The following is a 247705-nucleotide window of genomic DNA, read 5'->3' as shown; positions in this document are numbered from 1 at the left end:
AATCAATTTCAAGGTATGCTAATGTCTAAGAAGATAATCAACTTCGACACAAGTAGTGAGTTCTTTCTTGAATGAAGCTTGCAATGATAAGTTAGAAATGTGATTTTGAGTTATGCTCTTTCATTAGTAAATGCGCATGTAAATTCCATACGTTGGACTTACGCTATAAAGCGTTGCAGTGAGAGCATAATAATGCTGACGAGTGTTGTGCGAGAACTGCGACAGCAGAGTACCATGGGAGAGAACTTTTATTTACTCTAAATAAACTCGCTCATATTTTGTGTATTCTCTCAGCCGAATTTACTACGAATACAACATCAACATCAGCTGTAATGGCTAGCATATAGGGAACATGCTGATGTACAAGTTACATAGTATATAGAGACCGGAAATCATTGAGGGCAGTCGTTGGCGTTTATGAGCATACGCGAGCGTTTCCGCTTCAGTGACAACATACAGCAGGCGTCGGGGATGCAAAAGTGGTTTCCACATACTTCTAGGGTAAAATATGTATATGTACAGTTAATATGCATAGCATGCATTTGCGTATATTTCCAAAAACACCATTAGAGCAGTAGTAGTGAAGTTAAAGTAGTAGCGAGCATATATTTTGCTGAAAAAGAAATCTGCACTCTCGTGCACGCGTGAGAGTTTCGTACAAAGAACAAAACACCCGACACATATATACACGAATATATATGGTATTATATACACGGATATGTGCAACAACAACTCTGTGCATAAATAAATTGTAGAAAATTTGCCGGTACTACAAGTGCGTTGCTGTTCGTAGTAATTCACGAGTGTTGGCTGAGGGCAGAGCAGTGCTGCCGGGGGAAGTGAGTGGCGAAAAACGACAATTTACCGTTTATGCCGCAACCATGCTCCAACAATTTCATACGTATGTGTGTTTGTACGCCGAAATTTCCGCTTGCTTGGCGGACATTTAAAAAATGAATGAATTTCAAACTTTTTAAACGCGGCATAAGAACGAAAAAATGAAATAAAAACGGAACTGATTGTGGGTTTTCGAATGCAAAATCTGTAAGGGGCTAATTTTCATTTTCCGTTTCAGTTCAACTTTGTGAACTTTTTATGCTGTAACTGGGGAACCTTTACTAAGTCATATAGCTCTAATAGGCCTTTTGGTGACAGGTAATGACTGGAAAATGACTGGAAACTCACTAATCGTAAGCGCTGCCCCCGCCACGATGTCAAAATCGTGCTTGGCGATTTCAACGCTAGGGTGGGTAAAGAATGTGTCTTTGGCACAACAGTCGGAAAATTCAGCCTCCATGACGAAACATCACCAAACGGTCTGAGGCTGATCGACTTCGCCGGGGCCCGAAATATGGTCGTCTGTATTACTAGATTCCAGCATAAGATAATCCATCAAGCTACTTGGCTGTCCCCGGATCGAATCACTCGTAACCAGATCGATCATGTTGTGATAGATGGACGACATGTCTCCAGTGTTTCTGATGTGCGTACGCTTCGTGGTCCCAACATCGACTCGGACCACTATCTTGTAGCAGCTAAAATACGCACCCGCCTCTGTGTAGATAAGCGCACACGTCAACAAACACAAGGAAGGTTCGACATCGAGAAGCTGCAATCACAACCGACAGCCGAACGATTTTCTACTCGACTTGCACTCCTGCTCTCTGAGAGCACTCATCAGCATCTCGGTATAAGGGAGCTGTGGGACGGCATATCAAACTCCTTACGTACAGCTGCAACCGAAACCATTGGCTTTCGGAAAAGTCGAAAACACAGCTGGTATGATGAGGATTGTCGTCTCGCAGTGGAGAGAAAACAGACTGCTTACCTCGCAATGTTGCGATCGACCGCAACACGAGCGGGATGGGAAAGATACCGAGAGCTGAAGAGGGAAGCGAGACGCATTTGCAGACAAAAAAAGAATGAGGCCGAAATGCGTGAGTATGAAGAGCTTGACAAGCTGGCCTACAGGGGTTATGCTCGAAAATTTTACGAAAAGATCTGACGACTAACTGAAGGTTTCAAGACCGGAGCGCACTCCTGAAGGACCCCCAGAGGTGATCTAGTTATTGATGGCCAGAGTATACTGAGTATGTGGAGGGAACACTTCTCCAGCCTGCTGAATGGCAGTGAAAGTACAACAACAGGAGATGGCGAACCCGATTCCCCAATCGACGACGATGGAGCAGATGTTCCATTGCCCGACCGTGAAGAAATTCGAATAGCAATCACCCGCTTGAAGAACAATAAGGCGGCGGGGGCCGATGGATTACCGGCCGAGCTATTCAAATACGGCGGCGAAGAGCTGATAAGGTGCTTGAATCAGCTTCTTTGCAGAATATGGTCGGAAGAAAGCATGCCTGACGATTGGAATCTCAGTGTACTCTGCCCAATACACAAAAAGGGAGACCCCACAATTTGCGCCAATTACCGTGGGATAAGCCTCCTCAACATCGCGTATAAGGTTCTATCGAGCGTATTGTGTGAAAGACTAAAGCCCACCGTCAACAAACTGATTGGACCTTATCAGTGTGGCTTTAGACCTGGAAAATCGACAACTGACCAGATATTCACCATGCGCCAAATTTTGGAGAAGACCTGTGAAAATAGGATCGACACACACCATCTCTTTGTCGACTTTAAAGCTGCTTTCGACAGCACGAAAAGGAGTTGCCTTTATGCCGCGATGTCTGAATTTGGTATCCCCACAAAACTAATACGGCTGTGTAAGCTGACGTTGAGCAACCCCAAAAGCTCCGTCAGGATCGGGAAGGACCTTTTCGAGCCGTTCGATACTAGACGAGGTTTCAGACAAGGTGACTCACTATCGTGCGACTTCTTTAACCTGATGCTGGAAAAAATTATAAGAGCTGCAGAGCTAAACAGAGAAGGTACAATCTTGAGTGTACAGCTACTGGCGTACGCCGATGATATTGATATCATCTGAAGCAACAACCGCGCCGTTTGTTCTGCTTTTTCCCGCATGGATAAGGAAGCGAAGCGAATGGGTCTGGTGGTGAACGAGGACAAGACGAAATATCTCCTGTCATCAAACAAACAGTCAGCGCATTCGCGTCGTGGCTCCCGCGTCACTGTTGACAGTCATAACTTTGAAGTTGTAGATAATTTCGTCTACCTGGGAACCAGCATTAACAGCAACAACAATGTCAGCCTTGAAATCCAACGCAGAATCACTCTTGCCAACAGGTGCTACTATGGACTAAGTAAGCAATTGAAAATTAAAGTCATCTCTCGACGAACAAAAACCAAACTCTACAAGAGCCTCATCATTCCCGTCCTACTTTACGGTGCAGAAGCGTGGACGATGTCAACATCCGATGAGACGGCACTAGGAGTTTTCGAGAGAAAGGTTTTGCGGAAGATTTATGGTCCCTTAAGAATTGGCAACGGCGAATACCGCAGACGATGGAACGATCAGCTGTATGTGTTATTCGACGACATAGACATAGTCCAGCGAATAAAAAAACAGCGGCTACGGTGGCTAGGTCATGTTGTTCGAATGGATGAAAGTGCTCCAGCTCTGAAAGTATTCGATGCAGTACCCGCTGGTGGAAGCCGAGGAAGAGGGAGACCTCCACTCCGATGGAAGAACCAGGTGGAGAGGGACCTGGCTTCGCTTGGTATAACCAATTGGCGCCAAACTGCCAGAAGGAGGGATACGTGGCGCGCTGTTTTGGACTCAGCTATAACCGCGTAAGCGGTGTCTACGCCAGTCAAGAAGAAGAATGTAACTGGGGAACCTTTGCTAAGTCATATAGATCTAATAGGCCTTTTGGTGACAGGTAATGAGTGGAATAAGCATTACAAACTCACTAATCGTAAGCAAAACAAGTAAGTAGAGTATGTACGGTTATACGAGGTATATATGTATGCATACATACATTTTGTACAGTTTATATGTGTTTACAGTTGTACATATATATACCATATGTGCATTCCATTTAACCTGAATTCAAGTTACTCTCTACTGTAGGTATTCATATTTATGTGTGGTTTGCTTCCTTGCGGCTGATCAAAGTGAATGCACAACGAGCTCAGTTTTTGTTCGTAATTATGTGACCAAGTTTTTGTTGAAATGTTTAGAGAAGTATTACTGGCTTTAACTTGGTTAACTGTTAAACTTAAACCAAGGACATTTATAACAAGCTCAGAAATTTATTTAAATTACAAACATACAAGGAGTGTTAACAACAAAGAAAGGGCTCAGTTTTGATTTAACCGAACATTTTATATTCTCGCAAATTATTTATTTTATGTTATTAAAAGAACCTACAATAGAATAGCAAAAATTATTATATATGGTATGTGAGGCTGGGGCAATTTCTGGACCATTTTCAGTCATTTTTGCCACCAAGCAACATCATATCCAAGATTACACGCTCAATAAATTTTGCTAAGATACCTCTTATATTAATCGATATATGTATATGGTATAAAGTCCATCGGAAGTTTGAAAAATCTAATAATATCAGATATATAGGGGCATGAGAAAGAATTTACCCGATTTCAACCATTTTTTGACACCTAGGCACACTACTATAAGGTAAACATTACTTACTACTTTTCACTTTTTGATTTAATCGACAAATCAAGATATTCCAAGAAGTTCACAAAATAGAAAATTAAGATTAGATCATGGAAATATTTAAATTTTCCATAATAGTTAAATATGTCCACTAAAATATGTACATTTATATCTTAATATATAAAAATCACGTGTCACGTTGTTTGTTTTCGATGGACTCCTAAACTACTGAACCGATTTTAATGAAATTTTTAACACTGTGGGCAGTTTGGTCCAACTTGAAAAATAGGATAGTTTATAACTCTCCTTATAGTCGCATTATTTATTTATTGCAAATTATTTGTTTATTATTAGGAAAGAGCTATCCACCAGTTGGTGGCGCTAAGTGCGCTATGTTACAGTAGATGGCGCTAAATTTCTTTCTAAATTTTCATGGATTTAGGCTGTCATAACAAAACCTGCCACTTGCTAAAAACATTAAATGAAAATGCGTTGTTTGAAGTTTATATTATTTGGATGTGAGTACATTCATTTGAATATCTGTACGTTAGTTTGTGGTTTGTCGTAGTTTTCTAGCGCTTGTAGATACATATTTATGCATTTGTATATTCATTTATACGTGTGTGTATATATGTGTGTTTTTTTCATAAAAATATTTAATTTTCAATATATGTTCGATTGTGTGTATAGATAAAATTTGTCAGTATGTACGTGTCTACTTTTTCTGTAGTTGGCTTCGTCTATTTTTACATTACCGCAAATGTTTGAATATATTTACGATTGTATGTATATTTTCTCATTTGTTGGTTTGTGGGTGCATATCACAGCTGGCTTTTGAAAATTTTTACATTGCGGCAGGTGTTCGTTTATATACGTGTAGTTGATTGTATTTTTTGAAATTTGAATTTGTTTTTGTGGAAAAAAAATTGTTTGAGCAAATGTTTTTTGTGTGACGTAATTTGTTTCGTTATTATGGTTGGTGATCCTGTTGAAAATCGATCAATAAAAATCACACAGCAGGGCAATACTCTCAGCATTATTTCAGATCTACATCGCTCATTTGACACACTTCAATATCCTATAATATTTTGACAAGGACAGGACGAATATCATATAAATATATGAATTTTAATACAAACTATACATTTTATTACTATATTGTGTATGTGATTGGCGTTGCAACCGTTTAGCCGGTTATAGCCGAATCGACGATAGTGCGCCACATCTCTCTCTCCTTCGCAGTTCGGCGCCAGTTGGAGATCCCAAGTTTAACCAGGTCGCTCTCCACCTGGTCCCTCCAACGGAGTGGAGGCCTTCCCCTTCCTCGGCTACCTCCGGAGGGTACTGCATCGAACACTTTCAGTGCTGGAGTGTTTTCGTCCATTCGGACAACATGACCTAGCCAGCGTAGCCGCTGTCTTTTTATTCGCTGAACTATGTCAATGTCGTCGTATAACTCGTACAGCTCATCGTTCCATCGTCTGCGGTATTCGCCGTTGCCAAGTTCTGAGGACCATAAATCTTGCGCAAAATTTTCCTCTCGAAAACTCCTAGTGTCGTCTCATCTGATGTTGACATCGTCCAAGCTTCTGCACCGTAAAGCAGGACGGGAATGATAAGTGACTTGTAGAGCTTGATTTTGGTTCGTCGAGAGAGGACTTTACTGTTCAATTGCCTACTCAGTCCAAAGTAGCACCTGTTGGCAAGAGTTATTCTGCGCTGGATTTCGAGGCTGACATTGTTCGTGTTGTTGATGCTGGTTCCCAGGTATACGAAATTATCTACGACCTCGAAGTTATGACTGTCAACAGTGACGTGGGAGCCAAGACGCGAATGCGCCGACTGTTTGCTTGATGACAGGAGATATTTCGTCTTGTCCTCATTCACCTCCAGACCCATTCGCTTCGCCTCCTTATCCATGCGGGAAAAAGCAGAACAAACGGCGCGGTTGTTGCTTCCGATGATATCAATATCATCGGCGTACGCCAGGAGCTGTACACTCTTGTAGAAGATTGTACCTTCTCGGTTTAGCTCTGCAGCTCTTATAATTTTTTCCAGCATCAGGTTAAAGAAATCGCACGATAGTGAGTCACCTTGTCTGAAATCTCGTTTGGTATCGAACGGCTCGGAGAGGTCCTTCCCAATCATGACGGAGCTTTTGGTGTTGCTCAGCGTCAATTTACACAGCCGTATTAGTTTTGCGGGGATACCAAATTCAGACATCGCGGCGTAAAGGCAGCTCCTTTTCGTGCTGTCGAAAGCAGCTTTAAAATCGACAAAAAGGTGGTGTGTGTCGATCCTCTTTTCACGGGTCTTCTCCAAAATTTGGCGCATGGTGAATATCTGGTCAGTTGTCGATTTTCCAGGTCTAAAGCCACACTGATAAGGTTCAATCAGTTTGTTGACGGTGGGCTTTAGTCTTTCACACAGTACGCTCGATAGAACCTTGTATGCGATATTTAGGAGGCTGATCCCACGGTAATTGGCGCAGATTGTGGGATCTCCCTTTTTATGGATTGGGCAGAGCATACTGAGATTCCAATCGTCAGGCATGCTTTCTTCCGACCATATTCTGCAAAGAAGCTGATGCATGCACCTTATCAGTTCTTCGCCGCCGTATTTGAATAGTTCTGCCGGTAATCTATCGGCCCCCGCTGCTTTGTTGTTCTTCAAGCGGGTAATTGCTATTCGAATTTCTTCATGGTCGGGTAATGGAACATCTGTTCCATCGTCATCGATTGGGGGATCGGGTTCGCCATCTCCTGGTGTTGTACTCTCACTGCCATTCAGCAGGTCGGAGAAGTGTTCCCTCCATAATCCCAGTATGCCCTGGACATCGGTTACCAGATTACCACCTTGGTCTCTACATGAGGATGCTCCGGTCTTGAAACCTTCGTTAAGTCGCTTCATTTTTTCATAATTACATTTTATTACTATATTCCTAGGTAATAATTTAAATGTATTAAAAAATAAAAAATATATGTATATATGTATATAAATTATTCACAAGAAAGCGTGGCCGGGTTTACTAGTATGTATATATATAAATATCACTTACCATTTTCCTTGAGTATAAAGCGAATTGGGGTGCCTGCAGAGTGGACGGTGAAAGCCGAGCCGAGCGTAAATCTGATTTCGATCAGCCCACTAAGAATTTACTTTTACGTACAAACTTTTAATCTTTCAATATTTGCATAAAGGTTTAAGGCGTTTTTCGGAAACATGGGACCAATTTTATAAATATTATACTACACTGGTCAACACTAATTTTGGTACCAATAAACTAGGATTGCATTCTGATTACATATATACCAAAAATTTCGACTTCCCACGTGTATTTTTCTAAATATTTGCATCTAAAAAAAAGCAGCATTTATTAAATTATTATGTAAACAAAAATTTTCATTTTCGCGACTATCGTGAATGAGATGTATTAGGACAATCCCGTTGCATACCCCAGTAGTCAACCATCATATGCCGATGCCATCGATCTTGATACCTCTCATCCATGGTTCTAAGCTCCAGGTGAAGTCTCTCCATTTGTTCTCTGGAAATTGATGGACATATTACATCAGTGGTCGGCACTGCTTGTCACAATTTACATAACACATACGTTTACGATCTATCATTCAGTCGTTATCGAACCAGCAACGAGTAAACATTGCACATGGATAGGGCACTTTGGATAAGTGCCCTGCGCGAAATGCTTTACTGTTATGAATGTCGTTTTATGTTATGTATTATATTTACAGTTTTAAGCTATTTAAAGACAAAAACGTTAATGATTTTGTGATCTAATATATTTGTTTAAATAATAAAATAACTAAAATGAATAAATGAGTACAAAAATTCCTGTTTTATGAAAAAATTTTAAATATTCTCAGAATGGATGGTTACAGAGTTCTTACTGGGTATCCTTTCTTTCGTGCCGTTTTCGAGAGAATGGCAATGGCGAATACCGCAGACGATGGAAGGATGAGCTGTACGACGACATTGACATAGTTCAGCGAATAAAAAGACAGCGGCTACGCTTGCTAGGACATTTTGTTCGAATGGATGAAAACACTCCAGCACTGAAATTGTTCGATGCAGTACCCGTTGGAGGAAGTCGCTGAAGCGGCTGACCTCCACTATGTTGGAAAGAGCAAGTCGAAAGTGATCTGGCTTCACTTGGTGCTTCCAGTTGGCACCAGAAAGCAAGAAGGAGAAATGAATGGTGAATTCGGCTATAATCGCGTAAACGGTCCCTACGCCAAATATAGATATATGTATATATGTGTAAATGACAGGATTCATGCCACTATCATAAATGGACGAACTGAGAATCAGTAGTTGGAGGGATTACAACCCATCATGATTTTGACATTTCTGTTTATTGGTCTCATTGACTTTTAACAATGTTTGCGAATATCACCATTTGGTTTACGGATATTTGTAGTTTATAGACTGGGATGGCATTATTTAATGAATGTATACAGTCCACATATAGATCACTGTATAGTTTATGGGTAGCTGACTATAATGATTTCTGACTTTTCTGTTGATTGTAAAGTTGCCTAGAGAGTTTACTCTAACTTCACTTTGTTTATGCACTTTTTTGAGTGCATATTTTTTCTTATTTGGAAATACCAATTTTGATTTCAACTGTCCTAATGCTCCAACTGTCCTAATGGAGGATGGAGTCATATGCAGAAGTTCAAGTAAGTGAGGAAAGTTTCTGACTGTCATTCACTTGGGAGTGGCCAGGAACGATTCTTTTGCATGTGGCTCAAGCAGCTCACGACTTCCGGTCTTAGACCAAGTATCCTCTGGGTAGCCCCCTTTTGATGACGACCACAGCAAACTTATAAAGGACTATGATTAGGGCATGCACCTGGAATGTTCGGACCCTTAATGTCCTCGTAAGAGTAAAGGCTGACATCACCGCAATCCAAGAAATGCGATGGACGGGAAGAAGGTGAATCCTTGTGACATCTACTACAGCGGCCATATAAAGGAGCGCAAATTCGGTGTGGGATTCGTGGTGGGAGAGAGACTCCGTCGTCGAGTCCTGGCATTCACTCCGGTGGATGAACGTCTAGCCACAATCCGCATCAAAGCGAGGTTCTTCAATATATCGCTGATTTGCGCCCACGCCCCGACGGAAGAGAAGGACGAAGTGATCAAAGATACCTATGAGCGCTGCCCCCGCCACGATGTAAAAATCGTGCTTGGTGATTTCAAAGCTAGGGGGGTAAGGAAGGTGTCTTTGGCACAACAGTCGGAAAATTCGGCCTCCATGACGAAACATCGCCAAACGGTCTGAGGCTGATCGACTTCGCCGGGGCCCGAAATATGATCGTCTGAAGTACTAGATTCCAGCATAAGAAAATCCATCAAGCTATTTGGCTTGGATCGAATCACTCGCAACCAGATCGTTCAGGATACACACCCGCCTCTGTGTAGAAAAGCGCACACGGCAACAAATACAAGGAAGGTTCGACATCGAGAAGCTGCAATCACAACCGACAGCCGAACGATTTTCTACTCGACTTGCACTCCTGCTCTCTGAGAGCACTTATCAGCATCTCGGTATAAAGGAGCTGTGGGACAGCATATCAAACTCCTTACGTACAGCTGCAACCGAAACCATTGGCTTTCGGAAAAGTCGAAAACACAGCTGATGGATGAGGATTGTCGTCTCGCAGTGGAGAGAAAACAGACTGCCTACCTCGCAATATTGCGATCGACCGCAACATCGACGACGATGGAACAGATGTTCCATTGCCCGACCGTGAAGAAATTAGAATAGCAATTACCCGCTTGAAGAACAACAAGGCGGCGGGGGCCGATGGATTACCGGCCGAGCTATTCAAATACGGCGGCGAAGAGCTGATAAGGTGCTTGCATCAGCTTCTTTGCAGAATATGGTCGGAAGAAAGCATGCCTGACGATTGGAATCTCAGTGTACTCTGCCCAATACACAAAAAGGGAGACCCCACAATTTGCGCCAATTACCGTGGGATAAGCCTCCTCAACATCGCGTATAAGGTTCTATCGAGCGTATTGTGTGAAAGACTAAAGCCCACCGTCAACAAACTGATTGGACCTTATCAGTGTGGCTTTAGACCTGGAAAATCAACAAAAGACCAGATATTCACCATGCGCCAAATTTTGGAGAAGACCCGTGAAAATAGGATCGACACACACCATCTCTTTGTCGACTTTAAAGCTGCTTTCGACAGCACGAAAAGGAGTTGCCTTTATGCCGCGATGTCTGAATTTGGTATCCCCACAAAACTAATACGGCTGTGTAAGCTGACGTTGAGCAACACCAAAAGCTCCGTCAGGATCGGGAAGGACCTCTCCGAGCCGTTCGATACCAGACGAGGTTTCAGACAAGGTGATTCACTATCGTGCGACTTCTTTAACCTGATGCTGGAAAAAATTATAAGAGCTGCAGAGCTAAACAGAGAAGGTACAATCTGTATATATAAAATTAAGTGGCAAAACTTCCTGTTCGCATACTCCTCCTAGACGGCTTACCCGATTTCAATGAAATTTTCAGGGGTGATTGGGGTATGTGTGGAGGGTGCACATAAGAAATTTAATGTGTGTATCATTGCACGTTTTGCAAAAAAAAAAAATTATACTTCCCGCTTATACAAATTCTCATGAAATAATGTTTTGCCGATGAAATGTTCTGCGATTCATATGCTTGACCATGAGCTTCAACGTGAACAACAATACGATTGCAATGAATTGCGTGCTTTCATACAAACTAACATTACCAAATTGAATATTCAGCAGAAAAATGCTTATGATAAGATTATACGAGCGGTTGACAATAACGCCGATGGATTCTACATTCTGGATGCGCCCGGTGGTACAGGGAAAACGTTTCTGATTCTTTGATTCTTGCTACTATACGGTCACAGCAGAAAATTGCGCTGGCAATTGCTTAGTCAGGCATCGCTGCTACTCTACTTGATGGCGGCCGAACAGCACATTCTGCGTTGAAATTACCGTTGAACATCCAAATCGTTGAAACACCAACGTGCAACATATCGAGGAATTCAGCAATTTGCGAGGTGCTGGAATAGTTCTATGGGATGAGTGCCCAATGGCTAACAAAAAGTCATTAGAAGCTTTCAATAGAACAATGCAAGATTTACGCCAAAAGCAACAACTTTTTGGCGGAGCATTAGTTTTATTATCCGGCGATTTTCGGCAAACTTTGCCAGTCATTCTTCGATCAACTCCTGCCGACGAAATAAACGCATGTTTAAAATCGTCAGTTTTGTGGAGACATGTTCAAAGGCTGACTCTTACCATCAACATGCGAGTCCAATTGCAAAACGATCGATCCTAAGCGGCGTTTTCGAAGCAGTTGTTGGACATTGGCGAAGGCAAAATACCAATCGATGATAACGGTTTGAACACATTGCCGAACAACTTTTGTACACTTTTACAATCGAAAGAAGAATTGATTGAAAGTGTATTTCCAAATATTGTTCAATACTATCAACGCCACGATTATTTAAGTGAACGCGCAATATTGGCACCGAAAAATGTACACGTCAACGAAATCAATTTTGCCATTCAAGAAAAACTGCCAGGAGAAGCTACAACATATACATCGATTGATAGCGGTTTGAATCAAGATGAAATAGTCAATTATCCAACTGAATTCTTGAATTCTTTGGATCCCCCAGGTCTGCCACCGCATCGTTTGGTCCTGAAAGTCGGTTCACCCATTATACTTCTACGAAATCTGAAGCCACCGACTTTGTGTAATGGCACAAGACTTTCAGTCAAAAAATTGTGGTCAAATTTGATTGAAGCAACAATACTAAATGTAGTAGGCAATTGAAAAGTAAAGTCCTCTCTCGACGAACCAAAATCAAACTCTATAAGTCGCTCATTATTCCCGTCCTGATGTATGGCGCTGAAGCGTGGACGATGACAACATCCGATGAGACGACTCTTGGGGTTTTCGAGAGAAAGGTTTTGCGCAAGATTTTTGGTCCTCTAAACATTGGCAACGGCGAATACCGCAGGCGATGGAACGATGAGCTGTACGATTTATACGACGACATTGACATAGTTCAGCGAATAAAAAGACAGCGGCTACGCTGGCTAGGTCATGTTGTACGGATGGAAGAAAACACTCCAGCTCTGAAAGTATTCGATGCAGTACCCGCTGGAGGAAGCCGCGGAAGAGGACGACCTCCACTCCGGTGGAAAGACCAAGTGCAAAGTGACCTGGCTTCACTTGGTGTTTCCAATTGGCGCCAAAAAGCAAAAAGGAGGAATGAGTGGCGCGCTCTGGTGGATTCGGCTATAATCGCTTAAAGCGGTTCCTACGCCAAATATATATAACAATACTAAATGGCAAGGCAGCAGGTGAAGTTGTACTCTTACCACGCATTCCCATGTTTCCAACGGACATGCCGTTTGAATTTAAGCGCTTGTTCCAGTACGTCTTTGCGATGACCATCAACAAATCGCAAGGGCAAACGTTTCAAGTGTGCTGCGTCAATTTGGAAGAACCGTGCTTCTCCCACGCCCAATTGTTCGTCGCATGCTCGAGAGTGGGAACACCATGCTCATTCATTTACGCGCCAGGTGGAAAAACCAAAAATGTTGTATGCCAATATGTTTTATAAATGTTTTATAAATAAGTAACAGTTTTACAACAATAAATAAAACACAAAGTAACCATTGGAAACAACACCCGCGCCGTTAGTTCTGCTTTTTCCCGCCTGGATAAGGAAGCGAAGCGAATGGGTCTGGTGGTGAACGAGGACAAGACGAAATATCTCCTGTCATCAAACAAACAGTCAGCGCATTCGCGTCTTGGCTCCCACGTCACTGTTGACAGTCATAACTTTGAAGTTGTAGATAATTTCGTATACCTAGGAACCAGCATCAACACCGATAATAATGTCAGCCTTGAAATCCAACGCAGAATCACTCTTGCCAACAGGTGCTACTATGGACTGAGTAGGCAATTGAAAAGTAAAGTCCTCTCTCGACGAACAAAAACTAAACTCTACAAGTCCCTCATCATTCCCGTCCTACTTTATGGTGCAGAAGCGTGGACGGTGTCAACATCCGATGAGACGGCACTAGGAGTTTTCGAGAGAAAGGTTTTGCGGAAGATTTATGGTCTCGAATACCGCAGAAGATGGAATGATGAGCTGTATGTGTTGTTCGACGACATAGACATAGTTCAGCGAATAAAAAGACAGCGGACGAATGGACGAAAGTGCCCACTTGGTATTACCAATTGGTGCCAAACTGCCAGAAGGAGAGATGCGTGGCGCGCTGTTGTGGACTCGGCTATAACCGCGTAAGCGGTTTCTACGCCAGTCAAGGAGAAGAATGCTCCCAGCCAGCATTAGCCTCATCTGGCGTATAATCCCATAATATCGAAATAATAAAAATGAATTTTCTTCACCTTTTAGAATTCACTTTAATATTTTTATTGGATTATTTAATTTGACGTATTATCAGCTGGTTACATGTATGATAAGGATTTATTAATAATTATTGATTTTTTTTTTTAATTCATATAAGAACTTTAATTGATACATAATATTATTGTGTGTATGTTTGTATATGTGCATGCCGACAACTATCACTTCCAAATAAAGTTATGAACGTTTAAATATGAGGATATACAATACATAATTAAACTCTTTAAAAGCTTACTCTAGCTTAAAACTTATGTTCGAATACAAATAAAACGCAAATAATTTGCTGTGGAAAATAAAATCGTTGGTTTGTTCGTGTTTGCGCTTGATTGCCATCAATAATACAAATTCAACTTCAATGCTTCGATGTATAGGTTAAAATTAATGCAGACTAAAATGTAATAAAAACCATAGTCTAAACTAACCAAATGATATGTGTGCAATATGTTTGGTTATTGTTGTCATGTACAATTACAAGTGCTAACGGTAAAATACTTAAATAATTATTTAACTTTAAATGAGTGTGGAACCATAATAAATAGTACATATACATATAATATAAGAAGTAATGTTTATTTGGTTATGAATTAATTTACATGCAAATTTCTGTAGACGAAGTTGAGAGCTTAATGTGGCGCTTTAAGCTCGTTTGTAAAAATAGTCTGAATTAACTCCAACAAACAGTCGATCAATCTCCATTTAGTCGTCCAAGTGGGTAGTTAATGAATCTGTATGAAAACAGTTATGAAAGTGTTGAAAGAAATCTATTTTGTCACAAACTTTAGTTTTTTTATTTTTAGCTTAATATTAAATATTCCAACTTTTTAACTAGTTCATACTCATTTCGTATTGGTTTTTAATTACAGTGTTAATTAATTATAAATACCACTAATGCTTAAGTAATACCTATATATATTTTAACAATAGACTACTATAGAGTGCCTAACGGTACATACAAATCTTATTTACAGTGTTTTGACTCATTACTATGTCCAAAAATTTAAAAAACGAATTTCCGCTGCAAGCGTTAAATAATTAGCATTTGCTAATGAATCGGATAAACAGTTAACAGTTGTTTTACTTCAGGACGTGCCGTTTAGCAGTTCATGTAGTTTGGGCTCTCGATAGTCTCTGCCACCACGGCGCCATTCGCTTTCACCTCCTTCACGGGCTCAACTTCCTTGATCTGTTCCAGGTTTGCGCCGACATTCTGATAAACTTCAGCCTGCACTTCAATGCTGCCCACCTGTGGCACAGCCACTTGTTTCGGCTTAAAGGAGGTGCAGGGCGGTGAAGCCTTCGTCAGCTTGCCGTAGATGATATTCGCGCGTTCATTGACCTTGATGGGTTGTAATGTGACGCCATTTTGATATTGGCGATTGCCAGTGTTGCTGTTGCTGCAGGCGCTGCTGCTGGCGGAGGCTCCAGCGTCATTTTCTTTCGCCTCCATAATTGTGTTCAGATAGTTGTTGGCCTGTGACGTTGCTAAATTCTGACTGGTATAGACTGGTATATTAGAGGGGAACATCTGATAGTGTTCGCCGCCGGTAGGGCTGGTGGGCGTGTTTAGACGTTGGAGTGATGATTTTGGTGAGGGGAAAACTAATTGATGGCGCTCTTCACCGGGCGTTGAATTAGGTGTTAGTACTGGACGTGGTGGTGGCGGTACAAGATAGTTATCCATGAGCGCAGCGGGCGAAGCCAGACGACAAACGAAACGTCGTTCTTCATGGTCGGAGTGTGTGCCGGAGTCACCGAGTGATGTGCCGCTGCAATTGCTGCCGGTGCTAAGGCGTCCCGAAGACGATGAAGACGATACACTTTGTAAGCTTAGCGAGCTGATGGGACGTTGTGAAGATTTGAAACTGGAACTGGTTGTGATGGACGATTTCGTTTCGTCAAGCACGCTGTCGGCGCAAGAGGCCTTCTCTGTCAAATTCGTTGTGGATTTGTGTCGTGAGAAGAGTTTCTTGATTTTTTCAAAGGGTGTCTCACGTTTCAGCTGTGATCTCAGGTTTTCCTGTATGCGATCGTATTCTTTGCGCAACTGATCAATTTGCTCTTGTTTCTCGCGGAAGCTCTGTTGCACATCGTTACGATGTTTCCACTTTTCGACCAACAACTCAACATCGCGTATACTGAGCACATTATTCTTGAAGTCGTGCATAATCTCGGCCAATTCGTCATCGGCATTGGAACGTGTTGTGACGCTGGAGGCATCTGAGGCGGTACGTTTCAGCGTACCATATGTGGGATTTTGGCCAGCGCGAGAGGAAGAGCTTAACGAACGACTCAAGCTGAGACGATTCTGTGGCAGCAATTCATCTTCAACTGGTCGATTCGACGGCTGGAAGAGGTAATTGCCATCATCAGTATCTGCGTTGCCATTGGGGACGCGAGCTGTTGGTGGCGTGTTAACCGGTTTCGGTGGTAGTGGAATATTCGCTGGCTGGAGTACATAATCGTTACTGGCTGTCGTGCCGGTGCAGCTCTCGAGTAACTGTGAACATTCATGACTGAACTTGTCCGTTTGGTAAGGAGAATCAGTGACATCAACAGATTTATTTTGTTCCTTCGATTGGTAATAAGGTGGTTCACTTATACGAAGTTCATTCGTAGTGACTTCGGGTGTGGTTACGACCTTCTCAAAGTTCTTGCAAACATCAGCAGAGGAGCCTTGCAAATTCTCATCCTCAGCTTCTACGCTAATGTAATTCAAGTTCGAGACAGCTAATGTCTCTATCTTTGGTTTGGAATCGGGTGTATTTTCACGTTCGGAACCACTTGACATTTCCATATATTCTGCGGATTGTATTTCTTGCGGTTCTTGTGGTATAGGTTTTTGTGGTTTCGGTTGCTTCACTTTTGGTGACGCCGGTGTCGACTTTACAGCTTCAATAACGACTTTGTTGTTACTCTGGTTGGCTAGGTTTTGATTACTGTTAGCTATTTTACCATTTACCACCGTTTGATTATTGCTTTTGTGTCCAGTAGGCCCGCTAATACCTTTGAAGTAGTGATACATTGTGGTAAGTTCGTGAAACTCAGAGAAACTAACAATGTTCGTCGCCAGCTTGTGATGCCCCTCTTGTTCGGCCAGTTCAGCGGGTGTTTTGCCAATACAATTACGTATGCCACAAGCAGTATCGCCACCCGGACACTCCATCAACTGAATACATAATCGATTGAGACCCCAACGTGCTGCAAAATGCAAAAGTGTGGGATACTCTTCAGGGCTTGATTCACGTATGGTTAGGAAGTGATGTTGCTTCTCATAGGGACCGTTGAGTAAATGAAAATTGGGCGGCATGTTCTTTTGGAAGCACTGCAGCAAATGCAAGTCGAGCGCATCAAGTTCAGCTGGTCCAATGCCTAATGAATGACACATAAATTCGATGGGTGAGTCCTCGGTGCGTAGCAGTTGCTCGAGCTCGCGCATCCGACTTTCGCATTTGATGGGACGAGCGCCTAGGCTCTTCTCATTCTTTTCAATGCGTATCTCAACCATAGTGGAGATTTCCATACAGGACTCTACGGGTTAAAAATAAGGAGAACAAGTTAGTTGTATGTTTGTTGACTTGTAAAGGTTAATGAACTTTAGATCAGACCAATTTATACATTTTATATGAATTAATTGTTATTTACCTGGTATGGAGAACTGTACTGTGAATGGATTGCGGCACTTGAAGTTTCTAATTTCAATTAGTTCCCCAGACTTCTCAACCATTATTTTGATTGAGTCGTCTTTCTCTAGCGGCTCGGATAGCATGGCCACGACTTTATTCTGTCCGATCTTCACTTTCTTCGGCAGTATAGTGAAGCCTTCCGAGCAGCTGGAGAAACTACGCGAAATGCTGCTGTGATCGTGACACGGTGGTCGTTGACATAGTGCACGTCCCAATATATCTGTAGCTATGCCGAGTATATTACTGATCTGCGCTTGGTCATTATCGCGTATGGTGCACCGACGCCATTTGTAGTAACTTGGCAGTGCTGGAAAGAAATGAAGTTAAGAATATATATAAATAAAACTTAGTTGGAGAATGTATGTACATGGATGGTAACTTTTAATGTTAGCCTAAATTTATAGATCGATACTATTACAACTTAATCTCTATAATCAGCGAACCGTAGTATCTTATAACTTTTAAAGTGAATGTCATTAGAAAAATATCACTTCTCGTATTAATGATTTAGTTAACAATGTTTTTTTTTTTTGTTAATAATTAATATACTCCGCGAATGTAAATAAGAGAGAACATTTCTCAATATAGAGTACTCTTTCCTTATAATATTAGAGGACTCTTAGAACGATGTGTTTTGGCTTTAAACCCTGTCAACTCACCTGTTTTCTGTATCTCCTTGACTTTCTCCTCGGAAATATCCAAGAGAATACCCAACACTTTCTCCACACGTATAATGGCAGTTAGTTGCGAGAGTAGAAACGAGTGTGAGAGCGCCAACAGCGCTGGACAGAGTATAACGATCTGTAAGGCGGTGTTTTGGTATTTGTGTGCGATCTCCTCACTGAAGGGACCATCTTCGATCTTGATGTGCAAAAAGCTGCAAAGAAACAAGCAGAAAATACATAATTTTTGTAAATAACAAAATATTACAACAACAAATGTTTTCTTCGTTGCAGCTTTAACTCACTTGAAAGGCTTGCGTCCGCGCTGTTTTGTGATTTTGTCGAAATGATTCTTGAGGAAATTGGCGCGCAATATGGCGCGTTCACTGTGCTTCGCCGTGATAATGAGTATGTCGTCCATATTGTAGGCGCCCGAGTTGTTGGATGATGAGTTGCTTACTGTGCCGCAGTTATCTGCAAAATGAAATGGAAATGGGAAGGAGAGGTTAATTGAGGCACCTATTAGCGCATACAGTTACACATCCAACTATATCTATATAAAAGTATGTAAGTATATAGCAACATTTATAAAATACACAGAAATGTATATTTGCTTGTAAGGTGTTACGTATGTGTGTGTGTGAGATCAATATATGTATGGCTACATATGTACATACATCATTTAAAGTTCGAGAAGTATGCGTTTGCGCAAGTGTACCAGAAACTCGAGGAGTGCATGCTGATAAGCTGCTCTCACTACACCCACACTCACAGGCGAAAGGCGATAATTTATGTTTGTTGTTTACTTAGGATTTGTTATTGCAATTTATGGGCAGACATTTGGTGGATATCGTTTGGGACTGTGACGTTTTCGGCTTGTGCACTTCTTTGTTGTTTTTGCTATCATTTGTTTGTTGTCGAAGTGACAGCTACAAGACAGCAAATACGTCATGAATCCATAGATAGTTGACCGCGTTGACTGTTTGCGCGAAGACACAAGAGCAACAAAACACCGACATCATAGCCGTGGCGATAAGCAGCAAGTAGCCGTAGACAATGAGGAATTGTTCATTTATCTGTTGCTACACTGCCGCAGTCAAAGGCTTTTAGGCGATCAGTTGCCTGTCTATGCTCTGTCAAACGCTGCAATATTTTTGTAATTTTTCTGTTTATGCGGAAGACATAATGCGCCACGCGGTCATAAGGTTCGATCTTAAGATCTCAATTTCCTGTTGATCCAGTTCTCAGAGATTTATTGAGTGCGTTGGACAATTGCAATAAGATAGTTTAAGCTGGAAATTTATTGGCTATCAGTGTTGAGCAGTTTACCAGGTGCAACTAACGGTAGATATTATGTACATACATATATACATAAATAAGTGGTTGTAGTTGTTTTTAAATAGATATATGTAGAAAGCAATGTAGTTGCTCCATAACGGAAATAGTTCTGCAATATTGACTAGTGAAATCTGCACTAACACTTCTACCTCCTCAATAAGTATACATTGTTATTGTTGTTACAATAGTTGCACTTGCTCAGTGTGGCGTTACCACTGTTTTTTTGCCATTTTAGCGCCAACGCAAGTGTTTTCATATGTATTTTTTTTCATGCATTTTTCTGCTTCCTTCAGCCATTTACTAAGGCCCTTACCCTCTACAGTTTTCAGTCACGTCATGTCTTTGCGGCGTCATAATTTCTTGAGACGTGTCTGTGCTGCTGTTGATTATGTGTGGGGTTGTCCCCAAAAGAATTTTCGTCTTTTGTCTGCTGCACACCGAGTCAACTGGTGCATTTAAGCACCCGTACAAACATAAATGTGTGTGTGTATATGTATGTATTCTATAGACACCAACCCAAATGCATTGTATGTGAACGCATTATTTGGCTTTGCTATTTATATGCGCTTAGCATGTTTTATGTGTTGTTGCCATAAAAAATGTTATTTCGCCCATTTTTATGTTAAGTAGGGGCATTGGAAGGATTAGCTGGCAGTATTTGTGGACAGCTCCAAAGGCATTTATGCGCATATATTCAACTTGAATTAGATAAATAACTGAAAGTAAATGAAACACTGGAATTTATAGTGCGATGCAGCATTGTTAAGAGGAAAGTTTTTTGAAAAATAAATAGTTTGTGATGAGACATTAAGTGGTTTATGGACAGTGGAGCTTTGTGTTGTAAAAATAATAATTACTTTAAACAATTGGATAAATAACGCAAATGGGAGACGACACAACAAGTTTTGAAAACGAAAATTAAAAAAAATATTAATATTTTTGATATATCCAAGAAAAGTGAGATCCTTACTAAAAAAATGCGTTTGTATAGGTAAAAATATTTAACGAAAATGCATTTTTAAATTCTTATTTTTTTTTAATTTTTAATAATTTTTGTTAATTTTTATTAATTGCATAAGAGCGCAATAATGAGAATAAATATTGCCAAATAGTAAATGGCTAGAATACAATTGGATATGAATCAGTTTCCCCTTCCTTAGCATATGTGTAAGTGCAGATGAAAATAATTTTGTTTTTAGCTGGTTATAAATAACATATAAGTAATTTTTTTTTAACAAATTTCAAAACATATCCTTTTTTAGAACCATTTTCATTTTAAAATATTTTTTTTTCTATATTCCTTTTTCAGTTTTTACGTTTTCCGCAGCCATTGAATATTCAGAAGATAATTTTATTATACACAAATAAAACAAGCAACAAAAGCATTATTTCAACACAATTTTGTTCGCTTTCAAATCGTTCGGCACACACAACTGCTTGCACAATAAATAATGTACTAAGCTCTTGTAATCACAAATTTTAAATCCTTCTGCGAGTGCATTGAGGTTTTAGTGCGCCACACAAACTATAAATTCAGTCACGTTTCGAGCATTTACATAAATGAAATGAAATAAACACAATAAACATACAACACTTTTAGTCTGATTTTAGTGCAAGGTGGGAGGAGGGTGACTACAAGCGACGGTGGATTCTCACATAAATATCATTGTTTTTGTTGTATTGTACTTTATTTCCTTTACTTTTTTATTTTTTGCCGGTGGGCAATTTGTTTATTAATCATAAAATTGTTGAACTACTGTGGCGCGTTTTTTCACTACCTCACTACTTGTGCCATTTTGTGCCCCGCGTGCATTCGCTTTGAGATAACTTAGACACTTAACGCTTCAAAAATGTCCCCAAAATTCGTTTGGCTGTCATTATTAGCCGGCTGTTGGTACCGAAACAAGCGTCGCGTTGCGCGGCGAGTTGACAAATGCAGTCGCCACACCGCGAAGACGTGTTGGGAGCTATCTGTCTGTGCGCCCAAGATGGTAACGCCGCTGTGCGAAAGAGCAAAGAGCTGCTGCTGCCGGCGCGCTTCTTGACACCCACCAATGGCAACGGCAATGACAACGACGACGACAAGAATCACAACAACAACACCATCTGTTCAACAAGCACACTGTGGCGTTGACGTGCGTTGCAGGGCATAGGCGCACCATGCAACACAGTAGCAAATAGGCGGCAGTTGTTGGCGGCGCAGAGTGAAGGCTACTGAGATATGCAAAAATGCTGCCGCTCATTATGTGCGCATATAAATAAAAATACGACAAAATTCCCTTTTTAATAGCGCTCATAAACATTTGAATGCTGCTGTTTTTCGCTTTTTGCGGTTGTGTGTTTTTGAAATTGCCGCAACTAGACGGCAGCAAGACTGGCAAATACATGTACATAAGCAACATATGTACACAGATACATTCATATATACATTAAAATGTCAGTGTGCTGTATGTTGCACACCCACAAAACGCAGGCAAAGCAGCTGCAAATATTTTTTTATTCAGTTTGTTTTTTTTTGTGAGGAAAGAACAACACAACTTTCGACATCAGTAGCAGCAACATTAAGCAGAAAGAAACAGTAGAATATTTTAACATTAAAAAAATTAAACAGTGCTGCCAACATTAAGTTAGAAACCTAAAAACGAATCGCTTGAAACAATTAGCACAATTATGCTTCAAAATTAATATAGTATATATTTGATAAAAAGAATAATAATTAAAAAAATATAATTTTCAATTATTTAATTTTGATATTAACTAATTTGATTTAATTTTATTTGGTGAAATTTTTGAGCCAAAATTTAAAATTGAAATCCAATATTTATCTCATTTTTATTTTAATAAAAAATTGCAAAAACACTTTTTCATTCACGACACGGCAACTCTACGCACTGTGCTCATCACAACACCGATATAAAATACTTTTATATATTCTGTACAAACAACGAACTGCAGCAAGCGGCATCACTCACACTAGCGACGAACTACAGAAGCGAATGTGGCAAGAGCAACAGCTGTCCTAACAACGGCCAAACTCCCCCCCACACCCGCCAGACTGGAATTTGCTACGTTTTACTCTATACATTTTATTTTGTTGCTGTTTTGCGGTTACATTTTTTTAGTGGAGACAAATTTTCAGTAGCTTGTGTGAACACATTAAAAAGCCACGAAACCACTCCACTAGAGAAACGCATGAAGTAGCATGAAACCAATAGTTGACAAACTAATTAAAATTCAAAGTTTCGAGAAATCTTTGCGTTTGCCTAAGTTGTGATTCCGCGAAGCCGCGCTTGGTTGGCAGTAGCTAAATTAATTATACCCAAAAATGATTAATTTTGTCGAAAAGTTTATGTCGTTAGAAATCGATAATACTGTGGTCACCAATGCTCTGTGGGTTTTTGGTGATTTAAAGTTTAGGGGAAATAAATAAATAAGGAAACTCGAGCTGGTTGTTTTAGCTTTTTTTCTTACACTGTTAGAGCTCTTAGAAAACATAGTGAAAAAAGTTGCAGATTCCTCGAGAAATAGTAATTTTTAGTGAAATCTTAATATTGGAGCCAGTCCAAATATTGTGACCTACAAAACATACCCACTTTATTTAAAGCTTTGGGCTTTAATTTCACTGTCGCTTGTTACCCAAAACCATATTCTGGTGCAGACGTAAATTCATTTGAACCACAGTGCCAATTACAGAAATGTCATATTTTACGCAATGCAAATCCCACAACTCGAGCGACGCGCGAGATTTGCTGGAACATGCTGAATTACAGACATGCAAATGTAGAAATATTTCTGTAAATATGTATACATATGTACAGTCAAAAGATTTATGTACGCTCTATACGCGATTTTAAGGGCTCTTCATCGGCAGCTTACAAAAACAAATGAATTGAAAGAATAAGTTAATTTCTGCACACTTTATTTTTGCAAATTCGCTCTTAATCTGTTTAAAAATAAATTGCAACAGCCGGTGTCTCGGATCTCTCAAGGCACACATCTGTTAAGTGTTACGTTCTTGTAAGCGATCTCGTGCGCGTCAAGAATGAAGGGCATGAGAGACGCGGCGACCTAAGCGACCCCTATGCGATTAACGCTGTATGCTACGCTCTGTATACAAATAGTATATATGTATTTACTTGGGTATATAACGCACACACTCGCGTTTACTTTGTGTGTTTATAGCAAAAATAATTTGTTTAAATTTAACTGATGACTTTATAAACAAACAATGTGTTGTACATAGTATAACATACCGAAGGAAAGCGCTTATATACATACTTGGCATATACGAGTACCTACAAATATTTATCTAAAGTGCATTTTGTGATGATAAATGTTGCATTTAAGAAATTTAAAGTGAAATACTTTCTTTGTTATTTTTCGGGGGTCATTTGGGCCACTTGAATGCTATGCGACAGCTCCGCATTGCACCAAATGTTCAAATATATTATACCCGAGTGCAAGTTGTTGCAGTAGGGTATTATGGTTTTGTTAACCAAAGAGTGATAATGCTTTTGGGGAATAAATGCAAATTAAATACTAGTCGATGTATATCAATATAGTTAAATCGGCTTGTGTTAATAGCAATACTTTGTGTTATTGGGGCTCATTTATGCTGAAGTCGGATTTGTTCTTACAATAAGCAATTCCGTAGTAAAGAAAACTGCAAATTAATGTAAAATATAGTTCAAAGAAGTTATAAAAAATCTTATGAAATCAAAATATATATCATCTTCATATTTAGCCTATTTGAGCTGTTTTAACAAATTGTGGCGGTAATTAAACGTTGCCTTTATTTCAATATATTTATGTAAAAACGCATTTCAGATAAATTCAGCTCAGAACTAATACCATTTTACGTATAACGGTAGATAAAATATCAATAAAATTGCTGTATTGTCCAAAAGCGGATATTTTAGTAAAAAAATATTTCTTGGATATTTCTTAACCACTCACAATATATTTTGTATACTGATTTTAAATTTATTTTATGAAAGAATTATACAGTCCTTAGGCATAAGAATGTCAAATTGTCACACACTTTCACAATAAACCATTTTCAGTACCGTTCGTATTTAGCACCATCATATACTGCACACTTTATTCCCATATGCTTTCACTCAATTCGCGCTCTGCCTTTCATTAAAAATGTTTCAATAAACGATTTATTTTATTTGCGTTGCACTCCTGGCAACGAAACAATTTGCGAATGCGCTCTCCAATTTAAAATACTAAAAACACACACAATTTCCTATAGACTCTACCTCTACCCAGCCTGTGCCTTTCAATGCCATTGTGACAAATCAATTGCCGATAAGTTTCAATAAAAAGTTGATTTATCGCCAATCGATTCGAATGCAAATACCCACGCCAAAAGCTAAATTTCATTTCAGTTTTATTTCCCTGCTTTTTTCTCTTTTTCTCCAACCTATGCTATCCACTCACCCGTCATTTCGATGTCAACGCATTCGGGATATTGATCGTTGGCTACTCTGCTTGGAAATGCGCAACTCAGCATGAACAGCTGACAGGTGCTGCGCCTTCTGTGACCACCGCCGCTTGACATATTTACACGGAAGAATTTTTAATTTTTCTTTGCGATAAATAAATAGCAATTTACAAATCGATACAGTTTTTTGGCTTTAAACACTTGCATTTGCTTTGGTGGCGTCACACTTATCAGGAGACCGTTTGCACTAATTGTCAGCTTAGCAATTAAGTCACAACTAAAGCGCGAAGCTTGTGAGCAGCTCCAATTTGGCGACAGTTTCAGGAACGCGAATAATATTAGCTACAATGCTCATGCAATTCTACATATTTATAATTATGCAAGTGTGGATTTGTGTGCCCAAGCAATTAAGTAAAATAATATGTATTTTATCTTGAGGAATGCGCTAAATTGGACTTTGCTTAATTCACTAATTGAGACGGCGTCTAGTTCTTAATAGGACAAGTCTTCATTGATCATACATGTGCTGGCGACAGCCAGTGGTAAGCGGTTCTTTAGTAGATACTACTAAATTTAATTTTATGCTTACATAAGCGTTGCGCACATGTTTTGTTTAAAGAGTTGCCTTATACTCTAGTTGCTGGTTTATAAGTTACATATATCGGAACAGATCTTTCACTTTTAAGGAAAGCATAATTAAGATAGATTAGCAGTTAAGTCACAATTTGGTGCAAAGTGCTGAAACAGAATTTCTGCGCCTGTGTATATGCAATAAATATACTATGCAATCCAAAGACTATTTGTTCTTGAAATATATTCATATTTATGTATGTCATCTCACATCAATATTTATTATTATTTCCAAAATCCGTAAATTTAAGCGAAATTTACTCGTTAAACTTTTACTCGCTTCAATGCTGCTGTCAATTGCCCAGCTGGACAATTTAAATCAATGGCATTGCTTGACGTGTTGGTCGCTGGCGCATAAATCAAAATTAATGCGAGATTAAGTTCGCAGACCCTTCCGTATTTTGCAGCTTCTCATGTATATATGTATTTACATATGTACATACGTTATAGGGAGTTGCATGTGCCATGTTTAAAGTGTCTTATGATTAACCCTTTGGTATATATGTATCTATATATTTTCGTATGTGTGTTGCAAACAAGCGAACACAACAAATTAACCCCAAAAAAAGCAATAATTGTTAAATAATGTCAACTTTAACTTAATTAAGTCCGTTACAAGCACAAGAGAATGGTCCAACTTGTTTTGTGGTGGCATGCAACCGAGTCTTTACACACTCTTACAAATGCACATTTTCATTCATATATGTGCACTAGGGTGGCCCTTATTTTCCGAAGTATTCCGATTCTCGATCGCACCCCCTAGAAATATAATAATAGCCAAAAAACTAGTATATACAAAGTTTTAGGTCAATCAAAAAAGATTTAGGGGTTGCGCAAGGAGCTTGAAATCCTGAAAAATTAAGAATTTTTACCATTTTTATGTATCAGACTTCCATATTTCAAAGCCACACTATCCCTTACTGGTTTTCCATACCGTAATAAGATAATAAGAATAACATTAGAACCGTTATAACAGTATATCACGAGCATGCGACGCTTGAGAATGCACGTGCAACACATTTAATTTACTTTCATATTTGTATTTCTGTAACTCTATCATCAATCGACCGATTTTTAAGATTGTGAAAATTTTGGAAGGGTAATAAAATGTATGGAAACCAGATAGTGTGGCTTTGAAATATGGAAGTCTGTTACATAAAAATGGCAAAAATTCTTAATTTTTCAGGATTTCAAGCTCCTTGCGCAACCCCTAAATCTTTTTTGATTGACCTAAAACTTTGTATATACTAGTTTTTGAGCTATTCGCATATTTCTAGGGGGTGCGATCGAGAATCCAGAAACTTTTTTTATCCTCCATACAACTAAGGGCTACCCTAATGTGCACATAAGTAGATCAGTTTGTGTCGAAAAGGGTCAAGCGAGATTTAGAGCAATCAATGGATTTCCAACTTTTTCGTTAAATTGTTTCGTTGTTGTTATTTTGATTTAATAGGGTTTACTTGAACTTGATTTGTGTTCCGAGCAATGTGGCGTGGAAAATTTAATAAAAATGGAAATATTCATAATTTTACATAAATAAAGTAAGCATCACTAATTGTATCCTTCCTTCTTTAAAAAAAAATTAGCAGTTTGAAATTAGTGCTCAAATAAATGTTCAACCACAGTTGCAGGCCTAGAGGCCACACACAAATATTCCTCTCGTCTTGTGAACTACGTCACTGTTGGGAGTTAAACATTTGAAAAAGTTAAAGCGATCAAGCACAAAATAACTCTTGCCAGCAGGTGCTACTTTGGGATCTCGACGAACAAAAATTACGCTCCATAAGTCTCTCACCATTTCCGTCCTATTATACGGCGCATGAGATGGTACTTGGAACATTCGAGAGAACTGTTCTCCGCAAGATTTTAGCGAAGAAGATGGAACCATGAACTATATGAAATCTACGACGACATGGATATAGGTAAGCGTGTAAAAATCGAACTTATGGTAGATGATCCAGTGAAAAGATCCTTTGATTCGGGCCCTTTGGTTGGACAACGGAAGCAAGAGCGCCCACGTATCCAATGGAAACGGTTTTCATTATCTTCCATTTAAAGTACCCAACCAAATCTTGAAATCTACTCACATTTTGTACTCAGCTTTAATATTTATAAATATAATCTCATGCTACATTAAATGCACGGTATTACTATATAATAGTGAAAATCCCAACCAACTCAACTGACCCCAATTGTCGAAATAAAACAAAAGCACAAAATATGTAGAGTTTTTTCAAGAAGAGCTTTACAAGCAATTTATGCTGTCATAGAACTAAATTGCTATGTATATATACATACATATGTACGAGTAAAATAAAATGTTATAACCCAGTACAAGAAATCATAAAATTAGATAATAATGGTTAGTAAGTAAAGTAAATTTGATGCTACTACTCAGCGGCGAGGAAAGAAGTACATTAACTATTGAAGACTCAAGAGTCCGAAACTTGCTTGTGACTACCATAAAAAGGTCCTTTTCCTTGAGCGAGAATAGTACCAAAGTCAGTCAACGCTTATGTTTCGTAGTATTAAGGTCTCTGAAGAAGTTTCATACTCGCTGGAAGAGCACTAGGTCCAAATTAATAGAATGTGGACTAGTCCGCCTTTCTAAAGCGCTAATGCGTGTAAATTAAAACACTCATAATCGCACAAAAATTTAGCTAAATCTCGCTGTTGAAAATATTTTCCACTCAATGCTATGCTATTTAATTTGATTTATGGCAATTTAGCACTTTAAAACTCACAGCGCCAAATCCACGCCGACAACATACGAATGTCTGTCTACCACTTTTTTGTTATAATCTCCATAAGCGAGCATAAATCATAAGTGGCTGCGAGCAACAATGCGCGCTTCTAAGCGAGCTTGGTGAGCTCAGCTTAAATTTCATGCGCGGATTATCTGGTTGATAAAAACAGTAGTGCAACAACAATGTGCCACAAACAGCGCTTGGGGCAATATTAGTACTTATGTTTAAGCATTGAAGAGCTACCCTCCACACATATGAGAAGTGTTTACTGCTATGTGTGTGTGTGTGTGTACATAAGTGCTGTGTTAGTTTGTTAAATAAAATAACGCGTTTCCGCCCACCAGTTGAACTGTATTCAAATTTTATCATAACATCTTCTCGCTGCTAGTTTTTGCTAGGCAATGCTAACGGCTTTCATACAGAAACTTTGATGTGCTACTGCTCTTACAATTTCTATGTTGCGTTTAATGGATATATGTATGCTCTAGTTGTAGCTACTGGCTTTAGTTGAGTCGTTAATTGCGCTGCATATGTAGACCCGCATCAAGTAATCAAGTGTTAAATTTATTCGACAGTTTACGCATAAAATTTGTGAGAAAATTAGAGCAGCTTGCATTTACGGCTCACTTAGTTCCTCTAAATGTATGTTGGAATGTGTATTACATGCAGTCTATATGAAGTTACAGAACTCCGCATAAAAGAATTTAGTGGCTTTAAATGAACTCATGAAAATAGTTTTATGGCAGTTTGTGATATATTAAATATGTATATCCCACGGCCTCAAACTCTTTCGTAGTATTATTTTTTTATAAAATTTAATTCTGCTTGTACTACGAATTCTCCACAAATTCTTCGCACATATTTTCAGACTTGGGAAAAAATTTATTGAAATGAAAGCGCACACAATTCTTCAGGAATTCATCATAGGGCTGCAATATATATTTGAGCTCCAACCAACAAAACGAAAATATTACATTAAACCAAAGTAGAAAATGTAAACAAAATCCCTCAAAATGAAAACAACAACAACAAAAATGCATAAATTATTTCTCCGCATAAAAATAAATCGTATATAAAATATTTTGTGCATTTAATGCATAACTTTGAAGTGTGAGGTGGGCATTCTTAAAACATTTTATTTGTGCTTTTTTGTAGCATAAATTCTAACTTCGGCAAAGCGCAACGCTGCAGTGTATTTTGGGGGGCGCTACCGGGTGTTACGAGTACAGCAGGATAGCAGGGACAGCTGTGCTTTCTGCAGCCGCGCCGCTGAGTTGTGGAGGACACAACTTTATAGCCAAACGAGGGTGTGGAACAGCATTGTTGTTGTAGTTTTTCCATATAATTTTTGCTTTGTGTTGTTTTTGTTGCATTGTTGTCTTTGCATTGCATTTTACGAGCATTAGAGTCGGAAGGGCGCTCAAGCATTTAATAGACTCCGAGTTAACAACCACACCGAGTGGCAGTTGGTAGTATATAAAAAAAGGATGAGAAGGGAGGCGCGGTGCAGACAATCATACAGCGCTGGAGTACAATATGAAGTTATGTGCATTGTTGTTATTGTTGTTGCGTTAGTTAGCTTGTTGCTGATTATTATTATTACAGCAGCATAAACGAGCTATTTCCGTTTGGTATGAGAGTTGCTTGCTGTGCCTCGACTGCCGCTCCTCTCTCTGCTCTTCACTAGTGAAATGCGTTCTAAAAAAGTGTATTTAGAGTGTGCCACTAATGCTTTTAAGCGTTGATGTTTTCGCAGTGAAATTTGGACAATTCTTCAACTAAATAAGTAAATAAATAAATGTTTGTAATTAGCGTTTGGTTTTAGCAGAGCTCACTAATGTTTGGCAAGCTACATACTGTTATATCATATGCAGGGTCTCTATAGGTACATATATAGCTTTGCTTGTAAATATGTTAGCGAGCATTTATTATTCACGGTGGCTAGTGGCGTTGTAGCGATGTTTTAAAATATTCCTTTTGCTCGTCTCTTTTACGGCTTTGCCTACGCTGATGGCAGCGTTAAATGTATTTTAAATTCAAGTGTTCTCCTCGCTTCAGGGTGGCCCATCAAAATTCTTGATTGACATACGGGTTCAAGTAGCATTGCCGCCGCGGTTATCATGATTTATGCTTTCACAATTCGTAAATTTTTTTTATGACTTAAAAACATTGCCTAAGCTTGGGCCTTTTTAAGACATTTTATTGAACGCAAAATTAAAAATTTTTAAGAAACATTCTAATACGAGAGTGGACAAATAAATAAATTAAGCGTTTTTTAACTTCATATATGAGTATTCAATTAGGCATTTATAGCAGATCAACTGAGATATCTTACTTAGAGTAATCTCATAAATTAAGTCCTTTGTATAAAAATTCGTTCGTTATCAGTGTAGCCAAGGTTTTGTTAACCATTACCCGTGCGCTTCTTATTTTTGCATGTCTAACAAAGAAGCCTGCACTTTGTACCCACAAAGCTTCCCGAAATTCACTTCATTCACGCCAATTTGCTATGTATAAGTGAATGACCGTCCAAATTGACTGAAGTGGACGCGTCGTCAGCAAGCGCCAACAGTAATAGCAACAACAACAAAAGCAAACGTCACAGCGGCATTGCTATCAAAGAGGAATACTTATAATGAAATTCATTGAAATTGAACTTGACAATTGCGTATTGAATAGAATAGCATCAAACACAAGAAAATATATATTCAAAATGCTGTATGTGCGTACTTTTGGGAATCACTGCCGAATTGAACACTGTCTCACTTTGTAGCCAGCGGCAATGGCAAATCGGGGATGCCAGCAGTGACTTTGCCATTTCTTTTGTTTGGAGAAGAGTATAGTAGAGTCTAAGTGCTGGAGGAATTTCTGTGCGTATGCATTTTGACAGCTGATTGCACTTCCGGTGCGCCGTTGAGCGCGTTTTGTGTTATTGTTATAGCGCTAGAAATTTGCCTGCGGCGCCATTAAAGTTTTCAACGATTCTTATAATTTCCAATGAAATTCGCACTTTTCTGCAATTCTGCGTACATATCTCTGTATAGATATACATATATGGTACATATTTGTGTAGAAATATTTCAGTGAACAAATAATAAATGTTTATCATCTGCAAGAAATTTGCCGAACACTTCCGTTTTTTTTAGACCGAAATTTCTATGTGCTCGTGTGTATAGCTTTTGCTGTATTTACTAATAAGAGATGTATTGCTAGGATATAAATGCTAGAAAATCGCTTGAGAATTAGCATATCCCGCTTGCAGTGGCTCACTTAAGACAATGAAGGGCAACGGAAATGGCAACAGCATGCATTACCGAATGTTTTCTAAAAATTTTAATTTGTTGGACTGTGAACCAGGCATAACATTTATAGCTGTCGGCGAGCACTTTACTAAGATATTCGCATGCTGCTCTCTTGTATCGTATTCAACTCGCTAAATTGAAGTGGCGAAACGCCATCACTTGTGCAATTGTGCTGCATTACCAAGACAACACTTCAGGAAATTAGGGGTTCCACACTACGATAGGTTGGAGGAGATATCTCTTAAAATTCGCGACAGGCACAAACTAATCGATGACTACTACTCAAGGAATATATGACGGCACTCCATCTGATATCGATAAGGACCATAACTGGTCTATGCGTGGCCAACCAAACTAACCTAACCTATAATTTCACCGGAAACAAAAAGGCCGAGGCGTATGAAGTGATAGACAGCTTGATGAGTTTCCGCAAAGAAGAAGAAGAAGAGACACTTTTATAGATTAGACACACTTTTAGCGCTTGGAATTACTTGTGAGCGTCGACATCTTGACAGCTTGTCCCTTTTACTACTAAGTCAAATAGTAAATGTGAAGTAGGCCTTCTATCACAACTACAATTATATACATACACATGCTTGACAAAGGTTTGAAATAAAACATATAAATTGCGCACACACATTCTATAATTGGAAAACACTTTCAACACGGACTCTCACCATATTTTACGCACGAAATCAAGCGATCACTCACGCCATGGCATGCATTGCTTTGTTGCCAATATGGCAATTTATGAGGACATTTATGAGCCTCTGCCGTCATACATCACATGAAGCAAACACACACACACACACTTAAATATTGTAAGAGCGATAAACACAGAAGCTTTTCAATTTCACCGTGTAATATATGAAGTCTACAGTCTTCAGTTTTCACTTGTCAAAAGTGGCTATAAGCATTAGCGATTTATTTGAGTGAGCACGTGTGTGCGTGTGCCTTTAAGTGTGTGAGTGCATTTTCCACTCGAGTCAACCACCCACAGTTGATTTACAATTTATGTGAATATATGGCAGTGCATTTGTAGATACGTTTGTTTGTATGTCTGTGTTGTTGTGTATTATTATCCATTATCTCTAATGCATTGTTTTTGTTGTTGATGTTGATTATGTTGTTGATATACGAATAAAGACATATACATATGTACAAATACAGCATTGCAACAACAACAACAGCAATTCAAAAGAAAAATATCGAGCACAACAAAAACACACGCGTACACGTGTAAATATATATGGATGTGTGTGTTCGCGCTTACATGGCTCCCGATGCAGCGTTGGCTTCTGCGTATCACAAGATGATCGTCACATCAGCAGGAAATTTATGAGCGCGTGAATTTGTTGTGTAGTAGCTGGAAAAATATACACTTATATATGTGTGTCGTCTGTGACAGCGTCGATTTGATTGAGCATTTTGACACAATTGTCGAACACGCCGTCTAATACACCGACGCATACTTGCTTCGAGAGTGTCATAGTGTGTTACATTGTTGTTGCTTGCGGTTTTTGTTGTGCGATTAATCAATGCCATGTTATGAATGCGTTGAAAGCCCAAAAGTATGCAAGTACATATGTATGTGTATGTGTGTGCGTGTGTGTTTGAGGTGCTCATAAATAGTACACCCTACTAAGGAAGCACATTTACCGCTAGCCAGCTCAGTGAAAGTGTCAAATATTCGTGTTCGAAAGGAAGTGGGCCGTAAAATGCCCAACTTCCTTAAGCTACAAACATGAAGCATCACCAATTTTGGCAGTTTTACATATGAACACATGTACATATGTATGTACATATGAGCACTTTTATGCTTTAAAAGTTCTTCGAAACTCCCCGAACGAGCGCGCGTTGATGCGCAGATGAGTAATTGCCATTTCCTGTTGCCGCTCTAATTTCTATACAAATTTCCATAGACGCGCGCGGTGTCTCCGTAAGTTGACGGCGGGGGCTATAATGTCTTTGGAAGCATATTTTGCTGCTGATATTTCCTCAAACCGCTGATATTTGGGGCATATTTATGTTATCATAATTTTGTTTGTGTTTTTTTTTTTGTAATCAATCGTTTTAATGGCGGAGTTGCGGCTATAAAAATGTGTCTGCGGAAGGATGTTGTGGCCTATTTGTATTTTTTCATCTAAACATTTGCACTTTGTCTGTTATGATTTCAAAGTAATCAAGAGAATTGTCACATATTTTTTTACTTGTTTTATATATGTTTTATAGTTGATTAAAAACAAACAAAGTCAGTATGTTATCAGTATCAATACCAGTATGTTGTTGCTTCAAAAAATTCGAATCGAACAAGCAAACTGTTTCGCCATATTTCTACTTTGATTTCCGCTCTCTTGTCCCTCTTGTCAAAAAATTTACTATTGCAAGTAACAACAGGGTTACTCAAATGTTTTAAATAAAAAAATCTTTCTCTCTCCTCCGATTTTTCTCTCGGTTTACTCTTTAACCTTAAGTCAAAATACATATTGTATGTCCTTATGCATGTATGTATGTATAAGTATGTATAACAAATTTTGTTCTAAGATCTTTAGCATTTCATAAGTAATGAATCCATGCGTATAAGTGTATACGTAGATGAGTTCTCTAAGTACATAAATGATACTTTAGAGCTCAGCATGTGGGCTATTTGCAGTTCGACACTCTTCTTCAATTAGAAATGCTTTTTACACATGTGTCCTTTTACATACTAGTCCTTGAAATTATGCTCTCTATTGAATGGATAATAGGGATTGGACACATGTTGCCTTGTATATGTATGAGTACTTGAGTTTCTTCCATGCTGTCATAAAGTTCAAGTGCCAGCATTTTATTGTTTTCAGAACTCTAAAGCCTATTTTGCCTGCTTTCGATATAATCCTACTCGTTTCTTGATTTTATCGAATATGAGACCTGCAAACTGCTCTCTCTCTCTCTCTCTCTGCGAAATTCGTTACTTTTTAAAGACAATTGGCAATTATATTAATAATCTATGCAAATTGCGAATATAATTGCGGCAAACTAACGTAACAAAACGCCAACAGCAACAACAACAACAAGTATCAATTGCAATTACAACTAGTAATCACGTGCTGCGGTGGCAATAATGATAGTGCACGTCTACTAAGTTGTTGCTTTTTGATTGTGACGATGTGCTGCGGTTGCGGCGGTTATTATTATCATTGTTATTGTTATTATTGTTGTTGTTACTCATGTTTTCATTGCTCCAATGTGTGTGCGCGCGTATATGAAGAATTTCCGGTGCGTGCAGTTTGCACTGTTGTTGTTGCACTATTATAGTAGTTGCTGTTGATGCATTCACTTTCCGGTCATTGCATACATACAGTTTTGAATGCATTGAACACGGCTGTATAGACAACTACTCGACAAGTTATGTTCAAAACGCTATAGAGCACAACAGAGTATTGCGTTGAGAATGTAGCCACCTGATGCATTTTGGGGGGAGTATGTCACATATGTATGTATGTGGAATGTTTAAACTGTTTAAATGTTCTGTGGTTGGGGATTTCAAATACCACAAAAATTTCCAACTTCAAAATGCTCTAAATATTATTACTACTGCTGCTGATGAGTTAATACCATTTGGTCTTTTGTGGACTAGTCGCAAACTACTTATTAGTGAACTTGTTGCTTTTTGCTGAAGTCTTGTTGTAAGCAAATCCACACCATTATTTGCTGTTTGCAACATTTAACGCGCTATTCTATGTAGCATGCCAATTCGCAGTGTTGCACGCGTCCAACAGCTAGTTGTAGCAAATTTAAAAGGCTCTGCAGTTTGCAAGCACATTACCGTTAATCACTGACTTGAACAAGTTGTAATTGTTCAACATTTTTTTTAGAAAATAATCCGTTTTAAATTGAAAAACTTTTAATGCATTTGCTCGCTCACAACTTAGCAGCACGTTAAATGCTTTCCACTCATTTCTTGTTTTTCAAAGTGATTTTTCAAAAGATATTTCAATCAAACAAACCCGTTGCGCCGTGTTGCTTCAAAACAAAAAAGTTTTTGTAAACTAAGGAAAACAGCTATTTATAAAAATGTGTGTTGGATTTTGCTTTGAGTTGCAGGCACGCGCGTAGGCAAGTGTTCATTTCTATATACCACACGGCATCTGCGTTTCCCTTTCGTGTGCGCGGCACATCTGGTGGCGTGCATCAAATGCACGAATATGAGATGTTGTGCCAGAAACAGTGAACTATGGAAATATGCCACAACACAGCTACGCAGACATATGTATGTACATACCCGTACATACAAGCACGCATCATTCCGCCGTGAAAATTCGTGGGGGAGTTTTATTGCTTTTTGATATTTTTTTAGAATTCTACGCGCGCCGTATTTTAAGGACTCGTTGTTTATTTACTAACTGCCGCATGTCTACGAATGCGCAGGCTATCCCTTGTAGAACAGCGCGGTTTTAAAAAGTTTTTTATTTTCACATTTTTTGCTTTTCTCCTGTTTTTGTTTTACCGACTGCCATGCGCGATCTCATGTCTAGACTCTAAATTACTTCGCTTCATAGGAAATTCAATCAATGTGTCTATTTTTATGCACAACTACACACAAATGCACACACATACTTGTAGTGAACAAAAGCGTATGGGGTGCGTTTGCGCCATTGCAAAGGGTTAAATACCGAGTTTGGAGCTGGAAAACTTTTGAGCACGGAAATTCGACAAGTGTGCCGCACTTAAGCGCGTTCAAATGTTTGTGAGCAAGTGTTTATACATATATACATATAAAGAAAATCGCTTTCCCCTTTGAACAGCACGAGTAAGGATATATTACTGCGCGCGGCTGGGTATTATGTTACTAAATTGATTTTGACTTGAAATTGAAAAATATTTCGGCTTAGTTTATGCTCACTTTCACATGTTGGCGTTGAGCACGGATTTTTAATTATTCTATTTAGATTCTTATATTTCCTTTTTTATTATTTGAGGCACGTACGCTTTGTTGTTGTTGTTGTTGTTGGGTTTTTGTTGTCTTCATTTTGGTGAAAAACAGGAAGTGCGCAGACAGCGCTTTGGGAAAACACAACTATAGGGTTTAAGAAATTAACGGATATGCTACGGCGAGGGGTCTTAGGTGCGACATGCGACAAATTGGAAATTATAATTTTTTTAGAGAGGGGGAATGAGGTGAAGCAAAGTAGAAATTGTAGTATGTATTAAGAAATATTGAATATATATTTATAATTAAAGAGCTGGTATAAAATGCTCACGAAGATACATAACCAGCTATACATACATACGCAGTGTCTAAAATACATATTTTTTTCATTTTATTAGTTTTGATAAAACTGTTAATTACCTAGAAATTTCAAATGTGCTTAAAAAGTTTCTTAAATAAATTATAAACGAATATCTGAAGAGTTTTATTTCCGAGCCACAAAACGAAAGAGTTCAGCAAAGAAGCCAGTATTTGGAAGTTCAGATTAGGGAGTATACTTGTAATATATGAAGTGAGCTTTTAGGGGCATGCACCTATAGAGCGTACAGCGAAGTTGCTAACAAATGCATAGCAACAATATTCAATACTAAAAAATATCTATCTCAACCATTATCACATATAAGACGATCTTCGACGACATATAAAGACATCTTTGTTGTGTTATAGATGGCTAAAGTTAAGCAAAAAATTCCCTTTTAACCCTCAAATGCATGGCGTACCATATATGGTACATGTAATTTAAGGCAATTAAGGGTTCGTAATTCGATCAAATTAATCTGTATCGCAGTTTGGTTTAATCACAGTAGGACTAATTATTAATGGTTATTTAAAAATTACCGCTGCTTTCAGAAGTTCATACTCAGTTGACAGTGATCTAACGAAGTGGTCGAAAGTCTATATTTTGAGGCCGAACTCATGCATTTCAGAGTTAAAGCCAATTAAGTGGCGTGTTTATATATAAAAGCATTTTTGACTATTATCTCCATTAAGTATTCACGAACTCAATATAATACACGAAAAATATTGACTTCGGTTAAAGTGTGCACTCATAGGATCGGTATTGGCTTCAAACTTTTTACTTTATAATCGCCTTTGAGGTAGATGATAGATAATTGCTGTTTTTATTTTTTGTTTTAATTAGAATTTTTTTATAATGAAATTTTTCAAATTAGTAATATTACCAGCTTAGTATAAAATATTTTTGCAATTATTTTTGCCAGTTCCTTTTATTATAAAGGATATTATGAATTTTTTTCTTAATATTTAAAAATATTTTAAATTTTTGTTATGACAATTTGAGCGCTTTAATACTTAATTTTCGAATCACCTGACCACAAAAAATATCACGCTTATATATAAATGAAATATCAATAAAGCAGAACATAAAACCGTCCAATCAAATAACTAAAATCAATAATGCATATGACATAATATAATTAAATTGCTTAGTTACTCGAAAGTATGTTTATCACTCAGCATGCAAATTCATAAGCATAAATGCCTCACACACATGAATTTATTTAAACGTAAGGGAATTCTTATACAAACGCGTTCTGAATGTCAAAGTCTGCTGAAATTTTCATTTCAATCTGCATTGAATGGGCCGGCTGCACCCTGTAATCGGTTAATCGTGTGGAGCATTCCAAGTGGCGTACTTATACGAAAGTACTCTACTTTTCAATTACAGTGCCGAGGTGTTGCACTCGTAAATCTCTGGTTTATATATACGCCAGTGGTGTAGCGGCGGCAGCACCTCTGAAAGCCAAGCGATGACACTTGAGCGCAATTTCAATTGACTACTATTAGAATGCACACACTCACACATGTATGCAAGCAATGCGTCTGCAGTTACGAGCTGCACTCATGGTCCGCACTACTATTATGCAAGTGGTGTGTTCTTGTTCGCATTTACTTTTCAGTTTTTATTTCGATTGCATTTTAAAATGTTTTCTAATGTTTGTAGTTATTCATCACGTTCCAGTGGACTTATTTTGTTTTATTGTTGTAGTTGTTGTTGTGCTTTGTATGCGACGAAAGGTGAGCATTTGTATTGATTTGATTTTTTCCGGAGTTTTCTGATGTTTGCCGCGGCAATAATTATTTGGTGTAACTTTGAGTGCCCACTACGCTTTGAATACATAGTTAGTAGCAAGCATACGCACACACACAAATATACACATGGTTCAAGTGGCAATACAGGAGTACTTTACTTGTAGTTTTGTGTCCAAATTGTTCATTTGTAGTTATTTATTTCCAATTGAAAAGGTTAATGTCGGGTTAAATGACATTAGTAGCGCATTTTTCACTCGGAACAATAATTAATAATAATAATTGAAAAGTAAAACAAGACAATTCAATAGATGTATATAGAGACAGATATATGTATATAGTATCATAAGACATGTGGTACTTGAAGAAGCCGTCGTAATATTATTTACCTATTTGGTCTTATTGTGTTTTGTTTTTTGTAAAACTGGGAGATAGCATATTTGGACTAAGAGTACTCTTTAAGTATGTTCTGTTTAATGTAATGAAGGAAGGTTTAAAACCTTCACCCAAGAAGCTATATTCAAAATATACGATTATCATTAAAACAACCGACTTTATTATTACAGTGTCTAGGGTCAAAGTGATTCTTTTTTTTTCCCCAAATAGATTGTACGATATTTGGTAAAAAATTAAAGGGAAAATAGCTTGATTTGTATCAATAACACTACAAAGTATTTTTTCTCATTAAAATATTGATATCTGATCGAAATTTGTAACATATTAGAACTCTCAAAGCGACTACTACTGACATGATCGAGAAAAATTTTAACAAAAATACTTTAGCAATACATAAAAAATATGAGTTTAAAACATATTTATTTATGTTTATAAAACATATTGCAAAGCATCATTTTTAATTGTTACATAAAAATTTTAAACAATACTTTTAAAATTCATAGAACATCACTCACCACAACAAAACGTTTCCATTTCGATGAACTCCATTTTCGCACTTGCGCTTTATCACGAAGCACTTGGAAAATTTCACTAAAATATCGATTTTCTTCAACACAAAAACGCTAACAAACGTTTTAAAATATTCAAAAAAGTCAACAAATTCTAAAACAGTTTTTTAATATTAACACACATACACACGAAGCGTTTGAGATTCGTTTCACAATACAAATGAAATTTGTTTACTGTTTTCAATATCGAAACATTTGTGCACTGCAAAAGATCACATTTTAATTCATTTCGAAAACGACGCGCACAATCGCTGCGACCAACTGAACGGCCAACAGTTCTTCACTTATCTGTCGGCGAAGTTGGCCAAGCCAGCCGTTTCAGTTAGCAGGCGAACATACAACACGAACGACTTCGCGACTTAGCTTAGAATTCTATCAAGTTAACACGAGGCGGCTTAAAAAATCGAACTGAAGCGACGAAGTTCAACAGCGCACTTCGAACGCCGCAACGAAGCAGGAAAACAAAATAAATTGCAATAAATACAATAAAATGGTATTAACGAAGGCGACAAATATTTTTTTGTTTTAATTTGTATGTAAAGTAACGAATACTCGTAAGTTAAGAGCGAGTGTGCTTGTTTGTGCATGAGTGTTGTGTGCTTTCGAGAACGCTTAGTACGTGCCTCTGGCTCAAACCTTACACACACACACAAGCGCAGCTGACGTCGAAAACCACAAAGCGCCGAATCGAGCGCGCCGATCGTGCGTCAAAGCATTCCCGTCTATAAATAGGGTGGTCGGTCGACGCGAGCGCTCAAGCCATGACCATAACCATAAACATATGCGGCAACTGTATTTTGTGAGCCGAAGTTATATGGCAAATTGATGGCATTTTAAACGGCGCTGCGTTAATTAACTGCAAAAAGCCGAAGGTGGGGGGTGGGAGCGAGCGCCCGTTGGCATACACGTACACGGCAAAAACAACGCGGCCACGCGCTTTTTTCGACGTTTCCAACGATTCCGTTTGGAGCATTTTCCGTTTTGGTGTTAGACACTTTGTACTTGCAAATACTAAATTGGCATTTTGACAGTTAGAATTTGAAGAGAAAATGACAATTGACTGCAACATGCCACATTTGCACATCGCCGCCAATTTGTCACTTGTCAAAGCGAGCGCTTGGACTGCAGTGTCTGAAAGGCAGCAGTGGCAGCTAAGCAGAGGCATGAAATTGGCTTTGAAAGGAAGCAGCGCGCCGTTAAAGTGGCGACAAGCTGAGCAAATAAGCACGCACACACATCATTGAATTATGTTGCGCGCCTATGCTGCCACAGCTTGCGTTGCATAAAATGCGTGGAGCGCCGAGGTGGGTGCGCGGTAGCTCCAACGCGCACTTCTTATTTGAGCGCATGCTCGCAGGACTGGTGTTTGGACGACTTGTCTGTATGTATGTATGCCACGATGGATTGTGCAGCACGCTGGCAGCGCTCAACGGCCATATTTTCCATTTGATGCGCCTGTCATAATAACAAATATGCAAAAGCATATAAATGCGCTTAAAAATATGCATAAGCCGGCCATTTTCATTTTTTAAATTTCGCTACTGTTTGATTTAAGTGCAGGTGAGCAGCTAAAGACAAGGGCAACCGCGACATTTATTGTTTATGAGCAGCAAGACGCCAACAAGTTGCCGCCACCGACGGTCATTCCATAGTGCATGTGCAGAAGTGCTGCGGATAATTTCCCTGCACCAACCCAGCAAAGCGGCGAAAAAGTCAAGGAGCAGCTACCATACTTGTAGTACACAAGACGGTACAAAGGAAAGAGTTTAAAAGAAGCGAAGGAAGAAAACATATTTTTACGTTGCAAACAGAACGTGATCGCCATACGTTTGAATGCTTAACTTTTTTTTATTTATTTTGTATTTGTATTGTGGCACAAGCGCAGCGCATGCAAGAATACACAAAATAATAAAATATATTAAAAAAAAAATATATATATAAAAAGATAGATGAAAAAGTGCATTTTTATGAACTCCCTTTTTGGGTTCGCAGTTAATTTCTCCAGCGTGTTTTATGGCTTGTTATTTTGAGGGTAAAATCAGCATTGAAACTTCATATTCAACGAAATTTCTTACACAGCTGATAGCTAGGTTTGGCCACTTAAAAATCCACTGCTTATGCTATTCATACATACATACATATGTACATATATAGTATACGCGCATATATGTACAAGTAAGTGTGTGTTGATAGCTCTATATGCCTGTAAACATCGCTCATACTCATATTCATTATTTCTCATGTAAATTTATGCCTTCGTACTTGTTCGCATGCATGAGTTAATATTTTATTAACATTTGTTTGTTTCGTAAAGCACCTTCAACGTGTCCACCTATGCACACACAACAACAAGTTACGTGACATGGCAGCGCTGAAAAAGGTCACCGAAGGACTCATGCGTGCAGCGCGGTTTAAGTCACGGATATGCAGTTTCCGTGCGCGTTGCAGCAGTTCCAAGTAAGTGAGGAAGCGTATATTTTTCATAATTCCCAAATATATCACTGTAATTTATTATTCGGAAGCGCGGTGTCGTTGACCTATTCAAGGTATTGCATTATGCAGGAGGTTAACGAGTACACTTAGTTTTCAAATTCGTCTTTTAGATATAAAAAATCATAAAATAAAAATATGCTAATGTATCGAGAAAGTAGCAAAGATTTGAAGATGTCTACAGATTATAACCAATTCTTTTAGTTTTTTATTTATAACATACATATCATATATAGAAGCAAAATGAACATTTATTAGAATTAGTACTTGAAAATTAATGCTAAACTAGAGCCCCAACCCCAATACACATTTCGAAAAAAGTCATATATTTTTAAATTTTTTCGAAAATCACACTTTGACACTGTAATTAATAATACTATTTTTTAAAAAGGCCTTTTTTCGAACTTCGAACCCAAATATGTCGAATTTGAAGGCTAACTTCTAAAATCAAAAAATACAACTTTTTGACTTAATCTCCTGGAAAATTTATATTTGGTCCAATTCACCGAAAAAAATTCGATTTTAAGTGTTATTTAAACTCTTTATAAAAAAATAATGAGTGAAAAATGTTGTCAAATGTGTTATTGCAACAATGTTTATTAACTTTGTGTGCAACAAATTTCAAGCAACTAAAATGAATTCAATATCACAATAGCGAAATGACATGAAAGCTATTTGAACATAATATTTCACAATATAACTGAATCATAATATACACATTTTCATAAATACATATTTTAAAAAATTTTCTATTCTAAATTTAAATTTTTGTAGCTTGAAATTCCAAAAATTTAAGAAAATTCTTTCAACAAATGATAAACCAAATTTTCGCCCAAAAAAGTATGCGCTTGCAGTGAAATCTGATGAACAGATGTTGCTGAGCAGTTCTTTGAAATTAATGCTTTGTCTTGCAATTACACTACAAACGGCACCCCCTTCGCCTCCACTGACGTTACTGTAAGACATTACTGTGGAGAAACAACAAACAATACGTTGCTTTTAAAACACATCGACGCACACACAGGCAGGCGCACAGACATCAACATAAAACCGAGTGCACGGCAAATATAAACAGTTATGCATATGTGCACCAGTTCATAAACATTTCATTGAAGTGCTCGTAATAACAAACATAACAACAACAACAGCAACAAGCATCGAAAAGTGAAACAACGTTCGGCAAATCGGATTTGCTTCTTCTTTCAAGGCATTGCCATCAGCGGCTGCAGGCCACCATACAAAGGCAATCTGTGCATGTGTACGTGTGTTGCATATCGCCGGCTCTGATGTATTGAATGACGTGCGGTAATTGTATTAAAATTGACGTCTGACCCAAAATCACCTGCAATATTTCAAAACGTATTGGCAGCAGTGCACAGCGCTGAAGAAATTGCTTTTGAAAACTGGGTGCGAGTGCTATCTGCACGACTGGGGCCACCATGAAAGCAGCCACAGCCACGACCACGACCACGACATGGCAGGCAGTCAAACGAGGGCATAGACACGTGGGCCACAAATGGTAAAAGTAATGCAAAGTAATGGAGCACATGTGCATGTGGCAAGAACACATACATACATATGTAGATGCGCACACACACTGTGCCAAAAAGAAAATTGCTGTGAGTTCATTCAAGAAATTTAGCCGAATTTGGCATTTGTGAAGACCTAGAAACAACAAACACACTTGCAATTGCAGTTCGGCTGCTTGTTTGCTTGAAAATTGTGCGGAAATGCGCTTTCCACTGCCGGTTTCAGTGTTATGCACAGATGCGCTAGAAAAATACACCAGAAACAAATCTAAATTTGAGTCAATATTCTCAGAATTTGCGCTGAAGTGTTCCCTTACTTCCAGTCATATTGACAGCATTTCAGTTGATTTATCAAACGCTATTAACTCTTTGAGTACCGCTAATTTGTGGTTAGCGCTTTTCGAAAATAATTAAATAAAATATGAAGAATACACGCATACACACATACATGTGCACAACGAAAAAGGCGTTTAAAAAAAATATTGTTTAATATTCACCACACTTGAGGCGCACCAAAGCAGGCGCATAAGAAGCCAGCGGTTTTGCCACTTATGGTGAGGCACTTCCTTATCGGAGTTGAGCCCAAAAGCATAGAAGCTACTGGCAGAACGAAGACAAATTGGCACGCGCCAAACTATGCTTTGCTCACACACACCCACAAACAAACAAACAGAATTATATGTGCGTTTTGGCCAACACTTTGTTACCTATACCTGTTCAGAATTTCTATGACAGAATTGTGCTCGTAAATTTTGTGGTTTGCTTCCGTTGTTCCGTATTGACACGTCCGTCCATAATTAAATGGTCATTGTTTTCGTTGGCAAATGTCAGCTAAACAACAACAACAATTTAAGCAAATGTCGCTTTACAACACTGCCGTGGGCAATTGCAACTTTGTTTGCTTAAGTGCTAAGTAAGCGTGTACAGCAAGCGAAAAAGGATATGAGTACAAGCAGACAATGTTATAAGCAAAGGTGTTGCTTGCCTTGTACACTTGTCTACATATGGGGAAATGCTAGTGTCCATGGCAAATTATTGATTCGTTGTTGTTCCTACATATATCATATTGATGACAATAGTCCACCATACAAACTGCTGCATAAACAAGCCAGCGAAGAAAGTCAACTACCTCTCTAGTGGAGCCTTATCTTATGCAGAAGTGAACACAAAGAGTGTTGCCAACCATTTCTGCAGGCGGAAATGTATGGGCAATTAGGTGGCTATACAAATAGATTTACATATTTTTATACTAAGCAAATGTTTTTTAAATATCCATAAGCAGGCGTTTATTTTTCTAGAAGCCATAAAATAAATTTGTCATGCTTACCATATTATTGCACTAAAAACTACAAAAATAGTTATCACTACCTCGTATAATAATAATACTGAACTGCTATTTTTAGCACCCACCATTTAAGTTGTCATAATTTTGCCTTTACTGTCAGTCATTTGTGCTAAAAATATGTTTAACATGTCAAGTGGGTCTTAAAAATTACAAATTGGCTTTATGTTTGCTAAAGTGCTTGTTAAAGCTTAAGTTACTTTCAGAAAGTTAATATTGTACTTATAATAATGAGATAACGATAATTTGATTATATTTAATTTTAAATAATTATATTAACATTTTTATTTATTTTTGATCTTTCTATCCTATTCTGTATAATATTTTATTATAGCATTCTTCGTAATTTGTAATCCAATAATCTTTTTCAGAAATTAATTACTCTAAGCAAGTAGTTCAACATTTTTTCTTAGTAAATAGAATTTTCCTCTTGTTGTTTCAAATGTTTTTAACTCCTAGTCGTTTTTATTTCTTATTTTATAAGTATTAATTTATTTTTATAAATCTCCATTATACGAGTGTATAGCTTTATTGAGCCCTAATTAAAGCTTTGAAGCATTTAAGTTTGCTTTAAGAAGCTTGTGAGTTTATATATATAACCCATATATAGATGGGTCTCTCTGTAAAATCCTCATAAAATTTAACTTTTATTTCATATGTTTCTAGCTGATGAGTTAACTACGAAGCTTTTAAGTGCGTTTTCAGAATCTTTTGAGTTTATAAGACCCATATATGGATGGATCTCTCTATAATACCTACAAAACTAACTGATGAATAAGCTTTTAAGTCCGCTTTAGATTCGATTCAGATTTTGAGGCTGAGGAATGAGGCTAATAAAATAGTTTCCAACGCCTTCGACCGCAATCTAGCACTTAACTCAAGAAGTTCCGCTTAAAAGCTCATAATTTTATTTGTTGCAACTATTAAGGTGAAGCGCTTGTACTGTTTGCGTCAACTGAATTACACACATTTCTATTATTAAATTATTTACAGTGTCACCTACAGGAAATTTCCCGTCGCATAAAGCATGGTATGCCATAAATTATCCCACGACATTCTTTCAAATCGAATTTGTTGTCGCGCAAGTGAAGTCTTCCCATGTTCTTTATGTTGCTTTTGTCTGTTAGTAATTAACATTAAATCATTTGAAGCATTTAAATGACCAATTAATGAAAATGAAGTGAGCATATCTTAATTTATACCCCGTGGAACACACCAGTTGCGGGCTTTTCATAAATAATTTATTTGCCTGCTTTAGCGTTAGTTGGCGTGCATATGTTCTTAGGTAAATTAAGTTCAAAACATTTGTTGTTCTTATTTTGGTTTTCTTTTTTGCTGTGTGTGCGTATGCGTATTTCGAGTTTCATTGAAATTTCGCGCATGCGTCCACAACTGCTTCCTACATGTCAGCGCCGCTCGACCGGGGCTTGAGCGGCCGCGCCTTAACCTGCCACAACAACACTGACTACTCACGGACGACGAGCGTTCGGCGATCAGCGATTCTCTGCCAACGACAAATGCGCTCAATCATTTTCACTGCTGTCAATGTCAAACAAATAACATTCAAACAACAACAACAACAACAACATGCGTGTGTGTGTGTATATTTATAAAATAAGAAATTGTTATGTGTTCACGTTGATTTGCGGCAGCAGCTGCAAATACAATAAATTCCAATATTGCCGGCAGTCGGCCAGGCGCTAGCCGGTTGCCGCTTGGCGGAGTTGCTCCTTTTTCCGCTATCTGCTAAGTGAAAAATGCGCCGATAAATGTGGATTTATTTGTATGTTTGCTATCACCTTTGAATATATGTGCGCGTGTGTGTGCTGGTGTTTAATTTATTTGTTGTTGCTCATTTTATTGATTCCAGTTTGCATAAATAGCTGTAACAAAATGCGTTCACTGGCGCCTACAACATCAGCGACCCGACCGCTTGCAGGTTGTTCCTGCTGTCGCTCCACACCTTTGTGTGTGTGTGTGTGTGTGTGACAACGGTGTTTTGCGATTTTAGTATGCAAAAGCACCGCTGTGTATCTCAATCGAGAGGCAATCGCTTAAATTGTTTGCGCATAAAATTCCAATAAAGCACGCCAGCGGAGCGGCTGGACGCAAAGGATTGTCTGTGACGACAACAACTCGGCGATCGGCCGCCGTGGGTCAGTGCAAAGCTAAGTCTACTCTGTTTATGGCGTTTACAGAGTTTAGTTCAATGAGTAGTGTTCAATGTGAGAACGTTCTCAAGACGTTCCTAATAGACAATAATAAGGACGTGATAACAATTAGAACACGGTCTGCGAGTGCAATATCATATTCTGACGTAGCTTGAGACCTCTTTCTGCTCTTATTTCCGAAATCTTTTTATGTTAAGTCTCCATAATCTTAACTAGAGATCAAGAGATTTTATTTATCCAACAATGACTTAATGAAAAGAACGAAGTCGAAGGTCCGCTGTCTGCTTGTGTTAGTATCTCGAATCATAACCTAATCGGAACTGAGTCCGAAATCAAGCAAATGCACCAAAATTAAATGATTACTTTGTAGATGGTATGAGATTGTCAACGATATTGACAAAATTACTCATAAACAAGGGAGAGTTCTGCTAAGATAATTTCTCTCTCAGTCCTTAAATATTTGAATTTGACCAGTATACAGACAAGAGTTTTCATTTATTTGCTTTAAGCGTTCAATATCATCAAAGTCTACCTTTTTCATATTTTAAAGTTTTGTTGGAAGTATAGCTCAAAAACGGAATTAATTATTTTTATCGATTCATATTTATACAATTTATGCCCAAAGTCACTTTTCAAAACACAAAATACGTAAATAACCACCTTTTATTCTAAATAAAAAATAGCCCTGCAACAAATAGAATAGCGTATCTCACTCACCTCTTCTTCGATGCAAACCGCGATATTTGTTGGGCGATAAGACGGGCGGTCGTGGAGCCATCATATTTGGAACCTCATCCGGTGTGCTGAGTCCCGTGTTCTTGTGGTGATGCCGTTCGCTCGCCTGCCGCCAGTTGCCGAAGGAGTGACGTCGTGCATTGCTGTTCGGCAGTGTGTGATGGTGTTTGCTGTGGTTAGCGTGTGGGTGGACGAGGAGGAAAGAAAGAAAGAAGATCGAGTTATTAAGAGGCATGAGCAAAAGTTAAGCAGTTGAAGAAAAAGATGAGAATCGCATGCTCGATTAGCAAATTAATCCCAAATGTCAACAGCTGCATTCATCACAGTTGTCAACAACTCATCAGCTAGCAATACACACGAACTTATGTGCATAAGCAGCCAAGTATATGGCTGAGGTACTCACCTTGAGGGAGACATGCAAAAGACATCATCAAAGTCACTGCCTGCACCACCGCCTCCAACGACACTGCCACCGCCGCCGACACCGCATGTCGAGGCATTAGACTCGTTATAGGAGCCCAGCCGTTCGCGAAACGTCTCCGAGTGTGAGTTCGACGAACGCTGACGATACATCAATGGCTGCAGTTCAAAAGATTGCTGTTAAAGTACACGTCCGATGTTTATACATTTATATGTGCGTGCATGAGTGTGTGTATGTGATCGGTGCAGCCGGTCATATTGCGCGAAATTGTCAAGATGCAATGCGATGAATGCGAAAAATACAAACAAACAGATGGGGAATGATATTAGAAAAAGAAATTCAAAAGCAGGAAAACAACTGCTGCCTGTAATTGACATTTTATGATTTGTAAACAGTTTGCAGATGCCATGATTTATATGTATGTACATATCATCTAACTAACGGAACTGCATTAAACTGTTTCTTTGCTTTTTTGCTTTTGCCGCCATAACTCACTTGTGAGAAGCCGCCCAGTGAGCCAAAACTGCCACGCGGACTTCCTAATGCCATTGTGGCCGCCGAATCGAGATTCGCCGAAGTGATTAGCCGCGTCTGTTCCGGTATGATGACCCGCGGGCTGCTGCCTTTCGAATTGCGTCGCTTGAATATGGAGAATGTCTTGTTGGAGCTCTGTGAGTCCGGCGTGCGCGGTGACTTCTGGTCATTGTAGAAATAATATGGGTTATCTGCAAGGGAGAGGAAATGCAAATGATTTTTAATTATCGAAAAATAATGTTAATGGCTATTCTCTTTCATTAATATGATCATAATCATAAAGAGAATAGATAAATGTAAGCCTTTATTGCATGTAATTTATAAAGAGTCTGGAGTTTACTTTGATACAAGGCAAGTGCCACTTTAAATATTAAAAGAGATGAAGGACGATATCTATGTTTCAAGCTTGTATTTTATGTATATTACAATATAGAAAAGTCATCTAAGATTATTCACCTATATATTCGTTATGTTAGGCTATGTTATCTTGGCAAAAAAAATTAAAATACTTCATTAAAGTGGCATAACCTCTTGTGAAGCTAGCGAAGACTGTTTATATCACTTTACTGTCATCGAAACAAACTTGTAGCTAACAAACATTTCAGATATTAAACTGAAGCTATAATAAATACGATGAAAATATTTTTAAACTGACAGAGATGCATCAATACATTATATTTAAGCATCAAATAGTTCTAAATTTATAATTCGTTAAAACTTTTTATTTAAATAAAATTAAAAAAAATCAATTTACTTAAAAAAATTCATATGTATATGTATGTATAAACAGGTAGTGAAAGTGTTCCTCTTTTAAAGCCCAAACAGGTTAACTTCCAATCAGTAATACACCTAATATGGTTAGCTATTTTTACATTTTTTTGTTGTTATCAGCCTTTGTGTATTTTTGATATCTTGGAGAAGTCATTGGAATTATGTAGAATGATAATATAACAGTAGAAGTGAGTTGCAAATATTTTTGGAATTTCGAAAATTTGGGTGTGTAAATAAAAACCAGTACTTTGTCTAGTCCACAATAGCTAGCGTACAAGGTCGAATAATCTATATAAAACGAATATTAGCATTTTATTATTATCAAAATCTATTATTGTTAAAATTAATATGGTCTATTTTGAGTTTATTAGATCAAAGCTGTAAAAAAAAGTATTACAAATAGAAACTCTGCGAAGAGATCTCACGATAAATCTCATTGTTTTAAATATTAGGATTTGTATAGACCTATGTAGATATGAATGAATTTTTAGTTCTGAGCCCGAATTTCATCTTGAACATTTAAGCTTTGATATTATAAGTGAATGAGTTAGTAATAAGAACTAGTGTATTAACCCACCAATAATGGCGCTGGGTCATAGTAACCGATTAATTAAATATATTTGAACTTCTATAACTCGAAGGCTCTCTAACTCGAAGTTTTTTGTAGATTATTCGAGTTAGGGAAGTTCAACTGAATATTATTCGAATTGCTACTCTTTAATAAAAAATGCTGTTATAAAAAAATAATGTAAATAGCACACAAATATGCACACATATTAAATGTATTGTCCAAGATAGAAATAGAGGGATTTTAAAGCTTGATGTTTAAAAATTGAGACAAATCTTGTTCAACTTCCAAGATAGACAGTGTCCAAATTAAGCAGTGACTGAATGGATATTTTGTATTATTTTATGTTGGTTCAGAACATTTTGTCCAATTTGAGCGAGTGTCCAAACTACAGGTTTTACTGTTTAACATTTTGTCTAACGGCTCAAGTGCTATTTTACCTGAGAAAAAAGCGTTGGTTTGATCCAAAGCGATAAACATTTTGCCGAATTGTGCTTCCACAGCTTTCACAAATTATAATCCAAATAAAGTTGTAAAATGTAAGTTTTATTATTGTTTTGCCACTGGCATTGATTTCGCTCGTATTTTTTAAACTGGCACTAAAAATACACTTTTGGCTTTGACACACATTGCGTTCTTCGATACGTTCCTTGTATAAACACTTCCAACACTTTTCACTTCACTCAATAAGGCTGAAAATCATTTGAAACAACTATTTGTGGTTTTAGTTTTGAATTCGAATTGGTGTAACGGTTTCGATACACGCTTTTTTGGCTTTGTTTATGCACCGTAAGTAAACTTCACAACTTTTGTTGTAATTTATGGCTTTCGGAGGAGCGCGCGCTTTTGCCACTCGTTAACAACAAACATGTAAACAAACTGGTTGTTGTTTTACACAACAACAACAATATTATTAATAAAAGTACATTTGCGATTGCACTTCGTAAAATCTTCACTTTGAATATGATTATGCACTGTGGAGAGTGTGAGTGTGGCTTACGATGTGGCCGACGATCGCCAATTGAACGGTTGTAAACGAATGCACAGAAACTTCGTACGAGTACAACATAACTGAGTTATTATGCGAGTATAAAGTGAATTATTTGAATTGGTTGTCGTCGTTGATTGCGCTGGTGCATGCTACTGCACTGACATCCCGAAACGGAATAAACAAATTCGAAAACTTCAATTCTGCAGACGCGTATATTGACGGCGCGCTGTTGCCACTTGAGCCAAGGCAGCGCGGTCGGCATTAGTTTTCTGCAGCTACGCACAAATAAATATGTTGCTGCCGCGTACTCGTACAATGCCTGCTCGTACTGTGAATCCCCCATGTTTTTGTAATGTGTATGCTTTGCTGACTTCTTGTGTTGCTACTCCGCGAGCGCGTTTCAATTCTTCGGCGGCAACAACAACAATAGAAACAACTCTGTGATTCCTTATACGTTTGTACTGGCGCATGGCTCGCTTAACGATGGAAATCACAGAGTAACAACAACAAGCAGGCATGTATTATATCGGCGTGTCCCTCTCGCTCGATCGCATACGCACTCGCTACTCGCTCACTCAATGCGGAACATGCGAGATCACTGGGCTCGCACAAATGCTCGTCTGGCAAACATATTGCACCCACTTAGACGGCCCGAGTCGAGCATAGCAGCGCCGCGCAGTCAGTGTCCGACGGCGCACTTGATTGCGAGTGTGTGTGTCTTCTTGGGTTGTGTTGGTGGAAAACTCGGCGCAACGTCACAGACGCACAATTTTCCAAAGTGTTTGCATTGTTCAGCACCCTTGTATGTGTGTGTTTGCGTCCATGTGCCTTGGCTCCTTCCTGCGTTTACTTTAGTCGAGTGCCGAGAGCAGCGATACCTGCTACATATGTAAATATATCGTATGTATGTGTGTGTGTGTTCGTGTTTTGTTTGTGTCCACTCAAGATTTTCCGCAGTGTCGTCCGATGTTTTTCATTGATAACTTCACCGTGTGCATAACTGATTAGCCCGCTCGAGTGTGCAAATGATGGTAAACATACTTAGGTTGATACACCTACACCTCGTTTTTTGCCTTTTGTTGTAGTAGTGTGTAGACAACTTTTGTAGAACCGTGTGTTTTGATTTGCGTGTCACATGCGCCTGCGCAGGCAAACGCGCTTTTGTGTTAACTCCTGATGCTCGCTGCATTGCTGATTAGATTATTTAAACATTAACTCTCAACATAGATTATATTCCTTAACATATTTTTTGTTTAAGCATAGGTTTCCCGATTTTGTGGTGTGGGAATTGTTTGAATAGACAATTTTGGATATATGTACATACTTTAGTTTGCTTTTCATATATTACTTTATGTTTTATTTTATTTGGGATTTATTTGAAAGTCTGGTGAAATGATTTTAGATCACAATATGCAAATATCCGTTTTTGGTGTATATTCTAAAACACTATTAAAATATAGTCTGCATTTTTTTTCACTGGACTCTTTTTTCACTCCTCAATCCTCCGTAAAACACACTATCGATAAAAATATTAAATCAATTATTTTTTTCTTTAATTTGTACTTAGTTGAAAATTTAAAATATGTGGCAACGTCGTGAACCATTTTGTTTTGGAAGTCCCAGATCGTATGGAGGCGAACAAAACATATTACACTTATGGATTGCATAAATCATATAACAAAGGCATGGGTAACAGATGTCAGGAGGCAAACAATAGCAAACTACTTCCGAAAATATAGATTTGACCAAATCCGCTTGGGACGATGAAGATAAAATACCTTTAATTTTTATACAAAACATTAAAACATTGACGACGATCAAAATTGATGGAAACAGATTTCGAATTATGATGAGGAATAGTAATACAAATATCTTCTCAAGTGTTACTGTTATATATAATATTGAGGTGGACCATGAGATTTGCACAGCCAGATTTATGTATAACAAATGATGATATTGTTGAACCGAATTCAGACCCAACTAATATGACTTCTAGCGCTATAGAAACCGATGAGGATAAAAAGATTAGATTCTCTTTCGACTGAAACAATCAAGCAAATAATATATAATATATTCAGCCAAAAATTGCAGAATACATATTTTAACTTATGTACATATGCAAAAAAAACAAGAAAGGAAAGGCTAAGTTCGGGTGCAACCGAACATTTTATACTCTCGCAATTTATTTAGAGATTCACCTATATTTTCTGTGAAAAATTACCCTTAGGCACTGAGTTCGTCATGTTTGATATCAGGGGCCTTAAAAAGTCATGGTTCGATTTTGACAATTTTTCCACAAGTGATGTCACAGCTCAAGTACAGTATCTGTGTAAAGTTTTATTTCGCTATCTTTATCGGTTCCTTATGTATACATTATAAAGTGAACGAATCAGAAGGATTCAAAATTGAGTTATGTGGGAAGTAGGCGTAGTTGTGAACCGATTTCGCCACCAGTGTCATCAGGGGGTCAAGAAAATATTATATACCGAATTTCATTCAAATCGGTCGAGTAGTTCTTGAGATATGGTTTTTGACCCATGAGTGGGCGACACCACGCTCATTTTCCATTTTGTAAAAAAATCTCAGTGCAGCTTCCTTCTGCCATTTCTTATGTAAAATTTGGTGTTTCTGACGTTTCTCGTTAGTGAGTTAACGCACTTTTAGTCATTTTCCACCTAACCTTTGTATGGGAGGTGGGCGTGGTTATTATCCGATTTCTTTCATTTTTGGACTGTATAAGGAAATGGCTAAAAGAAACGACTGCAGAAAGTTTGGTTTATATAGCTTTATTGATTTGCAAGATATATACAAAAAACCTTTTTTGGAGGCGGGGTCACACCCACTTTTCCAAAAAAATACAAAAATGTATACAAAAAACCTATTTGTGCTCCTCCCAAATTGAATCCTATGTTCCAAATTTTATTTTCATAACTTTATTTATGGCTTAGTTATAGCTCTTTATGTGTTTGTGGGCGTGGCAGTGGTCCGATTCCGCCCATCTTCGAACTTCTTATGGTGCCAAGGAACACGTGTTCCAAGTTTCATTAAGATATCTCAATTTTTACTCAAGTTACAGCTTGCACGGACGGACAGACGGACAGACGGACGGACGGACAGACAGACATCCGGATTTGAACTTTACTCGTCACCCTGATCGAGAGCACAGAGTATAATAGTTTTGTTCACCTAACGGTTGTTTGTGTCACCAAGAAATATAAGAGTTAGATATGGGGTTATATATACATAAATGATCAGGATGACGAGTAGATTTGAAATCCGGATGTCTGTCCGTCCGTCTGTCCGTCTGTCCGTGCAAGCGATAACTTGAGTAAAAATTAAGATATCTTAATGAAACTTGGAACACATGTTCCTTGGCACCCTGAGGAGGTTGCTTTCGAAAATGGGCAAAATCGGTCCACTGCCACGCCCACAAAATGCTGGAAACCGAAAACCTATACAGTGTCATAACTAAGCCATAAATAAAGTTATGAAAATGAAATTTGGAACATAGGATCCCATTAGGAAGGGCACATTTGTATGTAATTTTTTTGGAAAAGTGGGCGTGACCCCGCCCCCAAATAGGTTTTTTGTATATAACTCGCAAACCAATAAAGCTATATAAGCCAAACTTTCTGCAGTCATTTCTTTTAGCCATTTCCTTATACAGTCCAAAATTGAAAGAAATCGGATAATAACCACGCCCACCCCCCATACAAAGGTTAGGTTGAAAATTACTAAAAGTGGGTTAACTCCCTAACGAAAAACGACAGAAACACCAAATTTTACATAAGAAATGGCAGAAGGAAGCTGCACTGAGATTTTTTTACAAAATGGAAAATGGGCGTGGTATCGCCCACTTATGGGTCAAAAACCATATCTCAGGAACTACTCGACCGATTTCAATGAAACTTGGTTTGTAATAGTTTTCTTACATCCCAATGATATGTTGTGAAAATAGATTAAATCGCTTCACAATCACGTCTACTTTCTATATACCAGAACTTTGAAGACAATCTGAATCGTTTACTTTACAATATATAAAGTAAGCACTAGTGACGATATCGGTGCAGAACTTTGCACAAATACTATGTTAATAGTGTGACAGCCCCATTCTAAAAATCGCCGAAATCGGACCATAGGTTTTTAAGGCCCCATATATCGAACCCGAGGACCTCGGTGCTTCTAATCTAATATTATGGTTTCCAACTTTCAATGGACTTTATACAATATATATGACGAATATGTGGGTCAAATTGTGTATTATATAATATAAATAAAGTTAAATAAATAAATTGCGAGAGTATAAAATGTTCGGTTACACCCGAACTTAGCCCTTCCTTACTTGTTTTATTAGTTTTAGTTTTTTAAGCATTTCTGAGGTCCTTTATACCTTCCTAAGTAGTGTTACTTTATAGATCCAATAAGGTAGTTTTAGCATGCGCTCCTAAAATGAATCATGTCTCCCTTAATCATGTTATTACAACAAAGTTGAAAATTTGGAACTTGAGGAGGTATTTCGGAGTAGAAAATATGCTAAGCACCCACTTTTTAATGGGGCTTCATATTTGTATGTAAGTTTGTTTGCAGCTGAGACTAATACTGCATTTATAAATATGACTTTGAGGTGATGTTAACAGCATTCGGAAAATGTGACTTCACTCACACAAATACTTCAAAACACAGCATTCAACTAAATTCGCTTAAGATATGACATCGAGTAGATACTACAAATAATTTTAATTTTCCTTCAGAAGACTTAAGGTATTACGGAGAAAGTCATTGTTTACATTCCAGTCTTGTTAAACTTTATTAGCCAAAACGGCAGTTCACAGTTATTGACTGTGGAGGAGCAGAAAATAATACCACAAACATACCATATGTGCGGAGGCATGAGGAATCTCTCTGCTAATGTGTTTCAGGGAATCGCAAATTCGCAACAACTAGAAGAATGCATATACGAAATTGCTTTTGTTTCAAGAACGACAACAACAAAGGCAATACGAGCACACACTCAAAGAAAAAGAATAAAAAAACGCAAAGTGAAGTGGCCAACTGCTGTGCATAGGACCGCATGGCCATGATCGTGTGGCAATGAAGACAGCCAAGCACATGGACTATGACAGTTGGGAACCAGAGACGATCGGCCTGTGAAGGAGGAAAATGTAGCTGGCGACCAGGCTACGTCGTAAAATTGGAAAAACAGTCAGGGAAATTGCACATTTGGCTGCGAGGGAGTACATTAAGAGTGAGAGCAGATACTTACACTTCCATATGCACTTAAGTAGAATATGCGAGGAGTCGAGGGTGTTCACATCATATTCACTCGCTACTGTCTGCCACTCGACATTCTGTGGCCGTGTGGACGATCGTTGGATGTTCTTGCAGTGGGCTGCGGTAAGAAGAGAAGTTGTGACTTTGTTGCAAGTGGACAAGCTAAATGCTCGTCGGTGCAGTATTCGAATGTAGTTGCAGTGTCTTTAAGCGATCTTGACGGCGATATTGTGATGTGTTGGAATGCCTAACGATGGAAAGAGAGTGAGCATTTTCCATTTGAGTGGTACGTGCCGAGTAACCTCGTCTGCACTTTTTATATCAAATTATTTTTGTAGCGCAGAATGCAAAACACAATTATGGCTATCTTTACACTTCGGCTGCACTAGGTGCTGCAAGTGTTGCATACCACATGGGCGCGGGCTTTATTGTTATTACTCCGTTTTGGTAACATGAAGTTGAAGTCATAAATCTGTAAACACTCATGTTTTTGAAGCGCAGCCACACTTTGGGGGTGGCTATTGGCAACCCTTTGAGTGCTACTCGCTACATGGTTGGTTAATAACATTTTGAAGAGAGTTCTAGTGCTGCAGTTTATTGTTGTGGTACTTCCGTGCACTGTTGACAGGTTAATACGAAAGGGGTGTGTGTCATCGAACCTATGTACATGATGCTACTTTTAATTAATCTTGATTCTAAATAAGGCTTTAACTAGGAAGCAGATTCGCTCTGAAAACCTACAGATCTAGAATTTATAAGGACTTCGAAACAACTTGAGCGCCGTTCAAGATGGTAGGAATAACAATGAGAAGAAAGCATATGGCTTATGGCAACTCAAGGTCTGTAAGAACTTTTCGATATTTAAGAATGCATTTAAGTGGAGTTAAACTTCCCAAATGTGCAAAAGTGTTCCAAGGTGTTCCGTAAAAATTTCCAGCAAGCAACAATATACTGCGAGTAAAAGCGAACATAATGGAAAAGGATATACATAAAATGAATTGTATACATTTTTCAATTTGATTTTCTTATATTTATATAATACTTTCTTTTATTTATTTTGAATATTTTATACAATATGGTACATTATGTATTTGCCTCACGTCACCGTGCCCCAACAGTGAGTCCCTTCTTGGCGCCCCTTTATTGTTTTGACTTCTACTCCATGTGACCCTTAGCTGAGTTAACGGCCGCTAAGCCACAACAACTACAACTGCAATATTGTGATGATCACGTGCAAGCGTCCATACGGAAAAAATACGACAATAAATGAATGAAGTATATTTTTTCTTATTATAAATGCAATATTTTTTTTCTATATGTGTATGTACGTATACATATGTATATTTGTATGGTTGTCTGTTCCAATGTGCAAGAAAACAACAGGAAGAGGACGCTTTGCATTAGTGATTGCAATGCGTATACTTTAGGCTTTATATAAAAACATACACACATTCGAAAGTACTCACATACATGGTTATATACCTATTCTTATACATACATATATAATATTCACACATATATATACTAATGTATGTGCACAAGCACAATTCGCCGTTCTGACAATCAAACGATCGATGAATGATCCATGCGGCGATGAGTCGCTGGGACTGCTAGTGTTAATAGCATATAATAGTCGAAGCATTATGCTGACCAATAGCTGTATTTGCACTCGCATAGTTCATATACGCTGAAACATACATATTTACACTCATGTAAATGCGCTTTTTTAATTTGATTCCTACAAACACTGTTTATGTTGCTGCCGTCGCAGTTCGCTTGCAACATTTGTTGCATGCAACACTGATAATACATCGGCAATAGCGCCAGCAAAAATAGCGATGGACTTATGTGTCTTCAGAAATGCATTGCTGGAGTACTCGCGAGCAATTCTTACCATTGTTTACTAATTCGCCTATTCAGCTTCAATTTGATTTGATTGAAATCGATTTGATTTGCTTTCGATCTGCATTGAACAGCTGGACTAAGCGGCGAATGCGCGCTACTGTGCTACCAGATATATACAGTGAAACTTCGATAACTCGTATTTGCAAGGGACCACAATTTAAATACGAGTTATGGAGTTTTTCAAGTTATCAAGTTATACAACTTATAGAGGCAACATACAGAATATACGAATTATAGAGTTTTTTTTTATTTATTTTTTCAATTTTACATAAAAAACAAGAAATGATTGTACATATTTAAATTTTAAAATATAAAGTGCAAATGTTATTCAATCAATATATGTATGTATGTATTTTGAAAAATTGTGCAAAAAAATTAAGAAAAGTGTTCATTTTAAAAGAAATCCGTGATATGTTTTTGACGGACATTATTTTGGCGTATTTTATCTATGGCATTATCAATGTTTACAATATCATTAAAAATACTGTCTTCAATATTTGATGCCATGAAAAAAGACACAAATTTTCAATTGAAGCTTTCGCAACCTTTGTGGAAAGTGAGGGAATTTCAAATGTTTCATCGTTTTTATCGTCGATGTTTTCGAAACCCAGAATTTCATCATCATTAAGGCTTCCAGTAATCACCTGATGAGTTGGTGAATGAATGAATGTAGTCATCAAAGTTTACACGTGTTTCTGCATTTTGTGGAACACGAGCCCACTCTGCTATGTGAAGTACATCTTCCCTGAATACGACTACATTTTGATCCTTAACAAAACCGCAAGCTCGAAAACAGTTTTTAATAGTCGATTTACTGATATTTGTCCAGGCTTTATGAGTAATATTCATTGCATCATAAATTGAAATGGAATAATCCTTTTTTTCCTCGATGCTTTCAAGCAGTTTAACAACAACTTCTTTACGGTACAATGTTTTGAAACTTTTGATTATGCCTTTGTCGAGTGGTTGCAAAACTGAAGTGGTGTTAGGTGGGAGAAATTCTGTCTGCACATTGCTCAAAGGTTCACCAATTGTAGCCATTCAAGAAATAAATTACGTGTCATCCATGACTTTGAATTTGCACGATAAAGCATAGGGAACGTTTTGATATTTTTAAAGCATCTTGGTTTCATGGATTTACCAATCATTAATGGTTTAAATTTTTCTGACCCATCCATATTTGCAGCAAGCAACAGAGTAAGACGATCCTTGCTCAATTTGCCACCATGACAACTTTGGCCTTTTAAAGACAAAGTGCGATCTGGAAGACACTTGTAAAAAAGACCCGTTTCATCCGCGTTGAAAATATTCTTGGGCTCATAATTCTCTATTAACTTTTGAATGTTTTCTCTCCATTGAACGCACACTTCATCATCAACGGCCGCGTTTTCACCGCAAACTTTTTTGAAACTTACATTATTTCTCTTCTTGAAATTGTCCAACCAGCCATTACTTGCGTTGAATTGTGTTAAGCCCAATTTTGCGGCATACACCTTTGCTTTTTCTTTTAGTAAATGTCCTCCAACTGGAATAGTATTAGATTCTTGGCATTGCAAAAACCAAGTGAGTACTCTCTTTTCTAATTCCGGGTATTCTGGTAATTTTTGGCGCTTACGTTTGGTGTTTGAGGGCAAACCCAAATACAGATCACTTTTTTTCAAAATTGATGTGATAGTAGATGGCGCAATACCGAACCTTTTCGCAATTTCTACTTGTTTTTCACCATTTTTTACGGCAAGAATAATTTCTTTTTTTTTTAATTGGCAATATTTTGCACTTACGAGTCCTAATTGATAGTAATCTACGCTAGTTGTAGAAAACAAAGCAAAACTTATGAATAAGCGTAACTGTAAAATAATAACGGTTAAAAAACGTACTATGTTTTCGTCACGTACGGTTTTTTGTGAAAAAAATACGATTTGTAGAGGCTTTTGATACACATTTTTCAATTTTTGTCTCAATAAAAATACGAGTTATCAAAGGGACCAAAATACATGCATTTTTCGCGAATTTTTCTAGGGACCGAAGAAATACTATGATATATCAAGGTTTTTCGCTTATCGAGGTTACGACTTATCGAAGTTTCACTGTATACATATATAAGCACATACATATAGACTTCTCTAAATAAATGTATAAGTGCTTGTGGCATTAAAATGGATGAGTGATCTCTTCAACTATTTATTTACTCAAACTCATTGAAATCGAGTGTGGAAATGAAGAAAAGTAGTGGATAGGGGAGCCTAATAAAAACCCACATATAAAATAAAAATAAAACTTGTATGGAAAATATGAAAATATTAGCTGACTTTGGCTGTAGCGATAACCCTTCAGCAGCACACCTAAATGCCACAGAGTTCCATATTAATGCGCTGATGTTTTCGCCCCTGAGACGCCTGGAAGTATGCGTTGTGTTGGCCAAAAGCAACTCAAGGAAAGTGAAGAATATTTTTATTGCCTTATAGTTATACAGGTGTTTACGCGCTTATGTTAATTAGATTATGAAATTAAATATTCATAATTGAATCTCTGAATACTGAAATGCTGATGAGTATTTGATATTGTCTTTCGAATTTTTATTTTCTCTTTTTACGATGTCGTTTCGTGTGTGATTTTCGTTGGAAAATCGTAAAACTTCCGCAATAACATGAATAGTTTATGTCGCCTGTGGCACTTGTGGTTGTCAGGTAGACCTCCCACTTCAGTCAGTCATTTTGACAGATATTTTGATTTTTTATAGTATTTTCCTACTAAATGCAATTCAGCAGGGTTTATGATTAAAAGTTAAATGGAAATGAAATGAGATTGACAGTATTGACATTAAAATATTCAAAAAATGATATATGGTCTTATGACAATCACTTTGTTCAGGAAATTATTCTCGCTATACAATAAATAATCAGAATAGATATATTTTTTCCAAGATTCGTGAATTACACTTTGAAATAATCAAGCCAGCTCATATCTTCAAATATCAATATAAGTTCCATAGAATTATTCAACGTTGGTCGCTTTAACGCGCGAAGGGATTTAAGTAATAGTAATGAGCGCATCCCAAATGAGAACATACACTTCTCTTAAGTAGCAAGAGGCACAACTCATTATTCCCTCAATGGTAATATAGTAATGGTATGACCCTTGGTTTTACGCCCATCTCCTATAGTGGAAGTGTGAGGACACCCGCACCAACACCAAGGTGTTGAGATCCCGTGCTTATGGCTCAATAATCGCAAACGGCCCCCTCCGATGCCCGGGCGAGGTCTGAGGTATTAAAACTCCTTTTCTACGCATACCGGCTCCAGCTTAATCGTGGGACCAAAACATGAATGAACTAGATACAACAACAATGAATAATTCGACGACTAATGCTACGATTACAGGAACAACTATGATATATCGGAATCCGATGAGGACAACCACTTCACCTCCAGTAAAGAGACCAGACGTCCACCTCCAAAGCTAAAATGAGCACCAATCGAAGTGCATTGGTAGCTAAAGGAAACAACTAGTGTAAAAAGGGAAGGAATCCCAAAAAAAGAAATTCCAGAGGGCAGTCTTTGTACCGGGAAAGATATCAAAGGTCAGGCAGCTGGCACCCCAGTTGATGAAAATGAAGTCAAGCGCCTAAAACATGGATTACCAAACCTTCCTAAAATGGAAGCAATCCAAACCTCAAGTAGAGAGCGGTTCTCAAAAAAGGAATCGCTCCTTCTCGCAAAGTATTGTATAGACTGGAGTAGTTATCTGAAATTTGTACTATGTATACACTCATTGGTCGCCAAACAAAATAGTGGTATTAGTTTTGTTTATATGCAGTAATCCTTGTCGCAAATCTCTTTTACCTTTAAGCACTTTGAAAAGACCTTTCCTAGCTAAGGTTTAGTACCAGAAATATTAATAAGTTCTGATATACTCAGCGCATTAAGTATTTACTGTTAAATCACATAAAAGTAATAAAAATATGAATTGTCTGCGTTCGAGTAGTCTAGCTCTACTCGGATTCGTTCATAGTGACATATTTTAGAATGACTGGTGTGGTCGATAGATTTTCCTAGAACTATGTAACCTGATGGTTTGCGGATTTTCATACAGACAAGGATTGTCAACTGGGTAGTATACCTTGACAAATATTTGCGGAATATTTTCAGCCGTTACCACAACAACAATTTTTTTTAAAACCCTCTCCCATTTCAAAAGCAACAATTTGCAGATTCAGGCCATCAGTGACTCGAAGTTACTAAACTGGGATATTTCAGTACTGTACATGTTTGAAGTTACGTTCCTTTTTCTGTTCTCAATATTTTACAATTCGTAATTAATCCTAAAATTGCTATTCCCTTAAGTAGCGGATGTTTTTAACACTTTTTTTACATTTCGAATACGGAAATGTGTCAGCCCCTAAAACAACAACAGGGCGAGCAGGCAGAACCGCTTGAAAGGCGACAAGAAGGCGGGACAGGAATTTGTTAAAACAGGACAATGCACAAAAGAAAAACACTGTGGTACTTAAAACTTGAACGACTTAAAGAATGACCAGATGAGACACATGCCAAAGTGAAAAGAAAATATCAGAAAGATTTTTGAGAGATTAGTGAAAAGTAAATAAAAGTTTGTAAGATCAGTAAAAAAGTATATCATTGCAAATCGTAAGCAATAATCATTACTTCAATGTTACTGTGAGTTAATTTTAGTCTAATTCTTATTTAGTACAGATATATTAGCGTAAATATCTACACATTGGTGACCTCACATATAAGAACACTCCACATATGCGAATACGCCTCCATGTGTGCATAATATGTACGAAGTGGAAAACATCAAAATAAACGTTGCAACAACAATAGGAATTCCGAATTCTGCTCTTTAAGGAAATGCCAAAACTGATGTTAACATTCAGAAGTCATACAAATGAACACGCATGTATCTGCGTATATATGTATTTGTCACATCGGCCAATGAATACTTAAACGAAATGAGGAGAGTAGAGACAAAAATCTTCTCAATTGGTAGCATTGGTTATCCGCCGGCGCATCTGCAGTGAAAAGCAAGGAATAATGGTGTGCCATATAAAGTAGTGAAGCAGGGAAGGAGCGCCGTTAGCAAAGTGTGAAATTACGAATTTTACTACCTGCCAGAGGTGTCAAATACACCATTAATATTTCAAATAAAAGAGTTTTATTGGCTGTGTCATATCTGGAAATGAATATATGTATGAGAGTGGACGAATATGTACAAGAGGATATGAGTGTCAGTAATGAAATGCGAGTATGCACTCAAGGAACGGAATATGAATATTCTATCTAGAATTTTCATTTCGCAGCTTAGTTGGGTATTTCTCGCTTTCTTACTATTTTCAGAGATCGCTACGGATAGTGATTCTGTCAAAAAAGCGAGTTGCCATTAAGAATCATGCAAAAATATCTGACGAAATCAGTTCGTTATTTATGAGATTGCGATCTTTATGTCAATTTTGTTTGCTTTGTAATTTTATAAGGATTTCAACTTTAGAAATTTTTTGCGATTAATATATAGACATGAGCAGAAAAACTTTTCGTAGACCGAGATCGAAGAAAATATCTATATATTTAGTTTTAGAGTACACAGAGGCCTCAAAAAAATAACCCCAAAAATATCGGGACAATTCAAGAAATTTTGTTGGTCTTATCTAAAAATTGCTCGTGATACTCATGCTGCATAAATTATTTTCTTTAATTAGGATAAGAAAAATATAAGCATATGATTAGTTATAAATTTCGTTTAATTAACTCTGTCTCTGATCCTGTTGAAGAGCACTGCAAAGCTAACAGTAAAAAAATATTTTTAATCTGTACCAAAGATCTATGCCCAGATCAAGTCTGTTTCGGCTATAACAGTCAAAACACATGAATACAAATTCATTACGATCTTACATTTTCTATGAGATCAAGTCTAAGAAAAATTAATTATTTTTACTGCAACCGACAATAAGTACATATAGTAGTACTTATGTATGCTACGTGGAGAAAAATCCCAAAAAGGAAGTTCTTAATACGTTCACATCCTCCGGGCGGAAGGTAGGATCGGAAATACGAGAGAGGTGTGTTGCATATTAATTACTGGCAGCTCAATTTTTAAGGACTTGTTAATTTAATTGCCAAAAATAATACCTACTAACCGCAAACACGCCTACAAACATTTATACAGAGTGTGTCGACTGTTACCTTTGGTCATGATATGATCTGTCACACGGTGCATTTCTGCCTTGATCAACAGACGCAAGTGCAGCTGGCGTGATCTATGTAACATCCTGGCAGCGCACGTGTGCACATCACATGTGTTCCTACGTGTGTACGCACCAGAAAGTAAGTGCTTGTGACAAGTGTGTCTCGAATTACAAATGAAGTGAGAATTGTATAAATCAATGTGAAATGCATTCTATCTAGTCACAAGTCGGCACAGTATTCGGAACTAAAAATAGAACCTTGCAATATCTCCAAGGCAATGATCTCTCGATTTTCTTCTTGCACATGCTCATCCACTTTCTCCCTCTGCAATTGTGTTTTGTACTCGGACACTCTAATGCAGATACGCAGATACCGTTAATCCTCAGGGGTGCAACAATTGACATTTAACATCAACCTGTGGTTTCAGTCGCTTGTTTTGATACTCGACCTGGGCAACGCTCGGCGATCAACGCAGCAGCCGCGCTGCGTACAAGCACTGCTACAAACTAAAAGCGGAACGCAAGAAATAGTGTGTTCCAGAAGAGAAGACATACAAATTAAATGCATTTTTTCAGACGCGAACTCAACAGTTGTGCCATTAATATTTAAATTGTCGTCAGGCGGTTGCTTCCCCTGTCTTGTGTACAGAGTCGCGCTACTATTTCGGGGAATCATTTGCTTACGCAGTTGGACGGCTGTGTATCTCCTGCACTTTTTTACGTCATCCCCGCAATCTGACATAAACGCACGTTTGTATGTATGGATGCCAATGTACCTTTGTTTCTTGCTTTTGTGTTTTTTAAGCGCTGCGCGCAGGCTACATTGTTTTCGTTATTATTATGAAAATAATTAACGTTTGTTTTGGTGATGTTCGCAAACACATTTTCCGCCTGCCGCTACCGCCTGTCTCGGCTTTCAGCGTTCCACATTCGCCTTCGCATTGAAATCTGTTCAACAGATGTGACGTGCGACTGTGACGAACTCCATCGGCAGCAAGGGAGTGACGCGGGTTTCGTCATCGCCACTGTTGGTATAGTATTTCGATCTTTTTTCACGGGCATATTAAGGAGCGCGTGTCTTCACGAAGAACTATTAACTAACCGACAGCCGATGTAAAATATGTTTAGCAATGATTTGAAGAAACGATTCAATCAAAGGTTTTTGGTTAAATATTATACTGAATAATTAAAGAATAGATGATTTGGTGCTATGGCAAGAAAAAGTGTGTATTGTACTGTATGCCAAAAGCGACCGTATAAGTAGATATAGCTTACGTAATAGTTACGTTATGGTTTCTTTACCAAAAGTTTACTTATAGAATGTGATGGAAGAATGAAAATATCTTAAGGATATCATAAATACGTCAAAGCATTCCATTTAAACATAATGTTAGCTCTGCCTCACTTTCTCTGATTTAAAAAATCTTTCCAAAAGATCGTCAGCTTAAAACTGAGTTTTAAGTAGTAACAGATCATATTTATGTATTTAATAATTAAATAATACTTTGAAATGATAATTTTGCTGTGACTTTAAAATTTCTTAAATACAATTGATATATATGCGTTATGGACAAAAAATAGTCACTTTTTCACTTTTTAAAAACATAGACTGACTTCAAATCTTCAGTATCCTTTGTCGCAAACTATTGAGTATTTATGGAAAAAAGTTCAGGTATCAAGGTACACGATCCTTTAAAATATACAGCCCGGTTGAGTGGAAGCTAAGTTTGAGTGGAATCTAAGTCTAAGCGTTTAAGCATCTGTTTTGACTTGACCCTATTTTTATGTCCAATGGGGTCAAACATTTTAACTTTTTTAGAGATATGTGAAATTCCTTTTAAAATTTAGATTTCAATTTCCTAAGCATTTAAGAATAATATTAATTATTACATTTGAATTAATTAGAATAATAGGTATTTTCTATTTGATCTATGCAAAAGCTGAATGGGTGACCCTATTGTTTTGTCCATAATTGTATATTGATTTGATATGCGACATTAAAACATTCTCGTCTAATGCCTAACTACGGATTACCGAGACATACGAAAAGAAAACTATAGATAGGTCTATAATCTCCATTCTCAAGCCTCAGTCTGGGTCGTGCAAGAGAAGTCTTATAAGAGAAAGCTAACTCCGATACATCGTCCAAGATCTATCAAAGTTAATAGCGACCTCCATAAGATATCGGGTGAAGAATGCTTGGTTCTAAGTGGATTATATTTGTTGGCATATGTACTTATTGTACAGACCAGAGATGTAATATTATGGTATTATGATATAAGAAAATATATAGAGATTTTTAGAAGCAGCATAGCAGCTCCACTAAGCGCAGATGGACTCAACAGCTCATCCTTTGGATAAATATATTATATGATTAGCAACACGACCTTTTATCAGACACAGTTTTGTTGTTTTGTACTCATTTTTCAGATAATATTCTGTTTCCCGAGATATGCTTTCGAGACAAAGGTAAGTTGTAGCGCAACAGAGCATTAAATACTTGGGTAGTTGCTCGTAATTTATAAAAATTAAACACACTCTAAAACCAAAACCAATTTTCAGACTATCACAAGTTCAATCAAGTAGGCATTGAGTGAATTATTTTACTTCCCATAATTAACAAGTAAGGTATTGGTAAGATAACACAATTAGACCCATATGTTCGGCATAGAGTCCACTAGAATAACGAAAATCATAATATATAGAGCATATGAGTCCTGAGGTAATTCCTGAACCGATTTAACTCATTTTCACCACCAAGATACACTATATCCAAGACCACACGCTCACTTAATTTTGCTAAGATATCTCACATATATATCTCCGATATATGCGGAATAAAGCCCACCGAATTTTTGAAAAACCTATATTTCAGTACATGGGAGCTAGGGGAAGTTATGACCCGATTTTAATAATTTTTGAAACAGAGACACACTATTAGTAGAAATACATTAACTACTCTGAACTACATTAAAATATCTGAGAGATTTACCGACATTTTCGTTGCAAATGACCCGTACGCATTGGGTCATGTTTGATATCCGGGGCCTTGAAAAGTCATAGTCCGCTTTCGACAATTTTTCCACAAGTCATTCACAGATGATATACAGAATCTGTGTAAAGTTTTATTCTTCCATTTTCATTGGTTCATAATGTATATATTATAAAGTGAAGGAATCAGATGGAATTCAATTGAGTTATATGGAAAGTAGTCGTGGTTGTGAACCGATTCCTCCCAATTTCTACTTTTGTCATCGGGGTGTTTAGAAAGTATTATGTACCGAATTTCATTAAAATCGGTCTAGTAGTTTTTGAGATATGGTTTTTGACCCATAAGTAGGCGACTACACGCACATTTCCCTTTTTTTAATCTGAGTGCAGATCTCCTCTGCCATTTCGTCTGTAAAACTTAGTATTTTTGATGTTTTCTGTTAGTGAGTTAACACACTTTTAGTGATTTTAAACAGAACCTATGTATGGGAGGTAGGCATAGTTATTATCAGATTTCAACTATTTTCATGGTGTGTGGTAGGGTACGAATGCAGAAAGTTTGGTTTATATAGCTTTATTAGTTTGCGAGATATATACCATGGCCAAATATGCCCCTTCCTAGTGCGATCCCTTGTGCCAATTTTTACTTTATTTATGGCACTTTACATATTTTTGGTTTTCACCATTTTGTGGGCGTGGCTGATTTCGCCCATTTTCAATACCAACCGCCTCATGGTGCCAATATGAATATGTGTACCAAGTTTCATTAAGATATCTCCATTTTTACTCAAGTTATCGCTTTCACAGACGGACAGACATCCGGATTTCAAATCTACTCGTCACTCTGATCACTTCGGTATATATAACCCTTATACTTAAATAAGTATGTGTGCATTTATTTTTGGCGTAGAGAAATTCAACGAAATCGAGCTAAGGTGAACAAGGTCACAGATATTACTTGTTAACAAGAATCATGTAAGTATTTTAATCGAAAATTGCGTTAAATAATATATAGAACAATAAAGGCAAAGAAAGAGATGGCAATGTATGGCACTCTTTCTTGTGTTTCCCGTGTGTACATTCTTCTCTTGGCCTACAAAATGGAATTTGTTATTGCAAATACGCACGTATTAATTGTTTATAGTCATAAATATAGTATCGACTATCAACGTTTGAATGTGTTATTTTTACAACAATAACGGCATCTTTATAAAGTACAACAAGAATATTGTAAACTTTTCCAATAAACAACAAACACAACAGCAAGAATGTGGATTGTTTGTTGGACGCAATAAACTCCTATAAACGCAGAGGTTCATTAAAAGTTGCTGGAGAATAATAAACCGTCCGATCAAAAGCACAACAGAGTCGAGTTGTTGCAAAGAGAACTTCTTTACACCCAGTTGCGGAGCGCTCATTTACATGAGTTACACTTTCAATAAGACTACAAAAAAACGAGGAATTCTTGAGAAAAACAACAAAAGTCAAAACGGAAAAGTATGCAAAAGCAAATAAATGCTGCTGATGGGCGGCGACAAGCGGTGCTTGGTGGCATGTAGTGGCGCGGCATGCCACGAGAAACACTTCCTCATGGATGCGGCATAAACAAATTGGAAGTCACTCTGCGCTTTGCTGCTGTTTTCACTCTTGTTCAAATGCATGTATTCTACGAGGTATGTAGTGTATATGTATGTATGTGGCACACCACCCGACTTGGTTGCTGTTTTTGAACTTCCACTTTTTTGTTTCTTTTCAGCTACACACTTACATTAGAAAAGTTTGCTCCCCCTCACCCAAGTCTTTTAGTCTTCAGTGGTAAGACTAGACGTACGCCAACGCACCCGCAAGGTAACAGCGCAATCCTCTCGGGGGGCACGCGTCGTTAAATTTCATTTACGAAATTTGAGCAAAAATACATTTTTTAAGCGCAACGGAAAGAAAGCGTTAAATGGAAACTCAAACAAACAGACGAAATAAGGGAAATTGTGTTGCTTTTGTAATGCAATCGAATGTTCTGACTCTGCGAGGAAATGTCAACTGGGGATGCCGGAGCTGCAGCTCCATAAAAATTAATAAACATAGAAATTTTATAAATACATTAATTTACCCACAGCATACATGGTTGCATTTTTTGTTTTGAAATGCTAGTTTATGCTGACAACAAATGAATATGAGGTGTGTAATTAGAATTTTTACGCTCTTCTTTTGCTGTAATTTAATTATGAGGGAATATGCCGATTATTGCTACTTAGAGACTACATGTTTACCCAAGCCATCGGAAGCTGTGTAAGGTACGTACATATATAAAAATGAAGTTTTATGGGAATGAATGGAACATTATTATTAATTGAATTTATAACATAATCCCAAGGTGATTAAACTGCATAAATAATAGTGTGTTCGAGCCGAACAATAACTACTCTAACATAATTGATTGAATCATACCGAGTCTTCATTAGGCGTCTAACCAACCCATCCTGAGAACGCAGTATTCATGTGGGTGATGGTGGAAATTATTTCCCGATCTCTGTGGTGAGATTAATATTCGTATAGCTTTAACATCAGAGATATAGTAAGATATAGACCAATGTCATCCACCTTCCACATGGAGAATAAATCTCAGAGCTTGGCTATGTTAGCTCAGGTAGTAGCTCTTTACCAATTATATTGTTAGTTTTATAAAGTCCTTAGAAACGAATAGTTAACCCCACAAATATTCTTTTACATCATTTAATTGCAGTGCGTTTGTTTTCATGAAATCTTTGGCAATTCGGCCCGTATATTCTACATAAAGTCATTTAGAATAACTAAAATCTTTATATATAATATATGAGGGATGGGGTAATTCCTGGGCCGGTGGAGTAATTCTTAAGATATGGATTTAGTCCCAAAAGTTGAGTAAGTACTTTTATACAATTCTGAGTGCAGAACCATCTTATGGTGCCAAGGTATATGTGTAGAAAGTTTCATTATGCACCTGAGCATTTTGTTATATATAACCGTATATCCAACGCTTTTAGTTCTAAGTATACAAACAATCCTTTGTGAACAAAACTCTTATACTCTGTGCAACATGTGCAAATTTAACATACGCAAATATGAACTATCGTTAGTTTTGATATCTTTATGTTGTCAACTAGCTCAATTTATGGACACCCAAAATTAAGTTGTGAATTTTTTGTTCTTATGACTTGTCCAGAATCTAACAAATACGTCAGATTGTATTTGTTAATTCTAGCGGCTGGGTGATGAAGACTAGTCCAGAAACAGTTCATTCCATATCATAAAAAACCATACATGCAGTGCATATACTTGTACGTAAATGCGCGAATGTTTGTATGCAATTGAAAATTGTTGTCGTCATTTCAACAATATGTTGTTGAGCGCGCCGGTGGCTGTCATCTGTCGCATTCCTCAGAGACCGTGCAATTATTTGCGTATTTTCATTCCAATGCAGCTTTGTTGGGAGACTCGCGACAACCACAAAGATACACCGGTACGCAGCGGTACCATTTATAAGCCATTATACACCACTACAATTAAAACTGCATTCACAAACGACGGTAGAATGTACACTTGTACTAGTATGAATGTATTTATCGGTGATTAAGAAGCGGTTGTCATAACGTTCAATTGTGATTGTCGTGGAATATACACAAAATAATTATAATATATAATTAATGTATTTTTAAATACTTCTTAATATTTTTGGGAATACCTTTGACGAAGTTATAAGAATTTAAATAACTTATTAATATTTTGCTTTAATTATTTAATTTTCTGAAACTAAACTCTATTGCTAATTTTGCTTTTAAAATATTCCGCCATTCATGATGCTGCTATTTTCCTTTGGCAGTTGCTACTGACAGTTATTAACAAGTTGTGAATGGGGCTTTAAATAATTGCGTAACAATTAGCCTTTGTAAGTGTGCGTGCCACAATATCCAATAAACGTAAATACAGGCACGCGCTGCCGTTCAGTTTTTGTTTGTAAATAGTCAATTACTATTTAGCTGCAATTAAGGCATTATTGTTAGCGACATGGGAAATTGCATATTGTAAACGAATTTCGCCATTTCCACCTATTGTTGATCCTTTCCGTTGATAATTAAAATCAATTAATTGAGGAAACGAGCGCACGCATGGTAATTATGACTGAATGTGCTTACTTATGTACATATATATTTGTGTCCCCTCCAACAATGTTCCTATTTAATAGTAACGGTTTTTCGCATTTTATAAACACCATAAATAATTGCATATCAGTGTTGATTTATTGTAGTATTGTGTAGGTGTGATTCAAAGAATTATTTTGATTAAGGCGTGGCACATCTATTATAAGATCTTTTATAATATTATTTTTGTTAAATAACTACAAAAAAATAACTAAAAAAATCTAACCTTAAACTCTATAGAGTAGCGAATCGAACTCGCTTGTATGGAATTCAACTTTGTCGTAGCCTTTATAACGGGTGATCCAAGTAGAGGTATCTTTTTCAAAAGCTTTTTTTTTGGACAGATCACGCGTTAGTCATGTCAAGCTGTCATGTTATTTCTGTTCAGTATTGTTTAGCATTTTATCATGGATAGATCTACGTCTGAACAATGTTTACAAATTGTTCAACTTTACTACGAAAATTAACGATCTGTAAAGAATGTGTGAAGAAAATATAGCAACAGTAGCTGAGAGTGTACACGAAGGCCGTGGAGAGTCGATGCGGCGCCGTCCGCAGCAACTATGAGATCTAAAATTGAAAGCGTACAAACAAGAACTGAAACCGCTCGATCTTCCCAAGCGACATCGTTTCGCTCTATGGACTATTGAAAAGTTCAAAGAAGATTCGAATTCAAAATAAATTTTGTTCAACGATGAGGTATGTAACCAAGCAAAATTGTCGCATTTGGGACATCCAGAAAACTCAACGGTTTGGTGTGGTTTGTGGGCCGGTGGAATCATCAGTCCAAATTTCTTCAAAAATTATGCCGGTGAAAACGTAACCGCTATTGACGACCGTTATCGCGCCATGTTAACCGACTATTTGAAACTGAAATTGGAGCTCGTGATCTCGGAGACATTTGGTTTCAACAAGACGGCGCCACTTCACACACATCGCATCAATCAATGGATTAATTGAGAGAATACTTCGGTGAGCAGATAATTTCATGTTTTGGGCCGGTCGATTGGCCACCAAAATCGTGTGATATCACTTGACCTTTTATGCGAACAATCCCGCTTCTATTCAGTCTTTGGATCATTACATCATCCATGTCATTCGCCAGTCAAAAGGCTCGAATGAGTCATCAAAATTAGACTCAATGGATGGAACCATCTGAGACGTAGCTGCGGCCAACATTTGAAAAAGATAGTCTTTAAACAAGTAAGGAAGGCCTAAGGTTGTGACCGAACATTTTATACTCTCGCAATTTATTTAATTAATATTATATAATATACACTTTGCCCGACATATTCGTCATATAAAGTCCATTGAAAGTTGGAAACCCCAATATTAGGTTAGAAAGACTGAGGTCCTTATGTTCGATATGTGGGGTCTTGAAAACCTATGGTCCGATTTCGGCGATTTTTAGAAAAGGGGGCTGTTTATGCAAATTTCTGTTCTGATATCTTCACTAGTGCTTACTTTACATATTGTAAAGTAAACTTTTCAGGTCGACTGCAAAGTTCTGGTATATGGGAAGTGATTGTGAACCGATTTGGCCTATTTTCACAACATATCATTGGGATTGGGACAACATATCATTAGCCTTGTTTATGGCTTAGTTATGGCACTTTATGTGTTTTCGGTTTTCGCCATTTTGTGAGCGTGGAAGTGGTCCGATTGTGCCCTTCTTCGAAAGCAACCTTCCTATGGTGCAAAGAAACAAGTGTGCCAAGTTTCAAGATATCTTATTTTTTACGCAGACGAACGGACGGACAGACAGACATCCGGATTTGAACTCCACTCTTCATCCTGATCATTTTGGTATATATAACCCTATATCTAACTCGTTTAGTTTTGGCAACTTTGTTGCGAGAGTATAAAAATAAATTCAAAAGAATGTCCTGTCGAATGAATGATTTGAATTTTCTGAAAATTTAATTTAATTTAATTTTTTTTCGTTAAAAATTTTGGGAACCTCGAAATGGATCACCCTATAAATACAATTTTTTACGATAATGACTAATAGCAATCACTATATTTTGTACAATGCGAAGAGTCTTACTAACAGCACTATAATCACTGAAGTCAATATTAAATTTGAGCAAAAAACTTCAGAATTGCATCGAATTACTTCGAAGCCAGCTCTGTTAAAAAAATTAATTTTCAGGTATTCTACTTTGTTGAATATTATGTTAAAATGCATCAATATATTATTATACAAAAAGTCAAATGCAAATGTTGTACGTAAAATACTAATTTAAAAATCTCATTAATCTTTCACAAACACCGAGTTGGAAATCAAGCCACCAACAGAAGTTGAAAAGTTCACAGACCCGTGACATGTTTTGTCCACCCACCACAACCGCAACATTATGTGCACAACAACCGAAAACTACCGAGGTCATGGAACAAGTGCAACAAAATCTGACACCAAATAAAATGAGAGGTCAGCATATCAAGCAAATGCATGTGTGCGACTTCTCCACTGTCCATCATATGCAATGGCATGTCTATGTGCATGTGCAGAAGCGGTTGAGTGTGATGGGTCTAAATGTGTAACAGCAAAATAACAAAAACATTAGCAATTTCCCAGAACGTTAAACAATTTATCTTCTCTGCTAGAAGTGAGTACCTTGTTGCCAGTGAAATTGAATCTTTCCTAACTCCATTGAAAGTATTTACAATATTTGGGCTGGTGGGAAGGGTGGTGCGGCTGCTCCTGGTAAATGAATACTAATAGTATCAGAAAAATATCTATAAACATGTGTACTATGTACATATGTGTGCATAGCGATTAGTAAAGCGCGGCCCAGTTAAAGACGGGGTGTGACTTTGGGGCGTGTTGCACAGGCATATTACATGAAAAGAAATCAGAAAAGAGCAAGCAAAAGACGAATCATTCAGTGTGTGGTGATCCTTAGGACTCGCAGGACTTCTTGGAAATTCGATCATTTCAATAAATGAGCGCCGCATAAAAACTGCAAACGCTGGCCGTGATGTACCAATAGCTATTGATCGGGGTTGCCGGCGTCGCTGTTAAATGAAGCGCAGCGCAGGGCTGTCAAACTTCTTGTGCGCTTGAGCGAGTAACCCATGTAGACTTGTGGCGGGAAAAATGTGGGAAAATGGCCTTCATTACACACTCATTACGCTTAATAGATTGTAAGCGTGTGAAGCACAGCGGGCGCTGTTTAAGCATTTAATTTGTTACTCAAGTGATATTCTTAGACTTCTAGAAGCACTCGAACATATACTCGTACATATATATATGCAGTCTGTCTGGTCATAAGTAATGTAATAATTCTATTTAACAAATTCATCATTTGCAGCGCTTAATATTTCATGCACTCGTGTGATTAAGACACACAAGCTCTGCACCACTCTTCATTTTACGTGAGTAATTTATTTTACTGCTGCTCGACATTCCCATATCACAGCACGAAGTGTCACTCTAAGCTGACACTGAGGTCATCTATTAATTTGTTTCGCTTTTTATTTTCCTGTATCACTTAATACTCTGCTTATCCGCAATGCAAGTCGACGATGAAAGTTCTCTTAGGATTTATTTATGGAGAAGAGATAATAATAATATGATTATGTATGAAGATCATAAAAGAGAAACCTATTTTTGTTGTCATAGTAAGAGATTAAGTCAAAGTCTTTGAAAAAATGTGTGTTTCCATGAAAAAGATATATATACCAAATTGTCGTACTTGATATATTTTGAACTAGTACGATTTACTATTTGGGTATTGGACCAAATATGAATTTTCCAGGATATTGAGTCATAAGTAAAAAAAAGTATGTTCCCCGTTTTCGAATTTCGAAATTTAGCTTACTAGAAACACCATTATTAATTATAGTAAGCAAGCAAGTTCTTCTTATTCAATTGGTGTATAACATTTTTCGATTATACATATATGACAGATATAGTCAATTTATATTTCTTTTTTTTTGCATTAGTTTGTATTTCTGGAATATTAATATTGAAATTAAATAAGTATGGATACTAAGAGGAAGGTCGCTTAACCACATTAACAACCTTACAAAATTTTCTAAAATTGGAGAATACATCCAAGTAATAACTTCTGTCATATAAGCTTGACTGAATCATTTTATGCACCATTGAATTTAGGTTGCATACATATTTGGGATTTTTTAGTAACTGTATCCTGTAATCTTGACTGCGATTATCGAAGAACTAACTTTTTACAGTGTTATTTATTGGATGTATAGAATACCAGCTTTTGGTTTTTCATTACTTATACCAGGAAACTTTGTGGAAACATTTACAAAACACGTACTAGTTGTATCATCAGAAACTGTCATCATATCTATGTTTTGACTCATAGGAGATGGTACGTTATCTTAACACACAGGCTAATTAACCAAATTATCTATCTTATAATTTGGTCGTAGAGGCACCAAACAAAAAAATGTTCTTTTATATGCCTCTGATATTTGTCGACACAAATTAGTGCTTTTGGTCTCACTTGCAATTTTTTCCGAGATTTGAGAAATATAAATCAATTATAATTTTTACACTTACTTATTATAATTGTTAAGAGCCTTGTTGATAATATTAATAATATTTAAATAATTTTTTAAGCAGTCATTGTTGTATAAACGAGGAATAGAGAGTGCTTTATGTCAATTGGTTTGGCCACAATTATCGGATTCCCGCTTTTAGAAGCAGTTAAAAATTTATTTCTCAAGCCTATAAATAGTCAGGCTATGGAATTTTTATTACTTGCCGAAAAAATAACATGTTGCGTTGTCATATCAAAGGCTAATCGCTGATCGAAACATATGTTACGCACAGCAATAAGAAGGTCGTAAAATTAATTCGTCACTAATTTTTACACAACAAAATAAAAATGTGGAACCAAATTGCCTCCAAGCTTTAGCAATTTGCTAAGTTTATTAGGGCGCAAACAAATATGGCAACACTCGCTCAATAAACACTTTGGAGTGCAAAAAAAAAACTAATAATAAATATGGTTGTGTGTTTGTAAACATATACATATATTTGTTCGATCGATGTTATGAACTTACCCACAGACATATTGTTAGACTTCCGCAAAGAATGGCAGCACGAACTCTTCGGCGTTTGTTGCGTACAAAATTTTGGCAGCACACTTGTTGCTCCAACGTCTTGCTGAATTTGGGTGTGTGTGTGTGTTATCTTTAATGACCAGCTCCAGTAAGCGCTCCGCTTGCCGCCAATATGAAGATAGCCAAAAACGAATTTCCGCCGGATGTGCCGTTAAACAGTGTAAAGGCAGTTGCGTGTAGCGCGTTTATGATTACAAATTAATAAAAACAATAAGAAAGAGAGCTGCAAGTACACGAAAACAAATGGGCAAAAGCAAGGCGCACATTAATTTGAATATTCAATAATTTTATGAAAGTTCATCAAACACTAGTATAAACAAAGTATATTCACACGGACAAGCAGTCATTACACCAAAATGTTACGATCTAACTAAAGCACCGAGGAAACAGTATAAAAACAAAAGCAAAAAAAACATAAAACAACAACTTGCTATAGAGTACGAAACTCCCAAACCGCTTAAGGAAGTGCTGTGAATGAAAAACTAAAATTATTAAAATTAATTTAAAATGTACAACGACAACTGGGGGCCTACAGACACATACACGCATTGGAACAGCATAGTGTATATACATATATATGTATGTATGAGTACACACACTATGTTGCTGGCAGTTCTTGCGTTGATTTGACGCGTTACACCTGTTGCTGTGGCCGCCAAGTCTTCCTGCCACTTGTTCCACTGCGCAAGTACAAATGTGTCTCGTAGGTTAGTGGCACCAATCGCGCATATTTAATGAGCTTTCCCCTCCTAACACTACCAATTGAACCGTTTAATAACGGAAGCAGACACTTTTCCATCATAAACGTTAGAACTGTTCAAACGCTGCCAGAGTTGATGTTTAATGAAAATGAAGGAGCACAAGACACCATTGACTTAAGCTGATCGCCAACGACAGAGAAAACCCAGACCACAAAAGGAGCGAAACACATACCGCTCAATCGCGAATAAATACTTATTGCGCATTGCGAATGTGTATTTCTATATACAGTGTCGGACAAAACTCATTGGACTAAATCGAGTCTCAGACATATTCTGTCATAACTTTTTACATGGATGCATTAGAAAATAATTTCAAAAGAAAGATCGCATATTCTATATTAAGAAACAATTCAAGTTTTTTTTCAACTTTTATGTACAATTTATAACTTATAACAGAAGGGAAAAAAGTAAAAAATTCTCGCGACATAACTCATTGGACTTTAGCTGAATATGAAAATAAATTCGTTTTATAATAATATTTTATTGGGTAGCCATTATTTTTAATGATTGCAGCACATATTTTAGGCATAGATGAAATTAAATTAATAATATAAGTATCATTTATTCCATTCCAGGCTTGTTTCAGGGCATCAAATAGCTTGTTTTTATTACCGTGGACCTGTTCCCTATTAATCTGCCTGTTGACAATTTCCCATAAGTTTTCAATCGGGTTTATATCAGCAGACTCGGCAGGCCATCTCATAACACAAACTTTTTCTTCCAAAAGCCAATCCTTCACAATTTTTGACATGTGTTTGGGGTCATTAACATGTTGGAACTGCCAATCAGGCGGAATTTTTTGGATAGCGTGGGGTAACATTTGGGTTTGCAGTATATTTTTATATTGGAACCTATCCATGTTCCCTTCTATTTTGAAAATAGGTCCTACTCCCTGCCAGAGAAGCATCCCCACACCATTATGCTACCCCCACCATGCCTTACGGTACCCTGCAAGTATCGACGGTCTAAACGCTTTCCTGTTGGTCTTCGTACACGTGTCATTCCATCAAAGTTCTGCAAATTAGATTTGGAATCATCTGAAAACAATACTGACTTCCATTGCTCATGCTCTTATTCTTCTAATGCATCCATGTAAAAAGTTATGACAGAATATGTCTGAGACTCGATTTAGTCCAATGAGTTTTGTCCGACACTGTATGTAAGTCTATTCGATTCTTTGTACAGGTCACTAGGTGGGTGTCTATGATGTCTAGCGCTGCATTTGATTTCTATTGGCATGAGAGCAGGCGTGCTCAGGTATATATACTAATTCCGATATTTTTTTGCTACGACAAAACTACTTGAAGAGCAAATAAGTCGTTAAAAGTGTATGGAATCAAAAACTCTTTATAATCGATTGATTCACCGCAAATGAAATGAAATCGATAACAAAATTACATGAATGCAGTTTCGAATTGCTTTCAAATTCGTGGTGGATTCATATATTTTTACATTTGAGGAGTGTTTTTTCATAAGGGGTTATCTAAATCTTCACTTTTTTTTCAAAAAATAAGAAAACGTTATCAGAGAAATATTTACAGATCTATTGAAAAGTAGTACTTGTGTTTAGGAACTATGTCATTACATTATTCTAACTACACAATTTGGCAAATAGATAACTTTGACATTAAAGCTACATAATTCTAAAAAATAGAATATCCCCTTTTGACATGAAAATTTAATAATGTCTCCATATCTTGTGTACTTTTTTGGAAATATCTTTAGTTTTGTACTCTGTTGTAAATATGTCATATTATGCAATATATAATCTTTTACAGTATTCTGTTCCTCAGGATGCGCTTTGTATTGTCACTTATTAATTTTTTATACCACTTCAGTTCATCTGAATTGTACCATTCTTCTACAAACTGTTTTTTGAGTAAACTTAATTTATTTTTATACTCTTGCAACAAAAGTTGCTACGAGAGTATTATAGTTTTGTTCACATAACGGTTGTTTGTAACACCTAAAACTAAAAGAGTTAGATATATAGTCATATATACCAAAGTGATCAGGATGACGAGTAGATTTGAAATCCGGATGTCTGTCCGTCCGTCCGTCTGTCCGTCTGACCGTCTGTCTGTCTGTGCAAGCTGTAACTTGTGCAAGCTGTAACTAAAAATTAAGATATCTTGACGAAACTTGGCACAAATATTCCTTGGCACCATAAGAAGATCAAGTTCGAAAATGGGCAGAATCGGACCATTGCCACGCCCACAAAATGGCGAAAACCAAAAACACATAAAGTGTCATAACTAAGGCATAAATGAAGATATAAAAGTAAAATTTGGAATAAAGGATCGCACTAGGAAGGGGCATATTTGGATGTAATTTTTTTTTGGAAGTGTGCGTGGCCCCACCCACAAATCGGTTATTTGTATTTAACTCGCAAACTAATTAAGCTATATAAACCAAACTTTCTGCAGTCGGGTCTCTTATATACCCCACCACACACCATGAAAATAGTTGAAATCGGATAATAACCACGCCCACCTCCCATACAAAGGTTAGGTTGAAAATTACGAAAAGTGGGTTAACTAACTAACGTAAAACGTCAGAAACACTAAATTTTGCAGAAGAAATAGCAGAAGGGAGCTGTACTCATATTTTTTTACAAAATGGAATATGGGCGTGGCATCGCCCACTTATGGGTCAAAAACAATATCTCAGAAACTGCTCTACCGATTCGAATGAAATTCGGTATATAATATTTTCTTGAGACCCTGATAACACGGACAAAAAATGGTCGAAATCGGTTCACAACCACTACTACTTTCCTTATAACTCAATTTTGAAATCCATCTTGTTCCTTCACTTTATAATGTAAACATAAGGAACCAATGAAGATAACGGAATAAAACTTTACAAATTAGTGCATATCATCTCTGGCTTCACTTGTGAAAAATTTGTCGAAAACGGACCATAACTTTTCAAGGCCCCAGATATCGAACATGTTGAACTCAGCGCCTAAGGATAAATTTTAACCGAAAATATCGCTAATCTTTTGCTTCTAATAGTAGGTCTCTGTACCAAAAGTTATTAAAATCGGGTCATAACATTTCCATATACCTCATTGTAGATTTTTCAAAAGTATCTTCTCCTAGCTCCCATATACCTAATTATAGGTTTTTCAAAAATACGGTGAGCTTTATTCCGCATATATATATGTATTGGTTAAATTTCTTCAATAAATTGCGAGAGTATAAAATGTTCGGTTGCAACCGAACTTAGCCTTTCCTTACTTGTTATTCATGCTTTCTTTCAGTGGACATTGGACTACATCCAAATTATCTAAGTCAAAGGAGGTCTTTTTTATACTCTCGCAACAAAAGTTGCTAAAGAGAGTATTATAGTTTTGTCCACATAACGGTTGTTTGTAAGTCCTAAAACTAAACGAGTTAGATATAGGGTTATAAATACCAAAGTGAAAATTTGGAACATAAGATCGCATTAGGGAGGGGCACATTTGAATGTAATTTTTTTGGAAAAGTGGGCGTGACCCCGCCCCCAAATATGTTTTTTGTATATATCTTGCAGACCAATAAAGCTATATAAACCAAACTTTCTGCAGTCGTTTCTTTTAGCAGTTTCCTTATACAGTCCAAAAATGAAAGAAATCGGATAATAACCACGCCCGCCTCCCATACAAAGGTTAGGTTGAAAATGACTAAAAGTGCGTTAACTCACTAACGAAGAACGTCAGAAACACAAAATTTCACAGAAATGATAGCAGAAGGAAGCTGCACTAAGATCTTTTTACAAAATGGAAAATGGGCGTGGCATCGCCCACTTATGGTTCTAAAACCATATCTCAGGAACTACTCGACAGATTTTAATGAAATTAGGTATATAATATTTTATTGACACCCTGATGACATGTGTTGAAAATGGATGAAATCGGTTCACAACCACGACTACTTTCTTTATAACTCAATTTTGAATTCCATCTGAATCCTTCACTTTATAATATATACATTCGGAACCAATGATGATAGCTAAATAAAACTTTACACAAATACAGTATATGATCTGTGGCATCACTTGTGAAAAAATTGTCGAAAACGGACTATAACTTTTCAAGGTCCCAGATATCGAACATGTTGAACTCTGCGCCTAAGGTTAAATTTTAACCGAAAATATGGGTAAATCTCTTAGCTAATTTAATGTAATTCAGAGGAAATTGTTTTCTTCCAATAGTGTGCCTCTGTTCCAAAAATTATTAAAATCGGTCCACAACATCTCCTGGCTCCCATATACATTATAGGTTTTTCAAAAATTCGTTGGGCTTTATTACGCATATATTTATTGGTTAATATGTGATATATCTTAGCAAAATTAAGTGAGCGTATAGTATTGGATATAGTGTATCTTGCTGGTGAAATTGAATGAATTCGGTTCAGGAATTACCTCAGCCCTCATATCTATATATGACTTTCATTATTCTATTAAACTTTATGCCGAATTTATGGGTAAATTTGTGCGTTATCTTAATAAAATTTCTTCAATAAATTGCGAGAGTATAAAATGTTCGGTTACACCCGAACTTAGCCTTTCCTTACTTGCTAGTAATGACATCTGTACCAGATTAAAATCTACAGCCTTTAATTTGACAGTTGTTGCACCACGAACCAGTTTCTGAAAGAGAAAAATGCTCTTCAACTATCCAGTCTCATGTAATTCTCTTCCAAGCTCTTTAAATCTTTTAGAAACCAGTCTTCTCTCAGTATATTAATTGACCATATTGCTTGAAAATATCATAATACTCCTTTTATGTTATGAAATGAACAAAGCTATATCTTTATGGGCAAAATATCCCGTTTTGAAACGAATTTTTTACTCGTCAACTATCTCGTTCAGATCATAATCCAAGTGATGAAATTGTATATATGAGCACAAAGAACAAGATTGAATACTTAGTTTAAAAAATAAATAAAAATGTAAATACCCCCTTTTAAAAAGACACTCCTCATTTATGTTCACTGAAAAGAAGTTGCCCAGAATGGGACTTAGTTTTGAGCGAGTGGATAATCGCACAGTCGATATGTTCTAAGAGCCTTCAGGGCTTGATTTTGATAAATCTTATTTAGATCTTCTAAAAATAAACCAACAAATTAATATCGTTATTAACTCCTTGAAATTGGGGTAAATTCTACATAAAACATAGGATTTGAGAATTCTTACAAGGTAAAAAAGTTTGTGAAACGTGAGAATTGTTAGCTATAGAAAAAGTGAAATGAAAAGAATTTCTTTAACCATAGCTATTATGTTCTTTTATATATCATACTATTTATTACGAGACGATAGTATAGACAGAATAGTTCGTTTAATTCGTTCGGATCAGGAGACAACGTAACTCAGAATTTACAAATTTGTGATACAAAATTGATTTGTGATCTTCGGGACATGTAGATTATTTTACGTTTATTAGTCATCTCTGTCATATCATTCCCATGTAAATAAATGTCCTATCTCACACATGTCTATAAATGAACTGTAACCCTCCCTCGAACACACCTAAAATTTTTTAGGATGACTCCGTTTTCTAGGCATATAGATGAAGTAAACAAATTTTACAGTAAGGGCTAGAGGTTGAGAGACTGTATTAGATAGCGAACTTGTTAACATTACTACCAAAGTACACAAAATCCTTTTACTTCGACAGAAGTAAGTTATAATTACTTAGTCCATAATTCAAAAATTATTCACACTTTAACGCTTTATAAAACCGTTTAACAGCAGTCACAGTAGTTATAACAATTTCAATCCAATTTCTTTTTCTACTGCTGCCAAGAAAGGAATTTCAACAAATAATGAATGGGGTGTGTCCATCAAGACCTGATTTCGTAAATCAAAATAATATATTTTATACCATTACATATCTACATAAGTCGCTTATAATTACATAACCCTTAAGCAATTAAAATCGGACCGAAATTTCTGAAAAACCACAATGAGCACTAAAAGTGGCAGAGTTGAAGTCATAGCGTTGCATGAATAATTTTTACACAGTTCTTTCACATACAGCTCCCCCCGCATCACGCTTGCTAGTCAGCTGTCACGTAAAGTGCTAATGGTCTGTAGCGTAATTTAAACAAAATTAGCCTACCTTATAAGTGAACAATAAAAAAAAGTAAATTTTTGAAATAGTTCATAAATAAGTGATTAATATGCTGACGACGTGCCTCTTGCGAACCGCAAAATATTTTCTCAGCACTTTTTTTGCTGTGATTCAATTAAATTTGCACCTCAACTCGATAATTTTTTTTGTTCTATTTTTCATATGAAATATCCACAGGTTATAAGCATTACTGTGCACGAAGGCATGCTTATAGATTGACTTCTTCTATTTTAATTTGTTATTTGTGTAAACAAGCCAAAATGAAAATAAACTCAATAAATTGAAAAATGATTTAGTGATTAATCACGAAAGGGGTGGCCGTGCGGTATGGACGCGTGTGAGCAATTTCAAGTTCACACTTTTGTCGTAGTAACCTTGCTGGCTCATTCTCTCAATTGCGCTTTGATTTGTGACTCTTTGTTGCAGGGTGATCAATATTTTTTCGTAGAAAACTTATATATCCATTATATGCAATGAGATGTGTCATTTCGTCTTGGTTTTACGCACGATCAAATTATTTCGAAATTTTCTTAAATTAATTAATTTCAATTGATCAATTGTTTTCTCGAAAGTGTAACTGATGTCACATCAAATACTGATAAAGGAAAAAATAATATTTACAATGTATTGATGTCTTTTTAAAATGAAGATAAGCTGCATTAGAGTCCGATCCATTTATCGACCTTGACCAGCATCGGCAACGCTTCGTCATATTTGCCGATTGTGAGCCGATTCTTTGTACTTCTTTCGAATGTTACAATCAATACTTGTTTTTATTTTCGAACAAGTGGACGAGTCCAATAGAGGTTATGTATCTCTAACTATGTCACCATCCTTGTTATTTACCTGGGAAGACAACAAATCTTCATATCGTAAGTAAATATTTTAAATCAGGTACTAACAATGTCGATTTCTCATGAAATAATTATATTTTCAACTATTGAACGAGCAAGAACTCTAACAAATAACAGTATTTGCATTTAGCTCAGAGATGATACGGCAAGTCATTGAACAGTGGGTATGGTATCAAACACTTTCCGATACAATTTTATTACACAAACGAACTACCCTGCCGATTTAAGCCTCATGCGATTCACATTTTCATTACAAGCTTTTGGTACAGTTTAAAAATGGGCAAAATCGAGTAACAGCTACGATCTGTTCCATTATATTGAAGATTTTAATGTCAAGGAGCATATCCAGTATTTATGTCAAGTATGAACAAAAATATCGAAATAAAACATGGCATGCTCCTGATATCTGTCGATAACGAATGAGATAATTCCCTAATCAGAGTTCTTTTAATGAAATTCAGTGGCAACAATATGATTGAATAACACAATTGGATAAAACTTCTCCCAGTCCCGATATGTAAACCCAAAATCGTATAATTAAATAAAATTAAGTAAATTATTTGTGTAATTTTAATAAGATAACAAACAATTTGTTCCACATACTCGTAACAAGTTCCAATTGAATAGCGAAATTCATTATAGATTATATATGGGGCTGAAGGCGCACTATCTCATTTCAATTTCTTTAGGATATCTAAGAGATTTACGGATATTTTCAATAAAAAATTAACCAAAAACTTTGAGCTCCTAATGTTCGATATCTGGTGCCTTGAAAAGTTATACTCTGATTTCGGAAATATTTATACGGGATATGACACACTAGAAATACAGTAATGCACAGTTTGTTTGTTTCGATATCTTCACTGGTGTTTATTTTATATATTGTGAACTGAACGAATCAGATAAACTTCAAAATTTAATTATATGGGAAGAAGGCGTGGTTTTGGACCGATTTTGCCTATTTTCATAACATATCATTAAGATGCCAGAAAAATTTTATGAACCGAATGAATCGTTGAAATTGGTCAAATAGTTTCGGAGATATGGTTTTTGACCCATAACTGGGCGGAGTCACACCAATAGCAATTTGAGTGCAACTATTTTTACCATCTTTATAACGAAATTTAACGTTTCTGGTGTTTTTCCTTACAGGATTAAAACATTTTTTACTAATTTTCAACATAACCTTTGTATGGGAGGTGGACGTGGTTATAACCCGATTTCCTCCATTTTTAGACTGTATAAGGAAGTGACTGAAAGAAACTATGGTTGATATACCCTTAAGCTGTTTTCGAGATATGTACAAAAAACATATTTGTCGGCGGGTATATAAAACACTTATTTAACTCGTTTAGTTTTAGGACTTACAAACAGCCGTTAGGTGATCAGAACTATTATACTCTGTCCAGTGTATAAAAGTAAGCATGTATAATTCAATTAGCATAATATAGTTTTGTACGAAAGTTAATTGATTTCGGTTGACAGTTTTTAATATTTTTAAGACTGCAACATATTTCAGGGTTATCAGACCATTAATTATGCCTTTCTGCGCATATTTCATATGCTCAGTGAAATAAATTTTGCTTAAACTTAAGACAATTATTATTCTCATTCAAACTTATGTGTTTGTCGTAAGATTCCAAAATACGATTATTGATGGTATTCTGCAGTGTCTCTGAGCTCTGCGGTTATAATATGTACCACTCCGAAATTATAATGTAATTCACGTTTGAAATGACCCTCGTCATTGTCATATTTTCTTCGTTATTTCTCACTTATGCCACACATTCCCTTGAGATACACCATTATACAAATGGATATGTAGTGGTTGAAAGTTTTATTTAATCTTTTTATTGCAATTAAGTTTCTTTTTTTCTGTCTATTTACGATTATTATTCCATTTAAGAAGACGGTGACATTCACTTACATCGCCGAAGTGGTTTGCCGTCTCGGGCATTTCGCTGCTGCCGCGCTTCATTCGCTCTGCATCTTGGCGGGTAGATGGATGTGTTGGGGAATCGCAAATACTTGCGTGTGTTTGTGTGTGCGTGTGCCGCAATGTAGAGCAACAATTGAGTACATTATTTAATGTTTTTTATGTTGATTAGTTTTGTTGCTGCACTCACACGCATACATACATATGTATAGCGTTGACTTTTTGTAACGGTATGTAAATACGTACATTACTTATAGGAATTCATATATGTATGTATATGTGTGTGTACATGGATACAGTTTACCGGAAATTCCAATTTAGGTAAATACGCCGTTGAAATTGTTTTTGGGATTTATATACGCTAAGGGGCAGCTTGTATGGTCCAGCCGTTGTGCTTGTGATATTCCAGCAGTCTGGGATTAAGAGTAACCGCAAACGTGTCACAGCGCTTGTTGTTTGCTCCTAAGTGCAAATGCTAATACACACACACTCACATATGTGGCAGCGAATAAATTACATACTGTGGCATGTAGCGGATTAAGCGCGTAGCACAACAACGTCGTGACGTCGTCAACAATCAACGTTGCTGGCAAGCACCGAGGGACGTCAGTCGTGCGACGCGACGCCACTGTGACAAGATCAAGTAGGTAGGTACAAGCAATTGGAGACAAATTTTTATGGGGGACTGCATGCGAGCGCTCGCTCCACATGCGCAAGTAAGTAAAAAGTGGGTAAAAATCGCAGCAACAAGCGACTCGTCAAAAGTTGACCCTGCGCGCGCCGCTCCACCGCTCGACCGCTGGCCTAACGAAATTTTCGTCAATCTGCTCGTTGATGAAAACAAATCATGAATGCAAAATGAGAAAATGAACGAAAATTATGATTTATGAATGCGAAAGGGCGACAGGCGAGCGGACGGACAGACTCTGCGTCGGCGTTTTGTGCGAATGCGCGCGAGAATATGTCGGCTTGTACATGCGTTTGTGGCGTTTGTGGCCTTTAGTGTGTGTGTGTGAGGTTCCCATGTCCAAACATTTGAGAATGGGGAATCATTTGTGATTGTTTTATTGTGGCAGCTTTATATACTGAAAATACACACTTACATGCTCGTGATATTATTTTAGCATTGAAACAATTCAAACACCAATTTACAAATTTGAACGTGCATTTGATAAGTGCGTGCATAATTTGATCAGATTTAAAAATTTAGCTATTGAAAATGCTTCTTCTTTAACGTTTTGCTAGCTTGTGTTTCTTTTTGATTTATTTTGCGCTGAAGCTTGTTCCATTTTTTACTTTTTGCTCTTTATGTATGCAATTTTTGTAATGCTTAAAATAAATCTAGTGTATCTACTATTACTCGGCGTACTCCTACAACTTTTTTTTTCGCCCTCACGTCTTGAAGAGTGATTTCGTGCAAATACAGCAACCATTTGTTTTCCATACAATTCTTGTTTATATTTACACATTTTCAGACAGGTGATCATGAGCACGCATGTAATGAAGCATGCAATTTCAAGAATTAAGCGCTTACTCACAGGAAATTCTTAGAGAATATGATTTTATTGGAAACTATTTAAGTGAAAATTTTTATTTTTTAAGCAATCATGCTTTTCACTAATTAACCTCCACAATTACCACTTTTAGTATGGAATATGGTGGCTTAAAATGTGTAAGGTATGAAAGATTAATTCGTTTTAAAAATTCCTTCTTAAATTGACATAATTTCGTTTGTTGCTGGAAGAAATTCTGAATTTTTTATTAAACCTTACTATAGATTATGTGCTTAAAATAAATGCAATTATAAAATTTATTAAAATGTATTTTCAAAAATCAAACTGATTATTATTATAATGTAATTACAGGACTCTTTATATTCATCATATTATATTAGTGCTGATGGTAAGTGCGGATTAATATCAGTAGATTTTTTACCGCATCACATTATACTATTCGAAATATTATCGCTTAATTCTACTTCTATAGCTTCCTCACTTTATGCCATGAAAGCTACAAACTATAGAGATGGAATTAATTACACTAGGTACAACTGATATCAAATAATTAACAAATCATTAGTGTCAGACCGATTCCAAATTGTTGGCCGATGCCAATTCTTTCTTGAACAAATTTATTTGGTAAACTAGTATAGTATCAACACCACGAAATAGGTAAAAACTCAGTTCATAAGGACGAAGGTGCGAGTCACTCACTCTCTGTATATGTACATTTGTTTGAATTTAATTAATGTTCCAAACTAAATAACTTATTATTATAAAACATGTGGGAGAAAATTGAAACTTATTCTCGTTTTCTGTAAGCAAATTGCTATGTCAGCTGTATAAGTTTTTTCTTTAAAGGCCAGGTAGGAGATTCGAAAATAGTAGGTCTATTAAAAAGAAATCCGTGATTTTTCAAAGGCTCGCGCTGTATAAGTGCGATCGGTATTTTTGATGATGAACAGAATTTCCTTCATCGACCGACTTTCCATCAGCGAATCGCTTCCGAATTGCAATAAAATCGATACATTTCTTAAGTGTAGGGCTACTGTTGGTGAAAAGTGGTTCAGTATCGAAAATCTTTTCATAAAGCAAAATACAGTCGTAGCATTAAGATTTTGCTTTGGATTTGGTAGGGAATTATTTATTTTGAGCAACCCTCTTACGGCCAAACTTAATTCGAACGTGTACTGCGAACAATAGAAGACCGCCCAGAAACGGTCAGCCAATGGAAGACCCATTGTGTTTTATCAGTACAACGACAGACCATAATACTCAATAGAAGCTTCGTGAGCTTGTGCCTATTTGACAACAATCGGATCATTCTAACTGGGCTAAATAAATCCTTCAATTTAATGTAAAAATTTGGAATTTTTTATACAATATTATTTATCGCACGAAATTATTTGTTCAGTAAATGTATGAATTTAACTATATTTTATGAAGTTAGCAGAAGAATTCATATTTCAAGCCTTAAAGCAATACAAAAAGTAAAAAAACTAAACATTGATTTTTATAAATGATATTCGAAAGAAGTACAAATCGGCTAAATATCGGTCAAATATGGCCGATACCGATGCTGATTAATCGTTCGGACTATTTATATCAGGACTTCTTTATTTCCGTGATATATTTAACGCCAGGGTGGGTAAAGAAGGTGTCTTTGGCACAACAGTCGGAAAATTCAGCCTCCATGACGAAACATCGCCAAACGGCCTGAGGCTGATCGATCAAGCTACTTGGCTGTCTCCTGAGCGAAACACGCGGAACCAAATCGATCACGTTGTGATAGACGGAAGACATGTCTCCTGTGTTTTAGACGTGCGTACTCTCCGAGGACCAAATATAGACTCGGACCATTATCTGGTCGCAGCGAAGATACGCACCCGCCTCTGTGCAGCAAAGAATGCCCGTCAACAAACACAAGGAAGGTTCGACGTCAAAAAGCTGCAATCGCAACAGACAGCCACGAAATACTCTACTCGACTTGCACTCCTGCTCTCTGAGAGCACTCATCAGCATCTCGGTATAAGGGAACTGTGGAACGGCATCTCAAACTCACTGCGTACCGCTGCAGCCGAAACAATTGGTTTTCGGCAACGACAAAAAACAAGCTGGTACGATGAGGAGTGCCGTCTCGCAGCGGAGAGAAAACAGACTGCCTACCTCGCAACTACCCGCTTGAAGAACAACAAAGCAGCGGGGGCCGATAGATTACCGGCAGAACTATTCAAATACGGCGGCGAAGAACTGATAAGGTGCATGCATCAGCTTCTTTGCAGAATATGGTCGGAAGAAAGCATGCCTGACGATTGGAATCTCAGTGTGCTCTGCCCAATCCATAAAAAGGGAGATCCCACAATCTGCGCCAATTACCGTGGGATCAGCCTCCTAAATATCGAATACTAGGTTCTATCGAGCGTACTGTGTGAAAGACTAAAGCACACCGTCAACAAACTGATTGGACCTTATCAGTGTGGCTTTAGACCTGGAAAATCGACAACTGACTAGACATTCACCATGCGCCAAATTTTGGAGAAGACCCGTGAAAAGAGGATCGACACACACCACCTTTTTGTCGATTTTAAAGCTGCTTTCAACAGCACGAAAAGGAGCTGCCTTTACGCCGCGATGTCTGAATTTGGTATCCCCGCAAAACTAATACGGCTGTGTAAATTGACGTTGAGCAACACCAAAAGCTCCGTCATGATTGGGAAGGACCTCTCCGAGCCGTTCGATACCAAACGAGGTTTCAGACAAGGTGACTCACTATCGTGCGACTTCTTTAACCTGATGCTGGAAAAAATTATAAGAGCTGCAGAACTAAACAGAGAAGGTACAATCTTCTACAAGAGTGTACAGCTCCTGGCGTACGCCGATGATATTGATATCATCAGAAGCAACAACCGCGCCGTTTGTTCTGCTTTTTCCCGCATAAGGAGGCGAAGCGAATGGGTCTGGAGGTGAATGAGGACAAGACGAAATATCTCCTGTCATCAAGCAAACAGTCGGCGCATTCGCGTCTTGGCTCCCACGTCACTGTTGACAGTCATAACTTCGAGGTCGTAGATAATTTCGTATACCTGGGAACCAGCATCAACAACACGAACAATGTCAGCCTCGAAATCCAGCGCAGAATAACTCTTGCCAACAGGTGCTACTTTGGACTGAGTAGGCAATTGAACAGTAAAGTCCTCTCTCGTCGAACCAAAATCAAGCTCTACAAGTCGCTTATCATTCCCGTCCTGCTTTACGGTGCAGAAGCTTGGACGATGTCAACATCAGATGAGACGACACTAGGAGTTTTCGAGAGGAAAATTTTGCGCAAGATTTATGGTCCTCAGAACATTGGCAACGGCGAATACCGCAGTTGATGGAACGATGAGCTGTACGAGTTATACGACGACATTGACATAGTTCAGCGAATAAAAAGACAGCGGCTACGCTGGCTAGGTCATGTTGTCCGAATGGACGAAAACACTCCAGCCCTGAAAGTGTTCGATGCAGTACCCGCCGGATGAAGCCGAGGAAGAGGAAGGACTCCACTCCGTTGGAGGGACCAGGTGGAGAGCGACCGGGTTACACTTTGGATCTCCAACTGGCGCCGAACTGCGAAGGAGAGAGAGAGGTGGCGCACTATCGTCGATTCGGCTATAACCGGCTAAACGGTTGCAACGCCAATCACATACATACCTTTCCCATATTTACATTTTGAAATAAATAAGCATTTTTGTATCTTTGAAATATGCATTAAACATATTCATATAGTATATTTAAGATTTCGGATGATGCTTGTTTTATACTGAAAAATTCTCCAAATTCAAACACGAAAATAAACAAGAATTTAATAAGCAACAAATTATATGAAAACAACAGTGTATTATTTATTGAAAAAATAAAAGCAATTAACTAACGCGAAATTAATGAACACAAATCAGTTGAGCGAAAACATGAAACTTTTTATTTGACTAAATAAAACGGTATAAATCAATTGAATCGCTTTGCACAAATTTGTCACAGAACCAATAAAATTAATTTACCGAAGAAATAAAAAACACACACACACACTAACCACAGTAAAAAAGACCGAGAACACGTAAACAATAACAACAACAATAAGTTGAACATTACTCGCAATAAAATTAGCAATAACAACTGTGTGGAATTATTTGCGTCGACTGTTTCGGCTTGTTTTTGCTTCACGAGTATATTTCTAATTTGTGGAAAACTTATGTATTTTTCCCGCTAAAGTGAAAAAGCCTCGAAAGCACAAAAACAAAAGTGAGGCGATGAAAAATTACGCTAGACAGCAAAAGTCCATAAAATAGAGGCATTGAGTGCGAACGTCAGTGCCGTGTCGGTCATTTAGTTGCTTGTTGTTGTTGCTTGCCGCTGTTCACTAATTGGCAGTGAATCGTAAGAAATTCAAAAAATGCGGGACGCCGCACAGTAAAAGTTAAACAACACAAAAAATAAACAAATGAGCGAGTGAGCAATTGAATGTCGAAGAAGTGTCTTTGCAACCAACAGCTGATGAGGAGCGCGATCAACAAGAGTGAGGAGCGCGCGGAGGCAATGCCGTTTGTATACTAATTTATTTATAAATTACATTAACATCGACTAAGAGCTCTGAGAAAGCTAAAGACTTCACAGAAAATCAAACACACACACTCTCGCATTTGTAGACATTAAATTCCGTTCACTACGAGTATTTACGCAGACCCAGTGACACGCAGAAAAATGTAGCCACGAAAAATTAGAGCAAATTAGTTAACAAGAGTATTTAATATAAATGGTGGGCGTGCGGGGGGTGTGGTGGTAATGTGTTGGCATTATGAAGAAAGAAGACGTAAAATCCATTATACTACTTACGCAACCGACGTGACAGTAACAAACGACGAAACGTTGGCTGTCCGAAGCATCAGCTGTTTTCAACTGCGTATTTCAGCCAATTGATGCGGCGCACAGTGGGCCAATGAGTATTGAAATTTGATTCGAAAGAACAATTTTAAACGTTTTCTGTTCAATTTTTGTTTGTGTGTGTTTGGTTGATATGGACACGAATGTGAGAACCCCATATATAACAATATAAAATGCCGGGCTTATAACAACGGCACATGATACGCGTATCACAAGGTACCTTCAAACTCCCTAGTTATCCTTCATCTGGTCAAATAAAAATTATGTCATTAGATGCGTGTGTAAAATGAAAAAATCAATAAAGCAAAAATATATACACATAGATAGTACATGGATAAAGCTAATTATTGAACAAAGGAAAAAATAGAACGGCAAAATTTGAATTTTCGACAGAATTTTAACAAAGTCACTTTTTGGGATAAAAAAAAGTTGTAATAAAAAAAAATTCTTCGTTCATTAACTAGATAATGTTATTTCAAAGATGTGCGCGTCTTGAACAAAATCGTTCATAAATTTTCGAGAAACGCGTTTAAAGTTTTAATTTTAAATTTAAACTGAGGGTCTATCTCTTAGAATTTTACTATTTTTTATTTTTAACATATTGTATTACTTATAAGACAAATAAGTTTCTCGTAATCTAGAAATTGTATAACCCATCAAACAAACAAAAAAGCGGGACTAAGGTTATGGTACGATTCAATAATTGTTCTTTTATTTCCAATAAAATGATAGTATTGCATACAAAATGAGATGTGGTTTAAACTAGCTTATATGGAGTATGCCAAAGAATGGTTTCTAGTCAGTAGAATTACAGTATTTCAAAATTATACATTCATTCTCCTTCGAATAGATGTTATGTAGAAATCACATAAACAACTTAAGCTAACTCGGAGTGGATAGTGGATGTCGAACGAAGCACCTACCGGAATCCCTTCACACAACCATGTCCTCATTGAAAGACTAAGTGATCTTGATGAAATGAAATATATCAAAAAGTATTAACTGTGCAACTTCCGAGATATCGTCGAGGAAACCACGACCGATAGTTGCGATTCTTTTCCAATATAAAGCCTTGCATGTCTACCAATCAAACAGTGTCCCGTTAGAACTCCTGCCAGAGTTCTTGTATCGTCCTTTTGAATTTTCATTTTCATATTCCATTCAGGCCACGTTTGTGGTGTTGTGTTGTGTTTGAGCAAGTCAGGGATTGTTTCCACTGTGACTGTGCTAACTCTATGACATATTTTTCGATTAGGTGTTTACAAGTAGCCAAAGGTAATTCCCTCTTTATCGGGTTCTAATTGTAACGTGGTCACGTTCACAGTTACCGGAAATATCGGAATGTCCTGGAAATCATTGCAGATTTATCGTAATATAATAAGATAGTTCAAGTAACAGCTCAAGGCATTCCTTCACCAACTTCGAAGAAACCCTTAGATACTTGAATTATTTTAAAGCCGTTTGGCTGCCTGTGAATATAAATACCTTTCTTGTCGTAAGCAAATATTCCACTTTATTACTAAAATTTACGTTCTGTAATGAATGTGTTTCGCGCTTCGATCAACATAATCGGCCTACTGAGCGTACTATTCGCAACACCATCACCCATCTTGAGACCCAGCATTCATTATTGAATAATATTCGACCGAATAGAAACGGTCAACAACGGTTTGATGTGGATTGTGGGCCGATGGAATCATCGACACTTCCCACACATCGCTTCAATCAATGGATTTATTAGGAGAACACTTCGGTGAGCAGATAATCTCACGTTTTGGGCCGGTCGTTTACCACCATGATCGTGTTATATTACATCATTAGACATCATCGAAAATTTGACTCGACGGATGGACCATGTGAGACGTAGCCGCGGCCAATATTTGAAAGAGATAATCTTTAAAAAATAAACGTCAAAGAATATTCTTTCGAATGTTAATAAACATTCCCCAATTTGAATTTTCTGTTTTTTTAAGTAGGGAACCTCGAAGTAGATCACCCTTAATTTCAACGTGTATGATTCCAAGCTTTGTTACAATAACTCTTGTAACACTAAGCACTTGAAAGTTAAACATATTTTTGAACTCGAAATCATCAGTCTTGTGCCAACGTGCAGACGTTCAGTGGCAGATTACTCATACGCCATGTATGCCTTGCAGCGTCGAATATGTTTCGTGCGCGTTACGAATATTGGAAAAAGCCTCAGTTAATTTTTGGCAACAATATTGATGTTTACGCAACGTTTGAAATAAATTCATAGCGTTTATGAGATGTGATTGTGCATGAGTATGTAAAATATTTATTTGGCACACTCACATTGCGTGGGCATTCCAAACGCATTACACATGGTTACCGCACAAATTTTGATGAGTGTCGATGCTTCAATTTTCGTTTGCGGCATTTGAATTTTTATTTTCACCAATTCTGTGACAATGTATTGCATTATTATGGCCACATCAAATGCAGCGAGAAGTACTTTGATCGTTCGTGGCTGTGCTCTTCTGTACACTGAACATGGCATGCAAATTTGAGTGTCTGTTTATACTTGTTTCGCTGTAGTACACATTGTTCGTCGCTGTTCGTGAAATTTTTATACTGCCAACTTTAATACAAACGCTTCATTTCACTTTGATGCAGTGCTGTATCGAATTTTCGTGTGTAACAATCGTAAAATATGTTAAGTACCCAGACTGGTTGTAGCATTTGATTTTATACACTTTCGTTTTCGCTTCACAGCTGTTTTGTGGAACGAAATTTTAAACATGCAATGGATTTTTGTTTTTTCACTTGCCACATTTCTCTATACTTTTGCTTATGCCTTTCAGGGATTGAACACAAGAATATATGAGAATTTGCAAGAAATGAATAGGATATCACAAAGCAAAGAATTTAATAGATCATAAGTAATATCCACATGCAGCAAGTGCTGAAGAGGCTTTGGCCTAACGATGAAACAACATTCTTTTAAATGAAAATAAAGCTTTATTCTTCGACATAAACCGGAGTGCATGTCAAGAGAGTTACAGAGGCAAACAACACCCACAAAACTATTTTTGATAAACATCAAATGAAGTTGACCTATGTACTATCCCAAAGTTTTGTGATCAAGTGTACAGTGCAGATTGGTCTGTGGAAAGAAATCGCCAAGAATGTGTTATTTTATGGCAAAAGACCAATCGTTGGTCGAACTGACCCTATTTTGACACTATGATAGATACTAGATAGCTGATGATCCACAAGAAGTTTATTTAATAAATTAATTTAAAAATTACTCTCCTATTATGTTAGGCTACTGCAGTATAGTTGCTGGTATACTTGTCCTGGCGACAATAATAGGATTTTGCATTGTGAATGACTATTGATGTCAGCTAATTCAATAGCTTTTGCTTAATTTGGTTTTAATTATATATTATATTATCTAATCGCTGCTATTTCTACATATATGTATGTATATGCCATAACAAAATGTTGCATGTCTAATTCTAAGCAATATTTTATGTTAGCTTAGTTTCGAATGGCTAACCCAATTTAGGAACGTCTGTTATTTAGATACGCTCTCTGCTCTCTTAAGGTCTAATCTAGTACAGCACATTTTTTAAACCAATTCTTGTGTATTTTAATAATTTCATGTCGTCAACCAAATATTTTTAAACTAAACTTTTATGAATTTTTACGAATTTATTGTGTTCATTGCCCCTTATATGCACTTGACTGATTTCTTTCATTTTTCCGCTGCTACCAAGATTTAATGGAATAGTGGAGCACTTCTGATGAGTGCCAAAAATATACATATTGCCTACTAAATATATTTGAAAGAGTATTCGTTTTTAAAAACATGACGTGAACGATAGCTAATTTTGTTTTTGAATGTTTCAGATGTTCTTACGTAGTTGCATGGGCCAGTTTAAGAATATAAGTGCTCTTATAAACATACATATGAACATATTTTATTAGAAAGTAATTTATTTAAAAATTTGACGCAATCCCGGAATGACCATGGCGCATGCATTATTGATGCGAATTTTGAACTTTGCAATTTCTATTTTTTTAAAGTAAAAATAATTAGAATGCTATTAAGAGATTCCTGTAGTTGGATGTATAAAATATTTTCGTATAATCTTCTTCGAAATACTAAGTAAAAAGAAACCGAAATCGGCGAAATGTTCGATTGAAGAGATCAGTGGAATAAAGTTAGTATACAATTTAAATGAGTAGTTCAAAGTTAGATGCATAAAATCTTACTTTAACAACAATGAGAATTGAAGTTCTGCTGTTTAAGAGCTACCACTTATGATTAGCCAGCATTTACTGTTGGAACCAAGTATAGCAGTTTTAGAAGACAACAACCTGCTATAAATACATAGCTTAAGGAAAACAATTAGAAATTATCTAATACTATTACAAACCTTATTTTTATACTCTCGCAACAAAGTTGCTAAGAGAGAATAATAGTTTTGTTCACACGGTTCTTTGTAACACCTAAAACTTATCTTGTAAGATATGGAGTTATGTATACCAATGTGATCAGGGTGACGAGTAGATTTGAAATCCGGATGTCTGTTTGTCCATCTGTGCAAGCGATAACTTGAGTAAAAATGGAGACATCTTAATGAAACTTGGTACACGTGTTTCTCGGTACCATAAGAAGTATTGAAAATGGACGAAATCGGACCACTGCCACGCCCACAAAATGGCGAAAACCCGGAAACACATAAAGTGTCATAACTAAGGCATAAATAAAGTTATAAAAGTAAAATTCGGTATAAAGGTTCACACTAGGCATATTTGGATGTTTCGAAGTGGGCGTGTCTACGCCCGAAAAAAAGTTTTTTTGTATATATCTCGCAAAACAATAAAGCTATTATATATAAACAAAACTTTCTGCAGTCGGTTTCCTTTGTTACCTCACCACACACGGTAAAATAGTTAAAATCGGATAATCACCACGCCCACCACCCATACAAAGGTTATGTTGAAAATTACTAAAAGTAAAAGAAATAGCAGAAGGTAGCCGCACTCAGATTAAAAAAAAATGGAAAATGGGCGTTGCGTAGCCCAATTACGGGTCAAAAACCATATCTCAGAAACTACTCGACCTATTTCAATGAAATTCGGTATATAATTTTTCTTGACACTCTGATATTTCTTGACACCCTGATAACACGGATGAAAAATGGGAGAAATCGTCATCATATAACTCAGTTTTGAGTTCCAACTGATTCGTTCACTTTATAATATATACATTAGGAACCAATGGAGATAGCGGAATCTGTACCAAAAATTATAAGAAAAACGTGTCATAACTTCCCCTAGATCCCATATACCTTATATTCTATTGGACTTTATGCCGAATATATGGGATAAATTGTGTGTTATCTTAATAAAACTATATCAATAAATTGAGAGAGTATAAAACGTTCGGTTGTACCCGAACTTAGCCTTTCTTTACTTGTTTATACTCAGTTCTTAACATGGTTTTAGACTGAAGTTGGTATTTCGTAGACTTACTTATTTTCTATTGTTTAGCCGTTGTCGATCCACCCCACTTCGGTAGTTGACTGGTACGAAATGGTTTGACGTTTCACAACTGTGAAACTGTGAGTCGAAAATTATTTATTTTGATAATTTTAATCACATTGGGTCAGTGAATATCTGAAGAATTTTTGTTTAACATTACGAATCTACCCTGATAACTTCATATGAATGATCTTCTTCTTGACATCTCTTAGTACTTAGGGCTAGTTTCCTGTTTCGAATCTATATCCACAACGATCCCTTTATTTGTGGTGGGAGTTTCAATGGTTATACATACTTAACTTATGGCTACCAAAATCGGTGGTAATGAGTTCCTCAATATATGTAATCTATTGCCACAGCTTGACTAACCGCCTGTAATGCTTTCGATCAGTCAAATGCTATTCGGACAGTTTATCATAGTGAATGTGGTTGAAAACGTTAAGACGGTATGTACTGTAGTACTACTGTGATCTTTTTAGATGCCATTTCGATAATTTGCTTGTGTTTTTAGTGAAAGTTGGCTGTTATTAGTGCCTTGGGTCTTTACTTCTATAGAAAGTAGAGATATTTGAGTACTAATCCTGTGTTTGCGATTCTTCCAGGGTCTAGTAGGAATACTAGTTTGGCTGCCCCTGCATTTAACAAGTGTTTCTTTATCTGTGCGACCAACAAATATATTTTTCGACAAAATCCCATATAGAACAAACAGAAGGGAGTGAAGCAATTTTTGGAGCTGAATGTTTCCATGAATATAAAAATAAATTTTGCTTTATTTATTTTAGAAAGCGCTCAATACAATTTCCGTGGAAGTATGCATGCGATACTGTATGCATTTCACATGAAATAATTCATCCATTGCAATTTTGTGTAAAAATGCCACAAAGAGAGCGCCAGAACGATAAGTTGCCAAATCAATAACTAGAAATCACTAGTCTGTATTAAAAAGAAAGCTGAAGCAATGTTTAAAGTCCGTAACTATGCGGTTTACTTCGACTTCAGCGACGCTATTGCGTCAAGGGCTCAAAGTACTCGAACAGAAGCTCAATGTCTGGAATGTGTGCGTGCGAATTAAATTACAGGGGTCTTCAACGTGGATGGTGGATGAAATACAGAAGATCGAAATTATGAATTTAAACAGAACTTTTGGGCCAGCATAAATTAGTCTTAGTTTCCGAATTTGCATATTCTCCTTAAAAATACCGCTAGTATATGCCTTAAACTTCAGCGCTTTGACCTCTTGGTACACCCACTACACAGTCAATAACAGCTAATATGGTAAACAACGAAGAAAAATTCAAACAGTAGCAGAAATATAAAACTACGACAATAACAAAAATCTATATACGTGTATGTATGTACATATGTCTGCTTGTAAGTCGCATCACCATGTCCTCATTGAAAGACTAAGTGATCTTGATGAAATGAAATATATCAAAAAGTATTAACTGTGCAACTTCCGAGATATCGTCGAGGAAACCACGACCGATAGTTGCGATTCTTTTCCAATATAAAGCCTTGCATGTCTACCAATCAAACAGTGTCCCGTTAGAACTCCTGCCAGAGTTCTTGTATCGTCCTTTTGAATTTTCATTTTCATATTCCATTCAGGCCACGTTTGTGGTGTTGTGTTGTGTTTGAGCAAGTCAGGGATTGTTTCCACTGTGACTGTGCTAACTCTATGACATATTTTTCGATTAGGTGTTTACAAGTAGCCAAAGGTAATTCCCTCTTTATCGGGTTCTAATTGTAACGTGGTCACGTTCACAGTTACCGGAAATATCGGAATGTCCTGGAAATCATTGCAGATTTATCGTAATATAATAAGATAGTTCAAGTAACAGCTCAAGGCATTCCTTCACCAACTTCGAAGAAACCCTTAGATACTTGAATTATTTTAAAGCCGTTTGGCTGCCTGTGAATATAAATACCTTTCTTGTCGTAAGCAAATATTCCACTTTATTACTAAAATTTACGTTCTGTAATGAATGTGTTTCGCGCTTCGATCAACATAATCGGCCTACTGAGCGTACTATTCGCAACACCATCACCCATCTTGAGACCCAGCATTCATTATTGAATAATATTCGACCGAATAGAAACGGTCAACAACGGTTTGATGTGGATTGTGGGCCGATGGAATCATCGACACTTCCCACACATCGCTTCAATCAATGGATTTATTAGGAGAACACTTCGGTGAGCAGATAATCTCACGTTTTGGGCCGGTCGTTTACCACCATGATCGTGTTATATTACATCATTAGACATCATCGAAAATTTGACTCGACGGATGGACCATGTGAGACGTAGCCGCGGCCAATATTTGAAAGAGATAATCTTTAAAAAATAAACGTCAAAGAATATTCTTTCGAATGTTAATAAACATTCCCCAATTTGAATTTTCTGTTTTTTTAAGTAGGGAACCTCGAAGTAGATCACCCTTAATTTCAACGTGTATGATTCCAAGCTTTGTTACAATAACTCTTGTAACACTAAGCACTTGAAAGTTAAACATATTTTTGAACTCGAAATCATCAGTCTTGTGCCAACGTGCAGACGTTCAGTGGCAGATTACTCATACGCCATGTATGCCTTGCAGCGTCGAATATGTTTCGTGCGCGTTACGAATATTGGAAAAAGCCTCAGTTAATTTTTGGCAACAATATTGATGTTTACGCAACGTTTGAAATAAATTCATAGCGTTTATGAGATGTGATTGTGCATGAGTATGTAAAATATTTATTTGGCACACTCACATTGCGTGGGCATTCCAAACGCATTACACATGGTTACCGCACAAATTTTGATGAGTGTCGATGCTTCAATTTTCGTTTGCGGCATTTGAATTTTTATTTTCACCAATTCTGTGACAATGTATTGCATTATTATGGCCACATCAAATGCAGCGAGAAGTACTTTGATCGTTCGTGGCTGTGCTCTTCTGTACACTGAACATGGCATGCAAATTTGAGTGTCTGTTTATACTTGTTTCGCTGTAGTACACATTGTTCGTCGCTGTTCGTGAAATTTTTATACTGCCAACTTTAATACAAACGCTTCATTTCACTTTGATGCAGTGCTGTATCGAATTTTCGTGTGTAACAATCGTAAAATATGTTAAGTACCCAGACTGGTTGTAGCATTTGATTTTATACACTTTCGTTTTCGCTTCACAGCTGTTTTGTGGAACGAAATTTTAAACATGCAATGGATTTTTGTTTTTTCACTTGCCACATTTCTCTATACTTTTGCTTATGCCTTTCAGGGATTGAACACAAGAATATATGAGAATTTGCAAGAAATGAATAGGATATCACAAAGCAAAGAATTTAATAGATCATAAGTAATATCCACATGCAGCAAGTGCTGAAGAGGCTTTGGCCTAACGATGAAACAACATTCTTTTAAATGAAAATAAAGCTTTATTCTTCGACATAAACCGGAGTGCATGTCAAGAGAGTTACAGAGGCAAACAACACCCACAAAACTATTTTTGATAAACATCAAATGAAGTTGACCTATGTACTATCCCAAAGTTTTGTGATCAAGTGTACAGTGCAGATTGGTCTGTGGAAAGAAATCGCCAAGAATGTGTTATTTTATGGCAAAAGACCAATCGTTGGTCGAACTGACCCTATTTTGACACTATGATAGATACTAGATAGCTGATGATCCACAAGAAGTTTATTTAATAAATTAATTTAAAAATTACTCTCCTATTATGTTAGGCTACTGCAGTATAGTTGCTGGTATACTTGTCCTGGCGACAATAATAGGATTTTGCATTGTGAATGACTATTGATGTCAGCTAATTCAATAGCTTTTGCTTAATTTGGTTTTAATTATATATTATATTATCTAATCGCTGCTATTTCTACATATATGTATGTATATGCCATAACAAAATGTTGCATGTCTAATTCTAAGCAATATTTTATGTTAGCTTAGTTTCGAATGGCTAACCCAATTTAGGAACGTCTGTTATTTAGATACGCTCTCTGCTCTCTTAAGGTCTAATCTAGTACAGCACATTTTTTAAACCAATTCTTGTGTATTTTAATAATTTCATGTCGTCAACCAAATATTTTTAAACTAAACTTTTATGAATTTTTACGAATTTATTGTGTTCATTGCCCCTTATATGCACTTGACTGATTTCTTTCATTTTTCCGCTGCTACCAAGATTTAATGGAATAGTGGAGCACTTCTGATGAGTGCCAAAAATATACATATTGCCTACTAAATATATTTGAAAGAGTATTCGTTTTTAAAAACATGACGTGAACGATAGCTAATTTTGTTTTTGAATGTTTCAGATGTTCTTACGTAGTTGCATGGGCCAGTTTAAGAATATAAGTGCTCTTATAAACATACATATGAACATATTTTATTAGAAAGTAATTTATTTAAAAATTTGACGCAATCCCGGAATGACCATGGCGCATGCATTATTGATGCGAATTTTGAACTTTGCAATTTCTATTTTTTTAAAGTAAAAATAATTAGAATGCTATTAAGAGATTCCTGTAGTTGGATGTATAAAATATTTTCGTATAATCTTCTTCGAAATACTAAGTAAAAAGAAACCGAAATCGGCGAAATGTTCGATTGAAGAGATCAGTGGAATAAAGTTAGTATACAATTTAAATGAGTAGTTCAAAGTTAGATGCATAAAATCTTACTTTAACAACAATGAGAATTGAAGTTCTGCTGTTTAAGAGCTACCACTTATGATTAGCCAGCATTTACTGTTGGAACCAAGTATAGCAGTTTTAGAAGACAACAACCTGCTATAAATACATAGCTTAAGGAAAACAATTAGAAATTATCTAATACTATTACAAACCTTATTTTTATACTCTCGCAACAAAGTTGCTAAGAGAGAATAATAGTTTTGTTCACACGGTTCTTTGTAACACCTAAAACTTATCTTGTAAGATATGGAGTTATGTATACCAATGTGATCAGGGTGACGAGTAGATTTGAAATCCGGATGTCTGTTTGTCCATCTGTGCAAGCGATAACTTGAGTAAAAATGGAGACATCTTAATGAAACTTGGTACACGTGTTTCTCGGTACCATAAGAAGTATTGAAAATGGACGAAATCGGACCACTGCCACGCCCACAAAATGGCGAAAACCCGGAAACACATAAAGTGTCATAACTAAGGCATAAATAAAGTTATAAAAGTAAAATTCGGTATAAAGGTTCACACTAGGCATATTTGGATGTTTCGAAGTGGGCGTGTCTACGCCCGAAAAAAAGTTTTTTTGTATATATCTCGCAAAACAATAAAGCTATTATATATAAACAAAACTTTCTGCAGTCGGTTTCCTTTGTTACCTCACCACACACGGTAAAATAGTTAAAATCGGATAATCACCACGCCCACCACCCATACAAAGGTTATGTTGAAAATTACTAAAAGTAAAAGAAATAGCAGAAGGTAGCCGCACTCAGATTAAAAAAAAATGGAAAATGGGCGTTGCGTAGCCCAATTACGGGTCAAAAACCATATCTCAGAAACTACTCGACCTATTTCAATGAAATTCGGTATATAATTTTTCTTGACACTCTGATATTTCTTGACACCCTGATAACACGGATGAAAAATGGGAGAAATCGTCATCATATAACTCAGTTTTGAGTTCCAACTGATTCGTTCACTTTATAATATATACATTAGGAACCAATGGAGATAGCGGAATCTGTACCAAAAATTATAAGAAAAACGTGTCATAACTTCCCCTAGATCCCATATACCTTATATTCTATTGGACTTTATGCCGAATATATGGGATAAATTGTGTGTTATCTTAATAAAACTATATCAATAAATTGAGAGAGTATAAAACGTTCGGTTGTACCCGAACTTAGCCTTTCTTTACTTGTTTATACTCAGTTCTTAACATGGTTTTAGACTGAAGTTGGTATTTCGTAGACTTACTTATTTTCTATTGTTTAGCCGTTGTCGATCCACCCCACTTCGGTAGTTGACTGGTACGAAATGGTTTGACGTTTCACAACTGTGAAACTGTGAGTCGAAAATTATTTATTTTGATAATTTTAATCACATTGGGTCAGTGAATATCTGAAGAATTTTTGTTTAACATTACGAATCTACCCTGATAACTTCATATGAATGATCTTCTTCTTGACATCTCTTAGTACTTAGGGCTAGTTTCCTGTTTCGAATCTATATCCACAACGATCCCTTTATTTGTGGTGGGAGTTTCAATGGTTATACATACTTAACTTATGGCTACCAAAATCGGTGGTAATGAGTTCCTCAATATATGTAATCTATTGCCACAGCTTGACTAACCGCCTGTAATGCTTTCGATCAGTCAAATGCTATTCGGACAGTTTATCATAGTGAATGTGGTTGAAAACGTTAAGACGGTATGTACTGTAGTACTACTGTGATCTTTTTAGATGCCATTTCGATAATTTGCTTGTGTTTTTAGTGAAAGTTGGCTGTTATTAGTGCCTTGGGTCTTTACTTCTATAGAAAGTAGAGATATTTGAGTACTAATCCTGTGTTTGCGATTCTTCCAGGGTCTAGTAGGAATACTAGTTTGGCTGCCCCTGCATTTAACAAGTGTTTCTTTATCTGTGCGACCAACAAATATATTTTTCGACAAAATCCCATATAGAACAAACAGAAGGGAGTGAAGCAATTTTTGGAGCTGAATGTTTCCATGAATATAAAAATAAATTTTGCTTTATTTATTTTAGAAAGCGCTCAATACAATTTCCGTGGAAGTATGCATGCGATACTGTATGCATTTCACATGAAATAATTCATCCATTGCAATTTTGTGTAAAAATGCCACAAAGAGAGCGCCAGAACGATAAGTTGCCAAATCAATAACTAGAAATCACTAGTCTGTATTAAAAAGAAAGCTGAAGCAATGTTTAAAGTCCGTAACTATGCGGTTTACTTCGACTTCAGCGACGCTATTGCGTCAAGGGCTCAAAGTACTCGAACAGAAGCTCAATGTCTGGAATGTGTGCGTGCGAATTAAATTACAGGGGTCTTCAACGTGGATGGTGGATGAAATACAGAAGATCGAAATTATGAATTTAAACAGAACTTTTGGGCCAGCATAAATTAGTCTTAGTTTCCGAATTTGCATATTCTCCTTAAAAATACCGCTAGTATATGCCTTAAACTTCAGCGCTTTGACCTCTTGGTACACCCACTACACAGTCAATAACAGCTAATATGGTAAACAACGAAGAAAAATTCAAACAGTAGCAGAAATATAAAACTACGACAATAACAAAAATCTATATACGTGTATGTATGTACATATGTCTGCTTGTAAGTCGCATCGCCAAACAATTTGCCAACAAGCCAGCACAGCACGCTGGGCATCGCATACTCAAGCGAATGCTTGGAATATTAATTATGTGTCGCCAAATCGATAAATGGAAACAAAAAGGTAATAAAAATACTAAAATCATATCGATGTACATACACACATACATACACACATACAAACCTATAAGTGTAGACATATTGATATGTACGAGTATGTGGCATGTGCGATATGCAAGCATTTGCCACTATTAACATTATTGTCTCTTTTTTATAGTTATTTGTGAATTTGTAAATGTTGTTGTTGTTATTATTGTTACATTAGCGGCTATGCGTATTGTGTTGATGGTGACGAAAACATGTGGATTAACAAGACATTAGCCGTAGAATATTTGTTTTGCAACTACGCGTCTACGCTATACATGCGCAACAACAACGACAACAAAGCGTATTCGCATTCCAACGGTGGAAAGTGCGCCGTCAACGGCATTGGCGGCATGAACGCTGTGGAACGCCCGCCACGACGCCGGATCATTTGCATGCGCACTTGTGTAGCTGGTTGGCTGGCTGCTCGACTAGCTTCTAGAGGATGCCTGCACACACCTTCTTACAAACAAATGTACGCATATGTAAGTATGTAACTACACTTGCATAGATTTTTGCGTGTCGCCCATTGCGTATGCGCGTCGCGTGATGATTTTGGTACACAGATTCTTCTTCACTCGCAACACCGATTTTATTTTCGCAAGTTCAGTAATTGCGTTTGTGATTTCGTTTGTTTTTTTTTTTTTAATTTCGCCCATATAAATTTACAATGTGAGTATGTAGGTACATATATATATTTTGCGGTTTTGCTAAGCTCATATCTGAACATTTTGTCCACTTGTGCTCTTTTCTGCTCCAATATATGAATGTATGTGTGTGTGTATATATTCGACATTTGGCTAAATATTCAATTGATTGTGATCGACAGCTGACGTTTTATGTCGCTTCTGTCAAAGTACTGATTTCATATGCAAAGGTGTATCCAGCAGCTTACATTCTACATTAATTCTGATTTGCATTTTTTACAAATGTAAATCGTTTCTGCCCTCTAATTCTTGTTTATGGGAACAACGTTTTTATTTGCTATAGAAAATAAATCAAATATTAAGTTTTTTATATACATATGAATTTATGTATATACGAGGTGTATTCAAAAAACAACGGGAATTTTTGATTACTCCTCTCCAATCTGTAGAACTCTGATCCAAAAGTGATTGAAATTTGCCCACAGTTTTCTCTAGGCCTTGAGTGTACAGCCTTGGCCAAAAGTATTAGGCACCCCACTAATTACGGAATTTTTTGTTTTAACAAGTGAAATAATCAAGTTTTATTAGTAAAACAGTGAAAATACAATGAATTAGTGATAATAACATTAAAAAAAATATATTACAAAATATTTTATGAATTTCTTAAAAATGACAATTTTTAGTTTTAGCTTAATTTTTTTTTTAATACTTTTAATATTACAAAATTTATTCGTTTAATCAACAGTTAAACACCCATGTAAGACATTTACAAAAAGAAGTGGTAACTTTGATAGCCACATTTGAGAATACTTGTATTTTAATGGGGTGCCTAATACTTTTGGCCAAGGCTGTACATACACACAAATAGGTATGTTATACTCAAGTTCTATTATTCACTAGAAACATTTTCGAAGTACGTTTATTTTTTTTTAGAACATTGTATTAAAAACTCAGTGTGGCTATGGGGCATTTAGAGAGCTCTAACTTTAATATATGGCAGCTAGATAACTCTTTTCGCTTTGGCAATCAACGCTAAATTCTTAAGCCGAATAAGTCAAAAGGTCTGAGGAGCTTGGGTGGAGTTACAGGTTAAGGAAGAAATTGGTAACGGACTACGTGATTTCAGCACCCAGCAACATATTTCAACATAATAGTGACCGGGCCACGAGCTACTGTTTATAAAGTGTACGTTAAATTAATAAGCAGAAATTTTTCCATTTTTTTTTCATTATGTAATATGTAATAATTTCGTTTATTGCAACATAAGAATGTCAAAATAATAATATGCGCCCTATTTGGATCACATAGGTCAAAGACGCCATTTTTTGAGTGAAGCTCTTCTCTACTATTTTTACAATAACTTTACTTATTTTGAAGCAAACTTTACAAAAAAACTCTTTTGAGCTGTAATCTCGTCAATTTACCAACAATTTTTTTTTCGACAGATACCCTTCCGTACCGTAATTCATTTTATAGTTTAATTTGTAGCTTTTTTCTTTAACTGCATTTTTTAATCGCTGAAGCAGTCCGATTGTGACCATCTACAATACCAACCTTCTCATACATAGTACCAAGGCTTAAGTGTGGCAAGTTTTATTAAGATATCTAAATTAAGTTGTCGCTTGACCAAACGATTGACTAGACAGATGGATGGACAATGGAGCCAACGTTCTAAATATCAGGATGACGAGATCAAAATGATCAGGATGACGAGACGAGTTGAAATCCGGAGGTACAGATGTTCATTGGGACCGTGAGAGAGGCGAAATCGGTCCACTGACACGCCCACAAAATCACGAAACATACCGAATACATACAAAGTGTCATAACTAAGCCATAAATAAAGTTATAAAAGTAAAATTTGGTACAAAGGTTCACACTTGGCAGGGGCATATTTTGACGTTGAAAATTACTAAAAGTAAAAGAAATAGCAGAAGGTAGCTGCACTTAGATTTAAAAAAAAAGGGAAAATGGGCGTGGCGCCGCCCACTTATTGATTTCAATCAAATATTCTTGACTGACCTGATGACACGTGTGGAAAATGGATGAAATCGATTCACAACCACGACTACTTCCCATATAACTCAATTTTGAATTCCATCTCATTCCTTCACTTTATAATATATACAGAAGGAATTGGTGAAGATTATGGAATAAACTTTACACAAATACTGTATGTGATCTGTGATACAACTTGTGAAAAAATTGTCGAAATCGGACCATAACTTTTCAATGTCCCATATCGAATATGAAGAACTCTGTGCCTTAGGGTATTTTTTCACTGTAAACATCGGTATATATCTCAGATATCTTAATTTAATTCAGAAGGAATCTTTTTCTTCTAATAATGTGTCTCTGTACCAAAAATGGTTAAAATCGGGCCATAACTTCCCCTAGCTCTCATATAGCTAATTATAGGATTTTCAAAAGTACAAAGGGCTTAATAGTTTATAAATCGGTTAATATGTAAAATATCAGCCAAATTAAGGGTGGATATAATCTTGTATATAATGTCTGTAGATGGTGAAAAAGAGTGAAATCGATTCAGGAATTAACATAGGCCCCATATACTTTATATAATGATTTTCGTTTTCCTATTGGACTTTATGCCGAATATATGTGTCAAATTGTGTGTTATCTTAATGAAACTACATATATCAATAAATTGTAGTAGAACTGTATAAGAAACTTAGAAGAGATACTTATTTATTATTCAAAATGTATTAGTACATACCATTACCATTTACTACACAATTTTATATGCATACATACATAATATATTTTCATATATTATATATTACCAATAGAGATTGAATGGCCCGCTATTTATATGTTCGATTTCAAACACTATTTTTATCAGATAAAACCCCTGACCATGATATCAATATTAAACACTATTATTAATAAGCAGAATCTTGAACGCTCGGTTCATTATTTAACTGAAAATGATTAGCAAGATTTTCTAAAATAATCGAATATTTTCAAATCGATTGCTTTATTTTCAATTTAGTGCATTTGCATGTTTGATTTCCTTTATATCGTAGGTGGGATGGGATACTTTATAAATATTCCCGAGAATTGATTAATCATTAATTCAGATTTTTATACCAATATATTAGTTGTAGCATATTGCACTTAAATTTTTTTTGTAATTTTGGAAAAACATGATTAAATTATTATAATTAGTGTAGAAGACATTTGCTTCATGATATACATGCATACATATACACTAACTTTCTTACAACAATTATCGTAAAACATACTTTAATTAGTGTTTCTTTTGAAAAAATTCTCTAGTCACACGCACCTCTTTTTTGTTTACCCATAAAATAGACACATTCTATTTCGGCTGTGAGCATTTATGCTTGTTTCTTCATGCTTCGTTTCACGTATAATTTGCACTACATTTGTTTTTTTTTCTTTTTTGTAAATCCCGTGGGCACAATGTTTTCCACACACTCGTCACTGTTTTAAGAAAAGCAGGGAAAATAGTCCCTTTTCGCCTGTGAAAGCTCTTTACTGTGCATACTCTCTAGTATGTCACTTTTTAAAGTCGTGTTTCGTGTTTGATTTGTTTATTCCGAAAACTTACGAAAACATATTTTCGCTAAATACTCGCATGAACTTTGATTTAATTTCAAAAAATCAGAATTCAATCACGCCCGCCACAAGCACAAAACAGTTCACGCCGAACTGTTTACTCGTCGCCAAAACGAAAATGAAAATAGCTCAGCGTCAGCGCGGAGCGTATTTGGGCGAAAAAAGTTTTGGAGCACACGCTGTGAGTATTATTTTGGGGGCGCTCAATAGCTGGCTAATCAAACACCTTGCCACCTCCGCACTTCACATGGCGCTTCTCAATTTCGAATGCAATGTTTTGTAGCTTTCATTGCCCAACCAACCGCTTGCCGCCCGCTATGCGTGTGCGCTTTTGTTGTTTTGATTTCCATTTGAATTTGTATTTGAATTTGGTTTATTTGCGACGCTCGTTTGTTTTTTTTTTCAATTTTCGAATTGGCTTCTGCTTTTCGAGGCCCACTACTCACATTGTTCGTTGCTTACTGTTCGCCAATGCCGCCGCAGCGCTTGGCGATCACTATCTCAATATGGCGTTGCCAATCGCGCACTCTCTTCGCGCGCGCGCCTTTCGCACACGATTGCTCACTCGGCCATATCGCCGATGTTGCTGGCGATGTCGTGTGCTTGTTATAACTGCTTGAGAGTGCGATATGCGAAAACGCTTATGCTCTTCCTCTACGGTTCTGAGCAGATAAATTGCAAAGATGTTGCCGATCTGCTACATATGTATGTATGTAAGCACATACAACAGCAGTTCCAAGCGTGCCAAGCCCTCCACTTCTTGAAGCATTGCGTTAGCCGTCCAAGTACTACTCTTGTATGGGGCAGCTCGTGCATTGTGCGAAAGTCGTCAGCGTTCCTAATTCTTGACGCATTGGCATTTGGAGTTGACCGCATTCTTTTGCATCAAAGCGGAAGAACAAAGAGGTGATCTATGCGGAGCGAAAATATTTGCGAAACAACTTTATCATCTGTTCAACTTGGGGTCAGTGGAGTTTATCAGGTCCATGTGAAAATATGGAATGAAGTGAAGCACGTTGGCGGTTATATCATATATTGTGCTGGTGTTTTGAATTTTGTAACTACATACATATGTATGTATATATACCGTTTATAGTGCGATTTGGTAATGAGCTTTCACATTTCACCTGTGATGTTGCTCCATTGACAGTCATAATTTGCAGTTGTAGATAGTTTCATCCATTTTTAATCCAACATTTATACAAACAACAACGTCAGGCTTACTTCTTTGGACTGAGTAGCCAATTGAAAAGTAAAGTCCTCTTTCGACGAATTAAAGCCAAACCGATTTGCTCAATGTTGCGGAAGCGTAGACGATGTCTACATCCAATGAGACGACTCTAAAAGTTTTTGAGAAAAAGGTTTTGCGAAATTTTTATGCTTCTTTGAACATTGCCAACGGTGAATACCGCAGACGATGGAACGAGTTATACGACGACATAGACATAGTTCAGCGAATAAAAATACAGCGGTTACTGGTTAGGTCATGTTGTCCGAGTGGACGAAAGCACTCAATATTTGAAAGTTTACGATGCAGCACCCGCTGGTGGAAGCCGAGGAAGAGGCCAATGGCGTACTATTATTTATTCGGCTATAATCACGTAAACGGGTAGACACCGTTTAAATACATACATACATATACGAAGTCGAAGAGCAACCTCAATGATATACAGATATAGTGACATTGTGATTTGTTTTCAACAAAATTTTTAACATTCCCTTGCAATAATCAGATTAAAATAGATAGTCCATTGTAAAGTCAACCATCACAGATTCAAATCAGCGATATCTGAACCGCTCAACTAGTTTGTATAAATTACAAATTATTCTCCAAGCGCCTTAGTGCTTCCAATGGTCTTCTTGGTTTTTATTTTAATCAGGTTCGCTTTAACCGCATAACTCAATTTATACACTTCAACTGGAAAATTAACAGTTTATTTCCGAAAACACGTAACGGTTTCCAAAATAGCTGAGACAAGAACCGTGACACACTCTTATCGACGTAATATGATAACACAATTAATAAACCTAATATAACTAAACAATTTTTTTTGCTTTTATAACTAGAATACTGAATGGTAATTTGTATAGTTAAATAATATTGCAATATCAGAATCTGATACACAAATTCTTTCCTTTAGCAATGCGTAGACAAATTACTGTTTTATTTATTTCCAGCGTTTATATTAATATTATTTAGTTATTTTCGAAATATATATATCTTTTAAGTTTCATTAATTGATATATGAATACTTATATATAAAAATCGAAAGACACCTGTGCTTTTCTCACCCAACCCCTTTACTGTGCAATATGGCAGCATTGTGCCACCTTCTTCAGTTAGCGCAATCAAGTAATCACCGCTCGCCGCAATTAGCGTATTCAATAAATTGCATTGCAGTAGATGGTCGAAATTTTGTGCGGTTGCAGAGTGTGAAGGAATTTCAGTTTTCCTCATTTTTATTGCTTAAAGTGAAAACCTAAGTTTAATTGCTTTCATAAATAAACAAATCGTCTAAGGCCAGCACTAAATCAAGAACTCAAAGTGAAATCTTCAGTGTATTTAGTAACTGTATTCGGTGAAAATTTGCCCAAATTTTATCTATTGCGTTGTGATGTAATCGCGTGTGACTTCGTTCAGCCCACATTTATTGGATCTAGCAAATGTTTCTTCAAGTGTTACTTCATTTGATTGTTTTATTGTTTCGGTGCGTTGTAAGCGGCAAATTAGCTTGTAAATAGTAAATAAATAAACTACCTTAACCTCATTCGGACATAACCTCGTAAATATTGTTTGGAAATGGAATTTTTGTTCGATTAAATATAGTTGGAATATTGTTAGTGGTGTTGGGTGGGCAATGATATGCAACTCGATTTAAATATACGGCGGCCATTGTCGATAATGTAGTGCAGAATTAAAAAGAGAAAGGGTAGAAAGAGAGCACTGTAGTGATACAATTAACTGGGACTGGAAAAATTTGCAGTGCTACCGAATGTATTGAGAATATATTTTAATACAATTAGATGTTGGCGAATATTATTTTTAAAAAGTTTTATTTGGAAACATACACATTTCCAATGAAATATCCGTTTGCTGTAATTATTGGATTATGAAAACTTGCATGCTCCTTTCGTAACACATCGAATTAAGAATATAACAATAAATTTAGTTAAAAGTTTTACTAGTTTCAAATTATTGGCAACGTTGAAATTGTCTCGTGGTTTATTTTTTAGTTTACTTTGGCAAACCTTAGTGGGGGTCTGGATAAGTTTATTTAAATTTGTTTATAATCAGTGTGTTTATTTCTGTTATTACAGAATTTAGTATAAAGTGGTTATAACAGATTAAAGGGGTAATGGACCGCCAAACCTTTGAAATACAATGGATACAAGATGACCAGGATGATCTTAAAACATCCAACGGTCAACTGCTTGTAAAACCACAAATATCGTCTGAAGATGAGCTTCTCGCCAACGATGCAGCTGGTGCGGGTAGAGGGACATACCACTTGGTTTCTGGTCATGATGAGGACGACAATGTACCAAATGAAGTAGATATCGATCAAATAGCTGCCGAAAACTTAATATTTATGGCGCGAGATGGCCAAATGGTAACAGAGATAATTGACGCCACTGCAGCTGATAATGGTACCGTTGTGGTCGCGACTTCAGATGAAATTGATTGTTCAGAAGTATTACAACACGCTGGAAATGGATTTATGGATAGTTTTGTCGATACTACACCGCAAATGGTAACAGAAGAAGTAATAACGGACGATTGGGTGCAACATCAAGGCGAAGAGCGGTGTGTTAAATTGAATTAAAGTTTAGCGAGATATATAATGGTTTTGTTCTTATATTTTCAGCGTGGAAATACCAGCGGACCAAATAATTTGCTCAGGTTCACAAGTTTTACTGGATATGGAGGTGCCATTACCGACTGTTCAAGATGAGTACACTGCCCTACGTCCATACCCATGTGATTTTTGCAGCCGCCGATTTCGTAAGAAGACAAGTTTGATGAATCATATAGTTGCACATCAGAACGATCGACCACATTTGTGTAAACTGTGTGGCTCCCGTTTTTTCCGTCGTTCAGATCTAATAAATCACCTTAAAGCACATGCAGATGCACCAGATCCTGAATTAGAAACAGAATGTTAGTACCGCCTTTAAAACACTACCATGAAGCTGATATATTTTTATCAATATTTCATATTTCACATTTTAGATATGAACTTTGTGGAGCAGGAACAACAGCAACTGCAAATGCGACAACCTAACGATCATTATTATGAGCAAGATTGGACCACACACATAAATTCCTTGCAACGTGGAGAGAAATCTAGTCGAAAACCGCATAATGTTAGCGGGAACAGTTCATCTACCTCAACATCCACGACAATAGGTCGTGGCCGTATTAGTCGAATTAAACCAAAAGAAGAAAGTTATGGTTTAAATGAGCCACATGAAAACGACACAGTAGGGTTGGCAAATTTAGAAAATCAGTCGAGTGCTTTTGAAGACTGTCAACAATTACAGGCCTCCACCGCAGTTGTGAAATTTACACAAAATCAATCACCAGCGCATCAAAAGAGTTTTCCCGTTATCGATGAAAGTAAACCATTTGTTTGCCAGCAATGTGGATTGGCATTTGCTCGAGAGAAGGCAATGTTAGCCCATACAAAGGTAAGAGATATTTGTTAATTAACAACTTCTTCATAAATTATGTTTTCGGTTAATTTTTTTTTTTAATTTGTATGCAATCTTAGAATCATAGTGAAGATCACCCGCATGAGTGTAGCCAATGCAACGAGATGTTCTGGGATGCAGCTGGTCTACAGGAACATCTGAAAACTCATCAATTTGAAGATAGTAATTCGGAGTATGACCCCGATGAAGCGGAAGCTGAAGAAACACAAAGTGAATCTGAATCGGAACGCTTGTATGGGGAGTTTTACTGCAGCGAATGTGGTATGTCATTTCACAGAGAAGATTTGCTACGCAGACACGCCAAAATACACACAAAAACGACTGCCGAATGTGGTATCGATAATGATAAGGATCGCCATTGTTGCAACACATGTGGCGAAACTTTTGCCGAGGCCTTAGATTTACTAGCGCACGCCGAAATACATGCGCGTTATCCACCATATAAGTATGTTTATATTTGCATTTATTTATCTGAGAGATGTACTAAAGCATTGTTTTTCAACAGGTGTGTTCTTTGTGGCGAGACCTTTTTCGAAGAGTTGACGATCAAACGTCATCTGCAGTCATTGCATCCACATGATATGACGCCGAACTCATGTATACTCTGTGGCAAAGAATGCCGCGATCGTAAAGCTTTAATAAAACATGCCTGGGATCATTCACGCGAAAAATGCCACTCGTGCTCAAAATGTGGCAAGAACTTTCACAACAAGGCACGTCTGAAACGGCATATGGCGTCACATCGCGATAAGTCGGTAATTTGCGACGTATGTCAAGAAGAATTCCCTGATGGCCGTACACTCTCCAACCATCGACACTCGCATACTAATGCTTCAGGTAAACTATTTCCCTGTAATGAATGCGGAAAAACGTTCGGTTCGCGCAGTTCGCAACAAATACATGTGCGCATACACACCGGTGAGCGACCTTATGGTTGCCGCTTTTGTTGGAAGGCGTTTGCTGATGGCGGCACATTGCGTAAACACGAACGTATACACACGGGCGAAAAACCTTACGCTTGTTCGGTGTGCTCACGTGCATTCAACCAACGTGTTGTGCTGCGCGAACATATACGATCTCATCACTCTGGATTGGATGCAAAGCGTAATACATACTACTGCAGCGTGTGTTCGATGGAAATGTCGTCATCTGGCGATCTCGTGCAACATCTGATACAACACAGTGATATGAACACTGCCATGCAGAGGCAACCAATTGTAAGCGAAAAAATAAACAAAAAATTAACTTTATCTTTATTAATTTTATGACTTTCAGACTGGTCCTCGTAAGTACAAGAGGCGGCGAAAGTTGAAACCGCATGAAATCGCAAGGCTGCGCAGGGAAAGCCAACAAAATGGCAATGGAAGTGATATCGAAATATCAGACTTCGATATGGATAATGTGGATGACCTCTTAGGCATTGCAGATCCTATGCCGGTCTCCAAATCTTCAAAAGCCAAACGTAGCAAAGTCAAAGACAGCATCAATAATAATTCCTTGATGAAAGAAGGCGTAGACGGTGTTATATTGCCAGATAATGATATGCTTGTCGAACAGTCGAGGAAACCGCGTTATAAATATTCGGGTAGTAACTCGGATACCTTATGGCAGACAAAGCTCATCAATTCCAATTCGTTACTATCGAATTTAGAGAATACTTTGCAAAGTATCGACACACTCGTGGTAGGCTCTACGGCCAGCGGTGCCACACACTTAGATGCAGAAGAACGCAAACCGCGGTTCAAATCGGACAATGATATTAATACTGGCGGTTCACAGCGCACCCAGGAGGTACAGATCAGCAAGAACTATAATGCGAACAAAGCGCGAAAACGAACCGAAAAAATATCGGCCTCGAAGGCGACACGTCCACGCATGATTCATACGGAAAAAATGTCTTCCACTTACAATGAATTTGGCCGAAAGCGTTCGAAAACCGTTATAACCCATAAAGAACAAAACGGTTTGGATTTATTGCGTCATACCGGGCGTTCGATTGTCGACGACTATGAAATTCTTTCACCTGCCACTGAATTGCCCAAACAGATTAGTTCAAGTCCCCCACGAATCAAAGAAGAGATTGGGGAAAATAATCACGATGAATCATCACACCAACAACATAGTTTGCAATACGATGTACATGTCTCAAATTCCTCAAGAAACGTAGACCTTTATGACGCACAGTTCCTCGATGGCGCTTCATCGCTGCGCAAAGAAGCCTATGAAAAATTCAACCCTAGTATAGTTAACGATCTCGAAGAGATTTTGCGTTCTCCTATGAAATGTGATCGTGCTGAGCGCCATCGCTTTATAAGCGAGTCTTCCACGCCATTTCTCGAAGATGAGCAACATAATATGATCAAAATCGAACCAACATCACCGGATTTACGTGAAATCGTTGTTGGTGTCAGTGGCTCTGTCGGTGTGAGTGCAAGTGGTGGCAGCGGCAGCAGCAATGAACGTCGTTACGCACGCAGTGCACGCAATCGTATTGGCACTATAAATAGAAAATATTTGGAATTTGAATCGGATCTGCATACCAACGGTTCAGCACGTCATCAAAAGCGTAGTGCCACATCTGTCAATGGCAGCAGTCATTCAAAAAGTAAGCAAGCTAAGAACAGTCGACGCGAGAAAAAAGAAAGTTCCCTAATCAACCAAAGAACCACTACATATTCTTCCACTTACGGTGGTTCGCTGAGCACCACCAACGATTCATCTTTCTCTTCACTCTCGCCAACGGACGGCGTAACTGCGGTGTCAGCCGTACCGACAACCTCGCCGGCAACACCAACACAACCGGAACGCAAAGTGCGCTACTTCGAGTGTGAGATGTGCTCGGCTGTATTTCCAGATCGGGCACAGCTGCTGGATCACGTGCCTATACATATATAAAAAGGTTTCAAGCCTTAGCTACAGTGTGAATAGTAAGTGGACGCGCGAAATGACTCACTATAAGCGTTGCGCTCGTGCTATTTGAAATAGTAACACACTTCACTCTTTAAATATTTATGAAATTTATATCTACATATGTACGTGCACAACACGTTGTGCGTGTGCCTCACTTTTGCATTCACAATTGTGCAACAATTTTATTTCGTAGTAAACTTTAGTTTTAACAAGTTTTATCATTTTATTCGTTAATTCGCAAAGTCATTAATAAAGATGAGCATAGATTTAGCTACGTTTAACTAAGCTATTGTTACCATTTAAAAATAGTGCTAAAACAATGTATTTTAGTTTGTAGTTAGACAAAAGCAAAATACCTACTACCTGCTACACTTAAACTAATTTTCTTAAACACTTTTATATACATAGTCATATGTACACTAGCGAAAAGCAAGCCCTGAAACCCTAAGTGACTAATAATATGATTTAGAAAATAAACACTTGAAGTGATCTTTCAAAGAATGAAACAAAAACGAGTTTGTGCTAATTTATGATGTATGGTTGTATTAGTGTGACGGGTTTCGTTGCATTCTGCTCTAGCTCAGCTGCAGTTCCTTTATTAATTTACATATTAATGATGCCCAGTGATTTGTTGTTGATAGTTTTTATTGTTTTTATTATGAACGCGGTTCAAGCGCTTACTCATAACCTTGGCAATGACAACTGCTCGTTCAACGGTCTAACTTTGTTTAGGCTGGCATGTTACAAGACTGTGTGTAGATACATCTTTGAATATTATGGGCGATAACTCATCCGATTCTAAGTCCAATATATCAATCTTTCAACGAAGCCAACGAGTAATATATTGGAGCACTATCACACTTTTGGAAGTAATAATACCGTTATATATGAGAAATATAAAAACGACTCCCACGACTCCCACAGCAGCCGGTTCTACGCACCGGAGTTGACCCGGATTTTATCCGGTCAAGGGCTGCCCTTTCGGCGATCTAACCCTGTTTGGATCGATTAGTTTTAAGTTTTTTAAGAAATATAAAAATATATTTTATATTTTCCAATATTGCTAACGTAGTTCCTGTCGATTGCTCTGGCGGTTTGGAAAGTTCACAAAAAAAGTACGTACTGAAACGTGGTTATTGGAGCTTGAATCGATTGACAGCTTATTCGTGGAGGTTTTAGGGTTTATTTCGTTTATAATATGGTAGATGCTTATGCTGAAGGTCATTACCTTAAATAATAAAATTGTATATTTGTATTTGAGATGAGATGGTAACAGTGTTCTATATTGCTCTCACAATTAGCAAACAAAAAACAACAAAACATAAGCTAATGTTAATAATACTAACAGGTTTTCATGCTAAGAACAAAATGAATCAGAGAACACCTATGTGCGAAATATGTATGTATGTATGTAAGTATGAGTACATATAAACAAATGGAAAACAAGTTGATACAATGACTTTGTACAGTGAAAAATTTTGTTATCAGGCGGCATGCCTTTTTTTACGTTTAATATATGTATACTCGCATCTATACATGGCTTGGAACAAAGTGCCACTAGACAGAGAAATAATTATGAAAGATATTTATTTTGTTTTGTTATCACATACTATTTCGCGTGAGTGGAAAATATTATATATAGCGTAAGTGTTTTTTCCGGAAACATGCCAGAAACACTTGTATACTCAGAGTATTGAGGCGATGTTGGGAAAAGCTTCATTCCATTAGAAAATTATCTTTACCTGTGTAATTCACTGGGTGTTAGCAAAGCTCGCTATTCTTTCTTATATCAAGACCGATATATCAATATCGCGTATAAGACTTTGTTGTTGTAGAATTTTCTACAAAAAACTAATTATGAATATATCTACGGGATTTGATTACTATTGAAAAGGATTCATAACCATGGTACCTTATGAAAAAAAAATCTGCCAACAGCTTATACATGAATAGTGCTACCAAAACACAACCTCACTACTTTATAGACGAGAATTCACAAGAAATATTTTTTAAGCGAAAGCTACTGATTTCTTTCACGGTTCTTTTATGTGATTAATCATAGAAAGTGTGACTGATGCAGGCCGATTGCATGCACTTATTTGCGATCGAATGGTATGTCTGTGTTACTTAATTGTACAAAACAACCGTTATCTTTGATTTACATATATTTAAACTAGACATCAGCAAAATGTAAAAGAAAATGTTTCGTTCAGATCAAGTGAAGTCTTCTCTTTTTTACATATTTGAAAGTATTTATAGCCCGACATTGTCGTGTCTGCGAGATTATAAATATGGAAATTTTTACGTGTCAACAACAACTAGTTCAAACTAAAATTTTAATATAATATAATTGTAGCCAGCTTACTTATTTAAGACAGACACTTTACAAGCGCTATAAAGCACTGAATCATAATATTAATATTTCCAATTTGGTTCAATCAACAGGTAATCAGTGTTCTCACTGAGTACTTCAGACACTTCATTGAACTGGTCAAGTTATTTTAGATTAAAAACACAGTTTTCTGCTAAAACCACTTGTTGTTCTCACTCCTTTTGATTATACGGGTCTATTTTATTTACATACATATGTAGTAGAGCTCTTGGTATTAGACTAATCAACTAACCGAATAGGACATTATTCGAATAATAATATTCGGTTTCCAGTATTCGGATAGTCGTAAGTTGATTAACCGCTCATTTCCGACTGACCGGTTAACCGTTCGTTGTCGACTATTCGAATAGTGGAAGTTCATTAAATTAATACTTTTATTGAAAAAAAGAAACTCTTGAAAAATGTGCACAATTGACATTTTCACAAATAAAAACAAACAAAAATCAAAGGCAACAGAACAACTATTCGAATAGTCGTTCTACTACGATTAAGTCGTATACGATTACGCGCAATGTTACGACTATTCGAATAGTAGTAATCGGTTAATATTAATACGAACGGCTACAAACCGGATATTCGAATAATCGGTTATCGGGTTTTAAGAGCTCTAATATGTACTACACATATGAATATCTGAAATACCTTTTTGCAGTATATAGTAATAGTATACCCCGAAACTTGTTGCAAAGAGAGTAAAATGGCTTTGTTAACATAACGGTTGTTTATAACGCCTAAAACTAGAAGAGTTAGATATAGGATTATATATACAAAAATTATCAGGTTGACAAGTAGAGTGATGAGTTGGAGTTGCCACGCCCCCAAAATGACGAAAATCGAAAACCTATAAATTGTCATAACTATACCATAAATAATTTTATGAAAGTAAAATTTGGTACATGTGTAGGACATAACCATATCTCAATAACTACTAGACCGTTTTTAACGAAATTCGGTTCGTAACATTTCCTTGGCATCCCCATAGTATAGTTTGAAAATTGCATAAATCGGTTCACAACCACACCTACTTTTCTTAGACCACAATTTTGAAAACCATCAAAACAATTGTTCGTTCCCTTTACAGTATATAAATTAAACACAAGTGAAGTTATCGGAACAAAACTTTGCACAAATACTGTATTAGCATAGACCGTCTAAAAATCGTCGAAATCGGTCTATAAATCTTCAAGAGTCCAAGTCAAGTTCAAGTCGAACATAAGGACGGGAAATTTGCGTCTAATTTTTTATTGAAAACATCTGTAAATCTCTCAGATATTCCAAAGAAATTCCTTCTAATAGTGTGTTTCAAACATCGGATGGTCTTTATGCCGTATATATCGGTTAATATGGGAGATATCTTATCAAATTGAAGTGAGCGTTAAATCATGGATATAATGTCGCTTGGTGACAATAATAGTTGAAATCGGTAAAGGAATTACCTCATCCCCCATATACTCTATATAATTATTTTCCACATTTTAGTAGTCTTTATGTTCAATATGTGTACCAATTGTGTGTTATCTTAATTAAATTAAAGAAATAAATTACGAGAGCATTTAATGTTCGGTTACATCCGAACTTAGCCCATCCTTACTTGTTATACATATGCTAGGTACAATATTTTAAATAAATAAATGATAAATACAATGAAATGTTGTTCTAAAGATTATATTATCTATGAGTACCATAGTGCAGGGCTGATCGATAATTCAGCGATGAGTAAATATAAATAAACTCACTTCACTGCGTCAAAGGCCGGTATGTACATATGTATGTATGTAAATAAGATTTTGTAGTATGTTTTTCTTGTCGTTGGGATATACGAATACATATGTAAGTATTTAAATAGTATGATACTGAGAGTAGCAAATATGTGAGATAATTACGAGTATGTAAAAGTTGGGTATCCCCGTGCAATATCTGCCAAGATTATTATATTTAAATGTAATGACAGTGCTGGGTGCAAAATTAGCAGCCATTTTTTCAATTAAATTGTGCAAACATATAGACTGTCTTTGTATCCCAGTACCAGATAGTGAAAAGGTAGCATTTCTGCGGATAATACATTTAAGACTATATTAGCAGCACTAACCAACCAACCAGGTAACCAACTACTAAATCTGACAGAAAGAGTTCCATATTAATATAACAAGCTGAATAAAAATGCAAAACTTGCACTTTTAGTATAAATGTCGAAAGATGACATATAAATTAACGCCCATTATTTCAATTTTGAACTAGTAATAGCTTTAAAACGGTTTTATTTATCATAAATTGTTTTCTTAAGAAATATGGAATACGGTAGTAAAGTGGTTTCGAAGTCGTTTTAAAGAGACAACAGTTAGAGAAAGGAGCATACATATAGCGAAGCGCTGGTTGACCGCTGGAAACTTGAACGCGTGACTTGAACCATAACTTTCTAAGAGGTACACGACATGAATATCAATGGGTGGATTAGTATCCACGGATGAGTGGACACAATATTACGCAAATATCCGTTATTATTTTTTTATAAACAGATATATGTATATATTTATTTATGAAAAATTTCGTATGATCACTGACATCGATATAAAGCATAAGCAAGGCAAACATTTTACACAACACTGTACATATATATATATTAGTTTGTAAACAATGGACAAACAGAGAGAACAGTGAGAAAGTGTGGTCGTTGCCCGTATTATTACTATGCCACTGCCTTTGTGTTCGCTGCCGATGTCAAACAATGAGCAAATGAGTGCGTATATGTTTGTACCTGTGTGTATATGAGCACACAAAGTATACTATAGTTATGCGTTAGCTTACAACTATTGACACTGCGAGTAGTGTTCCAGGGCCTATAAAAGTCAATTTCATTTCAAGTCGGCAACAGTTTTATACATCTCTTCGTGCAGAAACGATAAAGTTCGTAAATAATTATAAAAGTTTCAAATTGAAAATGATCAATGCCAAGTTGTTCGTATTGCTCGGCTGTGTTACCGCAGTAGTTCTCGCTATGCCTAAAGATGTAAGTTCGTGAGGGAACCATATGGCACGGAAAATATTTACACAATTAATTAATTTTCATATTATTTTCTTCAGCATTTAGTTGGAGGCGTCGCCCAAATCAGCGGTGATGATCTAAAGCAGGTGGAAGAAGATCTTCAGAATTCACTAACTAAATTGGAAAAGGGGGAAGGACCCGTTTATAAGTAAGTCTATCGATAATATGTAATTCAATTTGCAAATACATATACACATTTGTATGTATCTACGGAATATTATATCTATATTCGGACGTACATATATGCATATGTGTATGTATATATTATTATTTGCGACCCAACTATAACTAAAACTATTTTGTTTTGTTTACGTCTAAATAGAATCTCAAAAGTGAACTCAGCAAGCAGACAAGTGGTCTCAGGCACACTCACGAAAATCAATGTGGACCTCATTGCGGGAAATAATAATGTGAAGAATTGCAATGTGGAAATCTGGTCCCAGCCATGGTTGCCAGAGGGTATTCAAGTAACTATCGATTGCGATGGTGAGGAGAAGATTGTGCGCAAACATAGCGCCTAATATGTTTTCAGTATAATGTATGCCTTGAAAAGTGTGATATGATAAAGGAATTTTAATTAAAATCCATTGAATTATTTATAATGACAGGTGTGACAAACTCTGATTTTAGTTGGATAAGGAGGGTGGTTGCCATATGTCTATCTTACAAGAATGAATAGAGAAAAATGTTGGTTAGGTTTTCAACACATAACGGTTGTTGTAAGTGTCGGTATGTAGAGTTTCAAAATGTCTCCATAGTATGGCAATAAATTATTAAGCTATTTCCTCAGACACATTGATAAGAACTGACAATTCTTGTTGTTACCGTATCTTTGTCTATTTGGTATTCAGGTGATCCAAAGTGGTTCACGACTGCTGTCAATCAAGAGCAAGCTAAAAAGTGCTAAACAGTGTATAACCTCTCTATGAAATGAAAATCCATGAGTTTTTAGTTAGACGTAATCTCCAAGAGACATATATATGTATACATTTCAAAGGAATTGAATAATTGCTTCATGATATGCAGAATTTTGAGTGATAGAAGCCTGCTGATACTAAAATGTGACTTGACGAGAGTGACTCGGGATCTGCATCAGATGAAAAAATCATGTGTAAGTGACTTGCGAAATCTCATACAAACATTGTAAACACTGAATACGTTGAACCCAATGGACGTCCGAAAGAGACAGTTATTGACGAAAACACGAAAAAAATCAATACAATAACATGATCGTAAAATAAAGTTGATTGAGATCGATGACACTCAAAGACGACTCAAAATAGGTATTGGTTATCAAAAATGTTATAATTTTGGTTACGCGAAACCTCTGCACAAAGTAGATATCGTGGAGCTTGCAATCGATATATTCACCGTACCTCAATTCAATGAAAACGATTGTGAACTCGATTTCAATACTTTTTCCTGTCCTGAGGACGCAGTAGAATGTTCGTTGGAACTAAATGTAACGCCAATGTAAAGGCAACCGCCGAGTATCGCTCTCGGTGGCAATACTATTTTGCGTTGTAATTTCAATAAACAAGCTTTTTCTTTATGTCAGCAATAAGTCTATATGTATTATACATTAATGTTTGTATGTATAATATGTATGTATGTATATGTACACTAAATAGTAGTTCCAATGCCGTCATCGACTAAAGTAATATTATTTTACTTGAAAATTCGTGCTTATATATTAAACATTTTCAACGATGAATTTATAGTATTCTAAAAATCATCTAATATACGAGGGCTGTTATATATATTTCTGGCCTAATAATGAAAATAGGAATATTTATCAACGAAAATGGTTTTATTGTTTTTCAAAATATTCTCCATCAAGATTTATACACTTTTGCATGCGCTCAAACCAATTTTCGAAGCACTTTGTTTGAGCATTTTTTTGAGCGATTGTCAAATTGTGCGGGATCCAACGAGAACAAATCTTTTTTATGGCCAGGTGTTCATGCAATATCGAATGTATGCTGGTGGGAGAAATGCATAGGCATGCCTCTATCTGAAGGTATGTTACATGACGGTCTTGCATTATCAGTTCACGTACGGCATCGATGTTTTCTGGCACAACGGCTGTTTTTGGACGACCTTCACGGAATTCGTCTTTGAGCGAGCGTCGGCCACGATTGAATTCGTTCTACCAGTTTTTCACAGTGCTATAGGATGGTGCTTCATAGCCATATAAAGATTTTAGTTCATCGATGCACTCTTGTCGCGATAATCCACGTCGAAAGTTGTGAAAAATGATCGCACGAAAATGTTCACGAGTTAATTCCATTTTTTGGCTCGGCCAAAACTCTCTCTTTTTTTACTCTCTGTAAATAAAACAATTCATGATTAAATGATAAAACGTTCTGAGTGATGTTATGCTAAAAGATGTCAAACTTTCCAATGGAAATGTCAGATTGCACCTGGCAACACTTAGTGTTGCCTAGGCCAGAAATATATATAGCAGCCCTCGTACTAATACAGTAATCCCCGCTTAAATGCCACTGCTAAAAATGTATTATTTTTGAGGCACCAAGGCGGAAAAGGCACCTAAATGTATTCGACTTAAGTGCTTAGAGGTACTTACCAAACTTTTTCTCAAATACCTCGATCAATAATTTTTTTCTTTTAGAATGAAAATCAAATTTATTTCTTATTAATTACAAAAACATGTATATGTTTTCCTTTTGATATTACTTATGGCATTCAATGCAAAAAATATTAAAAGGCACTTAAAAGAGGAAAATTTCATTAAATTTTTCATTTGTAGCTCAAATGTTATAGGCAAGCGGGAAGGTTATCAGTGTACATACAGTAGCGGACATCGATGTAGGTTAGGTTAGGTATACAAGTGTATGCTAATTATACGAAGTACATTATTCAGCTATAATAAAAATATTAATTTTGTATAACGGTTGAGCTGTATGGTTAATATTAAGATTACATCTCAAAAACACCGTAATAATAATTTAAAAGATACTATAATTCTGATCAAAATTAAACTAAAATTTGCCACCCTCTATCTTAGATAAATTAAAACTTTCATTAACAGACTGGAAAATCGGTTTATCATATCTTTCCTTAACCCTTATGTGCCGAATGTAATGCCTTTGTCTCTTCGCCTTTAGTCGCGAATATCTGTCATCTCCTAATCGGTTAAACAATTCCGCCTAGTTGTGATATATTTTTTATTCTTTGTAAACGTTTGAACCACACACTGATTGTTTGGCATAATCAAATATATAGTCGAATAACTTAAGATCTTTTGATGAGTTTTTTTTACGCAATAGTGACAACAGGTAGGCTGGGGCCCCAAACACTGCTGAGAAACGCTAGTTGCCCGAAGTCCGATCCGATTTCAAAGGTGAACTTGCTTTTACGTCCTAATTATTAATACCAATACTCTCTCAAGAAAGTAGATCTATCCACGAGTGATTTGATAATGATGAAACATGTTTTTAGGCGTGAATAATTGGAAATAATGCAGAGCTTTTCTGTGAATAATAATCAAGATCTGGAAAGTATTTTATTTTGATGTGAATATGAATAAATCAGCCCTTGTTACTGATAAAAGTAAAATCTGTGCTTCTTTACTTTACATATTTTATTACATATATATTACTAATTCTTGAATTTCGGTACTCATATAAGTGCTCATTGTCATTTATCCAATAATAACTGCAGGTCTATTCACACGCATACCGGAATTGGCTCTTCTGCGAATATTTTGACGTCTTCTACCGTTAGCCATGAGGGGTCTTCCAAATTTTTGTGGCCTTCGCTGCGGCCTACGTTGTACCCGAATTCTTCTTTTGGCGAAGAATCTTACATTGTTTAGTCTAACCTTTCTACGAACCGGAGATGACGGGTTGTTTCCCCCATTTCCATTTCCAATACCATTGTCATTGCCATTGTCATCGTTACCACTTCCGCCACTTCCGCCATTTCCCCCATTGTTGCCAGTATTATCATTATTACCGGACCCGCCATTGCCGCCAGTATTTCCATTATTATCGGATCCAACATTGCCGCCAGTATTTCCATTATTATCGGATCCACCATTGCCGCCAGTATTTCCATTATTATCGGATCCACCATTGCCGCCAGTATTTCCATTATTACCGGATCCATTATTGCCGCTAGAATTATCACTATCATTGGGTCCACCATTGCCGCTAGAATTATCATTATCATTGGGCCCACTATTGCCGCCAGTATCAGTGGCACCTCCGGCACAATTGGCAACCGACAGAAAACATACGCTAAGCAGCGCTAAAACAAAGAACAAACTCAATTTCTTCATCTCAGAGAAGTTTTCTTTAAATATATCTGAAACTAATTGAATTCGAAGTGATATCACTTGAGTATTTATACTACTCGCGACCCCAAAGACTTGAGTAAATAATAAGAATAGAATACGCAAGTTCTTCGTCTTTCAAGGCCATTTGGCCCGTTATTGCATAAATTGTTTTTTGCAAATTTCGCAAGTAGCAAATACATCAGACAAGCTGTATAAACTAAAATATGGAAAGTCAGGCATTAGAGTTTTTTCTGCTAATGTACGCAGTTCATTTCGTTAAATCCAAAGGTTGGGGGTTCGCTTTCAAGTGAATTCTAATATTATCTAGGGATTACTTCCAAGTGAATTTTGATATATGGTGGAGTGCCTTCAGTGAGGCTTTATTTCGATTGGTGTGTTGCTTTTACGAAATATACTAGAGATATCCAAGTTAAGTATGTCAGCAGTAAGAACTCTAGTCAATATTTAAACACTATAATATTATTTATTATAAAACCGTACCGAAGAATCTACCTTATGATTGAATATCGGCGCATATGAACGTGAGAATATCGGCCTAAAGCTACTCCTGTACTCGCATATACTCGTATTATTATTTTTAATGTTATACAATTAAATATTTTGAAAATTCAAGAGATTTTTAAATAAATAACAAATGTTATTTTATTTGTACAAGTGATTATTAAACTTCTTTAGTCTTTAGTGAAAATAATTATTTATGCGGTATGTAGTCTCTTTAGACTGCAAGCTTTCATAATCACATAGATGACTGCGTTTAAAGTTTATTCTTTTATTTTTTTCTGGTTTGAGTCCGCAATTGCCGCTTCCAAAAAGGGTCGATAAACACGCAATGGCACCGCTCTCACTACTGGACATGACGGTTCTTGCTATATAGTAACTTAAATAATGGATTTAGTCGTAATAAAAATCTGATCTAATTTGAGTCTGTTTGTTTAGATTCATACTCTTATACAGAATATGTCGAAGTGGTCCCATTGAAGTATCCTGTCTTTCATCTCCTTAATGACACGCTTTCTTTAACCAATTGCCTCATAAAAGATATTAAATAAATAACAACAACATATTGTTTGACTTGGGTTTTCCCAACTTTTAATACGTCTATTTCATATTTGCATATACAAGGTAAACAAGCGAAGAGTTCTTCGTTGATATTATTTTGGCTTTATAAATCGAGATATGGTACATATACATATTAGCTTAACTGTTTTTGCCAATAATTTCAATTTGCTCGTATAAAATTTCACTCACATCTGAGCTTTTATTAAACCAAGCAGAGAAAGTTAAAGTTCGGAGTAAGGAAGTGCTAAATGTGGGTGCAGCCGAACACTACTTACTTCCACAATTTGGAAGAATTAAAATGCGAGGCATCAGTTTTTCATCCGATATTTGATCTTTTAAACTGATTCCGCTCATCTTTGACACAAAATGTATCTAGTAAGAAGGTCACCAAGTTCCGTTGGATATGTTCTTTAATGGTAATTCTTTAATGGGTATTCTGGTGTAGAAATAAACAAATTATTTTGTTTTTATATTTCCCAAGTTTAACTATTTAAGAATACGTCTATATAGATTTTTTTTTTAATTCAAACCATTTTCCGAAATACCGGTATTTTCTTGGCGCGTCATTCAAACTGGTACCTACGATTCCTCAAGTTCTGCTGGACCGATTTGCCCGAATTCTTTGAAGAGTCTTCTTTATAGACGTCTTTATCGTTGGAACTAGCAGGGGACAACAAAGGGAACCCAAATACTCGTGCTTAATTGATTATATATTACAAAAGAGGGTATATTTACATCATAGTACACAATTAAAGTGGATACTTACAAAAAAGTACACAATAAATGAGAATGTTATAAAAATTTCGTGTCAAAAGAGAATATTCTGTTTTTTAGAATTCTGTAGCTTTAAAGTCAAGGTCCTATTTTGCTCAAATTGTCTAGTTAGAACCATGTAAAGATATAGTTCCTAAACACAAATACTATTTATATTAGGGCTTTAAATATTTCGCTTATAATGATTTCTAATTTTGTGAGAAAAAAGTTAAGATGTCCCCTTTTGAAAAGACACTCCGCATTTACGAAAAGCTTTTGTGCTAAGTGTATGCAAGCATACATATTTTACAACGCGAATTTTATATTTTTAAATATTTGCTCAAGTCTGCCTAAATAGACGTATATGAAATATTTGAAAATATTGTATTCAGACCGTTATAAATGCACCTGTATAAATTGACATTAATTCAAATAAATGGTATAAATTACAGAAATAGGTATATTTTTCAGAGTTTTACTGAAGTGCATTGAAGAGACATTCTGTACGCGCACCGAACAATATCTATAAAATGTTCATCATGAAATTGCCTTTACTTTGTGGAATATTGATTTTGGTGTCAATTTGCCAGGTCATGCCCGTAGATGGTGCTGTTGACGATTTTGGCGGTGTGCTGAATGATGCGGATTGTCCAGATCAGCAATTTGAGTTCCAACACGAGTATTTCAAAAATGTTGATGAGGAAGACGAAGACTTTGAGAGCGGGGAGAATTATAATGAAAGGAAGCGGTAGAAATTTCGAAGAACATAACATAAAACTGTAATATTTTCCATATGGGTATAATTTACTTAAAATTCCCATAAGTCCATATTTGATTTATAGGTGAATATATCTCTTATTGGGACATGTGTAAAAAATAAATTTTTGAATATTTGAACATGCTGGTTTATTTAATAAAATAAAACATAAAGAAAAAATTTAATGCAGTAGATTGAGAATGGATAAAGAGGGAAATTGTGCGTGAAGCGCGTCCCTAATAAGTGAGGGCATCAATAACTTTTAAAGTGGTTGCATGTCGGATAGGATAGGATCCCTTGGTAATTTAGTACAATCGAGTTCACTTGGAAAGGTGAATACCACCCTTTTCTGGGTCTCACAAGGTGAGATCAACATCGACTACTTGGATAAATGTAAAAAGATCACAGAACTTATTATGCTGATTCGAAGTCAAATTGCGGAAAAAATACTCCATTTGATCAAGTAAAACGGCTCTTCTACCATGCCATAGGCTCACCTCTCAGACGACGTAACGAGTTAATTGGTTGAACTAAGCTCTTTTTTCGTTTCCAAACTTAAACATGTAAGAGGAGGCTAAGTACGGGGTTAACCGAATTAAAACTCTCGCAATTTATTTATTTAATTTTATTAAGAAAACATACAACTTGCCCCCCATATTCGGAATAAAGTCCTCTAGAATAACAATAATCATTACATATAGTATATGGGCACTGGGGTAACTCCTGGATTTCAACTTAATCACACCCATTTTCTTAAAAAACTTACATCCAAATATGCTCAGTTCTAGTCTGATCATCTGTACCAAATACTACTTTTATAACCAAATTTATGGCTTAGTTACGGCACTTTATAAGTTTTCGGTTTTCACCATTTTATGTGATTGGAACTTGTCTCGTCATCCTGATCATTTTGATATATGTATGTATATGTATAACCAACCCTATTTCTAACTCGTTGAATTCTGTGACTTACAAACGACCTTTATGTGAGCAAAACTACAATACTCTCTTTGCAACTTTCTTGCGAGAGTATAAAGGGTCACTCAGTCCTCAAGAAGGGTTAAAGAAATTGGTGATCGCTGATCTGGTCTATCAACCCAAACTGTGATAAAACTATAGGAAGAACTAAATCGTAATTTTTCCTAAACTTTCCTTATTCTTCACAAAATGATATTGCTTGAACGTAAAATGAGGTGACTATCCTTAGGTCATTTTACAGATATTAGGGAATACAATGGACATGTCTCATGATTATTTGGGTATTCGAAATATCTAGTATTCTAATTCAACAGTCAGCTACCAAAGTTATGGCATGATATGATAATGCCCCGGATATCGAATATGAAGTGCCTTATAGTGATTTTTTACCGAAATATCGGTAAATCTGTCAGATACCTTTATTTAATCCAGAGGAAATCTTCCTCTTTTTCATAACTCTCATATAGATAATTATAGGATTTTCAAAAATACGATGAGCTTAATAGTTTATAAATCGGTTAATATGTGAAATATCTTAGCCAAATTAAGTGAGCATATATATAATGTATAATGTAATTATATATAATGTACGTTGGTGATGAAAATGAGTGAAATCGGTTCAGGAATTACCTCAGCCCTCATATACTATATATGATGATTTTCGGTTTTCTATTGGACTTTATGCCGAATATATGGATCAAATTGTGTGTTATCTTAATAAAACTATAGCAATAAATTGAGAGTATAAAATGGTTGCACCCGAACTTTGCCTTTCCTTACTTTTTTTTACTGAAAATATAGGTATGTTTCTCAGATATTTTGAAGAAATTTGTAGGGAATATTTTTCTTCTAATAATATGTCTCCTTGCCAAAAATGGGTGAAATCGGGTCATAACTTCAACTAGCTCCCATATGTCTAATATTAGAGTTGCCAACTTTCGATGGACTATGTGGGTCAAATTGTGTATTATATTAATAAAATTACATAAATAAATTGCGAGAGCATAAAATGTTCGGTTGTACCCGAACATAGCCTTTCCTTACGTGTTTTTGTTTAAAATTGTACATACTTTTCAGATTGCCTGTTAAAACACTCAGAATACATACAATTTAAAGCGCCTTTGAAAAATATGGTAGAGGCAATTAAACTTGTAGGTATATATCGTACTTTAATCTAGTAGCGTGCGAAATTTCATAAACTACAAATATAAGTTTTATGCAAATAATGGAATGCGTGGGGCGGGCACAGGTAGAAATACAGCACTGAAGTTTTAATAGTACCGGTTAATCCAGTTAGTCGATTAGTCGAATACCAAGAGGTCTAGTACATATTTGTATAAAGGTAGAAATTTCACGTTGCTCCGACTTTACTATTTATATTCACATTTAATGTAGTTAATTTGAAATTTTTTTACCCCTGCTCGCTCCGCCCTTGTGCAACGGAATAATTATGTTTTTTTTTTGTGTGCGAAAAAGTTATTATTCACATTTTTTGCCAATCATCATTAATTTTCGAGCACGCTACAATTGGTCCCAAGACTACAACATTAAGCTATTATAGTAAGGTTCATTTTTCTACTTGGAAAAAGTGAGCTCTGCTCACTTGGCCAAACATTTAAACGTGAAGTCAACACCAAAGCTATCTCGAAGAACAGTAATAAATATTTGAATGTTTGGCCCCATGTACTTTATATTATTTGAACACTTGTTAGACAAGCAAATATCTGAATATCGATATAAAATTTATGGAGCTTTAAAAAATTTGTTCAGTCACTCTTGAAACTGTGAAAATGCCTATTCTAAATTTGTCGCTCATTTGTGGACTAAACGTTGTTTCGCTTATATGTCAGGTAGCTTATCTGGCGATAGATGAAGCGATTGGTGCTGATGGTGATGAGACCATGGCACAAAACATTATCCCTGAGGCTGTTGTTACACTCGAGAAGCAGCAGCACTGCACTGAAAAGCAATAAAAGAAATTCTGGGGAGGAGCACAACGTTGAAGACTGGGCCCTTGTTTCAATTTATGCGAACTCGATTAAAAAATGTGAACTTCATTTGATTTCGACGTGATGCGAAACGGAAGATGAGCACATCAAGTTTTGAAATTGGTTATCAATATACCATTAATAAATAGTCTATGGGATGTGAAAACAAGAACTTATTTTAAGCTCTTTATGTTTTAACTGTTTTGTTTAAATTAAGTTTAATTTATTACAAAATGCAGCAGATAAATAGAAACAAATTGTAAAGTATTACAATAACTTTGGCCTTAAGGGATTTAATGGTAGCTTAGGACCGCAAATTGAATTAGTTTTATTTATTATTCAAATTATCAGTTCATAAAAATGAAAACAAAACTGATAGCAAAACAAAAAGTTGATTAATCAAAATATCAATGTTCCCGTTTCATTTGATATAAATGGGAAAAACAAATCGCAACTGAAAAAAAACAATGTTTGACGATTTCAAATTTTGAATTTAACCAGTTTATGTGTTTCGATTGTCTTATTGTGTCAATATTGTGATAAACACTTTTATGCCGCGACCAACACTAATTTTTCAAAAACTAGCTATAATGCAACTAGAATTTAAAATATTGTGGTCACAAGAGCAAAGCGGGATAGCGCGTGAAACGACTCGGCTGGATCAATAAATCGATTAGTTTCGTAACACATACATAAGTAAATTTATGAAGTAGTATTTTGAATCAAGAAGAGTTTCGGTGCGATTCAAGAATGATAGAAGACAATATTACGCCATTCGTTTACAGTTAGCTTTTTTGGGTTTTAATTTCCTGTTGACTGACGCACTCACGACCCCCAAACACGCGAGCAAAACAAAAAACGAAAGAAAAACTGACAAATTGCACGGCAGTACAAAACAATAAAACCTAAACAAAGAGCTGAGGTCAAGGCTAGTGCTTAATTATTAATTAAAATTCTAAGTGAAAAATGTATTAACTTGAAAAATAAGTCCGCAATGGCGGAATTCGGAATGACATCAGCAGTGTACCAAGCATTGATTAAAATCTATTGACTATGTAATAAACACAAATGAAGCCACCAACTATCCAATTGAATTTTTGAACCCCTTGGATGTGCCTTGCTTACTACCGAACAATTTACGTCTAAAGATTGACTCCGTAGTAATCATGCTTCGAAACTTAAACCAAGAAATTTGAAATTCTAAAGATTGACTCCGTAGTAATCATGCTTCGAAACTTAAACCAAGAAAAAAATGAAAATTGTTGAACAATGTGATCTACGCGATGATACTCAAAGGAAATTTAAAGGTGAGGAAGTTCACATTCCGAGAATCCCGATGATCCCAACCGTTATGCCGTTTTAGTTTAAAAGACTTTTCTATTTCGTTTAGCATTCACTATGACCATTAACAAATCACAAGACTAATCCTTGAAAGTTTGTGGTCTGAATCTAGAAAATCCATGTTTTTCCCATGAAGACCATCATCGAAAAATGTCGTCTATCAGAAGGTGCTTTGCTGAAAAGTGGTACATACTTGAAAAGCAGCTTTAAAATACTTGCTTTTTTAAGATTATCCTAATAATAAATTTAAATGTACCAAAAACAAAGGAATACTTTATCGAAACCGAAATTCCAAAATTGTGTAGAACATATGACAAAGACATCAGATTTTTATCACTTGCGGGATTGTTTGTTACACAACTAAAGTTTATGTGTACGGAAATATGAAAATTGTTTGATTTCCGTTTGGAAATTCGCCGTTTTGGATGTTCTTGATGCAAGCGAAATAAATGTTTTTGTGGTCCAAATTATGTTGGATCACCTTCTATGGATGTACAAAAATGTATGTATTTTTGATTCAGTTTGTCATAGAAATATCCGTATCAGTACTTCACCGTTATTTTAAACCTTTGCTGATTACATTCGAATATTCGAGTATCTGCAGTTAATTAAAAATGTAAATATGAAATGTTGCTTATATATTAGATCATTTACAAGATCTCCATTAAAAAAGCATATCAACAGGTTTTGTACTTATTGCCTACAATGTTGATCGTAGCGTGTAATAAAATTAGATTATGTAGAATAAAATTAGCATTACAACAGCAACAAAGTGTTCGAAACAATCACGTCAGCAATAACTCAACTGGTTCTTCTCACCTCACCGTTGAATTGAAAACGTTTGCTGAATTTCGAGTGGGTGCAAATTTAGTTAGAATTTTTGGTCCGAAGTAGACACAACTCTCAAATAAAAATTCTCCAACATTTAAACAAAATGTGCAAAATTTTTGTGCATTTCGTGTGTGTAAAATTATTGCTATTAAATTTATGTGTCATAAAAGTTGTGAGTATAATGAACTCAAGCGAAATTTTATAGTCCATGAATTGATTTTGTTTCTAAAATGCCTTCAATTGTTTGTTTTGGTAGAATGGCTTGTGTTTGGCGACAGAGCCGCCAACTTGTCTAACGAACGTGAGTTTTATTTGTTGACTTTAAAGGGGAGAGAAATAAACTACAATAATTATCCAATTTGCTTTTAAGTTAGAAGAGGAGGACGCCAAAGAAATTCTGGATTATGTGATGAGTAAATATGAAGAAGTTGGCATGAAAATCACCGGCGAGCCATTGGCGTAAGTAAAAAAGAAATTTGTGAAAGTGCGTATGAGATGATATTAAAAAAGTCTATACAATATATAAAATATGAACTGAAAATTCTTTGAAATAACCAATTGGCCCAATTGACCAATAGGCCCAAAACATGTTGCAGAGAGTATAATAGTTTTGTTTACATAACGGTTGTCTGAAACATCTAAAAACCAATAGATATAGAGTTATGTAAAGTAAAGTGATCAGGGTGACGAGTTGAAATCCGGATGTCTGTCTGTTCGTCCGATTATTTTATGATTTGAACATAAGAGAGCCATACATTCGATATATTTGAGTTAATTTTATTTCTATATAATGTTAATGAATGTTTTCTTGATCGATTCGACAGATATTGTTTAAAAAGTAAGAAGCTTTATTTACAGACTCGAATCTTTCTTTGCAGTTAGATTACAAAACTAAACCACAGTTATTTATTAGTTTCAAGCTTTCAAAACATAAAGCAAAGTTGAATTTTTTTGGCCCTCTACAATTTTATTTTGACTCATTTATGCGGCATAAGATCCACAAGAATAACGAAAATCAATATACATATGTATATAATATATAAGGTATGGGATAATTCTTGGACCAATTTTCGCCACCAAGTTACAGTATATCGAAGATATAAAATTACTTATTTTTGCTAAAATATCTTACATATATCGGTTAATACGGCCTACCGGAAGTTTAGAAAATCTATATGGGAGCTAGGGGAAGTCATGAACCCATCTTATTCATATTTGGCATTGAGGCATTATATTACAAGGAGAAGATCACCTCCGAATTTCTATTGAACATATTTAAGATTTTCATACAAATATTTACGACAACAAAATAGTCACAATCTCTGCATACCTTGAAATAGCTTTGAATACCTTGAAAAGTTGTAGTCCGATTTCGACAAATTTTGCAGTAGTTGTGCGAAGTTTTATTGAAATATCTTCATTGGTTCTTGATATATACATATATTGTCAAGTGAATAAAAATGACGAAGTGATTAAAGAAAATACAGCTTTACTGATTTGTGAGAAATATGCAAAAAACAGTGGACCGGGACCATGTTCTCTTCGACATTTTTTGAACCAGAGATGCCCTTCTAACCGTCATCTATCGTCACCCTGATCATTTTGGTATATATAACTTTATATCTAACTCTTTTAGTTTTAGATGTTACAAACAATCTTTATGTGATACATTAATATCCGAAAACAATTTAATCAATTTACTAGAATCCGACCGATTAATCGGCGTCGGTATCGGCCAAAAATTGGGTATCGGTGGGACACTACCTATTACATTTAATAAATAGTCCTCTATTAAGATAGTGTCAGTTTATAATATTCCGACGAAATTAGCTCTTCCTTTCAACACTAGCGACTTGACGACAAATACTTAACTGAAAGAATTTAGGATATCCATGCGAACTCTGGTCCTCAAACTTGGAATTCTTGAAATCATCTACCTCAACTGTCCACCCGACTTAACTTCGAAATAATGTTTTGAATATAAACATCAAGAAGAGGTTTTGAAATAATTAGACATACCGGAAGACGAAAATATTATACAACTCCGTAATTTATTCTTGGCTATACTGACCATACCGAACTGCCATAATCGCAGAGTTCTCCAGTCAAAACAGACCCATGTGCACACAGTCATTGTAACACTTTACCTGTCCAAGGATTTTGGCGATATATCGTCCCCATCTTTGCTCTGAAATATTACCTAAAAGTCGATGTAGAAGTTCGAAAATTCTTATGACCAACTTCCCATATATCTAAATTTTACGTGGAGTTGGAATTTGAAATAATTTACAACATAATAAAAAAACAACTAAAATGTTGTCATTCCCGTCTTGCTTTATGGTGCAGAAGCTTGGACGATGTCAACATCAGATGAGACGACACTATGAGTTTTCGAGAAATTTTTGCGCAGGATTTATGGTCCTCAGAACATTGGCAACGGCGAATACCGCAGACGATGGAAGGGAAGGTCTCCGCTCCGTTGGAGGGACCAGGAGGAGAGCGACCTGGTTATACTTGGAATCTCCAACTGCCGCCGAACTGCAAAGGAAAGAGAGGAGGGGCGCGTTTTCATCGATTCGGCTATTACCGGCTAAACGGTTCAACGCCAATCACATACATACAAAATGTTGTCAAAGCCTTAGTTACAAATTTATTTGAAAAGTTTTAAAGAGGATGTTCTACTTTTAAACAACATTATTGTGACAAATGTTTAGTAAATGTTTAGCAAATGTTAAGAAATGATGAGGATATACTGTAGATGGTACCTAGTTTTCGAGCAATATATAATATGATTTTATATTCACATTAATATTGTACGTTCTTTTATATAATGTTTATTGTGTTTACAGGGTTCGTGGCAAGCGTATATCGTCGGGTGGTACTGAAGAATTTCACATTGTCTTTCATTACGTGGACAATACTCCGAGCGATGTGATACAAAATTGTGTATTTATAGTGGTACATACTCCAAATGCATGTGAGACGATAAGTACAGTGTGTAATACATTTCTGGTCGTAACGCCTCGACCACTCTTAAAGCTTGAAGACTTAACAGTTTGCGAAGATGCTGAGGAGCAAACAAAATCACACGAAGAAAACGAAGAAGAGAAAACCAAATAAATAACTTCGCTTTGAATTTAGTTTACACATTTATTACATTAGCAGTATTATGAAATAGTTAAATCAGGTGAATCACTAATTATATTACTTTATTCAATTTAATAATGGCATATATTTAAATATTAATAAATAGAGACATTTAGAAGAAATGATGTCTACATATTTCTGTTTGAAATAGCTAGGATCATATCAAAGATGTCGATGTGAGTCTATGTAAAAATGCCATAATAATAGATAGGTATAAAACTTTGTACAAATACTGTATTGGATGGGTGCCGAGTTTTGAACTACAAGCTCCCAGATACCGAATACGAAAACCTCAGTGGGTCCCAGGACACAGTGACATTCTAGGAAACTGTGAAGCGGATGAACTAGACATAACTAGACCATACGAATAAATCCCGATAAAGAAGAAATATACATGCCTCTGGCCAGTTGTAGATATCTAACCGACAAATACGTCATAGACAGAGCCGAGTCTCTGTGGAAACATCCCTGACTTACTCAACAAGCAGAGAAACGTGAATAAGGGTCGCACATGCAGTTTATTGATATCTAAATGAAATTACTTATGAAGTACTTAAGTTAGTAGGAGTGTTAACAGGGGACAGTTTGATTGACAGGTCTGCCAGTAGACTGGGGACACTATACAATGACTATTGCAGAAGCTGCCAAGATGTATAAGAGGGAGAGACAGTAGAATATCTTCAATGCAAGAATTCGCATAGGAAAAGGAAGACAACGGTCGGTCAGGATGGTTCAGAGAGGAGGTAGTGTGAGTGGATTCTAGTCCCGGAGGAGTCACAATGGGCCTCCTAATGGCATAAGGGTGTCGTACGACATACCTACCACTTTACCTACCTATCTACACTGTGGTGGGTTTTATACTATATACAGTCAAAGACGAAATACACCCATACAATTTATTTATTTTTTTTAATTAAGTGTTTTAACACAAATTTTATTTATAATAGATAATTAATCAATAATGGAATGCAAAAGAAATTCATTGTTACGTATATATATATAATATAATAATATATATATATAATAATGTATAACCAAACCAAGTTTCATTGAAATCGGTCGAGTAGTTCCTGAGATATGGTTTTTGACCCATAAGTGGGCGACGCCATGCCCATTTTCCATTTTGTAAAAAAATCTGAGTGCGGCTTCCATCTGCCATTTCTTATGTGAAATTTAGTGTTTCTGACGTTTTTCGTTAGTGAGTGAATCCACTTTTAGTAATTTTCAACCTAACTTTTGTATGGGAGGTGGGCGTGGTTATGATCCGATTTCTTTCATTTTTGGATTGTATTAGGAAGTGGCTAAAAAAACTGGCTGCAGAAAGTTTGGTTTATATAGCTCTATTGGTTTGCGAGATATGTACAAAAAACTTAGTAGGGGGCGGGGCCACGCCCACTTTCCCAAAAAAATTACATCCAAATATGCCCCTTCACAGTGCGATCCTTCATACCAAATTTTATTTCCATAGCTTTATTTATGGCTTAGTTATGGCACTTTATGTGTTTTCGGTTTTCGCCATTTTGTGGGCGTGGCAGTGGTCCGATTTTGCTCATTTTCGAAAGCAACCTTCCTATGGTGCCAAGAAATAAGTGTGCTAAGTTTCATCAAGATATCTTAATTTTTACTCAAGTTACAGCTTGCACAGACGGACGGACGGACGGACGGATGGACAGACAGACATTCGAATTTGGACTCCACTCTTCACCCTGATCACTTTGGTATATATAACCCTATATCTTACTCGTTTAGTTTTGGGTGTTACAAACAACCGTTATGTGAACAAAACTATAATACTCTCTTTAGCAACATTTGTTGCGAGAGTATAAAAATATTTGCCCATTATACCATCGATAACCCTTAGATATTTCACTAAAGCTACCTCCACCATGCTTAACGGTTGATATTAAAGTTTGGGTTTGGTATGCTGTTCCAGCTTTACGCCACATTTTTATATGGTCATCGTTTCCGAATATTTTCAGTTTGGATCCATCTGTAATCAGGACTCTTCTCCAAAAGTTTTCATCCATATATTTGTATTTGTTCGCAAATTCAAGTCCAAATTGCTTAATTTTCTCATAAAATCAAAGTTTCCTCAAAAATCTCTCATATTTTTAGTGCGGAACTCTGCTTCGAAAGCTATTTTCCCGGTAAACTCGTGCTATAGTTTTTGGGTTAACACTTTTGCCATGTTACTGCGATGCTATCAGCTATCTTTTTAGCACTTATTTTGGGATTTTTTGTCACTTCCTTGATGATGAAACTAACTAACTCGCCAAGAAAGAACTAGAAAGCTTTTGGCATGTCTTCAATGGATTTGAGCGTTTTATACTTTCGTACAATATTTTGCACACTCTCACAAGATAAATTGACAATTTTCCCTATATCTCGGTAAGATTTTGCTTTATAAAAGTTTAGTTTTTAAATTTTGGACCACCACTCTCTATCTTTTTTCCTTTACTAATTTTTTTAAATTTTTTTGTTCACTGTTGGAGAAAAAATCGTGCCTAAACGTCATCTAATATAACGGAAATTTTTTCTAAAAAATTTCCAAGAAGTGGGCATGGCCCCGCCCTCTACTAAGATTTTTGTACATATCCCGTAAACTACTTAAGCTTGAATCGTTTCTTTTAGGTACTACCTTATACAGTCCAAAAAAGCAGGAAATCGGATTATAATCACTCCCTCCTCCGATACAAAGGTTTGGTTGAGAGCTGCACTTAAATGGATGTGGCTCCGCCCACTTATGGGTCAAAAACTATATCTCCGAAATTACTCGACCAATATCAATGAAATTTAGTTTGTAATATTTTCCTTGCATCTCAATGATATGTTGTGAAAAAAGGCCAAATCGGTTCACAACCACGCCTACTTCTTATATACCAGAACTTTGAAGTCGATCTGAATAGTTTACTGTACAATATGTAAAGTAAGATAGATAGAAGATATCGGAACAGAACTTTGTGTAAATACTGCATTTATATGGTGATAGCCCCTTTCTAAAAATCGCCGAAATCGGACCATAGGTATTCAAGGATCAGGACCTCGGTACGTCTAACCTAGTATTAGGGTTTCCAACTTTCAATTGACTTTATATTTACAATATATATGACGAATATGTGGGTCAAATTGTTTGTTATCTTAATAAAATTAAATAAATAAATTGCGAAAGTATAAACTGTTCGGTCACAACCGAACTTAGCCCTTCCATAATTGTTCTTATTTCGCTTCATCTAAAAATTATTTTCCTCGTTCTTGTGACTAGCATTTCGAAGTTGACGTTAAGCTTGGTTAATTGTAAGGTTCGAAGCATTTTGTCGATACATTTAGCAGATACATAAACCATTAGCTTTTTGCATATATTCTGTTGAGCTTTTGAGTCAGAAAACTGTTAAGATTTGCTTTCAAATACAGCCTAATAAAAGTTGAGCTTTTGAGTCAGAAAACTGTTAAGATTTGCTTTCAAATACAGCCTAATAAAAGCTCTCCCCTACACTCCCACCAATGCCCACTCAGACATTGGCACGTATGCGCCAGTAAACGTGTTTTGGGCGCACATGCTGATGACCTTCCCCCATATTTAACTAGTAATATTGGTGCTCGTAAACAAATCGCCGCACAAGCAAACAAACAAACTTTTGAATGTGCGCACTCACATAGCTACGAATGTGTAGACAGACTACACCACATACAAATGTTTGGCATGAGAGCAATTCACGATTGCTCACAATTGGATCCATTGCTGTTGTTAACATTTGTTGTAGTTGAATTAATATTCGTGTGTTGTTGGAACTCGTAGAAATGTTGCAGTTGTAGTTGTTATCACAAGTTATCTATGTGGGTTTTCGTTTATTAACAAAAGTAATACGCAGTGCGTATAAAACAATAACGCTCAGAACGCAAGAGAGAGTGTTTACATAACATTAATTTTTTAGCTCTTTCTGTTAATTTTGTTGGAAGTGTTTTAAAACTTAAAGTGCGAATAATCGTACATTTATTTTTTCTTTTCAATACTACATTAGCAAAAATTTGAACTTCATGTATATTTATATCAATATCTGACAACATGAGAAAACTAGAAATATTTCGTTCGAGAATTAAGAAAAAAAGTTTTTTGATTTTTTAATAATAATTATATAGCAAAAACGACAGTTATATTTAAAAGTAATATATTCCATAACTCGAACTTTTGAATTGGCAATAGGGTTCAGAAGGCAAATTTCATAAAAATTTCCTTGCCTAACTCAAACTCCTGAAGAGAGCAACTGCAACAAACAAAATTACAGAACACATGTTTTAACGAATGTACACAAAAATGTATGCGAAGTAAATAAATAAAACTGTGTATAAATCTAAATTTTACAGCTTTTTGAAAAATTGCATGTTTTTATGAAATTTCTGTAACTCGAATTTTTTTGTGGATTATGGTGAATCGAGTTAGGGCACTTCGAATTTAATCGGAAATTTGATATCGTAAATTGTAAATCGATATTTTTAAATTATCCCCAATTATTTTTTTTGTTTATTTCATTAAAATATTTTTTCATAAATAGAGACAGGCTTTCTTTCCACGCAAACATAATTAAATTATTAGGAAACATTTTTTACATTTTAAATTTAGTTTTGAAACCCATAATTTTAGTTAAAGCGCCACTGTCTTACAAACAGCTGATTTCGCAAAGAACGTTTATCACTGTTTGGATTACACTCTTGAGTTTACTCGTATGTATATGCGTGTCTTCACAGTTAACCTCTCAGAGTAAGAGCCTGAGCATTAAGTAAAGGGGTGTTAATTGAGTATGATGATAGTAATATAAACAAAACAAGGTTGCCACAAATTTCGAAATTAAGATCCTTAACTATGGAGTACTTAAACAGTGTTAGTATAAGGATCTCCCTGGCAAAACATACACATACAGTGATCTCCGCTTAAGTGCCTCCCGTTTAAGTGCCTTTCCCGCTTACGTGCCAATATTTTGCGGCATCGTTGTTTTTTCTCTAAATTAACATATAAAATTCCCCGTTAAGGGCCTCCGTTTAAATGCCTGTAATATTTAAGCCACAAATAAAAAATAGTTTGCAATCTTCCTCTTTAAAGTACCTTTCCATATTTATTGTAATTAATAAGTATTTTTGTTAATAAATAATAAAAATAAATGTGATTTTCATTCTAAAAGAAAAGATAGTAGATCGAAGTATTTAAGAAAAAGAATGGTAAGTACCTCGAGGCACTTAAGCGGAATTAATTTAAGTGCCTTTCCCGATTTAGTGACTCAAAAGTGTTACATCTTTAGCAGTGGAGCTTAAGCGCGGATTACTGTAAATATATTTATTTTAGGACATTGTTCTCATTGTTCTAGATGAAAAAATGGCATTTTTTCTATGTTTTTTTTGTAATATATACAGCCATATATTTTATTTAAACAATTCAACTTATCAAAGATACTTATTTAAACAATTCAGTGATTTTTTTTAATCCCGACAACCCATCCTTAGCTACTTCATCTTCTTTCTAAAAAGAAATGTACTTGCCATGGATAGCACAACAATTCATTGGTTCATTTAAAATCAAAAAACCAAAAATATTTCTGTAGTACAAGGACACACCACGTTATTGAACGAAGGAAAAAAGAAAATATTAAAATTTGAAATTTTGACTGAATTTGACCAAAAAAAAACAAATTTTTAACTCAAAAAAATTAGTTTCTTCAAAGATGTGTGCAAAATTTTAATAAAATCACTTCCTTACTTAAAAAAAGATAAATACATTTATAATTTTAAAGTAAAACTGACCGAACCATTTGCAGAAAACCTTATGGGATATTTTCCTTAAATTCATGTACATTCACTAATCCCGCATATTCTCCAAACAACACAATGGCAATGCCGAAAACGCGCACCCCGGGGATGCATGACTCTGCGAGCCCACCGATTTGAAAGAGAGTAAGTAAATACAAGTGTTTGAGAGCGCCTTAAAGCTTACATATTAACATGTATTGGGGACGCACGCACGATTCTAACAAACTGTATAGCTCACGAGCGCATAATGAGCACGAAAATGAAATTGTAACAGTGTCGCTGAAAAAGAAGGTAAGGCTGAAACAACACAAACACAAGCAGAGCAGCGTGGCCGTGAGCGAGCAAATTCAGTGTAAAAGTTGCCGTCGCCTGAAAATGTTGTGCACCGGAAATTGAACAGCGGATGTGAGTTGGCCGCCGGTGAATGTTTTAGAGAGAAAATCTTTGCATAATCAAAATATAGAAGTTAATTACTACAAAAACCAATAGTATTAATAAGCGCTAGAACATAACGAAAGTATTGTGAATGAGTGCAAGTGAATATTGCATTACTAACTAATTTGTGAATAAAATAATCTATAAATAATTCGAGTTGAACACTCTTTTTTTGCAGAATCTGTGCTGCAGCGTTGAATATGTTTTTTCTTGCTGCACACACAACACATTACAAATGAGCGAGAAGCCAATGAGAACGCTTTGTGTATGAACGACAGACTTACGCACTGTGTAACTGAATGACCGATTACCAGACTTAATAGTGACTTGCTGGTTGACAGATAGAACGACAGCCAGTCTGACGGACGGACTACCGCTCGGGCGAATTGAGTGAGTGAAGTGAGTCTATCTTATTGACTGTGCGACAGCGAGAGAAAATGAGCAAAACAAAAACAGCAAAGCAACAAACAACTAATAAATAAATATATTAGGCGCTAGTGCTTTTAATTCATTGAAAATACAGCTGGGTGGCGATAGCAGCAGGGCAACAACAAAAAGGCGAAAAACACATTGCACGCGTTATCAGCGGCAAGTGAAACAAAATGAAAAATGTAAAGCAAAACAAAAACAAATAATAATACTATTAAGAATAACAAGTGCAGCGCTTGTCGACAACAGCTACTCACTCTCCCATACACACACACTTCAATATTTGTATGTGCGTAGGTGTGTTTGTGCATAAGCCAATGTTGACAGCAATAAAACAAAGTAAATAAATAATTGAAGAAGTGTAGCGTTAATGTGTCGAAACAGGAGCGAGTGTTTAAAAGAAAACAAATGAAATCGGTGTGAAAATAAACAGGGAATTGGCAGTGAATTCACCATCGGAAGAGCGCAAACAAAAAATTTCAAAAGAGGCAACTAAACAAAACTGATCGCAAAAGCTTAAGAAATTTGAAAATATTTTCTAAAGCCAAACACAATAAATCTACTCTTAATCTCTTTATTAATATTTGTGGTATTTGTACTTGTTAAAGTGTAAACAATTTAAAAAAAAATTAATATTTCGTAATAGAGCTAAAATAATAAACTGTAATGTGATCAAGGTAATTTTCATATACGTCATTTTAATAATTATTATCAGATAAAATTATTTACTTATAGTATTTAGCACCTTTATAAATATAGTAAATATGTAAGGACTGCAGGTAATTTGAGTAATCATCCAACTGAATTAAAGAAAGGTTCCATAAACATTAATAAAAAATCATTTAGGGAAGATTTCACAGTTCTATTTGTATTCATTTGCGCAAGGCATGTTTAGCTATCATTTGGTTAGTTTGTTCATAGAGTCTTTTTGTAAGACGAGTCTATAAACAGACCGACGAGTCTTACACGAGCTAATATGTGTGCCTTTCTATTATTTTCCAATATACATAAATAATTGTTGGCGATAGTTTGAATATTTCCTCAGATATTAGTTTTTAGTTCAAACCTTTCAGGTTGTACCCTTCCGTGATATCATTTCTGATCAGCTATCCTAAATACTATTATTAAGGAGCAATTAATTCAAGAGCTCGTATGAGGTGGTACTATGAAGATCGGCTTTACGCACTGGATAATCAACAGACTGTCCACCTCGCCTTGTGATCGACCACAACACATACTGGGCTGGGATAGCTGAAAATGGAAGTTATACTCATTTGCAGAAGTAAAAAAGAAAAATGCCGTAATGCATGAGTAAGAAGAGCTTGAAAAGCTGGCCGATATCTGTATTGCTCGAAAATTTTATGAAAAGATGAGGCGTCCTACAGAAGGTTCCAAGACTGTAGCATTCTCATGTAGATACCAAGGAGCCGGCGGTGAAGAACTGATAAGGTGCATGTATCATGGCTTTAGACCTGGAAATCCATCATCTACTAGATATTCACCATGCATCAAATCTTGGAAAAAACCCGCGAAAAGTGGATCGATACATACATTTGGTAATTCTGCGAAACTTATACGGCTGTGTAAACTTAAGATGAGTAACACCAAAAGCTTCGCCAGGATAGGGAAGGACGTCAAAGAGTCGATCGATACCAAACAAGGTTTCAGATAAGGTGATTCACTATCGTGCGACTTCTTCAATCTATTGCTGGAGAAAATAATACGAGCAGCAGTGCTAAATAGAGAACGTACAATCTTCTATAAGAGTGTGTTTACGTCGATGATATTCTTCCGTTAGTTCTGCTTTTTCCAGACTGGAAAGGAAGCGAAATGAATTTGTTTGTGAATGAGGACAAGACGAAATATCTCCTGTCATCTAGGAATCAGTCAGCGCATTCGAGACTTGGCTCTCACGTCACTGTTGGCAGTTATAATTTTGAAGTTGTAGATAATTTCATCTATCTTGGAACTAGCATGAACAACAACGCAGAATCACACTTGCCAACGGGTGGTTTTTTGGACTGAGTAGACAATTGAAAAGTAAAGCTTTTTCTCGACGAACCAAGACCAAATAGGAGCTGTTGTAGAGAAACGGCGATGGAATGATGAGCTGTAGGAGTTATAACATTGACATAGATCAACGAATATAAAGATAGCGGCTACGCTGGCTAGGTCATGTTGTCCGAATGGATAAAAGTACTCTAGCTTTAAAAGTGTTAGATGCAATACCCGCTGGTGGAAGCAGAGAAAGAGAAAGACTTCCAATTCGAAAATATCAGATGAAGAGTGTCCTGGTTGCACTTGGTATTATATTTTCAATTAATTCCAGATATTAATTCTTCTATGTCTTTGTACTCCCACGTGTACAATGTTTCTTGCAACTTTTAGTTCGTGCCATTTTTGGTAGCGCACGGACTGAATGCTGTGTTATCCAACAACGAAGCAATAAACAAACCTACACAATTATCTAGGGAAATACCAATAAAGTCATAAACTCCTACATTTCCGTGTTGCAATTCAAACTGTAATTAACTTTCAACCGAATTCGTAATACCTCCCCCTATTTTGCTTCTTCACCTTTTAACTGTAAAAAAAAACGCGCTTGCCATTCGTGTCATCCTGAGCGCTTATGTCCTTTGCTACTTAGCGTTTCAACAGCGTGATTTTCATTATTTCTCTTTCTCGTCGTTTTCATGGCGTTAGCGCGCCGTTTTAGTATTACGGAACTTGGCGTTTCATTGGCTTCGTTTCCATTTTGTATGTTTTGCTACTCACTTTTACTTGTCTAACAGTTACGCTGGCCGGGACGCCACCACTACGCTATGCGGTTTTCTCATAGAGCCAGTGTCACACCTACAGACATATATGTATCCCAATGTGTTATATTCAAATATTTCAGAAATGTGGTATTAAAATTATGGGGGCACCAAAGGGAAAAGTGCTTGAGCCCTTGCTGATGACTTTGTAGAAAAAATTATCATATGTTTGTAACATAACACTTTGAGATAGAAAATTTGTTTGTTGTAAGCAGAATGGCAAAGGACATTTGTGAGCTTAAAAGCTTTATAGATGGGCATGGCTGCACCGAAAATCATGTCGGTAAAACTTGCTGACAACATTTGCTATTCCATATAATGGCTATATTCGAAATTGTTAAAATTTCTAAATGTATCCAAAAAATTATTTCAGAAATTTCAACAACTTCCAAACAAACATCTTCCTGGCTTAGACTTTCAGAGATTTGACCTCATCATCTCTTGACTCGAATATTACATTTAATTCTTAAGGCCCAAAATGAACTTCTCTTTATATGGACAGCTTCAACACGTTTAAATACTGTCAATAAAACGTTCCGAACTCCGAACATCAGATCCGCATGAAATTTATTGCCCCATTCATAGTCTCTGTCATCCAGAAATAAATTTTAGATTCTATCCGAAATTGGAACATACATTTCTAACTAATTCACGTTAATCTTGGTTACAACTCATATTTTTTCATTCTCACCACGTACATTTATTCTAAGTAATTCAGTAGTTTTGTAAGCTTTTCATTATAAATTCCATTGTCCAAAAACAACTTTTATTTCTGACACTTTTTGTGCAAATGCAAAACAGGACAATGCCTAATTCAACGCTATATATTGTATAATTTATATAGAACTGAAGACAATAACCTGCTTCACAAAAACAAAATAGTAGACGCAACACATGGACACACACGACTCATGCAACAGTGCTCGTGTGTTCGCTTGCAGGAATTGAAATGCCTTGTTCGCCACAACAATTAGCTTAATGAAAATATTATTTTGAAATTTGTGAAAATGTGCGAATGGGAAAACCATTCATGTTTGCAATTGTAGTTGCAATAATCGTTATAGACCGTTGGTAGCCACATAAGTCAAATATATGGGGCTGTGAAATTGCTTAATTATTTAATTGTTGAATTGTGGTGATAAGGCTATTAAACATTCTAAAATTAAAAAAATAGGAAATATTGTAATTGACACGTTAATTCATACAGAATTCAAAATTTTTATCAAGAATTAAATGTAGCCGTACGAAATTGGCACCTCAAAAGTTCTTAACGACTTACGTAAGTTAGAAAATATCTTCGACCTCCAGCTTTTAATAGAAAGATAAATTTAAGCAATTACGTTACGAACTAGTCCTCTATTCACATTCCAGCTTTGACCCAAGTGCCGATTTTATATTATCCAGATTCAATAAGTATGTATGTGATTGGCGTTGAACCGTTCAGCCGGTTATAGCCGAATCGATGAGAGCGCGCCACTCCTCTCTTTTCTTCGCAGTTCGGCGCCAGTTGGAGATTCCAAGTGTAACCAGGTCGCTCTCCACCTGGTCCCTCCAACGGAGTAGAGGCCTTCCCCTTCCTCGGCTTCATCCGGCGGGTACTGCATCGAACACTTTCAGAGCTGGAGTGTTTTGGTCCATTCGGATAACATGACCTAGCCAGCGTATCCGCTGCCGTTTTATTCGCTGAAGTATGTCAATGCCGTCGTATAACTCGTACAGCTCATCTTTCCATTGTATGCGGTATTCACCGTTTCCAATGTTCTGAGGACCATAAATCTTGCGCAAAATTTTCCTCTCGAAAACTTCTAGTGTCGTCTCATCTGATGTTGACTTCGTCCAAGCTTCTGCACCATAAAGCAGGACGGGAATGATAAGCGACTTGTAGACTTTGATTTTGGTTCGCCGAGAGAGGACTTTACTTTTCAATTGCCTACTCAGTCCAAAGTAGCACCTGTTGGCAAGAGTGATTCTGCGTTGGATTTCGTGGCTGACATTGTTGGTGTTGGTATACACTCTTGTAGAAGATTGTACCCTCTCTATTTAGTTCTGCAGCTCATATTATTTTTTCCAGCAATAGATTGAAGAAGTCGCACGATAGTGAGTCACCCTGTCTGAAGCCTCGTTTGGTATCGAACGGCTCGGAGAGGTCCTTCCCGATCCTGACGGAGCTTTTGGTATTGCTCAACGTCAGCTTACATAGCCGTATTAGTTTTGCAGGGATACCAAATTCAGACATCGCGGCATAAAGGCAGCTCCTTTTCGTGCTATCGAAGGCAGCTTTAAAATCGATGAAAAGATGGTGAGTACCGATTCTTCTCTCTCGGGTCTTTTCCAAGATTTGGCGCATGGTGAATATCTGGTCCATTGTAGATTTTCCAGATCTAAAGCCACACTGATAAGGTCCAATCAGTTCGTTGAAGGTGGGCTTTAGTCTTTCACACAATACGCTCGACAAAACCTTATATGCGATATTGAGGAGACTTATACCACGGTAGTTGGCGCAGATTGTGGGGTCTCCCTTCTTATGGATTGGGCAGAGCTCACTAAGATTCCAATCGTCAGTCATGTTTTCTTCCGACCATATTCTACAAAGAAGCTGATGCATGCACCTTATCAGTTCTTCGCCGCCGTATTTGAATAGCTCGGCCGGTAATCCATCGGCCCCCGCCTCTTTGTTGTTCTTCAAGCGGGTAATTGCTATTCGAATTTCTTCATGGTCGGGTAATGGAACATCTATTCCATCGTCATCGATTGGGGAATCGGGTTCGCCATCTCCTTATTCTCATCGTACCAACTGTTTTTTTGGCGTTGCCGGAGACCAATTGTTTCGGCTGCAGCGGTATGCAATGAGTTTGAGATGCCGTTCCACAGCTCCCTTATATCGAGATGCTGATGAGTGCTCTCAGAGAGCAGGAGTGCATGTCGAGGAGAAAACACTGGAGACATGTCTTCCGTCTATCACAACGTGATCGATTTGATTGCGCGTGTTTCGATCAGGGGACAGCCACGTTGCTTGATGATTTTTTTTATGCTGGAATCTGGTACTACAGACAACCATATTTCGGGCCCCAGCGAAGTCGATCAGCCTCAGGCCGTTTGGCGATGTTTCGTCATGGAGGCTGAATTTTCCGACTGTTGTGCCAAAGACAGCTTCTTTACCCACCCTGGCGTTAAAATCGCCAAGCACGATTTTGACATCGTGGCGGGGGCAGCGCTCATAGGTGCATTCTAGGCGCTCATAGAAAGCATCTTTGGTCACATCGTCCTTCTCTTCCGTTGGGGCGTGGGCGCAAATCAGCGATATGTTGAAGAACCTCCGATGCTGATTGTGGCAAGACGTTCATCTACCAGGACTCGGCGACGTAGTCTCTCTCCCACCACAAATCCAACACCAAATTTGCGCTCCGTAAGTTAAAAAAAGCACTTAAACGCGATGAAGAATACAATACTGAAAATTATATAAAGCACCAGTGTCCAAATTCTAGCAAGAAAAACTCCCTTTGGAAAGCCCAAAAGTATTTTAAGCCTCCAGTAGATTCCAAGATTCCTATAAGACAGTCGAATGGTAATTGGGCGCGCAGTAATGAGGAAAAGGCAAATTGCTTTGCAAATCACCTTGAAAAGGTATTTCAACCCAATGTACCAAAAAACAACTTTAAGTTGCCAACTTTGCCCAATATTGCAAACGAGTCAAGCGTGTCTATTAGGACGTCTACTTATGAAATTATCAAGATCCTAAAAGAGCTAAATCCGAAAAAGTCTTCAGGACACGATAATATTACTCCAAAAATGTTAACTGAGTTGCCAAATATTGCTATATCAGTGCTCTCTTTGCTCTTTAATGCAATTCTTGGTTTCGGGTACTATCCAATTTCGTGGAAAAAGTCGCAGATCATCATGATAGATAAACCTGGAAAAGACTTAACACAACCATCTTCCTACAGACCAATAAGTCTCTTACCATGTCTTTCCAAAATATTCGAAAAAGTACTATCAAAAATGTCTCCTTTCCTCCACGAAAATAATATAATACCAACCCATCAATTCGGGTTTCGTGCTAAACATGGCACAGTAGAGCAAGTGAATAGAATTACAAACGAAATCAGGAAAGCATTCGAGCACAGAGAGTACTGTTCAGCTATTTTTCTCGATGTAGCTCAGGCGTTCGATAAGGTCTGGCATGAAGGCCTTTTATGGAAAATCAAAAACGTTTTACCTTACGAATTGCATAAAACATTGGAGTCATATTTAAGAAATAGGAAATTTACGGTTAAAGTAGCAGATTTTATATCAGAAGAACGAGCAATAAGGGCCGGTGTACCTCAGGGCAGTGTATTAGGCCCCACTCTGTACATAATATATACAGCAGACCTTCCAATAGCTAACAACGTATTGACATCCACTTTTGCGGATGACACAGCCATAGTAAGCCGAAACAAATGCCCCATTAGAGCATCAAGAGTATTAGAGGAGCTCTTAACTTGTGTCGAAGAATGGCTAGCCAACTGGCGTATAAAAATTAATGAGCAAAAATGCAAGCATGTTACATTTTCTCTAAGGCCAGAAACATGTCGGACAATTAAAATAAACAATGTATTAATACCCCAAGCGAATGAAGTAACTTATCTTGGGATTCACCTGGATCGAAGGCTTACGTGGCGGAAACATATAGCGAGTAAAGTAACTTGCATGAAGTTAAGAGCAGCAAATTTAAATTGGCTTCTAAACAAAAATTCTAAACTTAGTCTAGACAACAAAGTCCTGTTATACAATGCAATCATAAAACCGATTTGGATGTATGGTATTCAAATGTGGGGTACGACCTGTGCAACCAACATTGATATAATTCAGAGATTCCAATCTAAAATGCTTAGAACAATAACGGGTTCACCATGGTACATGCGTAATGAAAATATCCATAAGGATCTTGATATTCCTATGGTAAAGAAGGAAATAGAGGACAGCAGAAAGAAATATATTTCTAAACTTCGTGAACATCCAAACCCATTGGCAAACGCCTTGGTACATTCCAATCAAACTCGTTTAAAAAGAAGAGATCTACCTGCCTACTAAAGAGCAACGTTCTGCCAAAAAGCTCAAACACATTCTTGAGCTTACTTAGTTGTAAATAGATTTAAGATTTTAATACTTATTGTTAGGCTTTAAACAAAGCAGATTCAATAAATAAAGAAATATTGAAAAAAAAAAAAAAAAATTTGCGCTCCTTTATATGGCCGCTGTAATAGATGTGACAAGGACCCACCTTCTTCCGTCCTTGTCCCGTCCATCGCACTTCTTGGACGGCGGTGATGTCAGCCTTTAGTTGTATGAGGACATCAACCAGCTGGGCAGAGGCACCTTCCCAATTAAGAGTCCGGACATTCCAGGTGCATGCCCTCAAATCATGATCCTTAGTACGTTTGCAGGGGTCGTCTTCAAAAGGGGGGTTTCTCATCCGAGGCTCGGTGTTTGTTTTCATTGGGGAGATTTTTTTATGTGGTGGGTCCCAAGCCCTACGCACAACCGCAGAAGCGGGCTTCGCCTTCTCACTTTAGCTCGCCTCCAAACGGATGTCTGTTAGCTACCCAGGGGATACTTGGTCTAAAACCGGAAGTCGTGAGCTGCTTGAGACATATGCAAAAGAATCGTCCCTGGCCAGTCCCAAGTGAATGGCAATCAGAACCTTTCCTCACTTGCGTGAACTTCTACATATGACCCCATCCCCCTAATATAAGTGACTATACGCTCACTTAATTTAGCTAAGATACCTCGTATATTAACCGATTAATGCGGAATCAAGCCCACCGTATTTTTGAAAAACCCAAACAAAGCTATAATACTTTCTTTGCAATTTTGTTGCGAGAGTATAAAAAATTATTTCCGTACTTCTTCTGCATAATTTCTCTGTAACATCCAATAAAATCAAAATTATTTGAAATATGTCTTTTGCTCTTCGGGGGCGACTTTACCTCGTTTCCTATTTGATTTAATATTTTCATGTAAAATAAATTGTCTAATACATATGGCTAATCTATACATGGACCAACCAACCAGGTGATAATCTCGGTGGAATGTCCACAAATCAGATGATTCAGAGTCAATTTACTTCCTCAAGTCTCTATTTCTGAATGATCCATCGGAATGAAGAAGAAGGTGATGGCTGGAAGTTATATTTCCGTTACGTAAGAGCTCACTACACTTATATAGAGGTAGCATTTTTATCGAGAAAATCCCTACTTTGATGCATTGGGTTCGTTGTCTAACGGTATTCTAGTAGAACTTAAGCTCATCAAGTGGGCGTTTGAAAATATCATTGCAGATTGTCAAGTTTCTTCGTGTGTACGCTTTTAAAACGTCAGAGCCAAGCTATGCGATAAAAAATAATAATAGAACCCAATAAATTTACGTAACCACAAGCACCAAGGAATGCTCTTCTTTATCTGGCAATGTTATTAAAACTTGTGAAGTGGCCAAGTTGGTGTTATGTTCAATGTTACTAACATAATGGTTGCATGCATCTGTGTGTGTTAGTCGAATGGTGAAAACGTGTGGCTTAGAAAAACTGTAGTTGCAGTCGTAAACAGTTGATAGGATTCTAAAAGGTTGTATAACCTTGAAAATAATAAAAGAGAAAATCTTACAGGGTACACGCACACATGTGGCCAACATGTGTTTACCTTCATTCAGCCCACTTTTGTGAGCTCAAATGTCTGTATTGTTGGAGAAATACTTTTACGATTCCTCTCAACTCTTTAGGTTGTTATAATATGCTCCCCTCTATTAGCGATACACTTTTGTGCGCGTAAATGAGAATATCTATCCACATTTATATGTATCGCGTGTTCCACGCGCCCTCAAAATTACTTTTACTGCGTAAAGGTTTTGGGAGCTGCCTACAACAGAACAATTCCTTATGTAATACATATGTACACGCAACTATACACAAGAAAACAAACGTGGTACTAATAAAGCGTGACTCTCGTTTACACTCGCTCAATCACACGCAAACCTCCAGGCCAGGTATTTGGTTAATCATATGATAAACTCTTTAAGACGCGCTCTATTGTTCGGTAATTGTCGCCGCTACGTTAATCATTACGTAATTACGAATACACGAATGTACATGGGATATGCCAGATGTTTCATCAATTAAAGAGGAGGCATTATATTATATCTTGATTTATTCTTGATTATATTTAAAGCCCTTTATTCGTTAATTTATATAGATGTGTGTACTTCAAGGACATGATTAAGTAATTAAACGACATTTGAGCATACTTTCTCAAATTAACATTTTATTTTTACTGTAAGCTTGTTTGTCACAATTTGCTTGTTTAAGTATTTAATAAGTACAGTGGATCACAAATTTGAATTGGTTTTTTGTTCCACGGATGCCACTATCCAATTTGTATGTGAAATGGCTCGCTGATTTCGAAAATCGAGTAAATTTTTGTTTTTATGGATACGTTTTGGAGATATTTGCAATTTACCGTTATTCGACCAAAAAAAAAGTGTCTTCATTTAATCATGTATATCTCACTGACCAGTTGAGCAATCTTACTGCAAATTATAGAAAATAAAAGTGACTGAAATTTCCTAAAAATATTGTCTACTCCATTCAAAGAGTTTGGTGAACCATAGGATTCCGAGGAGTGGCGATTGTTCATAGACAGCAATAAACTGAGCTTGAAGGCCGTATAACTGCATAATGGAAACAAAAAGCCCTCGATCCCGATCGCGCAGAAGAATCGATACCAATCGATCTGGGACGTCGGTATGATGGGTGACTACTGTTGGAGTAGACAATATTTTTAGGAAATTTCACTCACAAATGTAATTCACTTTTATTTTCTATAATTTGCAGTAAGATTGCTCAACTGGTCAGTGAGATATACATGATTAAATGAAGACACCTTTTTTTTGGTCGAATAACGGTAAATTGCAAATATCTCAAAAACGTATCCATAAAAAAAAATTATTCGATTTTCGAAATCAGCGAGCGATTCCACATACAAATTGGATAGTGGCATTCATGGTACATTTTTGCTGTAAACCAGTGGTATTATTCCCCCAAATGTCGCAACTTTTCTTGCTGAATGATATTTCATAGAAATTTCCGGTAAATAGTTGCTTTAAAACACTTCATTTGTATTATCAAATTGTTCAGGTAAAGAGGCGGGCAATAAGGGCAGTAAGAAATACCAATGCGCATAGATATTTTGTGGTAACCGACGGCAGACCTGTGCATTTAGACAGCTGATTGAGAAATCTGGTTATTCATAAAAAAAAGTAAACAAGTCTATCATTATCTTTTCATCGTTGATTATCGTTGTTGTTGTAGAAACTGTTCTCTGATTGGTTTCTGCCATCTAAAAACATTAAAATTAGTTATTGTTAATATATTTGCACATAATTTAATTTGTAAAATACATTTGATTATGTTTTCTTCTTCTTCTTTGTATCAATCAGCATTCACAATAGCAAAAATCGGCCACTTTTGGGCAGCAGCTCAAATTTGGTCACTTCAGCTAAATTCACGAAATTTTTGTGCATTACTGATCTGCATTAAAATGGATCAAATGCGCAAGTTAAAACAAATTAAGCTCGCTAATGTCTCTGCCGTCTGTTCACTTAATTTTTATACTCTCGCAACAAAGTTGCTAAAGAGAGTATAATAGTTTTATTCACAAGACGGTTGTTTGTGTCACCTACAACTAAAAGAGTTAGATATAGGGTTATATACATCAAAATGCTCAGGATGACGAGTAAAAAGCAAGTCCGAAGAAATCCGGATGTCTGTCCGTCCGTCTGTCTACCCATCTGTGCGTGCAACGGACCCTGATGACACAAATTGGCGAAATCGGTTCACAACCACGATTACTTCCCATATAACTCAACAATTTTGAATTCCATCTGATTCCTTCACTTTATAATGTACACATAAGGAACCGATGAAATAGTGGAATAAAATTTTACCGAAATACTGTATGTGATCTGTGACATAACTTGTGAAAAAAATTTCGAAATCGGACTATAACTTTTCAATGCCCGGGGGATCGAATATGAAGAGCTCAGTGCCTTAGGGTAATTTTTCACCGAAAATATCGGAAAAACGCTCAGATATCTTAATTTAATTAAGAGGGAATATTTTTCTTCTAATAGTGTGTCGCTGTACCAAAAAAGGTTAAAATCGGGTCATAACTTCTCCTAGCTCCCATATACCTGCTTATAGGCTTTTCAAAAATACGAGGGCTTAATAACTTATAAATCGTTTTATTTGTGAAATATCTTTGCCAAATTAAGTGAGCATATAATCTTGGATATAACGTATGTTGGTGGTGAAACTTAGTGAAATCGTTCAGGAATTACCTCAGCCCTCATATACTAGATATACTGATTTTCGTTATTCTATTGGACTTTATGTCGAATATATGGGTCAAATTGTGTGCTATGTTAATAAAACTATATCAATACCTTGCGAGAGGTTTGGTTGCACCCGAACTTAGCCTTTCTTTACTTGTGTAAATTATTACTACTATTATTATTATATATCCTTTTTAGTTTGGTTGATTTTCTGGATAATTTTCTGGTTTTTTGTCAACCTAGTTTTGACAATGCAATTTAAACATGTCTCGTTTTAGAAACGATTAACAAATAATTGAGCTTTATTTCCAAAATGTGTGCTCTATTTAGAATGTACATGGCGCGTTTCCACCATTTTATATTCAGTTTAATCGTCCTACTGAAGCGGTTATTCGGGCTTGTCCAATATGGAAGAGCTTGAATTCGACGATATTATGACTCACAGTAAGTGAATTTGTTTTAAGATTTTTGCTTGAAGGATTATCACATGCATTTATTTTGTTTTATTTCGATTCCCTGCTTACGGATAGTAGCTTGAGTCCCATACTTACTCAATTTAGCAAAATCGATTCTTGTTGAACTCTTCTAGCAATGGATTATGCGCTTACACTAAGCGTCTAGAAAAGGTACACATCAAAGAGATTACTAAATATTGCTTTAATCTGATAAAATATTCAAGTTACATAAGCAAAGTTTTATTTACTCCTTCATATGGTCATGTAAATGTATGAATGTAAGCATGTTCTGCAAGCATTTAAACCAAAAGTTATGCAACAAATAGCCGCTATCGTTTTGTAAGCTATTTTTGCGTAAAAGTTCTGAATTTCCTTTTGCCCAAAAAGTTTGGACATGCTGACTTCGACACTTGGCCGTTATCTGCCTCCGAAGTGACAGCGTTTTCCAACATTATCGCACATTTTGCGCCGATGGTTTTATTTAAATTCATTGTTGATTTCCTTTGCTTTGTGTCCTTCTCTATTAGGGCTATCGCTTCCACCGCGTCCTCGTATTATTGATCTTTTTCTTTGTGCCGTAAAGCTTTTTGTTTGTTAACTTTTGCGATATCTATTTGCCGTTCTCTTGGTTGGCGCATATAGTTTTTCACATAAGTGTGCCTTTGTGTGTGTCCATTCCGCTCGATTTCATTTCACTTTTTTATGTCCCTTGTCGCGTAGCAACGCTTTTGTTTCTTTTTTTCGGTATTTTTTGGCGGTTTCCCGGCAAGTGTTAACATTGTTGGTATTTCACATTTTAATGGCCACGGCTCTTACGTAAGTGAGTAACTCAGTATTTTCTTAAATTCGAATTTTTATAGTGCTTGGTCTTGTGTAAGCGTTCTCTTGTGTGTGCTTATTTGCTCCCGACACGCAAAACTTGCTGCAATACATATTTGTCCAGCCCAACGGAAGCGCACATCCGCCCAGATTGTCGTATATAGCAACTCAAGTAAGCATTTTACACTTGGCATTTCTTGCATTCGAAGTTATTGTGCGTTTGCCCAAATTAAAGCGGTTAAATTTTTCTTGCTCCACTTTTTTCCTTTCCCATCTTCCTTTATTCTTTTCCTTTATCCACAATTCGTCCATTATTTTCCTTCATCCCTTCAGCTTTATTTTAGTGCTGCTATTTTTAGCAACTATATTATACTCACTTATGAAGTTATATAGTTTGTATGAAATAATCCTGCCACTTTAATGTCGCGATGCAACACACACACACATACATACCCTTATACATACATACATATGGATGTGGTTGCGTAGGTTGACTTTTGTTTGCTCGCTATTTTTATTTGGCCTCGTCGTTTGCAGCTACAATGTCCTTTAAAGTTGTTTACCTTTACTTACAAACGCGTATTTAGTTTCGGTTTTTGTTGTGATTGTTGCCGGGTTAAGTGAAATGCACAAATTTGGGTCGGATAGTTTGTTACTTGGCGTCCTTCGATGTGCTGTGATGCTTAAAAAAATCGATTTGCCTTTGGAGAAGAACGCTTGGCCCCCAGTGGTTTACTGTTAGTTTACAAATAGGATATTTCTCAAGGGTAATGGTTGATTTTAATAACTTTGCGAGCCGTGTACGGAGTTCAGCGTTCGCCGTCTGCTAAGCACTTCAAGCTCACTGTTAAACGAGTTCATAAATTTGCATAATGTTAGCTTAAAACAGTTATCTAGTAGGCGAGACGCCAGGTTGTTGTAGGTTTTATTGACATTGTGAAATAATTGCAAATAATTTACTTATTTAATTCCATCTACAGTACTCTACAGACATAACTAAGATATTGATGACAAATTACTTAAGGGGGCTATAAAACAACATTCGGTGTAACCGAACATTTCGTTGTTTTTGTTTGTTTTGTTACAAAAAGGTTGCCATTTTTGCCAACTTTTTTGTTAGTTGGAAGTAAAAAATATATAATATTTATATACGATTTTTTGTACTTTTGTTATAAAATTCCGTCATTGTGCAATTCTCTTTGACGTTAATATATTTTTCACTTGGAATTTTAAATAATAATAAAGCACTATCGCTCACTTCCACCTTTTGGCTTTATTTTATTGTTTTGCACGATATGCGTAGCAAGCATATGTATCAGTGGAGCTCTCAGATCAACGCCAAGCCAGGCATTAGATGTTATTTTGTATATACAGCTTATAGACCTATTCTTTAAGCAGCAGGCAGCGAAATCGGCGCTCAATTTTTACCAAATATTACGGACTTTCGTAATCCTGTAGAAATGAATCTAAACTCGAACCTAAACATAGCCTTCCCCTCTAGAGAGGAGTGGGATAAGGGAAAGGTGGACACAGATTCAGATATAAGTATTTATATAAACGGATCAAAACTAGACAAACGAGTGGGAGGTGGGGTCTTTTCATAAAAAATAGATACCAGAATCGCCTTCCGGCTATCGGATCATTGCAGTGTCTTCCAAGCGGAGACACAATCTTTCAAAAAGAGTGTTAACCACCACAAAAATATTTATATTTTCAGACAACTAAGCGGCTTTAAAATCACTAAAGCCTCATAGAATATCAACGAATATAGTGAGAGAATTCTTGGAGTTATTAATGACACTAACATCAAATTTAACGGCTCAGGCTGGGAACCACTTTACAGTTAGGTGCTAATAAGAAGGGAATTTTCATACCTCAGGAAACGTGAAGATATTTAATCAATAAACTTGCTGTAGATACACCTGGGGATACCTATCAATGATTACTGCAGAAGCTGCCAAGAAGTCGAAGAAGAAACTATAACACACCTTCTATGCGGATGTAAGGCAACTATTACACGCGGTTTCCTCGATGATGTGGGCACATATCAAATTATGCGAATTATTTAATTGTATCAACACCACAAGGTGGTTCAAAGAGGGCTTAATAGTATGAGGGGATCCCAATCCCGGTGGTGTAACAAATGGGCTTCCCAAAGGCCTAGGAGTCGATAGACAACAATGGAACCTAATCTAATCTTCCGATATTTTCGATAAAAAGTTATTCACAACCTCTGAGGTCCTCTTGTTCCATATATGGGACCTTGAAAAGTTATAGCGCTATTACGAAAATTTTTAGACGGGCGATGTCAAATGGACTTCAAAATTGTGTTATATAGGAAGTAGGCGTGGTTGTGAACCGATTTCGCCCATTGAAAAAAAAAATGCAATGAAACGAATATTAATGAAATTGATCGAGTAGTTAGTGAGTTATAGTTTATGACCTTTCGATATATTTATAATTTCCTGCTCATCCCTATGCAATGAGGGAAGATGTAATAATGTAATCGACAATTTATTGTGATTCTGGTAATTTACGAGGGATTACTTAGCCCGATGGAGCTTGTGATAGTGTACTTATCTACGGGTTTCGTCTGATGAGCCACTTTATGTTCCCCTAAAACACTTATACAGAGGATAACGTGACAAGGGTACACCATCTTGCATTTGCAAACCGATTGAACGTGCGAGAAATAGATTAGATACATATGAGGTATCTCAAAAAAAAACGTTAAAATCCTGCATGAAATATTGTCCATGATGGAGTCGCAAGCATCACCAAGCATCGAATATAGTATATATTCTGATATGCTAATATTTTGTACGACTATTCCACGATTTTGTTGAGGTCAGTGTGAAGTACATTTTCGCTGGCATGGTAAAGTCAATGAGAAATTTGCGTGCCGTCTATATAGTACTTATACATGTAAAGTGTGTCCCCACCTTTAGAGAACTTGAATTAATTTTATGAGATTTTCGGAAAATACATTTAAAATAATTTGGTAATTTCCTATCGTAAAATTTTTAATTGCTGAAGGGTTTATAAGCGAGCAGATGACTAAAAATGGAACGGAACAACAAACGTAAAAAAATCATCAAGAGCAAAAACAACCGAAGTGCAATGTACATAGTTGAGGTTAAACTGCCAATCACCCTGCCAAACAAAACGGCCACCGGCGGCGTCATAAAAACAACAAGTGAATGAGCTGGGCGTACAATATTTGCGGTTAATGCCGTACGATTATTGTGGCTTGAACTGGCGTCGAATATTTTTTCGCTCCTCTCTAGGTAAAGGCTTCAACGCTTCAATGAAATCAACGCTGTACGCAAAACGAACGAAATCCAAATTAATCCTTTAATTTTCATTAAAATAATGGCGCTAGTGAAGCTCACGGTGAGTGCGACCCGCACAAAGGCGACGATGGTGTGGGTGGCGTGAATATGGGCGCGTCCGGCCAACGAGGTGGATGGTGTTTGCGATAATGCAGAACCCATTAAGCGCATTGAGTTGGTGACATACTCCCATTAACTCTTTTTCGAGTGTTGTTGTTGTAAATTAATTAAATTATGCGCCGAGGGTGCTTGAGCCAGTACATGGAGAGTGGCTGAACGGGCGACGCGACAGCTTTCTTGACTTGCCACTTGTCTACTTGCCGGTCCTGTTCCATTTTCCTATACATTTTCTGCAACTTTTACGTTTTTAATTTTATTCTATTTTGCTGAGTTTTACCTTTTGTCTTGTTCGCGGTTCGTATAAATGCAAATTTCAAATTACTTTTTAATTTATGCCAGTTATTGCCACTTTCTACCCATTTATTCTATTTTTCGGGTTTAGAGTACTTTTTGGAAGTTATTTTGAATAATTTAGCCGCTCAACCATGTGGAAAGAAAAGGAAATAACTTCCACGAGAAACGGAAATGGAGTTAGCGTTGAATATTTTTTAAAGTGAAAGGGGATGATTGTATTATCATTCTTCTTTAATGGAACTGAAACCGCAAAGGGATGTAACTTTTCCTTTTAGAAATCATTGTGCTTTCATCTGTGTTTTTTAGAATTTGACACCCTTTATTTATTCCGAGAGTATAAAATAAATCAACCCTTTACTGATATTTATTCTGTGTTCCATAGTGTCAAAAGTGAAATCATAGATTTTTATAAATATTTATTACTCATTGATTTTACTACAACTGGCAGTGAATTTGGCGTATCAAAAATTGTACCTTAATAAAAGAAATGCACCAATGGTCAAATATTTCGTAGACTTTAAATTTTGTCATCATTCTGCACTGTCTAGAAGTTCAAAGAGACCAAAATATTTTTTTCGCGTGAAATTATTTACAGTTTGATTTTCAACTCAAAGTCTCAAAGTTTTTACAACATTTATCAACTTTTTTTTCAATTTCCCACAACAATACAAATATTTTTTGTTTTATGACTTAACAAAAGTGAAAAAGTGTACTCTAGGGACACATATAGGTTTTTTATTTTAACAAAATTAAAGTAACAATTAGAATTATGTATATTAGCGCAAAACCCCCAATGACTCATTAATTATATTCTGGGCTTCATACACAACTTAGCGGTAATAAATAACTCGTATGTAATTCTCTAAGGCACACACCTTAAATGAAAATACGCACATATGTGTAAGTGGCCTTATGTCAGCTTGTCATTGCTCTATTTGATTTTGGTATTATTAACCACATTTAATGCCGGTTGTTTATTTGTTTATATAATTTATTAGTATCTGAATGTATGTGCCTTGGTACATTACGATGTGGCAGCTCTTTGAAAACGGTTTTGCGGTTATGAAATGCATTTGGTTCTCTTCATGGTAATCTCCTAAAAGTAAGATACAACTAAGGTTTCATTTTAAATCATTGAAATGTTTTAAATTGGTTTATTATTGTATTTTAAAAAAGCAGTTTTGAAATACGAAACTGATCCAAACAAGCTTTCATGATTATATTATTATATAATATGCAGAACGAAACATATACATACACATATATATATATATATATATATAGGAGATATATTGCCATATTTTCTAACAGTCTAAGCAATTTTTTGATTACCAGGGCTCCATATTAGTGTTAGTTTGCACATATGAATATATCGCAAATAAAATGATATTTATTTAATCACTTCACCAAACAAAAATAAATGTGTTTTCCCACCTGATTAAAAATATTTGAACATAATGCAATGTTTGTATTTCTTGTTTAAATAATTAATTTTGAAAAAAATGTCTATGTGCTATATCAGTTAAAGTTGTATGGTCAATCTATTTAAATCCCACGTTTTTTCTAAAAGGAATCCATGATATATACACTTTTATGTGTTATGATATCTTTTTGTAGTAGACACTCAGACATACATACGTCATACCGTGAATATTGCGCAGCAATCTCTCATATATACTACTAGCAGACCCGGCCACACGTTTTTTGTGGCTAAGGTATACATTAAATTAAGTTGGTCCAATCTTGGCTTCGGCGACGATATTGATTACTCGAGGTTGATTTATGTTACGCAGCATGATCACAACTCACACTAAATTTAATTGCAAAGTGAGTGGTGATAGTACAGGCAATTTTAAATAGTTTGGGATAATTGACTACGTCATCCCGGTTTGTAGCTGTGTCAACTCTCTTGGGCCGAAATTCTAAATTGTCGGATTAAGATCATCGATATATTTTTTTACCACCATTATAGGTCATTCAATCAGTCATTTATGGTTATCCTATTGAGGTTTAATGTCAGGAAAACTTCTCTTGTGTGACAGAAATCTTTTGGAAATGCTATTAATCCATCGAGGTGTCAACTGCGACCCTCATATGTTAGTTGTTAATTGGCGATTCTTTATGTGTCGCCACAATTAAATCACCCGCTAACAGAATCCTGGCTCCACCAAAAACGTTCATCGACAATCAAGATCTTTTAAAGTCTTGTGCACTACCTCCAGCGACTTCTTGAATATTTGGAAAGTCTTCGTTATAGCTATTTTTGGAGATTTTGCCGGTGTTTCGATCAATTGCAATTTAGGAGTAATTTCAAGGCCGAAAGTGCCGTTTGTTTGCCTACTAACAGGTGCCAAGTTGCCCCTATTCCCGTTAACCTTGGTGGTGAAAATGAGTGAAATTGGTTCTGGAATTACATTAGCCCTCATATATCATATGATGATTTTCTATTGGACTTTATGCCGAATATATGGATCAAATTGTGTGTTATCTTAATAAAATTACATCAATAAATTGCGAGAGTATAAAATGTTCGGTTGGACCCGAACTTAGCCATTCATTATTTGTTACAAATTGTTTTGGGCTATCGACACAACTTTATACAATTGAACAATATCAAAAATATTTGAAAAAAGCAACAATGACAACATTCAAAATATAATTTTATTGTTTTCTCTATTTATATTTTTCTTGCCAGGTAGGTAGGTAGGTAAGAGTGCAACCCTACTGGGCTCAATAGTGCTAAATGCGCCATTTTGTTACACTATTGTAAGACCTTAATAATTACTGCTATTGCGTTTCATCTCAGCGTTCGAACCATTTAGTGTTATCTATGAAACTGCTTATTTCTGTTATTCTTTTTGAGGCCAGCCATTCAAGATTGGGTGCCTGATAACTTCCAAGAGTCCTATGTCTGATTTGAGCTAGGGCTGGGCATTCGCAGAGATAGTGGAAAACTGTTTCCTTTTTGTCTTCTAGTCTGCAGGAGCGACATATGTGATTATGAGGCAAACCCATTGTTCAAATATCATTGAACATGCATTCTTTTATGCCTTAGCAAATCCGAGGAGCTACATATAAAACATAAATTTGTATACATAAATAAACACATAAACATATCGTCACCTAAAATGCAAAAGGCCGTAACTAACAAAAAATTCAAAATTGACTTTTTGATTGATTATGAAGTACTTAACCGAAACACGTGTACACAGCAAATTTTACATGCATACGTGAAAAATTAAGAACTTTATAAGCGAGAATCAGAAGGCCGCAACTACAACTTCAACAATTTCATAAACCAAAAAGCCGTAACTACCCTTTTTTCATTCTCTTTGATTCAATTTCAATGTGACACATTGTGTTATCCGTCATTACAGTTGTTTTCATTATCTTTCATTCTTTATCAAATTGTGTTATTGTGTTTTGCCTTTCTTCGATACAGGCAAAAAATCCGGAGAGCCAACTGTTAATATGATCCGTGCCTTGGCATATGGTCCATCTGGAATAATTTATTATGAAACAAATATCAACGACGATTATAACGTTTTGCCACAACGTACACAACAAAAATTTAGGGACACCGAACCTTCACAGTTACATACCGAAAGAATATCAATATCCAAAAAGAAATGCAAACACCTGCAGGAACTTAAATTTTTACTTTACATCTTAACCCTTCTGCTATGTTTGGGTCAATTTGACCCAATTTTCAGTAAAACTCGTCGAAATTCGCTTGTTAGTCTATTCGTATTGTATTGATTCTTCTTCTATTTGTTAACTGCAGTAAATGGAATAGATAAATATGAAAATTAAAATAATATCTGTTTTTTGTGTTGCTGGAGGATGCCAAATGTAATTTCATTACACTTATTGCGTTGTTGGGTCAATTTGACCCACCTAGTATTTTGGAACATTTTGCCGTTTATTATTACATCACTCGATCAAAAACGCCGACAAAGAAAGCTAGTTATCGGAAATCGAGTATATTTTGCACAGCTCTATGCTCTGCCAGAAATGAATCCACCAAAAAACGACAGCGATGTTTCTTCTGTCATCATACAAAAAATTCGAACAAATATTCAGCTGTTTGTAGTACGTGCCAAAAATTTGTTTGCAAGGAACACAGCAGCTTAGTTTGTGAAAATTGCCGTTAAAACATACATATCTCAACTATTTTCTACAATTAGCATACACTTAAGTTGATTCAAATAAAAAAAATATGAACTCTTTCAATAAAATAGTGTTATTAGTGGAGTTTTTATAAGTAGGTCAAATTGACCCAAAACACTATATGTGTAATTTTTTCCTAACATAGCAGAAGGGTTAAACCTATTCTAATTTACTATGTGTATTGCAGGTTTTGTTGTTTTCAAATGAATTATTTTGTTTTTCTTAACCAGTTTAATTTAGTTTTATTTTCTCGAATTAAATGTATTAATTAAATAATTTCTTTTGTGTTAAAATACTTACAATAAATAGATACAAAAAGACATAACTTGTTAAAAACTTTTTTAGTTACAGCCTAAAAGCACATTTTCTTATTTTAACCATTGCTTTCATTTTATACACAATTTTTTTTCAAGTAGTTACGGCTTTTTGGTTTCAGAAAAATAGAGTGCAAAAGGCCGTAACTAACATTTCTTAAAAACTGCTTTTTTCTCATTAATTTGGTTTTCAGAAACAAATCCGTCTTTGTTTTCTAAGCTTAAATCTACAATTTGGATATTTAGCTTTAAGTAGTCTTTAATCTATAACGTTTATTGCTTCTACTGTAAAATACTAAAAATGTTAGTTACGGCCTTTTGCATTTTAGGTGACGATATATGCATTAATATGCAACAAGCATACATTATATGTTGCACGCATACATGCAACACACATACATTTATATGAGGCACGCATGCATCTATATGCAACACGCATGCACTCAACTATTAATAAACAAACATATTTATATGTATGCACAAGATAACCTATTGGTTATAAAAATACATTTGGGCAATTGCTTGTGTGCATTTGAAATAACCCCTTATCGTGCAACATATAAAATATACATATAGACATACACACATACACATATAATTAGTTTCTTAAGATATATTCAAAAATTGTATTTAAGCAGTGACAAAATGAAAATAAAACTAGAATGAAATAATTTCTCAATAAGGCTAGACTATCACTTATTTTCCCCCACCAGCGGTAAGAAATATTTGAAACAGCTAGTTTTAACATTTGAGAATGAATTAAATTCTCACTCAATGCAAGTCTATCATTGCCCCCCACCAGCGGTAAGGTTTGTTAGAAACTACATTGTTTTATAAAAATTGGTAGGCCGGATGTTTTTTACACCCATTTTCAGCGAATGTTCTCCAAATGGCCAGTGTCCTGTTATTGTGGCTGTGAGTCTGTATATATTTTTCCTGGATTTATCTAATAAATCCTTCGTTTTTATCTTATTATAATTGGGCCATACCTGTTTTGTTATTTTGCATTTTTTATTTGCTTTCCATCTGTTTATGGCTATTTGTTCGTAATGTGTATTTATCTCTCTCCTGATAGTTCCTAATGGGCATGGTATATGTTCCGCCTCGGATTCATCTAGAGAGGCTCCTGTTTTTGCCAGTTCATCTGCTTTTTCATTTCCGGAAATATTCCTGTGGCCGGGAACCCATATAATGGACAGGTTGAGTTTTTCTGCTGATGAGCACAAAACCTTCCTGCAATTGCTGACTATTTGAGAATTAATCTCCGGAGACGACAAGGCCAGCAATGCTGCTTGACTGTCTGTGTATATATTCGCTTTCTTTATCCCCCCATTGTTGTTCAATAAAGCTTCACCGGCCTTTTGTATGCCAAGCACTTCCGCTTGGAAGATGCTGGCTCCATTTGGTAGACGGATAGAGAGAGATATGTCCAGATCCTTGGAGAATACCCCCGTATCTACTAATTTAATTTTGGGGGGATATAGTCCGATTTGTATAATTTGTTAATAAAATGGTTTAGGATACCGCTATGTCCATGACTTTTCTGGTTCCAAACACCTAGTTTTTTTATTCTTATAGCTGAAAGTGCTGCTACTTTTCTTATGAAAACGTCGATGGGCAGTTGATATAGGAGTACATTAAGTGCGTCAGTCGGACATGACTTAAGCGCCCCAGTAATCCCTGCACAGGCTGCCCTCTGTAATCCATTTAACTTTTTGATGTTATACTGCTTAATTATAGCTGGCCACCAGACTAAAGCTCAATATGTTAGTATTGGTTTGATTACGGCCGTGTACATCCACATGGCTATGTTTGGTTTAAGGCCCCAGTTTCTGCTTATAATTCTCTTGCAGGTATAGTGGGCCACATATGCTTTTTTAATTCTGTTTTCTATATTTATTTTCCAATTTAATTTGGTATCCATCAGTACTCCTAGGTACTTAGCTGTCGAGGACAGTGGTATTGTTGTACCGTTGAGTGAGGGAAGAATAAATTAGGGTATCTTGGTTTTATTCGTGAATAGCATTAGGCCTGTCTTTTTTGGATTTACACCTAAGCCATTTCCTTCTGCCCATTGATGTAGTCTTCTTAGGGCCCTTTCCATTATCTCACTGATAGTGGAAGGAAAAAGACCTGTTACCATCAACACTATATCGTCTGTGTATGCTACTGCTTTCACCCCACATCTGTTGAGTTCATGCAGTATTTTGTTTAACGACACAACCCATAGAAGCGGAGATTTTTCTTGCCAACTCGAATAAAATTCTCTTATTATAATTTTCCTCGCATTTTTTCCATATTTAATCACTTTTTAATCTTTTTCTGGCCTTCCACAAATATTTCAAGACTAAAGAGACTTCTGGCTAGTCAGATCGTTTTGGCCGTTATCGTTTTTTTGCGGGACAAACGAACAGCAATTCATTTTTATATTATATTATTATCAAGCGACAATTTTTTTTAATTCCGCACACGACCATTCAGCAAGGAGCCGACCGCGCGCGTGATCTTAACCCCCCTCCGTGCCGGAGTGACGCCTACAACTCTACAACGCAAAGTTAGCCGCCGAGCGTATATTTTACAAAAATTTTAACTCGTGATATCTTTTGAATGGAATGTCAGAATCTAATAAAAAGTTATATAAAGGTTTTGAAGCGATCTTAAATAATAAATCATTTATTTCGATAAGGATTAATAATAAGGGACAAATAAAGAGCCTTTTCAAGTAGTGGCATTTTAATTAATTTTTTATATAAAATCGCTTATTGTGACAAAACTATAATAGTTAGAGATATGATGTCCGGACGTTTTTTGTAGATAATAATAAGTTCTACTAAATTGTAGTACATCACTTTGTTATATCTTCAATCGTTTTCGCAGCATTCGCGATTAAAGGAAGTTTTTTGGTATTTTTTTTACATTATCGGAGTTTTGGTAAGGAACCCTATTTTTTTATAAACTAAATATAGGATAGTATAGCTTTCCAACGGTGAAAGAATTTTTCAAATCGGTACAGTAGTTTCGCAGCCTATTCGAGACAAACAAACAAAAAATCAAACCTTTCCTCTTTATAATATTAGTATAGATGTATGTGTGTATATTGTTTGAAAACATTCGCAGTAATGTTGTAAGCACTTGGATCTGTTAGGTTTAAGATAAGCCGTAAATATATTTAAGAATATTTAATTCAGATTGATAACAGATATAGAACAAATTCAGAATTTATATGGTCATAATTAGTGTAGTTTGATTTATATTTAAATTCGAATAGACAAAAAGTTTGTAAGTTGATGTTACTAAATTCTGAGAAGAAAGTCAAAAAAGTTGAACTCGCAAAAATGAAAAAAAAGTTAAACAAGAATAAAAAAAATAATTATATAAACTATATGGGGCCTGGGATAATTCCTGGACCATTTCCAGCCATTTTCACCAACAAGCTACATCATATCCAATATAATTCGTTTATTTAGTTTTGCGTTGATATCTCACATATTAAACAATATATACAATATACAAGTTAACTGGAAGTTTGAAAAGTCCTATATCATATTTTTTCCATTTTCAGCAGAGAGATACGCTATCATAAGGAAAACATCTCATCTGAGACGAACCGAATTTTGTTGGAATTGGTCTAGTAGTTTCTGAGATATGGTTTTTGACCCATGACTAGGTGGAGGTGGTCGTGATTATTATCTGATTTCATCCATTTTTATAGTGCATAATGAAGTGACTAAAAGTAACTCCAGAAAGTTTGGTTGATATACCTTTAGTATCTCTGTTTAACATATTGCGAGAGTATAAAAAAACGGAAAATTTTTAGCGCGATACAAGAATTACCAACATTATACAAATTTTTTATTATGTATTTATACATAATTATTTTTCTCGAAAAACATTGCGAATCTTGGCGGTCGTAGAAGACAGGATTATTAAACTGTTAAGGATAAGTAAGCAGATCCCTTTTTCGATATCAACGCGAGTAAGAGTGGGTGTGCAGTTGAAACAAAATGTTGAGCATGGTGGAGCATGGTGGGTCGTCATTGACGATTTGGGATTCCGATTTATCATTTGGAGGTGGATCTGCAGATAAAGAGCGATCGAAAATTATAAGAGGAATTTATAAGAATATTCTGGATAAAAATCTCGTACGACAATTTGCATCAGCATTAATTCTAAACGAAAACGTTCCCGGGGAATCCATTAAACAAGTCAAATCAACCAAATGAGATCAATACCAGACTAAACTGAATAATAAGATAATAATAATAAGATACTACAGTAAGCAGCCTTTACTTAAAACACATTAATAAAACTCGAAAATAACTGTTGTTCATTAAATTATTTTCTAAAAAAAAAACAAGATTTTTAAAGTGTACTCGAAGTGAATTAAAATTAATATGCTATTATTGCTACTATCAACCCTGAAAATACTATATTTCATGCGTACACTTGTATATATGGAACCCTCAAATGTAGCCAGTTACGAGAGGAGTAGAGGTTGGTGTGAAGCTACAGTCGTGCATGTGATTTATGCAGATAAATTGTTAATGTTTACATTTACTCAAGTGTTGTTGCCATTTTTGCTGTTGCCGCAGTAGACAGACGCTTGAGCACAAATATAAGTAGAGCATCCACACACACACATACAAATATATGTACAAATACATGTGTATGAAGATGAGCAATGTGGCAAGTGTTGGGGCAACATAAGCAGAATTCATGCATGCATTTTTTGAGATTTTGTTGTTATGCTCGCTTGTTGTTTTGTATTAGCCCCATTGTTCTCTGTCATCTTACAGAGTCTGTCTCGCACTCTGATTTCTCCACCCACCAGAGAAATTGTCTGTCTTATTGGGGGTGCTGTCCCCACATTCTTGCCTTAAGAAGCACACGAGCAAATAAACTTACAAAGCGTGTAGGAATAGTAATACAAGATGTACCAGGATTATTTGAAATTTTTTACATATGTACATATGAATTCGTAGACAAATTGAACTTTCATTCATTAAATTAATTTCAAATTTATTTTTGTCTGCAGATATTCTAGAAGACATGGGCACTTATATGCTAATATAAATATTCAGAACTTTTAAAATATATCTCATTAAAAATATATCTAGCAACTGTGAAATTATAGCTTGGAATAAATACATTAAATAAAAATTTCATATGATTTGTGCTAAAATTGTATGGGAATGGGGACAAGTAGGAGCACCACTATCCTCTTGCAATTTGCTTCTCCATGAATGGATCTCAGCTGAACTGAGCAAGCGCTGGACAGTCATTAACACTTGTTCTGTCGCTAGATCCTTCTGGCCCAAAGTAAATCGCAAGGGGTCAAGGGAACTCTCCACCCTCAGTAAAGTCAATCTGAGTCATTGGAGTTTTAACTGGCCATTATCCCATCGGGATTCACGCGGTCAAACTTAAAATTTTACCGAATGCTAGGAGCAGAAGCTGCTTGGAGTAGAATGGATAAGAATCCTTCCAACATTTCCTTTTGGAATGCCCCGCTTTTGCGAGATCTAGGCACAATTTCTTTGGATCTCACTTTTTTGGTCATCCTTGCGATTTAGTGGATATAGAAGTAAAAAGCTCTGCAATTTTGTAGCAGGTTCTAAGCGCTTAGTCTATTCTTAAATTTAAGTGAAGGAGTATATTTTTTGGCATCACAAAGGACTGTCCTTAATAGTCCAAGTGTGTTTCCTTTTGGGGAAAAGCCTTCAAACCTAACCTAGCCTAACTTAGAGCGGTACAGGGTAATTAAAATTTTCCGTAACTTAGTGATTCTTCTTCCATCAACTATGAAGTAAACCTCTCGCCTAACTTCACCTCTTGTTATTTTCCTAATTTATTATCAATGTCAGTGTGATGATGCTCTCCAAACTCAATCACATACGAGTACATAAGCGTATGAATTTATTCTGGTAGAATTATAAAGATAAACAGAGAAGCTTAAATTGAATTATATCATTTAAAGTGTTTGCAAAATTAATTTGAGCACTTACAAAAAGTATTAGTTTTTAAGCAAAGTAAACATAAAACGCATGACTGACTGACATAAGCGCGTACGCACATACAAACATAGCTGTAGTTATTAACTAAAGCAATTCTCGAACTTCTAATGAAACAGATAAACTATCTGGGGTAAACACTTGAGCACACGCAAACGCAGCGCACTCATCGAAGCGCAGCAATATGCGAGCAGAGAACATTTAGCATTCCATTTAGCTCTACATATATTCGCAAGGAGCGATAAAAAAAAGTTGAAATTGAGTGACTACTCAGTAAAATACTCGAGAGGAAGTGACAAAAAACAAAAACCTGTGTACAAAAAGTTCGTGTTAACAACAACAGCAAAAACTATGTATTTGCGTGCAAACTAAAAAATCGAGTAAACAGCAATTAAGCACTGCATTTTGTTGCAAACAACAAGCGCAACACAGAATTAGCTGAATTTCACAATTTTCACACACAGTTTGTTTTCCTCCAATCTGCATCGATAATAAAAAAAACTATGTTTTTAACACGAAGCTTCAGTTTGTAGCAGTTATTACTGGATCGAAATTGAATTCCATGTCAACTTGATTGGTTGTGGATGGCAAGAGACACTCAAAAAAATCGACGAACATAGCGAACAAATTAAAAACGGCAAAACTAGTAGTTGTCTGTACAAATTGCCGACAAATAAAACTAGTTCAGAGAGTTTCCGCTGACGTAGAAAGATTGGCATTGGCTATTGGCATTCGTTCAGTTTGTTTTGACTACATATACCGTCACCATTCAATTGCACTTCCATTTAGTTGTTTTCAACACCACAAAATAATCGATACATATTAGGAAGGAAGATATGATTTATTATTATGTAGAAGGATGTCACCGATAATTTGATTAAAAGGGAATCCACTTAAAGAGAACTGGTATATAAGAGAAGATACCATGATACCACCATTTTATAATATTTGAGAGTATAGTATATATACAGTTCTTATTTGATCTCGAGGGGCGCGTGTTTTTAATTGTAGAAAAATTAGTGTGACTAACCAACTCCTTTGGATAAGGCAGCACATAAACAAATTCAAAGTCACACACATTTTCTTCATTTTGCTGGAGATCCAATGTACGTTTCCAAGAAAGGACACCCTTCGTCCTATTTCACCATCCTGCGAGCGAGTTCGGGCTCCGATATCCTCTTGTGCTCTAGCACTAGATCAATGGACCTCTCGCGAGCATGGTAAACGCTCGTTAAAACTAAAACTGCTCGGTTGCGAGATCCTTTTGGCTCAAAGTAGAACGTAAGAGGTCGACGAAACTTCGTGTACTCAAAAAGGTTCACCTTGCCGCAATAGCGGGAGTACACACTGGATACTGCGGAATTGGCACGCAAACTGTCATAGCTATAAGGAGGGATGTGAGGTGGAAACTCCAAGTTATTTCCTCCTATACTGTCTAGCGTTCGCAAGACTTTGCAACATCTCGGTAATTATACTTTTGGCGAACCATACAAACTTGCACAGTGGACTGGCTCCTTCAGCTGTCTAAGTATGATCCATCGCGTCACTTTTCGCCAGGGTCAGTCTTTGAATACCTCTTATTTCCTTGTTGTTATTGTCTGATATGAGCCGTCTTTCATATGTAAAATATTGGCGAGTGTCAGTGTGCCTACAAAGCAGGCCTGGTATTACTCAGTGTATAGAACCGAAATTTGGTTTAAATAAAAGTCCACTTACGCTCTTGTATCAACTTTATAAATATGTTTTTCTTTGGCTAAAGAGAAGAGCTCAAACATGGTTATATAATGTCTTTGTTGCAAATTACCTTTACATGAATTGCAAATATAAAACTATAGTGCAAGTGGATACACAAGGGTATAAAACTTTAGTTATATTTTGGCACGTGTATCTAACGAACCATTCTGCACAGAGAGCACATAATGTGAGCAAAAAAGCTTTTAACCGAAATTCACTAACTGTTTTTATTGCTGTATAAAAGTCAACAACATTATTTTTGTATGCTTTAGCAATTTCAGAATTATTTTCGCAATATTTGATAATCTAATGCAAGTATGATATAGCAACAGCAATATATAGACATTACGTAGTTTTAAAAATATTTAAAAATATAAATTTTAATTAAAGTATCTAATAAAATATAATAAATAATAATTTATAAAGTAATCTTAGAGACATATTTGTGTTGTTCTGGGTCTGTTCTGTTTATAGTTACTACTTACTACTTTTGTATACTACATATGTATGTATATAGAATTAACCGTTCCTTTTCTTTAGAATGTAAAGTCTACATTAAGTAATTAGAAATATTTAAATGCCAAGTTTCATCAAGATATATTAATTGTGCATGGATAGATGGCCAACAGGAGGAATATTTACTCATAAGGTTTTAAAGAAAAACATTAGAATTCTACTTTATTATCCAGAATTTTACCCAATAATTTTCGGCACCATTTTTGTAATAGAATTAGCCTTTTGTTTAAAAATATACCACGGACTCCACCACTACGACTTCAATCTTTCATACCTACTTTATAGACTTGAGGACTGGAAAAATTCGTTGGGGATCGGAGAATACGGTACCCAATTCGATTGCGAGTTCGTCTGTTATCAAATACGTTTCTATATTATCTTTAGAGTGTCGGCTATCGCCAAATCATTTCGTATATTTTTTATTAGACGTCAACTTCGTTTATCGTCTTCAGTGCCCATAATGCCTGCACTGGAATTTAGAAAACTACTTACGAATGGATGCTTTGCTTTGCTTCCCTTTTTAAGAGCACTCCATTGTCTCGACTGTTCCTGGGTCTACGGTGTGTACTAGTGATGAGCAATATTTCACTACCGGTGATTTTTTCACTGTGATTGAAAAATCGCGTATAGCAACAGCGATCAATTTTTGTAAATATCAGTGATTTAAAATCGCTATTGCAGTTAAGTAATTTGAGTTCAATCACAGTAGCTATAGAGAAGTTCAGTGCTTTTGTTCGATCACAGTACATGTAGGAGTTCAGTAATTCTAATTCGATCACTGTAGCAATAGCAGTTCAATGATTCTAATTCGATCACTGTAACAATATCAGTTCGAAAGTAGCAATCACTGTTCAGTAACAATATCAGTTCGAAAGTAGCAATCACTCTCCAGTGATCACAGTAGGAATTTTAGTTGTGATTTCGATAATTTTGGATACGGTGATTACAAAAGCAGGTAAATTTTGGATATTGTTAAAATTAATAAAAATGTATATGTAAAAAATTAAAAAAAAAAATATTGGAGTACAAATACTCATAAATTCGTTTTTTTTTATTGTGATCGCAATAGCAATAAAAAATCACAAAAGTAGCAATCATTGAAATCACAGTGATTCAAAAATAGCAATATCGCTCATCACTAGTGTGTACCAGGAGATTACTGTTTCCGCACTTTCAATCCCTCATTTGTCAAAACGAGATAATGGACTTTTGTTACGTTATTCTTTACGGTAGTTGTTTTCGGGTTACCTGAGTTCCGACGTGTGCGACTACGTTGAAGCTCCTTAAGCCAAGTTTTACGATAGATCTCTAGCGATAGTGGCGTCATCTAGTGGTGAATCTCAGTACTTACGCCGTGGTATAATATATAGTGGAATTAATAACCTTACTAATATATTTAATAAATAAACTGAAAATAAAACTCAAAAGCGTTTGACTTCCATTGATAATTTGGAGTTTATGTAGTACCACATAAATAAGCTGATTGAATTATAATATTTTGGAGTACGCAACAAATAACTTCATTTAGCAAACTTCTCCGTAAATGTTTGTAAATTTTTTAATATTGCCCGTGTGCGTGTGTTTCTAGCAATGCCCACATAGAAAAATTAATACATATGAAGAAATGTGAAACTCAAACAAAGCGTGCTTGAAGTCGCATGGCGGTTCATTTCAATGCTCATTTGGCGCATATTTCCGAGCTACAAGATTTTTGCCAGTATTTGAGCGAAAGCACATACGCACATCGGGTCACATGCTAAGCGGCTTTCGTAGGAAGGAAACATTTAAAAGGCATGTCACATAGAATTTCTAAATATTTCCCCACATTTTAATTTGCATATTTTGTCGGCGGGGATATAAAATGGATTTGAGGTTGACAGAAAGTCAAATTCACATCGTCGCGACGGACGCGTCGGCTAAGAGAAGGAAGCAAGAAACAAAATATGTTAATTCAGCAGAAATAAAAATAAAATAAGGCGCATAAAAGTCATAAGTGTGTGGATGTGTGAGTGTGTACCCTTGAATTTATTTTAATCCTCACACATTCTCATCCAAAGCAGTTGCTTGTGTGCAGAGAAGGTGTCAGTGTGGGAAGGAGAGACACAAATACCACATAACCTTCTTTATTATCAACCTGACCTTCCGCACGCTTTGAAATCACTTTTCCAGTAGCATGAATTCTTGCGCACGAAGCTAGTTATGTAACGGTACGTAAGTAGATTTGTAAAATATGAAGCTCATTTGTATTCAATTCGTATGTGTCACGTGTTCTTAACGTATTACCAGTTTGCATAAATTCATCTAATTGAAGGAAATATGATTCACACGACACTTCCACTTTGATTTGCATTCGATGTCTTTTTATTTCTTCTATGATTTTTGGTGTTTCGGTGCAGAATCATCCGTGATGGAATAGGATACGCCATTTATGGTGTCTTTGTGCTCATTAAAAAGTGCGGATATTAGGCAATTGCGCCACGAGTCACTGAAATCGCTTGGACTACGTGCGCATTTGAGCAACTTGACGCCTAATTCAATCAGTGTTCAGCAACAGACAAATCTAAATTTAGTTTCACATATTAAATTCTTACAGATTCCAAGTTGTGAGATTGATTGTGTGATTGTGAAACGGAATTTGATTTTGGAAAAAAGTTCAAAATCAAATTAATTCTAAATTCTCTTTTTCAGATATGCTCTTCTATTAATTGCCAATCACTTCATAAAGATAATTGTCATGTTTCTACTTCTTTGATGTCTATGTTTAGAGTTATGAGCATAGTGGATATACGAGTATAAACGGTATTAGATAGCTGTTTGACTCAATTCTTTTTGCGAATGCTGTAGATTTTTGAGTTCCTTACGAATAGATAACAGAATGTATGAGCTTATTTTGTTGGTGTTTTAAAACTATCCGATGCCTTTTTCTGCTATTTGAAATTTGTATAAACTGGAATTCGAACCCACGAGCCGTTATGTGCTAGCACTACACTTAATACATCCGAACTTTATTTTTTATAATGCACGGTATATGAATGTAACGAATATAAATAGAAAACCATTAAGTCACGTTCCTATACAGCCTCCATACGCCATGTATCCAATATACGCATATCCTTTTGTATTTCAAAAGATGCATAACACTTTCGTTAGTACAAGAGCCAGAGTAATGAAGCGAATTGTATGGGTAGCTCTAATTGGTAGTGCTGAAAATTTCGTTTGAATTCGAAATATTTCTCAATGTAGGGGGTATTAATCTATTATTAATTTATACACTCACCATACATATGTTACACGTGTACTATTTTGTTCCTGTCATCAAACAAACAGTAGCGTATTTCCGTCTTGGCTCCTAAGTTACTATTGCAAGTCATAACTTTGAAGTTGTAGATCATTTCGATTACCTGGTAACCAGCATCAACACCAACAGGTGCTACTTTGGACTGAGTCGGCAATTGAAAAGTAAAGTCTTATCTCGAAGAACAAAAACAAAACTCTACATGTCCCTCATCCCCCGTCCTACTTTATGGTGTAGAAGAGTGGTCGATGTCAACTTGTGATGAGACGGGTACTAAGAGTATTCGAGAGAAAGACGATGGAACGATGAGCTGTATAAGTTATTCGTAAGCGGTGTCTACGCCAGTCAAGACGAGTAAGCATTATTGGCTACTGTTGGCAGGAAGCAATAATTTCATATTTTATTAATTTCAGCATTCATTCGAGTACAACAAAAAAATTTAAACTCTCTGATGTTCATGAAAAATGTTTTAATCATTTTAGTTTTTATCTTTGTTCTTCGTTTTGTGTATCTCTGTGTATTATGTAATTAGTGAAATTATATTTACGTTTCGTACAACAAATTTTCAAACAATATTGCAGAAAATAATAATTAATGGTAAAGAAGCAGTGTTGGAACAGCTTTTAAAAACGTAATTTTATTGAAGTTAAATTCATGAAATACAACAAAAACAAGTAAGGAAGCACTAAGTTCGGGTGTAACCGAATATTTTACACTCTCACAATTTATTGCTTTAATTTTATTAATATAACACACAATTTTATCCACATATTCGGCATATACATAAGTCCACTACTGAGACATAATATTAGAAGAAAAATATTTCCTCTGAATTTCTTCAAAATATATGACCTTTGTATGGGAGGTAGGCGTGGTTATAATTCGATTTTTGAACTGTATAAGTAAGTATTTAAGGGAAACGACTTTAGAGAGTGTCGTTGATGTAGCTTATAAATACAGAAATCTCAATATATACTCAAGTTAAAGCTTGCACATACGGACGGACGGACAGACAGACATTTGGATTTGAACTCCACTCCACTAATTTTTATATTTTTTATAAAACATATGTAGTCTATATAACCTGTGAAGATCTCAATAATATATAGTCCATATTTCACAAAATTCGCCGTTTTATACTGCATTAGTTCTTGCCTAGTTTTTTTTTAGAACTAATACCATTCACTACCCTAAAATACATTATACAGAGGAACATATTCATATATAATTTCATTACTACTACATTTGACACACTAAGGAAAACGACGGAGATTCTAGTATTCGGTATATTGCTGCAAAGAAAGAATATGGTTAGTATATCCATGTTCTTTTCGTATGTGTATATGTATGTATTACTAAAATATATGCATATAATTTAGTAAATAGGGACACAATGGGGTTCCTGAAGAAAAGTGTGTCGTACTACATAGGTAGCTATCAAACAAGACACGCTTTTGGACTGAGCTAAAATTTTAATTTGACCAATGAAAACAGAAATGTTTGACAAGGTTCAAATATTTTATTTATTCCATATTTATCATTATATCCAAAAATATATGGTGTAGATAGATTATATGGTATATAATAGATATAGTTTGGTCCCAGTATAAACAGGTTGAACTTCTGAGCTAATTTTTTTTAATTGTAAACATAAATTTAATCTGATTTCTATTGTTCTACAGGATTTTGGATAAAATTAACATATATACAAATTGGTTATTGCCATAGATAATTGGTGAGTGTTAGTGGCCAAGTCATAAATTGAAATTCCTTTCTTTTGAATAAATTACATTTAAAAGTTCAACAAAATAAATTTGCGAATTAGTAAAGTAAAATCATTTGCTCATAAATAGTACACACTTTAAAAGTGAATGAAACGCAGACAACCAGATGCTAGTAGTGAAAGCGAAAATTACAATGAAAGTAAATTATTAGCGAGTCATCGCCCGAATATTCGGCAGTTGAAAGTATTATAAGTACATGTGAATAATAGTACGCAAGTGTAACCGTAAAAATAATATCTATACATATATATGCTGATTTGTGTATATGTACAGCGATTAATTGTCCAAGATAAGGCTGTTGATTCCTCTTGAGGCGATAAGAAATAGAGAAATGTCAGTAAAAATACATATTTACGTAAATACGTACATGTATATGCGCACATCTCGTGTGACTCGCTTCGAATGTGTGAGTGCCTGGGTAAATGTTTGCCTTTAAGTACATCTGATAAGTCATGACACACGTCATTTCACACGCAAACATTTTCTTACTCCAACTTCTCATTGAATATTCAAGTATTGGAAAGTGAGCGACGAAGAAAATATTTACCTAAATTTGCATACGGAAAATTTACACTCTATATGTGAAAAGCGCTTGATTTGTTTGGGTCCCTGAGCATGTACATATGTATTCGTTGACAGCCAACTCAGTAAAGTTCAATCTAAATATGGGTATGTGTAAGGCATATATGTATGTGGGAGTAATCAGTCAGAATTTCACCCAAATGTATTTGCGTGCCAGGCGTCTTAGTCACATACAAAACTTTCGTGTATGATTTCTGCTTTACTTACAAACGTGCTGCCAATGTGAGTATGCCTTTGGTCGCAAAGTTCTGAAAAATTTCACTGCAGCGAATCTATATGTTATGTACTATGTACTTTGTGCTTGTTGTATGTTGTACGTACTAACTAAATTGCTCACACCGTAATAAGGTAATTTCTGTTGAAGTGGTTTTCCGTATTAAAGTTTGTCGATTGGCCCTGCCAGTTGCGTTGGTGTTTGGTGCTGCTGGTGGTATGTACAATATTTGCAGTATATTCGGGCGTATGCTTGCTTTGCATTTTCAGGATTTGTGGAACTCTGAAATGGAAGTTTGAGAATTTTTTACGTAAATAAGCTGAGTATAAACACATTACTTTTACGATTTTAATTTGCTAACGCGATTATGTTTAAGCTTTTAAATTTAATGCATTGCAACTGATTTATTAGAAGTTTTTCGGATGCAATATTACTTGAATTTTCTACTTTTGATATTCGTCTTAATTGAGCATTTCACACATTCATGAAATACTAATTAATATGTGTTCTTTTACTGTAAAATGCTTAAGACATATTAAAAATGTACATAAAGCCTCTTCTCTTGACTGTATTTACATAAAATGACATATTTGAGTTACTAAAGGGTGATCGATTTCGAGGTTCCCTACTTTTTTAAAGAAAAAAAAACACAAAAATTAAAATTTAATGGGAAATGTTTATTATCATTCGAAAGAACATTATTTACCATTTATTTTTAAAATATTATCTCTTTCAAATATTGGCCGCGGCTACGTCTCAGTTGGTCCATCCGTTAAGTTCATTTTTCGATAACTATTCGAGCATTTCGCCTGGTAACTGGCGAATGACAAGCGTGACGTTTTGCTCCAAGGCCTCAATCCAAACGGGATTGTCCGCATAAACCTTAGACTTTACATATCCCCATAGGAAAAAGTCTAACGGTGTGATACCACACGATCATGGTGGTCAATCGACCGGTACAAAACGAGAAGTTATATGCTCACTGAAGTGTTCTCTCAATAAATCCATTGATTGATGCAATGTGCGGGAAATGGCGCCGTCTTGTTGAAATCAATTGCCGATAGCACGTGCTTCAATTTCAGGCATCAAATAGTCGGTTACAATGGCGCGATAACGGCCGCCATTGACGGTTATGTTCTCACCGGCATCATTTTTGAACAAATGCCAAACCGTTGTTGTTTTCTGAATGAAATGCCAGCTCTTGAATCTCTTCAGGTTGCTCTTCGTCCCATATACGGTAATTTCGCTTCTTTACATACCCATTGAGCCAGAAATGGACCTCATCGCTGAACAGTATTTTACTTGAAAATGTCGGATCTTACTGGAACTTTTCAAGAGCCCATAGAGCGAAGCAATGTGGCTTGGGAAACTCGAGCGGCTTCAGTTCTTGCACAAGCTGTATTTTTTACGCTATCCAATTAAGATCTCGACGTAAAATGCGCGAAGTCGTTCTATACGTTAGTCCGAAATGCAAAATAATACTGAACAAAAATAACAAATAACAGCCTGACACGACTCACGTGTGATCTGTCAAAAAAGACTATTGAAAGGAGTACATATACTTGGATTACCAGAATTGTTTGATTGAATGCTATGGAATTATAGTTTCCATTGGGATTAATGCGAGAATGTAATGATGCTAGTAGATTGTGAGGAAAAGGCATCTATGGTAATTTATTTTCTTTATTTTATTTTTGTCTCTAAATTTTGGTCTATTAGAATAATAATCAATCTCTTACGTTTTACCTTAGAGTAGAAATTGTGGTATTAATCATGCGTTCTTTGTGTTTCAAATAGTACTCACATTCAAATAAATTGGATATTTTCTAATGTTATAACTTTATAGAAATAGGGTGGAAAATGCAAATAGATTTTAAATCTTAAATGTTCAAACCTCAAACCAATTACTGATAATATTCGGTTTAATTTAAAAAATTCGGCAGTCGAAATTCACATAATATCTGTGGTAAATTGCCACCAACGAAAGCGCAAAAAGCTGAATGCAAAATTCGCTGAAATTCCCAATTAGCGTAATACTTTTGCAATTAACCATTGGTACATTAGTATGTTTGCCACCAGCTAATTTTGAATTCAAATAAATTCGACCATTTTGCGATTAGGTCAGCTTTGACTACCATATATAACGTGTCGAAATTTAGTTTTCGTGAATTGTATTACCGTTAATTAAATGAAAGAATTGTATTAGTTTACCACACCAACAAATTCCCATTTGAAACCTAATAGCGTGTATTTAAACAATTTCAATTCGGTTTGCATGGTAAATTAAGAGATTAAATGGAGAAGCATTCGCATGCTGATTGATACAGCGGAGGTGTAAAAATCATCTGGCTTAAAATTATTGCAATTCCGCGTGTGAATGATTGATGTTTTACAACGCTCTGTACATGCCGTGCTTTTATTCATAAAAAATTACATAAAAAGTTCACTGTTTTTTTAGAAAATACATAAAATAAAAATGTTTTGCAATGATTTGCTGTTTGCATATGACATACTTATATAACCAGCTGTGCAAACTTTTATGTACGTTCGATGTCTGTGGGCAAGCAATGTGATGTTTTCATCATCGCACTTCACGTCGTAAAGCAATTAAAATTATTGCAATACTTAATTGATCACTCAATCATCGACATCGAATTGAATTCTCCATGTATACTTTTTACCTTATACGATTTTATGACAAATGTAGCGGCGATGTGCACGCGTTGGCGTATACGTGACGCGAATACGCCAACGAACTGCCTGTGAAATGTTACTTATACGCAGTGGATTACTGTCGGGGATGACAAGCATTTTACGCGAGCACATTAACTGCGGGCTTAGTTGCTATTGATTTTGAGAGTGCAAAAATTATCATTTTGGTTATTGACGATGGCGATGGCGATGTGTGTGTGTGTGTGTGCGCTGCAAATGAAAGTGTATCGCTGTCGCTATACGTCAAATATAAGCGCATTAACATTACGTTTTTAATTTGCTGATAGCATAATTTATTTGGTAAGCTTTCACATTGAATGCATTACAAGTGATTGAGCTGGATGATTTGCTGATAAAAATATAACTAATTCGGAATCGCTGCTGGTGATAAATTTATGTGGACATTGATGATTAGACAGCAATAAAGATTATATTAACGATTGTGCAACGCCATTAACGTTAGCAGCTAACGAGTTCGGCAGACCAAGAGTATATAAAGAGGAGGTGAAAATTCGCTTTTAATGATGATTATGAAAATGTTGTATTGCAATTATTTCCCATTTAAGGGGGATTTTCGCATTTGCATTATATTCAACTACATATTTAGGTAAACGATTGCATGTATTTTTTTTGGTTTTCTATCGATCCATACCATAATCTATCTCCCATATTTCAACGACTTTAATAATTCCTACAAGTGGACTGGTTTCAACTTATATTTTATTATTAATCATAATCATTAATGATGAGAAAATCGTCTCCGTTTGCATAATTTTTTTTTCATTTCAATGAATCGTTCAAGGACACTACAAATCCCCATATTTACGCAATTTGTTTGGTTTATGCTTTCAGTTGAGCCCATTTGAAAAAAAAACGCGTTTTGCGTAAAATGTCAGAACATTGACTTACTTACTTTACTTTACTTGATTTCACATATTAGACATTGTACAACGCAAGACGTATACCAAGTATTCAATAAAAATATGGCTACATACCTTCACAGAAAACACACATACAAATCAAATTACAAGCATACGAAAAATGCCTGAAAGAGCCACAGGGTATCTCAAGATCTGAATTTGAGTAGTGTTACGACGAATGGTAGAAGCGCTGGCATAAGTTCAAATTTACATCCCGTTAATGCGTGGAAGATTTTTGTCTGAGTCAGCTAAACTAATGACTAGCCTTGGGCCAGTCAGAGGACTGCCTCAATTTGAGTCTGCCTAAAGACTGACTGGTTTATATTTTGCTTTCTTCGTATATTCTAACTCTTAAGGCCAAGGGCGTATCTTTAATCCACTCGATTCTTAATAGTTGATGTGCCAATGACATATTGAACTCATTTGCCTATTAGTTCGAATTACAATATGTAGTTGGTGGTATTAACTTGCATAATATCGAATGAGGACTTTTTGAAAGGTGACAACATTAATGTAGACGAATAACTCAATATTAAAAAAACGACAACTTTTGAACATACCTTCTATGTTAGAAATTATGAAAAATTTTCGGAATTTATTTTATTGTCGGAATTGTATTCGTTACTTGGTGATATCTTATTCATTGGCTGCGGTTTAAGATTTGTTCTCGGAGCGTTTTTGAGTTATCTGTTTCTATGGCATTAGCCGGCTAATATTTTGTTTAACTATTTGCCTCCTTCAAACCAAAAATTTCGTATGTAAGTCCTTTATTGTTAAAATATATTTAAATATTTAAATTAAAGCGTAAAGAGATTTATAGTCTTTTCAATAATTCCTCTCCAGCGCAAAACCTGTCTTACGAATTCAGAAATCTCGAAATTAACAATTGATTTAAACTTGAAGTTGGTCATGAGAAAGTAAATACTAAGTAATTGTAGGAACAAGTTCTCTGTGTCTAATAATTTACTGTTATTTCTACTACTTTATTAAATGTTTCCTCGAAAATGTGTTTTGCCATTATATTACTTTATGGAATTGATCGCTATGTGCAAGTGTAAAATTTCATACCGTAATTAAAACGCAATTTTCTTCATGTACACAATAAACAACAAATCAAAGGATATAAAAAATATGAAATTAATAAAAACATGTTGACGAGAATAACAATAACCACAAGTGTAAACGTGTATATGTAAGTACATGCAGAGACAACATTGATTGTCATATGTGGCGATTACCCAATAGGAAATAAATGATTTTGCCGAGTTACAAAAATTGGGGACTTAATCGATCTCCCAGGCGAGGTAAATGCTTTTCAGAATTTTATTCGCTCAGTTATACATTGGAGATATAGAAAATAGTATTAGTTTAAGCTCAGAATTTCTAAAACACCTTAATTAGAGCAGTTCTTCATAGCCACAAACTTTAAACAACCGTATTGGGACTCAAGTTGTATGAATTATAATTTTCCTAGAGGGTCATATTCTAGCTTATACGATTGTATGTTTTGTACCTGTATCACTCAATGTGTACAGACTACTCACATCGATGCACATTTGAACACAGCTACAATTACTGTAGTACTCTCAACAATCAGTCCTCACAATAGGCGACGGTGCGTATGAGTTACATATTTCTCCAGATACATTTACTGCAGACATATACTCCTGTACACATCTGTCGCTTATGAAAATTGAAGAGTGTACTCGTATTTGTTTGTGTGCACTTGTGACAGATAAACACACAATGGCAGCAGTAAACTTGTAAAATACTGCTTGAGGCAAAGACTGAGGAAGCTTTATGAGCATTTATCGTTATTTTCTTTTGTTTTCCATGAATTCACTTCCCCGAGGAGTTTGTTTTCTCTAGTGCATTTATGCATTTACTGTGTGTATTAAATATATTTTATTCAGTGTCATTTGCCGTTTAACATTAATGTTCGCACCGCCGTTGTGTACTCAAGTGAATTGGTAAGCTCCACCGAGCAGAAAAATTATATTCAATTCTCTTTGGCATTATATGTCATAAAATGCTGAATGAATCGTCAGCTAATAATGGAATATTAAAACTATTTTTTCTTCTTTACAGCCAATTTTTCACTCAGTGGCCGCAATTGAATTAAAAGCGGATTTGAAACGAAGAACAGGTAAGTTTGCATGTATATTTTGTTTATTAGGAATATTTTGTTATATTATGGTTTAAATTTAAGAGGATTATGATGTGCAGAATAAGTTGAAATATTAATGGTTAGTTGTAAGCACTTTTCGAATTCAACAATGAAAAATACCTTCTATAAAGTCAAATGCGACGTTAGTTCAATCATATCATTGTTGTCTCATCTATAGAAGAATTAAATGGAGAATGATATTTCAGAAATATGTCCCAAGCGCCGAAACAACTCGAGGTGGGAGAGTTGTCTAAAAAAGTCAAGAGAAAGATACTTCCATAATTCAGTTCACAACTTCCGAATTTGGTACTGTGTTATCTTTTAGGTGCTTTTATAGCTACAACTACAACAATGAAGTAGAAAGCATCAGGGTGTATCTGGTTGTTCTTCTATTAGCGAGGATGTGGCAAACTAAACGATTTTGTCTTTCTTTCTACTTACTCTTCGCCTTTGACATTCACAGTTAGAAATAGTGTCGCACGCAACAGAAACAAAGTCAAGTAGGGTACTTAAAAATCACACAATACAATTCAAGTATCGAAATGGTTATTGATATTTTCGTTGGCAGTTAAAATTAAGTAGTTCACACACTGTAATGCCACAAAGCAAATGGAGTGGCATAAGGCTTATATAAACAAACGAAACCATACGAAGAATAAACTTGGCAAAAATTTCCCAAACTTGGCTCTTCAAAAGTCATCAACTGTATTAAACAACAACCATGCAGTTTGAAATATGATGCGACCACAATCGTAAAAGTAAGTCACTTGCCTGTGGCATTAATTCAGTTTTGAAATGCAAATGTACTAGTCATCTCTAGTGGCAGAGCCACAAGAGTAGGCAGTTCTTATGCAAATTTATAGACGCTCATATTACTGTCAACTCGAAGGGGTGTCAAGCGAAAGTTTGTGGTGAAAAATAAGCGTTTGGAGAGCTGCGTGACCTTACACGTGGCAACATTAACGCATCGAGGCATGAGGCGAATAGCTTTTAATGGAATAAAACTTCCACCTGGTTGATACAGTGATGAAGTTTGGTGGTTTCGTTTCACATTATTTTTTTTTTGGTTAAAAACTTAGTTATTTGTTTCACCATTCTAAAATTATCGCACATGTGCTGTTGCTTTGTAGATCATGTGGTATACATTAATTATTATTGCTTGAGAGACTTTTTTTTGTTTTTTCTTCGAGTAGAGAATATTATTCAAATAATTAAAGTAAATAAATAATCGAGTAAGAAAATAATTATTTTTATCTTCATGTAGATTTTTATTTCATATGAATCCACTGTCCAAACAACTAGTTAGATTGTCAACCGAAAAGCCATATGCACATAAACACTACCTTCTCTACTCAGGCGACCCTCATAAACTAAATGCCAACTTTAATATGCGCTGGTGTTGGTTTGTGTGATACAAGTAGCGTCGGTCTACGCATAAACATCCGCAGAGTTGGCCATAAATAAACCGCACACGAATGGCCGGCCGGCTGGGCGACTCACCTGACCAGCCAGCCACTCCACCGGCGCTGAATAAATGCGCAAACACACACATACTGTCTACATACGTGCGTTTCCGATTTTCATTACGCTATTTGCCGGTGAAATATTCTTTAGTCCAAACAAACTGCTGCGGTTGCACAAACCAGTCATCGAAATAAATTCTCGGTGAGTGTGTGTTCTTAAATTAATTAATATTTTATCATGGCAACTTTATAGGATATTAATTGTCGTAAATACCTCGAATAGCTGAGCGCAACGTTTGTTTACATCAGGTTGTATACAGGGCAGATATATGGACCAAATAGCCAATAACGTGCTGTCTTTCTTTATCTCCGTGTTATATTCCTTCACTGGAATGGATTAAAATGACTCAAGAATGTTTTCACTGACACTATATCCACTTATGCTTAATGGCTAATCCCAAAAATTGGGATCACATTTGGTGTGCAGAAGACGAGTCACTTATCAAGCCGGGTATTATTTTGGTATTAAGATGTCATGTTCCGATGAAGTGTTTTAAACCTCGTTTGTCATCTGGATAGTCGAAAATATGATATGGTAGATCGTATAAAACTAGGACAGTTCATAAGGAAGTGCTAAAATTATTCGAACTCGTATTCTTCCAAGCAACTTTTACAACTGATAAATGTCCATTTGAAATCTCTACGGCTAGATAAAGGTAAATCTAGCTGATGGTGAAGAGCTCACAAAACCTTTAGTGATCTAACTCTGCCTAGAATTATTTTACTAATAGTTGACCAACGCTCGCCAAGTTTCGACTCCAGTAGGACACCGCCATCTGCAACAAGAAACTTTTTCTTTACTGAACGGCTTTCCCTCGCTAGTCTTTCGGACCATATGATGAAGTAGTTCGATGACAATGTTTGCGTCGTTGAATATAACTAATCCTGGCGGTACGGTTATGAGCTCAAAGCTAAATCGCTGCCCTAATATTGAAGTCACTTTTATAATAAAGTCTGCGTTCCGGAGCAGTAGTAGCATATCAAAAGCAGGAGAAGCTCGAAAAAAGAAGGATTCTTTTCGTTAGAATAAAATAATGAAATTTAAACCTCTGTCAAAAATATATGTATTACAAGAGGTATCGTCACCCTATTATAATCAGCGATTTCTTTTTTTGAATGCTTACCAATTCGGACATGGTTGCTTTCAAGATTTACTCATCGCATCGATTCCAATATAAAATATAGCCTTTTTATATACATTTAAATATTATAATGTTTATAAATTCGAGCAAACCCATATATTCCACAAAGCAAAAAATAGATCACTACTCATTTCTTTTCACTTTCTTTTAGCAGGCCATTGTGTTTGTTTTGGTTATAGGCGAGGGGGTTGTAAAAGATTAGATATATGGGATCGATTTTGCCAATTTTCGACACAGAGGCAAATGTCACATGACACACAGGTCTTTTGAGAAAGCAAACAAAGGTTCCATAATCGATCTAATGTTTGCGAACGACGCACTTAGTAGACGCATTAATTGGAGGGTGACGGATATATACACAAATAGCGACCACATGGCTATTATAGCTGAATTCTTATTACCTGGGGAAACGGAACCCCTCAGTAGGAACAGGTCTAAAAAAAGAGGCTGGAATCTAAAAGAGTTTGATTCTGACCTTTTTGCGACAGCCTGGCGAGCAGCAAACGTTCCATGCGAAGACGCAACCCGCCTGGTATCTGCAGTTCGTAAAGAACTGGTAGCAGCATGTGACGCAACTATGCGCAGGACAACAACAATCGAAGGCCAGTATATTGGTGGAATGAAGATATAGCAACACTGAGAAAGCTCTGTCATTCATCTAGACGTCGCCTACAGTGCAATCATGGTGGCGAAAACGAAAACAGTCTTAGAGAATCGTTTAAAAATCATAAGAAACACCTGTAGTCAACCATTACTCGCAGCAAAAGAAACTGTTTTGAAAAGCTATGTGAGGAAGCAAACGTAGACCCCTGGGAAACAGCGTACAATATTTGTATGGAAAAATTCAAAAATAAGTCGCAGGATACTAAAAGCGCATCGTTTATGAAGGAAGTCGTCGAAGCATTATTTCCGACGCATGACCCCATCTCGTACGCTGAACATCAAAACGAAGCGGCTGAGTCACCGCTATTAGTTACGGAAGAAGAACTATTGGCCATAGCGAGAAAAATAAAAAACAACAAAGCGCCTGGAATAGACGGAATACCCAACAGAGCTTTAAAGGAAGCTATAATTTTGAAACCCACCCTTTTCGCAAACATGTACAACGCATGCATAAAAGAAGGGGTGTTCCCCGACCCCAAGTCCAACGCCTAGTTTTACTCCCAAAACAAAGGAAACCACCAGAGGAGCCATCATCGTATCGTCCCTTGTGTATGCTCGACACAATAGGCAAAGTATACGAAAACATTATACGAAACCGCCTGGAGTTAGCAATTCTGGAAGCCGGCGGATTATCAGAGAAACAATACGGCTTTATAAAACGAAGATCCACTATCGACGCACTAAAGGATGTCGTTGACACTGCAAAAGGTGCAGTCAGTGGAAAAAGATGGAAAGGTGGTACAAAAAAATACTGCGCGCTGATTACCCTGGATGTTAAGAACGCGGTCAACTCCGCAAAATGGGCAAACATTATTGACACATTATACAAAATACGCACTCCCCAATACCTCATTAATATAATAATGAGCTATTTTAAGAACAGAAGGCTGATATTCGATACGGACGAAGGCACTAAGAGCTATTTTATTTCGAGTGGAGTACCGCAAGGATCGGTTTTAGGTCCCCTCTTATGTAAACTAATGAATGACGGGGTGCTGAGAACAGAGAACTTACAACATAGAGAAGGTGCATTTTGATTTTTGTATGATGCTCGATACGATCTTTTACAGAGCTTATAATTGGCTAGTAGGGAATTCACCATTCGCTCGTTACTCGTTATTATTTAACAGAATTGACTGCCGGGGAATGAACATTTGTGATGATTGGCATTTTGATGTGATATGCCCATGCTTTGATATGATAAACTATTTTGACTTTTTATAAATTTTGACTGATCAATAGAATTTTTTCAGCTCATAAATAATATTTAAAAGAATTTGTAGAAAAATAAATAAAAATGTATGTCAATATTTCGGTTTCATTTATAAATGAAATGTGAAAAATATTTAATAGAATTTGTAGGAAATTAAAAAAATATTTTTCAATATTTCGGTTTTATAAATTAAATGTGTTAAAATTTAAAAAATTGCTCCATTTTAAAAAAATTATAGGTATAAATGAGCATTTGTATGTATAGATATGCATATACACATGTATATATTATCTATCATATGCGCGATCACAAAAAAACCTACCACGTACACGATATTTCTACATATGTATGTATCTACTATTACCACTACTACACCAATTAGAATATGTGAATGTGAATGACTGTCAAAGCACATATACGCATATACAAACTTACATACATGAGTAACTCACTACAAAAAACTATGAACATCAAGAAGCAGAAACAACAATACGTCAACTCTTTTCCCCGCTGCAGCCGTCGGTGTAAGCAAACTGCTTCCTCGCGACGATGACAAAAATTAGAAATCATATTTCGATGTTGATGCTGAAGTCAAAGCGAAAATTGGCAACAGTGCAAGCAGCTTGACAAAATTCACAAAAGAATCAATTTTCATATTTGCCATCAATTGTGGCAGAAATATAAAAATATGCGAAAAATAAGACTGCGGCCAGGATTCGAACCCGAGCACCGTCTAAAAATCGAATGTGTGCGTACCACCCGCACCACGAGATCTGTTGAAAATTAATCAGCTTAATTGATATTTTATAATCCATAGCATAAGATGGTAGTTCTAATAGAAATATGAATATAATTCTCGGCCACTGCCAGTTTTCTCTTCTGAAGGAAATATCAGAAATTATTTGAATTTGTGATTTTTAGCATCCCAGACAAGTCGCTTTTAGGCAAGGCATGCGCGGAGATGTGCGCGACGCTTGCGCTTATAAATGAAGTCCACTTGCTTTGTTGTTGATACGCATGCGTTTATGAATGAAAATGCTGTTGTAATTTTTTGTTGTAGGCGAGTTGCTTTTTCCGAAGATGTGTCGAAGTGACAAATGTGAGGGATGTAGATTTGTATGTTCACATTTATACGTATGTATGTACATATAAATTTTTGCACGCGTATGGTAGTAAAAATATTTGAACATACACATTGAGATGAAATTTGCCGACGGCAAATCAATGATTGTTCGAGTCCAGAATGATATTATAGATTGTTATATAGTTTATTTAAATAATTAAAGAATAAAACGGACTTTTTAATCAGATTTGAATAAAAATGAACTTAAAATAAATAAAAAATATCTAATAAAAATTAAATGAAAAATAGGTAGAAAATTAAATGAAATAAAAATATTTATGAATAATATATAAATTTAATAAAACACGACTTTCAGGATTGACTACCATCAATTGGCGAATTTTCGCACAATCAGTGAATTATCATTCATATGTACATATATTCACACATATTTTCTTATTTTGCCTATCCAAGGAATTCCCTAGTTGAGAAAGGGCAACAGGTACGACGCCCATCGTAATCATTCTATTAATCATTCTATTAATAATTCGGACAAAATATATTTTTAATAAGTAAAATTTTATTTATTTATAAATTTTTATAAAATAACTTAAAATAAAAAGAAATAAAAATTTAATTAAAATTGAATAATAATATCACATGATTATTTCATGTGCCAGCGATTTCTCGTTTTACAGAATTCCCTATGCTAAAACTGAAATCGCTGTTAACTTTTCATGAGGTGAGTTCCCCAGTAGCGTGGTAAATTCCCTAGTACACTTCTTTCAGACTTGAATTTCATTCGCTGTCGAACCTGCACCTTCTCTATGTTGTAAGTTCTCTGGTAGCACTATGTTTGATATCTGGGGCCTTAAGAAGCTATAGTCCAATTTCGGGCTATGGCACACTGGAAATAAAGTATTTGTGCAAAGTTTCGTTCCGAAATCTTCACTGGTGCCTAACTTATATATTGTTAGTGAACGAATCAAATGAACTTCAAAATTGTGTTATAAAGAAAGTAGGCGTGGTTCTCAACCGGTTTCGCTTATTTTCAAAATATATTAGGTTGGCAAATATCTCCCTTCTGATTTTTTGCTCTTTATTCCATGCTTTATAAAAAGTTTTACAGTGATCGGACTTAGTTCAAACATGCGCCGTTTCGTTCGATAATCTGTTTCCATCTAATACCCCCTCGTAGAAGCCCCCTCCTTATTTGCGAAGAACTCGGATAGCCAATTTTCAGAAGTCTCATTTGAGTTTAATTTTACACGACCAAGGGCGTTCGCCATGGGCGGGAACAGGTGGTAATCACTTGGCGCTATGTCTGGTCTATATGGTGGTTGCGATAAAACCTCCCATCCGAGCTCCCGTAGCTTCTGACGAGGCGTCAGCGAAATGTGTGGTCTGCGTTGTCCTGGTGGAACACCAGGTAGAATTAAGCATTTGGTCATATGAGAGCAGCTCATAGTGGATGTTTCCCTTTCAATCACACCAAACACACAGCAAAACCTTCCTGGCCGCCAATCCAGGCTTGGCCACTGTTTGGGACGATTCACCGGCCTTCGAAAACGACCATTTTCGCTTAATATTGTCGTATGTGATCCAATTAATCTCCCGGAAAGTTTCTCCAGCGGATTTGCCTTTAACGAAGGAAAACTTTAAAATATGACTTACAAACAACCGTTATTTGAACAAAATTATTATACTCTCTGTGCAACAAGTTGCGAGAGTATAAAGGAAGTTGCGCTTGTTGATGCGGATGCAACAATGAAACATGTGTATTCATTCCCATATTTATATTTTTTCCATTTTGTCATATAATCATTGGTAAACTATGTTTTTGACTTGTATTTCAAAAGTGGTTAATTTATTTACATAACATTTTAGTTTTCAGTGGAACAATTTCGATGTGTCACGTTGACTCAACCTCAACTGAAAAAAAAAAATTTTGCTTCTTATAATTCATTTGATACTTTAATTCTATAGTTAGAATTTACGCACCGATGTATCGCCACATATGGATGCGTGTTTCCATTGTTAGGATGGTAAACGAAAACAGTCGTACATGACGTATGAGTGACATTGTAATGGCCTTACACGCTGTTTCGCCTGATTCGCGTGCCTTCATAAGCGCATTCAACAATTGTGCTTATGCATACTTTTCCGTTAAATACATTAAGGTAAAACGAAACGACAATCACAGCGAAATGTCAGGTAATGACAGCGACACAATGCGAGCACACGTCCATATGCGAGTGTATGTGTAGGCTGCAGTCAATTCATGTACGCAATAAAGGAAAAGTGTCATTCCAACGTTAAAAATTGTTTGCATTCGTAATCTCATTCGATCATGTATTTTTTTGCTTGTGCTCAATTCCTTTGTAATTGTCAATGACTGCAGGTATTTGTAATGGTTTTTATGAAACGTGGAAATGTTCGTATGAAACTATAGGCGCGTTTTGTCATTTTGACAGCTGCGATACAGTTGCTTTTGTACAGTTATGAATAAATGAGGATGAATGACAATCTGTTTCTTTTCAGTTTTATCGGTGAAATACCAGTTCAACAGAACAACCATGCGGAATTAAATTGAAATAAGTAAAATCCTAAATGAAATGTGGCGCAAACGAAATATGTTCGAACTCAAATAATACACATTCAACCGAAACTCATTGATTGCATTGATATAAAAATGAAAATTAATAAAATCAAATGCATAAAATTTAAATAAATCATATACTATAATGAAGCATATTGTGTTTTTTTACTTTTTTATTTTGAAATTTAATATTGAATGTATCTTAAAAATAATACAATTAACTGATTTTAATCATTTTAAATAATTGTTATAAATTTTATCGCGGTTTATCAAATATGTATCCATGTTATGGTTGATGTTGTAGCAAAATACAAATAGTTCGAAATATTTATGAAGAATGGTGCGGAGTTGACAATGCTCGATTGTAGATGAATGTAGGATGCATTGTGATTACGTGAATGGAGGAAACGTTCATGAATGCTATCATCAAATAGATATACCCCTGTAATTCTTATGAGCTTAACTATTATTAAAAAACTAATGATTCCAGAGTAGCTCTTAGTTGAAGAAAAATTATTACAAACAATTTGCATTTATTAGCTAAAAATTATTACGAATATTGCTTCTGCACGATGAATTTGGTAATTCACACATAATTAAAACAAGTAAGGTAGAGCTAAGTTCGGGTGTCACCGAACATTTTATACTCTCGCAATTTATTTATTTAAATTTATTAATATAACAAACAATTTAACTCACATATTCGGCATATATATTGTATAATGTATGTTATTGGCGTTGCAACCGTTTATCCGGTTATAGCCGAATCGACGATAGTGCGCCACCTCTCTCTCTCCTTCGCTGTTCGGCGCCAGTTGGAGATCCCAAGTGTTACCAGGTCGCTCTCCACCTGGTCCCTCCAACAGAGTGAAGGTCTTTCCCTTTCTCTGCCTACACCAGCGGGTATTGCATCGAACACTTTCCATGGTAAAGTGCTTTCGTCCATTCGGACAACATGACCTAGCCAGCGTAGTTGCTGTCGCTGTTTATTCGCTGAATTATGTCAATGTCGTCGTATAACTCGTACAGCTCATCGTTCCATCGTCTGCGGTATTCGCCGTTGCAAATGTTCTGAGGACCATAAATCTTGCGCAAAATTTTCCTCTCGAAAACTCCTAGTGTCGTCTCATCTGATGTTGACATCGTCCAAGCTTCTGCACCGTAAAGCAGGACGGGAATGATAAGCGACTTGTAGAGCTTGATTTTGGTTCGTCGAGAGAGGACTTTACTGTTCAATTGCCTACTCAGTCCAAAGTAGCACCTGTTGGCAAAAGTTATTCTGCGCTGGATTTCGAGGCTGACATTGTTCGTGTTGTTGATGCTGGTTCCCAGGTATACGAAATTATCTACGAATTTGAAGTTATGACTGTCAACAGTGACGTGGGAGCCAAGACGCGAATGCGCCGACTGTTTGTTTGATGACAGGAGATATTTCGTCTTGTCCTCATTCACCTCCAGACCCATTCGCTTCGCCTCCTTATACATGCGGGAAAAAGCAGAACAAACGGCGCGGTTGTTGCTTCCGATGATATCAATATCATCGGCGTACGCCAGGAGCTGTACACTATTGTAGAAGATTGTACTTTCTCTATTTAGCTCTGCAGCTCTTATAATTTTTTCCAGCATCAGGAAAGATACGATAGTGAGCCAACTTGTCTGAAACCTCGTTTGGTATCGAACGGCTCGGAGAAGTCCTTCCCAATCATGACCAAATTCAGACATCGCGGCATAAAGACAGCTCCTTTTCGTGCTGTCGAAAGCAGCTTTAAAATCGACAAAAAGGCGGTGTGTGTCGATCCTCTTTTCACGGGTCTTCTCCAAGATTTGGCGCATGGTGAATATCTGGTCCATGGTGGATTTTCCAGGTCTAAAGCCACACTGATAAGGTCCAATCAGTTTGTTGACGGTGGGCTTTAGCCTTTCACACAGTACGCTCGATAGAACCTTGTATGCGATATTTAGGAGGCTGATCCCACGGTAATTGGCGCAGATTGTTTGATCTCCCTTTTTATGGATTGGGCAGAGCACACTGAGATTCCAATCGTCAGGCATGCTTTCTTCCGACCATATTCTGCAAAGAAGCTGATGCATGCACCTTATCAGTTCTTCGCCGCCGTATTTGAATAGTTCTGCCGGTAATCTATCGGCCCCCGCTGCTTTGTTGTTCTTCAAGCGGGTAATTGCTATTCGAATTTCTTCTTGGTCGGGTAATGGAACATCTGTTCCATCGTCATCGGTTGTGGGATCGGGTTCGCCATCTCCTGGTGTTGTACTCTCACTGCCATTCAGCAGGTCGGAGAAGTGTTTCCTCCATAATCCCAGTATGCCCTGGACATCGGTTACCAGATTACCACCTTGGTCTCTACATGAGGATGCTCCGGTCTTGAAACCTTCGTTAAGTCGCTTCATTTTTTCATAAAATTTTCGAGCATTACCTCTGTCTGCCAGCTTCTCAAGCTCTTCGTACTCACGCATTTCGGCCTCTTTCTTTTTTGTCTGCAGATGCGTCTCGTTTCCCTCTTCAGCTCTCGGTATCTATCCCATCCCGCACGTGTTGTGGTCGTTTGCAACGTTGCGAGGTAGGCAGTCTGTTTTCTCTCCGCTGCGAGACGGCAATCCTCATCATACCAGCTTGTTTTTTGTCGTTGCCGAAAACCAATTGTTTCGGCTGCAGCGGTACGCAGTGAGTTTGAGATGCCATTCCACAGTTCCCTTATACCGAGATGCTGATGAGTGCTCTCAGAGAGCAGGAGTGCAAGTCGAGTAGAGTATTTCGTGGCTGTCTGTTGCGATTGCAGCTTTTCGACGTCGAACCTTCCTTGTGTTTGTTGACGGGCGTTCTTTGCTGCACAGAGGCGGGTGCGAGTCCGAGTCTATATTTGGTCCTCGGAGCGTACGCGCGTCTAAAGCACAGGAGACATGTCTTCCGTCTATCACAACGTGATCGATTTGGTTCCGCGTGTTTCGATCAGGAGACAGCCAAGTAGCTTGATGTATTTTCTTATGCTGGAATCTGGTTCTACAGACGACCATATTTCGGGCCCCAGCGAAGTCGATCAGCCTCAGGCCGTTTGGGGATGTTTCGTCATGGAGGCTGAATTTTCCGACTGTTGTGCCAAAGACACCTTCTTTACCCACCCTAGCGTTGAAATCGCCAAGCACGATTTTGACATCGTGGCGGGGGCAGCGCTCATAGGTACGTTCTAGGCGCTCATAGAAGGTATCTTTGATCACTTCGTCCTTCTCTTCGGGGCGTGGGCGCAAATCAGCGATATGTTGAAGAACCTCGCTTTGATGCGGATTGTGGCTAGACGTTCATCCACCGGAGTGAATGCCAGGACTCGACGACGGAGTCTCTCTCCCACCACGAATCTCACACCGAATTTGCGCTCCTTTATATGGCCGCTGTAGTAGATGTCCCGTCCATCGCACTTCTTGGATGCCAGTGATGTCAGCCTTGAGTCGTATGAGGACATCAACCAGCTGGGCAGAGGCACCTTCCCAATTAAGGGTCCGGACATTCCAGGTGCATGCCCTTATATCATTATCCTTAAAACGTTTGCAGGGGTCATCATCAAAAGGGGGGTGTCTCATCCGAGGCTTTCGTAGATTTTTCATTGGTACTTCGTTTTTATGTGGTGGGTCCCAAACCCTACGCACAACCGCATAAGCGGGCTTCGCCTTCTCACTTTAGATCGCCTTCAAACGGATGTCTGTTGGCTACCCAGAGGATACTGGGTCTAAAAGCGGAAGTCGTGAGCTGCTTGAACCTGGCCACTCCAAAACTTTCCTCACTTGCGTGAACTTCTACATATGATCCCATCTTCCATATATTGTATAAAGTTCATTGAAAGTTTGAAAACCTAATATTAGGTATATAGGGGAGAGATGAAGTTATGACCCGACTTCACTCATTTTTGGCACGGAGACATATTATTAGAAGAAACATATTGCCTCAAAATGTCTTCTAAATATTTGAGAGACTTAACTATAATATCGGTAAAAAATTTGTTAGAAGTACTAAGTTCCTCATATTCGATATATAGGGTCTTGAAAACTCATGGACCGATTTCGACGACTTTTAGAAGGGTGATGGCTTTAAATACAGTATTTCAGCGAAGTTCAGTTCCGATATCTTCACTAGTACTAACTTTATATATTGTAAAGTAAACTATTCAGACCGACTTCAGAGTTCTGGGATATGGGAAGTAGGCGTGGTTGTAAACCAATTTAGACTAATTTCACAACGTATCATTGGGAAGGTAGGAAGATATTATGAACCGAATTTCATTAAAATTGGTCGAGTAGTTTGTGATATGGTTTTTGACCCATAAGTGGGCGGAACCACACTAATTTAAAATTTTGTATACCATTTTGAGTGCAGCTCTTCTGCACCTTCTTTATAATAAAATTTAAGGTTTCTGTTGGTTTTCCTTACTGAATTAAAGCATTTTTAGTAGTTTTCAACATAACCTTTGTATGGGAGGTGGGCGTGGTTATAATCCGATTTCCTCCATTTTTGGACTGTAGAAGGTAGTGTCTAAAAGAAACGACTCTAGAAAGTTTCCTTGATATAGCTTTAGTGGTTTGCGAGATATGTACCAAAAACTTATTAGGGCGCGGGGCCACGCCCACATCTCCAAAAAAATTACATCCACATATGTGGATATCATAGTGCGACCCCTCATACCAAATTTTAATTCCATAGCTTTATTTATAGCTTAGTTATGGTACTTTATGTGTTTTCGGTTATCGACATTTTGTGGGCGTGGCAGTGGTCCGATTTTGGTCATCTTCGAACTTAACCTTCTTATGGTGCCAAGAAGGACGTCTTCGAACTTTCATCAAGATATCTCAATTTTTACATCCGGCTTTGAACTTTACTCCTCACCCTGATCATTTTGATATATATATATAATAACCCTCTCACGGAGTCAGGGAACATGTGTAATAAGTTATCCGTTGCACTCTTGGTTGCTTTCGAAGATGGGCAAATTCGGACCACTGCCACGCCCACAAAATGGCGAAAACCGAAAACATATAAAGTGTCAAAACTAACTCATAAATAAAGTCATAAAAGTAAAATTTGGTATATCGCCCTAGCAAGGGCCATATTTGGATGTAATTTTTTGGGAAAGTGGGCGTGACCTAGCCCCCACATAGGTTTTTTGTATATAGCTCGCAAACCACTTAAGCTATATAAACCAAACTTTCTGCAGTCGGTTCCCTTACGTTCCCCACCATACATCATATTCGTTGAGACCGCGAGAGCGTCTCGCTGGTAAAAAACTCTTCTGGATGTTCACTACGTCAATTTTCATGCACACATACGGTCTGTAAGGATTTTAGAAACTATTTACGAAACAATTTTTGGCGATTTTTGTTTTAAAATCATGAAAAGTCGGCAAACACATTTTTTGACTACAACTCAAATGGATGCCGGTAGATGTTGAAAAGTGTGTGCTTATGCTGAACTCCCAGCAGCACAGATGTCAAATACTATTTATGTATTTAGTACATCTCTTTGTTTACAGTTTGCTAAGGAAATTTTACTTTTGAAACTTTTACTAGGTCACTAGACTAAAAGTGTTGCGTCCATTGCATTTGGACGCAAAAAATGTATGATTTGAGTTCTTTCACTAACGCACGTGTACGAGTGTAGGCGGCATTTCCTTGGAGCTGAATACATATATAGTATATTTATGGCGATCTCTCACTGGTATGTAAACAAAATGAAAAATACTTATTGATTCTGGCATTAATACAGGCAATTGCCAACAGCACACACCCATCCTAAATCATTATAAATGGTAAAGACATAAATCACGTGATTTATGATGAAGTGGTTCACGGCACAGTTGGTCACTACGACTTACCAACCAGACACATACATACCTAAATGTATCGGAATATCAAAGAAAAAATATGTAAGTATGCGCATATGTCGCAGCAATTAAATTAGGCTTAACCTATTTACGGAAAGGGAAGCATAGGTGTTCACGAGCAGTTCAGTAATGCATACTATAAGAATTTGTGCAAATAATACCTTCGGGCTAATGCGAGTAAATAAGTCCAATTATAAGCAAATAAATTAAGATAGTAATATACGAGGTAGATTAAACCAAGCGAGTTAATGAGTGAGTTAAGGACCTTGGCGGCACGTTAATGTCTAATTTCTGCGAATTATTTCCCTTGAATTCGGAAAAAGTTTTTGCGCATACCTTAATGGTGCAGTGCCCCTGAGGCCAATCAGCAGAACACGCACAAAGCGTGGCACTCCTACCCCCTTTCGCTTTAGCCTTTCTCCTTTGTAATATACAGATCCACTAAATACGCAGCACAAAAACGCATTCGTTCATTCTTATTGGGTATATGCAAATAATAATTTCTGGGTAGTTTCCACCTACTATTTGCCAAGTGTGCCGAGTAAAATGCGTATTTCATTTCTCACAAATGTCCTGCGGCTCGCAGACGGAGTAATTTGTTAAACCAACAGCAGGATATAAACATTCTGATTCCGCGTACACAAAGCTTGAATGTGCTGTATAAAAGGCTCAAAGCTGTGCAAAACGGAAGGAGCGGAGCGGCAACACGTGTAGCAAGACGGCATTTAGTTGGTTGTAATGAAATTGGTTGTTGGAAAAGTTTGTTATTACATTTGGATGAAAAAAAGTATTGGTTGATTCTTCAATTAAGTGCATCACTTGTAGTCCATTATAAGAAAAACACATCCCCAGTCCATCCTTCTTACTAGCTGGTGTTCTGTTCATCGTAGGCATTCTCCGCTGAATCGTTCTACTGTATATCTCCATACATGGCGGACACTATTTGATCCAAAGATATTAAACTTGCAATCATCCGAGAAAATTACGATGTGCCACTGATCCACCGACAAATTTCCATGCTCTTTCGCCCATACATACCTCATTTTGCTCATTCGTTGGCTCGAAAGCGGTTTTTTTGAAGTACGTCGGCCGTTAAATTCTGCCCCATTAAGTATCCGCTGATGCATACACTATCACTAAGGCCCTTTTTAATATCTGACGAGGACTTAAGGCGAGCTAGTAGACAAAGTTTTCGGATGAGCCTGTCCTGGGCGACTGTTGTCTTTCGGACTCTTCCAGACCCTTGTTGGATGCATGCAAATACAGTTAGGAAAAGCGAAATTACTTGCGCTTAAAGTGAGTGCAACTACCTAACCGTTTTTATGACCATCACTTTATAATAATAAGGAAATTAACTTGTTTTGTTGTGTATTAATTAACTTTTGTTATGCTTAGTTTGAAGTCCGTACTACTACTGAACTACTGAATATTCTTTAAAAAATAAACTCTAATAAGAAACTAATGATTACAATTCATGGATTATATAACTTGTTTACCGAAAAGTCAAAAGAATATTTTCTCGAACTAATTTATATGCAATTCGCTAACAAATTCATAACTAAATCACCGCACAACAGCAAGCCTGCCGTTGATATATATTTATACTCACATCTAGTATATACAAGGTAAACAGTATCTCACGTACTAGCAACTAGCCAGACTGCGCCTCCGCAAGAGCAATTATTTGCTAGCAGACATAGAACTTTGCCAAAATCAGTTTACACACAATATCATATTTATATACCAGTAAGTATACCAAAATAGGTAATTGACATTCATTGTCCTTGTTAGACGCTGCGGCTTGATTGCCATGTTGAGGCAAGCTTTGTTGTTGTTGTGGAAACACGCCTCTGTCAAAATACACGCCCTCAATAGCGTTGGCGATACACTATGTCTTATACGTGTACTTTTGTTTTACTCCAGCTGTTTGGGTAGTAAATAAATTTGTTTGCTGGATTGATACTAATAATAACACATAATAATAATAATAATAATGCGGGTGAGGTGCATGCAACTTTGACAGTTTAGGGCCGAACTTTTGCTTTTTGTCATACAAATGCAGCGCTACAAGAAGTTTGTTTTCCCTCTTTGAGGTTAGGTTTCAAATCGAGGTAAAGTTGGTTTTAGCCATGTGAAGGGTATATACTCCCGACATTAAGTTTCTGCTGTGTCCACGGTTGACTTACGAACGTGCCAGCCGGAACTAATTTCCTCTATGCAGCCTAGAAATCTTCATAGTTACAGGCGGCGCCATTGTTTGGACGCTGTAGTGGCTTATGCGTATATTTGATATGTTGCGTATACGCCGTGCCGCAGCTGTGGTGTATGGCGTTTCTAACGCCTGTCGTTTGTTTCAATTTTCACTAACTCACTAACTCTGTCAACCGTCTGATCGTCCTCTTGTTGGCATTGATTAAATTTGTTATTTTTTGCTTAATTCTTTCGTAGATTTGTTGAATGTGTAATCGATGCCGCCGCAAACAGACAACACTCATATTGAGTACGCGAAATCGACTTTACAAGGTAAGCTGATGATTTGCAATTACTGCAAAATATGCCGTTAAGTAGCTTTAAGTTTAGGTGTAAGTACCAGATAAATGTTTAAATTAAGCAACTCAACTTGCACACAATTAAACTGCCATCAGTCTTAAATTTAGTCGTAGTTGTATAGCTATAGATTATAAAGGAATATTAAAATAAACAAACTAAACTTTTGGCTATTTAAAATTGATAAGCAAAATTCAAGGAAAGTTTTTGAGCAGTTCATCAGCGATACAAGCCAAATTCAATATTCATGAATTCAAGATTTTGCGTTCTACGTTCTCTCAGCACTCGGCTGCTAAGCTACCATTAAACTTATTGCTTTTTAATAGAGCAGTCGTTTCCTTTTTCATGGAAGAGTTATAAACTACCACTTTGCTTTTCCCCATTAAACTCTAGCCTATGGCTACGCCCACTAGAGCTGCATAATCACAACAAGTTTTAATTACGTGCAAGCATTACTATTAAGACAATTTAGCTGCGCGATATTTGTGCAACGCGCCTAATGAGTTTAGCAAAAAAAAATAGTTTTAAAAGTTTCTGTCACGAGCGGAAGGTGCAAAACGCCGCAAGCTAATTAAATACTACTACAGTGAAGTTTCTGCTGTAAACAGCGATAATTTTTCATCCTTTATGGCAGAATTTGATGAGGAAATATGAGGGGAAGTTGGTTTGAAATTCTCCTTGAATTGCTTTATACGGTTGACGAGTTTTTGCTTGGCGTTGAAGATGAAGTTTTGATGGAAAGTATTGCAATTGAAAAATTGACCTTATTTTTAATTTTGTTAATGACAAAAACTTCAGAAAATTGTCAGAGATTACCAGATGTCGTATTAATTCCCAGTAACAGCTTTTAGCTTAGCTTTTTTGGAAATAAAAGCAAATATTCAAAACGAGTTATATCTTTCGCTCTCTTCCGTACGTCGTATAGAAAAAGAAATTTACGAGATGATAGCTGTTAGAGAAAAGCAAATCGAAAAAACTATATCAGCTGTTCAAACAGACGCATAACATATGCCATCCAACCTTATATTTTGACTCAATTCTTCTGTGCTTCTCTCTTTAATGGAGAAATTCTTTTTTTAGGGCTAGTTTTACTAATGTATAGAATTTAGTAGGCGTGGTAGTGAGTAATTACTCCATCCAAAATGTTCCAATCGCCAGAGCATATAACTGTCGGCAGAGCCCGAAATTAGACCCTCAATAGATTCTCCTCTTCAACTTTTGTTACTGAATACCAACGTATTTTAGTGGAAATCAATACAGTTTACAGTTATAATTAATTTAATATTGAGAACACGCAACCGTTTCTTGTGCCTATGCGTATACATTATTCATTAAGAATTTTAAAATGCTTTAATTTAATCATAGGTATGCTATTTGGTAAACAAATTTACTGGCTCCAAGTACAAGAAAGAAGACCACAAACCAAAGTGGACACATTAAAACAATTTAAATAATGAGTGACCATGAAATTGTTACAAGTTAATTTCCATTCACCACAGTGCAGACACCGCTGGAGTGGGTGCAAAAAAAAATATAAATATGCAAAACAAAAAGTGAAAGCCTTCAAAGAGGTCAACAAGTAAGAGTTAGCGCCGCATAAAAATGATCAGTGTGGCAGGCACGTGCTCGACGCCCAAAAGTAGGCATCCGAAAAATGGCAACGGCAATTGTCCACGCCAGCAATTGTTTCTCCATGCCCATTGTCCCTTTTCAGAGAGACGCTAAAAACGTCAACCAAGTGACATGACCAAGTGCACCATTACCGTTTTGGGTCACTCGCTTCCTTTTGATTGCCATTTTTTCCATTTCCCTTTTTCAATTCCAAATTTTTCATTGTTGTTTTACTAGCGTCGGCATAGGTCTGAGCATGGCAAGCATTTATCGGCTTTTACTACTGATGTGCTATTTCGCCATTGGCATTTGCTCTGTGTTGTTTGGCTAGCGGTCGGTAGCTGAAGTGCCCAATTAATATTTTTAGTTGGTGTTTGAAGCTTACTTGAGTGATTCTACTTTTTTCAATCGATCAAATCAATAAAAAGGTGAAGTTGTCTAGAGTAACTTTATAGAATAATCTGTCTAAAGTTGTGCTTGTGTTTTGAGTGGAATATACTATTTATTTACCATTTAAGGTTAAGGAAATGAATTAATCATAATTAACTACATTTTATATTAAACAGGCAGTTTAAACTTTAGCAGCTATTTTCGATTGACCAAGCATCAGGACGGGAAGAGTTTGGTTTTGAATATTATTTATTTAGCTCTACAACTCGTACTATTTTTCCGAGTAATAGATTAAGGGTAGTGAGTTAACTACGATAGTGAGTTGGCCTGTCTGGTATCTGTTCGCATACGTCATTTCCGATCCTGACTTTTTTCTCGGGTCTTTTTCTAGATTTGGCGCATGGTGAATATCAGATTTTCCAGGTCTAAAGCCACACTGATAAGGTTCTATCAATTCGTTGACGGTGGACTTTCATACAATACGCTCAACAGGACCTTATGCGCGATATATAGGAGACTTATCTCACCATAATTGGCGCAGATTGTGGGGTATCTCTTTTGATTGATTGGGCAGAGCACACTAAGATTCAAATCGTCAGGCATGCTTATCATCCGAGTCATTGTTTGATTTTTCATTGTGGAGGTTTTTTAAGTGGCGAGTCCTGAACCCTACGCACAACCTCAGAAGTGGGCTTCGCCTTCTCACTTTAGCTCGCCTCCAAACGGATGTATGTTGGCTACCCAGATCTACCTATCCTATTAATAACCTCTTCTTTTTTTTCAAAGTCTATGTATACTTCTTATTTATCTTCTCTTGTCATATAAAGATTTAATTTTTTTATAAATAGTATACAACTTTTTATGTCAATTAATACTGTCCAATAAAGCGAAACTTGGAAGCAATATAAAAAACGTGACCAAAAATCCGACCCAGTTCGAATTCCAATGTAAAAGCACCTCTTTCTATACTACTGCTGTGTTTCGGCCGACATAACTGTTATATCCAATTAAGTAAGCATATATACGAATATACATATATAAAACTTTATGCTAAATTCTTGACCCATTACTAAAAACAAACAAGCATTGCAAAATATCCTTAAAAACCATCGAAAATATTGATTGCATTGCAAAACAATTTTTAATGCTCACGAGGGACATTTGTGCTTTTCTTTCGTTTGTTGTGGCTAAAATATTTCAAGGGCTTCGAGACATCAAATTGCAATTAAAACACGCAAACAAAAGCTTCTATTCCTACATGCGTAGTCAATAAAATTCAAGTACATTCCTAAACCTTTGTGTACGGCTACACGTGGCTGCAAAAGGACACAAGTGTTGCCATTCACAGACCTTCGACGAAAGTCATTAGAAATCAATAAAATTCCAAATTATCGAGCACGAGTGTCATATGAGTATATCATACATATTTATTTAAATTATAGTTTGCGGTTACCGCAATTAAGTGACCTTTCGGTGCAAAGAAATTATGTATTGTATATGCGCGTATATAAAAAAATATTTCTGAGGAAACACCCACAGTCATATGAATATACTCACACGCATACATATATATATATAACGACGCACTCAAATAATAATAATTTATATAGAGTGAAAATATATGAAAATTTTCAACACTGAACTGACTTGTTTATTGTTATTCATGTATTATTAAGCATCGTTATTTTTATTTACGCAACAATTTTATTTGTGTACGGTTTTTCCATTCTCATTTTGCCTTAATTTGTGTCCATTCATGCATACTATTTTGAATTATAAAAAATTTAATTATTTGTAATTAAATTTTGGCACGCAGAGCTCACAGCAGGGGCGTGTCGAGTGAAAAATTAAATGTTTGTTTGTGTTGGTACAGCTCATGAATACACACATTTTTACAGTTAGTTAATAACTCAATTTATGTATGAATAGAAGCGTTCCTTCGCTGTACTATGTATATGCTCGGAATTTTTCTCATAATTTCCTTTATTTTTTGACAATTAATTTTACTTACTTAGCTGCCAGTCGTTGGGGATTAAGTCTTTGTGCTTTATAAGAACCGAAAAGATGTGGGGCAATAATGTCGAGAAATGTTTATCAATTTATCTTTCCAAACAGTAACCAGTGGAATTTAAGGAAAATAAGGAAAAGCACAGAGACATGAAACGAAAACAGGAATAAGATGGTTGAAATAAAGATGGCGATGGAAACAAATATGCAGCTATTAGTAGATATACACTAACTAAATAGGCTAAAATTAGCTTTATATAATATAATGAAAATATTAGAAAAATTTAAGCAACAACGGGAGTTAGTTTTAAATTGATCATAATACTTAGGTATCAATATAGTTCGTGTTAACTTGGTTTGAGATTTTCAAATTTTAATATTTTTAGTTCACTAGTTTCTTTCATATATTAGCAAACTTTAATTTTGATACCTAACGGCACATTTTGGATGGTGTCATGTGTAGAAGTTCTCGTAAGTGAGGAAAGTTTCTGACTGTCATTCACTTGGGAGTGGTCAGGAAAAATTATTTTGCATGTGACTCAATCAGCTCACGATTTCCGGCCTTAGACCAAGTATCCTCTGGGTAGCCAACAGACATCCGTTTGGAGACGAGCTAAAGTGAAAAGGCGAATCCCGCTTATACGGTTGTACTTAATTGGGAAGGTGCCTCTGCCCAGCTAGTTGATGTCCTCGTAAGAGTAAAGAGTGACATCACCGCCATCCAATAAATGCGATGTACGAGACAAGGACGGAAGAAGGTGGGTCCTTGTGACATCTACTACAGCGGCCATATAAAGGAGCGCAAATTCGGTGTGAGATTCGTGGTGGGGAGACACTCCGTCATCGAGTCCTGGTCCGGTGAATGAACGTCTAGCCACAATCCGCATCAAAGCGAGGTTCTTCAACATATCGCTTATTTGCGCCCACGCCCCGGCGGCAGAAAAGGACGATTTGATCAAAGATAACTTCTTTGAGCGCCTAGAACGTACCTATAAGCGCTGCCCGCGCCAGCGTTCTTTGGTGGGTAAAAAAGGTGTCTTTGGCACAACAGTCGGAAAATTCAGCCCACATGATGAAACATCGCCAAATGGGTTGAGGCTGATACCAAGTGCAGCCGGGTCCTTCTCCCTCTGGTCCTTCCAACGGAGTGGAGGTCTTTCTCTTTCTCTGCCTCCACCAGCGGGTATTGCATCGAACACTTTCCATGGTGAAGCGCTTTCGTCCATTCGGACAACATTACCTAGACAGCGTACTTGTTGTCTTTTTATTCGCTGTACTATGTCAATGTCGTCGTATAACTCATACAGCTCATCCGTTCCATCGTCTGCGGTATTCGCCGTTGTCAATGTTCCAATGACCATAAATCCTCTGCAAAATCTTTCTCTCAAATACTCCCGTCTCATCGGATATCGACATCGTCCACGCTTCTGCACCATAAGCAGGACAGAGATTATAAGTGGCTTAAAGAGTTTGATGTTTGTTCGTCGAGGTAGGGCTGAACTTTTCAATTGCTTTCTCAGTCAAAAGTAGCACCTGTTGGCAAGAGTGATTCTGTGTTGAATTTCAAAGCTGACGTTATTGGTATTAATACTGGTTCCAATGTAGACGAAATTATCTACGACTTAAAATTTTTGACTGCCAACAGTGACGAGGGATCCAAGTCGCGAATGCGACGACTGTTTGTTTGATGCCAGGAGATATTTCGTTTTGTCCTCGTTCACTACCAAACCCATCCGTTTCGCTTTTAAAATATATACGGACCATTATGCGAGGTTATAATGATATAAGAGATATAAAACTCTACAGAAAATGAGATTATTGTCAATAAATAATTAAATGGGAATAAGACAGTTCTATTGTTAAATGCTTAAACACTTAAAACAAGTGTCGATTATTTAATATTATTTATTAATTGAAGGCAAGTATTGTATGGTACTTGTATGGGCCACGCCTTAAGTTTTACTATTTTCCGGTTAATTTCTCACGGCTTTAGGTTTTTGTTAAATTTACGGTAAACTAATAATTTGTAAAGTAAGTCCAATTATGCATAGCGGTCACTGATACGTTACACGCCCGTTCAATTTGACAGCCCTAGTATTATTTACATATGTATCTATTTGCGTTACAGCTAATTTTGCATTAAAAATTCCCAAGTGAAGTACATACATATGTGGATATAAGATTTCTCAGTCAGGCAATTACTTCAGCATTATTTGTCAACCAACAATGTACGTATGTATTGCATGTAAATAAGTGCTTGTGCGTAACAAAAATGACAGCATAGCTATCTATACTGGAATTTTGCCGTCCAACTATGGCTTTCTTTGTTCTAGATTCCCGTCAATATTTGTTGTTGTATATATCCAGTTGTGGATGCGTCATCTGTTTGCGTGTGGTATCCCAAAAGAGCGCCAGGGACATGACTTGCAATCCCAAATATGCAATAAATTAAAAACAAATACACACATTGCCTAGCGACGGAAATGAATGCGTGTGTGTTGATTTAGCGGCGCTTGGATCCAAAGTCGCTGCGGTCATTACGCACTGAGATAAATAGTATGTGTGTTGACATTTTGTAAACCGTTATGAGTACGCGAGTTTGTGAGTGCGAGGACTAATGTATGTTGAAAATGAAAAATGACATCAACCAACAGGAATACACATGTATCTTATGTACGAGTATGTGATGTCGAAGTGCTTGATTGAATGTTTTAGGAAATATTTGCCCTACACAATGCATGTAGCTTTGTAGCTTAACTTTGCATTGAAATTCGTTTTAAGCTTTAAAAAAACTCTTTTGGAACTTGGTTATATAAAAAAACTTTTGTCTGGGCGAAGCATAGCTGGGGTGTCTCAGTTCTCTACGTTAAATATTTTAGACCTTTCTGTCAGGCCTTGGAAAAGTCTGTACCATATGGTTATGAACAGCAAAATTCATTTACAAGTATTTTATCAGACCCATTCTTAAACTCAACTTCACTTACACATACCATATGTGCGGCAACTGTATAACGAGTCCGACTGACAAGGTAACAAAGAAGAAGCTCTAAATACATTCAAATAATTTTATTGCTGCATATAATTCTTATGTAGCTGTATTTTCATGCGTTAATTTCGACTAAACTTCTGTGTTTTCATCAGTTTCCTCTGATTTCACTTAGCTCATTTTAATTGCGTTACTTCATTAAGTTTGCAAAACACAATGCAACATTCATACAACTGCATTCATTCCTCTCGCTTTTTGTGTCTTCGCTATTCTAAGGAAGGAATTGTTTCAATTTAACTCGACTGCTCGTTGTTTTACTTTTTCTTTTTATTCCCAATTTAATCCTCTTACTGACGTCGTTGCTTATTTCATCTAAAAAATTTTCACAGCTTTCAGGGAATTACTATCAAAACTAGCTGCAGGAGATGTGAATAAAATCTTAATTTAAGAAGCTTTTCTCAAATTAAAATATTTTTTTCATAGTTCATTTGGTAGTTGGATATTTAAGGCATGTGTAGAAGAGTGTCTTAGTTAAATCGGATATCCCATCACTTCATATCTTTACAAATATTTTTCGCAAAGTATTTTACTAAGTTGGAATGCCAAAATACTGCGCCACGGGGAAGTGAGAAATATCTTATTTCACATATACCCTGAATTTATGGTTGATATCTCGTTGTCTAAATACGTTTATAAAATATATGGTAGCAATATTTCAAAATTTCTTTAACACTATTACTTTCCGATCATTGGCTTTTCCACAAGCATGTGAGCACTTTAAGACTCTCTTATGAAGCAGTTGAGTTTATTAAAAAATCTCCTGACCTAAACTCACTTCACGTCAAAAAATTAGATTTACTTTAGATCCATAGCTTTGAGAACATACGATACCCTACGCACAAGCACGGGGAGGGTTCGCCTTCTCACTTAGTTTGTTGGTTACCCAGGGGATACTTAGTCTAAAACTGGAAGTTATAAGCTTCTTTAGCAATATGCAAAATAATCGTCCCTGGCCATTCCCAAGTGAATGGTTGTCAGTAAGTTTCCTCAGCGAATAAAAACTCAGCGGCTTCGCTAGGTCATGTTATCCAAATGGACGAAACACTCCAGCTTTGAAAGTGGTCGATGCAGTACCAGCTGGTGGAAGCAGTGGTATTTGTATGGATATCAACAGAGTTTAAGTTTTCTCTAGACACCAAAATTTACTAACCAAAATGTTTACATAAACGATTTTCATTGCCAAAATAATTAAAGCAATGTATTATTAAATTCACATCCCTTTACGTAGTCTTCATTGCGCCTTGTACTTCAACGAAATTTACCTGCAAATTATGCAGAAGAAGAAATTGAATAATTACAACAACCATTACATTTAACGTGTGGATAAATGCCCAACTAATTATTGAGGAAATTTACACATGAACAGGTTAATTAAATGCCACACACAATATTTACGGCTTCTAATAGCAAACACACATATACCTATGTATGTGCATATGTAAATGTATTCGTGTATTGTTCTTCAAGAAACATCGCTTCAAAGTGTCTGCCGCCGGAAGGCGTTACAACTCCCGGAAACATTTAATGAAGCGTAATGAATACTTAATTAAATATTTAGCATGTCTTTTACGTGGATGAAGAACCCGCTTGCACTCGCCAGGTAGAAGAGCGCAAAAAAGTACAAATTACCGCTCACTCCAAAAACAATACAAAACGTTGCACTCCAGCAATTGTAGGCGAGACATGTTTTACTTTTAATTTGTGGCTCTATTTTATGTGCCATTTTACTGCACAGTCGCCACTATTTCACGCGCTACTTAGCTGTACTAACAAGTACTCTCGCTCGCGTTTAAGTGCGAGGGAGCTTAGCTGTGCGATTTGTGCGCGAAGCGAGGTGTCAAGTCGCGCAATTGAGGCTCGTCTTTGCACTTTTTATTAAGTTTGGTAATTAGTGGCGTTGTATGAGCTACGTAAAGCACTCAACTAAACCGTAACGTGTGACAAGCAACGACAAGTGTTGACTTAGTCAAAAAAGTGTGAATTTTGCAGTGACTAGCAAAACTAAGTGTGTTGATTGCCTAACTGCTCTCGTGGACGGTACAAACAAATGTTACAATTAATAGCATATTTATTGCAAAATTTCTTAAGAAAAGCATTTAATTCGCAGCTTTAACTTTTCTAGAAATTTTTTAACTAAAATATGACTAATCCTGAAATAATGAAATGTAATACTTTAGATGAATATGCCAAATTCATGAAAGGCTACAAAAAGGGTTCTATCAATAATGGAAACATTTGAGAATATTATTAGTAATTTCAGAGAAATAATTCTTATTGCATAAATGTATTGTGCTTTTTTACACATATTACATAGATATTTATCCCAAAGAAGTTTGAAATTTAACAAATTTAAATTCTCAAGCCCACAAACACAAAATATGAAATTATGTGGCATCTTAACTTTATAAAAATGTGAGCTGGTGCAGCAATTAGGTAAAAACGTTATTATTTGTTGAAACGTACTCTCATTAGAATATTTTTAAATTAATTTTATTATTAACTACATATATAATAGTAAACTATAGCATTAAAGTTTGGGAAAATTGATTTAATCGTTAAAGTTTTATTCAAATAATTACTCATACGCCATGTACACCAATGGTAATAGGAACATAATATGTTAATTAATATTTATATTATGTAAGTACACATTTGTATTGGCATTGTGTTTCGTATTATTATCATATTATTTTTGCATCAATTTATAAATTGTGAAATTATAATTATTAATTATTTGCTAATTACTTACATTAAATATTCCTATTTCGCAATCAAATGAAAATGCTTAATAAATAATGCTCTTAAAATTTTGATTGAATTTGTAATAATTCTCACTAACAACTTGAATTCAATTTGTCTAATAATGGCAAATGCACTTGGCAACCACAATTAAACCAAGTCAAGCAAGCAGCTTCTATTAGAGTTGATGCTACTCTCGGCAGCAATGTAAACACTTTTGCGGTTTATGCAGACTCTTTGGCCAAATGCAACCAGTACTTGAAACTTTTACACAGAATTGTGTAGTGGAAGACAATTTAATTCTTAAAGAACCGTACGCAGACATTGAAGTTGGCTAAAAGCTGTGCTTGTTTACTTGTGACTGAGGACTAGTCAACGCTTTGCCTCCCCCTTTGTATGGTTTGTGGCTTGAAAGGAAAATTGAAATTGCCACAAAAACTGACAAACGGCAATGTATAATGCTTGTGGTTTACAGACAGATTATATGAAACTAGAGAAACAGCTGTGCGTTTGTTTGCGCTGGATTTGGTTGTAAGCGCAACTGTTGTTTGTGGGCGTTGCTACGCAACTGTGCAGCTTAAAAGTGCATCAAGTCTTCAGCGCTGTTTCTGTACTTGCTTGTTATTCGAGTACCGCGGTTTAAATTATTTGTTGTTGAACTCTTATGACGACGTGGAAATTTTACTACTTTTTGGTTATGCGAGCAAATATAGTATGTGGCTTTATGGTTGACTTCAGCAAAATTTTTCGGAAAAGCTTTTAAAATTGTTTTTGAAAGCATATAAAATATTGCTGCAAAAACACTATAAACTATGCACATTATTATTAGGGGCAACCGCTATGAAGAAATAACTAATGAGTTATTGAGATTTATAAATATTTCTTAATCCTTTTCTAATATACATATGTACATCTATATTTTTATTTCAAGAGTTCTAGGGCTTACGCTTGAAAGTATCACCGTGCGATCTCATAAGTTTGTATATGTGGCACTGACATGGGAACCTTTTAGAAGATGTAGAAGACTAGCAGCCCGCTCCGGCTTCGCACGGGTTTAAATAAACATTTCAAAAGTTGTAATTGTTTACACACACATACACACTCTCCCATACATATGTATGATTACGACCTCTAGCCTTTGATATCCATAAATAATGAAAGAATTTTTTTTTACATCGGCACAGTAGTTTTGAGTTTATTCAGTACAAGCATACATAACAAGTAAGGAAAGGCTAAGTTCGGGTGCAACCGAACATTTTATACTTTCGCAATTTATTGAAGAAATTTGATTAAGATAACAGCCAAATTTACCTATAAATTCGGCACAAAGTTTAATAGAATAACGAAAATCGTCCTATATAGTGTATGAGGGCTGAGGAAATTCCTGAACCGATTTCATTCATTTTTACCAGCAAGGTACACTATATCCAAGACTATACACTCACTTAATTTCGCTAAGATATCTCACATATTAATCAATACATATATGCAGATTAAAGCCCACCATATTTTTGAAAAGCCTATAATTAGATATATGGGAGCTAGGAGATGTTATTATCCGATTTTAATAATTTTTGGAACCGAGACACACTATTAGAATAAACAATTTCCTCTGAATTATATTAAATTATCAGAGAGATTTATCCATATTTTCGGTCAAAATTTACCCTTAGGCGCGGAGTTCAACATCTTCGATAACAGAGATGATATCAGAGATGATATGTACTATTTGTGTAAAGTTTTATTCCGCTATCTTCATTAGTTCCTTATGTATACATTATAAAGTGAATGAATCAGATGGAATTCAAAATTGAGTTATATGGGAAGTTGTCGTGGTTTTGAACCGATTTCATCCATTTTTCACATGTGTCATCAGGGTGTCAAGAAAGTATTATATACCGAATTTCATTGAAATCGGTCGAGTAGTTCCTGAGATATGGTTTTTGACCCATGAGTGGGAGATGACACGCCCATTTTTCATTTTGTAAAAAAATCTGAGTGCAGCTTCCTTCTGCTATTCCTTTTGTAAAATTTAGTGTTTCTGACGTTTCTCGTTAGTGAGTTAACCCACTTTTAGCCATTTTCAACCTAACCTTTGTATGGGAGGTGGGCGTGGTTATTATCCGATTTCTTTCACTGGACTGTATAAGGAAATGGTTAAAAGAGACTGCAAAAAGTTTAGTTTATATAGCTTCATTGGTTTGCGAGTTATATACAAAAAACCTATTTGGGGGCGGGGTCACGTCAACTTTTCAAAACCAATTACATCCAAATGTGCCCCTCCCTAATGCGATCCTATGTTCCAAATTTTATTTTCATAACTTTATTTATGGCTTAGTTATGACACTGTATAGGTTTTCGGTTTCCGCCATTTTTTGGGCGTGGCAGTGAACCGATTTTGCATTTCGAAAGCAACCTCCTCAGGGTGCCAAGGAATATGTGTTCCAAGTTTCATTAAGAATTCTTAATTTTTGCTCAAGTTATCGCTTGCACGGACGGACGGACAGACAGACATTCGGATTTTGACTCATCTCGTCACCCTGATCATTTTGATATATATAACCCTATATCTAACTCGTTTAGTTTTATGACTTACAAACAACCGTTAGGTGAACAAAATTATAATACTCCCTTTAGCAACTTTGTTGCGAGAGTATAAAAATCTTTCCTCTTTATAATAGTAGATGGGATGGATAATTATATGAAAGGACTCTACTCGGAACATAATTAAAGCTTATATATATATATATATGTATATAGTTATTGTAATCAATGACTGTGTCCTTCCAATAAATTCACAAAATAGTTTTATTGTTATTTTCAATATTAGCTTTATAAAAACTTCGTAGCTACGACTTATCAGTAGCTACCATCGGCTGACTGTTGCTTGCCTTGGTCAACTAAGATGACAAAGTGAATACAAAGCACTGTGGCATGACGCCGCGCTTCGTTTACGCCCACGACAACGAGTTTAAATGAGTGTTAAAGGGAGTACAGAATGTAAAGTGTACGTGACCGCATTATCAATGAGGTGATTTAAGCTTTTAAGGACACTTGGCATAGCATGCGCCACTGGTTGGCCACGCACTCCGATGCCTCGTTGACGTAGGTGGGGTACCGCGGATGTGTCATTTGACAAATGCAACTGCAACAGCAGCGTTGAGCATAATAACAGTGGTGGCGCATACTCGTGCTTCGTGGGAAGAAATTATCTACTCGAGTACAACTGAAAATGTGCAAATCGTTAGAAATTGCTGTGCACACGCTATTCTGTAATTAGCCGCAGCTCATTATTGTGAACAACGCTAATGTGTTAGTTTGGCTGCCGCCACCTTAGGCTTAACCGGCATTTAACTAATTTGTGGCATTTGACACTCGCGGGTCAACACTTTACAGAGGCGTGCAATAAACGCCCGCGCGTGCAAATGCACAAAGTGCATAATTTGACAAATGCGCACATGCAATACTCATAAATATGTTTAGATATTAGAAGTGGGTGGCATTCTTAAGAGTCTATCTATACCACTGTGATATTTTCAAAAAATCGATTTTTATCTTTTTGCTTAAATATTTTGCCTAAAATATTCTGTGCGTTTAATTTTAATGAATTCGGTTCGTAATATTTTCCTGGCATCCAAAAGATTTGTTATGAAAATAGGCCAAATCGGTTCGTAAGCACGCCTACTTCCCATATACCAGAACTTTGCAGTCGAACTAAATCGTTTACTTTGCAATATATATCCTTACTTAGATTCATTTATTTTTGTTCTTCGTCCAAATTCTAAATATGTTCACCTTTGTTCCAATAATCATGAAAAAGTATCCACTCTACCAATCAAAGTAATACTGAACTATTTAGTTTGATTCACTAATACATCTATATCAAACTTTTCCTGCGCCCTTATTGAGATATATTCACTTTTTGTCAGCGAACAAAGTGAACCCGCTGATAGATAGAAAACTTTAGTGAAGTTAACCATTAAGGAAAAGTGAGAAAGTCATAAGTTGTCTTATACTGCCGCAAAAGAGTTATTGTAAAAATATTCGCAATACTGCTTCCATAAATAAAGTAAAGTAAAATTTTCCACTAGGTACATAGTACATCCTTTGATACAGTGACACATTGTATTCGTTTAAACGCACCAACTTAATTTTGAATTTGCTAATATTTATTAAGAGTTTAATAATTAATTGATCTTCCATTGTTATTAGTAACTTCAAAATACTATTTGGCATCGAGTTTTCAGTTTCATATGATCAAAATCTTTCCAAGTTTCTTTAATGTCCAACTTGACCTCTTATACATTCAATAAAGGTGTCCTTGAACTTTTTGCCCATAGATTTACCGCGATATGTTCGCCCAATATTAAGTTTCGCATTGTTTTGCATTGGACTTTTAACGCCATAATTTTTAAATTTTTTTTTAAAGGAGCGCACGTTGGCTTCAGATCTTTCAATTTTGTGTCCGATCTGCCGATTTCAATAACCTTCCTTCTGGAATCGTGATATAATCTTAAATATATATATTATTATAAAACAATTTACTCTTTAATTAACCTAAAGATACCAATTACTTATTTTACGAAGCAATCCAGTTGTTTTTTCCTATCAAAAAAAATGTTTTCGACTTCCTTACCAAGGTGCGTTTAAACGAATATGTACCTCTTTTTTAGTTGAAATAATTATAACAACAACAACGATACCATGTTTTTGTACTAAATACTAATTCCCATTAACTTAGCAAGTAATATGACTTAGAATTTGTTTTTAGAAAGTCATTCATTAAAGACAGAGAAGAAATCAAAAATAAAATTTGGGCTGCGATTAACCGAATATGTGTCACTATATATCCAGTAGACGTATTGATGAGGATGTGCAATCTGACTCAGTGAAGATTGATATCATTGCGGTCCTATGATTTGAACACTCTGAAACTCTGGGTAATCCAACCGCTACAGCGACCTGCAGCTTCTTTTTCCTGTTTGTTGCTTTTCTAATTTTTTAGGTTGTCAAAAAGCATCTGGTACTTCGTACTTCGAACTAAGAATAAGTAGAATTTTGTCAATACTTGCTATACAGCTAGATATTTATACTCTCGCAACCTGTTGCACAGAGTATCATAGTTTTGTTCACATAACGGTTGTTTGTGTCACCAAGAAATATAAGAGTTAGATATGGGGTTATATATACATAAATGATCAGGATGACGAGTAGATTTGAAATCCGGATGTCTGTCCGTCCGTCTGTCCGTCTGTCCGTGCAAGCGATAACTTGAGTAAAAATTAAGATATCTTAATGAAACTTGGAACACATGTTCCTTGGCACCCTGAGGAGGTTGCTTTCGAAAATGGGCAAAATCGGTCCACTGCCACGCCCACAAAATGGAGGAAACCGAAAACCTATACAGTGTCATAACTAAGCCATAAATAAAGTTATGAAAATGAAATATGGAACATAGGATCCCATTAGGGAGGGGCACATTTGGATGTAATTTTTTTGGAAAAGTGGGCGTGACCCCGCCCCCAAATAGGTTTTTTGTATATAACTCGCAAACCAATAAAGCTATATAAGCCAAACTTTCTGCAGTCGTTTCTTTTAGCCATTTCCTTATACAGTCCAAAAATGAAAGAAATCGGATAATAACCACGCCCACCTCCCATACAAAGGTTAGGTTGAAAATTACTAAAAGTGGGTTAACTCCCTAACGAAAAACGTCAGAAACACCAAATTTTACATAAGAAAAGGCAGAAGAAAGCTGCACTGAGATTTTTTTACAAAATGGAAAATGGGCGTGGCGTCGCCCACTTATGGGTCAAAAACCATATCTCAAGAACTATTCGACCGATTTCAATGAAATTCGGTACATAACACTTTCTTGACACCCTGATGACACGGGCGAAATCGGTTCACAACTACGTCTACTTCCCATATAACCCAATTTTGAATTCCATCTGATTCGTTCACTTTATAATGTATTCATAAGGAACCAATGAAGCTAGCGGAATAAAACTTTACACAAATACTGTATTTGAGCTGTGACATCACTTGTGGAAAAATTGTCAAAATCGAACCATGACTTTTCAAGGCCCCTGATATCAAACATGAAGAACTCAGTGCCTAAGGTTAATTTTTCACCGAAAATATAGGTAAATCCCTCAGATATTTTAATGTAATTCATTCCCTCTGAATTTTTTTCTTATAACAGTTTCTCTCTGTACCTCAAATGGTAAAAATTGGGTCATAACTTCCCCCAGATCCCATATACCTAATTATAAGTAATATTAAATTAAGTGAGCGTATAGTCTTCGATACGTTGTATCTTGGTGGTGAAAACGAGTGAAATCGGTTTAGGAATTACCTCAGTCCCCATATACTATTTATGATGATTTTCGTTATTCTATTAAACTTTATGCCGAATATATGGGTCGAATTGGGTTGTCTTTATAAAATTACATCAATAAATTGCGAGAGTATAAAATGTTCGGTTACACCCGAACTTAGCCCTTCCTTACTTGTTTTCTTTCCTTTCCATTTTGTTAACCCCTTTGTAGCCGCCTATAATATTTGCAGTTTAACAGTTGCGTGTAAACGTTTTTTGTTATTTTCATGTGGCGAGCAACAATTTCACTTATTACATTTATGAAGTTGCACACATTGGCCAACACTAATTGTATAATTGTAAACGGGAGTGTAGGTGTGCTGCAAATATTTGTATGTGCATTTATTCCTCAAAATAACAATAAAGTTATAGTACAACAAACGCAGAAAAAACATGGCGTGCGGTCTTGTGGTCATGTGGCTTTATGGTAATATGTAGTTTGCCTGAAATTGCCGCATGCATCCACAGCATGCAACCTCAACAGCATTGCTATGCTCCATGCTAACTACCGTTTAACCCCACTCTCTGGCCGGTGTCCTAAGTGTGTGCTAACAAATTGCCGTCACATGCCGCAGTGGCATTTACAGCCACTCACGTTTTGCATACGTTCGTGTGGCTGCGAGCCCGTTTCGTTTACTTTACGACTGCTCGACAAGCTGGGAATGCAATAGTTTGCATAGCGCACATGCTATTCGATGAAATGCAGTGTTTTTTTATTCAGGAGCACTAGAGACATATATAATATGCATATGTACATGTGGGAGAGTTTCATATTTTATGGCACTTTCACATTTTTTATCATTTTCTCGTTAAATTTTGTTGCACTGCGGAGAGCAAGATATTAAAACTTTGTTTGATAATCAGTTTTTTGTATCAGCATAACGGAACCACTCAGGTATGCCAGTAACTACTCGCATATACAAATGCAGGATAGTGTTTCAGACATTATTTATTTTCATAAAAAAATATTATGTAACAGTATATAATGTTATGTAATAATGTATTTAACTTAAAGGTTTTTTCGTTTCTCTGCTCGCTACCTTTGAGTGAGATGCAATTTAAATTTAAATCTAGAAGGAAGTTAGCTAGTTAAGTACGATATAAGAGAGTACTCGGACATCTCAATAAGAAGTTCACTTTCTACAATGCTCACAGGCTTTGTTTCGAAATCAAAAATTTTAACAAGTAAAATGCTTTTAAATTACCCTCACTACTGTCATAATCACCATTAGCGTATATGCCCCGCCCAGTGGCAGTTGGAAGACGCTGTGGCTGAACTTTCCAAACATCGAATTTCGCTTATGCTTTTCCTCCATTTTATTTGTGCATCGACGGCTGCAATTAGCAGTTTTGCAAATCAATTAGTGGCTGGTGTATAGAGAGAACAAGAGTTGTTGATAATTCCACGAATTTAATTTTTCTTCAATCAGTGTGAATTTCCAGTATTTGTTATTAAATATTTATAATTGGATTAGCAGCGTCAACCAAATATTAGGATTAATGTGGCTACACTTTAAGGTTTTGCTCCTGAACTTTATCAGTGTTGCGAAATTTCAAATTCCCTGATAAAACCATTTCTCTAATATGTTTTGAACCTTTTTTGATGTTCAATAGTATAAGGATAATGAATCTATGTTTTTTGTTCAATATGTTACACTTGGATTAGATCTCTGTATTTGATTATGTAAAGAAAAACTCCAGAAACTCTAACTTTTATGATAAAGATGATACAGAAGTGCTTTGCTCAGATTGGTATAAAGCATTGAAAATGGTCGTGTCGCCGACCACTTATGGGTCACAAACCATATCTCAGGACCAATTTCAACGAAATTTTCTTGACACCCTGATGTTGCGATTGGTTAGCTACCATGCCTACTTCCCATATAACACAATTTTAAATTCCTTTTAATTCGTTTTCTTTACAATATCTACATAAATCAAAAACCAATGAATCGCAATTTAATACTACATTAGAGGTGTGGTAACGGTCATCTAAAATTGTTGAAGTCGCATTAAAACTTTTCAAGACCCCAGATACCGTTCCATTTGTTCCCCTGTGCCAAATTTGCAAAATAATTTCTGTAAATCCGATGTACAAACTGATTTTCAAACTTCTGGTGGACTTTATACCGATATCAAAGTAAAATTGATTACCTTGGATATAATATAGCATGGTTGCAAAAATAGTTGAAATCGGTCCAGGAATTCTTCCAGTTCCCATATACATATACTATATACAATGATTTCTGTGTTATCTTAATAAAATTAATAAAATAAATTGCATGAGTTTTAAATTCGATTACACCCGAATTTTGCCCTTCCTTACTTGCTTTTCTAAATGATAAAATGGGTGATCATCGAAACGATCGTTCTTCAGTTATAAATGGTGTAAATAAACCGACATTTCTTTTATTTATATATACAGTTAAGTGAAAAATAATTAAAAGACAGTGCCCTAGTATAGATAAAGTCAATGTCTATCTGGAAATGTGACGACTAATGAAGCATTTTTATTCAAATTAAATGTTTCTTTAGTTTTATGAAGATTTAGCAAAGCTTCGTATTTTATTTTATTGTTTTTTTTTTTAATTTGCCGTTTAATAATAAGGACACCTCTAGTTTTACTAAAAAAAATACAATATTTAATAAGAACAAAGAACTAGTTTGCCTTCAATTATATTAATATCAGTTTATAATTAGTATAAGATGTTTTTTGAAAATGCCATGCAAATGCATAGAACAAACTGGGTTATGGCAGACGTAAACCGGAAATGCCTTCCAAGAATTTTGAAAAGTTACCAAAGCCCGTCATTGTTACTAGGGGATATTCCTTTGATTGTACTTTACTGTATTCTAAATCTTCTTTGGAATTTTGATTCGGGGATTGCGGAGACCACTGCATCATATTGAAGTTGTTGACCTCAAATCACTCGTTTGTCCACTTAGCCATGTGTTTTGGGTCGCTGTCTTAATGAAACACCCACCTATGGGCTATAATGTCTTCAGGGCACTGTATCATACATTTTTGGAATATCTTAACATAATCGGTTGCTTTTAAAGTGCCCTGTAAGCTGTGGTGTGGGCTTAGTACGTTGTGTGAAAACGATCCCAAATCATAATTTTTCAGCCACCATATTTAGCGGTCTTTGTCTTTTTTATATAATAAAAACCTCGTTCAGAACTAAATAAGTTTACGTTTGTGTTGTCAGACTAGCGAATGCCAAAGCACATGTTCTTCAGCAAACATTAGTATTTGTTACACGTACTTTTATTCATTGCTGTCTTTATTATTTTTCGCAAAACTGTATATAGTTTTTATTTATTAATTTACCAAAGTACCTATAAAAGCGAACTAATACTCCTTGGAGGAAAGGGCGTTCGCAATGGACAGGAACAGGTGGTAATCACTTGGCGCTATGTCCGGGCTATATGGTGGATGCGATAAAACCTCCCATCCGAGCTCCCGTAGCTTCTGACGAGTCATCAACGAAGTGTGTGGTCTGGCGTTGTCCTGTTGGAACACTACACCCTTCCTGTTGATCAATTCTGCCTGCTTCAAGCGGTCCGGTTGTTCGCAGTAGATGGTAGAATTAAGCGTGGTGCCATATGGGTGCAGCTCATAGTGGATGATTCCCTTCCAATCCCACCATCCTGCAAAACCTTCCTGGCGTCAATCCCGAGTTCGTTCCGTTTCAGGAGCATATCACAGGCTTTGATTCGGTCCAGAAGGTTTTTTTGCGTCAAATCATGCAGCACACAAACATCAAGCTTTTTTGTGTATGCAGTCTTCTGCAGAAGCAGAAGCATGTATAGCGTCGTTTTGTAGGTTGTCAAGACCTTTCAAAGATTAATAGTATAGCCGGATACGAGCTCTGTAGCGCAAACGGCGGAAGAGAGATATTAATAACTTAATATATTACTTTATTAAAACTTAAACTATTTAAAACACGCCCATGTTCTACCGGACTTCAGACTGTATTCCACCAGAGCCAGCTTCTCCTATAGTATCTCTTTAAATTGTCTAGGCATTTATTACGTTCAAAAATAAAGAAAACTTTTAATTTGATAAATTAATGATGAATATTCATATCTTAGATTTATATTTTAACTTTATTAAATTATTTTGTTTTATTTTTCAGTAATAACCAGGCAAAATTCAGCTTTCACGACCAGATGTTTCTCAACATACTTCATTCCAACACTTAAATTATGAAGGAAAATACAGTGAATGTAATGAATCCATTAAACAACAGTAAACCTGCAATAAAATAATGAAGCTGTCATTGGCGAACTAACTTTCGATTCATTGCGCAGCTGAATGTATTACTATAGTTCCTCGAATGAATGAAGTTGTGCTAATATTAATATATATAGTATAGAACAGTTGAGACATTTAATTCAATAATGTAGAGTAAAAAAATATTGAAATTAAGAGGATAAACTTAGCTCTACGGATGAAAGCTGTTAATAAAGCAACTTGTTGACTGAAGCAGCAGTTTCCCAGAATTACCAACAAAGGCTCACGCTCGCCTTGCTCGACTATCGAAAATCAAAATACAAAATACAGAAACCCTGCAGCAACTGCAAGTAAATCAGGAAGCGGCCATCAATTATCTGCTTAGCAGCAGGTGCAAAGGATAACAGTAAACCGACAGGATAACCAGACAATGATTGCCAGAATACAAAGCACAACAGGTTGCCAGTGAACGACCGAGGCGAGACGTGAGGTATATACTGGGCTCCTTTATTGGTGTGAGTGAGAGTGGAAATACGGCAGGCAACACTGCTAAATTGGATTATATCCAGAAGCAAGACTTTGTTCGAAGCAAATACATGAATACTTACAGCAGTAGCAGTATAGGTGTATGCAAGTGGTCGCACAATGGAACGTGCCGGAAGCACTAAGGCGTTAAATGCAGCAAATTAGACGCTCACAAATGTCCAAAACTTGAACTGCATAAAGCAACAAATACAAATTTGCCCATTTAGAAGTTTTTGAAAAAAGTTTCCTTCTATTGCATGACAAGTTAATCGCTTATAACGGTGCGCTTATATACAAATCGACTAACATATCTTAAGGCAAACGCAATTACAGTGCACGCGTCGATGACATGTGATTGAACGGCTATTGAACCGGTTGTGTTGCTGCCGTCAATGATTCTTTCAAATTTTACGTATGAGCAGCAACAGCGACAACAACTACAGCAACAGCAACTACAACGCTCCACATATCCAATTCAAGATGACAGACACTTCAGTGACAACGGCAACAACAACAGTAACGCCCACAACAGCAACAACCACATCGGCGATTGGCTTTACGTCAGCTGGTGATGTAACTGGCACATTGCCCAAAAGCAAAGTGGCCACTGTCGATGACCCAGCTGTCAGCATAAATAAATCCTATACAAATGGTAACGCTCATGTGGCGCAATCGCCACCGCCACTTACAGTAAAAGCTGAGCAACACTCGAATCGTAATAATAACATTGGTGCGGATGATGCGGTGGGTGCAGACGACATGTCAACCAGGATGACCAGCAATCATTACTCGTGCGGTTCAATTCAATCACCCACAACAACTATGACAGTGTCGCGCGGACGTATGCACTCTGCGGACAATGGCGGCACCTCGTCCATCAGCACAAGTAATTCGATTTCCGCTTGCGAAATGACGACTTTAGTGCATTCGGCCGGCAGTAGCGCGGCCAATACGGCACTCAACTCTCCAATTAGCTGCAGCAGTCCAACTGCGAATGCGACTACCACGGCGGCGGCTACGTGCAGTAACGGCGGGAAGGTAACACGTCGTGAAGCTACACAGCAAGAGGTGGACGAAGTGGCGCGATTATTCGAGGAAAAGCCGGAAGCTTTCGAGAAATGGCTGATGGAGCGTGCGCCTCCCGAGGCTTTGGCGCGCTTGCACGAGTTCATCGAGTCACGTAAACCACCTAAACGGCCATCCGTAACGTCTGATCTCTTTCAGCAGTGGATGGCAGCGTCGCCGGTACAGGTGAGTACCATCAAATAAGAGGAGACGCCTTAATGCGTTTACAAGTAGTCATGTAATTATATGTGTAACAACATTCTCGAATTACAGCTGCACTTTATGCACTCTTCTGGTCTTCAAATCCACTTAAATTCTCCTTTTCCCAAGCTTTGCCACGCAGTTGTTTCATTTGCAGTGCACTCTTTTCATTAACCGTTAATTAGTATTTAACAGCCAAGCGCCGGAGCTGGGCATTCCAAGGCTACACACTTAATAACAGCAGCCGCTTTTACTATGTGCCATCATGTACTCGCATTAATTCTCATTAAAAGTATACTTTTCAAAATAAATGCAGATAAAAAACTAAATAAAAAGTGTTTATACAATTCCACGCCGCAATAACCTCATTAAAGTGCGCAACAGCTCCTGCAATAACAACAATTTACTACCTGCCAACAGCAGACAACTCGTTGAAGCCGCGCGTATGCAGCAAAGCATGTCTCAACAAATTTCAACGCTTACCAACAGGAGCGGTATCAAAATATTACCTCAGTACAAAAGTGTTCGGAACTGCTCCGGAGCGCTTCTTAAGCCATGCGGCGTGTGTTTGTGCGCGCACATCCTTGCATTCTGCAGATTTTATTCGGTTTTCATAAATGTTGCCATAAAGTTGGGTTCGCTGCCAGCTGTTCATATTTACTACTTGTTGTGTTGCCATTTGTGGCCGCATGCGAGCTTTAATGCGGCTCTCGTTTGTTGTTGCTTTTACTTTTTTGTTGCAATTTGGGCCACTGCGCTGTGGCTTCTGTGCGTTATGTGCGAGTGCTTTAGTTACAAATTGTACACGTGATCCATAAAGTTTATTCATAAATTTAATGGGTTGTTTGCGTAATGATTCTCGTCGAGTTATTGAGGCAGTTGAGCGTAGTTTTAAGTTAAAACATCTGCTGGACGACATGTTAACGCTTTTGCCTTGTATATATGTTTGTGTGATTATATGTGTACGTCGTAACTGTTACATGCGTAGGTAGCTTCATGGTTTCTGCTTTACAGCAGCGCTTGGCGTTGTATCCGGATACGGATTTGATTTCACTTTTCTATACACAAAGCATAGTTTCTATAGCTAAGAGCTGTGTTGAAATAGTATAGGTTCAGGTTGGATACAGATGAACTTCCATAACTTGAACTTCTATAACTCGATGATCTCCATAGCTCGAACTCTTGAATTGGCAATAGAAGTCAAATTTCAAACAAACCTTCCATAACTCGAAGTCTCCCTAAATCGAAGTTTTTTTTGTGGATTTTGGGGATTTGAGTTAGGGAAGTACAACTGTACTTAGAGGACTCGGTGAACTTTTTATCAATACAAAACAATAGAATGATAGATAGAGAGAGGGAATTTGCAACATTTAGCTCAGTGTATTTGCCTCGTCAGCATCTTTTTAGGCTGCCCGGTGAATTAAGGGGTTACATCTAGTTAGAAGCGCTAAAAAATTATGTTTTCAAACATTTATCCTGAAAAAAAACTGCTAAATTTCATATTCTAAGAATTTGTAACATATTATGGTAACTTTTAAGTATATTGACTAATTTCTTATCTGTAAAAATAACAGTTTTTGAAGCTACTACAACAGATTCTTCGGAACCCCTGTATACCTGGACCGGTATATCTCTGAAATGTGATCTGAAACGAAAAAATCAAACTTGTCCTTGGCTTAATATTTTGAGGTGCACCAGTACAGTCGAAAAAAAAAACAATTTTAACATTTATTGAGAAATTACTTACATTACTTAAATACTATTTACACATCAAACTGTGTTTTTATATTGAAATAAGGCATTCGTTGAAGCGATAGTAGCCTTGCCCTAATAAAATCACATCGTTTATTTTTCTCACAAACTGCACTCATTGCTTCTGTACTAACTTGATGCAGCGCTCCACGTCTTGAGTGTTTTTGACAAAAATGCACGAGGAATTACATTTTATTGTAAACCACATTGTTTCATAAACTTTCATAACGTACTTGGCTAATACAACTAGCTTTTCTTCTTGGCTTCATATTATCTGAACCAGAAGAAAATATACAAGTACTGATTACTTTTGGTCGGTACTAAGCTCTTCACTAGTTATTTCAGGTAATATTGTAGGTATAACGGTATGTTCGACTATCGGCATTATTTGACAAATTTGTAATTGAGATCCGATGGCGCCAAAATACTAGTTGTTTCTTTGATCCGATAAAATATATCTATCTATCTATCTGTCGTTTTCTGTAAAATTTCCCTTGTTGATCAATGCGATCCAAAGCCTTATTCTTCCTTCCGTCAAAATATAAACCACGAAGTATTTTATTGCAATCCGTTTCTTGTAAAGTTGATCTGACCTTTGTTCTTTCACGCTGCAAATTTGAACGATCAATCCCACAACTTGGATCGTTCGATGATTTAATACCAACGTCTTTTAAGACAGAAGAAGCTATAATGGTAGCGGGTTTGCCGAAGACTCCAGTACGATCACACGCAAGGGCTAATGACGGTAAAGTTAATGTCTTTTTTGCAGAAGTGGTGATAATTTTCCCTTGACCTTTGCTGGGTCTTTTTGGATAGGACTAGATGGTTCGAGAAAATTATCACATGAGCTACTGCTTTCAATTGAAAAGTCATTAGCCAAAAAACAAGAACAACAGGGCTTGTCAAAATACTGTACCTCTGTGTTACGCACTAAACTTTTTTCTTTTCTATCTTGTTCTAAAAGTCACTGTAACTCCATCGGTGAGTGTAAATAAATTAATACCCCTCCCCCGTGTTAGGTAATACGCATGTTTTAAGGTCATTTATTTCTATCTTACGTAGCATCGCTTTTATAAAATGTTTGCGAATTTATGAGTATTTGGCATACATTTTCCAAACTTCATGTCGATGGGGACACCTCTAAACATGGCACGAGAATACTGGTTTTTCTTGTTTTTTATTTTTACCTAAAACAGCAACTTTCTACAAGTATACCGAAGTAAAAATAAAAAAATAAAAATCGCTACACCCTTATGTACATATGTACATTACGAAAATGAAATAAAAAACGATTTTTTGACAATTCTAAGTAGATGTAATCCCTCAAGTTTTGTGTTATAAGGAACATTTTGTATTTTCATTTATGATATATTCAAGTTTATTAATATTATTTTGCGATACATTGGTACTGCTCTTTAGATAACAAAACGTTACTCATACGCAGTGGAGTGTCTAATTATTTCACCTTTAAGACTTTATACAACACTAGCGAATGCGACAGAATGCGGTTTCTATGCAGTAACAATGGCACCATCTATTTTTGGCAAATATAAAACATAAAAAATTATAAATATAGAATTAATAAAATTCACTAATTAAATTGAACTGAATGGTAACTACAAACCATTCTCGAATCCTACTGAAATTTCATTTATCTTGATCCACCCCTTTAGGAGGAGTTCAGCGAGGTACACACGTAAAGAAGAATTTGATAAGTATATTAAGACTTGAACAATATTTCTTAAAAAACTATAAAAATTAAAGAAAATAAAGACCGTAAAACTAACTTTGATAACACTGGTAAAGATAGTTTTTGTCAAGATTCCGTGATGGAGAATCTTAATCTGAAACTGAAAATCGTCTTGCAAGTCATTCTCTTCGCATCGCAATCGCATGCCAGAGAGTCGAGTATCGAGCACTCGCAGCTGCTTGCTGAACAAAATTTGAGTCGAGTACGTTTGAGAGTCGAGTACGGAGCGTGTGCAACGGCTTGAAGAACAAAATATTAGAAATACGCCCTTGATAATCAGAGAGAAAGACAACGGACACAAAAGACTAGAGGTCGTAATAAAGTTTTTGCCCATTGCAAATAAAATATAATTTCAAGTTTGAATATTCCTCATTTTACTTTTTTAAAATGAACCCACGCGAGAAACGGTAAAGTACATACATATGTATGGGAGAGTGTGTATAATTGTGTAAAAACTTATATCTTTTGAAATGGTTGTTTAAACCCCTGCGAAGCCGAAGCAGTCTGCTAGTATATAATAACTAGCAGACCCGGCCACACGTTGTTGTGGCTAAGGTATACATTAAATTAAGTTGGTCCAATCTTGGCTTCGTCGACGATATTGATTACTCGAGGTCGATTTATGTTACGCAGCATGATGACAACTCACACTACTTTTAATTGCAAAGTGAGTGGTGATAGTACAGGCAATTTTAAATAGTTTGGGATAATTGACTACGTCATCCTGGTTTGTAGCTGTGTCAACTCTCTTGGACCGAAATTCTAAATTGTCGCATTAAGATCATCGATATCTTTTTTTTTACCACCATTATAGGTTATTCAATCAGTTATTTATGGTTATCATATTGAGGTTTCATATCAGGAAAACTTCTCTTTCAAGTCAATGAAGTGACAGAAATCTGTTGGAAATGCTATTAATCCATCGAGGTGTCAACTGCGACCCTACCATTTCCAACTGCTTTTGCAATCGCAATTTGATATTGTTGCAAAAACACTCATATGTTAGTTGTTAATTGGCGATACTTTATGTGTCGCCACAAATTAAATGACTTTAGGCATGCGATTAGCCCGTCAGTAACAGTTGATCCAGGAATAATTGGAAGAGTCTGGCGTAAATCACCTGTTAACAGAATCCTGGCTCCACCAAAAACGTTTATCGGCAATCAAGATCTTTTAAAGTCCTGTGCAGTACCTCCAGCGACTTCTTGAATATTAGTAAAATCTTCGTTATAGCGCTATTTTTGGCGATTTTGCCGACTGGTGTTTCGTTTATTTGCAATTTAGGAGTAATTTCAACGCCGAATGTGCCGTTTGTTTGCCTACTAACAGGTGCCTATTCCCGTTAACCTTGGAAACCTTGGTGAAAATGAGTGAAGTTAGTTCTGGAATTACATCAGCCCTCATATACTATATATGATGATTTTCTATTGGACTTTATGCCGAATATATAGGTCATATTGTGTGTTATCTTAATAAAATTACATCAATAAATTGCGAGAGTATAAAATGTTCGGTTGGACGTGAACTTAGCCTTTCCTTATTTGTTACAAAATGTTTTGGACTATCGACACAACCTTATACAATTGAACAACAACAAAAATATTTTAACAAAGCAACAATGACAACCTTCAAATTATAATTTTTTGTTTTCTCTTTTATATTTTTCTTGTCAACTCGAATACAATTCTCTTATTGATATCTTCCTCGCAATTTTTCCATATTTACTCACTTTCTAATCTTTTTCTGGCCTTCCACGAATATTTCAAGGCTAAAATTAGCCAAATCGGTTTGAATTTCAACAACCAATAACTTCCCGATTTTAGAAAATTTTTAATTTTCTTCGCGGAAAATTAAAAAAAATTTAGGTGTGGACCACCCTTAACGTTTAGGAGGATGAAAAATAGATGTTGTCCGATTCTCCATCCTAGCCGATATGCACGCTAAGATTCACGAAAATCGGTCGAGCGGTTTCAGAGGAGTTCAATAACGTACACCCTGACACGAGAATTTTATATATTAGATTTTGTTTCAATCACCACCAGTGTTTTTGGGACAGCTACTTATTCATTTCTGACTTTCTTTAAATAAATTCATTTATACGACTGTATAACTACCGCGTTCGACTAACTTACATCATATATACGTTTGTTACATCGTGTCACGAAAGTGTTCTAACAACCCCGACAGCTTTTGTTATCTGTGTGGGGAATTAACATTTAAATCTTAGCGTCGAAATTTCACGTGATTAATTGATCAGTGCTATTTAGACTATGCTGGATTTCCTGTGAGTAAAAAAATATCCTAGGTTCCACATAAATGTTACGTAACGTACGTGAGACAACTATTAGGTAGGGGCTAAAGACTTGTAATTTTTGTTTGACTCAAACAAAATGCATTACAACCAAGAGTCACAAAGACTTAATAAATGAACTTGTTATGTCACATGAAGCTTTGGGGTGTAATATGTTCATATATATAAGTAAAAATAAAAAGTATGCTGATTTATACTGATCAGAAGAAAACATATTGTGCCAGTTTTTTTTTCATTCACATAGTATTATTTAGTAGGCATTGAGATCCTCATATGCGGTATATGGAGGTTATTCCCTAAAAGTGGGCGGTGCTACGCCTGGTGTCTATTAAGCAATATTACTTTTACATCTGTAAGCAATTTTTTGCATAAGGCATTTACGAATAACTTTAACAAAAGACCTTCAAAGATGTGGACACTGTTCCTTTAATCTGTAGCGTTCATTGAAATTAAAACCGAGCATATATACCGAAAATAAAATATGAAAATATGAATTTCTTTGACTTGTGCAGCTACAAACAAATGTATGCCACAAAACTTTTCTTAAAAATACAAAGTTACTGCGAGTTGAAGTGCTAAGATTTCTGGATGTTATGCGTATATGCACACACGACAGACAATCTGACAGCTCATCAATAACAAATGAAGCTTGAGAAATACGAAATTACGCGGAATGAATATAACATAAAAGTTTTTCCAAGTTCCCAAAGCAAGGTCATGCGTCTGCAACTGATTGTTTTCAAAGCAATGCCAGTAAACGCCTGAAATATAATACATTGTATAATATATAAAGTTCGAACATACATATGCACTTGGAATATATACTGTTGCCAAGTAGAAACCATATACAAATGTATCTTTTCATACACGAAAGCCACAAATGCGAATAAACAAATATAATAGTATAAGTCAATAAACGATCAATTTTTCCTAAAAATGCGTTCATGGCTTGTGTTAAAAACAAAAATTACCAAACAAATACAAATCAAAAGCACCTTAGACCGAGAGGTACTTTTTGAAAAATGGGAATGATACCTAACTAAATGATAGATAGATAGATAGCCATCAGCAGGACTGACTAAAATACAAACATTTTGACCTGACGAACGTAGTCGACACTATTAACCGTACAACGATACACGAAGCCTTTGAATGATCTTAGATTTAGCTTGAAAAGGTAGACATTTACTTAAAAAAAATTGTAACCGAAACCACCGAAGTATTTGAAAATTAAATGTCATTTACATCACTGAAGTTTTTATCAATTCAAGTACATACTTTTCTCACTATCCCTTATACTTGAGCGAAATACTTTAGTATACGAGTAGGTGATAATCGCCCATAAAGAGTTAACATCTTTAATCCGACTGCAAAAATGCGCAACCAATCATCCATGACACAAGTGAGATATTTCATATATTTACTCATTGTCCTTCAAACAGCTCACTGGTTTTTTTCATTTTCTTCTTTCCCATCTTCTTTTGTTTCATGTTGATTCTTTCTGCAGAAGCCTCAGTCCCGCTCACTGTCCACATCCTCCGGCTACTCTGTATTTGATAGTCGACGTCACCTTATGGAATTGGATGAAGGTGAACTATTCATGGAGTTGATTCGTGATGTGGCCAATGAATTGGATATTGATGTGCTGTGTCATAAAATCCTCGTCAATGTAGGACTGCTTACTCATGCGGATCGTGGTTCATTGTTTCTGGCCAAGGGGCCGCCGAACAATAAATACCTGGTGGCGAAGCTCTTCGATGTGACACAAAAAACAGGTGAGTCCAAATTAAAAAGTCTACAAACGTAGGTATTAGACCTTAAGGCAGTGTTTGTATGAACCGAAGAATTCATCGTTGCATGCAAATGAAGTCCAACAGCTATGCACTCAAAATGGAATCGGTTTATTTCAGTACTGCTTTTCGATTTCCTTTCTCAATGCTTCAATTGACTTTTGTTACTTGTGTACTTTTGCAACTGGGTATTGAATGTTATGCAATGGTTTCATTTGTCATTTACAGCGCTCAAGGATGCTGTGAAGAAGGCTAAGTCAGAGGAGATACGTATACCTTTCGGTGTGGGCATTGCCGGTATGGTGGCGCAAACAAAAGAGATGATCAACATAAAGGAAGCATACAAGGATGCTCGTTTCAACTGTGAGATTGATTTAAAGACTGGCTATAAAACGAATGCAATATTATCGATGCCAATATGCAATTACGAGGGAGACGTCATAGGAGTGGCGCAGATTATTAACAAAACCAATGGTAAGAGAGAGGTCATGCAAGCAATATGAGAAATATAAAATGTTACAATTTCGTATTTAAATCATAAATTATGTATGTAAAGTGGTCGGAAGTGATGAGAGCACACGTTTTTTGAGCGTTATGATCTTAGTAAACTCTCAAGCGATTATTTTATTTGATTAAGGACGAGAGGTTATAATGAATAGATTATCATAATCATCTTTTTATACGAAGGGAATTAAAAAGGTACTACGTACTCCTTGAACTTACGGCCATATTATGGTTTGAAATTTTACAATTCGGAAAGCAACTCAACACAAATTGTCCCAAAATGTTAAGTTGAGTTGTTATTGACTTACAACTTTCTTATTGTCAATGTCTGTAAAATACTACTAGCATTTATCATAAATACTTTCTTGATAACAGATATGAACTATAAACGGTCAATTTGAATATTCACTCACTATTTTAACTTAATAATTCCAAACGCCAATAAAACTTAGCCAATTAACTTCGTAATGTCAGTTTAGTTGTATCAATACATTCAATACAACTACTCCTGATCAATCAGAAATTGTTGCCTTTTGTCCATTAACGGAATGTGAGTAGACATTTACTAAATTTGTCTTGCTAAGTAAATATATCTGAGGGATTTGCGCTTTCAAGCACTCTTAATCGCATCCTTAGTCCCGCTGATATCTTCAGTTTAAATTTCTTTTATTTTTTGTATTCAAAATCCCATTCAAAATCCAACTGAAATAAAGCTCTCATTCACGTTTCCACCCTCTTCCAGGTTCCATGGAGTTTGACGAGCATGACGTTGAGATTTTCCGTCGTTATCTAACCTTCTGTGGCATCGGCATACAAAACGCACAACTATTCGAAATGTCCGTCCAGGAATATCGGCGCAACCAGATACTTTTAAGTTTAGCACGAAACATATTCGAGGAGCAAAATAATTTGGAATGCTTAGTGACTAAAATTATGACCGAAGCGCGAGAGCTGCTTAAATGTGAGAGATGTGCTGTGTTTTTGCTCGATTTGGACTGCTGTGAGGCGGTAGGTGCCTTGATTTAATATAGAAAATGTAATAAGTGCATTTCGTTTAATTTTCGACAGAGTCATTTGGAGAAAATAATTGAAAAACCAAGTCAACTGCAAAGTCGTCTAAATCGCGCCATCAAAGGCGTGGATGAAAATGAAAGAGATGACAAAGTGAGTATGGAACTAAACTTATTATGATATACTTATCTCAAATATCTGCTCGGTTTATCCTTTAATTCCAAAGCAAATGTCCCGCGCGCGCTTCACAGTGCTCTTCGAGCTCGGCGCCTCCAACCAGTCGGCCAATATTTCGCGGCCCTCCGTTAATGATTTGTGCAATTCCACTTTGGCGCAGATTGCGCAATTTGTTGCAACCACCGGCCAGACTGTAAATATCAGCGATGTGCATGAGTGGGTACGAGAGCATAATCAAATACGTACCGAGAATGAAATTGACGCGACTAAGGCGATCTTGTGTATGCCCATAGCGAATGCGCAGAAGACGGTGATTGGTGTTGCGCAATTGATTAATAAGGTAACTAACGGCACTTTTTAAAATGTTGTGAATTCAAAATACTATATTATGTTAATTTGTAACTTGTCTGTTCTGACTCAGAGCACGGGTCTGCCCTTCACCGACTCAGATGTCTCAATTTTCGAGGCTTTTGCCATATTTTGCGGTCTAGGCATACATAATACCCAAATGTATGAGAACGCTTGCAAATTAATGGCGAAACAGAAGGTAGCTTTGGAGTGTTTGTCTTATCACGCGACTGCCAGCGCAGATCAAACCGAAAAGCTGGTCAACGATAAAATTGAATCAGCTGAAGAATATGATTTATATAGTTTTAAGTTTATTGGTGAGTTTTTCACATTTCTGCAGAATTTTTATTATATTTCTTTCAAAACATAACATTAACTCGAGATAAATCTTATTTGACAGACTTTAATCTCTGTGATGATGATACTTGTCGCGCCGTCTTGTGCATGTTTATGCAATGTAATCTAGTCTCAAAATTTCAAATACCCTACGAAGTAAGTTGGGAGCCATCATGCTTCAAGATATTTTAACAAAAGTGAGATATCTATTTCTTTTAGGTCCTTTGTCGTTGGGTGCTGAGTGTACGCAAGAATTACCGTCCCGTTAAGTATCACAATTGGCGTCATGCACTCAATGTGGCACAAACAATGTTCGCCATGCTGAAGACTGGCAAGATGGAACGTTTCATGACTGATTTGGAGATATTGGGTCTTTTGGTGGCCTGCTTATGCCATGATTTGGATCATCGTGGTACAAACAATGCATTCCAAACAAAAACCGAGTCACCACTGGCCATTTTGTACACTACCAGCACAATGGAGCATCATCACTTTGATCAGTGTGTAATGATTTTGAATTCGGAAGGAAATAATATATTTCAGGTGAGAATGCAAATTTACACTGCCACTTGTTGTCCACCCTATCCTAGCCCTTCAGTAAAAGAAAGAAACTTAATTCATCTTCCTAAAATCAAAGAAAGCTTTTGTCTCCTTCAATAAATATTAAATATGAATTTATTTACACAGGCTCTCTCGCCCGAAGATTACCGTTCAGTTATGAATACCGTGGAAAATGCCATACTTTCAACCGATCTCGCGATGTATTTCAAAAAGCGCAATGCCTTTCTGGAGCTTGTCGAAAACGGTGAATTCGATTGGCAGAGTGAGGAGAAGAAAGATTGTAAGTGCCTGAACGGCATGTCTCTGGCACCGTAAACACTAATAATTTGTATTTCAGTGCTCTGCGGCATGATGATGACTGCCTGCGATGTGAGCGCCATAGCTAAGCCTTGGGAGGTGCAACATCGCCTGGCTAAACTGGTAGCGGATGAGTTCTTCGATCAAGGTGATCTTGAGAAACTACAGTTGAATACACAACCAATTGCCATGATGGACCGGTGAGTAGAGAGAACGACTATGCCATTTAATAGAGAGTTTAACCATTACGATTTACAGCGAGCGCAAGGACGAGTTGCCCAAAATGCAAGTGGGTTTCATAGACGTCATTTGTTTGCCGCTCTATCGTGTGCTTTGCGACACTTTCCCTTGGATAACTCCATTGTATGAGGGTACCCTAGAGAATAGACGTAATTGGCAAGATTTGGCCGAGAAAGTGGAAATGGGTCTTACTTGGATAGATCACGACACCATCGATAAACCAGTGGAAGAATTTGCCGGTATGCATTGTAGATCTTTACGAGTTAATTTGAGTTTTCTATATATTTCTCGTATTCCCCGAAGCAGGCTGTGCCGACGAAGAGATAAAAGATATTGAATTCACCGTAACAACACTCAATTGTCATCCGCATCAACAGCATGGAGATGACGCTTCCACACCGGAGCATCATCGTGGTAGCACACGACTGAGCATCAAAAAGACGGGCGCGCTTGGCAAAGCAGTGCGTTCGAAATTGACGAAAACGCTCTACAACAGCATGGATGGCGTGAAACAGAAATCTTCATTTAAGCTACTGGACTCACATGTAAGCGAGGATCTAGATGATAAGAGTCCAACGAGTCCCTCGCAGTCAGTGGTGGCAGGTCCTGGTCATATTTCCGCATCGTCATCCACATCTTCGGCAGGTACTGTCAGCACAACCGACAAGTCAAAGAAGCGCTCCAAGTTGTGTTCGCTGTTGTGACGAAAACCATCCAATTAGAATTTGGTGACCTCCACCGACAAGCACTACAGCGGTGGAGGGTCGACCGATGTCTAATTGGAGTTAAAGCCTAAATTAAATAGGTTTAGACGTAAGGGAGCAACCAACACTTTTGTGTAAAAGTGAGAAATTTCACAGTTAGAGGCGGATAACCAACAATCTAAACTAAAATCAAAATCTTTTGAGCAAAACATAATATTTACAAAGTTGCAACAAAAATCAAAAATAAATCCAAAGATATACTATTAGTCCAATTTAGAGGCATAAGGAATGTTGCAAAAAGCTTATATAGAAGTGGATAGTGTAGTATGTTATTAAGAGGTGAATAAACAGTGCAATTATGTATAATTGTATATTAGGCATATTAAATGTGCTAATTAGTAAAGATTTGTTGCCGTTGAGAAGTCCACTTTCGTGGCGTAAATTATGATGTGGAATTTCATATTTGGGTTTTCCGCAAAGCGCCCGAAAGTATGCAAACTGATATGAAGGCCATTGTATAACCAGATTCACTATAGTCCAAGAGCTGACATGAAGTCGAATATATTTGAAAATTCTTGTCTTAAAAGTTTGAAAAAAGGATATTTCGAACTACCACTACCAAAATAAATAACAATTTATGCAGTACATATGCACCTAGTACATACAAACATATGTATGTACGCAAAACATGTGACTTTAATAGAACTCAATTTTAAATAAAAGCTAGTAGCGTTTCCGCTTTGTGTAGAGTGAACACACACAAACTTATGTGTATGAATGTATTTTTTTATTTAACGGTAAGCTAGTCAAATTTTCATTAAGCAAATGTATACAGATATGGGAGCAATATTGCTTTGGAAGTGTGAGTCTTTATTCTAGTCGTATCACATACCAACTACACTTTGCATTAATTTGATATTAACTTTACAAGCTTTAGATATACTAATAGAGCGTTAATTAGGCAACTTGCAATTTACATAGAAAGCAAAGCGAGCACAAGTGGCAATTAAAGAGCGAAGCATTACTTTATAATGGTTTATGGGAGCAAACAAACATTTTTGTCTGTATGTTTGTATATATGTATGAGATTGTGCTCGCATAAACACACTTTGAAGCTGCAACACGCAACTGGCGGCGCATGCGGCAACTACTTTGATAGCAATACACACTGATAATGATATTTATGGCATCTCAAATATAAATAAATAGAAAAAATATATATGTATATTTGCATGTTACTTTAACTGTTATTAATTAGTGTAATACAAGACAAAAACACATTTTTGAGAAAATCATCATCAATTTTGAAAATCATAATTATATGTATGTGTAAATGTGTGCACAATAAACACTAAAAAATAAATACTGCGAGTATATGTTTAAGTTTCCATATTTTAGAAAAGAACATTTAAAATAAAATATCACAAATTCTTTAATTTCACTTAATTCAAAACACTGCGAAATTCCAAAAATGATGGAACTATCTGTTAGTTTAACTGCAGTGCACTTTAAAGCTGTTTAGCACATAGATTAAATGTAGTGCTTTAACAGGAATCAATATAATCAAGGCTAGCTCTTTGCAACATGTTTTCAAAACTTGCTGCGAGGTTTTGATGTGGAAAAAGCACAAACAAGAGGAATGTATTAAATTTTTATTGAAAATCTATTTTACTAAATGTGCATGTCAATTCCTAATTTAAGTAATGCAAAAACGTTAAATAAAGTTAAGCCAGCACATGCAATGGTAAAATCAAAATGAAATCTATAACTAAATGTAACAAAAAGTTTTACTTTACAACAAATGCAAATGTATGAGTATTTCTGCAAGGCAAGTCCGTTCAAAAAACCTGATATGTGTATTTAATTATTGGCTACTGGAAATATATGGCTTTGTAAGGACAGACAGAAAGACAGAATAAAGAACTTTTATTGTAAAGCAATTTATCACAAACCTACTGTTATTTTATTTAAAGTATAAGTTATGGATAGAGTTTGCTTAAAAAAATAAATAATTTGTTCGAAGCAAAAAGTTATATAAAGTCAAGCTCTGTGGAAATAAAATGCGGTCATTAATGTATCAATGATCAAATGTACCCTTTTCATATCATTATTTTGGGGGAAGGGTCCCAAAGTTAAATATGTCTTACCAAAAACTGTTAATTCAGTGGCTTACCTTAGGAATGTATTCCGACAGTACAACAACAAGCGGAAAAAATAAATTTTGAAACTCCTTCTAGAGCTGATATCTACGAACTTCAGACAGCATTAAAATGTTGAGGGTTATCAGAGTCTGTTGTTGTAGATAAGTAATATTTGTAAGGTTTTTCAAATCAAAATAAAGATTGTTAAGCTATTGACATGGGTTTTTTGCTTCGCACATTCGCTATAACTGTGGTGTATGGTAAAATTTAAATTCACACTGATTAAGTTTATATTCTGTAGTATGGCACAAACACACACTCTCATTTGAATTTCAATATTTTTTATTAGTATTCTCTTTAATTAACATCAGTTTTTGTAGCAACACATTCATAAATATTTGCGCTGGACTACGAACACTTAGACATTAATTCTTTAATTATTTTGTTCAATTTTAAATAGTGACTTACACATACTACATTATCGTTTGAAGGTTTTGTATTTTTTCAGAATTTATAACAGTTTGTATAAATATCAATATACAACTGATTTAATATGAAACACTAGTTGGTTTGCGTAGTTTTGCTTACAACTTTTAAAGCCGTAATTTTTTCAAAATTCGCTAAATCCAAATTTCTTCGCCGAAGTTGGACACACCTGGCGTATCGCTCGTCTTGTTATATTTACTAAGTAAAACGTTTGTGTTAGGGTATATAAATTCAGTACAAATAATATAAATAGGGCATAAAATGCAATATTTTTCACTTCATTTCAATATAAATATTATTTTAGAAGGTTAACTTCAAAATCCAAAATTTTGTTGTTTTAGCGTTTTGCACGGCTTCTCGATCAGCAGTCAGTATCTGTTACTCCGGGATTACTATTTTATGCACATATCGAATTACTTATACATAATTACAAATAGATGTAACTAGAGATGATTAAATTAAAATTGGCCTTCATACTAAAAAATGCTATAATATAATAATAAAACTTTGTATATCGGCGCATAATTTGTATTCCTTTGTTGTTGTCACAAACATTGCCCCAAATACTTTCACATGAAAAACTCTTCGGTAGAATGGGAAAGCGGGAGTCACGTTCGCCCTGGACGATCTAACACAGATATTTCTATAACGCGCAAGCCTCGATATGTTGGGTCGATAACTTGCAATCCTTTCGGATTGTAAATTCGCTCATTTTGGGAAGCAATAAATTTGGAAATTTTTCGAAGTGTCTGCTTGAAAGAGCCTGTTAAATACATGTTACAACCACTCAAATCAATTTCACTTACCTTTTCATAATGCGTTTCCGAACACATATATATAAGATAAGCGGTAATGCATCCAATGCATCCCTCACAATAGGTACTGCAAGAGCCCTTTTCGGCTTCGACGAAAAATTCATTTAGTCGATTAATCGTTGACTCAAATACTTGTCGCTCAACCTGTGTGAAATAAATTTAAAAATAATACAAAAATTATTACTTTACACTGACAAGGTCGTGAACTGCTTACTCACCAGGCCTTCTAATTCGCTGGGAAGTCGTGTGTGGAATTTGACCGAGGTGCCTTCGCTGTAATCGCGTTGTATAAACACTTTGTTGGAGCCGCCCTGCAACGAGGTTAAACCTTGCGACATCTTTCTTTTTCTATAATGAAATAAATAGGCATCGTTAAAACATAGATATATTGTTGAAATTGGAAATATTTTATTTTAGGTTTATTATCACTTTGAGGGGCTCATCTTTTTTTTGCTTGATTCTGGGAAATCTAGAACTATTGGTCGGTGGAAAGACATTTGATTTTTTCTGAGCTCTTTCAACACTGAATTTTGATTAAAAACACACCTTTTACTATTTTACAGAAAAATACAAGTTCTGATCACTCTCTGTTTATTAAATTGAACAAATAGCCATATAAATTTCCATCAAATTTAACTTTTCAACTAGACTTTTCTGCTTTGTCCTTCTACTATTTTTCATCTTCCATTTCTGAACTGTCAATAAATAGTGCTGCCATATCGAAACTTTTAAGCGAATTTAAAAAAAAAAGATAAACTGAGGAAAACATAGAATTGGACAAACATCGCATATATAAAAATGGAATCACCTAAACTGCCCCTCCTACCACAAAGTAATAATAACTATGTACTATATAGCTATATTTAAAGATCATATTAATTTTAAACTAAATTAAACGCTGCTATTTAAGTAATTGATACGCAATTTTTATTCGTACTGTACATACAGTGCTGCATTGGATCATGAGTACAGTATGAAATAAGTTCCTGGAAGTACACTAGTGTCGAAAAGAAGTGTTTTCTCCATAATAGTATGCGTCATTATTTATTTTTGAATTTACAGATTTAGTATCAACTTTTTTAGCAAAATTTGTTCTTTGCGAACTCCTTTTGTTTTTCTATTTTTATACTACGACCATTGCATTGACCAGAAATAAACACGTAGAGAAGATTACCAAGCTACATATGTAGATAGGTTATCATATACTGTATACTGTGGCTGTGTTTTGTGTGTTGTTATCTATTTTATTTTAAGTTTGTTTTTTATTGTATAAAATTTTTTTATTTTACTAGTGTACCTTGGTGGTGAAAATGAGCGAAATCGGTTCAGGAATTACCTCAGGCCTCATATACTATGTATGATGATTTTCGATACTCTATTGAACTTTATGCCGAGAATATATGGGTCAAATTAGATATTATAATAAAATTACGTCAATAAATTGCGAGAGTATAAAATGTTTGGTTACACCCGAATTTAGCCTTTTCTTACTTGTTTTTAAATATATTCTCCTTTATCAAAATATCAATTCAATGTTAAACTCATAAATTTAAAAAGTAGATATTCCAACAATAAATAAAATCTTTATTTAGTCTCTCTACTTGTTTTTTAAATATTCTCCTTACATGTATCACTTAACCACTTAACAGAAGAAAGTGCATAATAATAGCAATAACACAGAGAAATTGTTTTTTTTTCATATTTGTGAGCATATAAATGAACAATCAATGTTCACTAGTCATATATGCGAGGGTATACGGCTAAGTACTTAGCATTAAAAAACGCAAATTTTCAAAAAAATATCAATTTATTTCTCCTTACTTCTCTATATTGTTAAACCATTTTAAAAATTCGTTTTTCCGGAATTGCAAAGTACGCCTTCGGCCAACAATAACCATCTCATCTGACCCGAATTTTCAAATCTGTAAAAGTCGGTGGATCTGACGGTGTTTGTCGGTGCAGTGTAATGGTGAAAAAGCGCATTTTCTTCGCAAATAGGGCGCCTTAAATCGGACCACTAATTCGGTATATTAGAGCCCTATAGCATTGTTATTAGAACCCTATGGCTTAGAAAACCTTTTGTACCTTGATCTCTAGTATGTAGCAGAGGATTCATATTTCGTCGTCAAATTGTCAACAGCCGTCTATGATACGGTTCAAAAACCATCTGCATTAACTATAATATGTACATATATCTAAATAAATATTTAAGGGGCTGAGCCAGTCTAGCCAATTAGAGTAATTATAGATTCACCAAATAATTACCTGAGAGCAAGAACAGAATCCTTTTTGGTATGAAATTTCAATCCGAATTCAAGCTTCTACAAGCAAAAATCGATCAATTTCTGAGTTTCCGTCAAAAATTACGACGAGAATGCGCCAAAAGTACAGTTCTTATGAACGGAGTAATAAATAAATATGGATTTGATCACAAATTGTATTCACTTTATCCATATCCTTTTGTGTGGCGTACCACCCCCTATTTGTCAGGAAATCATCATGATTTTATTGATCTCTTTTTTATTATAAAATATTAGAAATGATTTCAAATAATCTATACTACTATTATTAAGAGGAATGATTTGTATGTTGTATCAAAAACTTACTGGGCCGATTTCTTTCACCATTGGAAAGCTATATTCACCCCGAGTAGCATAGGCTATATTTATTGATGGAATCTCAACTTTCTGGAAATAGTTTCCAGGTGAGGGTATCAAAAAGACTCCGTGATGGAGAATCTTAATCTGAAACTGAAAATCGTCTTGCAAGTCATTCTCTTCGCATCGCAATCGCATGCCAGAGAGTCGAGTAACGAGCGCTCGCAACTGCTTGCTGAACAAAATTTCAAAACCTTCCAAGTACGCGCTTGAGAGTCGAGTACGGAGCGTGTGTAACGACTTGAAGAACAAAATATTACATTAGAAATATACATGCTCGCACTAGAGCATCGAGCTCTGAGCGTTCCCAACGCCTTCATAATCAAAGAAATAGTTATCAGCGATATTGCTATATTTCCTCCCCTTTTTTAATTTGTCACATTTTCATATTTATTAATTTTAATATTTACCCATAACACCCGAAGTTTACCCACTTTTGTAATCACAATTATCTAATTATTTAATTGTTGGTACATTAAACTGTTTTGGTATGATCGTAATTATCGAAATCGTAACTAAAATTGCTGCTGCGATCAATAACTGAACTGCTATAGGTACTGTGAGCTAACTCCAATTATTGAACTGCCATTGAGATTGTATTTCACTGCTATTTACAAAAGTTGGTCGCAGTTGCTATATGCCATTTTTCAATCAGTAAAAAAATAACCGGCAGTGAATTATTGCTAGTATAAAGCGACTAGTGTCGGTTCGGACAACATGGTCGAATATACGAGGGGCACGCGATTCATTTAGGTTTGTTCGTCTCTATAGTTACTATTTGTACTTGGGCCCCATAAGCCATGTGTGCTCCACATTTGCGAATGTTTGGAAGTATTTCTTTTATTGCCTTCTTTATTAAAACTTTTTCAAGTCCTCATCTATTCATTCAAGACTTTTCTTTAGACTTTCATTTTAGACTTTTCTTTTCCATATGAAGAACATATTTTTTAAGTACTGAAAAGTTATTAATTTGACGTCAAGGCCTAAGTTTCGCTTAACTTTGTGAAAATATTTCATAAATATCTCGATACAAATTATAATAGTCCTATTGAGATATCTTATTACGGTAAGGGTTATGGAGATAGGTAAAGGTAAGTTTTGCTCATTTTTCATGAATATTGTTACATTTTATGATATCCACTTTTGTTTTTAAAGAATTCGTAGCATAGCTTGTCACAAGCAACCGGGTGAGCTCTACGAGGATTATATTATTTGACTGTATTATATCCACCAGCTAACGGAGATCGATAAATAAGAAATTAGTCGAATAAAGTACATTTTAATTGCAATTTATGTATAACATTTCGCGGGAAAGTTGCCAAGCGTTAATAACACCAATTACACAGAAAATAACGCTTTACGAAAATGTCCTCTGTATGTATGTGTGTGCCTACGTAGTACTTCCAAAGACCGGCAAATAGCAAAGGATATTGGTATAATTTAGCAAAACCGAAAACTTTCGCAAAAATCGCTTTAATCAAACACCAATCGAAAGTTTAGTTATTAAAATAGCTGAAGCCCAAAAAAAAGCAAAAGAAATAACCTGAAGCGCCTGCCATTTGATACATGCAACTATCCTTACTATTCGCACTTATGTTAATTAATGTTATTAGCGCATTGTTATGCGGTCTGCGGCCCGCAGAAATATATCGATTGCCATGCGTGCGGCTGCTGACAACAGCAACAACATGCGCGCAAGTCAATTCAAGTGGCTCAGTTGCCGGCGCCAGTGCGGTGGACCGATTGCTGCTTTGTGGTGAAGTGAGAATAACGGCCGATACCGGTATAGGTAGCAAAATCAAATGCCTATTGAAGCAAGCAATAACAATGCTTGCTCGTGTGTGTATTGGAGTGCGAATATCACCGCTAATATTACACACATGCCACGCTTATGAACATTTGCTGCCTCAACGGTTGCATTATTGGCACAATTTGTGATAATCGTTCGCAGAAAAATTGCTACTGCTAGATATACATATGCACTCGTATGTATCACGAATTGAATGCGTATCCAGTTGAGTTAAGGCTTTTGCTTTTATTTCAGTTTCTTTGGTTTTTTCCTCTTCTGCTACCAACAGCGATATCACTCACATCAGGTTTTGTTAATTTTACTTTCATTTCCTTGCGGCAACTGTTCCTCCGTTAATTGTATGTATTTATGTATGTACACATAAAAAATAGTTATTGACAATATACATACATACATATATCATTGCTGCTCCAGTCACTCAGTTAGTCAGTCAGTCAAGCAACTATGCCTTTTTTCATTATCATCGCTTTTTCTTTGGCCTTATTGTTGCTGTTTGAACTGAGCTGCTGGCATTGTAGATTTCATGTTGCTAGTTCGCTACGATTGACAAGCTCTGCTGTCGGTATAATACAACACTGAGAGTGATGTCTTTGAATGCCATTTGTAGCTAATCACAGTGGTACAGCCCAAATATATTCTAGACTATTCTTTCAAAGTAGCAGTAAACAGACTACTCCGAAGTGCGGCCTCCTTTGGAGAGCTGAGTATTCACTCCGACAACAGAGCAATACTAGCATTGAATTCAATGGCTGTACGCTCTAAGTTAGTTAGGGAGTGTCTAACATCTTTATCAGTAGCTTCGAAACACTTTGCAATTCGACTAGTATGGGTGTGGGTAACCTAGCAAATTTTACGTGGGAGTTGCAGCGAGGGGGTGGTCCGTGGTTCAGTGGTGAGAGTAGGGAAGATGCCAATCGCAAGTTGCAAAAGCTCCTTAGAGGAAGGTGAAGAGAAATCATCCATGCACTTCCTTCTTCAATGTCCAGCATTTGCCAGACTATGATTAGAATACCTCACTAAGTACACCTTCGAAAACTCAATGAAGTGACTGGAATCGACATTAGATTTAAGAACTTTGTAATGGAGTCCAAGCGCTTTGTCGAATCATGAGGGTTTTGGCGATCCGTGAGGAGTATTTCCATAAAGGATAGTCGCAGCTGCCGAAGTAAGATTTTCTTCAGATGTGGAGATCTACCACTTGACCTTACCTAAGTTAACTAGATAATGTTACAGTGAAGGAACAATTATTTCAAGTGGATACTAGCGATAGTTTCCGAACCTTCTTCTTCTTAACTGGCGTAGACACCGCTTACGCGGTTATAGCCGAGTCAACAACAGCGCGCCACGCATCTCTCCATTTGGCAGTTTGGCGCCAATTGGTAATACCAAGTGGAAACAGGTCCTTCTCCACATAGTCCTTCCATCGGAGTGGACGTATCTCTCGGCTTCCACCAGCGAGTACTGCATCGAAAACTTTCAGAGCTGGACTATGTCTATGTCGTCGAACAACACATACAGCTCATCATTCCATCTTCTGCGGTATTCACCGTTGCCTATGTTTAAGGAACCATAAATTTTCCGCAAAACCTTTCTCTCGAAAACTCCTAATGCCGTCTCATCGGATCTTGACACCGTCCACGCTTCTGCACCATAAAGTAGGGAGAATGATGAGGGACTTGTAGAATTTAGTTTTTGTCGTCGAGAGAGGACTTTACTTTTCAATTGCCTACTCAATCCATAGTAGCACCTGTTGGCAATAGTGATTCTGCGTTGTATTTCAAGGCTGACATTATTATCGGTGTTGATGCTGGTGCCCAGGTATACGAAATTATTTACAACTTCAAAGTTATGACTGTCAACAGTGACGTAGGAGCCAAGACGCGAATGCGCTGACTGTTTGTTTGATGACAGGAGATATTTCGTCTTGTTCTCGTTCACCACCAGACCCATTCGCTTCGCTTCTCCTTGCTTCTCCTTCGCGAGTCACCTCGTTTGGTATCGAACGGCTCGGAGAGGTCCTTCCCGATCCTGACGGAGCTTTTGGTGTTGCTCAACATCAGCTTACACAGCCGTATTAGTTTTGCGGGGATACCAAATTCAGACATCGCGGCATATCGGCATCGGTATAGTTACCGAATACCATTTGAAAAAACAAGATTTCGTAAGAAATGAGTTTAACGATAATAGACAGGTAGATATCCGGATTTCAACTCTAGTCGTCATCGTGATTACTTTGGGATATACATATAACTATAAACCTTACTCGTTAAGTTTTAGGTGGTACAAACAACCGTTAGTATGAACAGAATTATTATCTGAGGGACTTGTTGGGAGAGTATAAAAATTACTTC

The 247705-nt window shown here is 36.4% G+C and overlaps 7 protein-coding genes and 2 long non-coding RNA genes across 16 annotated transcripts; 4 read left to right on the top strand and 5 right to left on the bottom strand.

Annotated features, from left to right (window-relative positions):
- Positions 1–14405: 14405 nt before the first annotated feature.
- On the bottom strand, positions 14406–112202 carry LOC105212375 (uncharacterized). 7 transcript variants are annotated; one of them, XM_011184300.3, is made up of 9 exons: positions 110026–112202; positions 76941–77223; positions 48988–49217; positions 48475–48668; positions 48054–48241; positions 18658–18826; positions 18350–18567; positions 17650–17997; positions 14406–17535 (listed from the first exon to the last, which is right to left on the bottom strand). In XM_011184300.3, the coding sequence occupies exons 2-9, from the start codon at positions 76948–76950 to the stop codon at positions 15101–15103; spliced, it is 3792 nt and encodes a 1263-aa protein (XP_011182602.2). In that variant the 5' UTR covers positions 76951–77223; positions 110026–112202; the 3' UTR covers positions 14406–15100. The 7 variants fall into 7 exon arrangements, with proteins under 7 accessions (XP_011182602.2, XP_054082074.1, XP_054082073.1 ...); XM_054226099.1 differs by lacking the exons at positions 76941–77223; positions 110026–112202 and adding an exon at positions 50806–51536 and having other exon boundaries at positions 48475–48650; XM_054226098.1 differs by lacking the exons at positions 76941–77223; positions 110026–112202 and adding an exon at positions 50806–51535.
- On the bottom strand, positions 55465–61966 carry LOC128920000 (uncharacterized). Its single transcript, XR_008470115.1, has 3 exons — positions 58522–61966; positions 58126–58314; positions 55465–57837 (listed from the first exon to the last, which is right to left on the bottom strand). It is a non-coding gene; the product is annotated as an uncharacterized LOC128920000 (long non-coding RNA).
- Positions 112203–112657: 455 nt separating the features above from the next.
- On the top strand, positions 112658–118222 carry Znf569_1 (uncharacterized). Its single transcript, XM_011184305.3, has 7 exons — positions 112658–113026; positions 113637–114123; positions 114185–114477; positions 114550–115007; positions 115091–115476; positions 115537–116248; positions 116307–118222. Exons 2-7 carry the CDS (start codon positions 113675–113677, stop codon positions 117924–117926), a joined length of 3918 nt encoding a protein of 1305 aa, XP_011182607.2. The 5' UTR covers positions 112658–113026; positions 113637–113674; the 3' UTR covers positions 117927–118222.
- A 611-nt stretch (positions 118223–118833) lies between these two features.
- On the bottom strand, positions 118834–120397 carry LOC128920001 (uncharacterized). The gene is made up of 2 exons (XR_008470116.1): positions 120307–120397; positions 118834–119169 (listed from the first exon to the last, which is right to left on the bottom strand). It is a non-coding gene; the product is annotated as an uncharacterized LOC128920001 (long non-coding RNA).
- A 2710-nt stretch (positions 120398–123107) lies between these two features.
- LOC105212378 (sarcocystatin-A) lies at positions 123108–123978 on the top strand. Its single transcript, XM_011184306.3, has 3 exons — positions 123108–123340; positions 123415–123524; positions 123699–123978. Exons 1-3 carry the CDS (start codon positions 123272–123274, stop codon positions 123895–123897), a joined length of 378 nt encoding a protein of 125 aa, XP_011182608.2. The 5' UTR covers positions 123108–123271; the 3' UTR covers positions 123898–123978.
- Positions 123979–124753: 775 nt separating this feature from the next.
- Positions 124754–127679, bottom strand: LOC105212379 (N66 matrix protein). The gene is made up of 2 exons (XM_054230601.1): positions 127274–127679; positions 124754–124887 (listed from the first exon to the last, which is right to left on the bottom strand). Exons 1-2 carry the CDS (start codon positions 127677–127679, stop codon positions 124754–124756), a joined length of 540 nt encoding a protein of 179 aa, XP_054086576.1.
- A 7738-nt stretch (positions 127680–135417) lies between these two features.
- Positions 135418–138676, top strand: LOC105212380 (uncharacterized). The gene is made up of 4 exons (XM_011184310.3): positions 135418–135576; positions 135661–135705; positions 135775–135863; positions 138254–138676. Exons 1-4 carry the CDS (start codon positions 135508–135510, stop codon positions 138522–138524), a joined length of 474 nt encoding a protein of 157 aa, XP_011182612.1. The 5' UTR covers positions 135418–135507; the 3' UTR covers positions 138525–138676.
- A 6015-nt stretch (positions 138677–144691) lies between these two features.
- Positions 144692–238670, top strand: Pde6_1 (cGMP-specific 3',5'-cyclic phosphodiesterase). 2 transcript variants are annotated; one of them, XM_011184311.3, is made up of 16 exons: positions 144692–145888; positions 186751–186808; positions 203366–203440; positions 223776–225649; positions 232985–233252; positions 233496–233741; positions 234514–234779; positions 234840–234935; positions 235009–235299; positions 235381–235624; positions 235708–235799; positions 235863–236186; positions 236331–236484; positions 236542–236701; positions 236760–236980; positions 237048–238670. In XM_011184311.3, the coding sequence occupies exons 4-16, from the start codon at positions 224813–224815 to the stop codon at positions 237443–237445; spliced, it is 3597 nt and encodes a 1198-aa protein (XP_011182613.2). In that variant the 5' UTR covers positions 144692–145888; positions 186751–186808; positions 203366–203440; positions 223776–224812; the 3' UTR covers positions 237446–238670. The 2 variants fall into 2 exon arrangements, with proteins under 2 accessions (XP_011182613.2, XP_054090728.1); XM_054234753.1 differs by lacking the exons at positions 144692–145888; positions 186751–186808; positions 203366–203440; positions 223776–225649 and adding an exon at positions 232715–232879.
- Positions 238671–239907: 1237 nt separating this feature from the next.
- LOC105212382 (golgin subfamily A member 7) lies at positions 239908–241577 on the bottom strand. Its single transcript, XM_011184313.3, has 4 exons — positions 241317–241577; positions 241106–241235; positions 240879–241031; positions 239908–240821 (listed from the first exon to the last, which is right to left on the bottom strand). Exons 1-4 carry the CDS (start codon positions 241382–241384, stop codon positions 240681–240683), a joined length of 492 nt encoding a protein of 163 aa, XP_011182615.1. The 5' UTR covers positions 241385–241577; the 3' UTR covers positions 239908–240680.
- Between the last annotated feature and the right edge of the window lie 6128 nt (positions 241578–247705).

The sequence above is a fragment of the Zeugodacus cucurbitae genome, chromosome 2 (assembly GCF_028554725.1).
Source record: "Zeugodacus cucurbitae isolate PBARC_wt_2022May chromosome 2, idZeuCucr1.2, whole genome shotgun sequence".
NCBI classification, from domain to species: domain Eukaryota; kingdom Metazoa; phylum Arthropoda; class Insecta; order Diptera; family Tephritidae; genus Zeugodacus; species Zeugodacus cucurbitae.
Note: the sequence above shows the minus strand (reverse complement) of the source record. Positions and strands in the feature narration are given on the sequence as shown.

Excerpts from the sequence above, each read along its gene's own strand:
- LOC105212375 (XM_054226098.1), bottom strand. The coding sequence starts at position 50,845 with ATGTTTATCGCTTTGGATCAAACCAACGCTTTTTTCTCAG. Across the intron at positions 48,242-48,474 it reads TTTTGCATGTCTCCCTCAAG|CAAACACCATCACACACTGC; the intron begins GTGAGTACCTCA and ends CGCTAACCACAG. Across the intron at positions 18,568-18,657 it reads CGCGGACGCAAGCCTTTCAA|CTTTTTGCACATCAAGATCG; the intron begins GTGAGTTAAAGC and ends GTTTCTTTGCAG.
- Znf569_1 (XM_011184305.3), top strand. The coding sequence starts at position 113,675 with ATGGACCGCCAAACCTTTGAAATACAATGGATACAAGATGACCAGGAT. Across the intron at positions 115,477-115,536 it reads GCGCGTTATCCACCATATAA|GTGTGTTCTTTGTGGCGAGA; the intron begins GTATGTTTATAT and ends GTTTTTCAACAG. Across the intron at positions 116,249-116,306 it reads CCATGCAGAGGCAACCAATT|ACTGGTCCTCGTAAGTACAA; the intron begins GTAAGCGAAAAA and ends TATGACTTTCAG.
- LOC105212378 (XM_011184306.3), top strand. The coding sequence starts at position 123,272 with ATGATCAATGCCAAGTTGTTCGTATTGCTCGGCTGTGTTACCGCAGTA. Across the intron at positions 123,341-123,414 it reads TTCTCGCTATGCCTAAAGAT|CATTTAGTTGGAGGCGTCGC; the intron begins GTAAGTTCGTGA and ends TATTTTCTTCAG. Across the intron at positions 123,525-123,698 it reads GGGGAAGGACCCGTTTATAA|AATCTCAAAAGTGAACTCAG; the intron begins GTAAGTCTATCG and ends ACGTCTAAATAG.
- LOC105212379 (XM_054230601.1), bottom strand. The coding sequence starts at position 127,679 with ATGAAGAAATTGAGTTTGTTCTTTGTTTTAGCGCTGCTTAGCGTATGT. Across the intron at positions 124,888-127,273 it reads TGACAATGGCAATGACAATG|TATTGCCACCGAGAGCGATA; the intron begins GTATTGGAAATG and ends AACGCAAAATAG.
- LOC105212380 (XM_011184310.3), top strand. The coding sequence starts at position 135,508 with ATGTGCAAAATTTTTGTGCATTTCGTGTGTGTAAAATTATTGCTATTA. Across the intron at positions 135,706-135,774 it reads CGCCAACTTGTCTAACGAAC|TTAGAAGAGGAGGACGCCAA; the intron begins GTGAGTTTTATT and ends TTTGCTTTTAAG. Across the intron at positions 135,864-138,253 it reads ATCACCGGCGAGCCATTGGC|GGTTCGTGGCAAGCGTATAT; the intron begins GTAAGTAAAAAA and ends TTGTGTTTACAG.
- Pde6_1 (XM_011184311.3), top strand. The coding sequence starts at position 224,813 with ATGAGCAGCAACAGCGACAACAACTACAGCAACAGCAACTACAACGCT. Across the intron at positions 234,780-234,839 it reads ATTTGGACTGCTGTGAGGCG|AGTCATTTGGAGAAAATAAT; the intron begins GTAGGTGCCTTG and ends AATTTTCGACAG. Across the intron at positions 236,702-236,759 it reads CCAATTGCCATGATGGACCG|CGAGCGCAAGGACGAGTTGC; the intron begins GTGAGTAGAGAG and ends TACGATTTACAG.
- LOC105212382 (XM_011184313.3), bottom strand. The coding sequence starts at position 241,384 with ATGTCTTTCCACCGACCAATAGTTCTAGATTTCCCAGAATCAAGCAAA. Across the intron at positions 241,032-241,105 it reads CCAGCGAATTAGAAGGCCTG|GTTGAGCGACAAGTATTTGA; the intron begins GTGAGTAAGCAG and ends TATTTCACACAG. Across the intron at positions 240,822-240,878 it reads CGGAAACGCATTATGAAAAG|ACACTTCGAAAAATTTCCAA; the intron begins GTAAGTGAAATT and ends TCTTTCAAGCAG.